A 243793-nucleotide genomic window follows, 5' to 3' on the forward strand; every position below is an offset into this window, starting at 1 on the left:
CAAAGAACAATACAGAAGAAATTAAACAGAAGAAAATGTACAGTGTTGTTTAACTCTTAGTTAACTCTTCCAGTGATAATTATAAGGATATTACTGAAGAAATTCTTAAAATTTTGCATGATGAATTTTCTACTGAAATAAATCAATTTTTATAACAGCACAGGACGATTTTTTTTTTGAACAAACAAATTCAAAGGAACTTATATAAGTAACTATATTTTTACAGACCTTTTTGTAAAATCCTTTCTAAATTTAACATCACCCAAAGACTAGATTTTTTTATTAATAAATTAATAAATTTTTTAATTTATGAATTGATTTGTTTGTTTGTTTGTTTATTTATTTGGGGGGGGGGTCTCCTCCACTTGATATGCGTATATGAGAGCAGCACAGTTTTAAGCAGTAGATAGTGAACGTGTGAGGCAGCACATACGCGTTTTGTACCTCGCAGGCGTCACGAGCTCATATCAGTAACAATAATCTGTCAGGGTAGTCAGGCTCACGCACACACAGCATGCAACAAGCATACGGGGTGTTTAGGGAGGACATCTATACATCCATATATTGTCTGTAAATTTAGATGCAGATGCACTTTTTCTGTTAAACGTTTAGTTAAAGCATTCGTTAAACTGCACATTCGGAAATATACACAGATGACCTGCTTCTATTCTATTCATCTCTATTTAGTTTCTATCTTATTCTTATTTTTATATCTATTTTATTCCATCTAGTTCTTCTTATATACAAATTCATGTGCAAATTAATGCAAATATGCCTCTATAGCCTATACATTTTATCTTTAATTATTCAGGCAATATAGGGTACATATAACTGAATAGATATTCAATAAAACTTATTGTTGTGCCTATTTCCCTTTTTCCACTGTGTCTTGGCTTCTAGAGATCCAAATATACAAATAGCTGGCAAATACATAAATAAATAAAGTTTGCCCTGCATCACACTTTCCTATTCCTCACTGATTTACATCTTTAGAAACAAAGTTACCAAAACCGTGTCATTATGAAATAACTTTAATAAATAAATAAATAAATAAATAAATAAATAAATAAACATGCTGCAAATTAAGAAACACCCTCCAAAGCACAAACTGTGGAGCAAAATCATAAAAACTGAGGGGTCGCAATAACAGCCCAATCTCTCCTGTGCAAATCATGGGCAAAATTACCAGGCGATATATTTGCGCATGCGCACAGAATAACCTCAGTAAGGCTCTACTATAGCCTATAATCACATGCTTATCAACTCACTCACAAGTGTAACGCTGGTCAATGATGCAAGTTTTATTTTGTGTACATATTCCCTACATTCACTATACAGCCTAATAAAAAGTTTTGTTAGTAGGTTATAGGCTAAGATATGTGTTTATAACCGTAATGTTTTGAAATTTGTAGGCTATAACTAGAAACGTTTAAAGAATTTTAAAGAAAGTATATATAATCAGTCCTCACTATCTGACGCCTCTGAAGGAGGAAAGCTGCGTTTAACGCGCAGCTTTTATTTGAATGATCTTTTATAAACTCCTGTAGCGCGGTGTGTGCATGTTTAATTACACTCGCACTAATTTGCCTAAATAGGCCAATTTATTTCATTCAAGTAGTTTGGTGATAAACCCCAATTACGTTTCCTAGTGTACAGGCTAATTAATGAAGACAATGAATATCTACATAGCCTAGCATTTGTTAGACTGATGAATGGTCGAGGTTCTTTACTGAGAAATCAATGCAGTTATATGGACTACAAAGTACATATAGGGACACTAGATCAAGCTTACTTCATTGTGCTTCATTACTGGGATAGTCCAGTTTACAAAGGTTGAAGAATAATTTTCTTGTGTCCTATATTCTCAGAAGAAATTGGTACAGAACAGTACCTTGTAGCTGCAGTAGTACCTTCATGTGTTTTGTACCTTTAATAAGTGCTGTATCTTCCATCTGGAAACGTGGATATAAAATAGATTTAAGGTAAATTAGTTTAAAGGTACACAACATGCATCTTTCTGAGTAAAATAAACTAAAAAAAAGCTGTAGTACTACCCTGTCGAGGGTAAAACCCTTAAAAACACAAGGAAATGTACAGTTCTTATCCCCTTTTAGAGAATACAGGAAAATTCACTTTACCTTAATTCCCTCTTTCTTTAAAGCTTATCTTTACGGCAGGTATATGGGAATCTGCAGTGTAACTGCAAATCACCATAGGCATATTTAGTCAAGAATTAACCTTATTAATCCTTCAAAAATTAACAAGACTACTGTAGATATCCATACTACATTTACACATTTAAAACAGTGGGAAAAAACAAGCACACATTAATTTCCCCAGATTAGCTTTATTATTCACCACAATGAGCTCTCACTCCACAGCATAATGCATGTAAATTGGGTAAATGCTGCTCATATTTTAACGATATTTATCAGACATGGCGAGCGCCACCCTGGCGAAGAACTTCTCCAGAGACAGGTGCGCCTCAACACTGAAATCATCCGGGAAGCGATTGGCGATCACCACTAGGATGTTGTGGGACAGGATCTGAAATGAAGTAAGATGACAAAACAGCTTAGAATTTGGGATATACTAAACAAAACATGCAAAAGAGAATGTTTAAATATTCAAATATGAATATTAATATTAATATGACAGCTTATTCCTAAAAAGTATGTAGACCTAATGTTTTTTTCTGATTATTGTCATTATCATTATTTTTAAATGACATCAAAACAACAATACTACTTTTAAATCACAGAAAAACAAAAGTAACCTATCACAACAACAACAACAACAACAACAATAATAATAATAATAATAATAATAATAATAATAATAATAATAATAATAATAATAAGGAGTTTACCTTGAAGTTAGTGGGATCTATTCTAAGCTGAAATGCGTGAAGCTCACTGAGGCTGCTCAGACCACCAAAAAGGTCATCGATATTATTGACGGCCTCTCCAACACTATTCATGACCTTCTTCCCATGCTTCTTCACTGAATCGGAGCCCAGGCTCAGGTCTGGCCAATGCGCAAAGTAGGTCTTGGTCTGGGGAAATACCAGGAACATTCTGCAATAACAGTGAAAAGGGGGGAGTTCATTTGCAAGACCAAGAAACAACACATCAGTGAGCAGGTGTTGATGAAGATGAAGGTGGAAGATGAAAGTGTAGAAAGTGGCTAACCTGGAGAGGGCCTCACACCCGAGCTGATCAGCAGCGGGGGAGATCTTTGCCCACAGGGTCTTCACCATTTGCTTGTCATTTTCGGAGAGACTCATGTTTGGTCGATGTGTCCTGTCAATCTTAACTCGTTTGTCCACTAGCTCTCTTTTTATATGTTTGTATTAAAGCAGTCCCACCCAAGATAGCACTGACTTACGCAGTTGAAACACTTCCAGGGAGCGTGCGTGCTTTGACCATGTGCCAGAGGTTTGTTTCCCCCCTATTTTTAACAGAATTTACTTCATAAATTTTTCTTAACCGCTTGTGACAAAACATACCAGTCTAATGCTAGCTATAGTTATGCATCAAAATATAGAATGGAAAAAGTGTCATGTCTAAATTAATTTGAAATTAAATGGAGAAAAACCATTCTATTATAAAGTTGTAGCATAAAGGATTGTAATTAGGCTCATATATGGCTGGTTTGATTTTTAAAAGATTTATAAATTCGTTAATTGGTACAAGCAATAAAATTAGTTCTAACCACACCCAGATAAAAAAAATTTGCCTACTTTTATTAGGTTCTGGGAGGCTTGTGAGCTTGTCTCACTGAGATGGCTAAAAGCTACTTTAATAACTGCTTTCATCATAATAAAACTCATGCAAAATTATTCCTCTCTCAGTGCTCTCTCTCTCTCTCTCTCTCTCTCTCTCTCTCTCTCTCACACACACACACACACACACACACACACACACAGAATGTAGTAAACAGCCTATTCCAAGCAGATGGAGAGAGAGAGAGAGAGAGTGAGAGAGAGTGAGAGAGCTCTCTGGAGCTCTGTGTGTTTAGATTTAAACATAATTTAATAAATAATACATAGTGTTTAAAACAGATTTAAATATAATTTAACAAATAATGCATAAATATAGAGTGAACCACATGTTTGATTATTGATGTGCCATGCAATGGCCGGAGTCTGAAAAAATTTGTGGTAAAATAACGTTTCTATTGGTTATAATAAACAACCCCTTGGATTTAGCAATATATTTTAAAGCAGCAGTTATCACAACATCAGTTAAAACCTGACTTAAGATCTCTTACACATCTTAGACTTTTACTTGATCTTAATGCAGCTTTTGATACTGTAGGTCACAATATTGTTCTCGATAGACTAGATAACTTTTTTTAAGTTAAGGGAACGGCTCTTTTCTGGATCAGGTCTGATCTGACTGATGTTAATGGTGATTTGTCAATGCATACAAAGGTGAAGTTTGGTGTTCCACAATGTTCTTTTCTGACCACTGCCACTGATTTCCCCCCGGTATGTGCTACCTCTGGGTGTCATTATTTTTAAACATAGTACTAGTTTCCACTGTTATGCTGTTGACACACAGTTGTATGTTTCAAGCAAAACAAAATGATAGATGCCAACATAATAATGCTGAGAAATGAGTAAGAAACTGAAGTCTATAGTTCATGCTGTTGATATGGAAGATTCAATCATCCACGGTAGCAGGGTGATGGTTTCTTGGACAGAATTCTCAGCTGAAGGTTGTCTTCAGGAGCCTCCCTGGTGATTACCTTGTGTCTTCTGCCATCTGAGAGTCCTCTCTAAGTGAATGTATGCTATTCCCATAGCTCCCCACTGTGTGTGAACTTTTCATTGACTGCTCGTACCAGTCATTTTGTCAGTTACAGGGGATGAATAGTGGTTGGTAGCACTGGAATGGTGTGAGTCTAAATGAGGTATGAATGAGTGAATTCTGGGCATACACAGCCCAGGTAAGAAATTAAACACCAGTGACCCTGCAGGTCTGTGCAATAACTATGGATATACCATGAGACTCAGGTTGATGGTCAGACATGAGGCTCACAATAATGCACAAATGCTCCATGAATGTCCTCAAGACTGAACTGTGTTGTGAACTGAGTTCTTCCACTGGAGGATGTCCTCAGGTATAGGCCAAATCTATGGAAGGCATGTTGAAAGAAGGCTTCGGTGGTCTGGAGCAGTGGGGAGACCTGGAAGAATGATCAGACAACATCCTTTAGAGAGCTGATCTACCACAACCAGTGGTTTCCTTCTGATGTTGGGATGTCTGTTACAAAATGCACTTAGAGTTTGGGGCAGGGCTTATGAGGTACTGGCAGGGGCTTAAAATTTCCTGCATGTAACAGTCTGAGGGTCTTAAATTTTGCACACAGAACATGACATAACTTTCTGACTTTCAGACCAACTTCTGGAGATCACTTTGGTGCCCACTAAAAATATAATGGTAGCTCACTGATACTTTGGGTCTGCTTTACTGCTGTGAAAAGTGATGGCATTGTGAATTCTTATAAACACTAGAAGATTTTAACCCAAAATCTGGTCACCACACACAGAAAATTAAGACTTGGGTGTGAATGTCTCTTTCAATAAGACATTGACACAAAATATACATGTACATCCAAATCAACAAAGAAATAGTTGGAGGAAAACCTTTTTTTTTCATTGGCCATTTCACACTCTGGCTTTATTAAAACTGAATTAAACATCTTTTTTCGGAATTAAAGAGAAGAGTCAATGTGCAAACTTGAGCATATACAGCAGCTTAAATTTTCTGCATGGAGGAGTGTCTGAGATCCTCTACAAGTGTGTACAACTTTGTTGACCATAACAGGAACATGCTTATTGATTTTATCCTCTATAAAATAGGTGTTAAAAGTTACACTAATTCTTGATTCTTTTTTTTTTAATTTAAAACAGTTATAATATTTGCTCAGGTTATGCTTTAACACTGTTCAATCTGCACTACTACCTCAGATCAATATACATTCATATGTATTACTCTTCAATCACTACTGCTGCTACTGGTTTCAGTCTTTCTATACTATTGTGACGTTTGCACATACTCTTCTACCAAAATTGCACTTTCTGAATCAGAATTAATGGACAGTACTTGCACATGTTGTGTTCTCCTGTATTTTATGCTTTAGTTTATTGTTTATTGTTTATTGTTGAGCTATACTCTACCAAACACAATTAATCCCACCACTGTTGTTTGGAAATATAATAATTTTTAATTCTGGAGTTGACTGACATTTACCTTTTTTGAGACATATGGTGCTGTTCTTTACGTTAGTGGCTTGTTTTTTTTTTGTTTTTTTGTTTTTAAGCAGACTCTTCTCTTTATGTGCACTGTGTTACATACTTTTTGGTTACATGAAAAATGTTTTGGGTTTAAAAAAAAAGTTTAAAAATATAAACATTTTTAATAGTCCATAGTGATTCAAATTGATATAAACAGGCCGGCATTTTGCATATTCTACCGCCAGAGGGAGATAAAGTCGAGGGATTTAAACGCCCTTCAAATTCAGACAGGTTTGGCCTGACTTAAAATTGTCGTATATGTATAGCTAAGGCTGGATATAGTGACGCATTTCTCGCACTTAAGTTAAGAGCTGCCATCCCTGTAAAAAAAAACAAACAAACAAACAATAGGATCATTCATAGAATGTTTAATGGTTTTAATGGTTATAATGGGAATTGTATTGGTTTTAATGAAAACTGTACTAATGGTCCCTGTGGGTCTCTACTGGTAATTTGTTGCCTTCAACTGGCCCTCTATGTTATGTTTAGTGGATTCCATTAAGGACTTATAATGGTAATGGTTTTAATGGTTAGCTGATGGTTTATAATGGTATTTGTAGTCTAAACCATTAGAATTTCTGTGATGGTTTGTATTGTTTATATCAGCAGGGATGGCCTTTAGTTATTCTATTAATTTATCAAATAACAAAAATGACCATTTTAACGACATTAAACTGTATTTAATTTAACAACAGTAATCTATTTACATCATTAATTACATAACGAATAATAAAGAAAAACATTGCGGTGTATTGATGAACCTTGGTCTCCTGTTAGAATCTTGGAAAGAGATGATGATGATGATGATGATGATGATGGATACTTTTGAGGAAATTTCCTTATCTGAACTTCTCGGCCAGCACTGCTGAATAAGCTGAGAGATACTTGTCAGTCGCTGCGTGTTCAATAGCAGAGAAGTCACCCCCCAAATGACAAGCTAAAGTCACCAGCATACAGTGATTAAACAGCTGTGGAAAGAAGTTTCATTCGGTTTCAGTGCTGTTTGATATGGCAATTCTGAAATGAACTAAACAGTAGTCAAGCTAAACAAAGAGCCAGCAGAATGCTGTTGGAAAATGTAGTGTGATTTATGACTGATCCACGTGTAGCGCACTGACTTAACACGATCTGAGCTTAACCTTAAAATTGGTTGGATGTATTCTCAGCTGATAGGCATGATATCTGCTGAGGTAGCCCAGACTGCTGGTAAAAAGTGGGGTGCTTATGTGCGTCGTCCCTTCCGCTATGGCCACCACAATCTTCTTCCCGAGAGAGCGCAAATGCCCAGAACCGTGACTGAGGTCCAGGTGACCGAAATATGTCTTGGTTTTGGGAAACGTTGTAAACATTCTTTAAGAGTGGAAACACGAGAGAGAGAGAGAGAGAGAGAGAGAGAGAGAGAGAGAGAGAGAGAGAGAGAGAGTTAATTAATCACACAAGACAACATGCTGCAGTAGGTTACCGAATAGGAAAAACCCTGCTGTGTGTAATCATACCTGTACAGTGCTTCACTTCCAATATCTTCTGCCACTGGTATCAGTTTGTGCCACAGGTCTATAAGTATTTGTTTCTCGAGCGCTGAAAGCATTGTGTTCAGTAAAAACGTGTGGACAATTTGATATAAAGTACTACGTGAGAGAAGAAAATATATATATACTATTATTTAAATAAATTAGCTATTGCGCAAAGAGCAGCTTGTCATTTAACCATCTTGACAGTGCCCCAAACTCTAAAGTATATTCCCTACATTTATCCAGCAGGTATACATGCCACACACTGTTTAGAAAATGTGCTGTTGGGCGGTAAGCTCCAAGTGACGTCACTGTGCGGCATCTACGTCATTACAAGGGGCGTGACCTGAAACCCAGCCAATAAGTGTCCGATAAATGAAAAGAAATCTCTTAATTTAAGATGTTTGATTAAGATTTTTCCAAGAAAATCCGAAACAAACCCGGAGACCTTCTTGATAACGCTAATAATTATGTAAGAATATTAAACTGGAGAAGCTGCTGCTTTATACATGGGTTTCTATTTCAGAAAAGGTTCCAAGTAAAGCAGTATTAGAGAGCGAGAACTATTACCTGTCTAAATAACTCTTAAGGAAACTTTTGTTTCTGTAAGTGCAATTAGGTCAGATGTCAATTCTTTCAATGAAGAAAGTGTTGTGGGTTGTGTAGTGCATATTTCCATATTTGTGTAGAGCCTGTTAGGGCAATATCATTATAAGCTTTTGTTAGTACCATATCCAAGAAGGAATAAGTGAAACAAATGGTATGTAAGCCAAGGTTTTTGACCTATCACAATGTAACAGAACGGGAGGGGATCAACAGGCTCACACGCACTGTAGGCTGATAAAGTCTCTTTGCTTTCTTATCAGAGGTTCAAGCAGAACAGATGGTGGAAATTGCAGTAATCACCCATAGCTCTGCTCTTGCCCCCTCTACTGCCTCACCCAGCACAAATATCTCAACAACTCATGACTCAGCACCAAAGAAGGATCCTAAAAAAGACTGGATTGTAAACTTGTAATAAAACATTAAGGATCTCTTTTAGAGTTTTTGTCACTTGTCAATGTCCCTAGGTGTTTGATTGTTAATACGTGCTCTGTACTTCTAACCGCTTCTAACAAACCTTCTGCATGCAGTACGTCTAAGAAAATTCTCCAGGAGTTTTCACTGCTAATTACACTTGTTTTATTATGAACTTCTAAAATTAAAATGCAATGTTTAATAATTGATTTATTCAATTATTATTTTATTTACCAGATTCATTATTGATCTTTTTTTTTTTTTTATTATTTCCCAAGGTCTGACCAACATAGCCTAGTGAAACAGAAAAACAGAGAGAGAAAAAATTTAATCCGCAAGCAGCATTTTCAGGGGCCAAGCACCCAGACTGGACATACATGCTATAATTGTTCCATAAAGCAATCACTGGAAAGCAGAGCCATAACTATAGGTAAAGGAATTCAAGAATGATTTGTAGTTTCACCAGTCCGTTATGGGACAATGGTTTTGAATATCAGACTTCTTTTTATAGCATTTGTTTAGACATGTCTCAAGATGATGTGAGCCAAATTTGGAGGAGAATTAGTGGGGAAAAAAAAGTTTTTTAACAAAATCGAAGATGGTCGACATGACTTGAATTTGAGATTTTTGTGTGTGTTCACTTTACCATACTCTCGGGAATTATAGGAAAAATGAACTGTGAATTTATCACAAATTCTTCAAATTGATACAAGGAAAAAAAGCAAGAAAAGTATATTATGTCTTTTTATGCCTTAATATAGAAAATGTATGATATGAGATATTTATAACCGATTCCAAGCTGTTGTAAGTACATGTAAAGCATTCATTATGTTTTTTATTTGAAGTCAATCATAGGTTTAAGAAATGTTTAAAAACTGTATTTTTTATGGTATTTGGTTTTTAAAAAACACTGCAATGTTGAACATAACCAAGGTCCACAAGCTAGGAAAACATTCAGGACACAAGGTTTAATTTCTAAGCTTGTTGCATACTTGAAATCTAAAATTTATCCTTTTATTTATTTTAAGGCTTACTTAAGGATGCACTCCATGATGTCCTACAACCTCTTGCAAAAAATTTTTTGGAATCACCACACTTAGAGGATGTTCACTCGGCTTTTTTACTTTGCAATAATAATTTATTATAATAATATTTAGTAAATAAACAAATCACATATATGACACAAAACAAGTTTTTGTTTAATAGCTGAACATTCTGGCTTTGTGAAACATACCTCAAACAAGTTAAGTGAAATTATTTTAATTAATGGCATATTTTTTCCCCCTAGATTAAGTAGAGGGGAAAAAAATGATTGAATCACCTTTAATGTGTATTTCTAAAATAAATACCAGCACAAATCCAAAAATGCTAATTAGTCTGCAGTTAAAATAGAGTGCTTCCTGACATTAAAAGAGTGCTTAAAAACCTTAACCTTGGGCTTTTTGAAATGAAACATGGCCCCAACAAGAGAGATGTCAATTAAAACAGTGGAAAGGATTATAAAACTGCTTCAAGACGGAAATCCAACAAGGAGTGTGGCAGTAGATGTTGGATGTTCCCAGTCAGCTGCGTCTAAAATTTGGTGCAAGTATAAACAAAATGGGACGGTTATAAAAGAAAAACCCACGGGGAGACCAAGAAAGACATCAAATATCAGGGTAGAAAACTCAGAGCAATATGTCTTGAAAATAGAAAATGCACAACAAAACAAGTGGAAAACAAATGGGAGGAAACAGGAGTCAGTGTTTGTGACAGAACTGTAAGAAATCGGCTGAATGAAAGGGGATTTATGGATAGAAAAACAAATGAAAACCAGCACTAACACCTAAACAGAAGAAAGCAAGGTTACAGTGGGCTAAAGAGAAGCAATGATGGAGTGTGGATGATTGGCTGAAAGTGATATTCAGTGATGAATCACAAATCTGCACTGGACAAGGAGATGATGCTGGAACTTTTGTCTGGTGTCGTTCTAATGAAATATATAAAGACTGCCTGAAGAAAACAATCAAATTCCCCCACTCATCTACGACATGGGGTTTCATGTCAGGTAAAGGACCAGGATAGACCTCAACTATCAGTGCATCGAAATTTTGGATACTTTTCTCATTCCATCGATAGAAAATAGTTTTGGTGATGAAGTCATTTTTCAGGATGATAATGTCGCATCTTGCCACAGAGCAAAGAGTGTTCAAGCTTTTCTTCAGGAAAGGCAGATCAACAGTAACATGGCCAGCAAACAGTCCGGATCTCAATACTATTGAACTTTTTTGGTGGAAATGTAAAAAATTGGTCGATGAGCAGGCTTCATCCTGCAAAGCTGATCTGTCACCTGCTGTTCGAGAAAGTTGGAACCAGCTTGATTGAGAATATTGTTTCTCATTAGTGAAGTCTGTGCCTCAAAGAACTCAGGCTGTTATAAAGGCCAGACAAGGAGCTACAAAGTACTAATTGAGTTTTTTTTTTTTTTTTTTTTGATGATTCCAAATTTTTTCCTCAACATTGAGTGATCCCATAATTTTTTTCCTCTAATTGATCTGGAAAAAAATGCCGTTAATTGAAACAACTTCATTTAATTTGTTTGAGATGTTTCACAAAGCCAGAATGTTCAGTTATTAAACAAAAGTTTTGTGTCATATCTATGATTTGTTTGTGTGCTACGAAGTAAAAAAAAACTCCAGGTGAACATCCTCTAAGTGTAGTGATTCCATAATTATTGACAGGGGTGCTGATTTCCGTTAACCTATTTTCCTTGTGTTGTGACGTTGATCAACAGGTGGCAGTGGTGAGCTTTTTTGTTACAACCATATTACAAAGGACAAATCCTATAAGATGCTTTTTAAATCATGAAATAAATAAAATGTAAAAATTAAATAAGTTAAATTAATGGCCAATACTTGCTTGTGTTTCCCTTTTTTGCCTTGCTCACTTATCAGATTTAATACAGACACAAAATGATAATAGTATGGTTATTTATTTATCACTGATGTGATCCGGCGTGTCTAAAGTGTCCGTAGTTTATGAATGGGTGTGTGAGTGTGTATGTGAGTGTGCCCTGTGATGGACTGGCACCCTGTCCAGGGTGTACCCCGCCTTGTGCCCGATGCTCCCTGGGATAGGTTCCAGGTTCCCCTGCGACCCTGAAGAAGGAGTAAACAGTATAAGATGGATGGATGGATGGATGATGTGATCCTATCTCATTCACTACTAGATAATACATTCTACTCATGTTGTCTGACCATCCTTTGACCTGAGCACTGGCATAGTACATCTGAATGTAATTCAGTATTAATCTGAGAGCAAATCGTTAATGAAAGGTAGGTGAGCAAATAAAAAGAGCATCAATGATGGTGTCTAGCTCCAGTCTATAAGATTGTTGCTCACACTTTTTTTTACCCATAAATTCCAGGTTTCTTTGGATTGAATATATTAAATAATTTCCATTTCATTGATATTATAGTCATCTCATCTAGCCTCACTTTATCTTTTTGTTTGTCAAGGCCTGTGTCTTGTTGTCTAATAATCTTTTCCCAGGCAATAAAATATGATTAATTACTGTTGAAGGCTTATTAGGAGAATCTGTTTTTGGAAGAGGGGTTTTATTTTCATAGAATAAATTGACTTCAATCAAAGGTTAGATTTCTCTCATATTTATAATAATAATAACAATAAACTTTATTTTATAAAGCGCCTTTAAAAGCAGCTTCTCAAAGCGCTGTACACAAAATAAGCAGTACACAGAAAAATAAAACGTATAAAAGTTAATAAGAACAACAACGTTAATAATAATTATTATAAAACAGTAATAAAAAAGACATCAGCAGTCAAATGCAAGTTTTAAAAAGTGTGTCTTAAGCAGAGCTTTAAAAATGTCAAAGGTCTGAACTTCCCTGAGTTCAGGAGGAAGAGAGTTCCAAAGTGAAGGAACATAGACAGAAAAAGCCCTGTCTCCCATAGATTTTAGGTGGGATTGTGGAACAGTTAACAAATTGCATTGTGAGGAGCGTAGTCTGCGATTTGGGCTGTATGGGATTAATGAACCAGATAAGTAATGCGGAGCCAAGCCATGTAGTGCCTTGTATGTCAACATCACGATCTTAAAATCGACACGGAACCTGACAGGGAGCCAGTGCAAGGACTCCAAAACAGGAGTAATATGTTCACATTTCCTGGTCCCAGTCAGGATCCTGGTGGCAGAGTTTTGAGCATATTGCAATTTGTTAATTGTGGATTTAGAAACTCAGGCTAAAACGGCGTTACACTAATCCAACCGAGTGACAACAAATGAGTTAATCAGCTTTTCAGCCACAGAGAAGTTTAGCATTGGGCGCAGTCTAGCTATATTTCTGAGGTGAAAAAGGATGCCTTCACAGTGCTCTGAACAAAAAAAATCAAATGTAAGGCCGGTATCGAAAATTACTCCAAGGTTCCCCATTTTACTTTGGGTCTCTGGAACAGAGCCATCAACAAACAGAGACACTGGACCAGCTTTGCGAATTTGATGACGGGAGCCTATAAGCATAACTTCGGTTTTCCCGCTGTTCAGGCACAGAAAGTTATTGTTCTTCCATGTTTTTATCTCAGAAATACATTCAGAAAGAAAACAAACATCAAGGTTTTCACAAGATTTTGAGTGAATGTAGACTTGGGTATCGTCAGCATAAAAGTGATAATGGAGGCCAAGCGATCGCAGCAGATGCCCAAGTGGAGATAGAAAAATATTGAAGAGTAGAGGGCCTAAAACTGAACCCTGAGGATTCACCAGTGAGCACAGAGCTAGTGTCAGACCTGTAGCCACCCATAGAAATAAACTGGGAACGGTCAGCGAAATTGGATTTAAGCCAGTTTAAAACTGTCCCAGACACACCAAAAACACTTTCAAGGCAGGTAAGTAAAAGACCATGATCCACAGTATCGAAAGCAGCTCTAAGATCAAGAAGAATAAAAATGGATGTAGCGCCACAATCAGAGGCCATCAACAAGTCATTGGTAACTTTGACCAACACCGTTTCAGTGCTGTGAAGTTTACGAAAACCTGACTGAAGGGGTTCAAAGAGGTTATTAATTGTAAGATGATTACATAGTTGAGAGGCAACAACACGATGAAGTATTTTTGCCAAAAACGGAAGATTTGTAATGGGACGAAAATTGTTGAAATCATCCACGGAAACATTTTCTTTCTTTGGTACAGGTGTAACAGCAGCAGTCTTTAGTACTGCTGGAATGAGCCCAGTCTCCATGATTCATTTTAATGCTGAGGATAGTAGGGCACCAAACATCGAAGCACGATTTAAATAGGTTCATGGGAATTGGATCCAGCAAGCAAGTGCAAGATTTTCAGTGCAAGAGCAAGCTAAATAACCACAAGACATTCATAACTTCATTTTTTAAACCTCTCTTAGCCAAGGATGCCAATCATTCTGGAGCTGATTGTAGTTTAGAAACAAGACAGCAGCTATGATGGATAAGTACTAGATTAAATTAAGTAAAATTCCTAAAGTTTTTTCTGGCTATATTTTGTGAAACGATTAAATATGATTCATAGTTGCTGAAGGCTTGTGAGCAGTCTGTACTGTGTCTTGAGGAGAGCACCACTGAATTACACTTTTGACTTATGAAAAGCATTGTGTGGCTTCCAGCAGGAAGGATGTGGGTTAGCAAGTAAATGATTATGCAGCAAATTATCGACCACCAAAGAGCTGTACCTGCGCACAATCAATACTTACATGTAGCATGCAGAAGTTCACAAAAATTCACAATCATGCCAAATTATGTCATCAATTTTACAATGTTTTGTCATAATAAAAGTGTGAATATGTCTGTTTTCAAAACTGTGATGGCTGATGACTTATTTACTCCTTACACCCACCCAACAAACACACACACACACACACACACACACACACACACACACACACACACACACACACACACACACACAGAGTGCTATATCATTATATCATTTATATCATTAAAGAAATACTGTGACATATGATTATTTTCCTCTGACACCCATCCACCCACACAAGCTCAGACAAACACACACAAACACTCACATTTACTTGTTAAAGAAAGGTAGTATTAATGCAAAATAATTCTTGCTGTAAATATTTGAGGAGTCGAACATTTCACTAGGATTAGTGACAACATGCAGGAAGAGCAACAATTCTCTCTATTTGGGTAAACAATCAACACATTACTCATCTTCAGAGAATCAAATAATTTCACACCAGGTCTACCTACTGTGGAGGAAGTGTTGCACATGCAAGCTTTGCAACCATCTATGCCCACGTATCACTTACACAACACAGTAGATTGACATTTTCATTATGAATTACAATTTCATGAAGAATATGACACCGTCGCCGCTTGTTATTAAACGTTTTTAATAACCTTTTAAGCCACTTCCATTAAATCAATGCGCATTTTTACTAGGGCCACATATTTTCTCTGCAAAGGTCACATGATAGGTTTTAAGTAATATTACTCTCTGATGGAGTAAATAATAAATAAATACTTGTATTCACAATCCCCTCTAGTGTGATAGTAGCCACTGAGGAAAATAGGGATTTGATCCTACATAATGTATACAAAGCAGCATATACTTAATAGCGTTCAAAACAGTGTTACTATGAATGTAGACTTTAATACACTGAAAAGGCACATTATTAGCATCACATAAATATAAATACACTTGGTTTCACTCTGCCCACTTTTAATGTTTTTCCTACATTCTTTTGAATGTCCATGGAATAAAATAAAATATCAGATGCCACGAGTGTACCATCTGCCATCATTTACATATTTGAATGACCATGTAATATGAGGTAACATGCAATTAAAATTAGCGTGCAATTAACGTGATAACATGCAATTAAAATGATTTTATATGGCCATGGGCATTGTTTCGACTCAGGACAGCTGTCATTTGCTGTTTGATGGCGTTTACACAACAGCACTTCTCCTTTGCAGAGAAAGCTTATGGCTGAGATGCAGGAATTTGGCCAGTAGTTGCTGCAAGCTTTTTATAATCAACCAATTGGTGTGCGAGAAGGCAGGAATTACAGAGAGGGGTTAAAGCAATGCAGACATGTGCACACATGATGCCGTATTAGACCGTAAGCACATCATAATGAAACTAAAGCCGAATCCCGGACATTTTCTCAAATTTCACAATTTGTGTTAATTTCTACCAAATAAACTTATTTGCGCACGCACCAGGAGGTTGCTCATGTGAGCCATGATTGACAAGAGAGAACCAGAACTATAATCCAGCAGCTGTCTATATTGTGTTATGTCAAAGGACTATGTATTATGTGTTAGTATTTTAATGAAACCATTTCTAACTCAAAGCCTAGATGTGTCCTCCAGCTGTCGCTTAGATGTCTTTCTTTCACTGAATATACTGTATAGGTACTCTTAGGAAAGAAAGTGTACGTCAGTGGTTCTCTACAGGTTTGTTAGATAATTAAGGGTTGTTGACTTCCAAAAAAACCCACTCTGTTGTAGAGTTACCTTAGATGGACAACCAGAGAACCCTCAAGGGTTCTAAATGTTCTAAGAGTGTACTGTATTTCAGTATAATTGGACTGGAAGTGAAGTCCATACAGGACATGTACAAGGCAGCTTCCTCTCTGTGGTTGTACTGGTGCTTTATACATGCCAAAAACAGTAAAGTTACTGTGCTTTGGCTGTGCATTGTAATCAGGCCACACAAAGGGAAAGGGGCTTTTAGATTTCCTGCACGTAAGTTAAAAAGTAAAGGACTAAAAGGCAGGAACGAGCATAGTAGCCTTCACATAAAGGACTTAATTTGAGTTTTGGAACAGGAGGGGTTTTTCTTAACCATGGAGCTAAGGGTATGTTGTGCTAAGGCCAGTTTAGCAGGAATCAAAGTCAGTCCATTATCAGATCCTGTATTGTTGCCATTATTAGCATTCACTTGATGCACTGAATTTGGTCTCTACTCTACATAAGGTTATAACATCCTGGCTCTCCGACATACTGATTAAATAAACAATAAATACTACGAGTCAGAAGGTTCTGGAAGAGCTTCCTTATGTATATCATTTATGCAGTGCAGACAAACTGCAGATTTCCTGGCTACTCTGTTTAGATAATAACATCAGCAGCACTCCTCACCTACCGTGAGTCTTTGACCCAGGGGAATACAGCCAGCTTCTGTTCCTTCTTGTTTTCCTCCTTTACTGCTTTTCATTGACGAGTGAGCTAAGCTTATAATTCACAAGAGATTTCATGCTCTTTGTACTTCATACTCCAAGTTTCAGAGGCTCATAAGTTAGTGCTGCAAACTATTTCATTTGCTTTCTGAAGCCATGATCTGATCTAGAGAAACATCCCTTCAAACGGCATGGTCAAGTCATCAGGAAGAGCAGGCCATGTGCTGCTGGCCTCAATAAAGCTGAGGAGAGCAGAGCCAGTTACTGTGCACTTCTGAAGCCCTGCCAGCTTCACTTCCTGTTCCCTGGTCCTCAGTGACGGCTGTAGGGCTTTGAAGAGGGTGCAGGCCAACAGACTGCTGTAGGTAACCTGCAGTTTGCATGTGGTGGGTCTATGGCAGAGAGTGGTTTGCTGGTCTGCAATGCTCTTCAGCTCTTTCTGTAGTTCTGTAAACTGCACCTTTTAAAACGTTTCTTCTGCCTTTGCCCTTTTGAAAAGGCACTCTTTATTTATGGCATCTGGGAAAAGTTCACATGTGTTACAACAACCTTAAGTTAATGTAGTGTTGTTCTAAAGAGGATTCTAAGGCAAAATATGACCATTCAGTGAAATGCTGACCATCATTTTCAGTTAGTATAATTAGTGCAAGGAATAATAGGCCTGTTAGTCATTCTTCTAGAAAGTACTAAATCATTGCAGGCACAACAGCAAAATTATAACTTGGTCTAATGCCTATATGACCACACTCAATTTAACAGGAGTGAATAGTTCCTGGCACAAAGCGTCAATCGACAGTGCCAGCTCCTTCTCCATGGTCTGACTCTGCAGCCTGCCTAAGTGCTGCGATAAAGAAAAATGTCCAGCACAAGGCTGGAGGGAAAACCTGTGCTGAATCTATGGACAGTAAAATAGCTGGGATCTCCCTTACAAACCCATAGCACTGAAGCTGAAATGATAATGAAGATAAAAGGATGAGGGACAGAGAACTAACAGTACTAACTTAGTGCTGTCTACACAGTTGGAATATACTTGCCAGCTTTCTTCATAGGCACAGGCGCCATGACTCACATGGAGTGCTCACACCTCATATCATGCCAATACTTGTGCCAAAAAACTGAAAACCATCAAAACTATTGTTCAGAGATGTTCTGCCCTGATGCTTGCAGGAGTTCCTGCATGTTTGTGGAGTTTCACTCCAACTCCCAGGGCAGCTTAATCAGGTTAACTTCTCATATATATTTATATAGATTCAGATTTACTTGTCAGATTTGTGAAAATCAACTAACCTGGATCTTGTTCCGCTAATGAGGCATGGTTCAACATACACCATAGCTCCATTATTTATTCTGTCTAGAGGTCATGAAGATAGACAGGAAGTTCAAGTAGCTGGGTCACGGGTTATGTCGTCTTTATTTAAGTGTGCCCCATTAAACATCAATGTCTTGTATAATTAGATTTATTGCTGTGGAAAGCATAAAAGGGGCTGTGTGCTGTGTGCTGTGCTGTTGCCAGATAGATTCTATGTCTTTATACAGATAGACCTCTTTTGCTTTTACATGACCATGGGTTGTTTTTTTTAAATCATTATTTAAATAAAGTCTGCCATTGGATTTAATGATTGAATGGTGATCATTCTGATTTTAGTCCTTATAAAAGATCTTTATCCACAGAAATCATCCTCATTTTTGCCATATCAGCTGCTTCAGTGTTTATCTTCACAGGCTAATGAGGACTTAAAGGTCCTAAAGCACTGTAATGTTGTTTAAAAGCGGCATACCATCAGTGTAGATGGAGCACTCAGTGGGAATCCATGGCCCCTCACTCTCTGGAGTTTATGGACCATTGCTGAACTTTGATAAACACTTCCTCTACTTGTGGCTTTTTATCTCTGCACTGCTCTGTGGGGAGCAAAAGTAAAAAGAAAAAAAAAAAAGAAAAAAAAAAAGAAAAAAAAAACCCTATTTCAAAATTCACTAGAGAAAAGAACTCTATGAAATATGTGTAAATCCTGTGACAAAAACAATAATCGATATGAAAAAATAAACTAAAATTATAAAATTAGACTGAAAACTTGACAAAAATTGACATGGTAGTCACATGGTAGTGTGTGCTATGCTGGTATAAGTGTTACAGGTACAGCAGTGTTGCAGAGGGATTTTAACATTGTCTACGCATTATTAAACACCTATCTTTTTAGTCCACTTAGACAGTGTCCAGTATGTAGTTAGAGAATGTAGCTCAATTTTGTCCATGCCCAAATTGTGTTTGCCTTTATCAGTGTCTGCTGTAGCAGCACTGCTGTAGGCTGCATATTTTTAGTTGGTGGACTGTTGCTCAGCCCAGCAGTGATACTTGAAATCGTGTTGAAAAATCTCAGTGATGGTGCTGTCTGATACACTCATCCCAGTGTCCACACATTACCATGTCACCACCATGCCAGTGTCATTGCTGTGCTGAGAATTTTTATCTGGTAGTTCGTGGTCCCTAGTGAAGATGTACCTTATAAAATGGCCAACAAATGTACATATATACTAGATGTACCATAATACACTAGCAGCTATGTCTTTGTTTGCAATCTATGAAGCGCCTTACATCAGCCATCGATGAATGTAAAATCAGCATGTGTGAAGAACTTTTTCTCCAACATTGTGTGACAGTCTGGGCTGTAAGGCTTTGGAACAGTGTGTTTCAATGGACTGTCTACAGTCTTGTGATAACTCCAGGATGGTGTTAGGAGTTATAGTATGGGGGTGACTCACTGTTCTGTTAGATCTGAAAGATCTGAGGGCCTCAGGACGACTCAAAGTAGCAGATGCTAAGCAAGCAAGACTTACTCATTATTCTGTATTTTTTGTAGTTATCTTTTCATCTTTTCATCATTATATAATAATCAAAATTCTCATTTGCTGAACCCTGTGGCATTCAGGAAGTATTTCCAAGAATACTCTTGACTAAACTACACTGCTTCTATGTTGATTAAGGTGTTAATTAAGGAGAAAGCAGACTTTATGAGATTCCATGTGGGGTTCTTTAAGCTCTTTCACTGTTACTTATTAACAGACTTTAAGGGGCACTTTAGGTGCACTCACGCCACTGACATTTAATCGTTTCCTTTCCCTCTTCAGCTTAATCTGTCCCAAGGGAACAGGGCAGGAGTAAAGAAAAACTTCCACAGCAGACACACATGCAGTTAACCACAACACCCAGTTATCATTGTATGACTGTGTTATATTTATACATTTTACCCTGTTTGGTTGTGTCAGACTGACGTATTTTTAAAAAAAAATACAGTCTTCATACTGATCCTACACTTAAAGAACAGATTTTATACAATTAAAGAGATTAAGGAGAGCTTAACATTATCAAAGGTCAATTATTTAATCCTCTGTCATTCTCTCTCTCCCTTCCTGTACTCCACATATTGTTCCAGAGTTCCCCTTGGATCTAAATACATTGTTCTGAGCAGAAAAATAACTTCCTGTCACAAGCGCATTTTGAGTACCAGTGGAGGCTGATGTCATTAATTACTTGTAATGTGTACAAGCAGTGAGAGGGGAAATTTCACAAGCAATATCTGTAAGCAGACCCCTGAAAGAAGCATGGAACTTTGGAGAACCCCCAGGGTGTTAAAGAAGGGCAAGGTTAAAGCTCAGGTCAGAGCATAATGCTTTCCATACCCTGAAACCCACTGTCATCTGGGTTCTCATCTCTGCCTCCCCCATGCATGGTTTGATTCATTGTGGGTATACCTTTCTTCCTCTCTTTCCTCTTTGTAGCAAGTGTACGCATGTTTAACATAACCGACAGAGACATTTCTGATTTGGTCTGCTTTGCTGTCTGAACAGTGGCACCAGTATGCTAAATCAAAGCTGTCCACACCTTGCTGCTGAGAGAGAATGATTGAGTGGCAAAGAGCAACTACAGTCTTTCAGAGGAGAAGGCAACAGTTAATTGGACAACAGTGCTCTCTAGAAGCTTTCCAACAAAGAAATGATAAATGGTAAATAGTCTGCATTTATATAGCACTTTTTTAACCTTAGCAGCTCTACAAAGCACTTTACACTATATCTCATTTACCCATTCACACACACACTCACACACCAATGGCTGCAGAGCTCCCATGCAAGGCGCTACAGTAGCTTGCCATCGGGAGCAACTCGGGAACAACAAAGAAGCAGGCCAACACCACGAGTTGGTTGTTGCTATAAATAAAAAGTTCACAACCGATGTAATCTTACTTCTTGTTTGTGTTATTTTAACATGCCCTATTGTTCTGCTCCAGATCACCCCATTTCTCCGATCCCTCCATTGACTTCATGTAGCTACTCACATCAGATTCAAAACACTGATGCTCGCCTACAAAGCCAAAAGCAGAACAGCCTTCTCCTACCCTCAAGGCACTTCTCAAACTCCACCCCACCCCCATCCCTTAAGACACAAGGAAGACATGCATCAAGATTCGTCTCTGTCCTGGTATCCGGGTGGTGAACCTCTGCTTGCTATCCAAACAGTCTCAATTCACTGTCAATATTCAAACAAAGACTGAAGACCCACCTCTTCTCCAAGAACTTAAACAAGCACTAAACTTGCATCGCACTTTCTTATCTTAGAAAAATATTTGTACTATTTGTACTTCAGGTATGCACTGTTCATGTATTTGTTTTAGAAAACATACCAGAAAGGTTCACATGGCATCTGGCTGAGACAAAATGCTGCACAAGCCAGAGGTTTTTCATGTGGGTGCGAGCGAGTGGACAAATGTGAAGCTTGCATTTACAGCATCCTTAGTAACTGTCTTAATATTTTGGGAAAAATAACCAAGCAAACTCTCAAATATTGCAGGCAGATACAAACAAATATAGTAAGTGCACACACAAGGTTAAAAAAAGCTACACACCACTAGCTGAGCCTGAATTCACAGACCATGTTACAGCTCTTGGTTTTGTCTGGAGTTTCTGGGTGCATAGTGACACAGTTTATATTTCTATGCATCCACCCATTTTTCATGCCGCTTATCCAACACTGGGTCGCAGGGAGCCTGAACCCTATTCCAAGGAACTCGGGATACAAGGCATGGTACACCCTGGACAGGGTGCCAACTCATCTCGAGGCACAATCACACACACATTCACATACCCATTCATACACTATGGAGAATCTGGAAATGCAAATGAGCTTACAACACATTTGTCTGCACTGGGGGAGGAAACTAGAGTACCCGGAGGAAACCCCCAAAGCACGGGGAGAAAATGCGAACTCTGTGCACACAAGTTGGTGGAGAAATTTGAACCCCAAAGGTGCGAGACATGCTAACCACTAAACCACCGTGCCCATACATGAAATAAAACAAAACCAAACAAAACACTAAAAACATCCAGTTCCAGTTTAAATCTGAATACAGATACAATCGATGCCTCTACAATGCATACTTGAAAGAACTTCTGTAAGTAGTTATCTTTGATAAAGCCATCTGCCTAAACTCTAAATGTAAATGAAAATACTTAGCAACATTTTCAAGTACATTTTCTTCCTTTAATTTAGACCCAAGCTTACGTCAATAACTGTCTTCTACAAAGGCCTCTAACCGAAACACAAATTCCAGAGCAAACTGGAAGGGAAGAGCCATGCTGATCGCAGAACTGGAAATTCCCTGACGGAAGTTTGTCCATCCTGCAGGAGGAATGCGGCTGACTCGCAGAGAGGAGGAGGAGATGTGTCCACGTGCAGATGCCATCTATGGTATGTGTCCCACAAATTTACTTCTTTCTGCTGATACTGTTAAAGACTAAAGTGTGCAGCATTTCATTCTGCTAAATGCTATCTCGAGGAAACAGATGTTGCATTTCCAGCTACAATAGATTTAACAGAGAATTCTATCTACAATCTGCTCTTTTGACTTGCTGTTACTGTTTTCTGAATCGTTTCAGTGTGTGTGTGTGTGTGTGTGTGTGTGTGTGTGTGTGTTCAAGCTAAACATATGATCCTTACTTTGTGTAAATTTACACATTGTTGTCCTCTCCTTCCACTTGTCTACAGCACAAATCGTGTTATTTGAACAGAATTTCTGTGTTAGTGTGCCTATGAATACATAACCACCTGAAACTGAATATTCTGAAAAACCAGTGATATAACTCAGACTAAAACCCTGAACAGAATGCATTAAAATGGATGGCATTTCCCCCTCTCATTGTCCTATGAAATCTAATCCAAAGCAAAGGCCTAATAAACCAGCCATTAGGGCCTGCCCATTTGAGATGTTTCATCATCCATCATGTGACTCAAAGGTCATTTGTGTATTTTATTATCTTCCACGAAATCTGAGCCAGAGTGTGACCACAGAACAAATGAATAATGTCACCTAATTCATTCTGAAAAGACAAGTGGCTGGCCAAAATAGAATAGCCCTGGTCGAGATGAGTGGGTAAACCTCTTGAATTCTTGAGTGATTTATCAAGCTGAATCAGGAGTGGTGTGGCGCTCTACTGGACAGATATTTATATCAAAGGCCAAGTCTAAGGTTCAATACGGGGCTGAAATGTGAACTCATAGAGGAAAGCTGATATAGTAAGTACACTGGCTGATTTTGTTTGAAGACTGAACCCACCTGGTCACTTTCTGCTCGCAGATTTTATTTTTAATCTAGAACAAACATATGGCATTGAACTAATGTATAGAGATGTGTTACATTATACAACAGTTAGTTCCAGTTCATTAATCTTATTGGATGAGTGGCATTCCAAGAGAGCATATATTTAGTATAACAGCACTGGGATATTTCACTATGTGTATCACTCCATTGTCCATGCCACATAAAATTCCAGTTCTAGCAACGGTTAACAGTTACTAAAGTAGAGTTAGTGACATCATCAGCGGATATGGCAAATGACACATTTTTCATTTTTATTTAAAATATAAAAGCTCGTCAGATGAAGATGACAAGGAAGAGGTGAAGCCAATTTGACCTTTAACAGGAATATACAAATCACTGCGTGCCCAACAAGCAGCAAGCTTGCCAGCTAGCCAAGAGGCTATCAGTGAGTGAGGCTTCTTTGGGATCTATTTCCGTTAGCGGAGCAAAACAAAAAATTAACAAAACGTTTGTGTCCAAAATGTCAGTTACTCTACAGCATATCCCAAAAGTCTCCATGCATAGGGGGAAATTAACACATTTTAGCAAAATGTCTTAGTTTACATTACATATTATTGTCAGATAGTCTTTAAGGATGCCTTTGACAAAAGAAGAATGCATTGAAATCATTCTCGTGGCTGGATCGGGAAGCTGTCGCAAGGTTGCCATGGACTTTAATGGGAAATATGGCGAGCACATCACACAAGACACTGTTGCCAAACTTATTAACAAATTCAAAAATACTGGAAGTGTTCCACCCGAGAAGTAGATGCCCATGAACATAGTCCCCTATCTATGGAGACTTTTTGGACACCCTGTACATTCTTTCCTTGTTTTTAGAACTGTTGTATAAAAACAATACTGCACAAGCAATAGCATGGATATACTGAATATCAGCACGGTTGTGATTTGCTACGGAATGAATCACAGCCGTGCCGATATTCAGTATAACCACACTCTTGCTTGTGTAGTGCTGCTTAAAAAACCCAATCCCCCCTTCAGTTTATGCTTTAGTTGAAGCATAATTCATTTGAACAATGTTTAGGCTGGGATGATATTCTGCTTATTTGTTGTGACTTAACAAAAAAATTGATACACACTCAGAATGATGTCTGCAAAGAAAATTTCCATTCCTGCTGCGAATACAGACTTTCATTTGTTCCCCAGTGATCAATGATCCCCATAATTCTCTCTCAACTCCTTATACTTACTGTATATATCTTTTTATATCCTTATTCAGTGAGCCAAGCACATTTCTCCTGGGACAGCTTTGAGAATACAGGTACAGTTACAGAGAATACAATACAGTTTGATTGCAAGCTATTTTTTAGCACAGGGATTATAATGAATCAGCATATTTCTGCTTGAGTTTGGAACAGCAACAGGTTAAACTAAGACCAATTTCAAAGAAGATATCTGCTTGTAATAATATTAAATGTGACTTTTTTCTGTTATGACTAGTTAATTGATTGGTGTAGGCAAGCTTTACCTTGTTGATTACCAGGTTCTATAATTAAGCATGCAACAAATGCTGTAAGTTAGGAATAAAGAGTATAGATAATAGACAATTCGGAGTGGATCTCGAGCCTATCCCAGGAACAAAGTAGCAAGGTGGGAATACATTCTGGATGGGATGGCAGTTCGATGCAGGGCACTGTGCACACACTTGTTCTCACCTAGGGACAATTTAGCACAGCCAATTTATGATAATAGATCATATATTTTAATATAGTGTAGCTATTGTGTACTATAGTATAAATTATAAAGTTTTGCTCCCAATAAATAACTTTGAGGGGGCATGGTGGCTTAGTGGTTAGTGGCTTGGTAGTTTGCCATGAATCAATGGGGTTGGGGGCTCGAATCCCACCTACACCCTGTGTGCAGAGTTTGCATGTTCTCCCCATGCATCAGGGGTTTCCTCCAGGTATTCCAGTTTTCTCCCTCAAAGACATACATTGTAGGCTGATTGGCATTTCCAAATTGTCTGTAGTGTGTGAATGAGTGTGTGATTGTGCCCTGCAGTGGTTTGGCACCCCATCCAGGGTGTCCCCTGCCTTGTGCCCTGAGTTCCCTGGGGCTCCCCTGTAACCCTGTGTAGGATAAACCGTAGGATAAACCGTATGGAAAATGGATGGATGGATGAATGGGTTGGTACTCTTCTTCATCATGCTATGTTTTGCCATGTTAATAAACACAGGAACTCCACTTATGAATATTTGTGCTTAATGGTCCTCAAAATTATATAAAACAACACAATCTAACTTTAAATTGCATGTTTTAGCCGACATAGATGTCCATAATCTCATGATTGACAGTTGCCCCCCCTCTTTTCTGAGTCTCTTACTAAGCTATATGTATGTCTTGGGGTTAACTAGCCAGGAAGTGCCCCGGGTGTTTCCTGCTCTAATGAAGAGTCTAATCATTATCTGATGAGCTGGATGAGGTGTGTCTTGAGTAGGCTATGTAAACAGTAGTCTATGTACAAAGGGATGGCAGCTTTGTTCCTGGATGTGTGATGTTTTTCCTTTTCGGATTGACTTCATTTTATTCCAGTTTCAGCAGAGATGTCGAGCAAGATAACAGTGCAAGTTCTTGCTTCACAACTTTTGCTGAGTTCCTCTGGTGCACATGGTCCATTTGCCATAGCCGCTTGTCCACATCTCCGTTGGGCGGTGAATTGTTTACTTGTAGACGAGAAAAACTTGTGGTCGCGTGTTTGCGCTCGCGGACGGCGCGTGTGAGTTGTGACGTGACTACGTTTGGGCTCCGCCCACACCGGTGTTTGTGGAGAGGTTTAGTCAGAGTGAATCACTTTCAGCCCACAGTCCGTGAAACTCACCGCCCAACGGAGATGTAGACACAGGGACGATATAACACTGCTTTCGGTTCTTGAACGCGTCCATCATATAGTTTGTTCCGAAGATAACCGATTTGCGAAGACTGAAAGCCTACAGGCGTTTATTTCCCGGCAGCCATCTACAGCGGGGTGAATGAGCGGACCCGAGAGCTGAAACATCAGAGAAAGTAAGTAGTGCATCACTTTACAAAACACTCACATGGCAAATTTCAGAGGCAATCATCTACAGCTCCAAAGAGCTGCTCGGTGCATCGTCAGAGCTTCTTGCAACTGATAATATATTTGAATATTGATATGTTTTATCATATGCATAATATGATCTGGGACTAGCAGACGTCGCTCCACATCTGCGGGCTGCTGATGAGAGAAGCGTTATCTGTAATCCGCCTGCTGAACATATACATCTACATAATGTATATAGTTGCTTTAACTAGGCTAGGATTATTCTGTAGGGATTTTCCTACACGGTGTTCAGTTTCAGGGCAAGACAGTAATCAAGCAATCAATAACTCCCAGGATACTATCGTAGTGTATGTCAAACTAGTACGCCAATAATATTATAAATATAACTCAAATATGTGGGTGCGCTTTGGGCTTGTGGTATGAAGCTTTAAAGGTGTACTACATACCGAGGGTACAGAAGTGCTCTAGAAGGAACCACCCTTCTGACAAGGAAAGGTACGGTTTAGTACTTTTTTAATGTGTACAGTAGATACACAAAATTATATTCACTTCTGTAAAAATGCTAAAGGAATGGTTCTATAGCAAAACAAATGTTATTGATTAACTATAGAATATTTTATAACGATATATATATATATATATATATATATATATATATATATATATATATATATATATAACTATAGAATATTTTCCTTACTATATGTGTGCTTTACTTAGTAGTTTGCCGCTTTACTAGGTATACCCGCCTTTTTGTTTTCTTTCCTGTTTCTCTCCTCAATTTGTTAATCTGCCAATCCCCATCCACCCACCCGCCTCCTCTCCCTATCATACAACAACTACCAACCATGGAGAGTGAAGACTAACACATGCTTCCTCTGAGACAGGTGAAGCCAGCCAACCATATCTTTTTGAACTGCTGCTTATGCTGCATGGTAGTGTAACGCAATTGGAGGATAGTGCTATCTGCCTTCATACGCATACATGAGATTACAGACACTCATCGGCACTAGTGTGTGCTAGTGTTGCTGTGGTTGACAGGGGACAGAGAGTGTGACATCTCTCTCACCCAGAAAGCACTGCCAAATTTGCTCTCTTGACTCCCAGGCATCATCAGGATTCAAACTCCCAATGATAGGCTGAACACTTTTCTGTTGGGCCAACCAGAAGCCCATTCAGCCGCGCTTATTAGCCAATCAGTCACGTATACATCACTTACTCTAGCCCATTTCTTACTGTGTCTATCAGTTGTCTATCAATGGGGAAGGTACCATTTTAGGATTACTTCTAATTGAGTGTTAATCTGGTGGTGGATTATTATCAGCCCAGAAATGGCACTGACATGGTCATGTGTGTGTGGTCCTAGTATAAATGTTTCAGGTGCAGTAGCTTTGCTGGGGATTACACGTCTACCTTGTAGGTGTTTGGTTATAAATTATAGCCCATTTTTTCAGTCAGAATTTACCCTTTAGCAGTGCCAGAGAGCACTGAGGTACATTTCCATAGAAGCATTACCATAGAAACCATAGAAATCTATAGAAGTCAATGTATCATAACATATAAACCTGAATCAGAGCTGTAGCATTTTGCCTCTGTGACTGATGACACTGGCCAGATAACTTGAAGAGGTTCCAGAGACGAGTTACTCAGAGAGGTAGGGACAGGTGGAATGTTTCTTTTGGGAGTGTGTGGAAAGGGATTAACGTCTATTGAAAAATTTACTTGGGATGAGCATGGAATGCTTTTTAAAAAATGTTACCCACCTGAAAATAACATCTTGTGGGCAGATGTGTAGAGTGCAGATCAGAATGCAGCTTGGCAAAAAGCAAATGCATTCTTATTGATGCGTTCACTCTGCTTTATCATGAAATGCCTGGTCAAGAATATGAAAGTTGAATGTTCTGTTGTCTGAATTGGTCTCCTTGCTCCCTTGATGTTTTAATGCTGAGGACCTGCCTTCCAGTGTTGTTTCACTTGTGCAATTAACAGCTGAATATAACTAATACAAATCCAAATAAGATGATGATTTTCTCTTGGATGTTGGATTTCATGCTGCTATATTTAATACTATGCCATGTTCAGCATTTAAAATACATGCATCACGAGGGTATTGTATTCTCCTATGCTGAAGGAATGACCTTTTTGAGCTGCTTTTCTTTCTATGTTTTGATATACTTTTCCTCTAGAATATCTGACCTTGACACAGTTCTGCTTTTTCTCATTGATTCCATTTGCACTTTTTGGACAAGGGCTTTAGTGCTACTTTTGTAGATTTATCATAAGGTGGAGCCTTATTTTTACCCAGTACACGGCGTAATCTCTTTTAGTTTGACGGAATGACTTGCCCCAGCAACAGTTTTGTGGGAATAAGTGTTTTATTATGACATTTTTTAGGGTCTGGCTGTCTCCTCTGAGTGTTCAATGAAACTCTCCGTTCTCACACCACTGCCTCCATTTGTGGTCGCACACAATATTGGGTTACTACCAGTGCAGCATCTTCCTCTTTCATTCTGGTAATGCTCTGAATAAAAACATAGCATTTTACATAGTCCATTCTCATCTTTTTCTTTTGTAAAAACATGGTGGATCAGTAGTCATGGTCATATATCCATAGTATCTTAAAGTTATCTTAAAGCTATGTGAACTAGTTCAGACCCATATCACACGTTGGATAGCTGTAGTTACAAACGGTACTAAACATCGGAAGGCATTGTAATGTAAGCATTGGGAAAGCTTGAGAAGAGAGAAGACTGTTTTGTGATTGCTCACTCCTTTATGTGGGTGTAGTCTGGGCTTATGTTTTATGCCAGGCCACATAGTCACTCAATAGGTAGCTCTGCAACTGTGTTTCCATGGCATTGCATGTATTTTTTAAAAAGCAGTCTCTTTCATTATCCTCCACGCCAGCACTGTGCGACTGTTTTTGAAAGCTTTACCAAAATAAAGGTTAACTTAAAAAAATATGCTGTAAAAACCTTAATAAAATGTTTCATCTGTTTACAGTAACCAAGTTCTTTCCATGGCATGCTGTATTATGTCATGGTATTAAACATAATTTTTTTTTTTTTTTTAAAGCGAGGGGGTGCAGAGTTATTAACACTAGTGGAAAAATAGGTGACACTTGAGATGAATTTGATTGAATAAAAATGAATATGAGGGTGCTCTGCAGTATGTCTAGTTTCCTTCATTTCATTTAATGATGCATTTTTATTCCTACCTCTTTGTCTCTCTTTTTGCTCTTTTTAAATGTCTTTTTAAATTGCTCTTTTTAAATGTCACCCACATGTACACATACCATCAACTACTGTGCCGCGACTTCTGTCATGCTGTTTTTGCTGGGGCTGTGGTGGGTGAGATTGTTGTGTGCTGTATGTCAGTTTTATCTCTTTCAGCTCCAGGGAGAGAAGAGGGAGAATCAAGTCTTGACATGCTCCTAACAGTGCTGTAAATGAAATGCTTATTATTTGGGAAGCTTCTTTGGAGCAGCCATGTGTGAAAAGACACACATTTATACACACACACACACACACACACACACACACACACACACACACACAAACAGACAAACAGACATCATTTGGAGCATCACATCCACCATAGTGGTTCAGATTTTAGGAGGAGGTATTTATTGTCGCTGTATGGTCATTGGCTGGCAATGAACAGGAACTGAGGTAATCCTTAAACAGGGTTTTTGATTATCTCTGTATCTAGCATGATCTGTCTAGAGCAGAGAGAGTCTGTACCAGATTTATGTCCTGGAGCACCATGTGACAGACAACCACACGAAAGGCGTATTCACATTCATATGTGTGGAAGGGAGAAGGTATTGATGATCACAACTTACTTTGCTTAGAAGTATATGTTGAATGCATATTTAGTAAAACTGCAAGAATTTTGTTCATGTGCGTCTTTAGTTTAAATTGTGGAATTAAATGACTGTAAGAAGGATAAGAATAGACTGGTCGTTAAAACACAGTGAACAAAAAGGCATGTTCAGAGGTAAAGCCCAACCTTTGCTTCAGGTGAATTCACTCACGTTTTTTTTATACGTGTTGTGACTTCCTTTATTGAATCAGTACATTACAGGAAAGGCTGTTATAACAAGCTTCATTATTAATGAATAAATGGCTTTGTTTTTTTTGTTGTTGTTTTTTTTGCATTATCTTACATGTAACTCTCTGTAAGGAAATTTTAACACATTAAAAATTTAACATCATTCACATATGAATGAGGGACAAAGTGGGTCTTCAGGCCATCTTATTTGCACATGAAATATTAGGATCTACCTTCCATAGTCCTTAATTAGCATAATCATGTGGAATATTGTTTTTAATGGCAATTTCCCTCTTTCATCAGAGCCACATCTGGGCTCAATTAAAAATGAAATTTTATACAGTGCTAGCCAGCAGAGGAAGTGAATTTCACAGCTTGAAGATGCTTCATAAAGAGCTCCATTGTGGAAGGCGCTCTTTCCCAGACAATAACGTGAAACACTCCACAGCTCTTGAATAGCTACACAGAGACACAGACTTAGCCCATCTGCAGTCCTAAAGATGGAAGATCTGTCTGTTCTCTTCTGATGTGAACCTGCTTCCTCTGTGAAATGTACCATGACAGACATTCAGTGTAAATCATGTGTGACCAAGAATATTTATTTCCAACCACTATGGATTAAGAGAGGCAGGGATTTTGATATATTGCAAAGTATTAGCTGACAGCAGTGTGTGTGTGTGTGTTTGTGTATGTTTGTGTGTGGGGGGGTGCCCTATGATGGCCTGGTGTGTGGTGTTAGTGGGTGGCCACATCCCTGACCAGGATGGAGTGGCTGCTGAGGATGGAAGAATGAATGAACCAGTGAATCAGTGAATGAAATTGATTGACGCAACATTGACACGGCATTTGTTTGGTCTTACTTGCTGGCTTGTGACATTCAGTCAAAGGCTGAATGCTTGTTAATGGATATTAAAAGGACCTGCGACCAGCAACTCATTTAATTGTTTTGCTTTGTTTTTACAGTATTTATAGATTATAGATTTCTGATGAGAAACATTTCGGTAAGCTTCTATACTATAATGACTTGCATCCATTGGTTATGCAGAAGTAGAGACTGGTTTAAGGCTCACATATTCTTTTAAGATTCTCTAACTGTTGGTAATTTCTGGCTGTTCCACCAATGTTAATAATCCAGATTTTATTTCATTCTGATGTGAGAAATGTTTTTACACACTCTGATACCTTCTATTCATTCAAATGTGGCTTTTAGTTTTGGATAAATTCGGTTTTTGAATTATAGTGCGTTAGTGTTTGCAGTTCCATCTGAGAAGGAAACTATAAACTGTTATATTACTGACTGCAAATCACCTGATAGTTCGCTAACTATAACAAAACTATAACAGCTTTAGTGGATATGTGGTTACCAGCTCATTGTTTTGGATATGGTTGACAGACTTTCTGTCCATCTGCTGAAGATCTCTTTGCTCTTTGAAGTTCATTGGCAGAGAAATATATTCACTTCATTTTGCCTTCTGGCTTTGAAAGTTATATCACTGAAAGAGCCTTAAGAGTTTTCCACACTTATTTTGCAGCACATTTCATTACTCTGGATGTGTGGAGCTAGGGTTCCTCTTTAGGCTGAAGCAAGTACCCAGTAATTCAGACAGCTGACATTTTCAACAGTGAACAGTGCTGGGTGGCTAATATCCCACAATCAAGTACAGATAGCCCACACAGTGTGGCTCTTTAACGCTGAGTGCTCCAGGCAGCCATTGTGCTGGAAAGTATTTAAATGGAGATCACATGTTGTTTAGGCATACGATTCAGACACTCCTCACAGTTTCCTCCAACTGAGAAGTGGCTGCTTGCCAGTGAAACAATGAGACACTTGTCAGCAAGTGAGGAGATGGACCTGGAGGTTAGCCATGACACCTCTCAATGCCTCTGGGTCTAGCAGTATTGATATATTGTTCCCATTTCTTATGTAAATGTATAGTTCTGTTAATTCAGTGCATCTTCTCATCTGTTTTGGAAGACTCGTATTACAGCCGATCAGATAGGAGGTAATATCAGGAGTCGTTGCTGCAACAATGCAATGTCCTCTTGGAAATTACAGTGTTTAGTCAGTGTGCATTTTTCTGAGGTAGTCAAACTCAACTGGTGTGATAAATAAATGCTATCAGCAGACCGTCTGAATCGAGCAGCTCGGCAAGAGCAAACTGACCAATCTGCTCAGTCCCACTATCAGTAGACTGGAAGAAAAAGGGTTGAAATGATGTAGAACGATTCTGCCTGTGTTAAAGTATGTGAAGCAGTTCCTAGCATGTGTGTACAGCACTCTGCCAGGCTGTGTGCCCAGACTAACAAGCAGATGAAAATTTCAGCGCCCACTTTATTGGTTCCTGGATTTTATTTTTTTTACAAGTAGCTCAACATGCAGCCAACTGTGTCATTATCATTATCATATCATATCATTATCAAGTGTCAGTAGCTGGTTATTGTCATAAATCACCTCTCCAGTAGTGTTCATTTATATACGCCGAATGTCAGAAGTCAGTTCCTTCATGCGGAAGGACTTAATAGGTTGTATAAATAATATTTTAACTTGTCACAACACAGTGGTGAGCGGAAAGGTGAAATACATTGTAGCGTCATGTTTGGCATCAAATGGTCAAACCTTCCAAACAACAGGTATACTGTAATATCAGTCATATAGCAGAAATAGTAGATATCTATTTAATCTAAATTATTTAGAATAAGAGATGGCTTATAGTTTGTGTGGAGAATAATTCATCTTTTATTTTGGATCAAAGGACATTCTAGTGAATAAGTGAATACTATCATATTTTAAGCATTAAATGATGCAAATAGGACCGTTAGATGGCAGTTTCATACAGCAGAGTTTTCAACAGGAGCTTAAAGTGCAGTAATTTTTAACTTGATGAGAAAGAGCTTGTTTGCAACACAATTGACCAAGGCAGGAGAGCAGCAGCACCACTGCACTCTGAAATTCCAGTAACCTTCTAATACTGCATGAGTCTTTATATGAAAGCCATTGTGGTCAGGTGTGAAACTGACACCGGGTGGTTCAGTACTTCACAGTCTCAGATTAGCAACCCAGTCTCACAGAAAAAAAACATTCACATGCAATTTATCTGCAGCAACATTATACATTGAATTTCAACGTTCTGGCACAAGCGTATGTTGAATAGAAACGTCAAATTTTCACTTGAACGCTCTGTATGGGATGTTCTGTGCCAACCTCTACCATACGCTATTTAAATGTATGCTATGCAATGTATCCTTGTGCCAGAATGTTGCTATTCAACGTGTAGAAGGTGCTGCAGATGAGTTGCATGTGAACATTGTTTCTGTGAGACTGAGTTGCAATGAAAGTTTGAGGAATGTTCTTCTGCCAAATTTTGAAGCTAGCAATAGTCTATAGCGTTTTATATAACATTTACCTACATTGGGCCTTCAAAGCAGATTCATATGCATTGCCTAAACTTTATAAACCTTTATAAAGTATTAGAGGACATTTTAAAGGCATTATCACAGTCACAGGCTGGGCACAGGCTCATCAAAACTGGACAGATTGGAAAAACTTCACCTGAACTTTTTTTTCAATCTTCAACTGTCTATTATGGTGAGCCTGTGCCTAATTTAGCCTCAGCTTTCTGTATTGGCTGACAGAAGTGGAATACAATGTTGTAGCTCATCCACCTCAGGATTTAGTGTGTTGAATGTTCTGAGATGTTCTTTTGCTCATCATGGTTTTAAAGAGTGGTTATTTGAGTTACTGTACACTTCCTGTCAACTCAAACCACTCTGGCAATTTCTACACTGACCTCTTGCCTCAACAAGACATTTCTGCCCACAGCACTGCCACTCACTAGAGTGGTTTAATAAACCATTCTGTGTAAACTCTAGAGACTGTGCATGGAAATTCCAGAAAACCTTTTTTATGAAATACTAGAACCAGCCTGTCTGGAACCACCAACAACCATGCCACAGTGAAAGTCACTGAGTTCGCCTTTGATCTCCATTCTCATGTTTGATGTGAACATTAACTGAACCGTATCTGCATTATTTTATGCTCTGTGCTGCTACCACATGATTGGCCTATTGGATAATTGCATGAATTATTAGGTGTACAGGTGTTTCTATTAAAGTGGCCAGCAAGTGCAATAACCATATCACAGTCAAGATCACAGAGTTCACATTTTATCTCCATTCTGACGTTTGCTGTGAACATTAGCTGAATTAACCGAACTGTATCTGCCACAGACAGCAGACACTGTTAGTCATGGGTTATTGTTCATGGAAGTAATATTTTTAAGATAACTCAAAGATTGGACTGCCTGCAAGAACAGAAACCTATCTGAACATGAATCTGAAACATTTCAAAATCACATATTCAGAGGCCGTTTCTGGGTTAAATACAATATTCCTTTTGGTGTTGGTCACAGTTCAGACTGATGAGGAGGAGGAGCACAGGCAGAGGTGCACACTGCTCACAGGAAGGAAGTGTTTGCCAACTGAGGTCATCTATCACTGTCCAGAAACCAAGGACATCTGCTCCCACGCTCCCTAAATTCCCATTTAAACACACAGACCCAACATCTCACCACAACATCTGGCCTTAGTAAAAACACTGGCCTCCATTACAACACAGCATAGAGCTCCTCCATCAGGAAGGATTGTCACACATCATGACAGAAGGCATGCCAGTATTATGACAGAGTGATTATTATGGAGTATGCACTAGTGCACATCTAGATGCTTCAAAGGGAACTGAAGTACAAGATGTCATTAACCTTTGACATTATACAGAGTCTTCTGCTACGCCATCACTAGTGTTGGTCTACTTGTGAATATAACTTCTTAGTGCTGTATAAACATTCTGGTCAATATGAGGCACTACTGTATGACTGAGTACTGAGTGCTGGAAAATTAAACTTTTAGTTGTGTAATTGTTTCATATTCATAAATAAAAATATGTTTGATGGGGAGGGTCAAGCAATAAAGTATAGTATGAGCTGAAGTCATGTTGAAATGATGCTAGTCTACATTATTTTGAGTGTTAACTGGTGAGGAAGAAACTCATACCTCTCACTTATTAGAAAATAGTTAAAATATGGGAAATGTCTAGAGATGTCTTCTGCCTTGCTGTGTTATTGCTTTAAGTATTCCTTTGGGTTGGTTTGTTTGTTTGGTTAGTTTTAAGTAACACTATGGCAAAAATTAGGAATGTCTCAATCCTTTTTTCCATTTTGTCCATTTTAATAGATTAAACAATCCATTTTAATGCATCAAATCACCATCTTAATTTGTGTCATATGTTCATGTCTGTGATCAGCGTCAATGGAACGAAGTATGTCAGTGGAGCTGATCAGAAAATATGTAAAATACAGGCTGATCAGATTTCTGGGTAAAAGTCCATATTTGTGTGCACAAATATAAAGATCCTGTACAGTGGCAATTAATCATGCGCGCTACCGAGAGAGTGTACTTTGTGCTGGAAATCTGAGATCCACCAGCAAGTGCAGCGGTGAAACTGATCATGGATTATTATACAGTATATTACTTTACTTTACAAAAAGAAAGTGCACTTTGAAAGTGTGCTTTTGTCAGTTATTTATAGCCACAATCAAGAAAAGGTCATTCCCTAAAGCACCAAGTTTCATTGTGGGGGAAATGTGGTTTGCAGTAGGATGTGGTGAGATTGTTGCCAAGGGATGCTATTTCAAGATTTGTTTTTTAAATTTTTTTCAAGTAGTTTGGTTTCTTATTCCTTTGAAAATATGCCTCAAAAATATGCATTTACATCAAACCAAAGCTGGTAAGAGGACATTTTATGCCGTCCTATCCTTCCATGTGGCTGGTGCCATGGTCCATTATCCAAAAGACTTGAAATAGCTTGTGGTAGTCAGGAAGACTGGCTGGTGAACCAGTTGGTGTTGAATAGCACATAGCATGTTGGCTTTGGCTGAGTTGCTTGGACTTTTGGTTCTTGGACCAAATTATTTAAATGCAAGACAATAGTTCCAGTAACAATAGCACAAATTGTGCATTTCTTTTCCTCCCATTTCCTAGCCAGACTGTTCGTTTGAATTTGAAACTGGGCCTCTGATTTGGACAATGCACTTCTATATGATTGGAAAATATAGAAATAGCACTATTATATTAACTTCTTTATGAAGAATGGTTTTAATCGCCTCTGAACAGCTCCGAGAAGGGCTGGAAGACCCATTTTCTATAACACTCTTGATCTGTGTGTCAATAACTGTGTCTGCTGGGAGGAAAAACCTCCATCTGCCATCCCATTTATCATGCCTTGTATGACACTGACTGTTCTCTGAGTGTGTCTCTCATCACTGTACATACAAGTACAATTTCTGGCCTATTGAGCAGGACAGGAGAGCCTGAGTGGCCATTACATAGTGTGTCTGGCATTTTATGAAATGCTCTTTTGTTCATTATGATGCTTGATGTATATGTCTTGGGTCTGGTGTGCTATTTTGACATGTCAGTGGGTTTTCTCAAAATGACGAAAATCTGACGTAGAGCAAATATGTGAAATGCATCATAATGAGTCATTCACATATTGTTCTTTGACTGCACAGAGGATGTGTCAATCAAGCAAGGTTTTATTGTTTTCAGTTTGCTGAATACATGGTGGCTGAGCTTGTAAATGCACGAGTGATTCAACTGTTTTTGGCTCGCAGAAAAGCGTAAAGCTGATCATAATCGACGATGACGATCGGGGTAAGATGCTGACTCCAAAAAGAGACTAGGAAACAAAAATGGTTCAAGGCAGTGTGAGCCAGTTCATTAAACATTCGGGGCCAAAAATGAATATGGCACGCCTATTATTCTTGTTAACAACAAATGGATGTGACTCTTTTAAGAAGTAGGATATTCGCAGTTATTTCACATACATTAATTAATCTTAGTTTGACACTGCTAGCGTATGTCCATACAGATTACTCTTTACGTTTGTAACCATATTAATAGGAGACTTGAAGATCTGTGACATATCTGTAAGGAGTGCTGATATATCAGTACCCTCTAGTGGAAGTGTTGAGAGATGCCTAGTTGTTAGAAACCCTGAAACCAAAATTATGTTCTATTATCATTACATTTCATTTCACTGCGTGCATGTGCATCTGCAATTTTTCCAAACTATTTACATCACTTATATATTGATGGATGGATTTTAACTGCTCCAAGTTAGAGAGGGATGGGCGATATCTTACCGTTTGCGATATACCGGTGGAAATTCTCCCAACAATAAGAATTAGTCTTCCCGCAATAATAATGATAAAGCCATAGTCGATGACATATTTCTGTGTGTGACGGTGTGCGACCCATTCGCAGCTCATGTGCAGAGCAAAAACAAGTATGGCAGAAGATGGACGTGAAGCTGAGAAGGAGTTTATCACTAAACAAGGAGCTACATCTACAATCTGGAACTGGTTTGCTTGCATAAAATCAGTTTTACTTTTAGGTCAATGTTTGTGTTTCTGAGGCTCTCAAGACTGCATGCAGCTGTAACTTGTAGCCAAAAACAGTGTTGAATGGTACTGTATTTATATCGCCACTGATATCGTTATCGCAATAAATGCCAGAAAATATCGTGATATAGTTTTAAGTCCATAACGCCCATCCCTATTGGTCACCCATATTTGCATGTGCTGTAAGTGCTTTGCACGTACAATGAGCATTTCCCTGTTGCTCTCTACCTCCAGCTGGCAGACGAGGGGAGGGGAGATGAGCATGGCTGAAGCTGATGAGGAGAGCAGCAGTCAGCAGCGGAAGAAGCCACCATGGCATTATCTGGATATCCCCAGCACACAGGGCCCCACGGAGGAGCTAAACAACTTCATACAGGTACTGAGAACAGAAACGGAAGTTTTTTAGACACAAAGCAGTATCTCTGCAATTTATTGATGTAATTAATATTTACAGTACACACACTTACAGAGTAATTACTTCGCTGGAGGATTCATTATTCATAGATTACTTGGACAAAATATTAAATTACATTATGGTACTGATAACTTGCCCTGCAATATAAGACAGCTACTTTTTAGTGAACTGTGTCTTTGCAATAGACTAATAGACCATCATTCAAATGCTGCTTCTCGGTGTCAGTTGTTTTTGAATCTTTTTTGTATTTTATTCAGCAGTATGAAAACCTCAGGACTATTTCTTTCAGCTCTGGTCAAACAGAACAAATCAAAATGTCTTCTGACAGATAATAGGACCTCTGCCTTCTTGGTTCTGTGAATATGTTGTCTGGCTGTGACTTTTACACAAGTTTCAATGCGTAAGGTTAACATGCATATACCCGATCCTGTAGCAGTCACACACAGACTATATATTTTTTTTCCCCCTCAAATCTAAAAAGAATATATGTATTCAGTGCATTGCCTTTTTTGTATGGGATGTCAGGGTTCTGTTCTTTTTTCCAGCCATGGGCACGTAACAGTCTGTACCTGCGCAGTGCCAGCGTGCCCACAGAGAACATTCAGCTCAGATACCCAATTGTGGACCCCTATGCCTCTCGAAGACCCTCGGTACTGCGCAAACCCTCCCTTTCACAGACCATCAAGAGGTATCGGTGCACACACACACACACACACACACACACACACACACACACACACACACACACACACACAGAGAGGTATCCTTAGCCATATATGAGTCATGCAGGTAAACATTAACATGTTTGTATTTCCCACAGGGTTTAACATCTGATCTATAAAATCAATCGGTTAATTCAACAGTCAGGAAAGAGCAGGTTTTGTGCACTTTGTTAGAAGTCCTTTTTTAGCTCTCTCTGTGAAATTGTTTTACTTTAATTTATTTGCAAGGGTAACACACCGAAGTGTTTATTAATGTTGTTTTGCGTCTGTAATATACAATATAACAGCATCCTCTTATCTTGTTCCCAGTCCCATTTCTATGACCAATTACTGCTGCAAATTGCATTATTATGATTTACACTATAATTATGATTACACACACATCCCCATTTGCATTGCATGCGTCACCATCTGCTGTAGCATTTACTTCCTTGCTGAATTCTTTTTTCTTTTCTTCCTTTCTTTGCTGCAGAAGACCTCTTTCTGCTTAATGCTGTCCTATCTTTCTCAAATATTTTCTGACGTCTTCAATATTCCTATTGTAACCATTTAACTTTTAATCTCTAATTCCTTTCTAAAACTGGTCCTCTAACCTCTTGTCCTTTTTCTTTTCCCTCTTTCTCTTGTTTCTGTTCCCCATCTTTCTTTCTCTTGCTGGGTCATGTTTTCAGCCCTTCAGGGAAGAGGGTACGCTTTGAGCAGATGAACACAGTGTTGGTTAATGGCCAATGCTCCTCTCGGCTGGAGGCCACCAGGCGCCAGTCGCTACCCCATATTGTCCTCAGGTACTGTAGCGCTTTGTGCGACCTGCAAGAGGAGGGTGACACACCTTCCAATCACCATTGATTCCAGTCCAGCCTGTCACCCCATTCATGTTCATTGTGTATCTCACTATCACACTGCTCATTCAGAGATGTAGACCAGATCACCATCTGTTCTCTGGGTTGTATTTTTAGCTCTGCTGTTTGGTATGCTTCGTGGAAAATGTATTAATCTTTGTGAGAACCATGTGGCATGCAAATATTAAGCAGCTCAGAATACAGCTGTGTGAAACCAGCCATGTTTTACACATGCTGAGTTATGTGAGCTGTTTCTTACAAGTTGTCTAAATCCATCATTCTCAAAGTGGTGCCTGTGATCTATACACAGGAAGTCTGTTTTTTTAATGTCATTACAGTGGGGGAGATTACTACCAACCACTATTTTAGTTTATATCAAAGTTATTATAGTCATACCCCTAATCTGAAGCTTAATTACATCGTTACCTATAGTCCTAGTATTTGAATAGGTGGATTATGATAACAAAAATCTGTGCTACTATCATAAGGAGGTTAGAGTTCCTTATTACAGCTAAAAATTTAGAGAACTGCTGATCCAGATGACTTGAGTAAAAAAAAAAAAAAAAAACAGATGTCCTCATAACTTGCCTCTGCCTCAATGGGCTTTGACAGGATTGTAGATTAATTATATACTGGTCCCAGAGCATGTGGTCTGCCTACCTTCAAAGACATGAATAAAGAAGGATAACCTGGATGAGTTTGCCATGTCTTACTATCCACTTACTATGGCACACACACACCTCTGAGAAATTAGATAACAAAACCTGTTTAAATGCTGATGACTGATGTGATTCATCATATCAGTGTAAACATGTCTAGAGTGCTGTTCTAACTGGCTTTATGTCATGTGAACTGAAAACTGTCAGTATCTCTGAACCACACTGCCATGTTTTATCATAGCAGACACAGACCTAATGACAGTAAGGCCTCCGGTAGAAAAGGCTCAAATTATTTTGGGTCCAGCGTTACTTTATTGCTTTGCTTGACAAATTATTTGTGGTTGTACAGTACAAACATGTGTGTTTAAATGTACAGTACCTAGTATTTTAGTTTTGGAGGTTTTTTTTTTGGAGTCTTTGCTTGCAGGCAGAGGCATGTCCTTCCTGTCTTTTTTAACAGACAAGCTGATATTTCAGAGGGTGTTTACAAAAGGCTAAACAGAGGGGTAATAGTCAGCTGGCCAAGCAGTGGAATAGAGTCTGAGAGAGCACCCATCTTTAAAGTACACCACACATGATCTGTCACACTGCCAGAGCTGTTCAATTTGTGACCGTCCTTGGAGTGTCCTTGGATCGATGACAGCCTCGGCCAGGCCGTCATGTGCTCTGTATAACTTTAGACATGACATTTCTAGCATCTGCCAATCAAAACAGGTAGGTTGAAGCAGAAACTCCCAGCAAAGCTTTTTTGTCTTTCTTTCTCTTTTTTTTTGTGCATTGTACAGATTTCTTGACTGTTTTTGTAGAATGATGTAAACTCTTTTCTCATTCAGCCTTTCTTTTCATTGAAACCCTCTTGTGTATAGGCTCCACCTACCTGACCTAGAAAGCTTGCCTAACTGGGCTGGGTTATTACTGTAAACACTGACATGAGGCAACTGTTTTATAATGATTTAAACTTAAAATAAACTTGATTCATGTGGCTTTTTCCGTTTGCTGAGTTTGTATGTCTTGATTTTGGCTTTTTTGTTTTGTTTTGTTATTTTGACTTTATTCTCATTTGATCTCATTTGATTCCATTAGCATTTTTTTCTTGTTTATGTGGGTGTTTGTGGGAAAAGCTAACAATGAATAGCATGCCTGCATAATTGAATACTAAGTTCTAGACATAATTCTCTCCAGGCATTTTTGTGTAAAGTTTTCTAAGGAATGGGGTACATGTGGGTTAATACTCCCTAGCTATAAACCATGTGCGGTCATGCATCATGTGTGTCCATGCAACAGTACCAGATTTAATGCATACCTGCTGTATATAGTTTTGAGTTTGAGAATATCAAAATATCCCACCAATGAACTCAGCTCCCATCCACGCACCTACATTCTGCCCTAAAAAGCCTTCTCCAGCTGGACTCTGTAATGACACACAGCCTGTTATTACTGAGTGTCCTTTACTCTAAACACTCCCTACATCCACCCACTCTCCCCAGTTTACACACACAATAAACACACACACACACACACACACACACACACACACACACACACATACAGAGAGAGAGAGCTCCTGAGACCCAGGTTAGTCAGTCCAAATATAATAACTTCATTCATGTACAGTTTTGGGAACATCACTTCTGTTTATAATTATGTTTTATAATTCACTTTTTATAAGCATTATTTGACTTGCAAAAACTCACAAAAGATGTTTCAGATGTTTTAACAGCAAGTTATTGACTAGTGAAATGTTTTGGTTTGTTTCATAACAGATGTGACTTATATGCAAGCAGACGTTCTTGATCATTAGCATGACAGGAAATAAGAGACTGTTCAAGTATTCCACTGTAGTCATTATGCTGTTGGGCTGCATTTCACTATCCAGGGGTACGGCAGACTGGTTTGGGGTCAGTAAGGATATCGACACCACTCTGAAATGGCAGAGGAAGAGCCTGCGCCACTGCAACCAGCGCTATGGCAAGCTAAAACCGCAGGTGCTCCGAGAGATGGACCTACCCAGCCAGGACAACATCTCCATAACAAGCACAGAGACTCCACCACCACTTTATGTCCCAGCAGCACACCATGGCATGCAGAAGGTTAGATGATTATTATTACTAGGTACTGTATTTTTTTTTTGTACATATACTGGCATTGTTAATAGTAGGGGGCATACTTCATGCGCAGCTACGTTACACTACCATGCTTAGAGCACACATACTGTAAATAACAGTGTTCTACTACTGCACATTGAAAGCATAACGTATAATACATTGAGCTATACATTAAATTGCTCCTAGGAATGAGTGTGTGAATGTGTGTGTGTGCATGGTGGCCTACAATAGACTGGTTATGCATCCATGGTGTATATAGTGGTGCTTGAAATTTTCTACATTTCTGCATAAATATGACTTAAAACATCATCAGATTTTCACACATGTCCTAAAAGTAGCTAAAGAGAACCCAATTAAACAAATGAGACAAAAATAGTATACTTAGCCATTTATTTATTGAGGAAAATGATCCAATATTATATGTCTGTCAGTGGCAAAAAATATTGTATGTGAATCTGGTGGATTTCCTGGTCCAGATGCAGCAAAACAGGCCCAAACCATGATACTACCACCATCATGTTTCACAGATGGAATAAGGTTCTTATGCTGGAATGCAGTGTTTTCCTTTCTCCAAACATAACGCTTCTTCTCATTTAAACCAGAAAGTTCTATTTTGATTTCATTTCTCCACAAAACATTTTTCCAATAGCTTTCTGACTTGTCCACATGATCTTTTAGCAAACTACAGATGGGCAGCAATGTTCATTTTGTGTTTTTCTCCTTGCAACCCTGCCATACACACCATTGTTGTTCAGTGTTCTCCTGGTGGTGGACTTGTGAACATTAACATTAGCCAGCGTGAGAGAGGCCTGCCTTTACTTGCTTATCAGTTACCCTGGGTTCCTTGGTGAACTCGCAAACTATTACATGTCTTGCAGTGGTCTTGAATTTCCTCAATTTGTACACAATCTGTTCTCTTTGACGTCTTTTACTTTTAGTGTGAATATCTGATGATATTTTAGGTCATAAATATGCAGATATGTAGAAAATTCTGGGGGAAAAAACTACTTTCAAGCACCACTGCATACCTGACTCATTCCCATTGTTCCCAGGATAGGCTTCAGCTCCACCATGACTGTGACCACGATAAAGTGGTTACTGAAAATGAATGTGTCAATGAATTTTCTGGCATTTATTAGAATGCCATAACAACAGGCTTTGTAGGTCTGGTTTGTTTTAGTCATATTATGGTGGTGATGTGACCTCAGATATCAAAACGTACGCTTGCTTTAATTTAAGGATGTGCAAAATATGCATAACTCTGTCATTACAGTGTCATGAGATTGTCAAACATTTTCAGAAAAATCTCACAAATAGCAAAATGAACCACACTTTACTTAATAAATATACATATTACTATACATATATGTATATATGTGTGTGTGTGTATATATATATATATATATATATATATATATATATATATATATATATATATTTATGTGTGTATATATATGTATATAATGTGTGTGTGTGTGTGTGTGATGACTGTCACTTTTAAAAGCTTCACTTGACATTAACTTCACTTTACTTCACTTGCACTTAGAGCAGGTTTTTTATTTTTTTTAAAAATTATTTTGACGTCAACACAAAGTGAGTTTAGAAGACATTTTTACACTGAATTATTTAAACCATTATGACCATTATGTGACCTTGACAGCATAGGTACACTGAACTACAAAGTCACTTGATGGGTTAATATAAATCAGGTCAGAAAGTGTCCTTATATCAGCATTTAATTTATTAAATTATAATAATAATAATTATAATAATTAATTTATTATCTTTGTAATAGACTTAAAAACAAAAGCAGCTGAATAAGTACTTACACATGTAAATATACATATATATATCAAGGGCTTATGTACACATCATAAATTTCTATGAACAATGCCCCTAATTATTATTACTGCAAGTCCTGGGTTAAGTATATTATCATTTATACAGGAAATATATACAAAGATATGCAGTTTCATGCCACTGATGTCGTCTTCCCCTGCAGATTGTGGACCCACTGGCTCGGGGCCGAGCATTTCGTAACATGGATGATGTGGATGCTTTCAATGGGTCTCAAACTCCTATCACCCCTGGAGCTGTCTCCCTGTGCTCTCTCACCAGCTCCCGTTCTGGCTTCAACCGTTTGCCACACAGGCGCAAAAGAGAGTCTGTGGCCAAAATGGGCTTCAGAGCAGCCGCAGCTCTCCTGAAGGTGAGAGCCAGAGCTTACCCTGTGTCTCAGATATACAGCAAGGGTTAGGTAGCTCTATTGAAGCTCAGCTGAAGATGCCACTTTGTAGAGACATAAAGAAACCGTGGGACTGTTTGTAATTTATGTTTTATACAGTATGTGAGCCAAGAAATGGCAAAATATGTCTAAAGAAAGTGAGAACAATGACTGACTTCCACTTATATGAAGATTGCAAAATAAAATACTCCTCTTAAGTTCAGTCAGCATTCAGTCCAGCAATTGCAGGGAGTTCTCTTTTTAAAAGTAACAAGAATTGCACAAATTTGCACTGTGTTGTTTTGACATTCTGACCATGCCTGACTTTTGCATTATTAAATATTTTTAGCATGTTCCATAGAATTTGATTTGTAATTTATCTTATTCCTGAGTATGGCTAATATTTTAGTTGGATTATGTTCAAAAACTGTACTAAGGGAATCCATGAAATACTTAATAGTTTAAGGCTTCCCTTGCTGCAAAACGTTTGAGAACGTTTGCTCAGCTAATAGCCAGGAAGAATTTTGTAGAAAGGATATAATCACACTGCAACAACAGCTTTGGGTTTTAACAGATTTAGCCATATTTGTCTTTGTTGTCTTTGAAGATGATTATGGTGGTGAAGATGATTAGGAAGTGGTGATAATAATGGTGGTGCTTTCAGGGCCGTTCTGTGAAGGATGGCACAATGCGTCGAGTACACAGACGCAGCTTTGCTGTAAACAGCTTCATGGAAGATGACACAGGGGAATTCCTAGATGAACTGGACACCTCCTTTTTTAGAAGGGTGAGAATGAAAGCAATATTTCCTTCACAAGTCTACACAGCACTATTGATCGATCTCTGTAAAAAGTCAGTACCTACACTGCCCTCCACTGGCCATTCAATGCAAAAGTACTCCAGAACTAAGGCTAACACTTTATCACATTTACAGTTACATTTATTCATTTAGCAGATGCTTTTATCCAAGAGCGACTTACAAATGAGGAAATACAAGCAAAGCGATATATCAAACGGAGACCAATAGAAGTAGTGCAACCATACAAGATCTTTTAATTGAGTGCCAGAGTAGGTGTTTTTTGTTTTGTTTTGTTTTTTTAAGGATAATGTGGGGGTTGGCATTTTAGGGGTTATTTATGTATTCACGGAAGACGTGGGTCTTTGGCTGTTTTTTGAAGATAGTAACAGATTCTGCTGTCGGGATTGAGGTTGGAAGTTCATTCCACCACTGAGGGACAGATAGTGTGAAGGTTCTGGAAAGGGACCTTGAGCCACGCTGAGCAGGCACTACTACATTAATCAATTGCAGATTGCGTGAGGGAACATAAGCCTTCAGGAGAGTGTTGAGGTAGGGGGTGTTGTTCCAGACAAGGTCTTGTACGTGACCATCAAGGCCTTGAATTTGATACGGGCAGCTACAAGAAGCCAGTGGAGGGAGATGAAAAGGGGTGACATGTTCTGCCAACTGTTCAAATTATCATAAATTAGCTGTGACACTATATTCTGTCACTTAATCAGCATTTACTAATAATACATAATATTACATAATAGCTAATCGAGAAATATGTCTATAGCCACAATGTAATAATAATTCAACTCGATTAAAACATATTTCTCCTGATTAGTACTATGTGATTGCGTCAGATCCCGTAATGACTGGCAGTGGCATCTCCCCATAACTGTTACCACATCGTTGCCACTATTTGTCATGAGAATGTCTCCGAATATGGTGCTAACTAAAAGTGACAAAAATAAGATCACACTTATTGTGTCCATTTGACTGCTGGTTAACCACTTCTAATTAATAAAAATCAAAAACGTCTGTGATCAGCATAGCTTTTCAAATGAGGTAGAACTGCATCACATTTAGACTACACAAAAACAACTGTGATGAAACAATTGTAAAAATGCTAGGTGCTAATTTGATGGCATGGTCACTGATGTGGAAAATAGGTTGTGAGAGATAGCAAAGTTACTTCAAAGACATCCTGAAATCAGTGTCTGGTTGGTGTCTTGTTCTTTGTCTGTAGTCCTAAAATGCAGCGAATGTAGTTATCCTGCCTCTCATCAGTCTACTATTTATGACTAGGTCACTGTTGAGTCACAGTCTGGGGAAAAAATCAGCAAAAACACTTCAAGATGTTTGCATGAGTGAGTGCAAACTTTGGCCTAAGCATTCGAGTCACTAACTACATTCCCGGAAATACACCACACTGTGAAATAAAAATGCATTTCACATTGTTATATAGTTTATAGATTACAGTGGGTAACTCAGTGGGTACCATATTTCTAATTCTGAAGGAGTCACCTACTTGCCTGAAAAAGAAATCCTTGCCAAAAAAGGAATTCAGAAATCTCTCCACTAAACACAAAAACATTATTCTTCATTTTAATTCATTGGGCTTTTAAGAATAACATGTGTTCTCTTATACGAACACTGTGAAGTAACCTGGTGGCAGAGCTGTGTGGTAAAGCTATATGTGTGTGTAGGATGGACTGGTACACGAGGAACTATCCACATATGCAGACGATGTGTTTGAGTCGCCCTCTGAGGCCGCCATTCGTGAGAATGATGCAAACAAAGTGCCCTGTGAGACAGATTTAACAGGCAGCGCCCTGGGAAAGCCTGAGCTAGAAAGGAGTCACCTAATGCTGTGAGTCCCCAGCTCCTTCACACAAACACACACACACACACACACACACACACACACACACACATGCGTATACTCATGGCCAGCTGTTTGCATATGTGAAAAGTTTAGTCATAGTAATTGTTTCAAACACTGTCTGTCAGCCATCAAACAAGACACGGAATCTAAACACTTACAAAACGAGACCTTACAATGACATCTAATTATTACTGAAGACTGATTGTTTTCCAAGTATGGCTCACAACTGCATATCCTCCTTATCTCTGTCTCTGTAGGCCACTTGAGAGGGGCTGGAGAAAAGGCAGGGAAGGCTCTCTGGTCCAACCTAAAGTGCGCTTACGCCAGGAAGTTGTGAGTGTGAATGGCCAGAAACGGGGTCAGCGCATCACTGTGCCCGTTACAAAGCTGTTTGCCCGTGAGAAACGTCCTTATGGCCTGGGCATAGTGGGAAGGCTGACCAACCGCACGTACCGCAAACGCATTGACAGCTATGTGAAGAGACAGATAGAAGACATGAACAACCACAGGCTGGTTCTTCCTTTGATATTCACATAAATAAATAAAAAATACTATGTTAGATATTACAGCTCATTTACGTATTTACATATTTCCATGTGTATTCGAATACTAACAAATATAATGACAGATTTTGGTTTTATTTTGGCTCTGTAGGCCTTTCTTCACATATTGGATAACATTTGTCCACTTGCTCATCACCATCCTGTCAGTTTCCATCTATGGCATTGCACCTATTGGATTCTCCCAACATGAAACTGTAGATTCTGTAAGTCATACCTGCTTATTACATATATATATATATATATATGTGTGTGTGTGTGTGTGTGTGTGTGTGTGTGTGTGTGTGTATATATATATATATATATATATATATATATATATATATATCTCGGTTTCCTTCACTCCAATTACATTCACAATTTATGGCATGTTTTCCACCTTCCAGGTACTAAGAAATAAAGGCATTTATGAGAATGTCAAGTATGTGCAGCAAGAGAACTTCTGGGTTGGACCAAACTCGGTAGGTTTCCTTTACTTTCTTCTGTCACTAATGGTCCAGTTGTTGCTCAGTTATGGGGAACAAAATAGTTAACTACAGTGTCGCATCTTGGCTGATAGGTGGCGCTGATACATTTGGGAGCCAAATTCTCACCGTGCATGCGCCAAGACCAGCAGGTGTATGACCTGATCCAGGAGAAGAGGGAGAAGGAGCGCCACTCAGCCTGCTGTGTCCGAAATGACCAATCAGGCTGCGTGCAGACCTCTCAGGAACAGTGTTCGGTCAGTGCCATTATTTAATCCCTCACTGTGGGACACGGCTATTCAAATGCATACGGCTTAGAATTGAAAAATGCTTTTGGGGCGGTCAATATGACACAGATATTACAGCACACTACCTAAAGACATTTTCACGACATGCATATTATTTCACAACAATATTGTATCATAATATCATATAACAAATGCCAGTTATAACCTAAGATCAATTATATTTTTATTTAATGGTAGCAAATATGTATTGTTTAACATAGAAAAGACAAAGAAAGGAAAAATTTTTTACTTACAATCCCCATAATAAGTCATGACCATGTATTGTGACAGTTTATCATTAATGTATCATATTGATATTATATCATACCACATATCTCTCACTCTTTCTGTCTAAGAGTACATTGGCTGTCTGGGTAAAGTGGCCTCAGCACCCAAGTGTTCCATATCTAGATGGCAAATTACTCAAGTACGGCTCAGTTTGTCACCAAGACCCAAGGTAATGCATTACAAGCATTATTAATTGAGTGGTAGCATGATTCAGGCATGTGATTGATGGCTTTGTGTAATGACATCAGGACTTGTCTGGAGCCAGCCTCGGTCGCACCTCATGAGTGGCCTGATGACATCACCAAATGGCCAGTGAGTATGACTCAGTCACAAGACCTGTGAATTTAGTATGCTATTATTTTCTACTGGAAATGATTTGTACATTTTACATTATTTATACCCACGCTAGCTATGCTATTTAATACGCATCGTTCAGAATTGTTGTGATTTACAGATACTGCCTGTCTTCTTTCAGATCTGCACCAGGTACAGCAGTGTTAACCACACAAACCTGCCACACATAGACTGTGTGATCACAGGCCGGCCATGCTGCATTGGAACCAAAGGAAGGTGAGGGGGAGCTACATGGCTATACAGCTTTTAGCATGACTCCCTGACATTATTTTCAGATCATAAAATGTCAACAGTTATAGAAAGTGATTTTTTTTTTCTGCAGGTGTGAAATCACTTCCAGAGAGTACTGTGACTTTATGCAGGGCTATTTTCATGAAGAGGCCACGCTTTGCTCCCAGGTACATTTTCACGTCTTCTACTGCTATCTGTGTGTTAGCAACTCGGACAGCTTAATGCTGTACTTGTTTTGTAAACATATAGCTCTCACTGAACATAACCAGCAGAGGGAGTACAGAGCTGCAGTCCTCCATCTCAGTCTGTGAGACTGAATCATAGTTGGTCCACCACTAGGTGGAGGTTAAACTCATACATACTGTAGTGGCAGTTCTCTTAAATATGCCTCTCATCAGGTGCATTGCATGGATGATGTGTGTGGCCTGCTGCCTTTTCTGAACCCAGAGGTCCCAGATCAGTTCTATCGCCTGTGGCTGTCTCTCTTCCTGCATGCTGGGTAAGCGGGACATCTGCTCCAAAAACAACACCTTAAATGTTTTGCAGTTCAACAACTTAATATTTGTATTTTAACTCATGCTCAGGCAAACTTTTTTTAATTTTTCACTCAGGATTCTGCATTGTCTCGTGTCTGTGTGCTTCCAAATGACCATCCTGAGGGATTTGGAAAAATTAGCAGGGTGGCTTCGAATATCCATCATCTACATCCTCAGTGGCATTACAGGCAACTTGGCCAGTGCCATATTTCTTCCTTACAGAGCTGAGGTGCAGTCATTCCCATAAACTCTCAACATCCGGGTGAATCTGAGTTGTGTAATGTGATTAAGGACGCAATGACCTAACTTCTTTCTCTTATTTTTTATCAGGTCGGCCCAGCCGGCTCTCAGTTTGGCATCCTTGCCTGTCTGTTCGTAGAGCTGTTCCAGAGCTGGCAGATCCTGGCGCGGCCATGGCGGGCCTTCATCAAGCTGCTGTGTGTGGTTCTCTTCCTTTTCGCCGTTGGCCTGCTGCCTTGGATTGACAACTTCGCCCACATTTGCGGCTTCATCTCAGGCTTCTTCCTCTCCTTCGCATTCCTGCCTTACATCAGCTTTGGCCGAATGGACATGTACCGCAAGCGCTGCCAGATATTGGTCTCGCTCACACTCTTTCTGGGAATCTTCTCCAGTTTTGTGGTGCTCTTCTATGTGTATCCAGTCAAGTGTGAATGGTGTGAGCTGCTTACCTGCCTCCCTCTGACGGACAAGTTCTGTGAGAAATATGACCTCAACGCTCACCTCCACTGAGGCCTTAGAGAGACGAGAGGAAAACCAGAGATAAAAGTTGTGAAACGGTTTCCAATCTTCTAGCTCTAACTGACATTATTTGCTCTGTTAGAGTCTGTATCAATGAAGGTATTCATTACATAGGCTCAGAGAAAAGTCCTCCCTGGGGAGGAGAGATGATCTAAATGCCCCCAGTGCCTTGTTGATCGATACAAACTGCTGCCGTTTCTGTGTTCCATTAAGTCTGAGCACTTTTGTTTTTAACCTGTAATATGTACACTGCTATTTAAGTAGTGCATGTTTGGTAGTGTTTTAGCTACCTGTTCACTTGTAATACACAGTACAATAAGAGTAAACCGAATTCTCTGTGTGTCATATTTATTTTCTGTTTAGGAAGAAGAAAAACAGGACAGATGGACATCAAGATCAGAATATGCTCAGAATTCCATTTTCTGAAAACTCTTCATTCATTTCAGTGCGCAATTACCTAATGTAATTATCTATTACACCGTCCATCTACAAGGGTTATTTTGTGTGGTTGGTTGATTGTCAGAGTGTTTGTTATAGTGCTGATCTGAAAGCAGGTCTTTATGCCGGGTGCACACGGGGGAGGTTTGTGATTTGGATTCGCCATGTTGTCTGCCACAGGCTGAAGGATGAGCTCCAGTCTACAGCGAACGCATCAGTGCATTAATAGAGTTCCGTCTTCACGGCTCACCGTCTCTCCCGTACCTCCTCCGATAAAAAGCTCCTCTCTATTGTGTGCTATGTTAATTTCAACACCCACCCTCCCATTCCCTACTGTAGCGCAACACAGCACAACAGAGCCTGTGTTAGTTTAGCCGAAATGGTAATTAAGAGGTAGCAAATGAATATGTGTGCGTTGGGCTGCAGGCTGCTGAAGTCGCTTGAGTGCTCTTCTGCTGATGATTACAGGTCTGCAAACAATGCTTCTGTGATGCTGAAAGCTCAAACCCCTCCACAGGAACAAGTTACCACATTTTCTATCATTTCTTGTCCCGCACCCTTTTACTCTGTCCCCCTCTCCCTTCTTTCCCGCTACTGCTCCATGGTCTCCTTCCCTCTCTCCCAGTTAAGGACAATGGAACAGCTGAGAGAGGCTGCCCATGCAATCACAGCTTTTTAGCAGCTCTATACATCAAACCCACCCCGCACTACAGAGGAAATTAGCCTGTCTATTCCCCCAGCCCCCATGCTCTCAATGCTCTGCCCTATAGAGATGGTAATTTTAGGGTAAGAGGTCCATATCGCAAATCATTGATCAGCATCAAATCAGTGTTTGGAGAGAGCTTCTCAAATCCCCACCACTTCAGGACTACACAACAGCCATTCGCTGATTAGCGGCAGCACTCTGCCGAGGTAGAGATCATTTGAGGCACAGGGCTGTCCTGGCTGTCTGTGTCTTTTGACACTGTCCTCCTCACTGCTTCCCATTCTTCTTCTTTATCCACATTTTTGGACATTTTTCCTTAACACATTGTGTCACTAATGAGATGTATGTCAGTGTGTTACAGTAGTAGCTCTTTTAGAGCCTCTTGATAAAATGCAGTTAATGAATATCAGAGAATGACTAAGAGAACCTAAACAATTTTGTGTTAGTTAACAAATAATTGCTGTAAAGGGTTGGATTATCATGAGCTGGTTATGAGTTTAACAGTTGACCTGCTTGATCGCGCACATGGCATTTTTGTCTTCCAAACAATCATAGATTAACCAGAATTCTCCTGTCTAGGTCACTGAATTGAAACATGCATGCTTTGCTGACCACAGATTCTCGGTGTTACTGCCCTCTTTTGGGGAAGACCAGACATTAAATAGTAGCCTTGTTGAAATATAAAATGCTAGCATTATCATGTGTCTAGTAAATTTTCCAAGATGTGCCCAACAGCTAAAATAGGCTTATTTGCAGCTGTGAGATATGGGATGATACAAGTCGATCTACAATGTCAATGAAGGTCCACCTGGATCTCAGTCTAGGCACCAGGTCTTAGTTGAAGATTACAAACATAGAGGAAGTGCATTTTCTGGATGCTGAGGGCTAAGGGACTGATGGGGGAGGTAACTGAAAGCTGACCCTGAAACTGGACCCAGGCAGCTGCGCAGCAGGTGGTTAGTGGCAGGTTGTCTCCCCTCATTGTCCCTCACAGTAGTGCGTAGGACACAACAAGCTCCCCCAGAGTTATACCAGGCCTGGGGCTTGCAGGTAAACGAATGAGGGTGCACATGGTAGTGGTGGTGTGTGTGTGTGTGTTTGGGAGGGGGGCTGTCAACTGCACATCTGATCTAGCCAGCACAGTCATGCCTCGATGAAGAGAGAGAGAGAGGAGCTTCATTCCCAACAAGTGATCTACTGTATCTGCCACCTGTGCACCGGCTGCCTGTCATACTGAGGGGCAGAGCACATCAGACAGATCATTAGGCATTAGTCAAAGCACACTACATGTGGTGCTGTGATGGTAACATCACTGCTTTATGTAGGCTATTAGTGGTACTAATCTGTCTTACTTCACGCAAGTTAATTAGGGCTCTGTCTTTTTTTTCTTCTCTTTAACAGTATTATGATAAATTACTGAAACTCATCAGCAATGGCTGTGGGTTGGTGTACATAAAATGTCTTGATAATCAAGAATTCCACTAACTAGTTCTAACACTACAATTTTAAGCCATAGTTTTTTTTATATATATATATATATATATAAAGTAGGGCACGCTGTCATTTCTTTCCTGTGGGTGTTTGGAGAGCTAACGGCCACATTCTGGCCCACGGCTCTTTCATCGCACTACTCAACTGTCAGCTCCAGGCCTCAGGCTGCTGGAAACTGTCTTCCCCAGCAGTATTGATCCTCAGCCCTCTGGTTGTCCCTCTGAGCTCCCTGCGCTTGCTCCTTCATGGCTGGTAGTCTGCTAATTACATCCTCGAACATGTTTGCTCATTACACATGAGCTTAACAAGATCCTTCACAGTGCCCACACAATGCTTCATCTCAGAGATAAGAGTGACCCTAATGCAGTGGAAGAGCCTGCCATACTTTGTTTATGTGCAACATAGATTTGGGGGCTGTTAACTGTGCAGCCCATTAATGTCTTAATATAGTGTATTCATTTACTTTGGTTGTTAAATTTGGCTAAACGTCCAGCAGACCATGCTAGCTACATTTTCCTAGCAGGTGTTCCTGAATGATGTGCTTGCTTAAAATCAAAGTATGGTGAGTACTTGTGATGATAATATAAGACCTTGCCAGCCATCTAACAAATGCAAGCAGTAGCCTCCACTGTCTACTGTACCCTAGATCACTGTATTAACTAAGAAGACTGAAATTGTTGTAATGCCACAGTATAGAAAACAGTAATTAGAATGGAATGGGCAATTTCTTTATGGACAAGTGAAAGGAACCAATTCCTTCTTGTCATATGTTTGAATAAGACCCATAACTAAACTGACAACCTTAAAGAAAGCTTCACTGTGCTTGATTGTCTGTCATCACAACAATTAACAATTGCAGCAATTTCAGCTCTGCTTTTATCCTCATGGAAATGCCAAAAACCCTATGGTTCCTTTTTGTCCCATTTGGGTTATTTGTATTTCTCATCTGCCTGTAAATACAATACAAGGTAATGGTTTCCTTTGATTAGCAACATTTTAAACATGATGCACATATTCTCATTGCTATGATTGGTGAACTGTTTTATATAAATGGAAAATATTTAAAAGTGGTAATTCATTTAGTAATTAAATAATACGTTAAAGATTCCAGTTTACACTACCTTGATGCTGCATTATAATTGTGAATAGTTCTAAGGGCAAATTATAGTTAGAATTTCAAAGTAAAGTAATTTCACAAAGTAGTAATATTATGCATACTGAATTAAAAGCACATTTACATAACATAACTCTTTTTATAATATTTAATAAAAATAGAAATAAATAAATAAAAACTTTAATCATTTGAAAGGTTGGGTGCCATGAAAAATATGACAACGCCACCCAACCTGACCCCCACCCCCACGTTAAAATGGAACCTATGTCCTGGTAACAGTCTTGTCCAAGCATTTTAAAATCGTTTATACGCCCAATTCATACTTGATTCTTTAAGGAAATGGTACAATACCAGTTTTTCTGCTTTTCAGCTTTAGACACACAATAGCACTATAATGATAGACATGAAAAATAATCCACTTCTGGTGCAATGCTTTTCAACAACCGGAAAAGCCAGGTACCCATTAAAGATTGGACCCCCCTGACACTGTCCTACGGCATACATAGCATTGTTTTAGAGATGGACCATTGTTCCTGAACACAACGTACGTGTCTAATCAGTAAACAGGGCAAGTATAGACTTGCCCTGGGTTGAGGTATGGCCTCGTCTCAGGTTAGCCTCTGCTTCCTCAAGATTATGAAAGAGTACATTGGTACACAATTTTTTAGAGAAATTAGAATCACTATGCTCCAGGGGGTCGATCTGGATGACAGCCGCAAACCTTTACTTTCATTAACGTTTGTCCTGAGCACAAGAGTAGAAATACAGCACTAATTTTAAAGAACAGCTTGTACTATGTGTAAAGATGTTCTTTTTTAAAGATGGCAAGATATACGATGATGTCCATCTGATTTACATTTAGATTAAGAATACTCATTAAGTAACATTCTGAAGAGCTTCATTAAAGCTAATCAGCAATGATAAAAAGGAGATTAGAAGGAAGTACCTGAGGATTACCGTTAAGATTACCAATTTTATGAACATGCCAGCTACTTGGCTACTCTAAATTCCTCCTAGGTGTAGATGAGTGTGTGAATGTCTGTATGCAAAGTGCTTTACGGTAGATTGGCCTGTCCATTAGAACATGGCTACAGTAGATCTCTTTATTGTGTGAGATCTAATATGTTTAGAGTTGGTGCATTTTTTAATGATTTAAGTATCTGTGTGAACCAGTTCTAAAATATTCTGCCATAGAATGCCATTAGATGCCATAATTATCGTCTGTTTTATCCACACTCATGGCTCAAAGCCTTTTTTGGCTTGTTATATTACCAGTTATTGAATTTTTTTAACAAATTTTTGATCCAATTGTTAATTATGTGATTTGGAATAAAAAAGGTCTATTGAGGTTGCAGGTCTCTTGCAGTCTCAAACTGTGATACAGTCCTTATTCAACACAGATAAATATTTAGATTTTTGCAAAATTTGCCAGATGTTTAGATGCTAGATCTTTTTTTCTGCTTATTTTATGTGTCAGAGATATGGACAGAAACAATCTGTTACTTCCTAAAGTCGCAGGCACACAAAAAGTAAATAATTTTAAAATAAGATATATTCTCTTGGTATGGTTGTCTGTATTTGTTTCAACTGGCTACCATCTCAGAGTTATTTGCTAGCATATGATGCGACTGACTTGAATGTGTGGACGTGTCTGATGATTCCATAGGTTTAAACGTATGAAATTACCGGAAATTACCATCATTTTTTTCTGGATCCACTGTTAGGTAAACACCACAATCAATAAGCTGTTTTTCCATATATACACTTAACTGTTATGGTCCTCTATTGCATTCTATGACAGCAGATGTCATAGACCTCAGTATGATATTGACACTAGTGTTGTCAGTAACCTTTAAATTATGAGGCTCTTTTGATATAGAGATTAGAAGGAGAACGCTTCTTCTTGCTTCAGCTCTCTGTAAGAATGATATTCATGAGAACTGTAGTCTGTAAATCAGATTATTTTCCACAGTCATTGTTGTGTACACTGAGTGTTTTGTGCCTTGGTCGTACGCTGACCATGCAGTGAGATCTGGTCTCCGGTTAGACGCCTAACGCTGGCATGATCTCACAAAGGCAGGTTCAGACATGCCCGTGGCACACCCCTAGGACCTGGGCCGAGAGCGCGTCTCTCTTTTAGCAGCTCTTACCCAATCATGACCAAGCACTTTCAGTGCCCTGCCAGTGAAATTACAGCTTTGCTGATTTTCGTTAGAGTGCCACTCTAAACAGGGCAATCATGTGTTTGTCTGCAAGGGTGCTTTATCAGCATGTAACCAAGTTCAAATACCTGTTCAACTGACCTCCAGAGATTTCCACATTCCTGTCAGAAGACTCTGAAAAACCCATCAATAACTTTATCAACAAATGATCACATACATAATATACATGTTAACAGACAAAATATCTTCCTCACAGGCCAATACTAAAATAAGAAGCATAGTGTACTACATAGTGGTAATGGGGAAATCGGTTTTTGTTCACCGAGGTTTCAAAGTTGTATGAAAGGTGTGAGTTATCATTGCTGCATACATTAGGGCATGTTCTAGAGCCTTCTCAAAGGCAATACATCAAAAAGTAACAAGTGTCCTGTGCTTTTGAAAACCAAACACAAGTCTGAACTGTCACATAAAACTAACGAGCCTGCTATCTGCTGCACCACTGTATGGTAAAGCAGGCATACATTGTCTGCACTTTAAAATGAGGCTTTTCCAACCTGCCTAGACTCTTAACAACAGCTTTACAATGCAGCGGGAGCTGCGCCAGTAAATGAGGCTACCGGTGGACCAAACTCAGTCTTGGGAGGTAACTCAGCAGGCCTTCTTTGTCATGCTAAGAGAAGCTAAAGGAGGTCTGAGGAGCCAGGATACATATAAAAAGATCTAGGGATAGTGGACAAGCAGGGAGGCCCAAAGTACAAGGCCAGAGACAGACAGCACCTCCTGTGTCATCACATTATGGTGTTCATTATCTGGAGCCAGGCAAAGATCGGAGGAATTTGTAATGTCCATTTTTGGACAGTAAGAAAATCACATTTTCATTGAACTGTAAAACACTGTCCCCGGGTGTGAATGTGTGTGTGCCTTGTAATGGACTGGCATCCCATCCAAGGTGTATTCCTAACTCATGTATACTGATCCTAGTATAGACTCTGGATTCACCACAACCCTAGTTCAAGGTAGTTCCTGAAAATAAATGAATGAATGAACTGTAAAATCCTAAATGTCAAAGCACTAAAATTTATATGTCTAATACATTATTCTAATTTTAGCGACCCAAGCATCACAAGCACTGGAACCCTGTGGGTTTTGTTATATGATTTGCTTATACTAGTAAAAATCTAAAAAAAACTTTCATAGCTCCTTTTTTCATTTACCCACTTATCAACTGAAACACTTACAATGACTCTTTTTTTTTTTGTAATGACTGTTATAAAAGTTTGTCGGAAGTTTGGATTATTAATGTGCTTATTTTGCATTGTGATTTTTACTAATCACTATTTATTTAAACAAAGCATATAAAGTACATATAAAGTACACAACCAGTTCAAAGCAAATTTACTGCAAGCATGTTGACAACAACTTAACTGCTGCCTATTACATAGAACACATTAACTATCCTAACCAACATAGCATAGATCTGTCTGGTGTTTTGTCTCTGATCTCCCTTTTGGTCAGTCAGTTGGAATAAAGAGTGTAGTCTGGCCACTTACACCACAGACCTGTCACAATTCCCAATGGGGCACAATTCCACACACAACAGACAGAGTTAAAATTCCCCAGACATCTTCTCCACTGTATACACCATGCCAAATAGACAAAGACAATGATGTGAGTACATGCAGACAAGAGACAAGGCATTCACCGCAGAAACACAGGAGGCTGCTCATCCATCAACTTCAGCAAATTAAATAAGTGATTCCTCTAATTCCTTTCCAAATACAGGTTAAACTTCATGAAGGCTTCACGTTTAGATTTTCTTTGACAACATTTCAATCCTTTTACAAACTATTGTTCATTGTGTCATCCATCACACATCACATTGACCTGTGACTAAACTACTATGTGATATATTTGGCATGTGAACTATACATTGTATCATTTGTTCTTTGCAAAAGCCCAGTCCTATTGAGGCTCTGCATAATTGGCACTACAAGGAGAGAGTGGAGCTCTGGACTGAGTGTAATCTGGCATAGGATCAGCAAGGCTCATTAAGAACAGAACTTTCTCCTCAGCCAGGCCCTGGCTAGTGTGTGAATTCAAACAGCAGTTGCAAAAGGCTTGGGATGATCAGAAAGTGAAATAGGATGGGTTTTTTTGTTGTTGTTTTACATCAGCTGCTGTAACTGGAACAAGTGGGAAAAACCCTCATGACAGAGCAACAAAAGAATGTCTCCGCCACTGGTTGTTCTGTACACATTGCATTTTTGTATCAGATATTCAAATACGTCCAAATGTCACAAATATTTTAAGGCACCCTTTTATCAACTTTTTATCATGTAGGAAACAGCTGCTCTCGAAGCTCTTGGATGGCCTCTTATCAAAATCTTTAAAGAGGTTGCAGGGCTCATCTTAACACACTGAGAGTATAAATTTATGGATATATTTTTTTTTTGTGACAAACTATGCACTGTATTAGAAAGTATTTTATGAATGAACTTTAGATGACCAAGAAGAGCAGCAAAACATGAGCAAAATAGCTTCCCTCTCCATGTCAACACATACAGTATCATTGATTCCTAACCCCTGCCATCACCCCCCATCCCTTATCCTGTTATTAAGCACCTGTCCAAAGGACCACAGCCTCCAGAGGGACACTGTTGCATCTCATGACAAACATAAAATAGGCCACGGTAAGGTCTGTGCCAGAGCCCTGGAGATATAGTGGTTCATACCTTTACCCCACCACTGGCTTCCACAGGGGTAATTAAGAGGCTGTTTAGGTGAATTTAAAAAATTGCAATTAAATACTTGACTTGCCTTACCCTCTATTAGCAGGCATGCATGACAAAGAAGATTACATTTTTTTATACTCACAACATATAAAATTAATGGCCCATTTTGTATCCCAGCTACAGACTTAAAGCAGAGAGACCCTGCATTCTGATTGTGTTTTCCTACCATAACTTGTGAGTAAGATGAGACACTACAGATTAAGGCACGGCCTTACATTATATATCCTTGAGTACACTTGTGATGTGCTCTGTGTTGTCAAACACTATCGATTTAATTATAAACAGTAAAATGTTTAACACATGGCTACACACAAAGACATTTTTTTCATATAGCACTTCCCAACTCTGTGCTGTTGTTCTCAGTAGAGAACTATTACTCGCCTCAGGCCTCATGTGTCCAATTAGCAGGCTTCAGCTCGTCAGAGGTTTGCCCTACTGCTCTGCCATGCAACTGTACTGACTGTACCGTGCATTTGGATATCTCTCTCTCTCTCTCTCTCTCTGTGTGTGTTCTCACAGGAGCATTTCTAAAAGCTAGAACACCGGCATAGCAAATGTACACATTCATCGTGTCTTCAGAGACCACATTGCTTGCTTTACACTCTACAAATATACCAATGCCAGTGAAAGATTTAGATTAAATGTGCTCTCTATGCATGATAATGCCAGGGCTGTGAATTTTGGACAGGAAGCAGGAAGCAGGCTCATCGAGAGAAACACTGAAATGTTCCACACAGTAAAGCCTCCAGAGAGACCTGCTTGTTCTTAGAGTCCATTGCAGCTATGTACTCCTGATTCTGTATTTGTAGGACATTAACCTTGCTCCTCTTGATGATTGAGGCACTGCGCATGTGTGCACGACTGATTCCCAGCCTGCCAGGAACAGGTGTGATCCCTGTGGGCCCAATCAGTTTTAATGAAGTCCTGATGGTGGTGTTTGCTCTCCCCCCTCTCTCAGGTATCAGCAGGTATACCTCCACCTCCAATCTACAGTCTCTCTGATTCAACCTTCACTCTGAATCTAAGGCCGATTTTCTGGTCTAATATGACTATCGACTTACTTTGGGAATGTTTCAATGAGCAAATTTAAATGTCTGTGTTTAATATCTGCATATATTTTTATTACCTAGAATTTACTGTTGAGTCTTATTAGATGTGACATTACCATGCAGATGGAAAATGTTTAATCTCAATGTGCTCTTTTAGAGAATTACACAGTCTCCTAACACAAGCTGACTTTTCTCCCAAACTGAAGCTTCCCAGATCCCCTGCAGACTCTGAGTCATGGGGCTTGACCAGGCTCACGAAAATGGGAGCCCTCTAGAGAGCGCCTCATCTAGTACTTTTGAAAGGGATGACATCTTTCCATTCAATAAGCAAAACAACAGATCCTTCTCCCCGGTGTGAAATGGGAATGAGGAAGTCACAGACCTCCTGGAAGAACATGTGCTACACATTTCCAGCAGTGTCCAAACAAGTATCCCGCTGCATAGACATACAAGACAACCAAAGCCAGGTTATGTATTCCTTCATTACACAACGCCTTCTAGTCATTGCTCGAGCATGTTATACATAGAAATCTTACGAGCAGTTTTGCAGAAATACAATTTAAAAAAACACACACTGCTGCATATAAGGTGTTAAGACAGGTCTCTGTGTGTCTAGACTCATAAAGGCTTTGTCACCACCTTGTCCATGGACGTAGTAGTCAGGTGAGTGATAAATAATGAAGTACAGAAGGGAGCCGCTCGAATGGAGGCCGTGTCTCACGTTTCCCCTGAGCAGAGTCATGTTTATGCAACCGTGTGCTAATTCTGCTGCCAGTTAGGGTGAGCGCTAAAGCTAATGAGCTTTCCCTCAGCCTGTGTAGGCGGTGGACAGACTGGGAGGCAGGTGACAGAGTCTGAGCAGGATCTGATTCAAGAGAGCCAAGCTAACGCACCACTGCCTTTAACGAGGAGAGATGGAGCGCCGGCTTAGAGAGAGGGTGTTGAATTGCCCTTCACAAGCACTAAATGTGAGGTAGCACACAAAGCCAAAGCATGGCTAATCAAATAAGAAGCAAGAGAAAAAGCGAAGGAGTGTAGGGGGAATAAGTTAAAGGGCTGTGGATGTGCACACAGCAGGATAAAGGTGTTCACACACAAATGTGTAGTCTACAAAAATATAGATTTTCTTTCCACTCACCTGAAATGTTGATCAGAAAAGATTTCCAAATGTTGTTCATTTAGATCTTAGAAGCTATAATAAAAGAACAAAAGAAGCATACGGCTGCCTATTAACAAATGATCCTACAGTTAAACTGTGTCAAGTAAACTCAGATAGAATATACTGACACTGTATGACAAACAAATACTTAGCAAATGACTTAAATGTGTACAATAATATTCTGTCCATTAATTGGAGCCAGAAATGTTTCCCTTTTTTATTTTCTGAATTGTTCAGCCATAGAACCATTTTGAACCATCACACATTGTTGGTGAGTTATGGTTTCCACCATAGTAATAAATAAATACCTTCTTCATTATTAGCTACTTTATCTTTGCAGATGGAATTTAAAATTTGGACAAATATTTGTACTTCATTTGACACGTGATAAATTTGTGTGAATCCTTTAGAATAGCATTTTGTCCTTCAATGGTTCATAATACTTAAAGGGCAGAACATAGGAGGTTTCTGTGGAATGAAAGCAATTGTTACAAGTACTTTGAATGGTAAAAGAAACAGAAAGGAATCGAAGAAGTTTTTTCCCGTCATCTGCCTGGCATGGGGCACAGTGTGTGGCCAAGCTCCAGGATGCGCCTCTTGTCCTGCACACACCAACGTACTGGCCTCTGGCTTCTCTCTCTCTCTCTCTCTCTCTCTCTCACACACACATACACACACACACCCCTCCTCTTCAGCCCCAGAGACCTGAGAGACCCCAGAGGAATGCTTTTGAGTAGCCAGCTTGCCAGCCAGCACCCTAGTCTGCAGTTCACTTTATGGCACGCAGAGGAGATGAAAGGCGGGAAGGAGTGACATTTAGAAGAACTCTGAGCTCATTCTAAATTCCAATCACAGCTCGATCTTTTTCTACACAGCAAAATACGCAGTATTCATTTAACCCCAGACAGATACAAACGAACACTGAGCGTTAATTCACCATTATATGAGGACAATCAAATTACTGTAGAAGTGAAGCATATATCACAGTTCTCAAATGCTGAAATTCTCTTACTCTTAAGATAAGTGCCTGAATGAGTCAACATGTAAGCTGTTTTAATGGCACATCCACCTACGTCATCAAAGTACAAAGTACATACATTTTTGTTAAAATACATAAATATATTTTCATAATTTCATACAATTGCAAAATTACAGTTGATTCCTGTAATCAGTGAACAGTGCTAAACAATATTTTTTCATAGAATTAAAAAAAAAAAAACCATACTGCCCACATGCAGCATATTTTAAATGCTCATTTAGCTGAGGAGAGATGGGTGAGCAGAGGTTGTCTGCTGTCTGTGTGTGAGGAAGCATTTCAAAAGGTTCCTAACAGCATGTCTATTCGCTCAGACACTGCTAAAGAGATTTTGTTACAGAGGCGTAAACAGCTGCGCAAATTTATGAGCTTGTATATGTATTCGTATTTGGACAGTTTCAGCACAATGGATATAATTAGCATATTAAAATGTATAATAAAAAAAACAGGCTCTACATTTTAAATGTTGTGCCAACATAGGGTGAGTTTGTGAAAGGCAAAGTTGTGTGTGAGCGCAACCTTTTTACTGCAGTACAGCCAAAATGACAAGGTTTCGGCAAAGTTCTGAAAAAAAAGTGGCTGACAAAAATAATTCATTTTACTGTGCTGGATTGGTTGTTGATAACAGTTTTGGAAAAGATGGGTAATAAATTTACATTTGAAACTTTAAAGAGAATTATTTTCTTGCCCTTTAATTCAATAACAATTAATAAAAGATATTAAGACACTATTTGTTTTTATTTGTATAATTGATCAAATTTTTAAAACTATAAATCATGCTTCTAATGTTGTCTATATAATTCAATTGTTTTACATTATTATTAAACACTGTTTAATAGACTTATAGACTAAAGTGTTGCATGAAGAATTGCACTTGATTAACAATGAATCAAGCAAAACTGTTTAGAGAATCTTTTATGCTTTTATAACATCTGCTATGACTGTTTTTGAAATTGTACGAATCTGAGTGCAATAAAACTATAAGACTGTGAAGGCTGACTTTGATAAACCCCAAATTTTTTTTACTGGTAATATTTAGGATTAGCTGTTTAAAATACAATAAATTTAATTTGAATGTTAACTGATTCAACTATAGTTTCTTCAAAAATCACAGGATTTATGGCATGTTTTTTATTTTGCTTATAAGGCAAGGCCAGGTCTGTTGGATTAACATCAGCCTTATATACTGCGAAAGAGTTGTCAAGGTGATACTTGTACTAAGTGTAGTAGTCTGACCAGTAAATATGAAAAAATGGTGCAGGAGATCTCTGATACACTAAATGTCATTATCCCATCATAGTGCTCTAAAGAAGTGTTTAAAATTACCTTTGCCCTTTAACCTAGTCCTGTGGGTGTCCCCTGAAATCCAGACCAGAATAATAGGGTTTGTATGGTTTAGTCAAGCTCCAAATGAGATAAGGACAGTGTCTCAAAATGAAAACTCTTCTCTGAAGTCTGACACAGATTTTATACAGTCTATTTTTTACTTGAAGACTGATTAAATGTGAAATATATATATATATATATATATATATATATATATATATATATATATATATATATATATATATATATATATATATACAAACACACAAACACACACACGGAGGTCATTCTAAAAAAAATTGAATATTGTGGAAAAGTAAATTTTTTCCATAATTTAATTCAAAACTTTCATATATTCTAGATTCATTACACATAAAGAGAAACATTTCAAACCTTTTTTTGTTTTAATCTTGATGATTACGGCTTACAGCTCATGGAAATAAAAAATCCAGTATCTCAAAATATTAGAATAAAGAATTTATAATACAGAAATGTCAACCTTTTGAAAAGTATGTTAATTTATGCACTCAGTACTTGGTCGGAATTTTATGAATTACTGCATAAATATGGCGTGGAATGGAGGCGGTCAGTCTGTGGCACTGCTGAGGTGTTCTGGAAGCACAGGTTGCTTTGATAGCGGCCTTCAGCTCGTCTGTATTGTTGGGTCTGGTGTGTCTCGTAGATTCTCTGTGGGGTTCAGGTCAAGTGAGTCGGCTGGCCAATCAAACACAGTAATACCATGCTCAGTAAACCAGTTACTAGTAGTTTTGGCACTGTGAGCAGGTACCAAGTCCTGCTCGAAAAGGAAATCAGCATCTCCATAAAACTTGTCATCAGATGGAAGCATGAAGTATCTAAAATCTCCTGGTAGACGCTGCATTGACTCTCGATTTGAGAAAACACAGTGGACCAACACCAGCAGATGACGTGGCACCCAAAATCATCACTGACTGTGGAAACGTCACACTGGACTTCAAGCAGCTTGGATTCTGTGTCTCTCCACTCTTCCTCCAGACTCCGGGACCTTGATTTCCAAATGAAATGCAAAATCTACTTTCATGTGAAAAGAGGATTTGGACCACTGAGCAACGGTCTTTTTAGCAAAAAGGTGTTTTGAGTTAATTAGCTGATTAGAGTTCTTCTCAGGCTGACATTGTTGTATTATAAATTCTTTATTCTATTTTAAAAAATTAATTTAAAAAAGCCTTGAAATATTTCAAGCCTTTTTTGTTGTTGTTGTTTTAATCTTGATTATGGCTTAAAGCTCATGGAAATGAGATACTGGGAAAATCCAGTATCTCATTTCCATGATGTCATACGAGTGACTACATTTCCCATCCTGCACTGCGCCCTACAAATATGGCCGCCATAGACAGCAATTCCTAGAACACTCATTCATTTTAATCACGCACACCTGCATCCAATTCACAGTACAATCACAACCACAGTTTAAAAGGATTTTCTATGCATTCACGCTTTGCGAAGTAAACATTAAGTTACATTTAGTTTCTGCCGTTGTCAAGCCGTGAGCCCTTGTTTGTTGATTCTTGTTTTGACTTTGTTCTTGTTTTCGACCTCATCTTTTTGCCTAGCCTTGTTTGGACTATTTGTCTAACCGCCTGACATAGGAACATCTTATTCTACTGAATGAGGTACTGATAAGGTGATCACCTGAACCAAATCTTATTTAAATAGGAGAATTATGAAAAAAAAAAATATTTTTTTAAATCCACTGCTGTGGTCATCACTATCCTCTTGCAATAGAACCAGCTGGATGGCAAGCACAGTGCTAGTAGAACCTCAAAAATACAACCCCAATTCTACAAAAGTTGGAACAGTATGGAAAAAAAAAAAAGTCATTTGAAAATTCAGTTCACCCTGTACTATATTGAAAACACAGTATTTGATGTTTTACTTGAATTTAATTTATTTTGGAAAATATACACCCATTTCATATCTGATGACTGTAACACACTCCAAAAAAAGTTGGGACGGTTTACTACCGTGCAACAACATCTTTTCTTTTACTAACTTTATTAAGCATTTGGCCGCTGAAGACACCAGTTGATTAAGTTCAGCAAGCGAAATTTTCCCCATTCATCCATTATGCATTTCTTCAGCTACCCAACTGTACAGGGCCTTTGTTGCCTTATTTTGCGCTTCATAATGCGCCACACGTTCTCACTCGGAGACAGGTCAGGACTGCAGGCAGGCCATGCTAGCACCTGCACTCTCTGCTTATGCAACCATGCGCTTGTAATCTGGGCAGAATGTGGTTTTTAGCGTTGTCCTGCTCTGGATGGCAGCATATGTTGCCCCAAAATGTGTACATATATTTCTGCATTAATGGTGTGCAAGTTACCCATGCCATGGGCACTGACATGCCCCCATAAGATGACAGACGCTGGCTTTCGGATCTGATGCTGATAACAGCTTGGGTGGTCTTTTTCCTCTTTGGCCCAGAGATCACGACTGCTGTTTTGTCCAAAAACTATGTGAAATGTTGACTTGTCGGACCACAAAACACGATTCCACTGATTTCGCATCACCTTTTTATTTCAACTTGTCACATCGCTATTAGTTCTAAATTGCCCCCGTCCCAACTTTTTTTGGAAGGTGTTGCATGCATTCATTTCAAAATAGATGTTTACCTTCAAAAAACTATGCAGTTGATAAGGTAAAACATCAAAAACCTTGTCTTTCTATGTTTTTTGTTTAAATACAAGTCAAAGTACATTTACAAATCACTCCTCTTTGTTTATATTAGCATTTGACATTCTGTCCCAACTTTTTTCGGAATTGGGGTTGTAATTGGAATCAAAAAATAACTATTGATCATGCCAAAACAGTTGAAAAGGAAAGTTTTGAGTGAGGAAAAGAAGGGTTAAATTCTGGCTTTACTGGCAGAGTGATACAGTGAGCCTTGGGTTGCTTTCATCCTTAATATTTCAAAGATGGCAGTTCATAAGAAAACTTCAAGCAGCAGACATTGGGGACAACGAAGCTACAGACCGGCAGAGGGCAAAAACGACTCTCCACTGACCGGGGTCACTCAGCAACCATAGGATGACATCAACTGACCTACAAAAAGAATGGAAAACGGTAGCTGGGGTGAACTGTCATGGCCAGCCCAATCTCCAGACCTGAACCCCATTGAAAACCTGTGGAATTTTTGCACCAGGAGTGGCATAACGTCACTCAACATCAATGTGAAAAAAAGCATGCCAAGATGCATGAAAGCTGTGACTGAAAATCAGGGTTATTCCACCAAATATTGATTTCTGAACTCTTCCTAAGTTAAAACATTAGTTTGTTTAAAAATGAATATGAACTTATTTTCTTTGCATTATTCGAGGTCAGACAAAACTGCATCTTTTTTATTTTGACGAGTTGTCATTTTCTGCAAAAAAAAAAAAAAAAATGCTCTAAATGACCATTTTTATTTGGAAATGAATAAAAATGTTCATTTTACCCAAACACACACAAAGAGATATATATATAGTAAAACCTGAGGAACTGATAATTTTGCAGTGGTCTCAATTTTTTTCCAGAGCTGTATATGAAAATTTCTTTGCTTTGTATGAGGTGAACAGAAAAAAATTGCCTGTAAATGCCCAAATGTACAAGAATTGTGCATCATTTTTTCATGTAGGACTGTGAGAAGAAAACATCCTCTTTGAAATTGTTTTAATCTCACCCAGATTACCAAACATAGCCAAAAAGAAATGCTGTTCTACACATCATCTTAGCCAACAAAAAGTGATTTTACCTTCCTAATCATAAAGCTGATGCTGAGTGCAGTGATTTTTGCTAACTGTACAGCAAAGCTGCCTTGTCTCTGTGTGAAATCTGGCTGGCATGCCTACATAACACCTGTAATCAGAGGCTGCCAGCCGCGCCCAGGGGGAAATAAAGCAGCGCTGGGTAGCCCTGCCGTGACAGCAGCCCTTGTTCCTGCTGACAGGTCCGCTTGCTGGGCCTGAGTAGAGACTGTGGCCCATGTAAATACAGCGCTGAGGCTGTGCCACTAGGGAGATAATGTTATCAGTACTGCCAAGGAGCTCTTCCATCCCACCTTCACATAAAAATGTCTCCCCTGGGATCTGCTCATTACCACCTCCGCTTCCTTAGCCTCACCACCCACACCATTATGAAAGCTCTAATTCATTTGTGCTACAGCACCTCCATCAAGACAGAGAGCTGCACATGAGGTTAGTGTGCTTTACCCTCAACCTGCTCACGGCTCTGCAGAGAGCCACAGAGTGAGCCGGCAAACACGAATATGAATACTGAGGAAATGCTTCACTTGTTGACCGTTGCTTTGTTTGGCTTAACCATAGGGAGCTGGAATTAGCATCCCTGCTTCTCCCTGAAGTTCTAGGAATGTGAATTATCCCACGGATCTGGAGGGGTCCCTACAAAGTGACCTCCAGCAGAAGGAGGCAGCGCCAACATGATTGTATAATCCTTTCCTTTTTATCCGTTTTCATTAAAAAGAGATTTTAAAATGTGAAAGTATTACTTTTTGCCCCAAATGCACTGGAATTTCACTAGCATTGTTTTCCAATGTAGGATTTGGAAACTAAAACAAAGGCAGATACAAAAAATAAGTCAATAGAATAGTTGCTTCTATTTATATTCCTCCTGTGGTGTTTTTTTTTTTTTTTCAATAAAAAAAATATCTGATCCAAAACCAGAGACCAATTCAAACACTTTGGTTGTTCTGTGTTGCTCTCGGAGTTTGAAATTGTTCATGTATGTTTTTTGTGAAAAGGTTATCAGTGTCTGAGCTTGCCCAACCGTAATCTTACTTTATGTACCCATAAAGGGTGAAGTTCAGCACAGAAGATGTCTGGGAGGGGGAAACACAAACTGCATTACTGCATTACTGCATTTGAAGAAGGTGGGCCAGTCCAGACATGTCTGAAACATATTTGCACACTCCTTGTCCTTGTCGATAAATAAACTGTTCTGTCAGTAAAACACAAGAACCGCTACAGAGCAGGGAAACTGGTATAGGATGATGACCTGTGTGTGGCATCATGTTCAACTGGAGCGACTGACTCAGGCTCTGTGATCAATATCCAAACAATTAAAATGTAATGAGCTGGTTTTGTGAACAGTGGAAATTCCCAAATTATAATAATGTAGTGTTTTAAAACTCACTTTTCAGTTCGATGAGAGTACATACCCCAGAAAGCTGCCTTAAAACCATAAAAGTGTATAAAGAAGACATTAGTATCACCCACACCTAAAGCTCATACTTTATTTATTTAAATGTCCCCTAAAAGATGCTCAGGTGGAAGAAACATGAGGAGGCCACTGGTAATTGAACCTACAACCTTCTAGTAAAATAGTAAATGGCGGATTTCCCAACCTTACAACAAGGGGTTGGGGATAAATTTTCCCTTGTTTAACTGTTTAGACTCTTTTAAAATGATATCATATAGTTGAAGACATACAGTAATCCAAGGGACTTACCTTTTAACCAGGTGTGGTCAGTTGTGCAGTATATAAATGTTTTTACTGATCACCAAGGTTGAAACCCCACTGGACTGTTTGACACATAATTACACCACAATTTGCAGAGATTGTTGATCCTTTTATTCAAGTACACAATATAATTAGATTCAAGTTGCATGTTAGGTAACTCGATACAAATACAAATCTAAAACAGTCCTTGCCTTAACATGATATTGCTCCTAACAATTAATTAAAAAAATCAGGACAATGGCATTTTAAAACAGCTTATGTAAAAAAGAAAGGAATTGTAAAAAGAAAGAAAGAACAAAACCACATTTTCTCACATTTTATCAAATAAATTACAAGGTTGATATATAGGAATAAAACTGAAACACTGACTCAAAGTGCTTGTGCTGGATTTCTGAAAATATTTCTGCAAAGCACCTTGGCTTGTTGCATCCCCTTCCCATCCAATATCTGATTTTTATTTATTTATTTAAAGATGTAAAAATATCACCTATTCATATTATGACCCTATCTAAATATCAAGTGAACTAAAATTAATATAGATTTAACTTGATTTATCTACGCAAAATTTGCCACTAATTTGATATGTTCCACAGTAGTCATTAGCGTGTTACTGAATCCAACCATGATTTAAAAGTCTTCAAAAAGAATAAGGATAATTATCAACGTTTTAGCATAGATACTCAGGGAAAAATCCAAAGAAATTAAAAAGTATAATTACACAGTATTTCTTGAACAATTCATTATGCTAATGTAGCAAAACAAAAGTCAGCAGGCCAGTAGACCAGCAGTGAGAGTGCATGGGTTCAGAGAAACACCTCTCCCCTCTCCCACATAGGCATCTCAGAAAAAAATCCTTCACACAGCCCGTAGCCCTGATCCAGAGACAGAGGAATGGCCTGGGCCTCCTCTTTAACCTCCCAGGGTTGCTGCTGTTGAGGCAGGTCTGAAAACAGTGCCAGTCCCTCATAATATTGCTGATGGGTCTGTAACTGCTGTTGCTGCGGCTGCTGCTGGCGCTGAAAGTCTTCCATGCTACATCCCATCATGCTGCTCATTTCCAAGTAAGCACAAGCTTGCTCGTCCTCGTTGCTGTACCATTTGGACACAGTGGACGCATGCTGGTTCTGCGAGGGCACTTCCATCTCACAGCCGAGGGAACTCAGAGCAGTGTTGATGTCCAGGTCCTCAAACGTGCTGCCATTTCCACTGAGGACATCATCAAACACTGAGGCCAGGTCAAAATCTCCTCGGAGCACATCTGATGTTTTGATCTCGCTCGCTAACAAGGGGGACTGGGACATTCTCCCCAGCTTGCCCCCTCGTTTGGGACAGGCCTGTTTGCGCTTGTTTCCTGCTACATGTTCTTGGTAGTGATCCATGCCCGTGTGTGGGTTGAACTGAGGGCTGTAAGGGGAGCAAGAGGACAGAATTCTGTTTTGTCTCTGGGTGCTGAAATTTGTGGCAGGCATTCGTCTTCTTTTGAAGACCCCATTCACAAACATGTCTGCATACTGGGGATCGATTTGCCAGAAGCCTCCCTTTCCCGGCTCGTCCTTCTGCCTGGGGACCTTCATAAAGCACTTGTTCAGAGACAGGTTGTGGCGAATTGAATTCTGGAAGAGATTGGGATGATTGTTCGTTTAGGAGACATGTACCATTAATTTATGACTCATTTCTTAAAAACCAGTTAAACACAAACGGATACACACAAACATTCAGGCATCTTGTGCTCTACCAGAACATACTGTATTTCCTTCGTAATTACAATGTACATTACATTTCCGAACAAATATGTTTATTTATAATGGTGCCGTGCTTCCTACATAATGACCCCTGTAAGGTCTCATTGTACAGCAGGTCGAAGTGTCCTGTTTCCCTGGCCCACTGTGCGCAGTGGGTGGTGCTGGTGGAGATGAACACTGGGGGAGGGGAGTGTTGTGTGTACAGGAGAGCAAATGCTCCTAATGAGGCTCTCTTGTAATGCAGCACTGCATGTTTCTTATGATCAGCTGTGCCACACTGCCAGCATCTTGCCCCTAGGGGTCCATCATTAAAGAGACAGGCCCCAGGATACACTATTGCTCTTGGGTTTAGTGGGTTCAGTTTCCAGCTACAGCCCCCAGCTAAGGCTTACTTTACCTGAGCATCTTAATACATATCACACTGAACACGGCACAGTCTAAAAGCATGGATTTGGACCGGTGGTCTGAGTTTGCCGTTGTTCATATAGGTGTTTCATATAGGTTTTTGTTTTATTATTCCATATGTAGGCTGTGTAGAAGTAATTCAAATTTGGTGTACTTTTTGTTTCTTTGTGTACTACACGAGAAAAGAAATAATAGCCTATATTTCAGTTTTATTTTTCCTATATGTAGATTGGTGCCAAAAGATTAAATCACACGAGACTATCCTATGTAATACACATAACCCTGACTAGAGATAAATTAGAATAGAAACCAGTTACACTATCTGTATTTATACTATCTCTGTATAACTGCCTTTATATTATGGAAGTAAAATAAATAATATTACGATTACAACCACACTGGAAAATAAATAAATAAATAAATAAATAAATACAATAAAACAGCAAAAATGATGGACTAATGGATTAAATTCAGCAGAGCTCTCATATAATATTTATTCCATCAAAAGTAACTACAGGTGTTCATCTTTCATGACCTTAAAGATGACCACTTGTTTGTAAAGAGCTTCTCAACTTTTTCTAAGCAGCACTATATATGGTATTTACCTGCCAGCTGGGCTCGGCATGTCTGTAGTAGCAGAAGTTCTCGGTGATCCAGCTGTAGATGGCGGACAGGGTGATTTTGGTCTTCTTGCTGGCTTGCATGGCCATGCAGATGAGCGTGGCGTATGAGTATGGCGGTTTCACATGCGGGTTGCTTTTATAATCGACCTCCTCATGCGGCTGAGCTCCGCTGTGCCCGTACAGCGGCGTGTAGGTGCTCGCTCCGGCCAGCTTGCTGCAGGAGGCGGCGGGGTTTCCGGGAGTGTGTGCGGTGCCCGAGGCGGCCGTGTCACCTGCAGGAGGGCTGGAGGGAGACTCAGTGCCACCCGGTGGGTGCAGAAGCTGCTGCGGTCGCCAGCCGAAACCGGGCGCTCTGTCCGGAGCCGCGCTCATGATGGAGAAGTTCTGCAGCCAGTGCAGGCTCGTGAGACTGTCATCAAAGCTCACAGCGCCGCCCGCGTCCTCCTGATCCTCCGGATGCAGCAGCATCCATTTCTCCTTGAACTTCTTGGCGATCTCTGGACTCGTCAACACGGGCATCGTAATCGGGACACGATCGCCTTTTCTTTAAATGCGTCTCGGATTTCGGATCAAGAGCCCTAAAAACATACACCTTACACCTGACCGTGCAAAAAAAAAAAAATTCTTTTCTTTTCTTTTCTTTTTTTAAATAATGGGCTAATGATTTATTTGATTCGAAATGTATAGGCTAATGATAAGACATTTATATGTGTAACATTACAAAAAAGTGACTAAAAGAGGAGCCAGTAAAGCACTTACCTCTGCGATGGGAGAAATGTGAACCTGTTGCGAAGCCCCTTCCCTGGATGGGTGAGTGCTAGTCCGTTAGATGGAGACGGAGGAAGCGCAACAAGTGCAACACTCTGGAGGAGAGGAGCAGCAAAGCCGAAGTCGTGATGCTTGAAATTCACTCACTCCATTCTTCTTCGAAAGAAATTAGATCCAGCCCAAGACTAGCACGTCCAAAGTGTCATGGTCCACAATGCAGGAAACTGAGACAGACTTTAAAACGGTCGCGTGCGCTCTTAACGGCCCTTTAAAAGCGCTCGCGCTCTGATTGGCTCACCGAACGGCGAGTGTCGCGTATCTCGCTGTGGAGAAAATACACCGAGGGGAGTGTCTTTACCAGAAAACAAGCGCACGCAGACACACACACACACACACACACACAAAACCCGCACAAAAGAGTCCGGGATATTTGTGTCAGAATACATTACTCTGACAATCAATAGGTTTAATCATTTCAGAATTGCAGGTGTAATGAAGCTCATGAAGGAGAAGATGAAGCTCAGTGACGGCACATGAAGCAGCGCTCCTGCTCTTTTAACATGATGCACCACACTCACGCACTTCAGTTCAGTTCTTTAGCTATATGAAGACATTCTCCACATATTAAGATGTCCATGTCCAGATGGAGACACATAACACTGTCACACTTAACCCTATAGTCTGTGTTACTTCAACCATCAGTTTGTTTATGTGATGTTTGTGATCACAATTGTATTTACATGCAGTGGACCTGCCGGTGTTAAGTCTTCGTGTGTGTGTGTGTGTGTGTGTGTGTGTGTGTGTGTGTGTGTGTGTGTGTGTGTAAAGCGTTGTTTTTCGACACAAGTACGCCTCCAGACATTGCGGTCTATAAGATGAAGCCGTTGGTGAAGTCACGCGCCAAGCCTGGCTGAAAGGCGCTAAACTAGGGCGCGCGCGCAGGCCGCCCGCCACATTACCCGCCTGAGGCAGCCTTTTCCTTATCACATTACACCCTACACACTGCCCTAACCCCCACACATTATACCTTCTCTGACTTTTAATATTTTCCCATACGCATAAAACCAATAATGACCACAAAACGTTCAGGATTTATGCTTGTTTAATAGACAAACGCGTTGTTTCGTGCACTTGGGGTACATAACATTATTTAGGTTGGAGCGCCCCCTTGTTGCAGTATGATGTTACTGCGCTTTTCTTATTTATAATTATATCCTTATCGTTCAATTCTATTTTAATTTTCAGCGAGTATTCTAGGAACGATTTTCAAGCACACCGTTTTGTGTCTTTGCTTGATGACATTAGATGACTTTCTTTATAGTAGTGTTTTTACACCGTTTCAACGTTTTCCATTCCCTAAATTAAAAAGAAATTGTGCGTGTGTGTGTGTGTGTGTGTGTGTGTGAACACTGTAATAGTGTATTGTGTATCCAATATGTTAGGACCAGATTGCTTGAATGAAAGGACAGCAGGAAGCATTTGTGTACAGCACTTTATGATAAAATGATTTAACTACATACAAATATACAATATTCATTCTACAGAGTGTAGAAGTAGTGAATTACTAAAAAGCCATGGTTCTGACTAACTAGACTGGCTATAAGTCAGAGATTATGCTTAGCCCGAGATCAAAACACACATTTTCAAGTGTTAAAAACATTTTAGTCTAGGACTAGTCTTAATATATATCCTGACCCTTCATGTAAATAAAAAGACCATTAATGTTAAGTCAGCTACTAAAGCTTAATCAAGTTTCCAATTTTTAACACTTTGACCAAAGGCAGAGATTGACAGACAGATGGATATGGATGTCTTGCAAAAAGGGACTTGACTTTGCACTCACTTAGCAATACATAAAAAAAACCTGAAGAAAAAAAAAGAAATAAATGGATCTACAAGAAACTGATTGGACCATACATGATTGCACTATTACTGTAAAAAAAGAAAAAAAGTAGTGTCTTATAAATAAAAATCATCACTACAATCAGAGACGTGTCAGAGCAGTGAGATATTTGTTCATTAGTTTGGGAACATCAGTGATACTTGCCAGCCCGCTTAGAGACTATGAATCGAGTACCTCTGCTTTAGTGATTTTTTTTTTTGGAAGACACTAAAACACAAAAGATTCACCTTAAAGGAATGTCAATGCTTGGGAGATCTGTAGTTCAGAGCAGAGGGACATTCATCTGAGCCGTTCAAATGAGCAATGGTGTTTCTTAATAGCTTTCAAGAGACATTAGTGATTGTGCTATTCTTAGAAGTAGACTCTTGACTGTAGCAGAAAGGATAAAGCAGAGGCACACAGGAGCGTAGTGCTGCTAGGGACTGAGGAGCTCGTCCTCGATGCACAGGCTGCTGGGGAGGCAAAGCAAAGGTTGGATGGAGCTGCTGGTGCTCTGACTCTTCAGGCTCTCAATGGACCCCGATGACCCTGAAAAGAGAACTATTTTGGTAGCTATTAAAAGCACAACATTGTTGAATATTTAAAAGCAGAACAAAATAAACAAAAGACATAGGCAGTTAATGCAACAAGACTAAAGTAAAAGCAATAAAGTGATCGCTCTGGGTACTACTCCTACATACCGTTATGAACATTCCTCAACAGCAGTAGACCAGGACTCAGATGCTGAGTAAGTTGAGAGTAAGTTCAGGTCAGATTAATAGAGAGAAGGTTAGGAAACAGAACAGCACAGGAGCACACAAGCATCAGACTGTAAAAGCAAGTCAAAGCCAAATTCAGTCAAACAAGTATATTAGAAGCAATCCAGCCAGGAGTTAACATAGGCTTGTCAAATTATTAAACTAATTTATGACTAATCACATTATTTTATTGAATCAAAATTAATAGCATTTCTTTATTTGGGCAATTTTGAATCTATGTAAGTGTTTTTTTCCCCTGCAGTTCTGATCGTTCAAATGTACAAAATTTGGGATGTGAGTTTAGGGCACTGTGAAACGCCCTGGTCTGTAAAGATGTTGTAATATAAAGTTGTTTGTAATGTTCCCTACACTATGTAAGCTTTTTTTTTTCCTCAATATTTTACACATGGTGCCACAGCTATTTTTCTCATTATAATGCACAGTAACACCAGGGTAATTATGGTTATTGGCTGTTATTGTTGTTTTCTCAATCAATCATAAATTGCGGCATTTGAGTAATTATTCTAGAAACTATCCTTAAAAATAGAGGCATTATAGACTTATCGTATTAATAATATGTGTTAACTTAAACAGCCTTACTTAAAAGCTAAAAACGAACCATATGTTAGAAACCAGGAGTAAAGCATGGGGTAGTCCTTGCACACTTGCTGAAAAAATATTGACACGGGAAGAGAATAATGAAGTAAACAATGACACAGGAAGGAAGTGTAAGACCAGTTTGTAGCTCATACATAAGCAGTGCAGTAGAGTATTGGGAGAATGCTTAGAGGCTGATGGTGGCCATGTGTGTGGAGTTCGAAGGTAACGATGAAGGACAGCTCACTCACCAGGCAGTGCCATGTCTGCTGAGGGATCGCTCTCAGTGCGGCTCAGGCTGCTGCGTGCACTGTGGCAGTCCTGCAGGATCTCACTCACAGACACCCCCACAGACCTGCCTTCTGAATCTACACACACACACACACACACACACACACACACACACACACACACACACACACAGAAACAAACATAGGCACACACAAACACACACAAGGTTGTTACACATCACACTTTAAACATGATAAAGGTTATTTTCATTGCCAGTGCAGGATAATTGAATAAAGTAATCTACTTCCCCTCCAATGTAGATTCACCTGTGTTAGGGGATCCTGGATCTGATTCCACCCCATCTACTGTTGCCTAAGTGTGTTGGGGGGAAGGACAAAAGAGCTTTAGAGCACTGAGCAGCTGGAACAATAATGTAAACAGTTACAACAATGCCTTTTGTTTCCAGTGTGTTTCCATATTTCACTGAATGGGCCAGTTATAAAAAGAACCTTCAGTCTCTTCAGTACCTTTCACCCCAGTGGTAAAAACATTTTTAAAATACCTATATATCTTAAATTCATTCTTTGCATTTGTTTTTATTTATATCAATTATGACAAATTAAAAGAAAAACAGTGAATCTGTCAGGTTATAGGCATTTATTTTTGTATGGTTTGGCTCCACTTGTCCCCCTAGAGTGAAGGGTCACTGGAAATCCATACAATATTTTTCTGACTAATCAACTTTATCTTATGATGAAACATTTCTATCCTGATGGGAGTGGTCTCTCTTCCATGACGATAATGCCACCATCCATTTAGCATAGGTTGGATTTAGCATGTCTTGATTGGGGGTGCAGTCAAAATGTCTGGAGGGCATCTTTTAAAATCATGCTTGCCAGTGAAATATAATGTATAAAAAAATGAAATATAATGAAAAAAAATGAAACTAAGATAAATCATGCCAACTCTTTCCACACTCAGTGTAAAATTACAACATATAAAAATTAGGAAAAAACTAATCAGAAACATTTTAGAGAAAAATAGGGATGCATAAGTGTGCAAACCCTTCTATAATCACATTCAATTTCAAGGCACACTATAGTAACATACTTTATGTTGGTTTTTCTTTTAATATGTCACCTGTGTGTATTTAAATATTATGTAAAGCACTTTATATAGAGATGCACTCTGGGTATGATAATTACTTGTGAAATAAAAGTTTATAATTATTATTATTATTATTATTATTATTATTATTATTATTATTATTCGATTTATTTATTTACTGTTGTTGAGTGAATCTTTGCCTACAGAAAGAAGTATGGAAAAAGTCCACACAGACAACAAATTCTAAACAGCCTTCTTTCATGATCTAATCAATACAGTGCTACAACAGTATACATAGGTTAAGAATATGAGGTTATTAATAAAACATGTGAGAGAGCAGTGATGCTGTATGTGGGCGAGGTGTTGCGGGCAGACCTCAGTGGGAGCTGGACTGTAGGGCCGCACGGGGCGAGGCTGAGCATCAGATAGATCAGACAGATGCTCCTCATCCTCCTCCTCCTGTATAGGAGATGTGGGGGAACGTGTAGACCTGCAGAAAACAACACCACATATGTAAGCACTCATAAAAAGGAAGGCTTGGGGCTTCTTTGCATTTTTTTATGCAACTTCCTACCACACAAATGGGAAAAACGTTAGTTATTTTTAGACTGTGTGTCAGCATTGCAAATTATATGTGATCAGATCTGATTGAGTTGTTCAGATTGTACTTGCAATTACTCACAAATACTCATTGTTCATTACAGTAATAACAATACAGGTGGGTGAGTGCTGAGTAGTATGTAATGTATGTGTGTGTGTGTGTGTGTGTGTGTGTGTGTGTGTGTGTGTGTAGTTTACATATGCAGCATAAAGCTTTACCTATGGACAATAGAAACTCAAGGTTCTGAAAATACTCATCCCAGACAATAGCAACAAAAATGCTAGTGTTATTTATTGTCCTGCTCTAGCATGTCTTTATGCTGTTTTTCACACACAGCATTGTTCTTGTTGCACATTGCTGGTGTCAAAAGGTGCTGCATACTGAATGATGGAAAAACACATGAGAAATCTGATTTCACTAGATAAAGTGAGTTCAGAAATCTGACGTCAGACATAATTGTGGCTTGAATCTGATTGGGAAAGGTGTGAGGTCATGTGTCTTTGCCATTCTAACTGCTGAAAACATTCTTGCACAATTCATTATGCAAAACAACGACCATAATAATGGCAATAAAGAAATCACTACAGTAAAAATGTATTGCTATATTTAACAATTGCATTATATGGCATTACCCATCTGGTGACTTGCTGAGTTTGGATTTCAGAGCTGCTGGATCTGCACTGAGCTCCACGGTGCTCTGCTGCTTCATGCTGAGGGTCAGTGGATCACCCATTTCTCCTGAGTACTGGACCTCTTCATACAGGGGGGCTGAAGGCAGAGCAGGAGATGCAGGCTGCACGCCATTCAGGGCCTCCAGCAGGGACACGGGCTCATAGCCTGGAGGGATGTTCTCAGAGTTCTGCAGTCCAATGTAAAATGTGAACAGAGTCAAAACAATGTCAGATCACTGATTATGTTTGAATGCAGATATGATTCTCCAAACGCCAGTTCTTATTATTTTCTAAACACGTGGGAAAAAGAAGTCCATGTGTTGAGGCCATGACTATAGAGGACAATCAATTAGTTTATATACAAAAAAATAAAAAACACTCTCCATAGTTTCATACCGAATTCTCTGTGTTGTCCGAGCTCTGAGATAGCACTGGACTGAAGGGGACAGAGGAGAGCACTCCAGCAGGTTTCTTCCTCACTGCACGGATTTGTAGCAGCGCTCTAAAGGCTAGTGAAGAAGAGGATAAAGGCCATGTAAGGACAAGAGAACATGAATTAACACACTACAAATAAGCAAACACAGCTGTTGCACTTTACAAGGATCCCAAATGTTACCAGATTCATTTTAGCAACAAAAGAGGTAAACATTTGCAAATGTTTAATAAAAGGGCTTTGTTTCTCATTTGCTTGACTGGATTCACCACAGGGGTTTTCTATAGGGGTTTTCCCCCACTATCACTCTGAAAAACTAACACTTTGTAACTATCGAAATCTACAATAGTTTAAACTTTAAATACATAACATTATAAACACACAAACCTGAATATCTGGTTACCGGAATACCTGAAAACTTTCTGGCCCAATAGTAACGAGTGCTAATTTTGGACGAAAGTTATACATGTACACATGATCCTTTTGCCAATGTTTCTGAAGGAATAAATAAGAATTCCTTCAAACCTTTTGAAATGGTACACTGTGCCCAACAACATACTATTACTGTCCAGCAGGTGTCAGTGTGCTTCAAAAGTCAGTTACACAAGATGTACTGCACACATCAACAACAGCCATATACAGCCGCATCCAATTAATGTAACTACAGACAATTTGGAGCAAACAGAGAGAGATCTTTTCAGCACTCGGCCTGGCTCCTGTCTGAAATGCATTATCATGTTAAGAAAACATTACTGGGCCCGTTTCAATAATTAGCCAATACAGCCTGTATTGTGTATGCATTGATTAATGAGATGCTCACGCAGTCGGCAGATAGGGCAGTTGTTGGCTTGGTAACGTAGTGTGTCAGCACACGCATTGCAGAGACAAAGGTGCCTGCAGGGGAGAATGAGTGTGTCGCGAAGGTCTGACAGGCACACCACACACTCACTGCTGTTGTCACTGTTCTCATCCTCTACAGACTGATGGGAAAATAAAAATGACATCATATAACACAAAGATTAAGCACACAGACACCTCTGTAGTAACAGCTTGCAGTAAATTATTGGTGAAGGCACATGGGTTATTGTTTCCTTGGCATTCCTGTATGTCACTGGTTTGGTACAGTGGCTTGAATTACCTTTGTTTCTTGGTTGTTCTTATTCTCGATGCCATAAATCTCCTGGAGCAGGTAGCTGACGCGATCAACCTGCATGATGGCATCAGCAGAAGGAGAGCTTATGTACATTGGACAGGAGGTGGGCAGTAAGTTTGTGTTTGCCCTGAAGCGTTTTGGCCAAAAACAACCGTAAATGCAGCTCAAGACACAGTTTAATAATGTCAAATGCCTCCATTTACACCCTCTACAATTGTGTCCCTCTACCTCTGACTGAGCCTCCTAAATGTAGTTGTGGGTATTAATGGTAAACATGGGTTTCATTAGATTTCTTGGTTTAGCTATTAACATGTGGTGAAAGAATGAGGAGTAAAAGCCATACTGAATTTAAACCGTGAGCAAGTAAATAAGGAATATATTGCCAGAGCAAATATAGTCACTGCCATCTATATGAAGTAACAGTGAAAACCCTTACACCACACTTACAATCTGCTTCTGCTTCAAAGGCTTCACTGAAAAACTGCCATCAACATGCTGTGCAAAAAGAAACAAAAAGAAACCAAATCAAATGTGAAAGACAACGTGAAAATAAAAAGGACTCTTTCATTATCTTATCTTATTAATGCATGTTCAATCACTTTTTTCTCCTACAATATTTTGGCTACTTCTAAATGTCAATAGGGCAGAGAAAATATTTTAACATTTTAAATGTTTATGTAAAAAAATTTTTTTAATGAAATTGCCTCTCACCCTCCCCGAAACTACAACTGTCTGTAAAACTAGTGTCCAGATTTGACCCCATATTCATCTTCTAACAACCCAACTACATCTCAGTGGATGAAACCAAATTCCATCTGTTTACTATTTACTTTTCCATGTATTTAACACATATGAGTGAACAGATCAAAACTAATAGTTCTTCTTCAATAACTGCATTTCATATTCATACATGACCCACAAAACTCTTTGCATACCCGTTCAAATGCTGCTAAAAGTACATGAGCGTGTCCAACGACATCTGTAACAGCAAAGAATACGAATGAAATGGACTAGTACAATTAATCATAACATATTTAGAGAGTTTTCCTATTACTATTGGAAGACCTACCATCTCCATCATCCACAACTGCGTGAATCACCAGAGGGAAAACACCTCTGTCCAGGTCACAGTTCAGCTAACAAAAACAAAAAAACAAGAGTTTACACAGCTTTAAGCCATCAGAAATCTTTTATAGAAAATCTTTCCAGTTCCAAAGAAAATTAGGTCTCAAGGTTTGTGATCAAATTAAAAAGACAGTGAAAAAAATAAACCTGTGTGTAAATATGTCTGAAGAATCCACAGTACTAACTACAGCAGACACTATTACTCCAGTCAGCCCTGCTGTCACAGGGGGATGACTAGGGAAGCTGTGCTGGGCCTGGGCTTGGGCTTGGGCTTGGGCTTGGGCTTCGGCTTGGTCAGGTGCCCAGGAGGGTTTGGTAGTCTAAGTTGTCTGATATCAATCAAACTAATCAAACTACAATGGCACAATAAAATGTCAGGCTATGCATCAATTGCAGCTCAAGGGATATGCTAATATTTCCTCAATTTTGTAAAATGTAAGAGCTTCCACACCCATCCCCTTGTGGCTAATTAGACATTTTCTCATAAGCAGATGGTCTCTAGCTATTAATTACTTTCATTCACGTTTGTCAAGATGTTGCATAAGTCAGGTGAACAAAAAAGAATGGACTATATAAACAATATGGCCAAAAGTATGTGGTCACTATAAGAGTGCCTTCCAGAAACTGTTGCTTTACAAGTGCATGAACTGGAACGCCAACTGCCCACCAGGACTCCTCACCCAACATCAGTGTCTGACCTCACTAATGCTCTTGTAGCTGAATGAGCACAAATCCCACCAGCCACACTCCATAACCTAGCAGAAAGCCTTCCGAGAAGAGTGGAGAATATTATAACAGCAATGAGGCTGCAACTGTATATTAATGATTTTGGAATGCAATGTTCAACAAGAACATATGAGTGTGACAGTGTCCACATACTTCCGAGCATGTTGTGTAATGTTAGTAACACTGAATGTCACATTAGAAAGAGCTATAGTTTGATTAGAGTAGCTACATTTCATGGGTTGTGCATGTGTGTGTGTTTCTTTGGGGCTCTTTATAAATGGTTTCCCCAGGCAATATGTACAGCGTCCTGGCTCCAGTAAAAAAAAATATTGCTTGTCTGATAAAAATACAGCTATTGCAGTGCAAGTGCTTTAATGATAATGCTTTGGGAAACATTTAAAGAAACAATCCATAACTTATGAGGGTAATGTGTGAAAATTAGTCTTAGAAATACACAGCAATTAACAAAGCCGACATCTTCAATATTTATGATTCTCACCTCCTCTGGTTTCCATTTAGTGAAATCAATCTTGAAAGATGGCAGAGAAAACTGCTGGTTTATCCCTCTCTTATAGCAGACTGTCTCAGATGCCATAGCTGTTGTTTTTGGAGTATAACTTAAAAACAAATATTATCATTATTAAAATGCTACAGTTACCAGATTAATGTTACAGCACAGTGCTATTCTACATTTAAATGTACAAGCAGACATTAATCTGCATAGAACATATAATAGATGACATGTAAATCAGATAAGTGTTTTTGTGACTGTTAAGAGTTATGATTAAGCTCAGAAGTATTTCTGTATGTGCTGCAGTTTCCACAGGTGTTGTATTTCTTTGGGCTCAGGTAACAAAGACAGGACTTTGAGACTACTGTATATTGCGCACAATCACATGACCTACATGCTTCCTTTGACCTGTAACCATCCCATGAACACCTGCAGCATCTGGGCATAATTATCTCAAGTGTATTTACAATGTAGACACACACACTGTAGTTTACTGTAAAGACTTACACTGCCACTCCATTAGAAAACTCCTCAAAAGCCTGGCAGTATAGTGTTATTGCCACCCTGGCATCAGTGTCAAAGTAAAACTCCACGCCGTACAAAACCCCCGGATTTCCAGCTTCTTCTGCAGTGCTTTCAGCTTCAGCTTTGTACCTGATAACAATGTACAAAGGTAACATCTAAAGCTTTCTTTCTTTATTTTAGTGTCAAAAACTCTCAATATGCTAAATGGGACTACCTAATGAGTCGTAAAGAGTCTTTCCTGATGTTCACTAGACTCCTCAGGGTCTTCACAGGCTCTTGAGGTGCAGGGGTCACATAGGGAAACTAGGACAATAAGAAAGGAAATAGTGTAATATCCGGATATTTACAGGACTCAAAGGGCACCTAAAATAATTCGCTTTTCTTACCTGAACAGGTCTGTTTCCTAAAAAATTCAAATCCATGTTTTCTCCAAACAGATATCCCTCAGGATGGGGAGTGTCAAATTTCTGGCCTCCCATAAAAAAGTGGCTGGTGAAATAATTTCCTGTAAATTGAAATTGAAATATTGAGCATGAATGTGGGTTTAATGGCATGACACAAAGGGACCGGTGAAGTGCAGGAAATCTGAATCATGGGAAATTCATCATGGTTGAACTCATGAAGAGTTCATCAGTTCATTGTTGTGTTTAAACAGATAAGTCACCAAAACAGTGCTGCAACTGTGCTGCACTCCAGCTACCACTGGTGGAACTGAAGGAGCAGTATGCAATGCATAAGTCAGTGGATTTCACAGTGGGGTCCAGAGACACCCAGTTTCATGATGTACAGCCAGGGATCTGTGATTTCATTATCACTGTGACTTTGATCGAGTTCACTGTTAACACTACTATTGTTACAGTTTAACAGTTAGAATTTTGCTATGATTATAATGACATAATTATAATTAGAAGCCTAATGAACGGCTTATTCTTGACTGCTAGTCACACTGTTACTCACAGGAAGTTCATTTTGTAGTTTAAAGCTTAACTTAAAAATAATTATAATAAATCAATATACATTTTATAACAATGTCATTACTTTTCAGTTATGTGTTCTGTAACAAAAAAAATGGCTCTAATAAAAAAAGAAACATACTCCTTTTGTCTAATAGACTTAACATTTGAATCCTTGATAATGAATCTGCATTGCTGAAAGAGATCTCTGTCTGCAAAAAGTTTGAGAACCCTTGACATACAGAATGTGACAAATCTGAAGCCTAAAATCACTTTGTCCTGTGCAGAAGTAATGACCCCCCCCCCCCATAATCCATGATCAGTACTAAGCTGTTAGTCAGGTCTGAGTGTTTAGCCCCATTTTGCAAGCCATTTGCATGTCACTGGATGTAATGTAGTGTACAGTCTTACCTGATTTGGGAGGATATCTGTAAGCGGAATTGGCTTGAATGTCGATGTCTTCAACTCCAGCAATTCTTCGACTAAGTATTGACCCCATGTTTAGATAGTAATGTCCACCTGAAAAGCTTGGAGCTATAAGGAAGCAGGAAGTAGACTGGCTTTTTTTGGCAGGCTGCTTCTCGCTTAGTTGGCTAATGTTTCTTTCCACCGTTAGAGATACATTCCCATCTTTCCTGGTAAAAATGTTACGTTCATCGCTGATCCCAGAACAATACTATCCTACTCAGGGTAAAATATGTTGAACAGCCACTCACTGCGACAGAGCGCAGACAGACAAAGATAAATAAAATAAAAATAATAATAATATATATGTATATGCCCAATATAAACAACACTCTAACAGTGATCCAGACTCGTCACTGGAAACAACACGAGCAACCCCGCGAGACGTGAGTTCATGGCGCTGAGCATTATGGGATATGTAGTTATTTAATAGCGAGATAACAAGTGCAGCAGCAGCGCATGACGATCAATTCCATTTAAGCAACCTTTAAATGCATAGGCTCTGTTCTCGGGTAGTAACTTATACTACAGTAATTACCGTTAAAATAAAATACATCATGTATTATGCGGATTATTTTCATGTAACAACACGGCCCGAAGTGTTTTATTCATCTTAAATCAACAGCAATTTGTAAACGAATACCATTTTTTTATTTATTAATGAAGGACACGCCATGCTTTTTAACCGTTTATAGTTACAGTTAATGTTATGATACGTCCACGAGACAAGATCCTGTTGACCAGTCCCTATTTTCCCCCCTTATTCTTAAAAAATTAATAAGATTTTTTAAAATAATAATAATAATAATCAGCTTGTAATGTTACCAAGAAACCGGAAAGCCAAAGTCTTCTGTCCTGAAGACTTCCGTTTTGGAAAACTTACTGACGGTTTCAAAGTGTTGATACAGGACCCTCCTCCCATCAATGTTAAATAAATGTAGGTGAGGTGACCTCTCTTACAGAAAACCTCGACATATTCAGGTGTGTGTGGTTTTCTTTGTTAAATAACATGTTTTTAACCCATGAGGGACCCCAGGTATTTTCAGACACTCTGATGATTTGGGCATGCTCTGATATTGTTGTCAATTTGAACAAATGTAAGCACAATTTGCAAAGTCACATGATTTTTTTTTTTTTTTTAGTATTCAGCACAAGTTCACCGACCATAATATCTAAGTAGCATGTGTTTCATGATGTTACATTAAAACTAAATAATGGATAAATGAGCCTGTTGTAAAAAAAAAAAACAAAAAAAAAAAAAATTAAAAAAGAGGTTTCAGAACTGTGTATAAATGTGTTGTTTTTTTGTTTGTTTGTTTCTTTTTTTAAACATGACCTTACCCATGGGGTGCATGGTGGCTTAGTGGCTTAGCACGCTTGCCTCACAAGCGTTCGATTTGGGGTTCAATTCCCACCGGGGCCCTGTGTGTGCGGAGTTTGCATGTTCTCTCCGTGCTGTGGGGGTTTCCTCTAGGTACTCCAGTTTCCTCCCCCAGGCCAAATACATGCATGGTAGGCTGATTGGCATGTCCAAAGTGTCCGTAGTGTATGAATGAGTGTGTGAATGTGTATGTGATTGTGCCCTGTGATGGATTGCCACCCTGTCCAGGGTGTACCCTGCCTTGTGCCCAATGCTCCCTGTGATAAAGCGGCATAGAAGATGGATGGTTGGATGGACCTTACCCATTATGACGAACCGTTTTGGTCACATAAGGTGATTCTGTTAAGTCTTGAGTATGCATCAACCACAAACCCTTTAATGTGCTCCAGTGATATGGACAATTAAATGGACATCTAATAATTATGTCCCTATTGTTTTGGGATAAAGAGTTGGCAGTGGGAGGGAGGGCGAATGGCTTTCTACAGTGAATATGCAAAAGCAGTATTCACAGGTCAACCCAGGTAATCCCCCCCCCCCCCCCCCCCCCCCCCCCAACACACACACACACACACACACTCAGGGAATGCCAAAGTGTAATAAAGACAACAGCTGAAGACAAAAGTTCTTTTGTGTGCATTTATTTGAATCACTACAAAATGCGAAGCTTGTTTCCAAATGAATTGTGCTTGAACCTACATGGTTGGGTTTACTCTGTACTGACAGACCTTTGTCTGTGGAATGCGCATAGCTGTATAATTAACTTATTTTAGATACTTTTGAAAGATTTTTTTTTAATTAATTAGAAGTACTTAAAAGAAAACATGTGGAGGTTTCTGCCAATGTTAATATGATGTTTATAGACCAATGACATGGTCACCTCAGTCTGTTTATTGTTAGATTTAGATAGATTATGTAGAACGTCTCCCATACAAGTCCATGTGAATTAGCGGTTACTATAGAAACTATTACGTATCTGAATGAGCGCATTAATACAAACATATTATATACATGATTCGAATGACAGCCGGAACTACTGTCAGAGCTGTGCTGTTATGTAGATTTAATTAAAACACATCTTGACTTTTTTGGGTTAAAAAAAATATATATATATCAATGTTTTGGTACAAATTACGTTATAAGTTACATGTGTTACTGTAATAAATCGCTTCCCGATAACGCAGTCTCCACGTTTAAATGCATATGTTTGGTCTGAAGTAGTAATATAATGTAAACATTGACCGGACTGCGCAAATGTGGTGGAAGACAGTCACCTCTAAAGCACTTTCCAAAAAGCCTTTGTACGTTTATGTCGCTCCACGCAATTCAATTGGTCTTGGAAGATTTGTTTACCATATTTGGCAAGGTAGTTACAGAACTCGGATGGGAATTGGACAGGAGCAGCCGTCATTCACAAAATTCAGCCTCACAGGATTTTACAAACAAAGAGGGTCCTGATGGGAAATGGAGTCCTCGGGACAACGAAGTAGACCCGAAACTTAATCGTGTACGCCTGCTGAAAAAGTAAAACGCCCCACGTAAATAATTGTCTTGTCGATTCTAAGTGATATGTTAAACTACACGTTTGTGTTCAGTGTATTAATTTAGAGTAACTCCGTTTCGACGACGGGAAACGTAAAAACGGGATTACATTCGCCTACAATTCCCACCGTTTCAGCTGGTCTCTGATTGGCTGCGCGGCGCTGTCAGTCAGAGGGAGGCTCTTACCCCAGCGCTCCTACAGTAAATATTTGTGTTTGCTCAGCCGGCTGTAATGGTGGACGACTGAGAAAGGAAAGGGGAGAAACATCATCGGAAAAATTGAATCCCAGACCAAACACTACCGTCCGCGGCTCGGAAATACACTCCGGCGAACATGGATGAACTAAAACATCAAGTGATGATAAACCAGTTCGTCCTGACAGCTGGATGCGCCGCAGATCAGGCCAAACAGCTTCTGCAAGCGGCACACTGGCAGTTTGAGGTAAAGAGGATAACTACGATAACGACATTGTTTATTATGTGTGTTTATGTGGCGACGGCTTCCGTGTCCTCGCGCTTCACACCGCCGTGTCGCATTATCACCAGGAAACCATACACTGCTTTTACAGCTCACAGTGTGTGTGTGTGAGCACGACCAGCTTTATTAAAGTGTCGCTGTGTAAATACATTTGTTTATTTATTGAACTTTATTGTGTTTCCGCTTGGTTTTACATGAGGGTATGTGTACATGTACATAACACAAACAAACAAACAAACAAACAAATGGCGAATACAGTGTAGTGTCTGGCATCCCTTTATCTTTTACTCCAGATTAAACACAATAATCTCCTCGTGGCTCACTGTTCCTGCAATGGAGACGACCGCTGCTCTGGACCCATTACTCATTACATACATACATGCAAACAAACAGCTTTTTTAGAACCGTACATATTAATAATCTGTCTTTTATTATCATTATTATTCTGTAATGTAGTCTAGTTTGTAAATCAAATGAAATCAAGACCATGGTGATGTATATGGTCTGAAATGGGAAACATTGCCGTGTCTAATGTAGTGAACGGTGATGAAATGGTTATTATCATGGTCTACAAACGTGTTTATTTGTTGTCCTCTGGTTACAGACAGCCCTCAGTGCCTTTTTTCAAGAGACTAATATCCCATACGGTCACCATCATCAAATGGTAAGTAGTGACGGCGAGTTTACACACATTATTACACTTATTTCATGTCAAAATAGTCCGTGTTACTCTAGCAGGGTGTCCATGTGTTGGGTCTGCAGTGGAGAGAAAAAAGCATAGCGAGCTAACAATAACAATGTAGTGTGTGTGTGTGTGTGTGTCGGCCATGTTGCGGAGACACTGAGCTTCCAGAAATAAACACACACTCGGCCACGCTCGGCTTTGCGCTGCCGGAGGAGCCGAACACAGCCGCCTTTATATCTTTACACACACGAACCGGCAACAAACAGTAACGAGGCAGGAGTTACAGCGGGTCGTGCTGTCAGTGAAGTGAACGTTAATAGCCGGCCTGTGTAACGTGGCCGTGTAGTCACCAGTTTCGGTTTACCTTTCAATATCAAGAAGAATAGCACAGTGTGTACTGTTTACGTTTAGTGAAGAGAGTCATATTTCCGGCTGTACATTCGTTTCCCGCATCTCCCTCTCTCTTTCACACACATACACACACACACACACACCCCGCGGCTATTGTTTAGAGTCACTGTATCAGTCATCCGTGCTCTCAGACACCTCTCTCTCATACACACACATAAACACGGACCTGTTTTACATGCTTTTTTTTTGTAAGTGGCCGTTGTATCAAACTGCTTCCGGTATTGCGTCTAACAGGAACTGGCCATTTTCCTCTCTTCAGTTAATTGCAAGTAATTGAATGCTTGTAGAGAAATCAACACAAAAATCTCAATCCTCAAATGTAGCCTAGCTGTTAGTGTTTTCACACATTTACCATAAACAAAACTAATAAAATGTCTGTTGTACAAACAATAGAACAAATAGTTTTTAAGGATATTAAGGAAATCCTGTAATTATGGTTTCACTGTCACCAGAACAGTTTTCAGATATTCTGTTCAGTTTTTAATAGCAGTTTAATAGCAGTTTTTAATAGCAGTATGTTGTACAGTGCAGATCTTTACTAAACTCCACACAGTGTAATGAAAGGGTGTAATGTTTTAATTGGTGGACAGAAGTTTATGTGTTAGGTGTTGGGGTTTTTTTGTACTTTCCCAGCTCAAACCCGAAGAAGCTAAATTTGTTTACCTCTCATGCTGAACGTCTTTGTGGTCATATTTTGAAGGAAGTGTAAGATGTGTGAATTTTTTTTTTTTAAATTACTTTTGTACACCTTTTCATCACTATTAAAGGTGTTAGCCCATTCCCCTCCAGCTTATGACTGCTTGTTAGCTATATTTCCCTAATGCACTTTGCTCCAGAGTTTCCACAGCCCTGACACACTTATTCTGATTGACAGAACTGAGGCTCTCCGAAGTCCCTTTGGTCTTAAGTACATAAGACAGAATATGCAATACAGTAAATATTTGCAGTGTTGTTTGACATACTTTTGTACTGCATTTGTTAAATAAATAATATTAAAAAAAAACAGCAACCAATACCCTTGAATACTTATACTGTTACTTTTGTGTCTTATACAGAATGTAATAAAATCTGACTTTTTACTAAGTTTTTTTTTACCCTGCTACTTGTTTTAAAAGCTCGTAGCGGATCATCTAGTATAGGTTATAAGCTGTGGCATTTTGGAAATAACATATTTGTGGTGTTGTTATTGTGTATAACAGTTCAGCATAAAGTTAATTGTGTGACTACTTCAGATGTCCTTATCATGCTATTGATTACCATACGGTCATCTCTAGGCTTGGTAAATAGTCAGTGACACACACACATTCTTATACAAAATGGCTGCCGATGTTCATCTTAAGAGAAACATAACCCAGCTTAATATCTTAGTCAGTGTGTTTAATGTTATTCTTAGAATAATAAGTGAACTAGTCATTACTGATTTTACATTAGTCATGTACCAAAATGAAAATTTTTGTCCGAAACCAGAACTGAAATTTAGTGTGCACTGGCCCGAAAAGCAAAACTAAAAAAAATCAGGCTGACTGTGCATGAACCCAAACCAAATAAATATAATAAATTGAACCATAATCAAACCATAATTGAATTGAATTTAGAATTACAATGCATGCCGGGGTGACCAGTATGTACTGCAGAGACCAAGATGACATCCTCGCCATGGTCAAAACACAACACACTCCTCCTCTCCCTCTCACACATGCATGCAATGCCTCAAACAGGAAGTAAGCCTGTGGCCGTAAAGCTAAACTCTGAATGATGAGTATTTAAGAAATGGTCTGGAGATTTATACTGTAAAAAAAAAAAAAAAGCTGTCCTTGAAAATATAATGAACACAACTGACTTTGATTGAGTGCTTTGTTATGTTCTTAATAGTCCATTAAAATGAGGTCATGTGTACAGCTAATAATGAATGTGCGCAAATACATGTGAAGTGCGTGGTTTCTGCTCTACTTTCCTATATTATGTTTTACCTGTACTAGTAATGTACCAGTTACATGATATAGTAGTAAATAATAATGGTGTAGTGGAATTGTTAAATGTGTAAAAGCGTTTTTCAAGAAATTTGGCCTTTTGGACCATTGAAAAAAAGTAACTGTTAATGTATACAAAACAATCAGAGTTAACTTGACATGCTGAAGACCTAAATTCTTCTTATCTACTGATTAACATGCAGTTCTATTTTTTTAACCCACAATGACATTGCACCACATGAACCATGTCCGATTGCAGTAAAGCCACCAAAGTCAGTTGTTGAGTTGATAAACAAACCTTGAAACCACACAAACAGGGGTGAATAGGTTCTGTCCTTAGCACGCTGAGTCATAACATTGGGAGTGTCAAAGAGGGTGTGCTGGGTCTGGTAACTTTAAACATGTGGGTTTATTTCTGGGTGTGACTTAGGAAGAGCTGGAGCTTTTAGGAGCAGCAGCCACACACAGGCAGGGTAAGGTAATGTTCAAGTCTCCGTCCAGCTGGAATACACAGAGCCCAAAGAATGGCATGGAGACAAGAATTGAAGTGGCAACTTAACCACAGATATGCTCATTTATTAATGAATGGGAGTGCGTTAGACTTGAAGCTTGGTTTTCTAAAGGCTGGGAATTGGGAAGTGGAACAGCTAGAGTGTGAGACGCATTAGCGCAAGATGCTGTCATTATTACCGCTAGTAGTGGTGTGTGTTATTGACAAATATTAGATCAAGATACGTTTCTGACATTTCTAAATTTTACATATCATGATATGTACAGGGTTCCTCAGCCGCAAGTAAAGAGGTAATGTTGTACAAAAAACCTGAGTTTAGTGATATTTTTAATGTCTGCTGAAATTATTCACAAAAACAAGAAGGCAGAGTAAAATCCTGAAAGGAAAAAAAAGTTTGTTTCACAGTTTTAGTGTTTCAGTACAAAATTGATAATCAGCTGCTTCTAATCAGCTGCTTTCAATCAGTTTGTAATTGGTATAAAATACAGACAATACTGTGATTGAAAAGCATACGGTCACATGATTTATCACAGTATCCGTGTTATATTGAAATATTGTCCTGTCCTAGCTGCCTGGAATAATTTCTCCTTTGATAGTCATATGGTCTGTGTGTATGCGTGTGTGTGTGCGTTTACACACACACACACACACACACACACACACACACACACACACAAACACAATGTGCAGGTGTAACTAATAAAGTGGACTGTATGTGTGTACACACACATTCACCATCTACTTTATTAGTTACACCTGCACGTTCATGCAATTATGCAATGGTTCGACAGCAGTGCAGTGCATAATATCTTTCAGTTACAGGTCAAAAGCTTATGTAAATGTTCACATCAAACATCAGAATGGATAAAAATGGCCTGGTCTGTTTCCAATCGTCTGCTGTGTCCAGAGTCTGTGCTTACTATAGCCTCAGATTCTTGTTCTTGGCCGAGGAGTGGAACCTGACGTGGTCTTCTGCTGTTCTAGCCCGTCCACTTTAAGGTTCACTCTGTTGTGCATTCTGAGATGCTTTTCTGCTCATTACGGCTGCAAAGAATGGTTAGTTACCTGAAGCTTCCCTGGCAGCTTGAACCAGAAAGATTCTTTCTATTCCCCTCTGACCTCCCTCAGCAACAAGGCATTTCCGCTCACAGAACTGCCACTCACTGGATGTTTTTTGTGTGTGTGTGTGTGTGTGTGTGTGTGTGTGTGTGTGTGTGTGTGTGTGCCATTCTGTGTAAGCTCTATAGAGTGAAAATCTCAGGAGATCGGCAGTTTCTGAAATACCTAAACAAGCCCATCTGGCACTATAGTCCATGTCACTGAGATCACATTTTCCCCTATTCTGATGTTTGATGAGAACAGTACTTGAAGCTCTTGACCTGTATCTGCATGATTTTATGCATTACACTGCTGCCATGTAATTGGCTGATTGGGTAATTGTATGGATGTGCAATAAAGTGGATGGTGGAAGTTTTATTCAAACACACAAGTTTTGGATATTTTGACTAGTTAAATAATTGAAAGGTAAATCAAGATCCTCTAATCCTGTGTATTTTAGGACCGGGTCTTTTTTTTTCTTTCTTCTTTTTATTTTTTTATTTTTTATAACAGTGTCACAGAGTTCTGAGAGCCACATCTGAAGTGGTTTGGCCTCAGAGAGAGAGAGAGAGAGAGCGCGAGAGCGAGTGTGTGTTTCTAGTAGCACTGCTTCCTGGAACACTGGAGTTTGGTGGATGGTTTGGCTGGCTGGGAGTGTGAAGAGCAGATGTGTGAACACGTACATACACACACATGCACACCCACACGTCTGCTTCACGTTTGTGTGACCTCAAGCAGAGATTTCTTTTTACAGGCTTCTTATAATGTGTGTAAAATGTCTTTGTGAGACGCAAAATCAATCATTCCATCTATTTCAGTCTGCTGTGTATGTGGCCTTTGTTCGTGTCTATGCTTTTTGCTTTAACCTTGGGGGTTTTCCAACCTTCTTTTCCTGACCATTGCACAATTATGGCTTCTCGTGGCTCACTAATGCCCCAGTTAGCGTTTCTTAATAACATCGTGTTCCTCCTTTAGACATGAGCAGTGAATGATTATTCTTTCAGCCATGTATTTGGAAAACTATTGAAGAACACCGAAACAATATCTGCCTATTGTTTTGTTCTGAAATCCCTCTGTGGTGTGTCAACAGCCAGGTTAATTATCAAGCACTGCACCAAGAGATCATTTGCCTATATGTATGCAAACACACACACACACACACACACACATGTGGAATGGTTACTTCCACATTTTTTAGATCCGGCATTACATGTGAGAAAATGATCATTTTGCAGGCTAGAAGAATGAATTAGCAGATCTGAGACGTCACATCACTGCGCTATTCTGGTCTCTCTGCACTGTGTTCTTGTCGGCTTCTCACTGACTGACATACACGCTGTTCCCTCAAACAGAACTGCAGCTCAGTGGCCTTTTCTTGTGCTTTTTGGACTTAACTCTGTTGTCTGGTGATGGAATGCTGCAGTGCACCATCAATTATTCTGTTACAAACCTCATCATTATAATAACTGCAAGGCTTCTGTGGTATTCATACTCCTCACTCAACCTATCTCTCAGATGTTGTGTGTGTGTGTGTGTGTGTGTGTGTGTGTGTGTGTGTGTGTGTGTGTGTGTGAGAGAGAGAGAGAGAGAGAGAGAGAGAGAGAAAGAGAAATGCAAAGAGAGAAAAAGAGCAGCACCAACAGTGAACATAATCAGTGATTCAACCAGCCATGCTTGCATGATGTCAATAAACCGAGTCCTCCTCTGAGTGGTGAAGGAATCTGAAAGCAGTACTCTGTTCTTTGTAGTTTAATAAGAGTGAACAGTAATAGAGAGGGAGAGGAACATTTTTCAAAAGCTTGTATGAAAGCTATAAATCCTATCACCTCTTGTTTATGGAGTCAAGTACTTCTGTAGCGCTCACTAGTGGAATTGTAAAGGGAAATGGGGATGAACATGCTGCTCGCTCTCAGATGCCTGTGGGATTCTCATATCTGTGCAAGTGTGGACATGAGACCGGTTTCAGCGAAGGGATTGGTGAACGCTCTGATCCCACACAGCTGCCTTTACTTGCCCGTGGTGAAATTGTTGAGAGTTTTCTGATTTTCCTTTGGACACAGTGTAACGCATTGCCTCCAGCTGTAAAATCCCAACCTCGCTGACGCAATACGACCGCATTTGTTTACACGTTCACCGTCCACTCAGACTCTTGTCCGAAAAAGCTTATAATGTAATCCCCAAACCACTCAGGGGTGTAATACTCAAAACCACTCAGTGTTGAGGATGGGGGCAGAGACGAGGGGTGACGTATTCGATAACGCTCTGTGAAAGTTGGATTCATGTTTCCGAATACAGTTAATAAAGCAGAATGGGTTGTCTTAATTCACCTTGTTTCTCGGCAAGGCATCTGTGCTCGCAACCAAAATATTTCCATAGCAACACAGCTGTGGGTTGCTGCATGTTTGTTATGTACACTGCACTTGTGAACAGCAGTTTGTTGTGCTGTTAGAATAATGGAGGTTCCCCAGATGCTTGTGTTTTGCTTTCGAGGCTGCATTTAGCTGTCGACCTTCACCTCTGTGCTGCTGCAGTAACTAAATACAATATGTTACCATTTCAGCACTTCTCAAATCATACCGTGTTGTCCTGTGGGTAGCGTTTAAAGCTTTACTCACAATTTCATGATTCTCCCAATTTCACAAATTCCTGCCTCTCCAGCAAATTGACAGTGGTGATGGAGAGTGCAGATCATTCGAGACTTTTGACCCTTGATAAAGGGGCAGTTGTGGCCATTTCACGGCGATACTCTTTCAGATGGGTCGATAAGTGCCACGGACAAAGGGAATTGAGTTTGCTGACAGAACAGAGCAGGGTATCCTGGCTGTGAGTGAGCTAGGCAAACGTGGCCTCAGCAGTAAGATAATCCGGAGGCGTTTCACATACCTATCCATGGCCTGCGGAAGGGGACACCAGGAAGTGCATTAGGCACCGTTACAAACACCCTTAGCAGAGCGGGCACACGTAGAATGGCGAGCACAAGCGCTGCACCACACAGTACGTCTCATTTGGTTCCTTGTTTATGTCTGAAGGGAACTTGAGGAAAGCAAATAGATTGAGTGCACATTGACCGTGATAAACAGCACAGCAGACGTTCGCAGCGACCGGAAGAGTCCGGTGTTTTGAAGATGATGTTCTGCAGCCTAATGCATTCCCATGAGGGCTGTTGTGTATATCTGTAAGGGAGGGATTTGTGCTTAAAAGAGAGGTCTAGTTCAAAGAGGACAATGAAGAGGTTTTGTGAGGTCATGGCGGGGCAGAAAAATGGGGGGGGGGGTCGTGCACAATGCCAGCACACGGATCAGAAACAGGAAGTTGTATCGTTAACAAACGGCGAGAACTGTATGGGAAAGGGAAGGAATGTTGGAATGCTGTTCAGGGACAGTTTAGCATGGTGTTGCTCTGTACTTTGAATGTCATTTGTTCTTTGCCCCCTAACATGAAGATGAAAATGTTCCTAATCTTTGGGGGTGGGGGGGGGGATATTTTGTCCTGCTTGGGCATTGATTGGCTTCTGGTGTCTAATTCCTTGTGTCTTTGACCCTCCAGATGTGTACACCAGCAAACACGCCAGCGACTCCGCCTAACTTCCCTGACGCACTCACCATGTTCTCCCGCCTCAAGGCATCGGAAAGCTTCAGCAGCAGCAGCAGCCCCAGTATGGCGTCCATGGCCACCTCTCCCCCTCCACCCCCGGTCAGCTGGGGCATGACTCCACCCGTGGCCAGCCAGCAGGGATTATGGACTCAGGGCCCTCCAGGCACACAGGCCCACCCTCCCCCGGGCTGGCCATCCACTGTCAACCAGCAAGCAGCCGCCGAACAGAAGGCCAGTGTGGCCATGGAGGCTGAGAGATGAGGAGCAGGACTGCATGGCCCCTCTCCCGCTCTCTCTGGGGTGTTAGAAAAGGGGAGGAGTGAGACGAAAGGTAGGGGTGGGGGCGGGACAGGGGGCACTCGCTTTGTCTTCTCACCTTAAGAAGAGGTGGGAAGGAAAGAGCGATACAAGCAAGAATCCACCAAGCAACATGGACAATTAAGGGAGGGGTGAAGTAGAGAACAGCCAATGCAAAGATAATAAAAAAAAAATAGAGACGCACATTGTATTACAGAGAAAGCAACTGAATTTTCCTAGGTTTTTTTTCTTCATTAAAAGAAATAGATGAATATGAATGGGACTATGATCATCATGCCCAAGGATTATTTCTGGTATTTTCTGAAAGATGGACATGTATGTACTCTAAGGCAGCAACTTTTGTCACATTTTCTTTCAAGCTTTCATCTGGTGTCCTTTCTGTACTCGAAACATTACACAAATTGACATTGCATGAGGAGTGGAGCTCTGTTATTGCATTTTTTTTTATTGAATAGTATTCATCACAAGCATTCATGTGTTCAGTGTGTGGTGCTCACACACAAGCAACAGCAAGTCGATAGGACAGTTTCCTTTCTACCGTCAATACTGGGACTCTGGACTCTGCTTACCTCACTGGTCACCTGACTTTCCTCAGCCAATCAGGGAATCGCACTAGTTGAATGAAAATGTTTTTTTAAAAGCTGGATTTTACATAGGGTATCAGCCCTGCTTCTCTTCCTAATGCAGTAACGCAGTGATGTTCTCAAAAGGCGTTAGGCTTGTTAGATACATCTGGACTCTTTTTGTCCCCTGCAACGACCAACAGCTCTTTTGAAATCATGGTTGAATATTTTATTGAAAGCTTTTTCAGGTGTTTGGTGTCGATCAGACTGTTTCTTAGATGGGAAGGGGCTCAAACTTTAACTGATTAAAAACTACATACAACCAGACTACTATGACATGTTTGTAAGCCGACTTGCCACTTTGCATGATGTCTTCATATATAAATATATATCATATTTTGTAGTTTCTTGCTTTTTGGGGGGAATTCTACATGATCTCCTTGTTTTACAAAATGATTTTTTGAGAATCTTCTCTCATTCCCTCCTCTGGGTTCATCAGAAACAGGAGGGTGTCAGAGGGGGCATTGGACAAATTTCTCGATACAAGTTCAGGGTAGGACTTCTCCATGTTTCTACGGTCTGTTTATTTCAAAAAGGCAAAACGTGAATGCATTTTTTAACGTTATTTTCATTGTTTCTCTTGGAAGAAAAAAAAAATAATAATAACCCTTCATGAACTTACCATCAATAACTCATTTTAAATTTGTGCTTGGGTTTATTTTCCATTTTCACCGGTTTTCTAATCAAAATTGTCTTTTGGGATCACACGTTCCTAAATGGATTTTCATGTATGTTTTCCCCTTTATGACTGTATTGATACCATTCCCACAATATTTGTGGACTACCTGATAATTAACTTATCATTGTTTTGTGTTCCTAAATAAATATTGTATGTCATATGGGAGTGTTTTTTGGTTCAACCGAAAATTGTTTTTTTTTTTTTTTTTTATCCCTTATTGTTAATCTTTAGACACTTCAGAGTGACTATTGGCTTAAAACATAGTTGCAGGGTGAAGTTATGCAAGTTTACAAATATTCAGTCATGCAAAAATAGTCCGACTCAAACTTTTAGTTCCGTATATTGATCAACTCTAGCTTCTGAATTCATCCATCTTGACAGCTACATGCTAAAATCTGCTGAAACCTTAATGCTTTACATCAATAAGAGGAGCTGTTATAACCCAGTGCTTATAAATAAAGTTTGCACAGCTCTTGGTCTCCTCAAATTAGAGTTAAATATGAGTAAACATAAAATACAGATGTTTCCACAGAAAGCAACACACAGACGCCTCACACTGGGGGATCTGAGATGGGCGGTGCAAGGGTCAGTGAGTTCTCACTCTGGGTGTCCTCAATTCACACAAGAGCAGAGAGAGAGTCTTTGATTTACCAGGCCGCTGCATGCCTCCGTCCACACCTTCTGCGCTGAATGTATTGTGTATTTGTTTTTTTTTAGGGCATGACTTGGAATCCAGGATGGTGCCAAGTTGATAAGTGCAGCTCCACCAAGCTACGTGAACAGGCAGGTCTATGCCAGGTGAACCCTGGCTCGGGCATTCACCCTAAACACGTTTGTGCAACATGTACACAAACACATGTCAGAACCTCCCTGCAGCGTTCTTGCCTGCCCAGTCTCCTCTGATTTATAGTGATGAAGCTTTTAGTATTTGAATGCACTTTCATTAACCTACAATTACACTATATGCCCAAAAGTATGTGGACACCTGGACATCACACCTATGAGATTGTTGGACATCCCATTCCAAAACCATGGGTAATAACCATGTTCCCTCCTTTTGCAGCCATAAAAGCTTTTCATTCTTTTAGGAAGGCCTCCTATAGGATTTTGGCTTGTGTCTGTAGGACCTTGACCTTCAGTCAAAAGACCATATGTGAGGTCAGGCACTGATGTTGGACGAGAAGACCTGGCTCACAATCGACATTCCAATTCATCCCAAAGGTGTTCAGTGGGATTGAGGTCAGGGCTCTGTGCAGGTCACTGGAATTCCTCCACACCAAATTCTTCAAACCAATTCTTTATGGACCTCATGTTGTGCACAGGACACAGTCAGGCTGGAAGAGGAAAGGGCCTTCCCTAAACTGTTGCCACAACGTTGGAAGCATGCACTTGTCTAACATGCCTTTGTATGCTGTAGCATTAACACTAACGTTCACGGGAAACTAGTGGCCCAAACCCTGAAAAAAAGCCTCAGATCATTATCGCTCCTTCAAACTGCAAACGTTACTGTTGGCACTATGCATTCCAGTAGGTAGTGTTTCCACTGCACCAAAGTCCAGTGGTGGTGTGCTTTACACCATTCCAGTCAACACTTGGTGTTGAGTATAGTGATCTTAGGCTTGTGTGCAGCTGCTCAGACACGGAAACCCATAAAAGCTCCATAAAGCTCTCAACGCACAGTTCTTGTGCTGATGTTGCTTCCAGAGGCAGTTTGTAACTCTGTAGTGAGTGATGCAACAGAGGGTAGTTGATGTTTACATTCTACATGTTTCAGCACTCAGCAACCCTGCTCTACTGTCTACTACTGGTCTAAGCTGTTGTTGCTCCTAGATGCTTCTATTTCACAAGAATAACACTTATAGTTGAACGAGGCAGTTGTAGCAGGGCAGAAATTTTATGAACAAACCTCTACTACAGTCACTGAGCTCTTCAGTACGACCCATTCAGTTGCCAGTGTTTGTCTATGGAGAGTGCACGGTGAGGTGTTCGGACTCAGGATCGAACCAGGGAGCAGTGCTACCTGCTCACCACCATGCCGCCCTCAATTCATAATCACATTGTGAAATGAAATTGCATTGAATCATGAGGTCCATAGATATTCCCACCCCCTAGTGTTTTAATCCAGGACAGAATGTTGTTATATAAGCAGCCAGCCACTCAGCCACTCATCCGTTCACTTCCTCTTCGGCTGTGGGATGAATCCACAGCATGGGCACTGCACTCCACATTGCCAGGGGGACAAGGCCAAGTGAGAGTCTCTGTTCACAGTTCCTGTGTCAGCGTGAAGCTTGTGTGTGTGTAAAAGTGAAAAAAAAAAATGCTGTGCTGCATATCATAATGACCGTGACCGAGAAGAGGGGAAGTACTAGGATGAATCAGAAACAGTGAGTGTGTGTGTCGATACCTGATGTCAAACCGTGCCGAGTGAAGTAGCAACTGAATGAAAGGCTGTGAGTCAGCAGGAAGTGAAGGATCCAGGGCGTTCTATGATCACTGTGTTCTGTCATACGAGAGGCAGAGGGAGAGATTGTAGATTATAAATGAGCTGGTTTAAGCCCTGGACTCTAATTCTAGGGCAACACTAGCCTTTATCCTAACACACAATCGTATCTCCCATTGCACTCCAGTCCTACAGGTAAACAAATACACTTTTGGCTCAGTAACTGGAGTCAATGTGGGATCCATTCAGAATCATAACAGGCAGTTTTTTTATTATGTTCATGGTGCCACTGTGCAGCTTCAGCCTGCATTTCAACAATGCTAAATTAAAAAAAAAACATCTATTCAAGAAACAATGTTAATACACACTTATCGAGCACTTTATTAGGAACACTATATTAATACTGGGTAGGGTCTCCGTTTGCACTCAAAACAGCCTCAATTCTTCATGGCATGGCTTCCACAAGATGTTGGAAACATTCCTTTGAATGGAGATTCTGGTCCATGTTGACATGACACGTTCTACCACATCCCAAAGGTGTTCTACTGGATTCAGACTGTGACTGGAAAGAACATTGAACTCATTGTCATGGTCATGAAATCAGTTTGAGACAACTTTTGCTTGGAGACATGGTGCATTATCATTCTGGAAGTAGTCATTAGAAGATGGTAAATTGTGGCAGTGAAGTGATGCACGTGGTCAGAAACTTGATGGCACTCATTGGCATTGACAGGCCAAAAATGTGCCAAGAAAACATTCCCCACACAATTGTGTGTGTATGTGTGTGGGGGGTGGGGGTGGGGTTAAAGCTGATTGATTATTAATTGGAAGGTCGGGGGTTCGAGCCACAGCACTGCCAAGTTGCCACTGTTGGGCCCTTGAGCAAGGCCCTTAACTGTCTCTGCTCCAGGCGTGCTGTATCATGGCTGACCCTGCGCTCTGACCGTAGCTTCCTGACAAGCTGGGGTATGCAGAGAAAAGAATTTCACTGTGTGTTGTAATGTATATGTGATTAATAAAGACTTATTATCATTATCATTATCATTATCATTATTACACCACCTCCACCAGCCTGACTGTTGACACAAGGCAGGTTGGGTCCATGGATTCATGGTGTTGGTGCCAAATTGTGACCCTACAATTTGTATACCTCAGAAAATCAAGATTCATCAGACCAGGCTACATTTTTCCAGTCTTCAACTGTCCAGTTTTGGACAGTGCCCACTGCAGCCTCAGCTTTCTCTCCTTGGCTGACAGAAGTGGAACCCGATGCGGTCTTCTGCTGTTGTAGCTCATCCGCCTCAAGGTTTGATGTGTTGTATGTTCTGAGATGTTTTTCTGCTCACCACAGTACAGAGTGGTTATCTGAGTTACTGTAGCCTTTATGTCAACTTGATCCAGACTGGCCATTCTCTGTTGCCCTCTCTAATCAACAAGGAATTTCCGTCCACAGAACCGCCGCTCACTCAATGTTTTGTCGTTATTGCACCATTCAGAGTAAACTCTAGAGACTGTCGTGTGTGAAAATCCCAGGAGATCAGCAGTTATAGAAATACTCAAACCAGCTCATCTGATACCAACAATCATGCCACGGTCAAAATTGAGCTGAGATCACTGAGATCATGCTTTTTTCCCATTCTGATGGTTGACGTGAACATTACCCGACGCTGCTGGCCCATATCCGCATGATTTTATGTATTGCACTGCTGGTACACGATTGACTGATTAGAAAATTGCTTGAATAAGTAGGTGTACAAGTGTACTTAATAAAGTGTTCAGTGAGTGTACACACTCACCAATGCCAACAGGTCTCCAAAATACACTTACATACTCCAGGTTCAGCGAAATGTAGCAGGGAATTTCAACCCAACATAACTGAACAAAAACCTGAAATAATTTTAGATCTCTCTTTTTCTCTCTCTCTCTCGAAGTTAATATGTAGCCAATTCATCTGCTGGAATGCTTTAGGAGGTGGGAGGAAACTGGAGAACCCAAACCCACTTGAACATGGGGAGAACATGCACAAAAACTCCACACAGAGAGTAGCCTGAGATCGGGATAAATCAGTTACTGAAAATGACTGAACAAATGAATGAATGTTACATAGTGCTACTGGAGACTTCTTGCATAAATTTTAAATAGACATTCTCCTTACAGAAAGCTTCAACATAGCAGCAGTTGTGCATATTTGTTTGTTAAATTGCAACACTACTTATCTTTTTAAATGTTTATTGTTAGCCATAAATTATGGGAGTATAAAACAACTGTGATTTTATTTAATTCAATTCAGTTCAATTTTATTTGTATAACGCTTTTTACAATTGACATTGTCTCAAAGCAGCTTTACAGAAATATATAAACACAGGATACAGATTTTAAGTGTGTGGATTAATCCCAATTGTGCAAGCCGGTGGCGAAGGTGGTGAGGAAAAACTCCCTAAGATGTTAAGAGGAAGAAACCTTGAGAGGAACCAGACTCAGAAGGGAACCCTTCCTCATCTGGGTAACAATCTACAATCTAAACTATACAATCTAAACTACAGTCAGAGCCATGTCGAACACCTTCTGACCAATCATAATCAAGAATTCAACAGCTCTAAGGTTACATACATTTCTATGTCATTAATAACAAATTTTAAAGTTTTAAGTTGTACATTTTAATGTCGATATTGCACATAAGATTCAAACAAAATTCTGTCAGGCTGTTATGCAAATGTGGACATTTCTGGTAAGCCTTAGGTTTAACATATAAATTTTGGTAAAGGTTGTGATTTATACACCTGTCTCTTATGGAATTTAAGGACTTAAACATGTCCATTTTATGAACACAACTAGACTCAGAAATATACCAGTAGGATATGTAACTAATTATGAAACATATGAATAGAGACAGATATAAACTGATATGTACTGGTCGCCAATTAGGTAAGTTTAGCAGGCTCAGCAAGATCACACATGATTATGATTAGTTAATTAAACCGAAAATTCCTTAGCCATTTGGGGAGAAACTTGTTAATGAACTGATAAGATATTGAACAACTGTGTTTACTGTATTGAACCACTGTAGGCCAACAGGGTTAGTCCAGCTCCTCCCTGCTCTAGCACACCTCATTTAATGCATCAGTAAATCACCAAACTGCACTGGACTCTAGCCTTTCAGGACTGGAGTTTACACCTACAGATGAGTTTATAATCAGTGTCTATCTGATCTGTGACAGACATATGAGCATGTGTTTTAAGTGTTAGATTGTCTAGACTGAACCAGAGCAAAAGGATGGAGAGCCTGAGAGAGTGTGTATGATGAGAATGTGAGACAGAGAGCAATATGTCATCCTTTGCTTGTGTCTGTATGCAGATGACAACAGTAGGGCCTGATTGGTCCTTTCTTTCCCTCCCCAAACACAGTCACTGCTCCTCCCTTCAGCGTCTGCAGAGAGCCAGAATCACAATCCTACTACGTCACAGACAAACCAGCACAGCTGCACACAACACAACACACACAATAGACACGTCTTACTATCCTTGTGGTGTCCTTCCATTGGCATAAAACTTTTGAGTTCATATATTTGTTTGTTTTTAATACAAATTGTGTGTCTGTGTGTGTGTGTGTGTGTGTGTGTGTGTCATTCTGACATTTCTTATTTAAACAAAATAAGACATTAAAAAAATTGAAGTGAATAACATTGATTATCTCGTTACAATGGCACCTCTCAAGGGGTTGGATATATTAGGCAGCAAGTGAACGGTCGGTTCATAAAGTTGATGTGTTGGAAGCAGGAAAAATGGGCAAGCGTAAGGATCTGACTTTGACAAGGGCCAAATTGTGATGGCTAGATGACTGGGTCAGAGCAGGTCTTGTGGGGTGTTCTTGTTATGCAGTGGTTAGTACCTACCAAAAGTCCAAGAAAGGACAACCGGTGAATCGACGACAGGGTCATGGCACCCAAGGCTCATTGATGTGCATGGTAAGCGAAGGTTAGCCCGTCTGGTCCAATCACAGAGAAGAACTACTGTTGCACAAATTTGCTGAAAAAGTTAATGCTATGATAGAAAGATGTCAGAACACACAGTGCATTGCAGTGTTCTGCTGGGAAAACTTGTGTCCTGGCATTCATCCGGATGTTAGTTTTACACGTATTACCTACCTAAACATTGTTGCAGACCAAGTACATTCCTTCATGCCAACAGTATTCCGTAATGGCAGTCGCCTCTTTCAGCAGGATAATGCGCCCTGCCACACTGCAAAAATTGTTCAGGAATGGTTTGAGGAACATGACAAAGAGTTCAAGGTGCAAATTCCCCAGATCTCAATCCGATTGAACATCTGTGGATTGTGGACAAACAAGTCTGATCCACGGAGGCCCCACCTCACAACTTACAGGACTTAAAGGATCTGCTGCTAATGTCTTGGTGCCAGATAACACAGCACACCTTCAGAGGTCTTGTGGAGTCCATGTCTCGACAGGTCAGAGCTGTTTTGGCGGCAGAAGTGGGACCTACGCAATATTAGGCATGTGGTTTTAATGTAATGGCTGATCGGTGTATAATGCTTAGAATAAAGGCACCAAATTGTATGTTCCTGTAGCTTCAGTGTACCTTTAAATCTTTACATTAACAAAGAAAAACACATGGTCATTGAGCTTCTCTTAACTACACTATTCGTGTGTCTAGGTGAAAGATACATAATGAAACTCAATTTCAATTTTTTGTTTAAAAAACATTTTTGAGCGTGTCACCCCAGTGACTATGAAAGGTCATTTTTTTCTGAGTGTAGGGGTTTTCTTTTTGGCTCCTTTAGTTCCGGCTAGAGGTGAATAAAGTGTGGAGTATTACCAAATTACTAATCGTAAACACACCACACAGACACAGTTTATGTTCGAGATAAAACTTCAGTTCCTCTTTCTTAATAACTTAATAACCACAATTTAATACCACACACTGAACACAGGGGTGAAAAATACATCAGCAATTATACTTAATCACTATACTAAAGTATTAATACATTAAAAACATGTATACTTATTTAATTACTTTTCCAAAAAACAACAACAACACTTTTTACTCCTTATAGTTTTATTTAGACCTTCAAAGTATTCTGTATAAATCACAAAGGTCTCTCCTCTCAACAAGCCAACTGCTGCGTACTATACTTAAATCCAACAGGCTCCGCTTGGCATCTAATTATTTCCCTTCATAGCGTCCAATCAGGTTCATCACTGTAGATAAAAATATCAAGAATCATGTCAGTTTGTTATCGGCTGTGACCTTGTCATGTTACACTATAGTTTGTGTTATACATCCGTGTGTGTCTAAATATGACCAAACCATGGCTCACCCGAGGATGAGCATCCCTGACCCTCCTATAAAATGAAGTATCACCTTTTCCAACCTTGAAGGCATGAACTCTATCTAATTAGAAAATGCATGTTAAGACAAGTTTAATTAATTTTCTAACATTAACTAGCTATATTTACCAAAGTTAGCCTGTTTTCTTTGCTAATGGCAGGTTCCAGTAGCTAACATAATAGCATAATAGGCTAGTCAAGTCCAATTCTAGTTAATGGTAAATATTGCAGACTTGATGTTTTCAAACAAAAGCGCATGGTACGTAGTAAATTAAACCAAAAAACTTTTCACATGAAAACTTGACATTAACTTGTCTATTTTCATCAGTTACTTTTGAAACTTTAATACCTGAGAACATTTAAAAGTAGCAACTTTTTTTTTTTTTTTTTTTACTTTCACTTGAGTACATTTTGAACGAATACTTCCATTTTTAATTAAGATTTTGACATTAACTATACTTTCTCAGAACTTTTTCAACTCCTGAACAATCAATAGCTGGCCACATCCCAAATCTTCCTCAGGCTGAACCAGAGTATCTGCTGAAGCTGATTGGACAATGCATGGCTCCCAGTGTAGACAAGACCCGCCCACCGTAACGTCATCACCAAGGGTCTCGTTTGGCACATGTGTCTGCTGTTGAGAAAAGAGAAGTTCTGTGTGTGTGTACAAGCTGAGAGACAAAGAAGGGGGAGGTTTTTAGAGACACTAAAAACAGCACAAGGGTCTTTTACACAACTTGCTTACTGTTTAACCTTCATACTTCAAATCATTTTCTTTGTTGTCCTATGTATTTGAACGGTCTGCTTTTCTGTTAGCATGTTTTGTTAAAATAAAGTGTTGGTAATTACACAGTAGTTGTTAGAAACAGAGAGTAAGAGTTGAAGGGGCTAAAGTGAGGCGAGGGAGAGGTAGACACATTTCTGGCTTGTGTGCGTCAGGCTTTTCGTTCCCCTCCCATTACTCATAGTGAACAAGCAGCTGCTCCCACTGCAACAGGAAGTGGATCTCAATGTTTTCATTCAGGCATATACACACTCACTCACTCACTCACTCACTCTCTCTCTCTCTCTCTCTCTCTCTCTCTCTCTCTCTCTCTCTCTCTCTCTCTCTCTCTCTCTCTCTCTCTCTCTCTCTCTCTCTCTCTCTCTCTCTCTCTCTCTCTCTCTCTCTCTCTCTCTCTCTCTCTCTCTCTCTCTCTCTCTCTCTCTCTCTCTCTCTCTCTCTCTCTCTCTCTCTCTCTCTCACACACACACACACACACACTTATACATTCCTGCTGTAGTCTGACCAAAACACAGACTGGGCTGGTCTGAGCCCATCTTTGCCAGCTGGTAATTGCTGCTAGAAATGAAAGAGTTGAATGGTCACTACTAATGCTACAAATCATTTTAAGAAAATAACAACAAACAGGTCAATTTAAATATTCTCAAACATTTATTGAGTAGTTTTCCAGCATTATCAATAATTTACCAGCTGGAAAATATGGTCTACTGGCATCTCCAGCTCTTCCTTTGTTTTGGCAGCTGGTAGACGGTCAGACCAAACTGGATTTTTCAGCAGGACTATATTATTTAAATCACACAAATATCTCTTGCAGTTCCACAAACCACAAACTTACATGATCCCTTTAAAAGACCCTGTGTGTGTGTGAGTGAGTGTGAGAGAGAGAGAGAGAGAGAGAGAGAGAGAGAGAGAGAGAGAGAGAGAGAGAGAGAGAGAGAGAGAGAGAGACTGGTGAGGGTGGACAGTCATTAGTTTGCTGGTTAATATTTCAGTGTTCTGGGAGTGCAGAGTGTTCCAGCACAGCTCTCCACATCCTCACACTCACCTCCCTGAACAACACTGACCTCTAGGGCCCAGGACTAGGAAAGACTCAGAGACTCCATAGTGAAGTCTTGGTATTAATCTAACATGTTGCAATTTGCATGACTTCATGACTTTTGATTGGACTTGAGCTTGCATATACATGACCTAAAACCCAGCATGGATTTGCACTTGATATATTATATTACTGAATTTAGTATGTTCTGATATGTAAACAGGAGAAGGAAATAAATGTTTCTTCAACACCAACTCTTAAAAGGTTTCTCCAGCTATGCTACTATAGCCTAATTGAAATACACCCTGATGAAACGAATAATCTGCTAGAACCTAGCTTGGATAAGAGGGTGCGATGACTTGAGACTCAAGGTAAGTAACTGGACTACGATTGAACCCGTATATCCGATTTTCCACCACCATATCCAAACTTTTTTTGAAAAAATTACATCCAATCAGATCATTTGAATTGTGATTTTAAATACTTTCATTAAAAGAAAGAAAAAAAATCAGAATCATGAGGTCAAGAAGTAAAATACATTTGCTTAATTTCTGAGTATTGCATTCTGTCTAAATAAACTTTAATGGTTTAAATAGTGATCTATAATTACATAAGGGTTCAAAGAATAGTCAAACCACCAAACCAGTCTAAATCAGTCAGTATAAAAGCAGTCTTGGATGCTCTGCATCTGCCCTTTTTAGCTAAGAATCTTTTCCGGCACCGTTCCTTTATAGAAAGTTGAGAATAACAGTCTCCCCTTTCTTCTGGGTAGCTCTTTTCCCATTTCATGTAAACAATTTGACTATGGAAATACATTAAAATTAATACGACACATGTACTCACACTGGTACCATTAGACACCATACCAAACAGGTATACAAATGTGGACACAAACTGTGTGACTGCATTTCCTGAAATTGTGTATTGTGTGTTCCAGCACGTGACTGTATGAGATACCTGTTAACCACAGGATTATTACAGGAATAAAATCACCTCAGGCAAATGGAAATAACTGAGTTCATCCAGTAAATGATCAGGCATCTCATCAGGCCATCAGTCAGAAATGGTGAATAAAAATTTGTTATTAAAATGATGTTCAGTAAAGGGGGTTAGGGTATATACATGAGATTGGGTTAATAGACAGGCTCAATCTGGAGTGACACAAGGACTCGCTGTTACATCTTACCCTCATCTGGTAATGCTACTGTTTATTATATTTCTCAACTGGTTTTAAATGCTTCAGCTAATATGCTTTCACAGATTACCAAGAACCAATCCTGTGGGTAGAATATTTAAAGCAGGCTGTTCAGTGTAATAAATGGAAAGTTATTGATGCACAGAGAAACCAAATTGATCCATATTCATTTGCATGCTTGACCTTGTGAAAGAGCAACACAGGAACCATCTGAATAAGCAAACACTGGGACAGTTTTAACACAGCTCTCAGTTTACATTCTGTACAGATAATAAAGTGTCTTCAGCAGGGCTTGGTGATAAACATTACAGGTATGTGACGGATGATCAGTTCAGGATTTGGTTTGGCAGTGAACTGAGAGGAATGGTACACGAGGAGGACCAGGTGGAGATGGACTCCACAGAAATGTGGTACATCATGACTAGAAAGCAGCAGCTCCAGAGTCGGCATACTCTCCTGCTGGAGCTGCAGGGGTTCCTGAAAAACAACAACTTAAGAGAAGGTAACCAGTCTTTTGTGTGCAGCATTTTGGTCATCTAGAAATGATTTAAATCACTGTGATGGAAATGTACAAGTATAAGGAAATGTATTTGAATCCTGTAACCTACTTACTTAAGGGCGAGACAAATGAGTTTTACACATTGTTTATTGCAAAAAAGGTGTGACAAAAATGTACAATTTTTCTACCTAACCTACATTTCGTTCAAAGGAAGTGCTTAAAAGAGTGTCTGGATTACTCTAGAAAATGTTTTGATTCAATCATGTTGCAATTTTAACTTTTCATTTGACTCACCCTTGAATAATAGGCTTTACTTTTAACTTGTGTTTTATTCAATAATATATTTATCTGCTTACTTAATGCAGCTAAATGATACTGTAGCTGGCAGGAAGGACAGAGTAGCATTGCAACCGCATACCTCCAGAGTCCCCACTTTCATCCTGAGCTCAGGTTACTGTCCGTGTGGAGTTTCATATGCTTTCCCCATGTTTGTGTGGGTTTCCTCTGGGTTTTTTTTTTTCTTTTTTCATCCTCTGCATCCCAGTAGTGGATTGGCTATGCTAAATTGCCTTTAGATATGAATAAGTATGTGAACGTGTGTGAGCATGGAGCTCCGTGATAGACTGGCGACCCACCGAAGATGTATTCCTGCCTCGCTCTCAGTGTTCCTAGGATAGGCTCCGAATCCAATGTGACCCTGACCAGGATAAAGCAGTTAGTGAAAAAGAAAGAATGAATGAATGAATGCTACTGTTTATGTTCCAGACAAAATAAAACAGCAGGTTTGTGATGAACAAATATTAAAACAAACAGGGCTACAGTAACATGGTTATGCTGCACATCTGCAACAACCAGCTCCGAGTTGTGTTTTAGTTCCACATGGTAATAGTATCTACTTTTAGGAAGTTTTATGCGGAAAGAGGACAAAGAACTGTCTGAGCTGGAGCAAATAGAACAAGAGTTACAGGCCCTGTCCGAGAGAGAGACGGAGCTGAGAAACGAAAAGAAACAGCAATCCACCATCACAGAAATTACAGAGGAGTCGTCTGCCACTGGTATGTTTCCAGAGCTCCTCTTTAAGTGAGCAGTTTGTGTGTGTTTAGACCTAAATGATCCTATATTATATATCATTTAACTACTTTATTCTGAACCCTGACAAAGAAAGTGCTCGCCTGTATCAGCCTGTAACTACAGTAGTACACAAGATTTCCAGGAAACAAAGTCCTCAGACTGCTTTCACTGCTAACAAAAGACTTATCTGAAACTTTGTGTGCTATATGCTGATTTTATTACCTTTATTACATCTCACTTCTAAGAGGGGCATTTTTTTTTTTTTTTGTTACACACAATGTAATCAAATTTTTACCCATTTATTGGATGAATTTTCCTTTTAAATGATGGCCCCTTTTACTCGATCATTAACTGGTCTCTTTTGAGGGGTGGAGAATATCTCTGTATGCGTATGTCACGTCAGACGCTGCGCGAAATAAATAAATAAATAAATAATTTTAGTCAGGGAGCACGTGTGTATCCCTGACCCAGAAGCCTCATATGATCTCATAAGTCTAATGAAATTTTACGTCCTTGGAGACGGCGAGCTTTGATCGATTTGCAAGTGACATGCTGAAGATATAAGAAGTCGAGTAGGCATCAGTTAGAGCACTGGGAAGCCCAACATGGGCTCAGCAGAGGGGTGGGGTCAGTTAGAAGAGGAAGGCTTGTCAGTGTTTTCCTGACAAACAGCAGCAGGATCTAAAATGTACAAAACTGTTCCTTTAAGTTATCCCAGTTCATTTTTGTCTGCAAAAAAAAAAAAAAAAAGTTCAACAAAACTTTTAACACCCCCAGAAATACAAGCGCAAACAGTACAATATATAAAAACTCAAGCAGAAGAAAAAAGAAGATCCAATTACTTCGAGTGTGCGTCTTTCCGAACTCATGAACATAATGTAATAATGTTGCATTTCCCCTTTCAGTCCAGAAGCCATCAGATGAAGAGCTGAGCCCCACTACACCTGAACCAGGTACTGCAGTGTCACCTAAAAGGTCAAATACTTGTAAAAGAGTAACACAAAGACTCAATAATGATTTCCTGCCACAGAGGTGGTCAAGGTGGTCGACCTGTCATTTTCTCCAGCTACGGTGCAGTGTCCCACCTGCCAGCAGCACGTTACCACGGAGATTCAATATAAAGTGGGAAAAACATCCTTCCTCCTCTGCTATCTATCCATACTGATGGGGTGAGTCACTAGGTCTCTTTATATCAAAATTCAGAAAAGTAGTATCTACCGAGTCGAATCTCAACAGCACCGTAAAGTTTCATTTCAACACCGTGAAAGTAAGCCTTTTTCTGGTGTACATACTTAACAGTAGTGCATGTTTGTATTTAACCTACCATTCAACACTTGCAGCTGTGTAGGAGGATGCTGCCTGTTGCCCTTCTTTCTGAACTACTTTAAAGACACCTGCCACTTTTGTCCCTCCTGTCACACGGAAATCAACATCGTCCCTCGGATCTAAAGCGTCCACTGCGATTACAGCTGTCCCCAAAAAGTACTGGCCTATAAGGAAGAGATATGGTTTTAGGATGCGGGACGTCGAACAACCGTGGACTGAAAATCTCACTGAAGCTTATTTTACTGTACCGATTTACCCTTCGTTGCATATTTGAACATGACAGAATATTACATTTCCAAACATCAAGAAAATATTAACATTCATATTATAGATCGGTATTATTGATCAATTTGGATATAAATTCAGGCACTCACACATTTACATTGGGAAGATACAAGAATAAAAATATATTTTACTCGCATATTAATTTTGTGGTAACTAGACACTGTTATTAGATTCGTACCTTTAGTAACGTAATGTTACTAAAAAAAAAAAAAAAAAAAGGTTCTTCTCACTTCCTTTAAGAACAGAAAGTTTGCTTATATCTAGTGTAATATCCGTGAATGCATTTTAAGGCCGGTTTAGTGTACTCACCCAAATTCTGTACAGGATATACAGACTACGGGAAAGGCAAATAAGATGGCAAATGAGCTGGTTAATCAGTGGTCAGGACACAACAATATATTGTGTATGTAGCCTTCAGTCAGTGTAAATATGACCACACATCCAGAACATATAGGATTAGACCTAACTCGACCAAATCCCTTGTGAACACTGCAGAATATTAACATGTTGAAACATATCCGAAACACGTTCCGTTTCATATATGTTTGTTCTAAGCTGTAAATAGATCTCTGTTGTAAAAACAAACAAACAAAAAATAAATAAACCCCACAGAAACGCTTTTTGTACTTCATTCCTCTGGTATATTTAAGAGATTCTGAAACATTCTCTACAACAGTATGTTCACAATACAGCAAAGTGAATTGACACATAACAGCGTATGTATACTCGTATCTTTTAAAACTATTCACAAAATAGAGCTTATGGATGCACTAAACATGTATAAAAATATGTATTACATCCATTCCAATATGTACACAATGTGCAAAACGTATGGCATACAAATGATGAGTGCTCCTCCGTTTGGAGGATGTAGAGAAGTGGTAGTCATCAGGTTTATCACCCAGTATTGTCACCACTGATACTTTACACATTAACAATGTCGATAAAAAGTATTACGTTTTGAAAATAAAGTCCAGCAGTAGAAAATGGGACCAGCCGAATGGTCAGGTAAAACAAGTAACAATTGCGCAAAAATAGAAAGCGGTGAAAAATGGGTTGGCTCCACAAGACCACTGGATTTAAAAAAAAAAATAAAAAGAAAAAAAAGAAAAAGAAGAGGAGAAATTGGGAGTTTGCACTTGTCTGCTGAAAAAGTATAGAGGGGAAAAAAGAAAAAAAAAAAAAGAAAAGAAAGAATGAAGTGCTGCTCAGCCAGCTGCCTAGTTCATGTGCTCAGTCACGGAGGCTAAACTTTATTGTCCGCGCTGAGCTTTAGTATCCTCAAACAGACTAAGCATTAACGCAGACAGTAACTTAAGACCAATGCAATGTGCTGAGATTTACCACATTCTGCATGCATTACAGTATCAAATTAAAGATGATGAAGTTATTGCTTTGCTCTTCTTATGTCAAAGTTGAATTGCCTGGAACGCTATAGCCTCTTCAAGTTTTGTGCCGACACGATTTCAAAGCAAACGTTAACCTACTTTACAGTTTGAGTCGACTCATTAAATACAATTCCCCAAACAATTCATAAACCACTTACATTAAATGGCATTATGCATGATTTATTTGGCCTCTTTGGTAATTATTTCATAAATTTATGCTTCAGTATCAGCCCCAAACATTACATCAGGCATCACTGAACTAAAAAAAAACAAAACAAAATAAATAAAAATCAGGCCATCAACAGTAAAATGGCAATGTATCATTGAGACTTATTACACATTACTAAATACATTCCCAGATCTACAGCCAGCAATTACAGCCTAGAAGATGAGACTCATATTTGGCATCATTTTGTTTACTGAAGAGGCCACAACTTGGACGATGTGTGGGGTGAACAGTACGAAGCCATGATGCAGGAGCCTTAAGCATGTGCCACTTTGATCAAATGCGTCGAAGCTGACAGCAAAAGCAAAAATGGCTGATAAAAATCACATCTGTATCTGTGAAGGTGCTCTAATGCAAAATGATTGTTTAATCAGGATGAAACATTCATCAATGCAGGTAAAAGTGCCATAGAAAAAGTAATTCCACAAACCGACATATTTAAAGCAAATTTGGATCAAACGTACTGTTACTAGCTTCAGACACATTGTTGAGCCAGCGGTCGGTTAACACTGAGGAGTCATTGATCCGGACAAGATGTAAAACTTCAAATAAAATAAAAAAAAAAAGGCATTTCTCTTAGAGCTGGTGAAAACATCAAACTATATGCTAACATTCCTATACAAGTGAGACCACTCTAGATAAACACAACTCAATAAACAGAGTCTGGTCTCAGAGATGAACCCGGCGAACTGCTTGAGAAGCAAGTGCGATTTGCAACCGAACTCAAATCAAATAATTGTACGGAAAGTGTTTTAGCTGATTAAAAAAAAAAAACACACACAAAAAAAAAAAAACACACAGATCACAGAATCACTTGTAGTCGCATGCTGCCGAGGTATTTCTTCTTTTCTTTAAAATCACATACATGTTTTCATTTAGGCTGCCATGTTTGTTTGTTTTTTGCTCTTTTTACTGTGCGCAGAGCAGTGTTAAAATGGCGGCACAGTAATACATTAACAAACAGTGAAACACAGACGTATCAGACAGTGCACACGCACACACACACACGAGACAAAGACAATAAATGTGGCACAGACAAAAGGACAGAGACGTCATCAAAAAAAAAAAAAAAAAAAATGCAGACCAAACGGATGGACTTACAGGATCTAAAAATGGTCATTGCTGAGTTTGTGAAGGAATAAGCGTGTGAAACTACTACTGCAGAGGAAATCAACAAACCAGAATGTATCCTTTTCTTTCCTACTAAACTGCCACTAAGCTGCCAAAAATGTTTAACATGCAGTGTTAATGATAGCAAAATATGGCGCATGAATATCTTAAACACTAATGGCGTCACCTGGACCTCTGGCTAACAGTTAAAATGGCCTTAACAGTGTGAAGCTTTACAGAGCCCAAGCACTCATCCAGGCCCAGGTGCATCTGAAAACTCAAAAAGAAGGAAAATCAGAGGCACAAAGAGTTGCACAAAGAGTCTACATTTACCAAACCCTGTGTAAATAAGAAGAACAAGAAGTCTATATAAGTTATAGTGCCCTTTCAGGCTGCATGAACACCACACCCACTGCTCTTAGTGTCAGCTGTCAATTTTGTTCATTTCCTATAGCAGTATCCTGTCCTAGAGTGCGACAGCACTGAAGAGTTCTTCTTTAAATCTACCGCATTGAACACCTGATTCAACTCCTCCACTAATCAGCAGGGCCTTCGTGAGCTGAATTTGGTCTGAAGAGAGAAAATATATATAGATCACTGAAGGGCTGTGACCTCCAGGACTAGTGTCGGATACCCGCGTGCTCGTTAAAAGAGCGCTGCATCTTATTGAGGGTTGTTCCATACCCCAAACGAATATTTACACCATCCTGCGTGGCGTTATACATTATAGTTGTATCTTCACTATATGGTACACACGAGCTCTGTAGTTGTTAGAGGACTGGCCTCGCCAACCAGGCAACATTCCTCATATGTTCTTATTGACGTCAAGTGTCTGACACGCTCAGTTTCTCACACACACACACACCCTCCTGCGCATACACACAAGAATGGCCTGACACAACAGAACAGTTTTGTGAGGAACCATTGTCAGACTGAGCATGGAAGATGCAGAAATCTACCCACTGATTTACCCGGTTGAAATATACAGGGTGCCTAGTAAAAACAGGTGAATTTGAGTTTACGGGATAAGCAATCCATGTTTTTCTTTGAGGACCAATAGAATAATGGTGTCAGTGCACTAATCTGACCAATACAATGGTTACTGTCTAATGTGGAGTCAAAATATCTTTAATAGAATTGTGTCCCAATTCAAATGGGTTAAAATTGGCCACAAAGGTATTTCTAGACTGCGCAGAGAACAACTGAGTCAATGGCACATGACTATGAAGAGAATAGTATACAGGATCATGCTGTTAAAGATGTGTTCCCACTTTAGATGGCACAGAAAAGAGAATGTAGCCTGCACCAGAAGTAGCACATGGATGGCCCCTTGTTCCCGTAGCGCCATATTAGGACATTAGTCTGAATGATGAATGAGACAAACTGCAGTACACTACAGGACAAGAGCAGAGGAAACCTCTCACATCATCTACTGAGCCAATCTGTGCTCTGCTTTGAATAAACTAATCTCTCCTCCCTCTCTTTTGAAAAAGCCCAATCATAGTAGTTTGTGTGTGTGTGTGCGTGTGTGTGTGTGTGTGTGTGTACGCTCACAAGAGAGAATGAGTGTGTACAGTGCTCTCAGTCCCAGTGCAGATGCAGGTCATGTGCGTCAAGGAAATCGGAGCCGATCCCCAGTGGGTCGAGGGGTCCAATGGGCCTTGGCATGGTCAGGTCCAGCCACTCCATGCTGTCCATGCCCGTGTCCTGCAGGCTGAAGGAGGAGGTGGAGGACAACGGCGCAGATGGCTCGTTGAAGCTCAACTCAGATGTGTCCATAGGGGAGTGGGGTTGGTCCAGCAGCTGGCTGTGCAGCTCTTCTAGAAGCCCCAGAGTCCTGTGCTCTGGCTCACCCTCGCACCCCAGCGTGCCCTCCAGCAGTGCCTCCAGCTGGTTGTCTGAGGCCAGCGAGGCCAGGCTGGGCATGGGCTCCACCAGCAGCGCCGGCGGCGGTGCCATCTGCACCTGAGCAGGGGGCCGAGACAGGGCAGTGTTGACAGGTAAAGTGGTGATGCTGGCGGTGACTGGCATCAGCTTAGGCACAGAAGGCTCCTGCTGACTGAAAGGGGTGATCTCTGCAGGGGGAAATGGCATTCAACAAAAAGCACAAGGTCAAGGTTGAAAATCTAAAAATGACATGAACACTACGCTTTCACAACTGAACCCATTGGCATGATATTAATATTTGTTCCCAACCTGCTTTTCAATCTGATGTCTATCTGTAGCAAATGTGTCGTAAGCGCAGACAAGAACTGACAGATTTTACTTGCGAGTTGTTTTCCGTCACAGGTTTTAACCGACAGTGTAAAACATTCATTTCAGCACGACGTATTACGGTTATATCAAACTGTCAGACAGTGGCACTGGATAATACTGCTCCTTATTCCTGAAAAACCGGTTCAACTCCTATGTAACTGTACGATTAGTACATAAGTCCATAATTATATCTAGCTGTATACTGATGTACGTAATTTAGGTATCAACTTCTGACTATGTGCACATAAATCAATTCTCAATCAATTTTGGCATTTAAGGTGCCAGTGTTTGAAACAGCAGCTTTGGTAGAACACACTCTCATATCGGTCTCATCCATGTTTCAGTGTAACATTTACAATTGTAAATGTGTCACAATGTTAAACATTTAGTGCCCGAATATAACAACTACCCTTAGACATCCATTGAAGTAAATTGGTCTTCTGTTCTTTTCACAGTACAGAAAACTCTTGCTTGTGGGAATCACGCATACACAACAGACACAGTTGATGAATTCTGGGTTGACAAATGATGGCCTATTCCTTTAAGCCAAGAGCACATACATACCTCCACTTTCAATGAGAATATCGAACAGATCATCCATTTGCTGACTGGTCGCTGTCGGGAACTGAATCACAATAAAACCACAATTAGGAACTGTTAATGTTGGTGTTAGGAACAGCAGCAGATGGAGTCTGCAGTGTGTTTGTGTAGAGGTGCATATAAATGTGAGATGGGACCTGTGTGATGGCGGCTGCTTGCAGGCTGCGCGTCTGTTTAACAGCATCCTCGTAGGGAGGTGGCTCTCGGCTCTTGGGGGCATGACTGAATGCTGGAGATGGCAGGATGAAGGCAGGCGACACCTGAGAGGGGGACTAACAACACAGCTACTTACACACAACACACACACACAAAAAAAACCCTGCGCATCGGCATAACGCATTTATAATGGCATTTGTGTTACCTTATTTAGGGGGCCGTTGGTGAGGGAGGACGCAACTGGGGAAGTCTGAGCAGACAGTGCATTCTCTGGGGAGCTGCTTGGGAAACAGCGAGGCATCTCTAGACCTGCCTGCTTCTCACTGGCACCAAATTGAAAAGCAGTCCCAGCAGAGCTACACATAGGCAGCGTCTGTGGAAAAATACAGAACAGTCATGAGACAATGATGAAACCAACCATCATACATTACTAACACAAAAAAGCATCAGTTACAGATATGCTCCATGATAAGCACTCCAAAATGCCACCATTAGAAGATGCTCAGTGAAGACGGCTCATCTAAGGGCATGTGTGGTAGTAGATGATGATAGAGCGCATCCTTTTGCTAGGGCTGTCAGTGAAAGCACCATCAGCACTTCTTTCTTTTCCTAAGATCTTGTAACACACAAGGCTGGCAAACAAACCGAGACTAGGACCGCAGGCACGCTCGCACGCCGGGCGCCTGGCACCAGTGATCGTCTTCTGATATTACTCGGGTAACCTTAGCAGAGCTACACCATACACCAAGCAGTGTGTGGAATAAGACCACTCTCTGCCATCTTACTGATGGATGACTTCCCTTTCCTATAGCCTGATCCTAAAGCCTCCATTTAATACCACTTTCCTTGATTGCGCTCTCGGACACTGATCTACTTTTCTTTCCACTTGGTTAATCATTATTCAAAAATTTCAGTCTACTCTACTGAAGAGGGAAATCAGAACGACATTGGCGATCAAATGTTTTGTAGAGCATAACTTCAGCTGTTACACCTAAATACTTCTGAATTGTTTGTTACAGTCATGTAACACAAATGGTGATGGAACCCAAACCAGTCCAACAGCAATGCAAAAATAGCTTAACTTTTTTTTTTTTAATCATTTTTTGCCCAGCTCTTCAGATTTAATTTTGTTGCTTGTGTGGATATAAGGCCCACAGCCAACCCTCTTTTACCATACGACAGCTGAACGTGATGCTTAATTAATGCTTGATGGCTTTGCACTGGCATGAAGAGGTATCGCGGCTGTTGTGGTGCTTCACTGCTGTCAGTCACCGCATGAAAATTTCAGCAAATTTCTTTTAGATGATACAGACCATAAACCTTAATACCATAATCCTTAATCCCAAAAAAATTAACTCTCCTTAAAGCAGCAGGGTGACCTGCTCTCTGCAGACTAATTTCCACCGGTTTCCATTTACCTGGAATACCACCCACCACTATACACAAGCAACATTAATCATGTGTCACGCTAATTAAGTAATCAACATGAATTTACATTGTCTGCTAAATGAACAGTCACCTGCACTATATTGTTGTGATGGACAGGCTGTGGCGAGGAGCTCTCTGCTTTGGCAGGATGCAGCGGAGTGGTCTGGATTAGTCCTTGGCCTTGAGGAGAGACAGCTGCTTGGAGGACTGGCTGTCAAACAGAACACAGATATTATAAACACACTCACAAAGAAAACAGACCATACATATAAACACAGCTTTAACGCAGGTGTTTTTTCCCCCACTTTTAAATAGATCTTGTAAGGTAAGCAAACCCAAAAGCATTGATAGTTAAGAGTACCTGTAGTTTGACATTTGTATTAGTGAGCTGGATTGTAGTGGTGTTGTTGGGTAGAGAGACTGGCAGCAGGATCTGGGTACCCGTATGCTGTGTGGTGAGCAGGGTCTGGGGCTGCCCGATGACCTGAGGCACGCCCTGGTGACTGATGAAGAACTGTGGTAGAGGGGTGGCTGTCACTGGGGCAGCGTGGCTTTTCTCCAGCTTCACTACAGATGGAGTGCTACGTGAGGCCAGTGTGCAATTTGGGATAACTGGGCTCTCTGTCTTTACTGTGAGCAGTGAAGCAGCTTGACTGATGCTGCTGTTACTTTCTGTGGAGTTCTGTGCACTCCTCTTCTCTACCTCTAGCTGCATCTTCAGCTTCTCCACCAGCCTCTGTTCCTGTTCCAGCTTCCTTAGCAGCTCCTCAATCTGACGCTGTTTCTCGTGTAGCCTCCTGTCCTGCTCCTCAGGAATAGCTGCTGGCTGGCCGCTACCACCCCTGCTTTGGCAGTGGGTCTCCAGCTGACCCTCCATAACATCCTCTCTATTGTGCACTTCGGAGGATATAGGGGATACAGGCGGTGTGGAGCTCTGGGTCTCAGGGGGCTGCTGTGCAGGTGACAGGCATGTAGTGGTGCTGGACACCTCCATGGATGTGCCGCAGGTCTGTGCGTTAAGATTGGCATTGGGAATGGATGCAGCGCTCTCCTGGTAAGGCTTAAGCCGCTCAATCAGGTCTGTTTTGGTTCCAGACACAGGCAGCCCACGCAGCTTTAACTCCATTTTTAGTTCAGCCACCTAAAGATAAAAACAACAGATAGGTGAATAAATGACCTGGCAAACAAATATCTAATTCTTGTATCGTTTCCATAAATTTCTTTCACATAGTGCACAGGATTCCAACCTTGGTTCTGCAGTACACCCTGTTCTGCACATTTTAGTGTTTACCCTGCTCTACCAGCACAGTCTTTAACACAGATAATGAACTGATCAGTTGAATTAGTGTGCGGGAAGCAGGAAAACACTAAAATGCTCACTAAAACTAGGGTTGGGAACCTTCAATTAATCATCATTCACAATACCGGAAGATAAACTTTTATCATGAAATAAACACTATTTAGGCAACATAAAGGCCACAGAGGTCATCACCTTCATCTCCTCCAGGTTGGCTGGCAGTGTGCCAGCTTTGCGGTTGGACAGGGTGCTATTTGGGCGCACCAGTGCAGCTGGAGGCAGAGACACCACAATGGAGGCAGGAAGACTTTGGGCACTGTTAATGGCAACAGTAGCACTGCTGTTCTGCCCCTCAATCACAGGCCTGCACAGGAAATAGGGTGGAGGTAGGGAGAGGCAGGAGAAGGAAATCTGTTAACAACATGGCGGAAACAATTTCCTCTGTCCTCCTCTCTCACAATAAACAAACTCGGTTGGGAACAATGCACATCAGGCAGAATAAAATGCAACGGCTCAGGTTAAATAAATCTCGCACATGTTCAGATTGAGATGGAAAAGGAAGCTAAAGGAAAAAAGTCTCATTGACTTCCTGCCATTAATAAAGATCAACGGACTTGTTATTGGAAACTAGGTAATGGGCCTAAGGCCCACTGGCAACAACAATATCAGTGTTCCAAGATATTTTCCAGCCACAGATGCATTTATATGTGCGCACACAAGCCAACTTGTTGACAAATAACGCACTAATAGTAATACACGACAGCTTTAAACACAAAATGTGACCTTTATTAAATTAAGATCTGATAGAGACAGTCAGCAGATGCTGTAAAGTGCACGGGTACATTTATTATAAAGAGTACATCAACATAACAGCAGAACTCCAGGATATAAACAAAGAGAGAGGACGAAATGAGAGTAATGAGAGGCAAACTTACTTGAGGGGAGCTGGGAGAATGGTCTGGTAGTTGTAGTGCTGTTGTTGTTGCTGACTGAGGATCTGCAGCTGCAAGAAGAGCTGCTGCTGTTGCAGTAAACGGGCATAAGAAGAATCCATAGGGGCTTCACTGGGCTCTTGTTTCTGATCTGGAGGAATGTACTGGTGATACTTTAGCTTTTTCACTCGTGGTTTGGCTTCTTTGTTTTTCTTACTACGACTCTTGTCACTAGCAGTCTTAGGCTGACTTTGCTATAGAATGAAGAGTAAAAGAAAAAAAACATTCACTTCAGATGTTCAAAATAATAATAATAATAATAATAATAATAATAATAATAATAAATATCAAGATCTTTTTCCCTCATGGTGAGTTGTAGACCAACTGACCTTGATGAGAGAAAGCACAGACTTGGAGGGAGGTGTAGTGATTGGTTGAGGCTGTGGCGCTGGAGGGCTGACTGTCTGCTCACTGGTGGAATAAGGCTTGAGAAAATCTGTAACCTGTGTGACAGGAGGGCAGTGCTGCAGCGAGGAGACAAAACGGTAAAAAGGGATGCTCTATCAAATTCACGTTCTGATCAACACAAATGATTAAGTCTTGACAATATTTCCTATTTCATTCAAAGCAGGAATGAAGAAATCACCGGTATTAAATTAGTCGGTAGTGGTGAGGAGGCCTCCATGGCCTTGGACTCCCCAGGTGAAGGTACAGATCCGTGTGACTCCTGACTGCCTGGCTGCTCCGGAGAGAACGCATCGCTGCTGTCCTCATCAAACTCCTGTGTTTTGGGGTAATGCATCTGGCCATCTGCAAAGTCAACACCAGCAGAAAGGAGCATGCTAACTTGCACTAGAATATTAGGGACGCACTGATACCGATGATGGTATTGAGTACTGGTCCGATAACTTGCTCATTTACTTGTACTCATTAAAAAAGCTCTCATACAAACACCTAACACCACGTGATACGATGTGACATAAGCCTAATGTGTGTTATTGTTAATGATCAAAGCAAAAATCTGTGGTCTGAAAAACTACAGCATCTTCCTGAAATAAAAGTAATCTGATAAAACATCTTAAACCTAAAACTAAGCATGAGGAGCTCACACCGCAGCACAAGTATGTAAAACTATGTAAGGAAAAATAGTCTATAGGTAACTCTAGGTGAGGGAAAATAGCGGTGCTTGCCCTTATCCTTGACACTTCGACATTATCAGCCATTGACGATGAGAGATTTCGATGAAATGCAAAAGATACAAAAACACATTTTACATACAGATGTACAGTTTTTCTGAAGTGAAACAAAACCTGCTCTTCCCACTGCAACCCTACTCAATCCAAGGTAACTTGCTAACTTTATAAAGGATGATCCTAGTAGCCTACCAGACACGTGTGCTCTTTTTAATGGCCACTATATAAACCGGGATAAACATAAACAGAGCTAAATACAATGTTCAATGATGCCCCTGATTGATTAACACTAAGTAGATTAATCATTTCAGTATCTGTATCAACCAAGTACCAAAAAGCATGTACTGTATGTAAAATTGGTATTGATGCATCCCTACATATAATGATAACGCAGCCTAGATGTATACAAACAACTGTCAGCCCTCCTTGGAACTTCATCTACCAATGATAGCCTCTTTGAGACTGGATGCGACAGGCAGGATGTTTTTCTCCACCAACTCCATGGGGCCAGGACGCTGTGCAATCTTCTCATTGAGATCATCAGCCAGTCGAGCTCTCTTCAGCTTCAGCTGCGTAGCCTGCAGTGATGGCTCTGCCACAGTCTCTGCCGAATCAACAGAAACAGCAATATTTAACTCCCAAGCCAAAAATACTGCCATCAAAAGCCACCAAAACCATGACAGGCCATCACCACAGGCCTCATCATACTCGCTTATCACGCTGAGCGTGCAGTGTGAACGAGGGCCTACCTTGCAAGATGTGCATGCGGACCAGCTCAGCCCTTTCTGGACGACTCCGGATCTTGTGCTTTAGGAAATTCTCCGTCTGTAGAGAAATTAAGTGAAGGGTAAAATTATGGAAATCTCTCCAACTTATTGTTTAAATACTTAAAAAGAACAGAACTGGATTGTTTGCAAACAGAAGCTCAGGCTACTTAAACATCCCATATTGCCCAAATCAGGTAGAGAGATCTAGATCCCTCTTTGCACTTGCAGGTGGTGAGGACTAGAGAATAATGCCCTGCGCTTACCCTGGCTCTCTCCAGACTGCGGATCTGTTCATGGAACGCCGCTGGGCTCTTGAGTGCTGCAAACAGGGGAACACAGAGCTGGTGAGCTTTTCCACACACTTCAAACACACGGTACGGTTAAAGCTGGTGGAACTTCATGCTCTCGCAGTAAAACCACACTCAGGACAAACAGACATATCTTTATCTGTGGAAACCTGAGCTTAAGTGGAATCTTGTCAATCTAAAAGCTGTGCATTAGGTCACACAAGAGTCAGAGGACAGAAGTGTGCGTTTTAGTGCTCTCGCAGACTTCAGACAGGGGCTGGTCATGAGAGTAGTTATGAGTAACAGTAGAGTAAGCCCTTCTAAAATAATAATAAGCTTTTAAAATAATGCATGCCAAGTTCAGTCGTAATATGATAGTGTTTAATGAGGAAAAATGGAGGCACTCATAAGAAAAGGACTGCAGAGAAAAGGAACAACAGCACATTAATTCTCATTTTAATAACTCCCAGTTCGATATCAATCAATCCTTCCTTTCTAAAAAAAAACAAAAAAAACAAAGGAGAGCTTTTAACAATGAATAAATCGTACCCGATCTACCGAAGCACAACAGAACAATTTCGCGTGTGAGGTTTAAGTAAGCAGCATGGTTGAAGGGTACAGGTTGTACTCACGTGGCATGATGCCCTGGTCAACGAGCTGCTCCCGAGTGCGTCGCTGCTGCAGCCGCAACTGAAGGACTGTAAGAAACAACAACAGGGTCACTCTCATCATGTGACTACATAGCACTACACACACACACACACACACACACACCGGAGAGGACGGGATATCAAACATTCAATCTGGACGCTCTTTTTTCACAGATGTGCGCACACACACAAACTTACAAAAGAAATTCTACACACTTCCCTCTTTTTTTATAAACACACCATAAGTGCACCATTTAAAAAGATGTGTTTATTCTTCCTGTAGCCATTTTTCACCACATTCCTTAGACAGCATATACAATGGCAACGATTTATGAAAATAAAAAGTACAATCTATAGTGTAAACTGGAAACAAACCAATGTGACCAAAACATCTGGTGATTATTGAAGGCATTATGTAACACACAATTATTACTATATACACAGTATCTATAGCACATATAAAAGATTAAACAATATATAAGCAGATAGACCAACGTTGTTTTGAAATGATTGAATTAACATTAAACATGTATAGACCTATACGACTTATATACACATATATGTGACCTATAAAGATGTTTAGACCTATACAACTTATATGAACGTATATGTGACCTATATAAACATGTATAGACCTATATGACTTAATCATGATCATGATCTAAAACCAAGCCAACTTACTTTGGCCAAATAATTGCCAAATAAGTGTTTATCTTAGACATACAGAGCACAAAAGCTCTTGCTGTCCCTTGTTGATGTCAAACCCACGGAACAATTCTAATGCACTGCTTCTTAGTAAACGCGGGTTGAGTGACCCTACTCTACCATGCATGGCTGACCCAGTGACTCAGTTGTCTGGATTTAAGCAGCTGACTCGGTTTAGTTCTTTGTTGGGGGAATATCTATAATCACAATAACCTGTGCTCGAAATAACAACAGAACAGGAATAAGCCTGTTTTTTTTCCTAACAATCGTTCTAATATTGTAGATACTAAAGCATCCGGAGCCGGTTCCTTTACTGTGGGCTCAGCTCAGCTGGAGAGCGAAGTATAAACAGACCCGAAAGGCAGCTGAGAAGAAGCCAAAAAAAGTGAAAAATAAAAACAGAAATTGATTTGTTTATATCCATCTGGTAATGAGGCAGAGGAAAGAGCAGCACCTGAGCTGAAGACATTCCCGCAGACAGCATGGCGCTCTACTCCCAGACACGCCATGATTCCTCAGGCGAGCACTGGTCTTTCCAAATCCACTGCTAGCGTCTTCTCTCATACTCCAGAGCGGATCATGCTGACTGACTGACTGTTTGTGCATGCCGTTATGAGGGTGAGAGAGGCGGGATCTGTACCTTGAACACTCCCACCCACTGCATCATCGGCACTCTATATCAACCTCTCCAGTGGTTGCAATGCCCTTCTGAGGAGCTGGGCTTCTCTTTGTATTTGGGAAATTTACAAGCGAAAGAAAACATTTTTCTGGCGTTGACATTTGTTATTTGATCAAACCTGGTTTCAGTCGGACAACAAAAAACATCTGGAGAACTGTTTCTGTCCGAAGAGCCTGCGTTTCATTTCTGATGCATACAGCATACCAACATTGAGCCGTAAAGACGCAAAAGACTGGAAGAAGGGGTACTGAAAGTACAAGCCTGCAGCCGGATGACTGACAAAAGCAGTGCCCTGAGAGAAATGTGTAAACTTCCCCTCCACGACACGGTGACCTCAGCAGAGCAAGTGGTCAACAGTGTCAGTCTGATGCTGACGTGCGAACAGCCAACCACACAGAGCTGTGAACTACTCCGTGGATATAAATGGTGCTGTAAGTTTTCACATGTCAATCAAAAGCGCAAACCCAAACAAGGCACTAAAATAAAGTTAGACTTGGTCAATCTGCCACTCTCATATTGGGGATGGTGAGGCATTCCTGTGTGATTGCCAGTAGTTAAAGGGAGGAATGCATGCCAAATAGTTGTCAGGAAACTATTTATCATACTTTGGATATATAACTTTCCAATAAATAAATGAACAAAACACACAGTACTGACAGCAAATACCAAGGCATGGAAGATTAATAAGTGTTCTGTAGCGTGTCTCAATCCAAATACATGATGAATTAATATCTGACAAATTTTTTTTTCTTAGTTCCACAGCTGAAACAAGTTTTTACCAGGTAGCCTTGTAATCTAACGTTATCCAAACGAACTTCCTGTCAACATTAAACATCTCATGTTTAATCCCATTACTGTCGTTAACAATAATGGGAAGTTTTTAAACATCCCATGTTTAAAGACTTCCCATTACTGTTAATGACATCCGACAGTATTATTCCAAAACCTCCCAAACTATTACCCTCAGATTATCGATATCTGAATTAGGGCTGCAACTAACGATCATTAGCGATTAATTGGGCGATTATTTTTTCGATTAATCGGGGGGGGGGGGGACCTTTCAGTACCATTTTTTCAGTTGCAAATAGAACCTTCAGACTAAAACTTTACATTAACACGACTGTTTGTCCAATTATATATTACACACACACACACACACACACACACACTAATATATATATATATATATTTTAATATTATACAGTGAGGGAAAGAAGTATTTGATCCCCTGCTGATTTTGTACGTTTGCCCACTGACAAACAAATGATCAGTCTATAATTTTAATGGTAGATTTATTTGAACAGTGAGAGACAGAATAACAACAAAAAAATCCAGAAAAACGCATGTCAAAAATGTTATAAATTGATTTGCATTTTAATGAGGGAAATAAGTATTTCCTCTCAAATTCCAGACTGCTGGGACTACGGCTGCTCCTAAGGCCATACAGACTTCAGATAAATCCATAATGAACTTTTTCACAATATCTGTTGTTACCCAGATGAGGATGGGTTCCCTTCTGAGTCTGGTTCCTCTCAAGGTTTCTTCCTCTTAAAGCATCTTAGGGAGTTTTTCCTTGCCACCGTCGCCACTCAGTGGCTTGCTCAGTTGGGATAAATTCACACCTTTAATATCTGTATACCATGTTGATATTTCTGTAAAGCTGCTTTGAGACAATGTCTATTGTAAAAACTCTATACAAATAAAATTGAATTGTAAAGTATTTGACCCCCTCTCAATCAGAAAGATTTCTGGCTCCCAGGTGTCTTTTATACAGGTAACGAGCTGAGATTAGGAGCACACTGTTAAAGGGAGTGCTCCTAATCTCAGCTTGTTACCTGTATAAAAGACACCTGTCCACAGAAGCAATCAATCAGTCAGATTCCAAATTCTCCACCATGGCCAAGACCAAAGAACTCTCCAAGGATGTCAGGGACAAGACTGCAGACCTACACAAGTCTGGAATGGACTACAAGACCATTGCCAAGCAGCTTGGTGAGAAGGGGACAACAGTTGGTGCGATTATTCGCAAATTTAAGAAACACAAAAGAACTGTCGATCTCCCTCTGCCTGAGGCTCCATGCAAGATCTCACCTCGTGGAGTTGCAATGATCATGAGAACAGTGAGGAATCAGCCCAGAACTACACGGGAGGATCTTGTCAATGATCTCAAGGCAGCTGGGACCATAGTCACCAAGAAAACAATTGGTAACACACTACGCCATGAAGGACTGAAATCCTGAAGCGCCCGCAAGGTCCCGCTGCTCAAGAAAACACATATACATGCCCGTCTGAAGTTTGCCAATGAACATCTGAATGATTCAGAGGACAACTGGGTGAAAGTGTTGAGGTCAGATGAGACCAAAATGGAGCTCTTTGGCATCAACTCAACTCGCCGTGTTTGGAGGAGGAGGAATGCTGCCTATGACCCCAAGAACACCATCCTCACCGTCAAACATGGAGGTGGAAACATTATGCTTTGGGGTTTTTTTGTCTGCTAAGGGGACAGGACAACTTCACCGCATCAAAGGGACGATGGACGGGGCCATGTACCGTCAAATCTTGGGTGAGAAGCTCCTTCCCTCAGCCAGGGCATTGAAAATGGGTCGTGGATGGGTATTCCAGCATGACAATGACCCAAAACACACGGCCAAGGCAACAAAGGAGTGGCTCAAGAAGAAGCACATTAAGGTCCTGGAGTGGCCTAGCCAGTCTCCAGACCTTAATCCCATAGAAAATCTGTGGAGGGAGCTGAAGGTTCGAGTTGCCAAACGTCAGCCTCGAAACCTTAATGACGTGGAGAAGATCTGCAAAGAGGAGTGGGACAAAATCCCTCCTGAGATGTGTGAAAACCTGGTGGCCAACTACAAGAAACATCTGACCTCTGTGATTGCCAACAAGGGTTTTGCCACCAAGTACTAAGTCATGTTTTGCAGAGGGGTCAAATACTTATTTCCCTCATTAAAATGCAAATCAATTTATAACATTTTTGACGTGCGTTTTTCTGGATTTTCTTGTTGTTATTCTGTCTCTCACTGTTCAAATAAATCTACCATTAAAATTATAGACTGATCATTTCTTTATCAGTGGGCAAACCTACAAAATCAGCAGGGGATCAAATACTTTTTTCCCCCTCACTGTGTGTGTGTGTGTGTGTGTGTGTGTGTGTGTGTGTGTGTGTGTATATATATATATATATATATATATAAAAATGCAATATTTTTTATGGATTTTTTATGAATGCACAAAAAAGCACTGAATTAAACTATAGTCCTAAATTAGTAATAAAATCTCACTTTTACTATTACTCTATTACTCGCTGCTTTTTGGCATATTGTTTTACTTCTGTTTACTTATGTTTATTTTGGTCATACTGTTTTTAATTAGACATTACAGAACTTTACACTGCGAGTGAGGAGCAGCATGGCCTTGTACAAGGTACAACAGAATTTACACTGTAAGCGCACAAATAAAACATATAAGGTCAATAAACATGAATTAAACTAGACCTTTTACATCAGTTTCCCCAACCCCTTGCACACAGTGGAGCATTTTGGATATAAATGTAAGTTTGTGCTCATGCATCACTGTCGTGCTTCTGTGCTACGCAAACTCTGCGTTGTAAAGTTTGCAGGTTACAGTCTTCTTCGCAGAATTTAATATAAAATGATTCCCTGCCTTAGTGGGTCAAAACAAACCTCCGGTTAGTAAATAAAACGCTAGTGTTCCACTTGAGATGATACTACCCTTCTAAAATTCATACATACTCCGATGCGTGGTTTCAGAACAGAAGTAACGCAGTGAGTAAACCTCTCCCGTGCCGCACGCACACTAACTAATCGATAATGAGATTTGTTGACAACGATTTTCATAATCGATTATTATTGGTTTTATTGATTAAGTTGTTGCAGCTCTAATCTGGACTGATGAAGTGAACGTGTGCGTCGATATTTGTTCCTCAGTGATTAGAACGTATGCGAACGTTCTCAGCTGCACGTGTGCGCAGTGGACTCACCGTTCTTGCGCTCGTTAAGAGGTGGTAGGTTCTGGCTGGGCTGCAGGGACAGTTCCTCCATCTCGTGGGTCACCGCCTCGCTCTGAGGACTGGGTACCAACAGCCCCCCTGCGCCAGCTTCTCCCTGGGCATTCATGTCTCCTCTGGGAGGAGTCGAGGGACTCCCTGGAGAGCCGCACAAATCGGCAAGCTCACAGCCAACCCCTGTTGTCTCTGATAAACACAGAGATCCCTGGGATTTCTGCAGGTATGGAAAACAAAGAGAGGGGAAATAAATGAGCTGAAATTGTTCAAAATTGCCTTACAATGAATACTGACGTAAGAATGTAATATTAATAGGAGTGTATGTATCTGATAACGAATTGGTATTAGTCCTGATTGATCGGATCTGACATTCCCCCAACTGATCCGATGTACAATGATGCATGTAATCCTGTAAAACATCTGACTGACTGATGCAAATTGCTTTAAAACATGTTGTGATGTTTCACATAACTAAGCTTTAAGAGTCTGTTTGTCTACTGTGAGGAAGTCAATATCAGATCACAGAGGTGCATAAATCATAAATGTTCCAGTGTGCTATCAATCCCAAGTTTGGGTTGCCTGGAAACCTAACTGACAAGACTAAAAAATGCTAGCTATGATATGATAAGTTAGTTAATACAGACTCAGAAAACTATATGTTCATTATACGTTTCTATCAAAATTTCAAAAGCAGCACATCTTGTTTGCACCATCAAAAATAAATAAATAAATAAATGTGTAAAAAATAAAAAATAATAAAAAAAAAATTCAGCAAGTTGGTGGACGAACATTCTGGCCTTGGTGTTTTCTCCTCCCTTTGCATTACGCGTACAGTACACACATACACAATGAAAGCTCATGTTTTGCAAACATCAATAAGGAGTAGGTTTTTTTTTTTTATCCTGGTTGTTCAACCCACTTGTCCACCAAACAACTATAAATAAAACACTAAGAGCCGGGACACAAAATAGGCGACTGATTTGTTCACCCTTGGATCAGATTCAAGGATCAGCCAATACAGCAAGCTCTGATATCATAAATCCAACAAATGGGACCGGTGTGAACCTAGACAGCAACAGTAAAACAACACGCCATTATACAGAGACCAATGCAATTTCTAAAATGCAGCAGAAGGAGGGTGAGGGTTTGGTGTTTCCTTCATTCCCTGGAATTGCCTTGCCAATGAAAAGGATGCGGTAAAGTCTGTAATATCACTTCAGTCATACAGAAGAACCATAAACATTGAGTCATGACCATCAAAACTGAACCACACTGAACCACACACTCATTTCTACTGGTGTACATGCCTCAGAAAAATTAATTAACCCTGAGCTAGTCGATGTATCATTGCTTCAAGTTTCTGACATCATGCTGGTTTAAGAGTTGGACATAAAACATTCTGGGTACACGCACAAAACCTTCATTCATCAAAGAACTGTAACACGATATAAAATGTTAGAATTGCCTTTGCTGACACAAAATACCCTAACCGCATTAATGTGTTCAAACGGAGGAGATTATTACAGTAAAAACATTGTGGCCTGATGTTTCTCACTGCAAGTTAACAGTGAGTAATTTTCCCCATTCTTCTTCAGTTCAGTAACGGTTTCCAACACATTACATCATATGAAGTTATAAAATCCTGATGAAATCTTGATGTCACTCGATCAGCAGTAATCACATCAGCAATATCAGTGGTCATGATAGGTTTGTCTACAATTACATACTCAGTAAAGAAAAAAAAGTATCTTTAAAAATATTGTTTAAAAACCCATAAAGAACTCCCTTTCCCCAAAATATATATAAAAACACAGGTTTAATATTGGCAATTTCTGCCACCAATAAAGTAGTCTTTACAACTAACAGTAAAAATAAATTGCATTAATAAAGTGGAATACTGGCCTGTATACAAACTTCATACCAGTTTAGCTCAGAGGCATCAGGGACACGCATCTTTTATTATTTTATCACTAACTGGGGGTGTAACGATGCAATTCTGGTCACAATTTAACTCGATTCACGATACTAACTTTTTACATTTTTGAATCATACGTAATGCAAAATAATGTACATTTTAGTCTGCATAAAACTAAATAAATTAAAAATAGCTATGAATTTGTAAAGACAAAATATACTACAGGTTCAGATCTTAAAGAGAAATAAATAGATTTATAAATTCTCCCAAAAATTTGACTGAATAAACAAAAATCTCTGACCCTGGGAAAGTGACTGACTGAAACATCGACTGAGCTCTGCAGCAGTGTCTGAGGAGGGTCATGTCAATCAACAATGGAGCTCCAAAGTCCGCTAAAATGCCCCGATTTCTGCTGCCTCTTTCTCGGTCACTGCAGATTACAGTGGGCTGGTGCTGTTTGAAAGCGAACAATCTAACAATCTTGTCATCTTCCTTGAAAACGACATTTCTTTCCTCTTGAATGAATACCACTGATACAATACATTTTCAGAATACATCATTCCAGAACAAGTTTCCTTAGCTAAAATGCCCAGTGCTTAGTGAAATCCAGATGTTTAGGACTGGTAAATAAACTGGAATGCCAGCTGGGTTTGCAAGCAAATCAGTCATTAGAGGCACTTTCAAAACCACACATTCACTAAATCATTGTGGTCATTGATCTAATCTAGATAACAAGAGCATAACTGGAGTTGGTTAAAGCTTTCATCAGCAAGAGAGAGCAAAGCGTCCTGACCTGAAACCAAGAAAAGGAAAGAAAGAAAGAAAAAAAAGAAGAGTGAAGTCATACACAGCAGAAATAACTCTCATTCAGTGCCTGTGGTTAATGATCACACTGTCTTGTCCTGTTTCTCACGGAAACTTAGACAGCTCTACGCTTTCAGAGATTTAACAGCAATTACACGCACTACAATTTAAAGGTAAGAAGTGCTTGAAGGTCACTGTTGGTAAGTGTAGACACTTACCTATATGCGGTAGGTAATACGGCTGGGCGATATGACAAAAATATTGTGCCATTATTCTAAAAAGGACATTTCTGGGATATACAACATGCATCATGATGGGGTTGCTAATAATTTCCCAGCAATTAAAAAAAATAAAAAAATCCCACAACAACAATACTTTGATAATTTATTTAACGCTATATCACAATAACGATATCGCAATATCTCAGAAAAGTGTACTGTGACATAATTTATCGCAGCATTGATATTACATATTATAGATCACCCAGCCCTGCTACACTAGTTAGTGACATCTAAATAGAAGAACTATTTATCTCAAAGCCTTGAAATCTGCAATACATCTCATTACCACCATGTTACTGTCTCGTCTCACTTTACAGAAGTAGCTATAAGAGACATCACTTAAAGTGCACCTATTATGGTTTTTCCAATATTACCGTTCATGCAGTGTGTTATAGAGCTGTTTGGGAATGTAAAAAAAATCTGCAAAGTTTCAAAAATCAAAGTGCAGGATAAACCGAGTTATTGACTCCCAAAAGAAGGGAGCGATTCTGAACAGCTGAAACGAGTCGTCAGCGATTCCAGACTTAATTCCTGTACAAACCTACGTAGGTTTGTAACAAAAAACCTACGTTTGTTCTTCATCAGCTGCTTACAAACAGATGGAGCTGAAAGTCGTTATGGTAGTGGGCGTTTCCTTTTCGACACACACTTGACAGCGGTAGACCAATCGCAACAGACTGGGACATCTGGCCAATCAGAGCAGAGTATGCTCTCTGAAAGGAGGAGTTTAGGATGAATCCTTTAAATGTGTACATATAAGGCAGCATAAAAATGTGATGCCTTGATTATTGAAAAGTATTACAAGATGTAAAGTTAGGTCCATATATATTTGGACACTGACAACTTTTGTTATTTTGGCTGTTGACATGCAAGTTACAGTTAAATTATGTACGTGGGCTTAACTTGCAGTCTCTCATTTTCAATTTAAATGTATTTGCATCCACACTGGAGGAAGGATTTAGGAATTACAGCTCTTTCATATGTAGCCCCCTCTTTCTCAAGGGACCAAAAGTAATCGGACATTCGACTCGAACGCTGTTTCATGGACAGGTATGGGCAGGTATGCCAGGTGTGGCATTCACATTTGGAAGCTGTTTCTGTGAACTCACAGCATGCGGCCAAAGGAGCTCTTAATGCAAGTGAAACAGGCCAACCTTAGGCTGCAAAAAAAATTTAAAAATCCACCAGAGAGATAGCAATAACATTAGGAGTGGCCAAATCAACAGTTTGGTACATTCTGAGAAAAAAAAAAGAACACACTGGTGAGCTCTGCAACACAAAAAGGCCTGGACATCTACAGAAGACAAATGTGGTGGATGATTGTACGGTCCTTACCATGGTAAAGAAAAATCCCTTCACAACATCCAACCAAGTGAAGAACACTCTCCAGGATATAGGCATATCATTACCAAAGTCCATCATAAAGAGAAGGCTTCAGGAGAGCAGATACAGAGAGTTCACCACAAGGAGCAAACCATTCATAAGCCTCAAGAATAGAAAGGCCAGATTAGACTTTGCCAAAAAACATCTAAAAGAGCGAGCCCAGTTCTGGAAAGGCATTCTCTGGAGATCAACCTGTACCAGAATGATGGGAAGAAAGAAAAGTATGGAGAAAGCTTGGAACGGCTCATGATCCGACGCATACCACATCTGTGAACCACGGCAGGGGCATTGTGTTGGCATGGGCATGCATGGCTTCCAATGGCACTGGATCACTAGTGCTTATTGATGATGTGACAGAAGACAGAAGCAGCTGGATGAACTCTGAAGTGTATAGGAATATATTGTCTGCTCAGATTCAGCCAAATTCAGTGAAGTTAACTGGATGGCACTTCACTTTACAGATGGACAATGACCCAAAACATACTGCGAAAGCAAGCCAGGAGTTTTTTAAAGCAAAGGAGTGGAATATTCTGCAATGGCCAAGTCAGTCACCTGATTGCAACCCAATCGAGCATGCATTTCACTTGCTGAAGACAAAACTTACGGCAGAAAGACCCACGAACATCCAACAACTGAAGACAGCTGCAGTAAAGACCTGGCAAAGCATCACAAAGGACAAAACCCAGCATTTGGTCATGTTCAAGCAGTCATTGCCAGGATTCTCGACAAAGTATTAAAAATGAACATTTTATTTATGATCACGTTAATCTGTCCAATTACATTTTAGCCCCTGACATAAGGGAACCGTGTCTAAAAATCGTTGCAATTCCTAAACGTTTCATATGATATTTCTGTTCAACCCCTTGAATTAAAGCTGAAAGTCTGCAGTTCAATTGCATATCAGTTGTAGCATTTCATATCCATTGTGGTGGCGTACAAAGCTAAAATTATGAAAATAGTGTCACTGACCAAATATTTGTGGACCTAACTGTATATATTGCACATCGTATAAAACCATTAGAGATATGCTGCACACTGCCATCACCTCTAGACTAGATTACTGTAACGCCATACTGTCTGGATGTTCTAGTAGGAGCATATACAAACTCCAGTTAGTCCAGAATGCAGCTGCTAGAGTCCTAACTAGAACCAGAAGATACGAACACATCACCCCGATCTTATCAACACTGCATTGGCTCCCAGTGAAATCTCGCATTGATTATAAAACACTATTATTAACCTATAAAGCACTAAATGGTCTCGCACCACAATATCTAAGCGACCTTTTGGTTTTCTATGATCTGCCACGACTACTTAGATCAAAAGATGCAGGCTATCTGACGGCACCTCGAATAGCGAAGGCTACAGCAGGGGGAAGAGCTTTCTCTTATAGAGCCCCACAGTTATGGAACAGTCTTCCTATTAGTGTTCGGGACTCAGACACAGTCTCAGTGCTTAAGTCTAGGCTTAAAACGTATTTGTTTACTCAAGCCTACCATGAGTAGACTTTCTGTTACGCTAAGCACAGTCCTAACAATCTCTTCTCTCCCTCTCCCTTCTGTCGAGCCGCACACAATTTTATAGAGATACTAGAGATCCTGATCCTTTCTGCTCTCCGGACCTGCCTGATCCGTTTCGGATGTCCTGCCTCTGGATGGAGCTCTCATCTACTCCAATTCCAGATTGCTCGGACTACGGCTGCTTCTAAGGCCAAACAGCCTTCATATAAATCCATAATGAACTTTTTCACACTATCTGTTGTTACCCAGATGAGGACGGGTTCCCTTCTGAGTCTGGTTCCTCTCAAGGTTTCTTCCTCTTAACATCTTAGGGAGTTTTTCCTTGCCACCTTCGCCACTGGCTTGCACAATTGGGATAAAATCACACATTTAAAATCTGTATCCTGTGTTTAGATATTTCTGTAAAGCTGCTTTGAGACAATGTCTATTGTAAAAAGCGTCATACAAATAAAATTGGACTAAATAGAACTGAATTGTATAAATTGGGAAGTGACAAAGTACACTATAGTGCATGTAGCAGCAAAGCAGCAAAGGGTAAGCTTAGACCTTAACAGCTGTAAAGGACTCGGGAATTACTGGATGTTTAAATGTTTATATTCCTGGATTTATATTCAGAAGCACAAACACAAACAAATTCATCACTGGGACAGATGTTATACTTCATTCATCCGTTCCAATGACTTCTCCAAAGGCTCTCAGTGTACACAAGATCCTTAAATGCTGGCCAAATATCAGAGATATAATTCTGACCTGTAACATCTGGGGAGCACAACTGCCCTTTAACACACCTAAGCATATCAACTGATGCATACATATGAAATTCCTTCACCTGCTGTGCTGACATGTTACTGTTTGCATTACTTGACTTTTCTCTGAAACGTATAGTTACTTCCTGGACGTCAAGTGTATTTGGCAGAAGCACTAAATGACAATTCCAGTGAAATGGTGGCGACAAATTGACTTGCAAAGTGTCTCACGGCCTGTACGGGCTCAGCATCAGTGACACGGTGTGCATGTCTGGTCATGTGACCTATTTCAGGAAGAATGCTGAGTGATATTAAAACGTCAAACATTTAATAGATATATTCAAGTTATCGGTGTTATGATTAGGACATTACACGGACAGAGCTTTTTTGTCAGACTCTACATTTTTAACACATTTCTTAGTTTTAAAAGCATAATACATATTTAGTAAAAGAAACACTGCTTGTAATTAAAACAACAATAATAATAATAATAACACAAAAAGTACTGTTACTAAACATAACTTGGCATTATGGTTGTCTTAAAAAAGGTAGAAATTCCAGATCAGCTTGATTAACTACTACATGAGACAACTAAAAGAGAAATCAAAAATAATCCAAGAATGCAGGAAGAATCCACTCCGACCTAACTCCACCCTTAGCCTTACTTTAGGTACTAAAATAAACTCGCTGAGACTGAAACATGCTGTTCTTCTCATATAATCAAGCATAAATGATGCAATTTGATGCATTTTTATAGGCTACAAATACACTGCAACTAAAGTCGATACTGTTTGGACCGTAACCTCCAAAACTGAGTATTAGCATGCTACCAGTAATCTTGACTGGATCACATTTATAGTTGTGAAAACCAGCATAACTGCTGCTTGGGGAAGAGTCTGCTTCTCAATATGCTGACAGTAGCACTGAGATTGCACAAGTAGAGAAGTAACACTGCAGCGAGCGTCTTGGTTTGGGGAAAACATTTTGCGTCTCTTCTCCACAAAAGCGGACGGTCGTCTGGTGGAGAGCTAGGCTCGACTGTGAATAGCTCAAGCTTCAGATCCTCCTACACCATAAACCTTGCATGGAGATTGCATCTTTTTCCACTCAGGCGCCAGCTCGTCATCACCTGCATTGCTGTGGTCTGTGAGCATATGGAACTTTTCTGTATGTTTTTCCTCCAGTACTGGAGCGAGGAAGTTGAGATGTTAATGCCTGGGATCAACAGCAGTGGTGAGTACAGCTTGTGCTTTCTCTGAGCCAGCTGGAGCCATCTGTCTGCAAAGAGATTCTGCCACTGTGACACTCCGACAGCGTCACCCTCTTTAGGTTTAAAATGCTGACGGAGCTGGCCACAGCGCATGCAAACTCGCTACACAAAGCAGTGCCGACACGTTTAAAAGGTGACGTCGGTGGTTTTTAAGTCAGAATTTGGCAAAGAAATGTTTCAACGTGACTGGCTGCTCCAAGGCATCCTAACCTACAAGTGCACACATACATGCGCGCGTGTCTTCACAGGGAACACTGAAGGAACACTCTGGATTTGCTTAACATCCACCAAAATCATCACTGACTGTCTGTTCTCCATCGTCCGTCAATTGTCATCGGTTAGCTCCAACATTCTGGTCATTTTCTCATCAGAATCTGTGATCACTGGACTGTTTTGTGCTCCGGGAGAATCTGCTGTTTCTCTTTCACTGTAATGGTCGCTACGCCGCGATGATGGAAGCAGCTTAGCGATTTGCTGTGAGCTCCAGACGCCTCATACTAGCGGCCTGGAATCCATCATTAATAACAACCTGAAGAATGTGAGCGAAACACAGCAGAGCGTTTGCTGAAACCCGGCATTACTGCACACACGGCATCACTTTTCTCATGCTCTATGCATCAGCGTTATAAAAATCAGTGTTCCGTTCCCCTAACGAAATTTTCCAACTCCTCCAACCACTGTAGGACTGTTATTAAGGCAGACCAGGTGTGTGGGGTGACTGCCATAAGATCTGTGGCTTGTAACCTGTTTCTTAGTAGCGGTCTTATAATGATTAGCTGTTTTGGGTTTATCATCTCTCTAGTTCTCCAAATCCCCTACGTTTGATGGGCGACACATTTCGTACTGTCATTCTTGCAGTATGCTGTCGCACGTGACTAAATCATGACTTGGAGTCTTGTTACTGACTTTTGATTAAGCCGGTGTTGTTTTGCTGATGGGTGACGTGACTGTGCATCGTGTTTTAATCACAAGTGATTCAGCACTGAGTTGCTGTAAGCGTGTTCACTGTTGCAGAACAAATACATCATACGCTAATGTAATCATTACTAAACAAGACAGTGAGTCCACAAAAAGCCAAAAAGATCCTTTTTCTTTTTTTTAACCCAATCATATTACTGATCTCTTAACTGATCCAATGAACCTAATTAATTGCAAAATGTTCCTCCAGCTGTTTCTTTTTAGTAGCACTTACCTTTCTAGCCTTTTGTTGCCCCCCGTCTTTACTTTACGGCCATCAAATTCAAAATTAACTTATTTTTTCCTTAAACTGGTACATTTACTCGGTTTAAACATTCGATATGTTCTATTGTGGTTAACGGATGGGTTTATGAGATTTGCAAATCATTGCGTTCTTTATTTATTTACAGCGTCCTAACTTTTTTGGAATTTGGGTTGTACAGTGTTAACAATAATTATACAAAATAATGATGTGTGTTCAGCTCAACTATGCAGTTTTCCCCCCAAATCACAGATTATTCATTCATCTTCAGTAAGCACTTTATCCTAGTCCTGGCAGTGGATCTGAGGCCTATCCCAGGAACACAGGAATACACAAGGAGGACATGCACTCAAACTCCAACAGCCAGTAACCCGAGATTAGGATCTAACCCAGGACGGTGGAGCTGAGAGGTGACAAACCGCCCATTCACTTATAACGATCAAATCTCACATTTAAAAACAAATATGTTACACTTTCACCATGCTGGAAAATAACATCTGCTCCTATAAACTGACAATACCATCCAGCAAAAGGCCTCCAATTAATTGCCATTATCTGGGGAGGAAAGTATAAAGAGCATTTGGTGAAAACTCTGGACAGTCTTGATGGTGATGTGAAATGTGTATATACATGAAGCAGTGAGTCACTCGCACTGGAATGTATGTAGTGAAGAATGAGAAAAGGTTGTGAACAGACTCCAAGCAGTTTACATGGTAGCACCTCCATGATAACAGGCTTTCTGGTAATGATGACAGCCTGCAGTGCTCGAGCTAGCTCAGGATCTGATTGCCTGAAGTCTTCTATTTACATATAAATAAATAAATAAATAAATAAATAAATAAATAAATAAACGCTCTGTATATTGTAGCGCTGGAGCACTTTAACCAACGGCTCATGCCAGGGAGACAGCACGGCCTCTTCCTGGCTTGATTTTACAGGCCGCTGGATAAATCTAATTGCTTTGAAACACTGGATGAAAAGATGATGAAATTTCAGAAGCGAATATGAAATGTGTGATTCTGTATTACCCCGCTTCCTATTAATAAAGATCAGAAATACAACAGAATACACTTCCCCTAACGTCTCCACACAGGGTACAGTTTTAGTTCTCACTTCTCATTTCTTTGACACGGTTTAACAAAATGAACTCTACAAGATTAGCTCTAGAGTATAAAAAGTTTGGAAAGCAGAGCAACCACTGGTAGCGTCATTTTGTCAAATCGAGGCTGGAAAAAAGCACGGCCGTGTGTGGGCTCGGTGCCAGGCCGACCACGGCCCTGCGCAGAAGGCAGTCAAATATGAGGCATGACTAATCACCCTGGTAATATCAAAATTGCTCTGAATAATCTGGACAGACCAAGTCCAGATGGCAAACCCTTTTTGTTTTTTGCTGTTCTGCAAGAAACCCAAGCAACAACTACCATGTGTTCATCAAAGAGAAAGTAACAAAGAGGCCCAGCACAAGCTAAATGGTTTAGATAGGACTTGTATGCAAATTGTAGCGAGACTTTAATGCTTACACAACATGCACGTTCACCTTGTTCGCCAGATTTGGGTGAACTGAGTCACCTTTCCAGCACTGCAGGTTAGTAGTGGCTAGAATGCGAAAACAGTCTTTAGGGATTCGTGATGTGTCTGGCTCCACACACGTGCTGTGAGGGAGAGAAACCTGCTCTGCATTTTTAATCGGACAAGATCGACGCGCGAGCTAATCAAAACGTCACAAGCAGCTCCGATGCTGCACATTTTCCCCATTTCTGAATGACAATTTTTGCTCTAAACCGTAAATATATGGCACTTATAAAATTATACATATTCACCTGACATTGTATCTACACTCGTGATCTTACAGGTCAGTGCATTAGCTTTTCCCATCAATACAAAAACAACTGAGCAGTATTTTCAACCTTCAGTACATTAATCTGATTACTGACCACTCAGTGCGTTTCCATGGACAACAATAATCCGATATTAACCTGATTAAGACGATACTCTGATTAAGAAACTACCATGTAAACAGCAATTTTTAATGACCTTAATCTGATTAAGGTCATACTCGAAGTAAACACAAATGGAATTAAGGCATGTGGAGTATTCCTGTTTTAGTCGCATTATCGAGGTGTATTACAGACATGTACACACCTTAATCACACTATTAACCTCGTGTGAGAGTTTTCACCGCATTTTGTGACAGGACACGATCACACACGGCACTGCTCAACCGTTTTACGGCAAACAAGAGAGCACGGCTGCGTCCCAAACCGCGTACTTGCCTACTATAGGCCTGTAGTAGGTGAAATACAAGTATCTCGGCAACTATATAGTAGGCAAGTACACGATTTGGGACGCAGGCCATGGCTTCAAGCAGTCGTCTATTAGCACGTACAGCATGAGAAATAATTAACCGCACTTGAAGCATCCGTAAAAATTAAAAATAAAAACACCCAAAATTGTATACGGTACCATAACGAAGACGGACTGTATGTTGATACGTGAAATTCTGGAGGGACGTCGGACGGCGTGGCGCGGTGACGTAATGACGAGTGCCGTTAATCTAATTATGTTCTATAACGTGTAAAACGGGTACATGAGAGGAGTATTCTAAAAGCGACTCATGTAAACACCTTAATCACATTATTATCTTACTCAGAGTAAACTCAATAATTAGATTACTGCTGTCCATGTAAACGTAGTCAGTGACTACTATTAAGGTGTACCAGTACAGACAAAAACTCCTTTCACGTACCCGTTTTACACCTGAAGATGACTTACAACCAGCTCAACCGTCTCACCCCCCACTCCTACTGTAAGTCATACAGTGGGGTCCAAAATTCGGGGATCACGTTGAAAATCTGGGATTTTTAAAACTGATTTAAAACTAGAAATAAACAAAGTTTTACAAGTCAGAAAATTCTAAAAGACAAAAGGAAATCTTCACTATTCAAAATTTAACATATTGCCCAATTTGTGTGTCACTATTCAAATTTAAGCAAATCTGATATGTTAACTCCTTGGTGCAAAAGGTCAGATTTTCCATGAGTCTTCTTCCTTCCTTCTATTAAGGCATATGTTCAGGCACCATGCCGAGTGCGCACTGACATTACGGCAAAAAAAGGGGACAAACTAAATACTACGAAATTCTGAAATTCATGTAAATATTTCTACTTTTTACTCAAGTTATTCCTGATGATATCATTTGTAATGAAAAGCTTTGTGTTAAATTGAAAAACGATGCCAAAGCGAAGCATTTTCGCTCGTCCTCTCAGACCGTACATGCTCACAGCTTCAGTCGTTTCTTAAAACCTGTTTATTCACACTGGATTACTGATTCAATTCACAACTAATGATCTCCGTATAATGTGAGAGTATCTGTAGCAGCCATACGCATAACTTCATTCTAGTCTAAATGTATACCTCGACAGTGTTAAGTTTTTACTTGTATGTTAGTGGAAAGAGTGACAAAATCAGGGCGACATCCTGAACTGTGTCACTGCGTTCACGCCTTTTTCCAGAAGTGGGCCACGGTCTCTCAGGACTCCCTTCAATAAATAGTCACGAAGCACAAACTCTGTAGAAAGCAGACATCCAGGCTAAAAGACAATATGAAAGGGAAATAATAATTCATTTTTAATCATGCTTGTGAAACAAGCTAAGTATTTTCGACAGTGATAGCTGGGGTTGAGGATATGAGAGAGGGACATGATATTACTGGTTAATATTATTTTAACCCCGCTGTGTGTTTTAAAGGTCAGTTTTAATTTCAGGATTTGTATTTATGTTTTCTTATGTAACTAAAATATCTTAATGACTTCCTAATCACCAAATTATGACAAATTCAGTCATAGAAGATTATAGGAAAAGTTCTCTATGAAATATGTTTATTGACATAGCTAGCGATTCTGCTGCTAGTTAGTAGCTTGGTGCTGTATTTTCGGTTTTCCTGTGAGAAGTTAGCAAGGGAACATTGCCTGCACAGTCACAACCGTGTTTAATATGAAATGGGGGGGTGGGGGGGAATCAACAATCTCAAAAATAAGGCCGCAAGAATGTCTTTTCTCTCTCACTGTTTTTCAGCAACCATTTTTCCATGTCATAGTAATGAGAAATCCAACATACAAATAGTGCGGACGGCAAACTTTTCCACTCAAAGATCCAGAATGCAATGCAGCTATATTAAACAGGTAATCTGATTCACTGTGGAGATTCGGCTCGGCGAGGTAGCGATCAACAAGGTGACGGGCACGATGGCGTTGATGGAGGTGTCGGCATGGACGCTGGCTCTCTGGAGGCTGATCTGTCTGAGCAGAATAAGGCGGGGAGTGAGCTGGATAGATTGAAAGACTAAAGTGCTGCTGCGTCAATCTGTTTAGTAGAGATGAAACAATGACTAATGGCATTGTGGGTAAACAGACGACAGTGAATATAGACCCACATAGTGATTAAAGAATTCAATTCTGAATTTCGTTACGAGATCCCGGCTATCACATGTTCATTATAAAGATTAACATGCAAAATGTTCAGGGAGGATTTAGATTTTTGAGATGGAGCTATTATAGTAAATAACGAGTTAATCGCCATTTCAGAACTTACTAATGCCAACATTACAGCTTAGCAAATTTCTAGTCTTATCCCATGACACCAAGCTGACTCAATAAAATCAATTCCAAACAGTTGTGCCAGATTAACAGACATCTAAAACGTGCTGCGTGAGAGCTGGTACAGCACGCGGGCCTGCGGCAGGGACACACCCACGTGACGCCACATTGCACAAGGGAGGCAGACACAATGTCGTGAAGCTGAACAGATCCGAGCGAGGAGATCCGATGCGATTAATTAGTCGTCCTCCTCTATCCTCCACAGGACACCAAATCCCCCCATGGCACAGGTGTGGAATTTCAGTCGCAACGCTCTAATCAAACTCGCCGACACTGGATCACTCCCTGCTTCTTAATCATGACTTGAGGCCAAGTCTGTAATCAAATATAAACTTACACACCTGGCTATGAGTCATACACAGCATCCTGAACACGTCCAAGCTCTAGTCATTAGCTGGTCATTAACTCATACATGTCCACTAGGTATGAGCGATATAGACTTAAAACCATATCACGACATTTCGTGGAATTTTTTTTACGGTAACGATATAAACGATACGCAAGTAGCGACATTCAACTTCCGGTCTTGAGAGCTGTGCAAACGCAAACACTGGTGCAAAAAAAGTACCACTTAATCCTGACCATCATCAAACACTATACTATACTCTAACAATTAAATAGGCTGAAAAATAGAAGATGAATTTTATTCACAAATTTACATTCCAGTGAAAATGCAAAACACCAATACTCACAAGATTCATAATACAGTTTTGGGTGTTTCATTTTTCATTTTACGAACGCTTCAAGTGCAGTTCATTATTTGTCATGCGATACATGCAAATAGACGACTGCTTGAAGCCGTGGGCTGTGTCCGAAACCACATTCTTACCTAATATATAGAATACGTGTATATCTCCTACTGTATAGAAGGTAAGTACGCTTCATAAATCAGTTGAACTGTACTGAATGGAATAAAAATACATATGTTTAAATAGTGCAAACTTAAGTCTTAAACCATGAATCAAGTACAAGTTTGAAACGTAAACACCGATTCTGACTACATACAATGGGCTGGAACTCATCACTATCACAGGATGACAAATTCTTATCATGAGGAGGAATTGTACCTGTATATATCATGCAGAATGTTTACCGAACAGATCCTTCAACGTTACACGCCCTGCTGTTGTTTTTGTCCTGTTTTTTTTTCCACTCTGGGTGTGTCTGTTTACTTACAGTCCCCTATTGTTATGTAGATGATTAGAGATCGGAAGTGTTCAGGATCCCGTGCATGACTCATGCCCAGGTGTGTACGCTCGTATTTACACTAACCATCCACTCATCTTCTTCTGCATCTTTCTGCTTCTTAAACTACACCTATTAATATTTTGAAACGGGCCTACTTTTGTTTTAGAGGTCTCATATAAAATGATTTACATGCATTCAAGATCAAAAAACAGTTTAATATGCTCATAATTTAAACTGCAGCATCGCTGCATCAACCCCGTGTCACAAACGACTCGTTCAATGATCCGTTCTAAAGGATTCATTTCAGAGAGCATACTCTGCTCATTGCTCAGATGCGCCAGTCTGTTGTGATTGGTCTACCGCTGCCAGCAAGCAGCCAATGAAGACCAGAGGCGGGGTTTTTGTTACAAACCTACGTGTGTCTGGAATTACTAACGACTCGTTTCAGCTGTTCAGAATCGGTTCCTTCTTTTGTGAGTCAAACACTCCGTTTGTCGTGCGCTTTGATTTTCGAAACACACTTTTTACATTCACAAACAGCTCTATAACACACTACATGAACGGTAATATTGGAAAAACCATAATAGGTGCACTTTAAGTGTGGTCCTGGGACCCCAGGGGTCCATGCTGTTTTTTTTTTTTTTTTTTTTTTTTTTTTTTTTTGTTACATTACAGCAGTTAAAGTCACAACCCACGATTACAAAAGATATTCAATCTAAGCAGGACTATAAATAAAGGTTCGCTTGGGTGACATGTGTTGTCAGTGGAGGGAGGGAAAAGTTCAGGAGAAACAAAGCTCTAATAAAAATCCAATAAATAAGAAGAATATTGCTGCACATATTAATAATGAGTCTAATATTTGAAATGTTGGGTTATGTTCATTAAAACAAATATCTGTTCTGACGGGGATTTATCTTAATTAAAGGGTTTCCTAAAGGGCTTCAGAACCACTGATCTACATTACAGTAAGCTTGATGATTACTCAGACACATCCAGAGGGGAAAACAGGACAAACACAGATACAATACAGCCACAGAAACCTATGTATGTATGCATGCATGTATGTATATACACGAGATAACATATATGAGTGAGCCAGAGCAGAGTTTCTAAATTCCTCTTATTAAAACACAGCCCGGTGCTGAAGTGTTCACTGAGCTGTAGTGAGTAACCTGTAAATATAAACAGTATCACAGCATATGGACAGTGCATTTCCATTTCTGTAAAGTAAACCTCTTTGTGTTTGGACACCCGTCCAGTCAAGTCACGGTTAGCTGGAAAAGTAAGGAAGGCCAACACGCCTTGTGTTTATCAATACTCATCCCGGTAGCTGTGCTATGAGCTAAACGCTAACTCCTCATCGGAATAAGCAGCGAGCTACTGTAAACTAGCGCTAAGGATGAAATTGAGACACAGCCAACAACAGGCACGACTGCAGCCTTACCCTGTTCTTTAGAGCTGTAGCCGAAGTGCCTGCCTGGATATGAGGTTTAATGGTCCATCGTTGTCCACAGCATGAGCATTTCGTGTGCTGTGGAATGAGCAGCCAGTGTTTTTCTCTACTGCTGAAGTTTTGGTGGAAATAAGATGGCCGCTGCTAGACTGCTCGTCTGAACTCAGTGACGCAATCAGAAGTCTGACAACTCTCTTGTGGCTCTGTCCGAATCCGCGTACTAGCGCACTACGGAGTGTGCAGGAATTATGCGCCACCTACTGTATCTATGCCGTTCAATGCGAACGTATAATTTTCACTCTTTAGTGCTGTAGCATGCGATTTTGGATGCAACTTCAACTGCGACTAACTGTTTATTTTCACCTTTGCGCCGGCAGGGGGCGCCAAACGTCGCTGTAGGTTTTATAAACAAGCAAGCAGGAGCTTGGACTTCTCACATAAGACAAGCACAGTACATATGATGTAAAGGAGTAGCTTAAGACAATAAGATGCTTTTCTTTGTAGACATGTCGTGTTTATGTTAAATGCGAATAGTAAAATAAGTAAACATGCCATGGTGTAAACTATCCAACTCCATCATCTGCCTTGAAGTTTGTTATGTAAAAAAAAAAAAATCACTGCCTCAGTTAAGTTTATTTATCACTTGCACAGGATGGTGAAATGCTTATAGTGAGTTTCACGTGAAGTGCTAACATGTATCAGACAGACAGACAGACAGACATAAAAAAAAACTCACACAGCATGCCTGTAGCCAATTTAATCATATACCTTCCAGATACAGACAGTTGAAAATTCATACACTCTACATTGTTTTACATTAAAAAAATAAATCTCACTTAAATATACTGTACATGAGACATTTTATATAATATGAATGCATTACATTTTAGATCTACAATTCTGCCAGACTTGTTCACACTACAAACTAATACTTTGTTTGTTTGGTCTTTTGAACTGAAGCCACATTCATGGTATTGTGTAGGAATTCATGGAGCTGCCTGGCATTACTAGTACTGCCCAGAATCTCACCCAGCTTTTCCAGGCTCAGAGTGAGCAGCTCAGCCAGGCTGGCAGCATGTTTAATGAGTCCCCTTACGTTTTTAACATTCACTCCGGGCATACGGAGCAGGAAGTCATAAGGCCCGGGGTTGTACAGGTCTACCGATTCTTCCACCACATCTGATTCTGCTGTAACGGCCTGGGCAGTGATGGCATCAGGCTCAGGCCGAGCATGCTTGAGTTCCTGAAAGAGCTGCGCGGTGGCATGGGGTGATGGGCACCAGAGCAGCCTCAGCCGGGGGAAATGGAGAGTCAGGAGGGTCAGTTTGGAAGTGATGTCGTTGGCGGAGATCTCCTGACGTAGCTCGCTACGGGCCACGAGTGAGAACGGCTTGGCCGGGTCGAATTCGATGAGCAGCACGGGCCGGCGGTAGAAGCGGCTCATGGACACGCACTGAGCGTACAAACGGCCGCTCTGCAGCGAGCCGATCAGGTCACTCACGCTCTTGCGCTCCACGCAGATTTCAGGAGTCAGGATGTAGTCTCCCACCTCCAGGGTGACCGGCTCGATGTCGAGCCCACGCCGGTGCAGGAGGGAAGGAAGCTCGCTGCGGAACTCCCGCATGTCTACGATGACTCGGCACGGCTCTTTGACAATTTCCTGTCCACCTGAGAAAAACAAGTATGAAAAATGCATGTTACAATAACCGGACAACTGAATGCAAGTGTTTCTAAACATCAGGGTTATTGGTTTAGAGTACATTAAATGAAGGATTGGATCAAACCGCAGCAATTATGCAAGCGTTGAAATTTGAATTCCAGCCGGATGTCACAGCTAATAACTTCAGCCGAAGCCCAGGATTAAAAGTGATATCAGGAATTTGGGTGGAATGAAAACTTGCAGCCACACTGGCCCTTTATGGATAATATTACAACTCCCAGTTTGAAGACGACGACTCTGAGCCTTCAATAGTTTTAAAACACTAGTATTTTAGTATAGTGTTTTAGTACTGATTGGCTCTGATTCTTGCCTGATATGTATTTAACAGCATTAAAAAAAAATCTTGTATTATTTCAAGGAAAACATTGTATTTGGAAATAGTGCTTTAAGATGTCATGAAGGAAAGATGATACTGACAGGTTTTGGAAGGCTTGTTGTGGACTTGGGAAGAGCTAAGCAGTCCAGTACTGAATCATCTTTTATAAAAACAATTTAAACTAGGGTTGGAACTGAACATGAAAAATTCAGAGTATGATAAGACTAGACCTCAACACTGCAGTTTAAATCAAATTCTGTATTAAATCTCTTTGTTAGGCAGCCTGCTAGGATATTATCCATCCATCCTCTACCGATTACTCCTTCATCAAGGTCACGGGGAACCTGGAGCCAATCCCAGGGAGCATCGGGCACAAGGCGGGGTACACCCTGGACAGGGTGCCAGTCCATCGCAGGGCACAATCACATACACACTCACACACCCATTCATACACTATGGACATGCCAATCAGCCTACCATGCATGTCTTTGGACTGGGGGAGGAAACTGGAGTACCCGGAGGAAACCCCCGCAGCACGGGGAGAACATGCAAACTCCGCACACACGGCCCCGGCGGGAATCGAACCCCCGACCCTGGAGGTGTGAGGTGAACGTGCTAACCACTAAGCCAAATGTATTAAGATCATTTACCTTTTATTAATTTATGAACATGATGCAAAGTTTCAGTGTTTACTGCAGTGGCAATAAAAGTACTGACATTGGCCTGGTATTGTATGTTCTTCAAATGATAAGCAAATCTAAAATGTAGCATATTTAATGGTATATGACATTTATCGTCCCCATTTTCATACCTACTTCAAGTTTCATACCCATGATATTACTATCTCACATTAGAAAGGCAAACGACAGCATATGCGGTCAGATTCAATTGAACTTGAATATGATGAATTGCCTGCTTTGCGAGTGTCTGCAGCAGCGTGAGCAGGTTCCTGACTACGATCCAGGTCCAGGTTTGTGTCTCCTCGGCCTTCTCTCTCTTCTGGAACAACCATGCTGGCCTTTTCTCTGTATTCAACACACAATACAGAAAATAACTTTCAAAACATTACATTGTCATTATATCAAACTAAACAGCAACGATTTAGTCAGATTAATCTGAAAACTGAAATTGAAAATGGGAAGGAATGAACCTGATCAGATGTTCAAATGCTTGTTTCTCTTTACGTAGAGCAGTGAGATACCTCTGTTCCTCTGTGGAACCACCATAAATAAGGAAATACACCCTATAACAGGCAACAACAACAACAAATCAGACATCTTAACAAATTAGACCAAGAATGATCACAGAGAATATGGAAACCATATGGTACCTGAGAGGTTTGCCTGGCCTGCTGGCTTTGTAAACCTCCAGCTGGCGCACAAAGCTGAGTTCCGCATCATACAGCACCACAAACATGGGCTCGACCTCTTTTAACACTCGCGCTAGACTGTACGGATCCGAGCATCCTTTCAGCGGATGAATGACCGTCATGGGTTCTTGGAGAACACCATAGTAGGAATCTGAAGTAAGATTTAGAAGAACATCTTCATCCTTTACCTCCTGCATTTCATCCTGTTCCCTCTCATCTCCACTGCTGCCCAGCTGGTCCACCTCAGCTTCTTTCTGCTGCCCCACCATTTGTGTGAGCGTCAGTGAAGCTCGCTGTTTCTTTGCGCCGAGTTTGGTATTTCTGGCCAAATTCTTGTCCTTCTTATCCTTGGGTCCTTTTCTTACGTCTCTTCTGGGCCGACTGTTACCTTGTTTTGTTTTCTCAGGCACCGCTACACACTCATCTTTACCGACAGTCCGTGAATAAAGGCGCATGAGTAAAGAATCACCACCTTTCTGGATGTACTCCTTCAGCTGAGCACACGTCCTGTCGTCACTGGCGCAGATCAACACCCGGCCTGGGTCACACAGATACGGACACGTTCAAGTCTCAGAGTCACTGCAATTGTGAGTGTGAAATGCTGCAAGTGTCATAACATCACCTGGTTCGTGCTCGGAGCTGCTCAATTCCTTTTCAATCTCCTGCAGCACCTCAGTCAGAGCTTCCCACTTCGGATTCTTTTCAAGCACAAGCTCTCTTTTTAAAGGCACTATCCGCACACACACACACACAATATGTATATGACATTTTGTACATGTGATTTAATTATTTTAACTAAATAGTACACTATATGTATGGCGTTCTCATTAAACCCCTTGGATGTCACTTTGGCTAAATTCTGGCAAACAACCAAAAATGCTAGGGGAAAAAAAAAACAACAAAAAAAAAACCACGTAAAATATTTTTTGCCTATAACATACTTTGACACTTCAATTGTAGGAAACATTAAATATATTTCAGCACAACAATGTGGGACTGTTTTTATTTATTTATTTTTTAACCTTGCCTTGGTCTATATTGTGCATGTTACAACAATGTAGCAGTGGTAAACACGGTCACTCTGCCTGAAGATATTTAACGGCTCGATATAAGGCTGGGTGACACAGCAATATCGTATCGATATCGTAACAAATGATTTTGCGATCCACTTTTCTGAGATATCATTTGTATGTTGATGTCTTAATCTTCTTGGTCTTTATTAAAGAAACGTATCTTCAAATGTAGTTTAACGTATTTTTGTTTATTTTAATACCGTTGGTTAGCTAAATTATATATCGCGTTATGCATCGTGCAGCCTAGAAATGTCTTCAAGTATTGCAATATGATATTTTTGTCATACAGCCCAGCCCTAGCTTGATAACTAAGTGGGAATTTTCCACACCATAAACATCATGCTTTGATCAAGCTGTTGGATAATTACACACCGTAGTGATCTAGACACGAGCCTAAATCAACTCACTTTGGAATGAGATACTCGCTGTCAAAAATTGGTATGAAATACGCCAGAAAAGCCTGTAGTTGTCAGAAATACACAGCAGAAAAGGTCAAAATTTCACCACGTGATGGTTTTCCCCAGGCTGCCGCACATATGTGCAGAAATGTATGTACCAGAGACACTTGGTTTTTCTTCCACGTCACCAACTTTAAGCTTCTTTTTTGACTCAGGAACGCGATACACACGGCTACGAGCGTTCACAAACATGGAAGTGCTGGAGTCCAAGAACAGCCATCCTGGTGAGATGGAGAAGACAACACTTTGCACTCCTTTTCTTCCGTTATTGACTGAATGGTCTTCTGCATCACAGCTGCACAGTTAATCTTACCTGAATTGCTGCCAAAGTTTTTCTGGCTGGAACGCAGGGACTCGAGCAGATTGAGGAAAGTGACGCAGTCGTACTGCGTGAGGTAGAGCAACAGAGTTCGTAAGATCTTCAGGTCCTGCACTAGAGATTTGGTCTTAGCGCCCAGCTGATGCCACAAGGGATCGAGGTAATGGCGAATGGTCTACAAAAGCAGATATCACACCATACACAGAGTGTTTCATTAATGTGTGGACAACAGACCATCTCAAGGCATCCCACATGCACACACAACTTAAAGGCGCCAATCCACTCAAAAGAAGATTTTATATATTTCTTTAATTATATCTTTTTAATCAATTGACACATATGTTTATCTTTATTTAATCTCACTGGATTGTTTCATACGTCAATGATTACTGTGTTTTAAAAGAGATGCTTATTTCAACGTATATATGCGATATACTAATCTGACTGGATCTTCTCATCATCATCATCATCATCATTTCCTAGTTTAATAGATTATCCCAGTTTCTTATCATTCTTTTTTTTCTTAACCTGTTAGTAAATAAAAAGGCATAACAATTAGACTAGTCTCAGCTGAGTTGTCCCTTAGTTTATACAATAGCAAAAAATCTTTAGAAAGATTATATTATACTGAAACATTAAGAAATCGCTACACTACTCTTAGGGCGGAGAAAAAAAAGAATGCATAATACATTATACAGTAGCTTACAATTAGATAATTAAATAATGGATTAAATGTTGTGTGTCAGTTGGACCAAACCGACATCAATTAATTCTTACCAAGTTAGTAAGAACATAGTCATTAGCGTTAATGTATATAAAGAGTTCTCTCACTTTTTCAAAGGCACTGCCCAGTGTATTCTCCAGCGAGAGGTCCTCTGCCTCCAGAGTTGGGTTGTAACGCTTAAGCTCCTTCAAACAGGCATTCATGATGTCCAGGATGGAGCTCTGGATGGCCCTCATCACTGGAGTCAAATGCACATGCAGCTCTACCACATCAGGCTTGTGCCTGTCCAGCACACTGTTCACGGAGGCTTGGAACCTGCAATTATCCAAGAAAAACAAATATATATCAGACGGTATGGAGCTTAAGACATAACCCAACCATGTCTAAAGTAGTTGTTATTTATGTGCTTATACCTAGGCCAGAGAAAGAGCTTCTTCACAAAGAGATTCCTCATAACTCGCTCGACTTGACAGAAGCCAGTAGAAAAAGAAGTTGCCTTGTCTGTGAAAGCTTTGATGAAGCCGGTCTTGTTCTTTTGTCGGTACAGTCTCAAGATAAAAGCCTCTTGACATGACTCAATGATCTTATGAGCACGGTAGACGAGGATTCCTGCAGGCAACAGTTCAAACAGTTTCAGCTTTCAATTCAATTCATGTGTGTTACAGATTTAATTTTTTTACTTTTTCTTATTATTATTTGTTAACAGACACTACAATAACAAATAGATAACATTACATACATAACATTAAAACGAAACATCAATGATAATAATAATATTGTTATTATTATTAACAACAGCAACAGCACTACAGTTGTGCACGAATTCATGAATGTTTATTCTGCAATACCTTCCATGTTTATTGTTTATTAGCTACACCGATTTCGGGCTTAACTTATAAATACATTTGACTGAATAATTCATGACAGACGTTTACCGGAATAGTTTTGGTATACCAGAAGTGATTTGCATAAATGTTTTGTGACTGCTACCAACCTGTAAACTGGTTTTCCATTATTTTAGAACAGGAAAATGAGTCAACTTTATTTCCTGTTGTAATCAAACATATACACCAGAAACAGTAGAAAAATCCAGTCAGCATGGCCAATTCAGCTTAGATTTGACCCCTTTAGAAACTTTCTTTCAAAAAGGAGGCTAGTGACAAATCTAGTGATGTTTTGAACAAACATTCATGACAGTTCTGCACTCAGTGTGATCTGCAGGATCACAACTCCTGGTTATGTGAGATGAGAGAGCAGGTTCAGTCAACTCAGCAGCAGTGTTTAAAGCCCAAGTGAGTTGCGTTTGTGAGAGCCTATGTTCACAATGACCGACCACTGATCACCATTGTTCCCCAGCGACCAATCACTGATCACCATCGTTCCCCAACGACCAATCACTGAGCACCATCGTTCCGGAACGACCGACCACTGATCACCATCATTCCCCAGCGACCAATCACTGATCACCATCGTTCCTAACGACCAATCGCTCATCAACATTGTTCCTAACGACCAATCACTGATTACCATGTTTCCCAACAACCAATCACCACTCTTTTTCCCACTCATGCACTTCTTTGTTCTTCATTTTTAAACTCTGGTCTTGGCTTTTTTTATTTTATTTATTTATTTATAGGTAATTCCTTCCAAAACCATTTCCTTCATGTCTATTTCCCAACTACTTGCTGCCACTGCTGTTTTGTCTGTGTTCTTGTTAGAAATCATAGTATTTTATAAATATCTAAATAGTTTGTTTGACACTATTTTGTAAATACAAAAACAGTTTGTGGTGCCATGACCAAACACGACCCCTTTTTGTAATCTATGCTTTTCATCCTTATAAAAAACAAAACTCTATTCTACTCTGTTCCAAGTGTCTTCAACAAATCTTCCTTCTTCATGCAGCGCTTTTTGATTCGCAAATGATCTTGACGAGTCTGTGAATATGTAAATTATTACTATGATGTCATTTGGCCACTTTTGGAGCATAAAAGCTGGAGTATTCCTTTAAACGGCAAAAATATTCCCACCCCTTTAGCTCATCAGACGAGTGGTGAATCTTCACCCAGAAACCCAAAAACCGAAATCTAATCACTTGCACTTACTTCTAGGAGGCGTGTGGTGCGATCATCCCTACATAATAAAGCATTTATAAACATGGTGGTGGTAGCAGTTCAGTGGTTAACACATTAGATTTCTGACCAGAAGCCCGTGAGTTCAAATCCCACCGCCACCACTGCTGGGCCGCTGAGCAAGGCCCTCAACCCTCAACTGCTCAGCTGTATAAATGAAATAAATGTGAGTTGGTCTTCCAGATGCCATAAATGTGAAGTAAACATTACCTGAGATGAGGTGAGCAGGAATTCTGTCGGTGAGAAAATCCACCACCAGGATGCGGCTGGTCACAAACAGCACTCCCCCTTGTGTGTAAACATGGTAGCGTTCACTGCTCGGTACATCACTGTTTATGGTCCGGGGAAGATGGCTCACTCCTTCAGCTCTCAGCTGCTCTGTAAAGAACTCCTGGAACATTTCACACCACATTTTATTTTTGAACTACTGTTGGTAAATAATAATAATAATAATAATAATAATAAAAAATAAATAAATAAATAAATAAAAACTAGACTAAACTCTTCCCCCAGATCTGCTGAACTGTTACCTGTTCAGGAGTCGTTGTGTTCAGCAGCAGCACCAGACTGCCTTCCTCTGAATAAACCTTCATAAAGTGTAACAAAATGCGGTCAATACCAAGTCCTTCTGCCGCGATCAGTAAACCATCCGTGCTGAAAAGGCTCAGAAACATTTCCGTCTCGTACTCAAGCAGCGGTCCCGCCATTCTCCCTTTCAAACCTTTACTTCTCCAGCAAAGTCTGAAAACACGGCGTTAGTAACTTACGCAAAGCTGCTCGATCCGAAATGACTCCCTGATCTCTAGACAAGTGCACTACACAGGGCGTGAAATAATGGTTTGTACACGCTAGATAGTGAACTTTATACATCAGTACATCAGTCCGCCATTCGGGATTCAGCCACTGTGTTTATATAGATAACAAGTGAAATAGCGTCTAAAACACTTAGCTAACATGCTAAAAACACACACATACACAACCTTGTGTATTTACTTTATCAAAGTTACCAATAATAAGGTGTAAATTATAAACCCAACATTGTATTCCAGTGACAGATATGTAGCTGTTAAAATGTGTACATCCGGAGTCACTTGACAGCTCAAACTGAGAAAAGACTGAATCCACGCTGTCTCTGCGCCCTCTAGTGCACTGGAAGCTACATGACCACTATATCATATTAATCGTTAATTCATTATTATTGCTGGGCAATGAAAAAAATTAAATAAATAAATAAATTTTTATAAAAAAGAATATCCCTGAATAACAGGACATGTTTGCCAACATTAAGGAAAATCAGAGATCTGAATAACATTGGGAAAACTGTAACATGCCAGTGAATGGCTTTGATTAGTAAACAGTCCGATCTGTACATTTTCACACAGTGATCATCAGGACATTTTCTGGAAATTTGCTTTCCTCCCGGATTCAGTCCAGCCCTAATCCAGAAATCTGATTCGGCTAATCAAGTAGAGCAGGTGTGGTGGATTAGGTTTGGAACTGAATCCTTTAAGATGGCAGATCTCCAAAAACAGGGTTGATGATAAATAACTGCTGTAGTTTCCTTAATTACAGGTTACAGATAGGTAATGAGATCAAACAGATCGTTTGAAGGGTACTACATGTCTACTACTTAACCAAAACTAAAGGAAGTGAAAGCCAGATGCCAAACTAGATAGATTGCATAATACATTATGTTTAACTCTGTGTGTTTTTGGAACCTGTCCATGAGACCCATTCTAATATACACTCTTCTTTTGAGGAAATAGGAAGAAGACATGCATGTGTAACTCTGAATAGTAAAATACTTGCGAATAGATGTGGTAAATGTTGATTTTGTCAGCCTGTTTTGACAGCAAATGAACATCGCAAGGTTTTGCCAACAAAACGAAATCCGTAGGAGAGCAAATGTGAATCAGCATCACACAATTCACCATGTGTTTTTGAACCCTCCATGTTTGTGTGCTCTCTGTCCATTTATGGTCTCCTGTCCTGCCTACACAGCAGGGATCTGCAGTTTATGGAGATTTCCTGTTGAAAATACAGCGCAAGAACAGAATTAACATTATGCTGTACCAAATCATGGACATTTAAGACATTAGAACATTGAAGTAACTGTGTGAATGTGTAAGTCAGTAGCTACAGTGCATGGATGATAGGTATGAGCTTAGTTATATAAGTTTGAGAGACACAAGCAAAGCACAGAAATTAGGGGGGAAAACAGTGAACATCCCTGTGGTGACTTTGTATCTAAAATATTTGTGAATGGTTGGTGAAACAACATCTATCCTTCCATCCATTTTCTGTACCACTTATCCTACACAGGGTCACGGGAAACCTGGAGCCTATCCCAGGGGTCTTGGGGCATGAGGCGATGGATATCTTAGATGGGGTGCCAACCCATCACAATCATTCACACACACACACACACACACACACACACACACACTACGGACAATTTGAAAATGCCAATCAGCATACCACGCATGTATGACCGGAGTACCTGGAGGAAACCACCCAAGCATGGGTAGAACATACACACACACAGGGCAGAGGCGGGAATCAAACCCCCAAACACGGAGCTGCAAGACCAACATGCTAACCCCAGTGAAACAACATATTCATTCTAAACATTTATACCGCACTCTTCACCTTCACCTTCATAACAAAATCACTCTTCCATAATGTGGACAATTACAAATTACTTGTTGGATGTAAGTTCACTCTGTCCTGATCGCTTACCCTCTTTTTACTATTGTCCTTTTTACTATCGCACTTTCTAATGGGAAAATGATTTCCAATAACGACCCAACTAACTCAGTGGTTTTCAAAGTGGGGGCCGCCAGGGGGCGCCCAGGGGTCCTCAACAATTTACTGTGAAAAATAAATTCTCACTCTCAGACAACCACACACACACACACACACACAATCAATGCCTAATGTAATGGAATGTAAAGATGTAAGATGTAATTATTAATAAAAAAAAAAGGGGGGGAGGGGGTAAATTCAGAAGTCTGTATTTTTAATGTGTTTTAAAGGCATCTTCCTAAAGGGGGACCTCGGTCAAATGTTAATGCCATTTGGGGGGCCTTGCACTGGAAAAGTTTGGGAACCCCTGAACTAACTAACTAACTAACTAACTAAAATGGTTTCCACTAATTAATTCAATTTTCTAATCTTATCATCAAGATCAAATGGTTTTGCTCATTGTAGACACGGTTAGAGCTGCAGGAAAAATTTTGTTTGTAATTCATTGGATTGCTGAATCTTGACGAATGCTATACATCAGTGTGATGTAAATGGTCTGCACTTACATAGTGCTTTTTAACCTTAGCGTTTCTACAAAGCACTTTACACTGTTTCTCATTCACACACACACACACACACACACACACACACACACACACACACACACACACACACACACACACACACACACACACACACACCAATGGCAACAGAGCTACCATGTAGGAGCAACTTGCGGTTCAGCTTCTTGCCCGAGGACACTTCGGCACTTGGAGACACGTGGGCCGAGAATCGACCCCATCGATTAGTGAACAACCCACTCTACCACCTACTACGACCTCTACTACAGCCACCCACACAAATCTCACATAAGTCTTATGTACACTTAATCAGCATCTTATTATTAATATTATTAGAGTCTTATTATTAATTACTGTAGGCATCTTATCACCACATCAAACTCTTATCAAACCACCAGGAACCAACAAAGAAACTGTAATGGATTTTATGGCACTTCCTGAGGTATTAACTGGTCAGCTGGATCAGTGAGTCAGCGTCTATTTCAGTCTTAGTGTGCAGGAGGTGAATGATAGTAACTTGAATCTGTATCCATATGCACTTGTACTGCACCAGTGATACTCCACCTCTTGGGTATATACCACACTTGGTGGTCATCTGAGCAATATAATGTAGTACATAAAGTATTTACTGGCATTTTCCATCATTAGGTGGTTGATTGTGCTGTGAATAGATGCACTACCACAAAACACCTTTAGAGCGCAGTAGAGCATTTCTCTTAGTGTAAAGCCAACCGGAGTCTTCTTGATCTAAATGGAGTACACAAACACATTCAGGTCACCCACTCAGCTCTAGTGGATCTGCAGACTACAGTATAATGACTAAATCCTTCATAAGACTGAAATATATTTGCAATTATGTCATGTTTCTAACCGCACCAACACCTACTGTATATTATAGTATGCAGTGTAAATGCAGGTTCCGTGTACAGGTCCAAATAAACACTTCAATAAGAAGAACAAGAGAAATGAAAATGCATTATTAGATAAAAGCAGAATGTAAATGAGATAAAGACAACTGGACTTAGAAATCTTTAGAGTAAAGAAGGGTTACAGAAGAGATAGAAATCCAGGTAGAAATATACTGTATTCTAGTAGGGAAACGAGTCCACACGTACTGTATGGAATGTATAAGAAAGAAGAACTACGTTCCTTCATATCTGCACTTCAGACAGAGAGAGAGAGAGAGAGAGAGAGAGAGAGAGAGAGAGAGAGAGAGAGAGAGAGGTGTTAAAGAGGCAGGATGGGAGATGGTGTGTGCTAAAATGTATTCCTCACTTGGTTGTTGACTTCTTTTATACATTTATTCACCTTATTTCTTCATCGCCTGCTGAAATATGAATGAAATTTAATAGCACCTACCATAGCTTTCTTTGGCGACTACTCTCTTTTTCTCTCTTTCTCTTTCTCTCTCTCTCTCTCTCTCTCTCACACACACACACACACACACACACACACACACACACACACACACACACACACACACACACTCTCTCTCTCTCTCTCTCTCTCTCTCTCTCTCTCTCTCTATCTCTCTTTCTATCTCTGCCTCTCCCCCCTCTCACACTCACTCATTCTCTCTCTCTCACACACACACACTCACTCACTCATTCTCTTTCTCTCCCTCTCTCCCTCTCTCATTTACTCACTCACTTTCTCTCTTTTCCTCCGTCTCACTCACTCATTCTCTCTCTCTCTCTCCCTCTCTCACTCACTCTCACACTCTCTTATTCTCTCTCTCTCATTTACACACTCACTATCTCTCTTTTCCTCCCTCTCTCACTCACTCATTCTCTCTCTCACTCACTCACTCACTCACTCACTGACTTATTCGCAACCACTTATCTCCACACTCCCTCCCTCCCTTACACTCAGTCACACTCACTCAGTCACACCCTCCCTCCCTCCCTCACTCACTCACTCTTTCTCTCTCTCCGCCTCTCCCCCCTCTCTCACTCACTCACTCACACTCACTCACCCACTCACTCATTCATTCATACTCACCCTTTCACGCACTCACTCGCTCTCTTTCTTTCTCACCCACTCACTCACTCAATCACTCACTCTCTCTCTCTTTCTATCTCACCCACTCACTCACTCTCTCTTTCATTCTCACTTACTCACTCACTCACTCACTCACATTCACTCTCCCACTCACTCATTCACTCACTCACCCAGTCATTCACTCTCTCACCCACTCACTCACTCTCTCTGTCATTCTCACTCACTCACTCTCTCTTTCATTCTCACTCACTCACTCACTCACTCACTCACTCACTCACTCACTCACTCACTCAAAGTATTCCAAAGTCCTGAGTAATATTGGGCCTTGTCCATCAAGTGTATTTACTTACATTATAATGAAGTGATATTCAACCCTAAAACAAGATCCGACTCAGTAAGTCTCCAGACAAAACTACAGATGGTGGTGATTTCCTTGACTGGACTCCATCTCTGTAAAACAGTTATCATGACTCCACTTCTGGGTTTAATTGCATTGGATATATCAGTAATGCCCTGTTACCGAGTTTGATGTTGTTGGGAAATATTGCATGAGAAGTAGCAGAAACTAAGTAGACCTCATTTGATATTTTTTCTTTGCATATCGATTGTGAGCACCCGTGTACCATAAGATAGATGTGTTATGGTGAAAGGGAAAAAGTGTTGAAGGGAACCGACGCTTGGCCAAAGGCATTCTTTTCAGCCGAGCTGTGAAGTCCCTCTGGGCTGTCAGATCCATTTTAGCAAACCGCAGGTGACAGGGTGCTTGTGATGAAAGAAAGGAAAAAATCAGCAAGGAAGAAGACAGAAAGGCAGGTGAGAAGGAGAGCTGAAACAAAACACAGCCCTGGTCCTGAGCACACGGCTGTGGAGAAGTCCCTAGTGTGCGATTGTCAGAAAGTACATGAATGAGTAATGCAGTAAGGAGTGCCTGCTCAGAGCTCAGGTGCAGTTTGGAGACTGTTGTCAAAAGGTGCAGGATGGGAGCTGGTATCAAACACTCACAAAGAAAAAAAACCCAGACCAATATTGAGACACTGTAACAAAGAGACATGGATATTTATATGAAATAAAAGGTCATCTTATGCAGATGTGTCTGGAAGGCTTGCTTCAGCAGCTACATGTTCCATGTGCTGCAGCATCAGCAGTGTTGGTAGAACAATCAGAGTGTCAGGACTCGAGACACTTAAAATTCAGAATCACAGCATGTCCAACAGAAACAAAGGCCCTGGGCCAAAACCCAGAGCGAGTGCCTGGAGTGACCAAGATGAAAACAAGTGAAGCAAGCCATTTAATCTCCTTCGGCTTCACAGTTGCTGCTGTATGACTCGTCCACTGTCTCAATATGGAAATAAGTGTCTTCAGTAAGAAATAATATTAGAAACGTGCAAACTAAAACAGTCCCAACGTATAAGAACAGCACAGGAACTCGATGATTATGTATACATGCTTAGAAAAAAAGTATTCTTCAAAGATCCTCTGGAGAATTACCTAAATGGGTTCTACCTGAAACCCTCCATGATAAGAGTTGATAAGAGTTGTTTAAAGGTTACCCCAAAGTGACAAACCAAAGAGTGTTTTAGTGTCTAGTGTCTAGTGAACAATTACATCTCAACTGTGCAAGATATAAGTGATTGTTGGAACCACAGAATGCTGCACACAAGATACACCCTTGACAAAAAGTCTTCTGTTTGTCTCACTGAGGTAACTCTTAAAGGTTTTAGATAGAACACTACATACTAGAAGGAAGTAATTTAAGCAAAATGTGTACGAAGCGTACATAAAAGGCTTGGTTCCCTAAATTCTGGGAAGCTAATACAGACTCACCATGATTTCCTTACAGCAGCAAATACATTTCTTTTTAATCTTTCAGAGGGTTCTTCTAGTAGAAATGGTTCTAATTATTAACCAGCCAAACAACACTTGAGGAATCTGATTCTGTAGAAGTCTGAACAATTCTTCCAACATGTCTGACAGTACATCTTTTGCTTTGTAACCCCAGGAAAGTCTTAGGAAAAAGGTTTTCCCTAAAGGGTTCTTCTAAAGGGTTCAGTTTGTCTATATGTGTAAACAGTTTAAAGGTTTTATTTAGATATCTTCAACAGAGAGTTTCCAAGTAGAACCCCTTTAGGAAGATAAGAACGATTAACTCTGACTAGGAAAAACCAAAGAAAACACCTCCAGTTCATACCGTTAACGACCGTTTAATACGCTGAAAAAAAACGTCCTGTGAAAAAGCCTTAATTCCTACTCGGGGAGGTCTCGTCAGCCCTAAGTTTAGCATATGATGTCATGGAAACATGGCCTCCCTTTAAATAGGTTTATAGTAGAATGTATTTTAGATTAATCAACATAGACATGGGGGGTGGGGTATTAGTAGTTATGGTGGATTAGTAGTTAGCATGTTTGCCTCGCACCTTCAGGGGTGGGGGTTCAAATCCTGCCTCTGCCCTGCATGCGTGGAGCTTGCATTGTTCTCCCTGTGCTCCGGGGTTTTCTCCGGGTTCTCTGGTTTCCTCCCCCAGTCCAAAGACGTGCGTTGTAGGCTGATTGGCATATCTAAATTGTCCGAAGTGTGTAAATATGTGTGCGATTGTGCCCTGTGATGGGTTGGCACCCCGTTCAGAGTGTCTCTCGCCTTGTGCTCTGAGCACCCTGGGATAGGCTCCAGGCTTCCCCATGACCCAGTGTAGGATAAGCAGTACGACAATGCTTTTTTCCACTTCACAACTTGAACATGCTAAGCTTGAAAATGACTTAATTATGAATTTAGACTTCACAATTCTGAGTTAGGATGAATGCAGCATTACATAAGGACCTCTCCACTTTCAATGGTCTAATCTACATTCAATCGGCTCGTCTTTCTGCCAACACTAAAGGAGCTACTAACCAGATTAATAACCCTATCAGGTCTGTTTTAAAACCCCAAGCAGCTGGTCTACATGGGTATTATGGTCACAGATTAAAAACTTTGTTGACTATAAATTTAACGAATGCTCAGTTTCTTTTATTGCATTTTTGTCCTCTTTTTGTTCCTCACAAGTTTTTTTTTTCTTCCCCTTTTTGCCTTGAACATTCTGTAAAGAACAGGCTCAGGAAGTAAAATGCATGTGCAGGTTCTTTACTGAACAAATCTGCAAGACAATAATGCAGATCAGGTAAACAAAGCAAACGAGAAAATCAAGAGAGATACGTCACAAAACAGTCCTAATACAGTCAGTCCAGAGAAGGCAGGAACTCGAGGTTAGTAAGTACGCCAGCAACACCAATCATCAATCAGAGTTGGAGGAGGAGTGACCAGAGGAGTGACTCATAACTCTGGGTACATGGTGACAATACAAACAGAACACTTCAGAGAAAAAAAAAAATAGAAACAAAACCTAATTGAATCCAATGTACTCTGCAGAAACTGCGGTAATGTCAAATTTATCATTACTGCTTGTTTGTGTTCCCATTTTTAAAGAATTAGATTTTTGCTTTAGCCAAATAAAGCAAAGAACTCAAAAGGAACAGGCATGAAATTAACATTAACAAGCACAAGCATAAAGTCTAGTTCAGATAATAAAAAAAGCTTCCAGTGAGCTCGGTGTGACTCTGATGAGGAAAACTCCTTTAGGGAACAGTAATAAAATTTCAATGAGAAGCAGAAGCTGTCAATACATGCGCATTCAATATGCAGCAGCTTATTAACTAGTAAAATTATTATTATTTTTTTGAAGAAAAAAAAAAAAGGTTTTGGGATACAGCATGAACTAATTGTCAGTTACATAACAATAAATTCATAACTTACAGGACAAGCCCGAGGGTTTTTCTTATATAACCATAGATGGAGTTTTAGCTGTCAGCTCTAGCACACTGCAAAGTTGCTGCTAGTTCAAGTTCAAGTTCTAAAATGAAGTTACTCATTTAAATCCAAACATTGCCATTATTGATTCAAACGTGATCTAGAAAAGTGATGAAAAACAGTCGTGATCTTGTTATTTATCTTGTTATGGGTTCAAATATAGCAGTGATGTGCTCATGCCTATGAATCATATACCAATCAGTTTGCTTAAAATTCAGGGTTGGTTTGTACCAGTTGACAGCAGCTACGACAGATGCATTTCCTCTTTACAATACCGTAGATATCCCGATATTCTACACTGTACTTACTGGAGACACTAGAGACCTCTTCACCTGTATTCTTCATTCCTCTTCTCTCCACATTTTGTATTCTGAACATGACTCCACTGAGCACCACTGTAAAGACATGTGTGCAATCGTTCAAAAAAGTATCTGAGTACACTGTAGCTTGACAGACTGAAGCGATCATTGATGGGATCGTATTCACCAGAATGGTACAGGAGTTGAAAGTAGCAATCAGGCCTTTTGCACCTATTAAGACTAACCTGTGTCATGCTTTTAAGCATAAACAACAGAGACAAAGGCAGTTTTGGCTGCGAAGCAGGCGGTTGTTATGAGTGATTTGGAAGTCGGACTCTGATTTTCAGAGTGTGGGAGTTCATTCTGCTGTGCGAGGAATTGCAACCTGCTAAATGTCAAACGCCCTTCTGTTCCAATGCAGACTTCATCATGCCAAGCGCTCCATTCAGGAACCAAGCCAATGAAAGAAGATCATACAAAGTCACCTTTACAAAGTGAACTGTTGTTACAGCAACCCAGGTCATCAATGTTGAACTGTGATAAATGACATGCTGTACAGTTCCTCTGAGATCTGACCACCAGAGTCTTCGATCTATAGCTTTAATGAAGTGGAGTTCTTAAAATATATGCTCACTGTCCCTCACATATTAAAATACACTTTCTAGACTATAATCTTGAACAATGGCACATTTATAAATTGGCCATATGGAGGATGATCAGTCATGAGAATCTAAAAACATTACACACTGTGCACACTATTGATGGGGTGTATTAAAATTGGAAAGGACTGAAAACGACTGGGCCTACTGTACTAACAAAATAATCAACGACAGAGTGGTGTGATAAGCTCATTATTTTACTATAACAGCACATCCAAAAGTGCTTTATTCCTCTAACACTACAGCAGTTTATCAATGCTAACAATTTTAACAAATGCTAACAAAGTCAGCATTCAGAAACTTTACCTGTGACCCTTACAAAGTGCCAACAGTGGACACTGCTTCCAAAAATACTAAATAAACATCTCCTCACAGAAAATGTTTTACAACAATTAAACACATTTTTAATCTGTTTATGTTTATGTACTATGTTTACATGCACATGAAATTCCATTAAAGGTCAATATACGGGTTGCAGCCATATTCCAAATACGATGTTTATATACGTGTACAGGCATCTGATTATTCCGGTATACATGGTTGCTGTAAGTATGCCGGAGTTGCCATTCCTAAACACCTGGCCTACAGGCTAAGCATCTGTTAGCACCCACAATTCCTTGTGGACTGAGCATGCGCATATATCTCCTTTCAGTGGATTTTCTGTTTACATGCAACAAATTTGCATTTAAAACAGGTATATTCCAGAATATTCTCTTAATCTGAATCAGGCCATCGTATTGCGGCGTTTACATGACTCAATACTAATTAGAATATCACTAAATTCCAATTAATATCGGAATATTCATTTGCATGTAAACATATGCTGCGTCTCAATTCTCCTATTATCCGCCCTAAATAGTATCCGAGATTAGAATTAGTGTGTCCCTGCTATTTCCGGTAGATTTTCAAAGTGTGCAGATAATATTTCCCACAACTCCTTGCACAAAGGAGGAGGAGTTTTGTGACTGTTTGCTTTGCCGAATTCAAGGACACACAAATGAAATGTGGAAAAATGAATCACGGGGATGGTAAATTAAATGATATAATACAAATTATATAAGGAGTAATGAATGAAGAAAAGCTGAAAGGCACTGAGGAGTTTGTTTACGGTGACCGTGTGCGTAACTAGGCAACAACGTTCTCTTCTGACATGTTGGTATGTCCCAGTACTGTACCTGCATACTCTTTTGCTACACACTCAAAAGTATGTGCATTTTCTTCACAAAAAGAGTACATACTTTCAGTGCATAGTATAAGTAGGTGAATTGAGACACAGCAGTAGTCTGTAATACAAGTCCCAGTGTATGTTGTTTCTAAAGAATTATACTATAGAAAAGTGCATTCATATAAACCTGTGATTAGTCTCGCGGTCTGAACTACTGACAGAGCTGCTGTTACAGGAAATTAATCAACACCATCCGACCAATCAGAATCAGGAATTCAACAGCGCTGTGGTATAAAACACTTTATAACACATTCTGACTGGAGACCACAAAACATTTATTGCAAATGTCCAGTGACATAAAAATGTAACAATACAGTGAGTTCAAAAATGATTACACATCTGTAAAGCCATCTAGTATAAATATTGAACATATACTGTTTTCTATTTGAACTCCATACCAAAAAGAATCTAATAAATTGTAATATTTTCCCCATGTGGACTGTTTTCTTGGCTCAGTTTCACAAAAGATTATGAAAAATGCATTGCTTAATACATATCTTTTTTTTTTTTTTACAGACATTATTCAAGTCAACACAGCTAAAAGGTGAAAGAACAGTTGGAGCAGTCCAAATATGTTTATTTTAATCCTTGAGACATTTAGCTCTTATTTACATTCCTGCACTTAAGCACACAACTGCCAACAGGAGGATCCCCAAAGGTGCTTCCATAAATATTGGTTCGATCGCTAATGATTGGAATTATTATATACTGTGTATTTTAAACAAACTGCTACAAAAAAGATGGCTTAGGGCAAGGTAGTGCAGTGATCCCTCATGATGTTCCCTTTCACAACTGGTAGGTTTGGTTTGTACATTACAAAGGCAGATGTAGCGAAATGAGTACAATCCCTGGCTCAACACAGACTTTAGCTTCTGTTTTTTTTTTTTCCTGCATCAAATCATCACAGTGCATTCTGAACCTGAGAGATAAAACCACAAGTGTGAGATGAAAATCAGCAACGGTTTCTGATGACTGAACAAGTCTCTGTAAGTTACAGTCTTAACTGTCATGTCTTTCAATGGTTGCCATGGAGATTGCCTCTTCTCACCTCTTGGAGTTGGGAGAGTGTAATGGGCTTGGACACAGAGGATGAAATCACCAAACGAGCAGCTTGAACACTACTTCCACTGGCTTATTAGTGTGATTAGGGGATGTGGGTATAAAGAAATAGGGGATTCTCGAGTATGTTCGACTGATTCAAATGTCAAGATGTTTGATTAAAGCATGGAAGATGAAAAGAGAGATAGTTATATTGCTTATACATGAAATTACATCCCCAAACCTCATATTTCTGACAGGAAAGACCAAAACATTACAGCAACTAAGGAATTTGAAAATCAGAATGGAAATTGCACTCTAATGACACCTTAAAAAAATATAGTGATTTTCACTGCCTTCTCCTGTGCGTGCAGAAGATTATTATTCAGATGCCTTCTGGATGTTGACACAAAATGACTGTTTTTGTTCAAAGGCGTTGCCAGTTGAAAGCAACTGTGTTTTTGTTTTTTTCTTTCTACTGATCTAGAACCAACAAATCTATTCCAAAAAGGTCAAAAAGTCTGCCTGCAACTTTCATTTAAGATAAGAGTTTCTTCAGATCTTCATCTATGCCCTTCTCTCTCAGCTGGTCCAGACTGTGGTAGCGATGGATGATCTTATCAGCAGTCACCACCACCACCCGGACCCCGTGTGTGTCGTCGCCCAGCTGGCAGCCAATAGCTGAGCTCACCACCATGTCCAGTCCTGCATGGCACCCACCTGCATTGCGATGGTAGTGACCTGAGAATACGGCTTTGACACCTGAAACAGAGTTGGGCAGGAGAAGATCTGTTAATATTCTGCTTCGATTCACTCAGGGGTGAGGATAGGTCAAGTTCAATTATACTAATTGATTAGCACATTAAACAGCACTGTCAATTAATACTTAAGGAGAATTATTTTTGACGGTATAACCGAGTCACATTATTCCCTGTCAGACTGGCCGCCACTCGGCTGCTGGCCGATGAAGCAGCGAGAAGTGACGGACATTTCAAAGAACGTCGGCCATGTTGGAGCTCTCTCGAGAAATCTATTTTCTGTGTTGCGCTGCATAATCATGGGGAAGGTTTTCATCTCACCTCTTCCCTTCACCAGCCAACGCAGTTCTGCTGTTGCAGAATGCAAAGTAGTGGACTGATCACCACAGTTGGCAGAGAGGCCACACAGAATTAGAGGCACAAATCACTCCCTCCATTTTGAAGGAACGCAGACTGACAGAGTGACTTATAGTGAAAACGTTCAAGATTTTGCTCATAAATAGAAACGTACATACTAACAGATGTATTAACATATGCAAACTGTATACACCTGCACATCTAATAGCAACAATAAGATTTCAGGAAGACTCAGTGATATATAACGGTTACATGCTATTATGCTATTAAAAGCTACTCCTGAAAAAAATGGGGCGATTCCCACTTTCCTCAGACAAGCTTGTGCTTCTGCATCAGAACCAGTAAGTATGTTTGATTATTTTCTGAAGTATCGGCTATTGACTGTGCAAATGCGGAGTTTTGTGTTGTGGCCCAGGGCTCAGTTGTAGACCTCGGCTAACATGCTAGCTAAAGTTTGCTAAATTGCCTCAAGTGTTTGTTTGTATGTTGGTGGTCTGACAGAGATGTTGATTGTAGCTGCTGTTGTGATTGTATCTTGAAATAGTTTATATCAATCGAATCACAGGAATCTTAGCTTTCCAGATATATATTGTGAGTACCCCTGTACAAATAGAAGCTGTGTATATGGCATAGATTTTCACAAACAACGAGCCAGTCCGCCATCAGAATTTACAACATATCTTGAAAGGTAAGAGAGTTATAAAACATTCTGCTCAAGTCATGTTCACAAAGTTGGTTCCGCTTGATCATCTGCATTTTCTGAATTGGACTTGGCTCCACCTGATATGGTAAAAATGTTGCTTGGGAGCTTAGAATTGCTTTAGAAACCTCGGAGGCTGAAGCTAACCCAAGGGGCGTTACATTTCAGACAAACGCTTGAGGTTTTTGGCCAACCACAGCGCAACGGGTTAGCTGGCCAATCACAGCACTCTGGGCTTTTCGGAAGGAGGGGCTTTGGAGAAATCGGAGCGTTTCAGGCAGCCTGGGAATAGAGGTAATGCAATAATGTGCAGTATGTGACAAATAATGTGTTTTTTGAACATTAAAGCATGTTAATCTATTCTATTACAACCAATAAACATAATAATGAATGTTTAAAAACGTTTTTAAAAAATCATGATAAGAACCCTTTAAGTGTAACAGGGCAAGAATTCCCGGCCATAACTACCTGGCAATCAATGTAGATCATTCAGACATTCAATAAAAATTAGCTCAAATTACAGAACACGTCAGCACATTCTAATGCACTTTAGAAATTTTAGACAAGCTTCTAAACCAAGCTAACTCTGCCTCTAGAGGAAAACTAAATTGAGGAATGCAGATAATTATTCAGTGTTATACAACTGCAAACACCCTCATCCTTAAAGCAATTACACAACAGTGTTGCAATACAACAGAAATAACTCAAAATGATAAAGTTCTTTATTAAATCAAAAGGAAAGCATTCTAATATAATTATCCATATTTTTTCAAAGGGAAGCTGTTTAATTATGCGAATTTCAAACTTGTCTCTAATGATGGGTTATGAGTCAGGCCTGGAAATAAGCGTAAACAGAGAAACATGGCATAAGCAGAGAGAAAACAGCATAATTATCTTGAGGTGTAAGATGTAAAACTGGACCAGGCGTGGGAGTGTGTCGAGGTGATCAAAACACTACTTAAACAAGCTTTTCACTCAATGGTCCAGCAGTGTGGTGAAACAGTAGAATAAGTACATATGTTGTGTATTCATGTGCCAAAGAGTGTGATCTCCAGAAAAGAAGCTACTGTAAAAACCCTCCCATCTTAATTCAGCTTGTAACCTAATGATGCATAAAAAAAACTGCTTTATTACTGAGCAAACTATCAGAAACTAGCTCAGACGTCTGGTTTGTATGAACACTGTGATGTGAATATTGGGATGTCTTTACAACAGTCACACTTGTGAAAATTGAATATAACGTGTTAGGTGTTTGTGGGTGTGCAAGGACCATAATATTATCATGCTTAAAAAAAATTCCACCACTCTTGTATCCACTGATGTCTCTTTAGACGGTATGCAAGACCCCTTTTTTGCTTATAGCCCATCTATGATTGTATAGTCCATCCATCCTCTACCGCTTACTCCTTTTCAGGGTCACGGGGAACCTGGAGCCTATCCCAGGGAGCATCGGGCACTAGGCGGGGTACACCCTGGAGAGGGTGCCAGTCCATCACAGGGCACAATCATAAACACACTCACACACCCATTCATACACTATGAACAATTTAGACACGCCAATCAGCCTACCATGCATGTCTTTGGAGGAAACCCCCGCAGCACGGGGAGAAAATGCAAACTCCGCACACACGGCCCCGGCGGTAATCGAACCCCGGACCCTGGAGGAGTGAGGCGAACGTGCTAACCACTAAGCCACCATGCGCCCTGATTGTATAGTTTATACTCTAAAACAGGAACAGGAACTGAAACAGGAAGTGTGTGTTCTTCCCAGTTCACTTCTGGAAAACTGCTTTAACAAGCTGAGATCATTTCACTATGAAGCAAATTGTGGAGATCGATTTTTCTTCATGGCTGGCTTCAAATTACAAGGCACAGAAATAAGAATCAGAGCAGGCTGCCTAGCAGCAGCACTACTGTGCACATTTGTAACCACCGTTTCTGTATACAGACTACAAGCTGCCCACAGAACAGAAAATAAATAAATAAATCAAAGATCGTCAGTTAGGGAAAACCACCAGGAAAAAAAAATGGAAACACAGCCTGAAATTCAGTCCTGGCAAACGTAGTACAGTTTCACAAAGCTGACCTTGTTTAAATGCTCCCACATATATTCCCATAAGAAATACTTACACTTCCCGTGTGCTGCTTATAATTTCACAGTTTTCATACTTTCAGCTTTTTTCAACGCAGTGGTTACAACACAACTACCACCACGGGACCGCTGTGAATTTTAGCTGAGCAAGCCAAAGTTTGCGAATAAAGCCCTGAGAAAATAGTAAGTAACACATTCTGAAAATAAACTGTCACACAAAATGAAATTAAGTTCTAATGAACAGGGAAGTACAATGGCGGTCTGGTTTCTGTTCCCCTGAGACGCACTCACTGTGCCACCGATGACTCTAATCATAGGCAGACGGATTTTGCGGCTGCCTGCCAGATATGGATGATATGTAAATTCGGCTGCTGTCTTCTATCCATACAAGTCGGAGAGAATTTATTTCTTAGTTAGAGGGGGTATATGTGGGTGCATGTGTTATCATTAGGCCACTGGGAATTAATCGCCTAACTATGCCCATATATAATTTGCATGACAGAGGGAAAGACAGAATGATCTGTGAGGAGAGCGTTACTTATGCTGCTCATATATCATAATCATTTATCCCCACGAGTCCCTTTATGAAGTGCTCAATGAGGGACGGCCTGTGTATTGTGTGTGATGTAAGTAATTAAGATTCCATCCAAATGTACACTGATGCGGAGCAGGAACTCGGGGTGGTTTCAAATTGCTCTCACAAAGGATCTGCAGTTTTACATAAAAATAGAGATGCCGGCATTTGGACATTTTTCCTCTTGCTGTGGGACCAATATCACAGATGGCTGTGAAGCTTTGACTGAACAGGCTTTGACAAAGCATTAAAAAAAAGAAAAATGCATGTAATGACTAATCTCGCTAACCAAAATCAAAATGGCTATTAAGTAAGAAACACGATATGGCGTGCCATTACAAGAAAATAATCCACTACGTGAAGCGGAGCAGACCCCGAAGTGGATTATTTATTCCTCTAGCAGTTTTATTCATTTTATTCCACAGCAAACGGCCCACGATTGGAACTGTATGTAATTTTTTAACTAGCTACACGTGCTTTTTAACCATATCTAGCCACATTTAATGCTGCGAAACCTCTCTGAGACAACTTGGTTGCTATTATAATTGATACTATAGCAGCCGTTCCTGCGTTTTTCCCCTCTCACCTGAAGTTAATAAGACAAAAACACAGCATGTCATTTTGCTGAGAAACTCCAGAAAGTCAGACTTCTCTGTCGTGAAAACGTTCCCATGGCAGAAAACGTACAGTGAATATGTTAAATGTGTTAAATAAATATCTAATCTGTTTATTATTAGGTGTAGATTTTGTGGAACATCTGTTCCCAGTTGTAACAATAAAATAAAAATGATAACGCATTACAATAAGTCCATTATTACCGTACAAACCCATCATTTTAATTACGGCTGGAACTATTTTCAGAGTTGTGCCTTTATAGAAAATTAATCAGCACGTTCAGATCTGAGAATTCAACAACACTAACTAAAAACATAATCTACTGCAGTTGTATAGGTAGCGACAATGCAGAACTGTATCTATAACTGTAAAGACATGCTCCACGTTCTTCTGAGACACTTTCTGAGAAGTGGAGATTGTATATTCTATACATCTATATTATCTAGATCTATATACCATCTATATTGACCCCGTATCCATAATGGAAGTCCCTAAAGAGCAACACATAGCTTGGGGTCGTGCTCATCAATGGAAAGTCATCCGATAATATCGCAAATCTTTGCATTCTACCTGTTATTATCTTCATTCTAACCATAAGCTCAGCCCGTTCTTTATCATCTGCCCAAAACAGAATGCTTTCTAATTTATCTCCAATTTTCCAGTCACGACAAATGCTCCCTTGGTTTACTCACACCCATACTAATTAACATTGGCTTGCCGGAAGCCAAGAGAAATCACAAAGGAAACAACTGGTTTATTAGCTCAGTACAAGTCAGCACCAGCAGCTGAACGGTTACATCAAAACAAACAGACAGATACACATGAGTTGTTCTGGATCGAAACATATTCTTTCTTGTTGTTTTGGATGGAGAGCCACATTTCTGGTGGTGGTGGTTGGGGGGGCGGGGGGTATTCAAAGATAAAAGAGGGACTTCAGCTCAGTTTCATTCGCTGATGATACGCATGTTGAAAGCACATGAATGCAACCTTCACATTAGATAAACTTTCTCCTCTTCAATACAAACTATGGTTTTACGCTTGTTCCCTTCACATGATACATATAAAGAAGAGGAGTATGAGAGATGACGTTTTCCTTTGAGGGATTCACAAAGAACAATGTTTAGATTCAGCAGTGCTGCTGCAGAATGATCGCAGAGGGGACATTAAGCCAGACTGTGGTTCATGAGCACCTATGAGTACTGAGCCGGAAATCTTGCAGTGAGTCACGGTGACAATAATAGATGGAGCAGTCTGCCACTGAGTTCAGAAGGTACACTGCTTCCAATTAGGATAGCACGAGGGCCCTGAAACATTCGCAAATATATTCATGAGATCTATCAGAATTGAAAATAAATTAGGGGTGTTCTCCGCTGGCCGAGTGAAATTCAGATCTAGATTAAAAAGAATTGAGTGATTTTCCCAGTGAGGAAGACGTATTTGGATGGAACATCCTTCTCCTCTGCTAGCTATTTTTACATCATGCCTTTAGCCCCTGAGGTAAGAGTGTGTGCATCATACATGTAGCCACAGTATCATAATAAACTGTCTGAGATGGTAGCATTCTGATCATTCTGTGATAATATCATGACGCACAATCATTGGCATGTTATGATCCTAAACACTGGAAGATCATAAATGATCATTAATGGTAAAAACTACTGCAGTCCCATAGCTTACAAAGATCTGCTTTCCTCAGGGTGCATGTCTCAAAATAATCAATCTACCCACAATCTTACTGCCTCATACCAAACATGGATTAAATCGTTAAAAGCAGCATTTTATCACATCTCTAAAGCCTGAGACAGCATAGGGAATTGATTACAGAAGGCAGTGGCCTTCTCTAAGCCATGAACAAACGCTTTCTTTTATCCCCTATTTTGTGGCTCTTTTGAAAATCGGCTATGAAACAGAAAACCATAAATGCTTTAGAAAGAGGGGACATCTTGCTCATGAAGGTGGATTGTGTGCACCATGTAGCTTACTGCACCGTCTGCTCTGGAAATTTCCCCTAAAGAAAACGTTCCAAATCTCCACTGTGTATTGTTTTTTATACTTCCATCAAGGAGTGCTGAGGCAAATCAACTGTCTAACTATGTCTACATAGAAGATTAACTCTGAAAATACACTATATGGCCAAAAGTTTGTGGACACCTGATCATCACACCCATACGTGAGTCTTTCCAAAACTGTTGGAAGCACACAACTGTACAGAATGTCTTAGCTGTAGCATTACAATTTCCCTTCACAGGAACCAAGAGGCTCAAACTTGTTCTAGAATGACAGTGCCCTTGTGCACAAAGCAAGCTCCATGAAGACATGGCTTGCCAAGGTTGGAGTAGAAGAACTCGAGTGGACTGCTCAGAGCCCTGACCTCAACCACACTGAACACCTCTGGGATGAACTGCAATGCCGACTACTCCCCAGGCTTCCTCACACATCAGTACCTGACTTCACTAATGCTCTTGTAGCTGAATTAACACAAATCCCCACAGTCACACTCTAAAATCTAGTGGAAAGCCTTCCCAGAAGCAAACTGGAGACTAAATCTGCAATGGGATGTTCAAAAAGCGCATCTCACACAACTCACGAACAGTACTGAGGTCCATGGAATAAATAAATAAATAATCAGCATCAAATGTATTCTTGTGCATGCATTACTAACTGCATAACATATATTATGTGGCCATAAAATATGACTTTCATGTGTATAATGTTGAAGTGGGAAAAATAAATATCAATAAAGAAGGTAAATGACTCATATATTGTCCAGGTTCATAAATCATGCAGAAGATAAATACAGAATAGCTCTATTGAATATGCACCATATAACTCCATTCTACTGCACAGAAAATAGCTTTAACCTTAACAATTGACCTGTCTGACCACATGTGTGTTTTGCAAAGCTGTGTAACCGTCTGCCATATTTATTTTCAAAGCTGATTATAATACATATCATGATTAATTACTAAATCCTGAACAATTCCTAACTAGATCATGCATTTTCACCAGCTTACAACCCCCACCCCACCCCGCATCTATACCAATCTAAAGTTTTTACATTTCTGTACACTCACCTAATTCTGCATATTTTAAATATTGAATAAAACTGCGCTGGACTATGTGCATCAGCAGGTTGTTCTCAGTTTCAGTTTGTTCTGCATTCGCAAGTCCTCCGGATGTGCACTCATCTGGGAAAGTCAACCTTGGTTTTTGAGTAAAGGTGTATAAACAAACCTGAATGAAAAAGGCCGGGAAACTGAATTATAAAATCATGCCTGGCTGAGTTTGGACGAGAAAGATGGTCATTTCGTTGAATAAATGATGATGTATGGGGCAGTAAATCATGTTCCCTTTCCTTCTGAACATTTCTGAGCAATACAATGTATTTTTTTCTCTCTCACACAAAATCTCTCTCTCACTCTCTCTCTTTTATTTGCTTAAGAAAACATGTTAATGTTGAATACATATATTATATCCAATATAATGGATTTTGTTTTTACCTGTAATTTAAATAAAAAGCTCAACAAAAAGTGTAACCTACTGCATACAATATAAAAAATTCAAATATTATAGAGAAATTGTTCAGATCAATATTGCGTAGGACAATTTTCCACTGTCTGAACACTCTTATGTTACAATTATGCTTTTATATAACAGTTCTACCCTCCAGGGTTAGGGGTTCGAATCCCGCCTCTGCCACGTGTACGTGGAGTTTGCATGTTCTCCTCATGCAATGGAGGGTTCATCCGGATACTCTGGTTTCCACCCCGAGTCCAAAGACAAGCGTTGTAGGCTGACTGGCATTACCAAACTGTCCGTAGTATGTGAATGTGTATGTGATTTTGCCCTGCCATGGGTTGGGACCCTTTACAGGATGTCTCATGCCCTGTGCCCAGACTTCCCTGGGATAGGCTCCAGGCTCCCCTGCGACCGTGTAGGATAGGCGGTACAGAAAATGGATGGACGGATATTTTGCTCCATCAACTAAAGTAGTTCCCAAAGAAGGCACAGCTGGATAGAGCATTGTTTGTTGCCATGCAACAGACTGACTGACAGCCCATACTAAGTGTAGTAACAGTTACAGTGTAATGAATTATTGCTAGTATCGGAATTTTACGTAGTGAACACAGACAAGTGGAGTAATACAAACAGTGAAATGTACCAGTGCTGTTAGATTAAATATCAGCGCTCTTGGAACGACACTTGTCCAATCAAATTAGTGTACCGGAACTAACTCCTGTATAAATAAAGAATAGATATTGGAATGTATATTGACACAAATACATTTATATAGTAAAGAAGAGTGTGTATACAAGGGGAGACAACCTTGTGTGGCAGCTAGGTCATATTTATATGCACTAATGGACACAAAAGTTGGTCTCCTCTTATATAATGTATGAAAAAACTCAAAACCCACCGACAAAAAAAAATCATGATATCTTCAGGAATTTAGCATTACATTGTTATCATACAATTTCTTTGGCAAACTTCAGAAATTTGCTAGTTTGTTTATAACTCCAGGTAATGTGAATCTAGTTATTATCCTACAAATTTCCTCAGCTCTTACGATCAGATTTTACTATAATAATAAATTTACTCATTTCACACTATGTTACCTTTAATCAGATCAGCCTTACCAGTTGGAAACTTGTTTTTTTTTTCCAGTTGTTTAATGGCAACTTGTAGTCAGCTTATATACTGGGGTTCAGCACTGTCACTTTTTTAGAGACAATACCATGTGCAACATTACAACTGAACTGGCAGACAGTAAACATTGTAAGGATGCATGTGCCCATTCAGTTTGAATGTTGCCAGTTGATGCTGCTCAGAACCATACCTGCTTGACAGAATCTGTGAATCAGATTCTCTCTCTTGGCTCGTTGCAGATTGAAGTAGTCATCCTCTTCGTCTGGAGTCCTCAGGTAGAGAGGAATGTGCTGGAAGATAATGACGTGCCGTGCTGAGCTCTTGGCTGCTTTCTGTAGCTGTTTCTCCATCCAGGCCTCATGAGCTTCCTCCAGCTGAGGGCAGCCTGATGCATCAAAGAACAGCTGGGAGTTCAACACCAGGTACAGCACTCCACCCACCCAGAAACTGAAGTAGTCGTCACCCCAGGCGCGGCAGTACTGCTCCACAGTGTCCGGAGTGGGAGCGTTGCCCAGGTCATGGTTACCGCTGACAAACACAAGCGGAATGTCCGGATCGGTGGCGCGCAGAACATCCTTCAGGTCCTTCTCCTGATCCTCTCTGAATTGACAACCTGAGGAACACACAGATTTTTTACATTTTTTATAAACAACACTTTACCAGCTGAGGATAACGAGTGTGTTCCTGTAACTTCATTAGCTAGAGGGTAAAATGTAGAAGAAATTTTATGGAGACAAATTGTCGACAAGGCTGCATAAACATTAATAACATTACAGTAATATTATAAAAATACTAAAAATAAGCATGTTGTGTTGAGAATAATTATCACTGTGGGTATCTCACTGACATTCTGTCATCTCCAGCAATCACTTAGGAGCATCTAATTTCAGCAAAGCTGCCCACCTTGTCTTTGTAGCTAATAGTGTTCCGCTCAAGCAAATTGACAACTGCCCAAGTATATTTAATCTTAACTTTAAAAAAAAAAAAAAAAAAAAAAAAAACAGATTATTTTTAATCTGTTGATGGACCATGTTTACAATTTGGCAGTGACATGAACAAAGCTCGCGGTCAAGGGAAGGGGGGGAAAGAGGCACTGTTGTGCATATATAACAGAAGTAACACAGTGTGTGTGGCAAGCCTCAACTGCTCACACTTTTCATCACACCAGGCATGCATCATTTGCAATCAGTATGAGGGAATGGAGCAATTATTACCAAGCATTCCTGCACTGGTATAGTAAATATAACATGTAAATATCTGTCCTGACTGCCAATTGATTATACGTTTCTACAGTTCATTCTGATACTACACGTTTATCACAGTTTATTAAGTTCATTAATTCAACAAGATTTACAGTCATATTCTAAATGCTCTGACACAGTTATAACTTCCACAAGATTTGGATCTTAATCAGAGTCAGAGCATGTGCTGCTGCAGCAGGGTTCGCTACGGCTCCCAGTGGAGTGGAGCCATGCAACACATTTCAAGCAGATGAATGCAACTAATAGATAAAGGTAATTCAAATCAATATTTCATGTAGCCATGGGTTGGCACTTTGAAGTTACTGATAAATTTAGCAGTTTTCTTGCTATTAGTGGTGTTTACTCATGCACGAGAGGCAGAATTTCTTACGGCCACACACATTTATCCTTAGAATTTCACCTAGTCATGGTTGGGAGAGTTACATGATTCAGTTTGAACCCATATGCTAGAAGGTCTGCCTCTGCATTTGCAGTCATTAACGTTGCTTAATGCTAGATTAACCTTATTAAAAACACAATCAGGGACAACAATATTTGAGACAAATATTAGCTTAACGTAAACTGTCCAGGAGTTGGTTTAATAAAGCTGGAACACTCTAATTTAACTCAAAAAGAACAACAAAAAAGCTAAATATATGTCCTGATAACGTAAATCCACAAATAGCAAACTCAATTATTATTATTATGTAAATATTAATTTGATGTTCCCTCAGCAGGGAAACACTGAGCTACCTATACTTATCATGAAAGAAATTAAAAATAGAAAAATAGAATATATATATATATATATATATATATATATATATATATATATATATATATATATATACACACACACACACACATAGACACACACAAAGAACTTATAAATTATCTGTTGTGAGGCATATCAAAATTAACCACCCATACTGCACTTAATTTATATTTACTGCAGGTCAGCAATCAAAGGTGACAGAAAGCAACAATGTCTTATGGATACAATTTAAAAAATCTTTTCATTCATAAGCCAAGACAGTCCAAATACAACATTTTGAAACAGTTTGAAAGTGCCAATGCGACATCCAGCTAATTTCCCCTGGGGTAGATTTAAAGCTCAGTGAGGAAAAGTGGAAATTACAAAAGATAACACTTAACTAGCAACCTATTACACAGGAGAGGTTGAGTTTTAAAACATGCATTCACCAGCCACTTTAATAGAAACACCTTATCCATATAATTGTCCAATCAGCCTTTCATGTAGCAGCAGCGCAGTGCATACCATCATGCAGATACAGGTCAAGAGCTTCAGTTAATGTTCACATCTAACATCAGAATGGGGAAAAATGTGATGTCAGTGATTCAGTGCCAGACAGACTGGTGTGGTGTTTCAAAAACCTCTGGGATTTCCACACACACCCATCTTTAAAAAGTTTACACAGAGAAGTGAAAAGTGAAAAAAAAACAACAAGAAAGTGAGTGGCAGTTCTGTGGGCAGAAACACCTTGTTGATGAGAGAGGTCCGAGGAGAATGGCCAAACTAGTTTGAGCGTACAGGAAGGTGCCGGTAACTGAAATAACCACTCTTTATAACCATGGTGAACAGAAAACTGTCTCAGAACATCTTAGAAAAGCATCTCAGAAATAAACCTTGATGCAGATGAGCTACAACGGCAAAAGACCACATCAGATTCCACTCCTGTCAGACAAGAAATGGAATCTGGGCATGCGGTGGGCACAGGCTCACCGAAACTGCACAGCTGAAGACTGGAAAAACAGAAGTCAGCCATTTGGCACAAACAACCATGTGAAGGACAAAATAACTGAGATCACATTTTTCCACACTCTGATGTTTAATGTAACATTAACTGAAGCTCCTCCAACACAATTGGCTGATTGGAAATTACAAGAATGATCATGTGTACACATGTTCCTATAAAAGTGGCCAGTGAGTGCATATCAGTAGATTAATTGTGGACCATTTTGACCTTTTCAGCATTAGATGGTCAATATACCATGCAGTCTATGGAAACAAATAGTTTCATTGAGTTGTCTGTTTAAATAAATAAATAAATAAATAAATAAATAAATAAATAAATTGTTGCTAAATTGCGCAAATGAAACTGAAGTTGTGCTTAAGGTTTGAAGGCTATTTTATGAAATTATGTCATGAACTCCTGTTTTGTAAAGGCAGTGGATTTGGAGCCATTTTCCTTTCCCTTATCAGAGGTACAGAGTGTCCAACTTGAACAGCTCCCTGTGTCTCCAATCAGTCACAAACCCCAAAGAACCCCATTACCAGCTCTCCCAACAGAGATCTCTATCATCTAAACACACAGAGAACTCATCTCCCTCTGGTCATTCCACCTGATCGCTGTTTGGAGAACTTCATTTCTATCCACTCCAACAGTACCATAAGCTCGCCTTCTGGAGTCTGGAGTCTGCTCGGATATCACATCCATCAACTCTAGAACACTACTGACACGCTACTCTCTGTGGTATCGTGATAAGATGAGAAGACAATGTTTGAGAACAGCTGCTGGGAAAAAAAAGGAATGCAATTTGGTCACCAGTCAGCGGCTTGAAGTTGCCAGGGCATGTGTTCAGTGAAGGTGAATGATGAATGGGTCCCTGAACAAACCTTCACCTTAGAGCCGTCCCATAATCCAAAATTTCTTTTTAAATATCTGTTATAGTAAAATCACACCAACATGTTTCAATTAGGGGTGTGATGTACAGTATGATGTGATCTCATTATAACACTATAATTATTAGAGATTCATTTATACAGTATTGATAATAATGAAAAAAAAAAAAAACTATTTGTTTCCCCAAGGATCATGCTACAATTAGGTTACAACAGGTTAGCTTATCATTTAAAATATACCATTCTAAATCAATAAAAATTTAGTTAAAAAACTAAAGTTTTAGTGAAATAAAACAAGCTAAATGCAAACATCTTAATGTCTTTTTAGCAGTCTGCCTAACCAGGTGACTTAATACTGTCCTATACCCAAAACAGTGTTATTGAGTTATAAAGTATTGTACATTTGTAATGAAGTTCCAGTCCTAGTTTCGACACACTTTCGTTTTTTTTATTAAAAGACGATTCAGTATAAACAACAGATAAGCCGTTCCAAAACCCACAACAAGCCTTCCAAATAAAAGGAAATGTCTTTCTCAAAGTTCATACTTTACCAAAGGTTAGACAAAACTGTTTTCTCTGACCGCAAAACAGAGGAGAGGAAATGTCAGATGGGTTCAGCTGATATCGAAAAGAGCAGGAAAGAAGTTGCATGATGGATGGGTCATCTCATGCATCTGCCTCAGTCGGGTTGCTTGGCCTGTCACTAACAGACTGTTTAAAGGTCTCCACCTACCCCCCCTTACCCCCCCCCCCCCCCTTACCCCCACCCCAACCACCAGACCCAGCTGTGCCTTTACAGCCCACTTATTAGATCTTTACCTACAAAGTAGAGCTACCCCAGAACATATACCTGCAGGGCTCAAATTACATCAAGGAAAATAAAACTATGAAGCCTGCAAAGATTCTCAAAGGTAGATATCCCTCCTGAGAAACTTCAGAGCGCAGAAGTATAAAGAATTTGCAAAAATGGCACTCCCCAAGAGTCCTGTCCGTTTCTACGAAAATGAAAGAAAAGGCCTATTTTAAAATATACTGCAAGTCTTTCACTGATTTGTATTCAATTCATATCTCTCTAAAAAACAACATAAAATAAAACATGACTCACACTGGGATAACAGCTCCTCACCGTAGAAAACAGAATTTCAAATACAAGTTCAATGCATTAGAAACAGGCCGATGCACTGAGAATGAGGGGATAGTGGGTGTCATGAAATAATACTTCATATGCTCTTGGCAGCTATTGGCTGTATATTTAGATTAAATAAGCCAGAGCAGTCTCGATTCATACAGCTGTGGAAATGTGATATCATACAAAAAATAATGTAAAAGAGAAATATATTTTTTTAACTAATTATTGTTTCCCATTGCAAGGTTTCACTCTGAATATTAGTGTTTCCCTCCTTCCATTACACTCCTCTCATCAGCTTCACTAAACCCTTAATCATCATTACTCAGCCTTTTATAAGGTTAAAGCAGGTGACCTAGTGCAGCAAAAGCTTTTAAATATTCAGTACAGTAAAATGAAAAACAATGATGCAATGTACTGCGCTTGTACAGACTATAGTATGTAGTCACTCTGCATTGTCACTGTGTGAAAGTCGAATAGTTGTTTTAAATATAGTTTAAATGTTTTGCCACATATAAAACAACACATTAAAAATGCAGCACCAAATTAATGTCAAACAAAATTCACAGCCAGTGATAAAATGAGTTTATACCACATTGCTGCTGAATTCTCAAATCTGATTAGACAGAAGGCATGGATTAATTTCCTAACAGCAGGATTCTGACAGAAATGCAGACTGCAAATTACAGGTTTACATTAATGTGCTTGTATTTAAATACATTATCATTTGCTCTCACTGAGCACTTTATTAGGAACACTATACTAATATGGGGTAGAGCCTCCCTTTGCTCTAAAAACAGCCTCGTTTCTTCATGGCATGGATTCCACAAGATGTTGAAAACATTCTTTTGAGATTCTGGTGCATGCTGACATGATTGCATCATCTAATTCTTGCAGATTTTTTCGGTGCACTTTCATGCTGAAAATCCCCGTTCTACCACATCCCAAAGTTGTTCTATTGGATTCAGGTCCGGTGACTGGGAAGGACACTGAAGAACACTGAACTCATTGTCCCGTTCATGAAACCAGTTTGAGACGGATTTTGGTTTGTGACATGGTGCATTTGACCTTACTGTGACCTTTGCCCTTTTGGTTCAATTGCAAAATCCAATCACTTAGTCTGTTGGTTACAAAGATAATTCCATTTAACGGAATGGTAAATGGCACACTTATATAGTGCTTTTATCCAAAGCACTTTACACTGTGTCTCATTCACCCATTCACACACACAATCACGTAACATTTCTGTATTACAAACACTAAGAAAACTACTAAAGAAAAACAAATTCATATGTTTGACCTTGCTATGATCTTGACCCAGTCTGATAATTTCATCGAAATCCTACGAACATTCAACTACTCCTTCTTAAGATATCATGCTAACAAAAATCTCGGACGGAGGGACGGACAGATGGAGAACCTGAAAACATAAAGCCTCCTCCATCTACTGGCAAAGGGGAATAGAAAAATTTGTGAAATTGCTTTGAGAACATTTTTTTTTTCAACTTAAACGCTACAGCTACAATTAAGTCTACCTTCAACAAAACTGTATTATATTTCACCCATGCACAACCGAGCTAAAGTCATTTTAAAGTCATAATTAAATACTTGTCAGTTCATACTGAGTTCCAGAACTGTGATCTTACCTGGCATGGCATGGATCAAATCCCCACAGAGAACAACAAAGCGGGGCCGGGGCTGCAGTTTGTTGATGGCCTCGACAGCTTGCTTGGTGAGCTGCACCTCCTCTGCCCACTCATCTCCTCCTCCATCACAGTCTCCCATCCTCCATGCCTTCATCAGACCCAGCTGCGGGTCAGCCGCCTGGATGAAGCAAAACGGCCCACTCCACTCTTTCTCCTCATCTGTGGAAGACAGAAGACCATGTCGGCTACTGCACTGCCAGTCAATGAAGGACATTAATAATTAACTTCTGTCTACTGATGATGAGGTTTGCATGATGAATTGTTTTACATAATCCAGCATTACATAAGACACAAAGCAAGTATTTTCAAATATTCATAAAAAGCTTTATCTTCATTGACAGGAGGGTTTGTTCTCTCTCTGACCTGTCATTATAGAACAGGGAGAGAATGTGAAAAGCAAAGCTGCAATGCAATGGACTTTTTTTAAATATATAGCCTACAAACTATGCATCAGTTCTTGTGCTAGAAGAAACAAATGAGAGTAGAATTGCAACCTTCCACCTCATGAGGCTTGTGGTGTACAAATCCATACTCAACCTCCCAGCAACTCAAGTACTACACTTCTATACATGCTCTTCATGCATCGTTCTCTTCCTCCCACATGAATTGATGGTAGTATCCCATTCTGTCCTGGGCAGAGAAGAAGAGGATCCCCCTAACTGCAGATGAAAGAACAAGTTCTTGAATTTGTTTTACTGCCATCATTTAGCTAGAAAACAGCAACTCTTTGAAGCACATAAAAGGACACAAATGTTCTGACTACAGAACAAGTCATTAAAATATTACAGCTCTTTTCCTAACAGCACGGACTGGTGCTATTTGAAATGAATTATGCTATTTAAATGACTTTTGCTTCATAGGGAATATCTATCAGATTTATAGCCTGCAGTTTTACAAGGGATGAACAAATATACTAAACTGCACAAGCCGAGCAGATCTCCTAAATTAGTCCAATCACACCTACAAAAGCTGAGCATCTAGCGCCAGTTCTTTGAAGGCCTTAACATTTCAGAGCTTGTCAGTTCTACACACTGGTACACACACACTACACAAAGACACCTTTAGTTTGCGCAGTTCAATCTACACATGTTAAAAAGTCATACAAATATTCGCCTAATTTCAAACATGCCATTTTAAAGCTTAATCTACCCTTCATAAAGACTGTAGTGACTAATGAGAATTTTAAGCAAATAAATTCACTAGAGCAGCTCAATATGCCATCATCACCCCTAAACACAAGCCTCTTTCAATCTACTATTATTGTGGAAGACAGAAGACCATGTCGGCTGCTGTGCTGCCAGTCAACAAAGTCTACATTAATAATTGTTCATTTGGCTATAAATGTCTCTTCAGGTTACTGAATGACAGAGCACTCAAACACATTACAAATCACTATGAAAACATTCCTACACCTGGGATAAGAGTACATAGTAAGAAAAGAAATCAAAATAACAGTCCCTCCAAGGTTTCGAGATTATTCAATTACAGAAATGAACGCAAAATCAAGCAAACTCCACAATATTCAGAGGAGCTTGCCATTTTTCCAAACTACCGCAGATTTAGGCCAATATGCGTCATGTCATACAAAAAACTCCACCCAAAAATAGGGGAAGCACAGACATCTGTTATTCAGTGTGTTCTGTGTTATCTGTTGGTCTGGACTCCTGTTTAACTATCAGTCTCTCCATGCAAGTTAAAGCTTCAAAAGACTTTTCCAAAATCGGTTTGCTATCATTAGTAATATCTGCCATGTCATGCTAGAAGCAACTAATCTCTTAACTAGCTAGCTAAATTTCACTGAAGGTAGTGACAGCTAGTCAGACCTATAAATAAATAAAATTTTCAGAAACAAATGCAAATAATCAAACAGAATGTTTACTTACAATTTATTTCCAATATTTACTAATTACAAACATTACAATAACAAGTTATACTAGTTAAACTATAATTAATTAAACTAGTTAAAACTCTTATGGATTAGACTACTGACCACTAAAGCAGCTCTGAGCACTCTGCAGTAGGTATATAGCGCCAATATGCTTAAGTCAGTCATGTGTATTAGCGTTTCAATGATTGGTTACGAGGTTCCACACCTGTGACAGGTCTCCCAATCATCATATGGAGAAGCTGAGAGTCTGCGAAGAGCGTACTGTCAAATAAAAACATATTTTTTTCTATGCAAGTCGTGAAGTTCTCACTGACTCCCAGTGAAGCCATGCATCACCCAAAACAACGTTCTAAAATCCTCTTGGCTAATGAGGCGGCATCTAACACAATTTATTCGAATGTGCCATAGGATTCCAGTGAAGCTGTTCGTCAATGACGAAGCATCTAGGAGAATCCTGTGCAGGCTGCCCTGTCCACCGAAAACAGTTTGTGTTAAAGGAACGAACAGCATGATACTGCAGGGAGATATTGGTTATTTTGATTTGCTAAAATACTGTATTCCACAAAGAGTGATAACTGCATGGACATATTGGTAAACATTACACTGCTGCATTTTAATGTCATTTTAGGGGAGGCGAAGCTTCCCATGTAGTCTCGAAGCAATCACCTGTTGATGTGAAATACCTTTTTGGCTATATGGATTACTTGTTTTTAAAACAAAAAATTTATATCAGGCTGAGCACGATACATCCATCCATCCATCCATCCATCCATCCATCTTCCGTACCACTTATCCAACACAGGGTCACGGGGAGCCTGGAGCCTATCACAGGGGACTTGGGGCACACACAGGACGGGATGCCAATCCATCACAGGGCACAATTGCATACACACTCACCAACTTATTCACACACTATGGGCAATTTAGAGATGCCAATAAGCCTACAAGGCATATCTTTGGACTGGGGGAGGAAACCGGAGTACCTGGAGGAACCCCCAAAGCACAGGGAGAGCATTCAAACTCCACACATGCAGGGCTGATGCGGGATTTGAACCCCCACCCCTGAAGGTGCGAGGCAAACATGCTAACTACTATGCCACCATGTCCTCTGAATATGAAACAATTTATCATAAATTAGATGCAATAATTTATCCATTACAGTGGCTTAATGGTCAGCACGTTTTCCTCACACCTCGGGGGTTGGGGGTTCAAATCCCCCAATGAATGGGTGTATGAGGTGTGTGCAATTGTGCCGTGCGATGTACTGACACAATCCGTCCTGGGTGTCCTCCGCTTTGTGCCCCGAGTTCCCTGGGATAGCCTCCCCGTGGGTAGGATAAGCGAGATGGAAAAAAGATGGATGGCATTTATCCATTATTTCAGCACGAACAGATTTAAAGATTTTGACTGTAACTTCCTTACAAACCCAGCAGTAAAATCCCAACACAAACTGATTTCTGCACTAGTTATTTCGATCACCATTTTATAGTGTCCTCAGTTTTTATCAAATGCGTAGCTTTGTCTGCACTGTACTCTAAACCGCTGCAGCAGAATCATATTTCCTGTGTAATCATATGATACACTCTGAACTGCTTAGTTTTATTAGCATAACATATTAGTTATACAGGCTACTTATATTACTAATCATACTACAATGGCTTAAATTGCACTGACATGGCCTATTAATCAATTATTCATTACTCAGCATCCTGCTATCTGTTATGTGCATGTAATCACTGTGAACAACTGATATGTGTATGTTTATATGCTACTTCTTTAAAACCACCATTTTATAGTGTGTTGAATTCAAACAAATTTACTGAGAGGCTACTTGAGTTAACTTTGTTGCCAATGACTACCGTCATTCTGCAGTTCGGTTTATGGGTTAATAGCCATTTGACCCTTTCTTGAATACAATACTTTTATATATTTATGGCATTTACATTATAATAACTCCAGCAGTTTGCTGATGGTGTACTGAAATCTTTACTAGTATGAAAGGCGCGCCGCTGTGCCTCAGCGTAATCAGTATCATTACCGCTAAGTGCTTACTAGCCGCGCACTCAGTTTCGTTCAATGTTTTATCTAAACCAAGGTAACCGCAGTTGACATCTCTGAGACTCCTGTCATAGTAGAGTTTAACCCTACTGCTGTTTATCCTACAATGGAAAACAGAGTATGTGGATAACATTATGACAAAAACAGCAGAACAAAACAGTGCAAAGTAGCAAACTGGAAGCTAGCATACAGCCCTAGCCTTCTCCCTAATCGACCAAAAAAAAAAAAACCTCAAATCGTTAATTTATACAATATAGAAATTGTAACATTAACGTGGTTAGTTTCTGTACCTTCCGTTAAACCTTCATACGTCCGGTGTTTCGCTCTTAGAAAAATGTTCTCGTCTCCTGCCATAGTTTAACGTTGTGTGCTAATGTCAGTATGCTAAGTCTCTTGAAGCTATCGAGCTACAACAGCAACTGCTTTAGCCTCGTACTGTAATGAAGTCCTTAATCGATTATTTCTGTGATGTATTAACAACCCCTGCATATCTATGAGCTCGAGAACTTAAAATCCGAAGGTTCAAGTCTCGTTTAGAGTGTTAGTTAACTGTGTGTATTCGCCCCTAGTCTAAATAAAATAAATAAATACTACTTAAGTTACTTGTACTTATACAAATTTGTCAGGTTCAGATGCACTTTGAAGGTATACAAATACTGACAGTAGCCTGGTTCATTCATTCATTCATTCATTTTCAGTAACTGTTGTACAGTCCTGGTGATCAGGTTTACTCCCTGGATGGGATGCCAGTCCATTGTAGGGCATTACATTGCAAACACACACACACACCCTTTCACACATAGAGCACCAATCAACAAGTGGGAGAACCCGGAGGAACCCACATGTGCAAAAACTCCATATAGACAGTAACCCAAGCTCAGGATTGATCCAGGGACCCTGGAGCTGTGAGGCAGCAACGCTCCTCACTGCACCATCATGTTGTCCTGTGGTCAGAAACACTGAGCACTCATGAAGGGATAGAAGATGGTTAACACGCACTGTGCACTGAAAAATATGACCATTAGTCTCTATAGCTTACAAGGTGGAACAACAAGATAAAAATAAATAAAGTGACCAAATCAACAATGCCACTGTGCCAGGACTGTTCACATTAATATGCCACTAGTATGCCATTATATTGTCACTACTGTCCTGAGAATGGTCCCCTATCCATGTGATCTCTATATAGTGTTTAGGTTGGTTTTGTTTGTTTTGTACGCTTGATTAATTGTTTAGTAAGGAATAAAACATAATGGGGCATTCCGTTATAAGATGTGATATGGCCCGATACAAAACAGATTATTTTTCTATACATCCCCAACAGCACATCCCAAGGTGTTGCAGTCCTCTTATACCACAGTGATTTGACAATGATGACAATTTTACAGTTCTTTAATGAATGACACTTCTTCCCTTTTCTGTTTATAATTGCATTAATTGCTGTGGTATGTTAGTTTCTGTCATTACATTACAGCATGTATCAACAAATGTTACTTCACCAGCCTCTTGAAGTTAGTAAGACAAAGGCATCTTGTTATGTTACCAAGCCAGAAAGCACAAAGTCCTCCATTTTGAAGACCATCCTAAATATCCTCCATCCTTCAAATTTACAGCTACAATATACTGACACCTGAGACTCCTACCATAAATGTCAAATAGACGTGTCAAAGAAAGCTGCACCATATTAATCATATGTTTTTTTGCTGTTAAATAACAACACTTTTTGAACCCATTTAATCATTAGGCTTAGATTATGTAGAGCATTTGCCATACAACCCCTGTGAATGAAAAATGATAATGTATTGTAATGAGTACATTAATATAACCTATCATTTGAATTGCCGTCAGTACGAACAATCAGATTTGAGAATTCAACAGCGTTGGGGTATAACTAATTTTAACTTTAAGTGTCTTATTTATAGTGTGTAATGTAGCACTGTAGGTGCTCGCTCAGCAGTGGTCTTTTAGTGGTCTGTGTACATTGATAGATGCGGTAGAGAAGGAGTGATAAATTTTGAATGGCAACACATGGGCAACAGTAAGTAATCATATGCCTACAAAAAACTATATGGTAAGTGTAGCAAATAAACTGGCCACTGAAAGCACACAATTTTGACATACTGTGTAATATTAGTTTTTCATGTAACCATGGCCCTGAAATGAACAATGACTAGATCCTTAGTTTCTGAAATAGATCATGAGAGAGGGCCTATTAACACTCCTGAGTATATGTAGATGGCATAGCTACACTTGAATGCACTCCATTCACTATTAGAAACACAATTTCCATCATCATGCTAGTAGTGACATTTAGTTCTCAGACTCAGCCAGCACATGAAAAATAATTTGTTTGCCTTACATTTAAGTGTAGCATCACAACAGAAATTGGAATAAATGTACAAGATAAACAAAGTTAGGTTTTACTCAACTTTGCTTTTACAGTGAAAACACCAAACAAGACAGCAGTATTGGTTAGAAAAAATACCAATATACCTATACTGGGGTGGGGGTGGGGGGTTCTTGGTACAGTCTTTACATGTTAATTTTAATACCAATTAAATGATAAGATATTAAATTTACACAAGGTTTAAAAACTCTTGTCCACTGATTCAGTTCATAGGACTCATCATTGAATGGGTTCTCAGTAAAAAGAAAAGCTTTCTTTTTGTCTGAGTTTTACATTTTTGACATTTTTCAATGCTCATATTTACACATGGGTACAGTCACACAAAGACATAAACTGAAAAAGATGATTAAGTTAATCTAATCTTGCCGAGCTTTGCCAGGAAACCACCAAAACCCAAACAGTAAAAACAACACAATGATGGCAATACAGAAAATAAGGTCAATGGAAAGAATAAAATGTTTCACATAAATGAAGGAGCTGTAGGCCAATAATAATTTTTTTTTCTTATGAATGGTACAGTCTGGAGCTGTCTTGCATGAGTGAATCCACAGCAGACCCAGAAAATCGTGCTTAAAAGAGAGCCTCTAATTATCTATAAAAACAATGTTGATATCTAAAGAGACAATGCAGTACACATTAATAGATTCTAAAAAGAGATGTTACAGTTTTTGTACCTCATATAATGCTTTTATATTTGTAATTGTGGTACTAATAATAATTATGTATACTATTTTAAAGTATCCAATTTAATGGTGATGCATTCTCATGTTAATGGCTCAACAAGACCCCCAATGTCCAGATGTCAAATTAAGGGGGGAAATGGTGGCTCTGTTTTGCTGTGGAGAGCATTTTGAAGATATGATTTGTGGTCACTGCAAAAATGATTCTAACTGATCACCTTTAGCCTATGCTAAAATCTTTCTATCCAGGATAACCATACACAGGGCATGAAGGCTCACTGAATGGTTTAATGAGGATGAAAATTATGTAAATTATATGCTCTGACCTTCACTGTCACCAGATCTCAACACACTGGAACACCTATGGGAGCTTTTGAACTTTCTACCGCTCTCTACCACTATCATCAAAACACCAATCTTTAGGCAGAATGGTATACATCTCTCTAGTACAGATCCAGAGAAGTGTAGATTCTATGTCAAGGCACATTGAAGCTCTTCTGGTAGCTTGTGATGACCCAGAACCTTACTTAAACATTTTATGTTGATTATTCCTTGAATTTGTCACTCATCTACATAAATGAAACTTGCACAGGGGTTGTAGATAACCCAGGCGAGATTATGTATTGTGTGACACAACTACACTAGAAATACAATTTCAAACTGAGGTATAATGAAATATAATATTTCTTTTAAGAAAACTTTGGCTAAGAAAACTATAGAGAGTGCAGACAAATGAAACATTGAAATTTAAGATCTCTTATCCATCTGTCCTTCATCATGTTGTTATCTTAGGACTGCTCATACAGTTGAAAGTGATAAGTGCAACGGCTTGAAGTACCTGGTAAATGCAGAACTCCACAGTTAATTTTGTCCCATATGTAACATTGTATATTAGGACAACATGTACAAAATGTCACTCTAAATCAGTCAGATTTTATCTGAGTGCCTGGTTTCAAGTTGTTATATGAAGTAAATTATTTTGTTGGTGTACCATGTGAAAAATGAATCAAAATAACAATGTTTGTAATTTAGCCTTAGCGGAGAATCTAGCCTCGTATAATCTGATTTTATTACTTTTTCATACTCTCAATTTCATTATTTTGGTTAATATTTTATTATTATTTTATTACTCATTTTATAATAATACTAATATGAGAATTATGAGTAGAGAATTATAATAGTTCTGGGAAATTATGCAGATTAGGTTGAAAGGTTTTAAGTGAAGAAGCTTTTTTTCTGATCTAGTGGAGATATCTGGGACACACCATGAGCAGCTCCAAAAGATAATTAGAAAAGGAATTTTTGAAGCACTTTAAAAAAATAAAAAAATAAAATAAAATAAAAAAACCTTTGAATAGCGTTAAGGCTTAAACATGTACATTGCAGTTTAACTGAACAGTGTCAAAAACGTTCGCTGTAAGTACAGAAACACAACGTTTTCCTTTAACAGGAACATGCTATGGTTAAAGGGGAAACCAGACTGAATGAGATAAAGTATATTTGGATTAAGTATAGTGGTACTTGTGAGATTGCAATGTTGGCAATTCCAATAATAAATCACATAAACAGCAATCTGTGCAATCTAGATAAGCAAGCTAGTTAACAAGTTAGTTACCTATGTAGATTAAGTACACTGGCAATCAAAGATTCTGGGAAGTAAAGCTTTGTGTACATAGGAATTAATGGGGAGTAAACACTGTTATATACTGAGTAATCTTGTTAGAGCTTCAATTTGATTTAAAGCTCATTTAAGGGCTTAGCTATTTAAGATATATTTAATTAAATAATTTGAAATGATTATCCATGGCTGTGACTCTCAACGGCAGGATGAACATGAGGTGGATATTCATTCATTCATTCATTCATTTATTCATCCATCCCCAGTAATATCTTTATCGTGGACAGGGTTGCAGGGTTCTGGAGCATATTCTGGGTGTGCCAGTCCGGATGGGGAGCCATCATGCACACACATTTGCACATTTATTCACACCTACCAGCTGATTTTGTGAGGGGGAAGAAACCAGAGAACCAAGAAGAAACCCACACAAACATGGAGAGAACATGCCAAACTCTACACAAACAGTAACCCATGCTCGGGATCAAACCAGGGATTCCAGCACTGTGACATGCCAACTCTACCTGCCACACCACCATGCCGCACTAAGGGGGATATGCTTTGTCAAATTTGAAACCACTGGAAATAATTTGTTGATTGAAATAATGGACAGGAATCTCTTTATGTGATAAGGTCTGAGGATTAAAAATAGTCTATTGGGGACAATAGTAAAAATAGTCTGTTGTAAGGAAAAGTTGAAGATGGCTGTCAAATGGAGATGGATTGTTAATACTTTCAGAGTGACAGATGAAAGATAAACCTGTGATTTGAGTTGGTAATGAGAGTGTGAATTTATTACATAAAAATCTGAATTTAGTCTACTTTGACAAACAGTTACTTTTGCTGGCTCTGGACCCACGCTGTGGGCTCATAGGAATACAAGCTAAATTAGTTGAAAATATTGATTATTGATTATTTTGTGTCTTTCAGTTCAATTATGCATTTTCTCACAGGGGCACGTTTATCCACAACCGATATAATAAAAAACAACACAGAATCATTCAACTGTAGGGTCTATGACATAATTACTATTTATGATATACTGTATAACTAATTTGTTCAGTATAGTAGAAAAATGTAAGAAAGCTTTATTAATGTTCAGATGTGTATATTAGTGATTTATTTTTGTGTTAAAAACTGATCTGTACTTCTAAAAACTTCGCACACTGTTTCCTAAAACTAAACCTTTATTAATGGAACATATCTTCCCCCATTCTTCATGTACCATAATATTAAAATTGATATATCATTTAAAAACAGACACAGTCCTTCAGTAACATATGGTGTCATACTGTAGCTATGGAGGATCAGCTCACAAGCTCTCCTGTCCATGTTGCCAAATTTGGCATTTTCTGTTCAGTTGAACAGTTTGAAAGGTCTATACTATAAAGTGCCATATGTTTTTTCGCCCTCTTTCAGCTGCTCCCATTTCGGGGTCACCACAGAGGATCACCATTCTGCATATCAATCTGGCACAAGTTTTATGCTAGCTGCCCTTCCTGACAGAACCTTCCACATGTTCCAGACTTGGTAACGGCTGGGGTCGGTTCCCTGACCAGGAATCGAACCCAGGCCTTGTCAGTGAGTGCGCCGCATGCTAGCCACTAGTTCACAAGGGAACTTATAAAGTGCCATATGTAATATGTCAGATAATTCTGTACCAAAAACTTTCATTTCAAAACCAAATAGTACCTTGCTGCACTCCACAGAAGAAGCTACACTGAACTGACAATAAAACTTTTCATTTTGTATACAAACTCTTACTGTGGATTAAAAAACAATTTTTTTACAGTTTGTAAAGGGAATTTTCTTAGGTCCATAAATGCACTTTGTGTGCCACCCAGCACATAATGTACAAATCTACAAGTAATTGGTGAATTTCTCTGAATACAAAAATATTCATGTTACAGATGGCACCTTATAATAATTACAAATTAGACAAAAAATTACTCAGATTTTAAACCTTGACTGAGTTTAAAGCAATCAGTTCAGTCTGCAAATTGTGCCAGGATACATTATAGTAAATTACATCTCCCTTAAAGAACGGATTAATGATGGAAAGCAATGGTTTGTCTCTCTCATGAAGAGAAAGCTTGATTATAATATAAGTCTTAGCAGAGCTACACTTGCAATCAAAATTATTCAACCCCCATTGCTAGTACCCCACAGTTACCACACCATATGTCATACATAACAAAAGACGCATAGGCCTACAATTTGTTGTAAGTCTAAATTGGCTCTTATTTGTCCTCATACAGTTGCAATCAAAATTATTCAACCCCCATTGCAAATCAGGTTTATTGTCAAAATTTACAGACTGTCAGATGTTTGCAATGAACAAATCAAACAAAAGCAATTGAAATAGTTAAACACAACAAATGCTTCAAGTGGTTTCCCCAAATTCAACTGAAAATGCAACTTATAGAGGGTACGCACGTGACGTCATGGTAGCCGGAACTCGCCGCGGTCAAGCCCACTGACTAGCAAAAAGACTGAGCGGCAGCATTAGTGTACAGCATGAATTCTGTGAAAACACAGAAAAAAACGCATCTAAAATGGGGAAAAGCTGTTGTGCGATTGATTGTGTTAACAGATTCAACAAGAATTCGGAGCTATCTTTGTACAGAGTACCAAAAAAACATTCACTCCTTTTGAAGGTCGAGTTCTTTTGGTATGAGGTATTCATAATGTACAATGATGAATTATTTGCTACATATTTCTTTTTAAATGCTGCCTATTTCCACTAATGAATAATGGGGGCTTAGTCATTCTCTGCCTGTGTTGTACATTCACAAATATATGACATTAGTAAATGGAAGCAGTGTCAGCTACAAACAAACTAGGACTAGCTAGCTTACAGTTTACCAGATAAAATGATATAATAAAATAAAAATATTTGTATATACCTGTCCACATACAACCAGAATGTTTATTCGTGTTCTTGTCACTTTAACTTCCCCAACAAATCCCTCCATGAAGTAGGAACAAGTGTGAAGGCTGTTCTATGCCTTCAGGCTTTGCTTAGTGTATTTCCCCGGCATTGAAATCAGGTATATATAAATGTCGGGAAAGCCGATTTTTGGCCACATGCCAATGTCAGTGGCCCACAGGTTCTTGGGCACATTGTAAGGGTTACTGTCGAGTGCAACTGCCTTTAATTTAAGCTGATAATTGTTAGTTATACTAGTGTTTTCGCAGCTTCCCCTATTAAAACCAGGCATTTTGCTGGATGTTTTACCACTCAGTCCAGCCAATTGGGCGTGTTCCGGTGGGAAAGTGACGCCAATGTATACCCTCTATAATGATTTCTTCAGTTTCAAAATTATTCAACCCCATGAATAGAATCCCTCAAGCAGCACAAATATGCAAAACAGGTGTTGTCTCAAGCATACCTAATGAAACTAATCAAGGACTTCATTAGTTGAACCAGGTGTGCTTGAGCCGGAACACATGAAATACCTGAACTGGCTAGGGGTAAAAAATGTATGAAATACCTGGGCAGGGCAGAAAAAGGATGCTATCAATGGCTGCAAGCAGATTTCTGAGAAAATCCATTGAGTGTCTGCAAGAGACCTGCAGCAAGACTTCGTGGCAACAGGCACTGAGGTTTCAGTGAGCACAGTAAGGCACATCCTAAATGCAGAAGGTTTCCATGCCAGAAGTTCAAGACGTACACCACTACTGCCCCAAAAGCACAAGAAAAGTCGCTCAAAATCATATAAATAAGCCACAGAAGTTTGGGGATTCTGTTCTGTGGAGCGAAGAAACAAAACTGGAACTTTTTGGCAGCATGGTTCAGCGGTATGTCTGGAGAAAGAAGAATGAAGAAAGAACACTCTGTCCACATTCAAGCATGGTGGTGGCTCGGTGATGCTCTGGGGCTGCTTCGCATCCTCTGGCACTGGGAACCTGCAGCGTGTGGAAGGCGAGATGGATTCATTGAAGTATCAGGAAATTCTAGGAGAAAAAGTCATGCTGTCTGTGAATAAGCTGAAGCTTGGGCATCATTGGACCTTCCAACAGGACAACGACCCCAAACATACCTCAAATTCCACTTGGTTGCAGAAGAAGTCCTGGAAGATTCTACAGGGCCATCACAGTCACCTGATTTGAACCCCATAGAAAATCTCTGGTGGGATTTGAAGAAGACGGTTGCAACACCCAAACACAAGAATATTACTGAACTGGAAGCCATTGCTCATGAGGAATGGGCTAAGATTCCTCAGGAACACTGCCAGAAGCTATGCATCTCGTTTGCAGCAGGTCATAACAAAAAAATTGTGCTCTACTAAGTACTAAAGATGTTTGCTATGAAGGGGTTGAATAATTTTGAAACAGGAGAAATCATGATAAGTTGCATTTTCAGTTGAATTTGGGGAAACCACTTGAAGCATTCGTTGTGTTGAACTATTTCACTTGCTTTTGATTGATTTGTTCATTGCAAACATCTGAACGTTTGTAAATTTTGACAATAAAACCTTATTTGCAATGGGGGTTGAATCATTTTGATTGCAGCTGTATGAGGACAAATAAGAGCCAATTTAGACTTACAACAAATTGTAGGCCTATGCGTCTTTTGTTATGTATGGCATATGGTGTGGTAACTGTGAGGTACTAAACTAACTAGAGATCAGACACTGAGTATTGTGGTGGTATGAAAAGCTGAATTGGTATACATAGTTTATACCATGAACACATGAGATGTTGACTGACACAACAGCCTATGTATCTTGGATCTAAACACAAGACACATCTTGTCCTAAAGCACACAGCCATTACGCTTCTGTTATTTCCCACAACTTGACAACAAAGGCTTGGAGAGGGAGTCGACTCAGTTGCTAAGAGAATCAGTTCACTATCAGAGAACCACATCAAAATAAAGCAGATAAAACAGTGCGATCAGTGCTGGCTTAAATACAACATATTATAAGATGTGTTTTGGATGTAGTAATGAAGCGTTTGCAAAGTACGCTGTGTGTTTATATCAATCCCTTACGCCTTCTTATTCTTCTCCCTCCACCTCTCTCTCTCTGTCTCCCTCTCTGTTTAGTTGGTTCTCTCTCTCTCTCCTTTTAGTTGGGTTTCTCTCTCTCTGGTTCTCTCTCTCTGGTTCTCTCTCTCTCTCTCTCTCTCTCTCTCTTTCTCTCTCTCTCCCTGTTTAGTTGGGTCTCTCTCTCTCTCTCTCTCTCTCTCTCTCTCTCTCTCTCTCTCAGTGTGACGCGCAGAGTCCACTGTTGCCCGCGGTTTTGCTCGGAGGCTTTGCACGCGCGCACAGCATCACTTACACACAGCACTGCGCGTGCTGCGCTGAAACGACTCAAAGTACAGAAAGAAGAGCTTTCAGTGCGCTTCGACTGCACACACAACAGTCCCTGTGGACTTTACTAGTGCCGGTCCAAGAAAACTGGAAGAAAAGAAATCTAAGAAAAATGCTGAAAAGCACTCCGCATGGGTACAAATTCGTACTTAAATTTCTGTTCTCTTCCAATTGCTAGCCACTGGCACTGACAGATCGGGAGCAGGATGAGATGGACGGTCTTGCTGTGGGAGTACCTGTTGGTGGAGGTCACGGCGCTGGTGTGCAGGGCGGATGGTGAAGCAGAGCGGCGACTGGAGGGATTCGTCGTGTTGTCGGGTTCAAACGGCTCGGAAGAGAGCGGTGTGTCCGAGAAGCCGCACACGCAGGACGAGTGTCGCGGCTACTACGACGTGATGGGTCAGTGGGACCCGCCGTTCGTGTGCCGCACGGGCACCTACCTGTACTGCTGCGGCACCTGTGGCTTCCGCTTCTGCTGCGCGTACAAGAGCTCGCGCCTGGATCAGAGCTTGTGCACAAATTACAACACACCCGTTTGGCTCAAAGGTCAAACGCCGCACAAGAAGACGGACCCGAGGCACGACCCGACCAAGGACAAGACCAACTTAATCGTATACGTCGTTTGTGGAGTAGTGGCCATCATGGCGCTCGTCGGGATTTTTACCAAACTTGGATTGGAAAAGGCGCAGAGACCTCACAGGGAAAACATGACTCGGTAGGTTGAAAGCACTTAACTGGGAGTTTTTTGTTTTTTTAAACTATTGCGTTCTCTCTTTTCTCTCTAAAAAAGGCGTGATTTTCAAATTAGCGCATAGCTTAATGAACTACAAGACAGCGGAGTTTGACAAACTGCCTTCTTCGCATTCACTGCGCCTAACTGATGATATAACACTTCATGTTCAGACCCCACATTGTTTACAGTCGCATTTAGGATTTAAGCATCTGCTTCTACACCTACACGCGGGATAAAAATGCTAGACCAGAACATAACCGCAGGAAGAGCAGGTTTAAATAAATAAGACTTGGCAGAGCGATGAGGAGCTTTTTTTCATGTGCGCTATGGGACACATGCGCAGCAACTATGTAAGACCACTGCATTTCTCATTACGCGCTCTGCAGTTTGTTATGAGAAGGTCAATCTTTTCCAAAACACACCAAGAAGGTTATAAAACTTTTATTTATTTATTTTTATCCTAGAATCCAATTCAAAACCTTCGTATGCTATTGCCTTTTTGCTCGCCGTTATGTCTTTACGCACTGAGTGGAGCGACAACAGTTTTTAGTCCTTCTGAACTGGAAAAATGGCATTGAGCTGCTACGTGTATTTCAGGATGCATTTGGTTGCTTGTTTGTGGTTAATATAGTTTGAGTAATTTTATCATTCTTTGGTAAAGTTATAGTTTGGAATAGTTTCTAGTAGCCAAACTTGGAGAATCTTTAATCATAAAGTCTGACCTCCATGAATATTGCATCACTCGTAAGGGTTGCTTAAAGTCAGCACCTTGGACAACAGACACAATGTAGCATTGGGGTGTCTCCTAAATCAGTGATTATCCTTCTGAAGATCTAAGATGATTTCACATATTACAACACCCTTTTGGTGACCTGTTTCCTGAGAAATACGTTTCTGTGTGCTAACATGATCTATTTCTAAAATTCTAGTACATCAAGTACAGGAAAACATTATTTTGTTGTTGTTGTTTTTTCATTAAGTATGTAAACAAAACTGTATTAATGTGCCTGATGTTACCTAAATTATCCATCCTTGCTTCAGCTCATCACTGTTTTTCTTAAATGCCCTTCAGGAGATTGAGATGTCCTTCCATTACATGAGTTCCACATGGAAAAAGTTTAAATGTGCTAATGTAAGCACAGTCAACTTTCGAGGCACAGCTCATACTGTTCACTAATTAAGTAAAATGTTTGTTCCCTGACAGAGCTGTAGCAAGTGTGATGCAAGGTGCCTGTCAAGCTGAACATGAAGAAGCCATCGGAAGACATGCCCAGAACTATGACAACATGCAGGCGAGGGCAAACAATATGCGTAAGTCACATTTGGAGTTGCTTTTGCCTTACCATAATGTTTCGTCAGCTGTGCAAGAGCATGAGGCAGCAACACATTGCTACGCTTCAAACATGTTTATATGTCTTGGTTGAGATGGGAGTACACAATATATAAGATATAATAAAAAAGCGAGGTCCTTCAACATGTCCTCACATAAGGCCACAAATGCATACAGTTCAAATTGTGTTTGAATATACAGATATATACATTTTCTCTTTTCTAATTTTTAATCTGTAAAACTATGTTTAGAGGAAGAGAATTATTGAGTGTAATAGCATATTTGATGGTTTGGTGGTTTGGACTGCAGCTGTGGTTTTGTGGATTGTGATTGTACAACACTGGAATCAAGAAGCTCAAAGGGAATGTCTCATTGTGGAGTGCTTAAACACATCTCTAATTTAATCTCCCTCCATGCTGATTACATCATCCCTTGTGTGGTTATTAAAGGTTTGTTTAGAGCAAACCATTATTGGTTTCCATTGAGAATGTAAGACTGTAATTTGTTTTCATTTTGTTTCATAACTTAGATGATGATACTACAAGCAGCAGTGTCTATTGTAGATACTTAATTCCGACATTTGTAATGCAATAGCTCTAAACTCTTTTTATGATCTTTATTTTACAAAATTTGATTTGCTTTTTCCCCCCATTTATATGGTATTTACTAAACATTATCAAACCAAGTACAGTATGTAGGCTGTGTAGGAGAAGCCCAAGGGATGCATGCAGAGTAAATTGTGAAGATCATGAGGTGTTTCTAAAGGATTATTGTATTTTAGGGGTTTGAACCTAAAGTTTGTGAATGCGGTGACTAGTTTTTAAACACTGGAATTCCAGAAGGTTTTTATTCACAATCATATGTTCGGGTAGTACAACAGAGCTTTAGGACATTTTGTATGTGGTACAACATTAAGGCTATTACGAGTCTCATTAAGGCTCTCATTAAGATTTCTTTACTAAGTGTACGGCTTAATTAATTGTCTGTTTCACATCAACTACAAATATGCCCTCAGGTGTTTGTGTAATACAAATATATTTTAGTCCTGGGTTAGGCACGGATAAGCACAGTATTCAGAAATCACTCACAAGCTAAGATTAATAATGTAAAATGAGTCATGCTGAGTTGCATTATTCTCTCTGACCTGTTCCTCATAGCCTCTGTAGATGATTATAATGAGTGAAACTGATAACCAAGGGACACGCTGTTAGAAAGGAAAACAGTGATCTAGTTATTTGCTATGAATGTTAAAGTGTAAGTTACACACATCCATTCATGCTTTTTCCTTCTACTGTTCCATTAGTAAAAGTCCATTCTGGGCTTTTCTTGTCCTACATTTCTAAGAATAGGAGATCTTAGGTGTTGCCACAAGAGGAGATCTTAGGTGATACACCAGAGATGCTGAACAAATAAAATCTTTCATGACATTTTAGACCAAAAAATAAGGAAGATGATAATCAAAAATGCGTCACAGAAGTACAAAAAACAGAAATCAGTTTGACATCAATGCAGTGCATTGAAAGTCTGCTCTGAATTGCAACCCTGATTGCACAGATCACAGATCCTATTTTCACTTTCAGAAAGAGTGCTTGAAAAACCCTGAACAGATTTAAAATGTGTGCCTCTAGCAGTCCTTCTCAGGCTTAATCATTTCAGATTTATTAACAATAGTACTCACTCCACATGCTGATCAGTCTCATCACTGTTACAGCCAGAAAGATCTGAAATTCGTTTGACTTTTTCCAGAATATCAGAATGTCTACAGAAAAATAAGAATTATTTTTATGGATGAAGCCATAAAATCCTCATACAATAAAAGAAAACAACAATTAGAGAAAACTTCTTATGCTGTCCTAGGGAGTTGTTCTTTCTTACCAATCTTTTTTGTTTATGTACATATGTGCGCACACCCTCCCCCCCCAACACACACACAGTTGCTGGGGTTTATTTCAGTATCTTGGCTAAAATGTATTTCCTTAATGCGGTTTCTAAATGGGCCTATTATTTCTCATTTATTAGCGCCTTGTGCTGGCAAACGTCTGGAATCGATCAGTGCCTGTAATCAACCGAGATTCTGGAGCAAGATATATGTTCCTAAAACTGAATCCACAGCAAAATCCCCAGTGCTAAAATAAAACTTACTTTGTGCATTTGCATTCAGCTGGACTTACATAAGCTTTGTATCTGTAGATTGAACAATATAAGTGTTACTTCAGTACTGGGAATTTTATTTTTGTGTGTGTATACTTCATTTAAAATTTAGTTTCAGTGTTTGTTTTCTGAAAATGGCTTTTGGGCTTTGTAAGGATTACCTCTTATTATTTGGGTGTTTTTGTGGTGCTGTTACAATAAGTGTATGTTTGTCACTTGCCTCGCACCTCTGGGGTTGGGGGTTCAAATCCCACTTCTGCCCTGCGTGCGCAGAGATTGCATGTTCTCCACATGCCTTGGAGGCTTCCCCCGGGGTACCCCCCCCAGTCCAAAGACATGCATTGTAGGCTGATTGGGATATTCAAATAGTCCACAGTATGTGAATGTGTGTGTGATTTTCCCCTGCGATGAGCTACTTTCAACCAATGAAAAATATTTTATATAAGATTCGGTATGTCCATAGTAATGAATGCCCTAATATTTTAAATAATTAGAAGCCTCAGCCAAAGTAAATGTCCCCAGTGTGTCTTTATAAAAGCTGAATAGATTTTTCCCTCACAATTAAAATGGAGAATGATCAATTATTTAATTCAGTAGCTTAAAAAGATATACATATTCACAATGTACACATATTCACAAAGGACATGACTAAAAAAAAATCAAAGCAAAAAAATTGCTTCTTTATACATATGCCTTATGTGATGAATGAAAAATGAAAAAGATGAAGAAACAGGTTAGAAAAGGGCGCATGATGATTACTATGGCAAGCACACTACAGAACAAAACAGAATAGATTAGCAGAGTACAAAGAATGCGAAATGATCAGCCTCAGTGACTGTAGAAAATATATTTCAAAAATGAAACCCACTTGATATACAGACAGGTGATAAATTCAAGGAATAAACAATATAAATTGTCTTAGTAATATTTGAGCCAGTAGAATAGCTCCAATAGGAGTTTGCGTTTTTAAATCTCTGGAACTGTATGGAGCGATAAACATCAAGCTTTCAAAAAATTTTCCTTTAATATTTTTTTAATATAGTGGACAGACAAAATCTCTCACAAGTAACTCTGAAGGCAAATAATTTACATGGTTTTCATACTCAATATCAAACTATTCCATGAAGCCTTCTGCCCTGTGGATGGGAACACTGACATTCTGGAAGAGAGCACTCCCATCAGGATAGAAAAGCCTGTGATCACTCATAATAATTTTGTTTTGATTTGCAGTGACCCTCTCCTCTTAAGTGGAAATATTCTGTTATAAAGTATTTAGTATGTTAAATACCATGCTAAAAATTAAAGAACTTTGTTTTGGGTTTTATGACGGTTATCTCGTGGAATTTTCATATAGTTCACAGCTGATAAATAGGCATATTTAAAAAAAAAAAAAAAAAAAAAAAAAAAATCCATTTTCATTCTGAAATCCATGTTAAATAAAATACTTATACCAGGCTTTTGTGTAATTCCTAGCCATATTAAATATGTGGATATTTTATAAACTATTCTAATTTCAGGCTATAATCTTTATTCTGTGGATCGAGTTGAGTTTCTTGCTAATAAGTAAGATATTGCTCATAGCCCTAGGTCTAGAGATGAGCAGAAATCACAAAGAGGGATTAAAGCTCCATTAAGCGCTCTGAAATTCCTTATGGTGAGAAATCCTACTTAATCTTTAGCCTTTGTGAAGGACTTCTTATTTTCTCACTATTCCATTGTGAAGAATCCATGTGTTCTGCTCTTATTTCTCAATGATAACACGTTATATATAATCCACTGCAAGGCATGAGCTCTCTTTTTCCCTTTCACACTCTTCTTTTTTTATGAGGCTATTGGCTTTGGGTGAAAACATGGTGGGTTTGGCTATGGCAGTATATCAGCCTTCTCTCCTGGGGCTCTGTCCCACCCTGATTACTGGGCCATGGTTCATGCTCCTTGAGGCAAGCAGCATATTTCTGTTGGTTCACTGAGCACAATCACTAACACTGCCATGCTAACATGACAGGAGCCCTCTGCTGGGAGTGAATTTGGTCCAGGTTGGTCCACGCTCCTGGGGAACTCCATTGAGCAATACTGGCTTAGGATTTGCACCCGGAGGACAGGCTGGCAGTGTACTTACTCATGGGCCGCCAACACACTGGGGGGAAGGACATGTGTTCAGTTGATGTGCGTCACTGAAACAGGGGAACATACAGGTCTCGTACTTGGTGCCAGTGCTAATTTTATTTCAGATGTAAACTCTGCTGTTGTAACAAGTGAAGGAATATGCAAAAAGGCTATGACATGCTTTGCATAAAAAAATGTACATGTATATGTTCTGTCTTTGGGTTGTGTAAATAAAAGGTTTATTTCACTATGTCGTAAATAACAGGAACAAAATTACTCTGGGAAAAATATAATATTACTGTGGATAATTATACTTTGCCTTTATTCACTATTTTTTTCTGTCTCATGCATATATGTAAATGTACAATTTGACTATCTGCAGATCTCAGACGCTGTCTCTGGAACTCACGCAGACATAGATAATGAATTTCATTTCTTTCAGGAGCATTAAATAGGATTTTAGATATGGCATCATTCCAGCTTCCTCTATAACTCTGTGGTTATTAAATGCAAAATTGTCAGACACAATTAACAGTATTATTCATTGTAACACTTCACAAGTTCAGGGAGGGAATGAGGAAGCTGGAGGCAGGCTCAGAACAACTCAAAGGCCCTTTTTTATTTGTGTTCAGGTAATCGATAGGGGCAGCTGTATACAACCACACCTGGAGGAGTCTCAATGTGGTGCTCTATTAGGTCTGTGTGACCAGGTAGAGGTGGAAACACATCGGAAAATTCCTGCTGTAACCTGGCAACCTGTGCTCTCGGGACAGTGAAAGGTGGTCTACACAGGAGACCGGGGTGAATTGGGCCACACTTTTTAGACTTACCTTTGGTCTCAGCTCCTCCCTCTTGAGAACCTTCATCTCCAGAGCCACAGGAACCGCCTCTCTCCAAGGTTTTGGGTGGTATACTTGAAGTACATCGCCTCTATCTGTTTGCCTGGCCTTATTGTCGACTTCCTCGACTCGCCGTGTGACCTCAAAGGGTCCTTGCCACTTTGCGGGTAATTTAGAGCTTGACGTGGGTAGCAAAAGGAGCATTTTTCTCCCTGTGTGAATTCCTGTAGCCAAGCAGCCCTGTTATACAGCTGGGATTGTTGTTCTTGAGCTTCTATTAAATTCTCCCGTGTCATTTGCCCCAGTGTGTGGACTTTTGCTCTCAGGTCAAAAATGTACTGAATTTTGTTTTTGTTATTAATGGGTCTCCTCCAAATCTTCCCTAACGACGTCTAAAACGTCGCGAGGCAACGACGTACAATGATTCAAATGGAGAAAACCCTGTGGAGGTTTGTGGGACCGCTCGTACTGCAAATAACAGGGGCTCGAGCCAATTATTCTAATTCCGGGCATCATTGTGAACAAACTTACAAATCATGTTTTTAATCGTTTGATTAAATCATGCCACCAGCCCATTCGTTTGTGTATGATAAAAACTGGTGTGAATTGATTTAATCCCCAACCATTCATAAAGCTTGCAAAGTGTCCATGACATAGATGATGTGCCCTGATCAGTGAGGATCTCTTTCAGGATCCCAACTCAGGAGATAATATGGAAGAGTGCCTCCACAACGTGCAGAAATGCTGCGGAGACGCACTACTTCCAGGTATCGTGTTGTGTAGTCCACTATCACTAACACAAAGCAACGCCCTCGTGCAGTCCGTTCTAATGGCCCAATGAATTCCATACCAATACTTTCGAAGGGAACCTTGATTAATGGTAAGGTGTGCAATGGCGCTTTTGGGGAGGCCAGCAGATTCACCAGCTGACATTTGCGACATGCCACATACCACCTGCGAACATTGCCATGAATACCCGGCCAATAAAAACTAGCCATTAGATGGTTTAGTGTTTTATCTCACCCTAATGCCCAGCCATGCGATTATAATGAACCGCCTGGAATAACATTTCCCAACAGCGTTTTCGGACCAACAGTTGGGTCATTTCCTCTCTGGTCTGAGTGTTCCGTGTCACTTGATATAGCCTATATTTAATAATCGAAACATACGGGTGGGAGATCACAACATTAGGCTGAATTTGCTGACCATCGATTACTCTCACTAGGTCAAAGGCATGCCTGAAGGTTTCATCACACACTGGTCCAAGGGGAAATCCCAGAGGGGAATACATGCCAAGAGGGGAGGAGTGGTGCCCTCCCCCGTCTGTGTCCCCCAGATGTGGAGCTGACGTCAACGGGCCCTTCACTGCCTCCCCAGCCAATGATGCATACATTCCACACCACCTCTCATTACTGCAGGACCCATCCACCAACATATCCTTTGCTAAGGTCTTAAACCCCGACCAATTGGTTCCAGTAGATGGGTGAGGTGAGAACTAACCACCACCTCCACTACATGTTTTTGCCCCTGAATTGAATCAAGGTTGAGGAGGAGTAGGAGAAGTACGAATGGGAGAGAGAGTGAGAGAGAGAGAGAGAGAGAGAGGACAGGTGATCATCTGCTAGCTGGATTGCGTCGTCTAATGTCGGACAACGAACTGCTCCAGTACCACGAGGTCAACTACAGTACTTCTTTGGCATCATACCCCTCAGCCAGCAGCCATCTTTGGCAATTGCATCAGAGCTTTTAGGCTAAGGAACCACTGTAACCCTTCAAAGTTGAGGGAGGGAATGAGGACCAACTCAAAGGCACTTTATTCTCTTACTTGTGGTCAACAAATCAAAACTTCTACCGTCCCTAACTTATATTTGATCTGCAGTTCAGTCCTCATCCCTTTAAGACCAGCTTCTTTCCAATTTCCTTTATAGACCTCAATTATGTATTGTATTGATCAGAACCTGCTGGGCTCATTCCTCTTCACTTTCCTCACATAACAAATGTGCATTGTCACTGTACACACACAGACACACACACACAGACAGAAAAAATATGCACTTCATTACATGGAGTATTCTACAATGAAGTGACAGATTAATTGATTTTTTTCAGCAGAACATTTAAACTGTTAAACTGTTTATCATTTCACATGACAGAGACTGGAATCATTTCTGTTATGTCTGTTCAGCTCAAATTTTACATGGACAAAATCTCACCGTCATGGAAGATAGGGAATTTTGTAGCACACTGAAGATTTTTGAAAAATGCCACCTCAAAACGGTCCTCCTCAAATTACTTGTGTTCAGGATTAGTAATGAGTATTAATGATCATGAATATACCTACACTATATAATGTGTATAAAACATGCCATCTCTGACTGAAAATACACTATATGGCCAAAGTTTTGTGGACACCTGACCATCACACCCATATGTAAGCTTTCATCCAACTGTTACCACAAAATTTAGAAGCACACAATTGTCTACAATGTCTTTGTATGTTGTAACATTATGATTTCCCTTCACTGGAGCTAAGAGGCCCAAAACATGTAACAGCATGACAATGCCACTGTGCACAAAGTGAGCTCCATGAAGACATGGTTTGACATGGTTGGAGTATAAGAACTCAAGTGACCTGCACAGAGCCCTGACCTCAAATCCCACTGAACAGCTTTGGGTTAAATTGGAACGCCGACTACTTCCCAGGCCTCCTCACATTGCTTGACCTCACTAATGCTCTTATAAGTGAATGAGCACAAATCCCCACAGCTCCACTCAAAAATCTAGTGGAAAGCCTTCCCAAGAGAGTTATTGGAGGTTATTATGACAGCAAAATGGGAATAAATCTGGAAGGGAATGTTCAAAAAAGCACATATGGGTGTGACAGTCCGGTGTCCTCACACATTTAGTTATATAGTGTGTAACATGATACAATATGTAAAAATGAGAAATAAGTATCAGATGTTCCTATGAGCAAGACAAAAGCAGAGGTTGGCGTAAACACAGACCTACATTAAATGCCCATTCATCAGGTACACTTTTATAGTTGCATTTTGCAAATGTACGTTAATGACTTTAGTACATTTGTTGCTAGAGTATATCAGGCACAGATTAACTTTTTTAAAAACCTCAGTATCACTGCTGGTTTGAGAACAGTCAGTCCACCAAACATACCCATCCAACTGTGTCCTATTGTTAGACACTGATCACTCATGAGAGTCAAGAAGATGATTTCCATGTATACTTACAAGATGGACCAACAAGGTAGGCTTATTTAATAAAGTGAACAAAAAGTATGCATAGAACATGGCAATGCCACTGTACCTGATGCACTTCTCTTAAAACTGATGGGATAGAGGTTGTCTGACAAATTGTACAATTGTGGAGTCAGTAATTGTGGACCTACAAGTGCCTGTATTGGTTAGGTATATGTGTCAAGTGAAGTGGGTTTTTATTGTCATTTCTTTATATAGCTTGTATACATTGGAACTAAATATCGTTTCTCCAGGACCATGATGCAACACAGAACAGTGCACATATGTGTGTGTGTGTGTGTGTGTGTGTGTGTGTGTGTGTGTGTGTGTGTGTGTGTGTGTGTGTGTGTGTGTGTGTGTGTGTGTGTGTGTGTGTGTGTGTGAGACAGAGAGAGGGAGAGAGAGAGGATTGATATCTGAGATATTTCAGCAAGACCTCTATTCCAGGTTCTTCAAATGGAAGGCAAATTTCTTTAAAGTAATCGTACAGTGTTATCTGATTTAGGTTAAACTCCTAGGGGAAAACACACAAATATATAAAATGATAATCAAATATTCATGGCTAAGACTGTTTTGCTTCACATCAACCAGTCATGGTACTGTTCATGCACATGATGTGCGATATCACCATATAGGAACGATATCTGCAGGCAAAGTTGCTATGTTCTTAGTTGGTGAAAGAGTTTTAATCTTTGCCCAAGGGCTTTTTCTGGCTCCCTATGGGATTCCCTATTACACAATTAATTTTTTCCTCAGAAGAAGTTCGTGCCTTCACATCATTTTTTCCCCCGTGATTTTTATTTATTTATTTATTTTAATTAGCAGACCTTCTGCCATGTTTCTTGAACATAGTTGCTAAGGCTTTGGCCTTATGAGCATTTGAGAAGATAAGAGTAGATGCATAGATACATAAACCATCATGATCGCCAGTTTGCTTTGTGTCCGGAAAAATACAGGCTCATACACAACTAAAATCACAGTGCACATCGTATCACAAAAATTGCGGATCTCGAGTGCTGCAACAGAAAAGCACCCTATCACTGGGAGACCATAAGTTCAAATCCCATCGATGCCACAGCCATCTGTGGCCGGGAGTCCAAGAGGGCATAATTGGTTATGCTCTCTGTTTGAGAGGGATCACATTACACCCTCACCTGTGAGCTCATGTATTCAGAAGAGGACAGTTAGAGATTTCCTTTGAGTGTGTTCAGCTGCCCTGTGATGAGATGTGGTGGTTGGCTTCACAAGTCTCAGAAGAAGCACATGCTAGCTTTCACCTGCTATGGTCTGTAGCTGGTGCGTGACAGGGGAGCGCTAGCTAGTGGGTGGGAATTGAAAAAGGAATCAGGGGATATGAGATTTACAATGGAATCACTGCATTCCATTATCAAAAGCCAAAGCTGACAATATACATCATACAAAGCTGCTATCTCTGATATTAAAAATTCTAAATATGATTCTCATTGTTCGCAGATGATAGGATTCTGATCTTCTACCTCTACTGAATATATTTCCCATGATAATATACACTGGGAATGATACATTTTGTGAAAATAGCAATGTTACAATAGTGATATTTTAAAAATGTATTGCAATTATTTTTTTTTGTAATTGTATTGTTAGAAATTAGCTATTTTAATTTGTTTTACTAGAGTTAATATTAGAGATAAAGGCATCATTTCTAGTATATTAGCATTATCACAGTCCTGTCTCATTTCATTTAAGCTATAAATTGCATATATTGCCAGACTTTCTCAGTTCACTGTGCCTATTACAGTAATCCTACAATATGTATGACAAAATGTCACATAGAATTTGGCCACACAAGCTTGTTTGACTGCTGGTTAATACCCTGATATAAGCACAAAAATAAGCATCACAGGGTGGGCAAGATAAGCCTCTGAGGAGATAATACTTGGCATCTTGCAATCAGAGTGCTGAAATTATGTCTGTGCTGCCCGCATTTTGCTAATGTCAAAAACAAGTGGCAGAGATGAGAAGAAAAGTCCTCTCTGATGTGGAACGGAAATCACTCATGGGCCCAGCTGCCCTTCTCACACTATCATCCCTGGAGATGTGCAGCTCCAAAATATTCTCATGTATCTTTAATGAATTTCTGGAAAGGTGTCTCATGGTTGCACTGTTGTCTTGGTCTTTTTACGGTTTGAATTCTAGTAACCTGGGCATATTCAATCCCAGTAGATGATCAAATGTCGAGCATTCCAGAGACTAAGGAAGGTACAGCAGATACAACAGATACAAAGATAAACTACATAGAGGTAAAATAAATGGCACACCCTAGCCAGCCAATGGTACTACTGTAAGTGAAGTGCCATAAAATAAGCAAATGTGGACAGTGAGCTCACTGCCACCAAAGAGGCCAGCCAAAACAAAACAAACTGTAGCACATACTCTCCAGGCAGGGCTGGGCAGGATTATAGTAGCTGGAGGCAATGTCCTTATGCACCCCAGCTGACATCATGTGAATGGACAAGATAAGTATACGCATGAAGGATAAGTGGAAACTGTGCTATGTTTTTTATCATCACTCTCTCTTGGATGTCTTCACTGATGTCTCTGCAGACAATAGACCAATTGAATCTGCATCGCCTCAGTCCGAGAACACCACATCACTCAGGAGTTGTCTGTGTGAAAAATCTACTGTGAACACACTACAAACAGACATAGGAGTCCCACTGCAGGATGTGGAGATTCCGAACTAAGCTAGTTATAGAAGATAATGTGGTATGTATCACCACATGCAAAGGGTGGGAAAAGCACAACAGGACCCCAATTCTTCATTATTACCTCCCAGGACAGCCTAGTCTGGAGAGGCATTGTCATCGTTGCCATTTACTGTAGCCAGCTCAAATCCACTCTCAAATAGGATTAAGACTGACCACTGCTGTAACTAGGGATGCACCGAATGTTTGGCAACCGAAATTATTCAGCCGAAAATAGCAATACGAGCGGTATATATCCCCAATATAATCAGCCGTATAGAACCGAAGAGAACCATTTTTTGCACTCTTGTCAATGCACTTTTTAATGCACTTTTTTGTGGTAGGCTTCAGAGTGTTCCATTCTTTCAGCAGTCAGTTATAGGCCTAACATCGGCTATAAGGGGGGCTCAAAGATGACCACATCAAAATATTTTTATTTTACTCATTTATTTATTTAAAGTTATATTGTCCCTGGTTGGTAGCCTATGCCTGCTGGAATGAAAAAAAAAATGTTCAGTGTTAAATAAATATTTTGAAATTGTAGTTTCTGTAATTGATTTTTTTCCTTGAAAAGAAAGACAAAATAGAAAAAGCACATTTTGACTTCGGCTTAGTATTTTCATTTCGGTGCATCGCTAGCTGCAACCCAATTGAACAATTGGGGCTATATGCAGGATACCAATACAGTTCAGCAGATACCTACTTTGCATGATGTGCCACTAACCACACTGGGATTTTCTGTCAGCTGCCCAAGTAATCAAGGGGCTGACAATGGATCAGTAACGTATTTATTTTAAAAAAAAGCAGTTGAAAGGCTCTACAGGAAGTGGAAGCCACTAAGCACTACAAAAATCGACCTGCTGGTAATGTTGGGCCAGAGATAGGAACCCACTTTTCCTAGACCCTGAAAGGAAGAAACACCAATGGAGAAAAGCAGCAGGTTCCAGCAGTGGATCCCAACTCCCCCACTGCAAGATAAGTAACTTGTTGGCAGGAGGAAGGCCCTACTTGGTGGGTTTCAGCTTCAAGCAAGTGTGCACCCTCAAAATGGAGAAAACACTGATCTAAGTGGTGACATGTTTGTGCAGTAGAATAAATAATATATTCCACAGTGCTATTGTTGCTATTCCACCATAATTAACTGTGTCCAGGATGACCTAAATTTTCCTGCCTGACAATTTTCCCAATCCCAGCCTAAGATCCATCTGGTACAACTGGTTGAGGATAATCAGAGAGAAGATTCTGACCCAGAACATTATGGCAGACCACATCCATCACTACCCAAAGGTGGTAGTTCAATAGAAGGTCATAACCTGGATCTCCTGACAGCTACATGTCAGAATCCTCAAAGAAATCAGGAATAGGGCACTCCATTTATGGTCTGGTTAATGAAAGATCCTTGTAGGCTCCTCATTCTAAGAACAATTCACTTCTTGATGCACAAGAGTAGGATACAGTACGTGAGGGTGTTTGCAATTGGGATACAATATGCTGCTTGCCATCCAGCTTCTGGCATGGTTAGATGTCACCTATTTTAGCGAGGCACCTCCATCTGACAGTGCATGGAGCTTAAAATAAGTATTCTGCTTCCATCAGGAGAAGACAGGGATAACAGTTAAGTAACTGTAATCATAAACATTACACTAATCCTGCCCTTAGTTGTTCACATATTCCCCAAGGAAACCAGCAAGGCGATGAGAATCCAGTCCAGTAGAGCAAAGTTGCTTTACAATACCAACATGCCATATTCCTTCATCAGAGCACCGAGACTGAGCAGATTAAAGCACAATATAACTCACCATTCCTTGCACTTTCCTACTTGCAACAGGTCTGAACCTATGAATTAGCCCACCTTGTCTAAACTTCTGTGTATACACTACATCTTATAGCATGTGCTGGACTACTGAAGGTTGCTTTAGCACTTGAATGAATAGTGCTTATCATATGTTTGTCTCTGTGTTTGTTTTGAACAAACAGAGACATATGAGTTGTTGTATATGTTTCTTGCTTTGGCTTTAGATTGCTTCTGATTTTCACCACTGCCATATCCTACCTACTAGCTAGCTATAGCTCGCCTGTATCACACAATAGCTATCAACCAGGCAAGATGAGGGCTAACAGGTACTTCCTCCAAAACACATGAAGCCAGTCCACTGTCTTTATTGAACTACTGCTCATGCTATATCAAAGGGCAGAAAAGTGCTACCTGCCACACATGGTACATGATGCCCACAAATGCCCAAGACAGGTTAGTGCTGCTCTGATTGACAGGGTAGAGAGTAATGCCATCTTAACCACGTTGAGAGCAGAGCCAATTATACTCTCTTGGACTCCCGGCCACGGATGGCTACGGTATTGTCAGGATTCAATTTCATGACCTCCAGACTATGAGGCAAATGCTTTTCTGTTGTGCCACTTGGGAGCCCTTGCCTCTGCTTACAAATCCTCGGTGAAGCCAAGGAGAGACATACACTCATAAACCAGATTCATCACCAGCCTAACAAGCTTTGATGGACAGCTCATCTCCAAGAGATGACATTTTGCAAATCAGCATTTGAAATGGAATAGGGCACATACATCTCCTGTTTTACATAGTTGATGGCTGTCCGTTTGAATCAGGCGCCTCCCTGGCTTTTAGACACACATTCAGTGGTGTTTGTTTATTAATGCATAAAGGCTATTACAAATTTTATAGCAACCACATCTCTAGATTACATCAAATGTATGTACATCATTTTATTATGTATTATGTAACAGTTTGGAGGAAAAACTTGTTTTGTGTTTTTTTGATCAATTTAGATTTTGTGGTTGTGTTCTAATTTGTTCTTATTATTTTTCCTTTTACTTTATTTTGTCTAGTTTTTATACAGCATACTCGTTTCAAGTTTTTTTTTTTGTTTTTTTTTTTACAGGATCCTTGTGTAAATGGAATCTCAACATCACTGGCTTAATTTTCTATACAAATAAATGAAGAATTTGGTGTTGTGGTTGTTGCTATTCGAGTGGCATTAGCATTACATGAAAAGCTGGGGTAATTCCAACGATTAGGGCAAGAGATTCATTTTTTTTAGGCCAGGAGAAAGTGAGGGGCTGTTGTCCCAGATATCACACAAGAAAATGTGCATGCATAGTTTACGGCGGTCTAACTGAAAGCCTCTTTTCAGGCTGATAAAGAATTAAAAAGGTAGTGGTAGAAGAACAACAAGGTTCTGAATTAGGAGAACACTCTTTCAGGGTTCACAGCACTTACGATTTGCACATACACTAAGTAGGATTAAGTAAAGTGTTTTGGACAGGACTTTTATTCAGGGCTGGAGCACAATTATTTATGGACAGCACAGAGGTGCAGCGGGTAACATTTCTGCCTCACAGCTCCAGGGTTCCTTGTTCAATCCTGAGCTTGTCTGTCCCGCCTCGAACCACAGTGTCCCTGGGATAGGCTTCCCTCACCATGACCCTGATCAGGATAAAGAGGTTACTGAATGAATGATGTTATTTATATTCACACCTCTGTGATAAGGAGATAAGGAGGAGCTTGGAACTGCTGTATTTAAAACTGAATGATATACTCTATCACCTTGTTTGATTCCTTGTGGTAGTTCATTGTTACTGCTGCTGACTTCCATATCTTCGAGTCCTAATATAGCTGTATAGTCCAGTACATGATCCGCCCCTGTTGATCCAGATTTACCTTTGATTGGGTCATGTCCCCACTTTTACTCTTGGTTTCATGTCCTGTAGTATATCTCATGTCCCCTTTAACTTAATACTCATGTTCACATCTGTAATATATCTCCCTTACATGTATTTATGACTGTATATCAGTGTATGCAAGGTATGAGTCTTCTGGCTGTGAAGTCACATGCACATCTGCAGCTTTGTTCTAGCGTCGTTTTAAGCTGTGCTAAAAATGATGTATTGTCAGCTTTTGCTCATATCTGAGGTTTATTGGAGCGTGTTCATTTGGGGATCTGATTGATTGTGCTGTCAGAGAGAAATCGCTTTGAAAATGAACATTATTAGAAACCACCTGTTGCAAAGTTGTTGCTGTCTTTTGATGTTATAATTCTGACCATCACAGTGTGCTCATCATCCCATACTTTTATTTATTTATTTAAAATCACTTTTCCGCTATGGTTACACATCTATGTACACTAGGGATTTTGTTTGGTTTATGAATAAAATAAATATGAATAAATACATTCTCAGATTACTGAGATCTCACCTGCCTGTTAATCAACTGGATGGTGTGTTTGTCATGCAAAGATATTCTTCATTTGCTGTGAGAAAAGACAATATGATCTGCTACTCCCTAGTATCCATCATAGCCCAACAAATAATAAAGTAAATGAAACTCTTTCAAATTAAATACTTAGTTTTTTTTTTAAATAAATGGAAAAACTTGCAGTCTGCCTGTCACAGATAGCGTTTAAAACCCACTTCACTGCCTTTGGTCTGACAGTCACAACTGTACACCGATTGGCTTGGATTTTTGCACAGGAAGCTTGTTATTTGTTTCTTTGTTTGATTGTTTGTTGTTTTGTAAAGCAAATATATACTATTATGCAGTAATGAAAAGAAATGAATTAATGACCACATGGAGTTGATGATGAGGACATTAGTGTTTGTAGCGCCAGTCTAACAAATCTCACACCTTCTACAAGACCCAATACACTGTATCTGATATTCATCATACTGTAGAAACCATGCTGTTATTTTATTCAATTCAAGGTTAAAATGGTTGCATGTTTATTATAAATGCCTCAGTCGTAACCCTTCCTCAAAAATCCCAGTCAAAATTTCACCTCAGCTGTAAATCAGCGGTTGGGATAAAGTAACAGCTCCAAACACTGTCTACTATAATAATGCCTATTCTTGTCTATTTTTTTTTGTCTTTTTGCCAGATAGGCAAACGTATGAAATTGTTCCCTACTTAACACATTTCAGGTGTTGTTATTTTGCCTTGTTGTCAATTCTCAGTCATTTTCTCTGGATGGTTCACTATATTATTAACCATGGTGCTATAGAAATTCAGTGTAGTATCACTGCATTTTACTTCCATGCAAACGTACCACAGTGCCTAATGATGGTATGACTAGCCTACATAATATTGCTGATGTTCCAACTGTTTATGCAAGGGCATGGCAAGATTATTTCTGGTGCACTTTCAAGTAATTGTTGTATGAATTTGACCTGGTGTCTCCTTTTCTGCAGATCTATATAGTGCTGTATACATAAGTAAGTGAGTGTACAATTTCTACAAAGCTCTTTGCTTTTCTTTTAAAAGTGCCGGTTATGAATGGCCGAATCCAGTCTGATAGAAGCTGAATACGTAGTTCACTTCCATTCACTTCCATGTGATGTGGGTGGTGGATACCATGTGTCATATTATGCATCATAAACAGAACAAAAACCAGATGTGTTCACATGACAAGAGACAAGCATGTGGATAAGATGATGTAGAGGCAATTTGCAGCTGAAAACTTGGGAGGAAACTTTCCCTGTAGAGATGAGTCAGATCCAAACACAAAGCAAAACACGCTGAGATATAGCAATTGAACAAAACCAAGCATGGGATCACTCCCACTTAGCTGCTACTTTTGTCAATTTTTCAAGTGAGTAGGCTGAGAAATCTGTGGTGAACAAAATGAACAGCATGTAACAGCAGCGACTTTGTCCAAAGCAAAAGTTCTTTATAAAAATGTGTTGTTATTGATGTTATCTTGTCACTTCAGATCTTCTAAATTCTATCAGGTTTCTGGTTTGGTATGCAATTATTCTCGAATTGTCCACCTCATGCTTTTCACCACATAGCTGAGTGATAGTTTAGGCTCCACTAAAAAGATGCAAGTTCTCTGACTTTTCCCTAAAAAAAGAAAAGAAAAAAAAAACGAAGAAAAAAAAAAGAAAAAAAAGTGAACTCTTGACTTTTATGGCTTGAATAAGAGAATGTAAATGACCAATTTTTCAAGCTGCCACCGTAAATTTGTCCCGATAAATTCAAATAAATACAATTTATTTAAATGAGAGCACCATCCAAAGTTTTGAAATATACAATATCGAAATATTATTCAGATGTGTCTATCCTGTTTTTGCACACACTTTCATTTTTAACAGCCCAAAGATCTCCTCATTTATGGAAAGCCATAAAGTATAGGTGTTGCAGTGCGCGTCCCTTGAGGGCAGAGAATAAATAACACAAACTAAGCACTTTTGCCCATACAGACATCAGTCAATATTTAATTGGGAAGCTTGAACTGTCAGGAGGAAATGCAGCACTAATATGAAGGTAATAAATTTGTCTTTCTGGCAACTGATTCTTTTATCCTAAAATATCCAATTTTGGATTAAATTACATGTGTGATTAATGATACAGTGTTGAGACATGTTGAAGAATCTGCTAAGGAAAGAGGCATAAACACCTTCCAGTTACAGAGGCAAAATCCATTCAACATTGCTGCCTTTGTTTACTCTGTGAAATACTGTGTGGTATATCGTATTTGAGTGTACTGTCTGGAGGTGGATTCAGCACGTTGACTGGTGTTGTGTGACTCATTGCATGGCGCTTGGCGCTGACGTTTTGTCAGCAACCCTGCAGCAAGGCTAAGTGATTAATTAGTCACAACAGGAGCTACTCGCTGACAGATACGCCAGACAGGTTACACTGCATTGATCGTCATTCACTGTTGACAATCTATCTCCACCTACCAGAGCGAGGTGAGTGTTGAAATCACTAGAGCTGCTGCACGTGTGCATCATTTCTTCATTTGTCTCTGTCGGTGACTGCCACATTAATGGAAGAGGGACTGGTGACATTGACCGTGTACATACACTGCAAGCATCAATCCACTGGCTCTTTTGTTTGCTAATTTGTCCTTTAGAGGCACATAATACTGAAATAATTGCCTTTGTTGATCTGTGTAAAAAAAAAAAAAGTTTCTGTGTTTTCAGATACTGGGTCTAAAAATCCCCATGACATTTTTGTTGTTCTGTAATAAGATCCCCAAGGTGATGTTGTTAGGCCTGAGAAGAAAGAAATTTAGACCAGACCCAAACCTCCTCATAGTCACAAATAATTCTGATATATATTCAATACTTGAAGTCAAGGAATGATGCAAGTCTCTAACCAACTTGCATTTTCTCTTTTTATTTCAGAGGGAGCCCAAATGCACAGCATGAACCAGGCCCACCCCTACCCTGTCCTCAGCCAGTTGGCCCATGTGTATGAGCAGCAGCAACCTGGCAAAGAACTCAATAAATACGCCTCACTAAAGGCTGTTGGTAAGGCCAAGATATAGTTAACACTCTTTGGAAAAGAGACCATAACCATACAGCATGTTTCTGAATTGATATCAGATTCTGTATAAAATATGTGGTTCTTTACCATAAGATACACTCATTGAGCATTTTATTTGGAACACCTGTACACCTACCCATTCGTGCATTTATCTAATCAGCCAATCGTGTGGCAGCAGTGCACTGGATAAAATCATGCAGATACAGATGCTCACATCATCCATCAGAAAAATATGATCTCAGTGATTTTGACTGTTGCATGATTGTTGGAGCCAGATGGGCAAGTTTGAGTATTTATATAACTGTTTCTCTCCTGGGATTTCCATGCACAACAGTCTCTAGAGTTTATTCATAAAGAAATAAAGAATAAAGAAAATGCAGTAAAGTGCAATAAAGAAAAAACATCAAGTGAGCGGCAGTTCTGTGGATGGAAATGCCTTGTTGATGAGAGAGAGCAATGGAGAACGGCCAGACCGGTTCGGCAGAAAAGCATCTCAGAATGCACATGTTGAACCTTGAGGCAGATGGGCTACAACAGCAGAGGTTCCACTTCTCTCAGCCAAGAACAGAAAGCTGAGGCTGCAGTGCACAGGCTCACCAAAACTGGACAGGTGAAGACTAGAAAAACGTAGCCTGGTCTGATGAATATCGATGCACACAGTTGATAGAGTCAGAATTTGGCACCAACAGCATGAATTCATGGACCCAACCTGCCTTTTGTCAACAGTCCAGGCTGGTGGAGGTGGTGTAATGGTGTGGGGAATGTTTTCTTGGCACACTTTGGGCCTGTTAATACCAACCAATTATCACGTACATCCCTTCATGGCCCATCTTTAATGGCTACTTCCAGAATGATAATGCACCATGTCTCAAAGCAAAACTCATCTAAAACTGGTTTCATGAACATGACAATGAGTACAGTGTTCTTCAGTGGCCTTCCCAGTCACCGGATCTGAATCCAGTAGAACACCTTTGGGATGTGATAGAACGAGAGATTCACAGCATAAAAGTGCACCTGAAAAATCTGCAGGAACTGTGTGATGCAATCATGTCAACATGGACCAGAATCTCAAAGGAATATTTCCACCATCTTGTGGAGTCCATGACATGAAGAATTTTTTATGAAGAAGTTTTAAGAGCAAAGGGAGGCCCTACCCAGTATTACTATAGTGTTGTGTTCCTAATAAAGTGTGCTTTGCATGTATATTTATGCTTTATAATGAATGTGTTAGAATACATTAACATTTCCTTGCTGTATTGTAATACCAGTAGTTTACATGAGAAATAGTTGAGTTTATATCTCATCTCGGTTTCTATAGACATAATTTCAAACTTTCAGTTTGTAAGAACAGCCAACTAAATCATAACTGCATTCAAGCAATGCATGGCTCTTTCCCAACATTATGATGCATGAGTGTCCCATCGTCTGCCACTTACCTATGCATCTCTCATTTAGCCAGAGCCATGGAAATGAGTATCATTTGAGCATGAAAGGTATTCAGTCGTGTCAGTGCAGGTGTGCTTTCCTCTCCTGTTGCAGCTTGCAAGCACAATCTGACAACCTAATTTCTTCTCATCACTGAGAAACCATTTAAAAGAGAAAAATGGACACCCTGGAGTCACTGTTATTTTTATTTTATTTATTTAATTGCTTTTCCCTGACAATTCCCAAAGTAGCAAAAGGGAGCTGATAAGCCACAGTTCTTCCAATCGATACTTATCTTTGCTCTGCCCTGAATGCATCTCTAAGGTCACCAGGTATTGAATTTTCCTTGGATTTAGAGAAAAAAACTAATATAGGACCACACTAGGAAAGGCATCTTATGAGGATAGCTTATATCATTTTATGGCAGCAAATCTCAGGCCACATGCTGTACCACACATAAATGAACCAATTTCCCTTCCATTAAGCCTGTATGGCAGCTTGGTATCTGATCTATTTTGATCCTAAAAAGAACTCAGCATATTATTAATATTTCCCCATATTATTTAGTAACTACAGTTAATCTAATAAGAAATGCATGTAGAGTGAAAAATACAAGTCACACAAACAGGTCCTGGGAATTTAGGGTTCCACCGTCAGATTTGAAAATGGTGGAGTGTTTTGGTTGTAATTAGAAATGAAGCTTTATGCTGTTGATTTTGTGAGCCAAATAAATAAGTAAAGGTGCATTGCTCCTTAAAATATTTCACAATTAGTAGTCACGATATGTTTTAAGAAATTTAGTTACTGGAATCAATTCTGCAATGCCACAGAATATAGTGGGGGTTTTTTTTTCCTGTAACACTATCCAAGATAATTTCTGTAAGTTCATAGTTCAGTTGTGTACTTTGGTGCCAAATGACTCTGTCAGATGCTAAACAAGCATTTGATTACCATTTCTCCTTCTTAAGGAACTGACCTATAACTATATTGAATGTGAGATGGTATCTGATTTCATTGCATTCTCTGTCGACCAGTGTCTTCAAAAATCTAGAGTACAGCTTTTAGACAGCATATACAATCTGCCATGAAAAAAAGATTACCTGTATCATTGACATTTTAGAGTTTTTTTGATCATGTATTTTACAATTTTAAATACGAAGCTACTTAAACCAGTGTTGGAAATCACTCAATGTAAGAATGCAGCGGTTTAATAGATATTTGAACTTCATCAGGGGCATTTGTCTCATAACTAACGACTCTGCCTCTGAGAGTGATACATAGGGCCAGGCACCAGTGGGGGAAAAAGTCGACTACAACCAATGTCTCTTTCAATTTCCACAAGACAAATGAGCCAGAAAGGTTTATCTTCAAGGACATTAAAGTAACCAACCATCAAACACAGTCTGAGAAAGTCACAGCAGGATTTACAAGTGTGCTGGGCTTTCAAGTAACAGTTCTATGGTGAACATGAATCATGTGGTGAAAGGACACATTTCTCAACAAGCTGGACATTGCGGAATAGATCAACTAGTAAAACTAAGCTCACTGCGCCAATAATACAGTTGGCTTGCTCAATATCATTTCAGACCCATTTGAGCTTAATTTAAATCTCTTACAGGCAATCAAAGACGTGTTGAATAGACCGAGCTGATATTTGTTTGCAACCCCCCTGCAAACAACTTAATCGAGGACTTTTATAAACAAGTTTAACATACCATTAGTGTTCCAAATGGACGAGGCACAGAGTGAGCACACAGTCAGACACAGGCGTCTCGTTGCAATGAACTGCATGACAGATTAAAGGTCAGAAGGAGACATTTGATAAACAAATGCCAGTGAGAACATTAGAGCCCTCGGGGGTGGCCGTATTAGCCCTGACCATGCAGCTGTATTGTATAGGAAGCAGACTTACAGATCAATAAGCATTTTTACTATAAGAATTGAATGGTCAGTGGATTTCAGAAGCACCATGTGACAAAGTAAATAATGTTGTGACATGACTGATGTGAAATCGAATCAATTTTATTGGACATGCAATGTCTATCGGGGCTTGTAAATATAACCTGCAATAAAGCCTGGCCATAAGTACAATATTCGAATATAAAATCAATATTAACCCCCTACCCTCCCAGCCAGTCATTCAGATACTCACATATTGAAAAAAGCATATTATTCAGTAATGGCTAGGTGTTATTCTGTAACTACATTGAAACTAATAGGACAATAACAAAAAGGTATACAGTAATGAAAGGGAATATGTGTCTGGACCTGCTGATGGGACCTGGGACTTTAAGGAGTACTGTGTACCACAATCCATCTGAGCCGCTAGCACAGCTCCATTGGACCCATCATTTCTCAAGATACAATGAAGGCATGCATTGGACTCTTCTCTGTCCCTGCACTCAGGTGGTTATATGAACTTGCTGTCCGAACAGTGGAGTCGTTGACAGGCTTCAAACAATAACTAAACAGCTACCTCGTCACCAAGCACTTGAATTAAAACTTTTATTAAAAGTATCTCTTGCCTTGTGTGTTTTCTTAGGGATTTAGCTTGATGGTATTCCTAGTCCCTGACCTAGTGATCTAGCATGAGGATGTGTTTTTGATAGAGACTACAAAGCACTTCTGTAAGTCATACTGGATAAGGTCTGCTAAATGCTGTAAATGTAAATTTAATCAATCAAATGATTCCTTAAAAAAAATGACCAAATAAGACAAATTACTTTCTAACTGCAACTCTGTGTATCCTCATGCATTATTCTTGTCTGTTTTGCCGTCAGCATCAAACGTCAATGGGGGCTTCTACAACAAGCAGCACTGCCACTTGACAGAGTTGGGAGCGAAAGGCAGCCTGCCCCTCCACACAATGAGGATGGAGCATGTGGAGCCCACTGCCACATACGTCACCGAGATCCCCATCCCTAAGCAGAATGAACAGAAACCTAAGCCCACCAAGCCCCATGTGCCACATCATCATATGGCCTACAGCTCCAACACCATAGCCAACCCAGGAATGCTGAAGGCCTGGGATGGCACAGAGACTGTGGGTCGGCGCAAGACCTATGGCCCTAGGAAGCCCTGCATGGTGGGCCAGATGAACGAGCTCCACACTGCCCGCAGTCACCACTACCTACCCACACAGCCATACTTCATAACCAACAGTAAGACAGAAGTGACTGTGTGAAAGAACGACTTGTCTCCGGAGGGCTCATCCATCTTTGAGAGCAGGAGAAATGGATCATTATCCTGACCTGACTGTAACCTTCACTCTGCCCCTTGTGGAATGGAGGCAAAACTGCAGATGTGAGCCGGTCACACCATGATCAGCCACACAACCAGGCGGTCGGCAAGCAATGACAGCTGAACCAGGAACATTCCATTGTTATTGTGAAATGTTCACTATAATTTATACCCATGCCAATGATGATGTGTTTGTGTTCAATCAGTGAGATAATAAGCAGTTTTAATTCAAATCAATGAGAAAAGAGTCAAAGTAAACAAGCAATAAAAGCAAACTAATAAACTGACACAAGAATAATAATTGGGAATAAATCTTTACTCCAGTAATTAAGAGGAAATAAGTGTAGTGCTGAACCTAAAGGTTCAAGGGCTAGTGTGGCATGTTGAACACAGGGCCAGTATTACGTACAGTACCAGAGCTGATGTAGATGAAGTCTCTTTACACAATTATCTCTCTGATCATTCATACACTGCTGAGACTCAGAGCGTACGTATTGTATCTAAAATATTTAGTGGCAGATGCCTTATTTGAAGACACCCTTGAAAGACGTGAACTGTTATACCACAGACTGGTATTTTAGGGCTGTAGCTTTCATTTTCATACTAACAGTTCTCACTGTGTGTAGATGAACAAACTCCCAATTCATTCACTTACTTTGTAACAAGCCCCCAGAAATGTCATTCTTAAGAAATGGTATAATCTGTTATACAGCCAGTTTGTGCTGTATTTGTTGCGCAGTGCCATTAGGTAGCATGTGAACTGGAGACTGTAGAGTAAAAAGCACTGTTAACTAACATCATCGCTCTGCCACAAATTGTGCCTGATGGCTCTTTAGCTTTGGAAACAAGTATTTGATCTCCCTTCAGTATAGTTAAAATGATTTTTTTTTTTTAAATGTGTTGTATTGTATCCTCTTGAAATCATTAAAGCTTGTTGTACAATATTTCTTCATGACAATAGATGTATGTGCAGCTATGTTGCAACCACTGGGTTTTAGCACTTTTATTTCAGTAGTGAGTAATTTGGGGGGAAGCTTTTTTTCCCCCCCACACAGACCTTCTGGTGAAATTGATTTTTAAAGTATATATATTTATACTCTTACCAGTATATGTATGCAAATGATACAGTACATTGTGCCAAGAATTAGCTTGTTAAAGGTGTGTTTAATTTGATCTCTTTGTCTTTTTCACTCACTTGTACATTCCAAATGAGAAAATAAGGTTTATTCTGCTGCATCACAGTATAAGGGGTGTGGTTGTTTTGGAAATATTGATATCTTTCAAAATCAAGAAATGATATTGGAATAAAATAAACATCTCTTCATTCTCTCCATAATATTTCTTAATTGTTGTCTTCAGTGTTAACAGGAAGTTGGATAGGAATAGGTTTGAATTTAGCTCTTTATCTATATTAATCCTGCAAACTAGCAAAAGTGAGTACAAAGCACTTAAGGCCTGGTGTTATATTTCTTCAAAAGTGACGAATCAATTGAAACAATCCCATTCCATGTAGCATTTTTTTTTTTTTTTTTTTTTTTTTTTTAAGAATACAAAGCCTGGCGCATTCCTGGACACATTTTTCCCAGTTACTGTTTCAACTATTCAGCCTCTATATTGTAGGTTAGACTTGGATGAAGAATCAATTAATATTCACACATTTTCATCTTGTGAGTTCTAGGACATCATATCCTCTTTGCTCCAGAGTGCAATCTGGAAAACAATTTAAAAGAATGAAATAACCAAAAACACAAGTGCATCATTTTATGACATATTGCTCTCTAGACAGTTCATGACTCCCATTCTCCTTTTGTTTTTCATCATACAAAAGTCCAAAATTATATGATATGATAGAGCAAGAAGGGAGCCCAAAGTGTCAGCGTGCATTGTGTGGATTTCTCTGATGATGAGCCGAAAAGAAAAGAAGCGCTAATTGATTCGATTCAGGTTCTTGGAGCAAGCGTACAGTCTCTAATCCAATTCTCATCTGGCACTCCTTCACCTCTAAACAGGTGCCTCAAATTATCCAGCGGTTGAATGCACTCGTTTGTGTTGAGGCTTTGTTACACTGCCAAAAATTTCGATTGTGGCAGTGGGTGCAAGTGACCTAATTAGCAGAATCAAGCTTTCTTGGTCTGCAGTCTGCTTGGCACCCAGACAAATTCAGCTGTCAGACTCTGTGGTCCATTCTGTCATGGCAATGAAGACGCAGCTGACGCTCTGCATTGAACTAGCAATCTCCCCCCTGCACTGCATTTACCATAGTTCTTACAGTGTTTACCGAGTATAGGTCCATGTCATATTTTTTTTCTGCTGATGAAGAGCAATCTGAATCGTAAATGAATTGTTTTAGTGAGTGAGAATGATATACTGCGTATATCAGTATATAGCTAGAAACCTTTACATCAAATATAGCTACTATTACCTGGCTAGGTAAAATAACATTTTTATAAGAACTAATGCCTGATTCTCTTTTATGGAGTTACATCAGATTCGCCAAAGAACGAAAGCTTTTTCTGCTACCTAATTTTTTAAAACCTGAATAAAAAAAAACCTGAAATAAATATGGTTGATTAATTGTAGCATCACATGACATAATTCACACTGAGGAGTAATTTCAAGCAGCCTACCTGCATGTTTTTTAAGAGCCACCTTAAAAAATAAACCTGGAGAACCCAGAGGAAACGTGGTGTGAAACTCCACACATACACTAACCTGAGCTCAGGACTGAACTGCAGACCCGGAGCTGTAAAGCACCATTGGCCATCATGCAACTCTTAAATACAGTTTAATCTGTGGGATAAAATATTACTAAATCTATTAAGCAGACTGACACAGTGATGACAGTCTCATCAACAGCAAACCTCTTAAACTTTCTAAAGAAATTATGAGACACAATTCATACAAAACATTTTCATACAAAACACAAGCCTTCGCCGCAGCTGTCATGTTAAAATATAGACAAGTTATACATTTATAAATGTTAAAAAGTACAATCAATATTACACATCATAAAGACGAGTTGAAGACGGACAAGCTGAAAATGAATTCTAGGTACAAGACATATTTATACATGAAATAGGATCAAATGGATTTAGTCATTAATGTGTTTAAACTAATCAAGGATTCCTTCTCGTGTTCTGCCTCGTGATATTAATATATGATCATTTCTGAAATGGGATTATGTTATTTGATTCTGTGGGAGAATTAAACATCGCTGTGGATTTAGTAACACGTTAAAGCTAAACACATTACGCATGTGCTCTTAATGGAGCTTTAAAGAGATTTGTAGATTCCTTCTATGATATGATAATATTGCAACTGTTCTTCATTTCAGATGTATTTCTGATTAACTGCTATGATCTTTTTTTCCCCAGACCTCATTTAAGTCTTTTGTATGATAGCGAGACAGTAAATATTTCAGTGCAATATTAAGTACAGCAAAAACAACACATTTTTCTATTCAATAAAATGTCACCATCATGTTGATCTATATCCTCTCCTTAAACCACTTCAGCTGCCTGTGGAGATTCTGTTTATTCAAAAGCAGCGCTCGCTGTAGTCCTAATGCTCTACTCCATTTTCTTAGGTGGCAATAAAAGACTGTAAGCACGGCATTCTGTCTCCTGATCTTTTGTTTACTTTTTGTCTTCTCAACTGGATTATTTTTTTAAAACCCTCTCCTCTTCATCAAATGTATATTCTACGATGAATTGCTGTAGGTATTTGAAATGCTAAAGAGTTTCCACCAAATCCGTGCAGTCTATACCTATACAGTTCTCCGTTTTTCTCAACTTTCTCTTTAATTTTGACCGTATTGACAACCCATGTGAACAGGCATACAGGTACCAGTGTTCTCAAAGATTAATTACACATAGTCTCTGTAGAGCTGCTCTCCTGAGTGCGTGCTGAAACTAGAACAAAAGTGAGCCGAGTTTTCTGTCTTTAATTACCGCAGCACCTTCTTGCTTGGGCTGTTCGAAAGAACCCAATTAAATGCACAAAACCACCACCGACACCAGTAATATGTTACGCCAGACAATGATCTCATATAGAAATTTCAAATGTTGCTGCACCTTTCACATTATCTGCAAATCCTACTTTAGATTCTAGTGAAAGTGTCCTTTCCTTGTATTGTAGTAGAGCTGAGAACTGAGATGTGTACTTTCAGCACAGAGACTGGATTGCTGATGAGATTAGCAGTATGTGAGCACAGATCAAACAGATTTTCACTGGGATGACTGGGAAGAATACTCAAGTATTTGGTTCTCAATGTTCTTCTTGAAACACTGAAAAAAAGTTAAATATTTTCGTGATCGGTCTTCCAACCGTGTATCCAGTCTTCTGCTGTCGGAGAAAGTCAGAGTGTACAGAGAGTCTCCTTCTTTCACAGTATTTCAGTGTGGACCCGATTTGTGGCTCACCATCTGCTCTGTTCAAACCCAGATAAAAAGCTCCTCAGCAGGCCTTCTTTAAAGGCCATCGAATGTCTTATTGATTACTCTGCAGAAGTGAGTAAGAGGCTGAGGCTCTGTCTAGCTGTATCAGTCCTCTGTGACCAATAACGAGGTTTAAGTCGAGATGACACCATGAGGGAGGAGTGCTTTGTCTCCAAAACACACTTGAAGCTTGTTCATGAACTCAAAAAAGAAAAAAAAAAATGCGCCACTGCTTCTAGAAATGACGATCTGGGTAGTGTTAGAAAAGTGAGTCTGTTATTAAGGTGATGAATAAACCATGGCAGGTCATAAGAACAGGTAGCGGGAGGTACTGTCTTGAAAGAAATATTCAGATTGGTTCTTTCACTTTATGGTGCAATGATATCCTGAGTGATTAAGATCTGAGAGGCACATTGGAAATTCTAATATCAGTTCTTCTTTGTTTCTGACAGGGTCTGTCTCAGTGCCTTTGTATCAGGCAAGTGCACAAGCCTTTAGATCAAAAAAATAAAAATAGACTACTGTATTATATATATATATTAATGAGAGATTAGCTCATAAAAAGATGACCCCTTTCTTATGAGAGATGACCAATGAAAGTGTAGGTTGTTATTAAAATATAATTATAAATAATTATATATTGTATACAAATTATTGAGCAAGCATGCACTGACATTGTCCAGCCTTTCAGTAGAAAGAATATGATACAGTTTAATACTAATGCAGTCATGAGTATTTTGCAGTAATGGTCTATGTGTAAAGAATTGGTCAGTTGGGCAAAATTAGTTGAACAGAGCAAACTATGCCTGGATGAAAGCCAACTGTTGCCACGGTGACAGAACTCGTGCAGTCTGCTTTGAAATCTCTTTGTATGTTTCCACGGCAACAACTGTAGCTGGGTGGAGGAGCGGGTGGTGGTGCGCTCTGGGCATCGAGGGAATCGCATGCCTGCATTGTTTATGCCCACAAAATAAATTCATTGGCAAACTTATCCAAGATAGATCCAAAACAAAAGCATTAGTCAGCAGCTGAGAGATGGCACAGATGAACAGACCCAAGCAGAGTGTCGTCGCGGATTTTCCCCCCAATAAAGTGCTGGATTAGGGCTACAAGCAACAAGCAGCCTCCATTAACCATAGCAACAACCAGTGATGAAGCAGAGCTCAAATCTATCCCAGTCTTGCTTAATGACAAGACAGGAATATAAATGATAATGCAGAAGCCATGTGCTCATGCAGCTCATTATGAGAGTACAGCAAGTACACAGACCACACACACACACCCACACACACACACACTTCACCTGGGAGCAGGCAAGCCCTACTTGACGATGAGAGCTAATAAAGCTTTATACTGCTGAGATACACTGCTTAGGAAGAAAAACAATCTGAACCATTTAGGCAACACACACACACACACACACACACACACACACACTCACACACACACACACACACACACACAGATCTGTTATGCTCACATCTAAAATGCACTAAAACTATCAGAATTTCATACACGTACCTCAAAATCATTTAAATCAACCAGAACACTGGCAATGGCTGTCTCTCAACAAGAACACTCTGTCATTCATACTACAATGACCTGAAAAGCACTAACATCAGGTGATATTACAAGATGTACCATTCTGTCTTTGATTTTGATAGTACTACAGCACTTTTCTGCAGTATATGTTACTGGGGTGAATCAGAAATGCAGCAATAGACTTCAGTATGCTTTCTTTTCTTTTCTTTTTATAGGGAGTAAGTCCAAAATTCACTAAATTAAACTATAGTAATTCCAAGAATGTAACCAATAATATCTATATAGAGACACATATACATGTAAGATATCTACCAGTCACTAAGGATATCCTTTAGATCACTGAAAAAGGTGATGCAGTCAGTTGATTTGATTTAAATGAGTGCATCATTCTCACATGAACACAATTTTATCTTTCGGTTTACTTACTTTTGCAATTGCTGATGTAATATTTTATTCATGTGGAATTTATGTGCCCATTTGACTCAAGTAAATTCAGTTCATTACTTTTCAGTGTAATTCTGGTCAACCCTGTCCTCTTGTAAACATCCACAGATATATCTAGTCATACAGTATGCCATGCCATTGATGAGCATGGCAGCACTCTGCACGCTCTCATTAATAGACCATAATTCATAACATGATCAATGATAGTAGTCCTAATCTCATTTGAGGCTACAGTTCATCCTCTTGACTGTCTTCCACATTGCCTACTTATTCCTCTTCCTCTCCCTCTCTTAACCACTCTTCTTTCTCTGCTACTTCTCTATTGTGGATTAGGTCCATGTTTACATGATTCCAAAGAGCTTCCACTTCTGTATAGATTGCAAAAAAGTGGAAAATAAAACACCTGGGTAGGTCTTCAGCTAAACCTGGAATCAGTTGTGATTGGTTGGTTATTAATTTATGTATGTATGTATATATGTATGTACAATGGAGGATGCACACAAAGAATGGTTAAAGAAGAATAATGGTCTGCACTTATATAGCATTTTTATCCAAAGCACTTTACACTGTGTCTCATTCACCCATTCACACACACACACACCAATGGTAGCAGAGCTAACATGCAAGGCGCTAACTTGCCAGCGGGAGCAACTTGGGGTTCAGTGTCTTGCTCAAGGACACTTCAGCGTGTGGAGTCACGTGGGCCGGGAATCGAACCGCCAACCCTACGAATAGTGGACAACCCGCTCTACCAACTGAGCCACAGCCGCCCTAAAGTTAATGTTTTGGACTGGCCAAGTCAAAGTCTGGACCTTCAATAGAAATATTGTGGAAGGACCTGAAGAAAGTATTTCATGTTAGGAAACTTAACAACATCCCAGAGTTGAAGCTGTTCTGTACTGAGGAACGGGCTAAAATTCCTCCAAGCCGACGTGCAGGACTGATCAACTGTTACCGGAAACATTTAGTTGCATTTACTGCTGCACAAGAGGGTCATATTAGATACTGAAAGCAAAGTTTCACATACAGTACTTTTGCCACTCACAGATACATAATATTGGATCATTTTCCTTAATAAATAAATGACCGAGTATAATATTTTGGTCTCATTTGTTTAACTGGGTTCTCTTTATCTACTTTTATGACTTGTGTGAAAATCTGATGATGTTTTAGGTCAAATTTACGCAGAAATATAGAAAATTCTAAAGGGTTCACAAATTTTGTATTTATTTATTATGTATGTATTTATTTATTTATTCACTCATGTATTGGTTTGCTTGTTTATTTTGTCGATTTATTTATTTGTTATTTGTATATTTTAAGGGATTTTGAATTCTTCTAGAAAACATACCACAAGAATAGGAATGTAGGCAATTAAGTTATGTTTGGTTTTCAATTTACATTCAATAGATTTGGAAGTAGAGTATGTCAACTTGAAAAACTTGCTGTAGATGTAGATGATTGTTAGTTTCAGTGAGAAAATAAAGAATGAATTTTGAAAGATAAAGTTATTCAATGCATATCGTGTCAAAGCAATGAAAAGGGATCCATGGTTCAGTCGACATAGACCCGCTCTACTCTGCGCTAACTATATTCTGTGTTGATAAATGCTTGTAACTAATTAAATTAAAATGAGTAATGTAAGTACATGAATAAAGATCGGACATACTTAAAAGAAATGTGGCCTTTCACACAACCACACATAATGAAATATTAAACGTATCAAACCAAAAAAAACATCGCAACAAACAACGAGAGCAAAAAAAACAATTATTTGGCTAGACCTAGTCTTTCATCGCCTTATCCCTACTGAGATCAGCAGCTACACATAAAAAAGAAAAAGCAATTATCTTACTTCGTTTCTGCTCCCTACACAGAAGCCACCCTACATCTGCTCTATTTAAACGGTCTCATATGCAGTATTGACAGAGCCTTTCTGTCAGTGTTTTTGTTTGTTTTATTTTTAAATACTGTTTTCATGCACTTTCTAAAGACCAGGATGACTCGGGTGAACGTCTTCTTTTTCAAACTTCGGAGGGATTGCTGTATGTTTTCCACATCACTCACAAGCACAACAAGCAATCATCAATCAGCCGTATACTCAGCTCCCAACTTCCAGATGTAAATTTTGCATGTACACCTTGCTGTCTAAGTACCTGTAATTACCACAACCACTAACACCTGATTAGCTGCAGGGAAAATGAAGTATTTAGCATATACACAGATAGGAGATCGTCGTTTGCTCAAATGCTAAAATGCTTTCACTTCATCCCGAACGCTCATTTCCTCGGTTAGTTGAAAAATGAAGCCTCAGCAGTGTTTCTAAAAGCAGGTGTTAATGAGGACTTGATGAGCAGAGATGCATATGGCTTTGTAAAAACACGTATGCCATGTGAGGGAGTTGCTTCTTGTCCTGTGAGCACTCCTCTGCATGCTAATTTTCACACCTCAGGCCCGAGCCAACCTGGCCATGCTGCTTGTGCCCCTGAGTTGGGCCTGTGGCCAGCAGTAACAGATGGCTGACTGGGTGACAAAGCTCCCAGCACCGTGTTCAATGAGATGTGAATGTGATTCCAGCTATTTCACAGAGCTCTATAAAATGGAGGCGCTATTTGGGATACTAGTTGATGAGCAGTGCGTCTTCATTTTCATGTTTATGCATGTTCTTCAGTAAAACAGAAGGGGAAGGAGGGAATACGTGTCTGACCTGCAGACATGCTGGGAAATGCACTTTTGTATCGATTCAGTAAACTGCACTTTCTACTTCTAGATATTGCATGTGTTTAATGTGAACCAAATCTCACAGGTTTGCTTAATTTCACTCTACAGCGTTTGAACAAAGTGTCAGATGGTACACACTGTATGTGACACCGAGTTTAATCAGGAAAATGGTAGCTTTCAACAACCACACTTCAGAGTAGGTATTACTTATGTCATAATTAAATGTTTCAAAATGAATTTAAACACCATACATTTCCTCACTAGTAGTTTTACATTGCTTTATCTTCGCATTGTGCAGTTTATTATTTAAGATATTGCTATTTTCTGGACTGAACACATAAAGGCCATGTGCTTGTGTTTTCTACTCAGTTGAAGGCACTAAGATTGCTTAAGTACTTCTATATTCACATCCCTCTGAATAAAAATATAAAATAAAATAAAAACACCTGCTGAATGAATCTCTCTGATGATGCTGAGGTTGAAGATTTCACACAGGTACAATTACAATCACACCATCACAGGTGTGTTCACAGTCACATATTTAGTCTCATCTGATGGACAGAAAAGCAGCAGCAAGATTCCCACAACACACGCTTAATTATATGCCTGCTGAGTAGCATCTGGGTATCTGTATTAAATCACTCTCATCACTCTCCTCGCCCATGCTCATTAACTCAAGAGTTCTATCTTGGTGAGATGTTACACGTTTTAGATCAAATAATATTCTAATGGATAGTCAGAGATTCCCCTGTTGTCATAAAGCAAACAACTAAATGATCAAAAAAAAACAGCAACACGGTTAATATCCTGTATAAATCTGTAAATCACAGGGGACACAATGTAAGCTTGACATGTTTATACTGTTCTTAAAAGAAAATTTACATTGCAAATCATTCATTTACCGACTAACCTTTAAAGTCCATATGAAATCAAAAGTGAAGTCCTGGGGTTTTTAATATGAATATGTCAGCCTTAATGTTAAAAGTTAGTGTGCGCCAAACCAATGGCAAAATTTGCATTGAGAAGGTACATGTATTCAAAATGTACAGCCTCTCTACCGCCAACACGGATCAACAGTTTTGATGACATAGTTCTACACTTCCCATCAGATTTTCTGTCCAATCAAATGCTCTCTAGAATCTGAAGTGTCCCGCACCCAACAGTTTTAGGTTTCCTGGCTGTGAGGTAAGCTAAACACTATTGGCTGTCAGACAGTGAAGCTAAATAAAACTCTCTTCTCAAATTTGACAATCTGTCTTTCACTGTTTTGTTACAAAGTAATAATTAATAAAATGACAAAGTTTTAAACTTTAAAGAAATATTTTCTATAAAACAGTAAACATTTTGCTTTCTAGTACAATACTACTTCATAGAATGACAACTTTATTATGTAAAGTACTGTAAAATAATTGCACTTGTCCATTTTATATAATTTGATAGTTGATCTATGTCAATGTACCACCGAGTAAATTACTGTAAAAACCATATTTGGCCAGTTTTTCCCATTATTTAAGGTTAATTACATAATATTTTATGTTTTATCTATGTTTGTTTTCCAGTAAATTAATATAATTTAACAGTTTTCTACTTTAACCCCTACAACCAATCTTATGAGCATTTTATAGGATATAGTAAAGGAAGCATTGTAGTGCATGTTGGACCAATTCTGTGTGAAAGAATTTGTAGGCAGATAACTCATTCTCCCCAAGAAAAAATTCCATGTTAAGCAATTAATCTTGTAAAAGACATAATAATACAGCCTTTTCTAGTCACAATAAATCAACACTGCAACAAAAACAGATAAAGGCATAATGACAATTCGTAAATACTAATGATGCATTTGTGACGATGCTAACTGTATCCAGCAAAAGCCCATATTTCACTAATGAGTCATTTGGAGTTGGTTTGAGGTTTTTTTGCACTACAAATTCCATAAATGTACCGTATTTGAAATACAGTATAATGTTATATCTGAGTGTATTAATTACAGTAAGATATTGATGTAAATACTGACCTGCAGTTGCAGATACTGCTGGGCAGCTTGGTTTCATTACCTGTTAAGTGCTTTTGCAAATAAAAACAAAAATCACGGTTTGTGACCCAAAAATTGCTAGCTTGTAAAATATGCATGATCTATTATAACATAATTTGGTCTTTGCAGCTAAGGCTTTCAAAATCTTTAGAGAAATGAAAATGATGTGTTTATTATACACAGTTTCTCCCAGAGATGAGGCCTTGAGTCCTGTACATGTAGCTATTTGTTCCTATCAACCTCAGCTATCTGTGTCATTTCAGCTGACTTCATCTGGCAGTAATAGTCCCAGAGTGGGTTATGGGTGAACTGGAGCAGGCCTTATGACCAGGACACTGCAGGAGTCCTACGAGGCTTTATCACATGTGTGTCAGCTGAGATGGTTGACAACACAAATGGAGTGCAGATGGAGCCAATCCATATTGGCCCTCAAGGGCTCGGTGAGATGTACATACGCACTGGGAAATGCTCCAGGTCCCTAGGGCACTGCACTTTTAGCTGTGTTTTAGCTGTCTGTGCTATTATACAGTGCATCCGGAAAGTATTCACAGAGCTTCACTTTTTCCACATTTTGTTATGTTACAGCCTTATTCCAAAATGGATTAAATTCATTATTTTCCTCAAAATTCTACAAACTATACCCCATAATGACAACGTGGAAATCTTTGCAAATTTATTAAAAATAAAAAACAAAAAAAGCACATGTACATAAGTATTCACAGCCTTTGCTGTGACACTCAAAATTGAGCTCAGGTGCATCCTGTTTCCACTGATCATCCTTGAGATGTTTCTACAACTTGATTGGAGTCCACCTGTGGTAAATTCAGTTGATTGGACATGATTTGGAAAGGCACACACCTATATAAGCTCCCACATTTAACAATGCATGTCAGAGCACAAACCAAACCTTGTAGTCCAAGGAACTGTCTGTAGACCTCCGAGACAGGATTGTATCGAGGCACAGATATGGGGAAGGGTACTGAAACATTTCTGCAGCATTGAAGGTCCCAATGAGCACAGTGGCCTCTATCATCTATAAATGGAAGAAGTTTGGAACCACCAGGACTCTTCCTAGAGCTGGCCACCCGGCCAAACTGAGCAATCAGGGGGAGAAGGGCCTTAGTCAGGGAGGTGACCAAAAACCCAATGGTCACTCTGACAGAGCTCCAGCGTGTCCCTGTGGAGAGAGGAGAACCTTCCATAAGAACAACCATCTCTGCAGCACTCCACCAATCAGGCCTGAATGGTAGAATGGCCAGACAGAAGCCACTCCTCAGTAAAAGGCATTTGACAGCCCCAGTTTGACAAAAGGTACCTGAAGGACTCTCAGACCATGACCAAGACAAAGATTGAACTCTTTGGCCTGAATGGCAAGCGTCATGTCTGGAGGAAACCAGGCACCAGTCATCACCTGGCCAATACCATCCCTACAGTGAAGCATGGTGGTGGCAGCATCATGCTGTGGGGATGTTTTTCAGCGGCAGGAACTGGGAGACTAGTCAGGATCGAGGGAAAGATGAATGCAGCAATGTACAGAGACATCCTTGATGAAAACCTGCTCCAGAGCGCTCTGGACCTCAGACTAGGGCGAAGGTTCATCTTCCAACAGGACAACGACCCTAAGCACACAGTCAAGATAACAAAGGAGTGGCTACAGGACAACTCTGTGAATGTCTTTGAGTGGCCCAGCCAGAGCCCAGACTTGAACCCGATTGAACATCTCTGGAGAGATCTGAAAATGGCTGTGCACCGACGCTTCCCATACAACCTGATGTAGCTTGAGAGGTCCTGCAAAGAAGAATGGGAGAAACTGCCCAAAAATAGGTGTGCCAAGCTTGTAGCATCATACTCAAAAAGACTTGAGGCTGTAATTGGTGTCAAAAGAGCTTCAACAAAGTATTGAGCAAAGGCTGTGAATACTTATGTACATGTGCTTTTTTGTTTTTTATTTTTAATAAGTTTGCAAAGATTTCAAACAAACTTCTTTCACGTTGTCATTACATGGGAGTCCAGTTAGTCAAGCACTGATTACTTGATCTGTAATAGATCACATGCTTATAAGTGCAATAACTGCACTGAACTAGGACAGCCCCTCTTTCCAATCTTCCTTCAAAAGCCACAGTACGAATCTAGGTTACATTAGATTAGATACAAGTATTTTGCTGTGTGTTAATATATATACACCACTCTATCAGTGATGTCTTTTGATAGTGAGTCAGATTTATGTAGGGTTCTACAAGTATCTATCCTGAGAACATAGACAAAATTCATTAGCCCTTTGAGCCACTCCAGGGCTCAACACATCATAGACAACATACGACTTTTCTTGTTACATGTTCCATTTATGAACCCTCGTTTGTACACTCAATTCTCCACGTGTGAAGAAGTGTGTGCGCGCTGGTGTGTGGAAATGTATGAGAATGAGAACCGGCAAAAAGGGTGAAGAGAACGTTTCGATTCAATTTCATATGAAATGAACCAATCAAACGGGCTAAATGTCTATCCAGCCCTGTGACAGTGTAGCAAACACAGAGCTGCCCATGGTGCTTCCACAGCACACAGCCCTGTGTGATATCAAACGACTGGAGACGCGTAACTAGAGCCTGCTGTGATAAAGTAAACTCAATCAGGACAACACTATACTATGTGTGTGTGTAAGACAGACATGTAAAGGCTTATCGGGTTCAGACAGAGCAGAAATAAATAAATAAACAAATAAATGTAAATATTATGTCTGTAAGTCCACAAGTATATGAATGTCTTTCACAAAATTGAACATTGGTGAGAATGTAATTAAATACGGTTCTAAAACGAACCGTGCAAATCTTGGTGTAACTGTGATGTGGCTTGTATCACAGTCACCTATCAGTGTGATATAGTTGGGTTCTATTTGTTGCTGTACTCTTCGAAGCAAGCCAAGCTCTTTTCATATTTGTTGTCCACGAGGGCAATGAATAAATCATAGAACGAGTTAATGGCCTTTGTGTGTTGTAATAAACCTTGTTCTAATGAGCTTCATTAAGTTTTCTCGTTTGTAGTTGCTAGAAATGCCAGGAGTGATTCTTTTTCATTTGTACTACAAAACTCTCTCTCTCTCTCCTCTCGCACTTTCTGCTTGATAATGTCTCTGTAGCACTGGCACACAATAACAATTAAAAGCAAAATAAAAGCGAATAAAGCCAGCTGAAAAACAAATAAAAACCCAATTTAAATATCACTTAAAAGAGGGAGTTGAGAGAACTCTTGAGTCTTGAGAGACTTGACACATTTGCTATAATGCTCACGTTTCATCCAATATGGAAGAGGAGCGGCGCAAGCTGTTCAACCATAAACAAATGGATGAGTTCATTTGTGATGCCTCACGGGCCATTGTTTTTAAAGGATTTTCTCTTCATGCCAGCACGCAGTATGTGCAAAAGGAGCTGAACAGAAATGATTGGATTATGTGTGTATGCACTTTGCCGAGGCTGATTTTGCAGCAAGCTTATGCGAGTGAATGAGTTTGGCCAGAGGCAGAGAGAAAGCTTTCTCTCAGCTAGACGCAGCCGGCTGCTGAGGACACACCTATTGTGCAGACAGAAAGATGGGAAGCAGGGCCATGTATTGTTCAGGAAGAGAATGTCTCTGTGGATTGCACAGAACAGATAGTTACTGGTCTGAGCTCCACATGAGGCCTTATTCTCTCCCCCCATGCTAGCACATTATTTCTGCTGGAGCACAATGGAGCACTGTAGAAAACATCTCAGAGTGAGTGAGACAGCAGCACATTACACTGTAGCAAAAGTAAGGAATAATAACGGGCATGTGAAAGAAGCAGGCTCTGTGATTCAATAATAAATTCTTGAACCCAAACAAGTGGTCCTAATGTCCATGGTGATGTTCTTCTGCTTTTCAGTTATTCAGCAGAAACCACTGAACGGAATGCAATAAAGCTACATTTCCACAGACACTGAAAAGTGTAAGCAATGAGAGCAGTCCATTTTCTCAGAAAAACCCCCCCAAAAAACGTAGGAATAAAACCCATTTCAGGAATAAAATTGGAAATATCATATTAAACCTGAATAGTCAAATACTTTACGGCACTTCTGGAATAACATGCTTTATTTCCTTACACTTATATGAATTTCACAGTTTCCGAATTCACCTTCTCGCATATTTTTGGTCAAAATATTTCCATCCTGCTAAATTTGAAAGATTAAACAAACATTTCCACAACAACGCGGCAATGAAAGTATACGGTACGGTGGAGCACTGTGATGCTATCAGGTGTGTGAAAATGCAACAAGCTGAAAAAAAGCAGAATTTAAATACGACAATATTAATGTCAAACATTTCAATACATAGCCCTGCTTATCATAAACAGAGAAGCAATGTGAGATGAACAGCACAGATTGGTAGCAACTCCTAACAGTAGCACTATGCTAATTCATGTGTGATATAGCTTGGCTCCTACTTAGTAGTAAGATGTACACTTTAGGCTTACATGTACGGTATTTGGTCTTTCAATAAAACATAGTTCGACCAAACAAAGCCATTTCGCATCATGAACTATGCTGACCCCTGAGTGACTCACCAGGTTGATTTTGTTTGATTCGATTGTAAAAGAGCAACCAAATGTGCTGTTTGAACTAGGATAGTGCTGCATCTGTCATAGTGGCATGAAATATAATATAGATTAACCTTGTTGTTGTGACTGTGGCTTCCTAATGAAAGTTCAAAAGTTATGTTGTCTTTATGATGTCTATAATTTCATAAGGAATGTCATTGTGCATCATGTAAGAGACTCAAAGTAATCCTTCTGTCCATGAGATTTAATGCGATGACCCTGGACTGACACCAGAATACTTTAATATCCTGGTCCTTGATAGACGTGTAACAAATTAGAAGCTGGTGGTTCGTAATTAAGTTTGGGAAATGTTGATAATAAGCTGTCTGAGTGGTTGAAAACAGTCCTACACTAAGGAAAGAGACAAGGAGAGAGAGAGAAAAAGAACTTTGTAGCAATAATATCCCAGAGTGGGAATACATTTCTTTTGAAAGGTTTCCCTGCCTCAGATTCCTTGCTTCTGTTGCTTACAATCTTCACTCAGATCCATGTCTAAGAGGTTGGTGGAGTACAGCAAATACTGTGTTGGGGGAATCTTTGGAAGTTGTAGGAGTCTCAGTAGTTGAAAATAAAATGTAACCCCTGAGAGCAGACAACAAAGTACATTTTGCACAGAAAGTGTTTTCTGGCCTCCATTTTTTTCAAAGCCTCTTTTGTACTCGAACATGTGCACGTTTTATTACTATGTGCATGTTATTAGAATATTATAGGCTCTTTTGAAATCATTCTACAGTATGTCCCAGAAGATTCCATACATAGGGGGAAATGAACACTTTTTTTTTTTTTTTTTTTTGCAAAATGTCTTCCAAAATTGTTCACACTTATTATATTCAGCAAAATAAACCCTACCCTTTCCAGAAGACTGTATTTTAAAGATAATTTTATAAAATCTAAATACGCTTTGGAAAGGGTTTAAACAATGTTTTTCATGCTCGTTCAATGAGCCGTAAATAATTATTGCACATGCACCTGTGGAACAGTCCTTAAAACACTTAAAACAGTTTACAGGCGGTAGGAAATAAAGGTCACAGTTACAATAAGTTCGGACACTAAAGAGACCTTTCTAATGACTCTGAAAAACACCAGAAGAAAGATGCCTAAGGTTCCTGCTCACCTGCGTGAACATGCCATAGACCTGCTGCAGGGAGGCGTGTGGACTGCAGATGTGTCCAGAACAATAAACTGCAATGTCTGTAATGTAAGACGCCTAAGACGGTGCTACAGGGAGACAGGAAGGACAGCTGGTCGTCCTTGCAGTGGAAAATTACATGTAGCCATGTGTGTCCTCCAGACGTGATGTGAAACTTCTTCAGGTTATGTCTCAGTTGTTGAATCTTTTTATGTTAATAAATTTGCTGGAAATAAAAGCAGTTGAATGTGAGAGGACGTTTCTTTTTTTGCTGAGTATATATACACAAATATATATAATATTATATATATACACTTATATATATCTTTCTCATGGCTGGATCTGGAAGCTGTCACAAGGTTGCGACAGATTTTAACAGGAAACATGGAAACTACATGACAGGTTGCTAAACTTATTAACAAATTCAAAAATATTGGAAGTGTATACGTAGAAGTGGACATCCACGAACATCCACTGAGGAAGACAAATACTACTTGTATAATCCGTGCTCCGACACATTTCTGTTTTGAAATAGTGCAGTTCTCATATTTCCAGCAGCACTGTTTACATTTGTCAGTGTTTTTCTCTATTATTCATATATTTATATGAGTTATGTATAAAATAGGTATTTTCTTACCTTCCTACTGTACTTGTGTATGCATGATGAAGCATACAGTTTGAAGATTTCTCCAGCTTGCTAGAAGGGGTTTTGCAAGTATTCTTACATGTGCATCATTGAGGTTCACCTTCGAGAGCTCTACCACACACCGACTATAAAATATTTCCACTGCAAATGTAGAAAATGATCCAGAAATGCAGGATTAGGAAGAATGTGGAAGTGTTTGTGAAGTGAGCCCATTAAGTGTACAAACAATATCAGACCTTTCGTCCAACCCACATCACTTTGGACTGTAAACACTATGAGTGTCACAGCATGCTAATTAATCAACAAAAGTAAGGGTCATAAGTACAGCAGTATCGGCAGAACATTGGCGTCGAGGCGGTTAAAAGACACATGTAAGTGCAACACTTTAAAACAAGACAATGGGGTCTTAATGCTACAGAACAAATAAAGTCTGAAAAAAACGAAGTAACTTTACAATAGCAGTACAGGAGCTCTCATGACAGGAATCTAATTATCTAATTGGTATCATTTGCTTGTGTAATTTGCACAATTGTCATATGATGCTTGTGAAATATAAACATTTCACTATTGATAAAATTCTCAGGTCAGTACTCGTAAAGAATCAAACTGTTTAAAGGAATTGCTGCATTATCTATAAAATTGCTATAATTAATACCATTGCTCTATGCATCCCTTGCAGAACGAACACTGGAAGACAGTTCCATTAGCATGCTGTAAACCACATACTGTTACAACTTTTTTTTCATACCCGAAGACGTCAATTATGTGAATCTCTATTCACCCTAAATTCTATCATGTCAAATTTTTACTCAAATGGGTGACAAAACTGGACTTTATTCATACCGCCAGGCATAGCACAATGAAATATACATCCCTACAGCCAATTCCAGCTAAGATCAGCAGAATTACACATGGAAAACTGGACCGGAAGTTTAACCGAAATTGATTCGTTCATGACTGATCAAGCAGAAATTCAGTCAAGTCCATAAGTATTTGAACACTGGCAAATTTATTTTAGCTGTCTACCACAGTATATTGGAGGTGAAATGAATTAATATATGAGTTCAAATCGCAGAGTTTCACCTTCAATTTGGGGGTATTTACCTCCAAATCAACTGAATGGTATAGCAATCACAGCACTTTTTGCCTCTCCTCATTTTTAAAGAACCAAAAGTAATTCGACAACTGGCTGATCCACATCCCATGGCCAGCTGTGTGTTATTCCCTCATTATTTCACTTACAAGTAAGCAGATACAGTATGTCTGTTGCTGATAACTCTCAATATGAAGTCCAAAGAGCTGTGACTACGGGAGAAGCAAGAAAAAACAAAATAAACCCAACGCAGAAGTAGCAAAAATATTAGGTATGGCCAAATCGACAATTTGGTTCATTCTTTAAAAGAAACAATGCACTGGTGAGCTCAGGAACACAAAAAGGCTTGGTAGACCATGGAAAACAACTGTGGTGAATGACAGAAGAATTCTTTCCCTGGTGAAGAAAATCCCTTTCAGTTATCCAGATCAAGAACAGCCTCCAGAAGGTAGGCGTTTATAAGATGTAAACCATTGGTAAGCCTCAAAAACTGGAAGACTAGATTAGACTTTTCCAAAAACATTTTCTTTAAAAGATGCGCAGTTCTGCAACGAGATTCTGAGATAGATGAGTCAAAGATCAACTTGGACCAGAATGAGGGGAAAAGAAGAGTATACCACGTCATCTTACATTGTAGACATGTATGGCTGCCAATAGAACTGGTTTCCTTGTATTTATTGATGATGTGACTGTTGATGAAAGCAGCAGGATGAATTCTGAAGTGTAAAGGGCTATATAATTTTCTCAGATTTAGCAAAATGCTTTCAAAATCACTGGATGATGCTTCACACTGCAGCTAGACAGTGACCCGAAGCATACTTTGAAAGGCAAAGAAGTGGAATGTTTTGCAGTGGCCAAGTATATCACCTGACCTGAAACTAATCGTGCATGCATTTCACTTTCTGAAAGGAACACTGAAAACAAAATTGTCCAAGAACAACAGGAACTGAAAGACAGCTGCAGTACAGGCCCGGTAGAGCATCAGCATGGAAGAATCTCAGCATTTGTGGTGTCGATGGGGTCCAGAATACAGGCAGTCATTGACTGCAAAGGATATGCCACCAAGTATACAGTGGTGCTTGAAAGTTTGTGAACCCTTTAGAATTTTCTATATTTCGGAATAAATCATCAGATTTTCACACAAGTCCTAAAAGGATATAACCCAATTGAACAAATGAGATAAAAATATTATACTTGGTCATTTATTTATTGAGGAAAATGACCCAATATTATACATCTGTGAGTGGCAAAAGTATTTGAACCTTTGCTTTCAGTATCTGGTGTGACCCCCTGGTACAGCAATAACTGCAACTAATTGTTGATCAGTCCTGCACATCGGCTTGGAGGAATTTTAGCCCGTTCTTCAGTACAGAACAGCAATAAACTCTGGGATGTTGGTGGGTTTCCTCACATGAACTGCTTGTTTCAGGTCCTTCCACAACATTTCAGTTGGATTAAGGTCATGACTTTGACTTGGCCATTCCAAAACATTAACTTTATTCTTCTTTAACCATTCTTTGGTAGAACAACTTGTGTGTTTAGGGTCATTGGCTTGCTGCATCACCTAAATTCTCTTGAGATTCTTTTCACAGACAGATGTCCTGACATTTTCCTTTAGAATTCGCTGGTATAATTCAGAAGTCATTGTTCCATCAATGACGGAAAGCCGTCCTGTACTAGATACAGCAAAACAGGTCCAAACCATGATACTAGCACCACCACGTTTCACAGACGAGATAAGGTTCTTATACTGGAATGCAGTGTTTTCTTTTCTCCAAGCATAACACTTGTCATTTAAACCATACAGTATTTATGCAGAAATTTTGAAAATTCACAAACTTTCAAGCAGCACTGTAGAAAATGAGTATTGAATGTATTATCAGCTTAGTTTGTCCAATTAAATTTGGTCCCTTAAAAAAGGAGGGGGTTGACCACATATATAATATAATTAGATGTAAATAGACATCAAAAATAACAATAACTATCAATGTCCAAATATTTTTAGACCTCACTGTATGTTTAAGGAGAAGCCATGAGACTCACTTGCTGCTGAAAAACTGTCATTCTGCCATCAGATCAGCCTCAGGACAGTAAGAGCCAACCAATGATCTTATGCATTAACAATTTATGTTCACTTCCTAGCCACTAGAGACATGTAGCAAGGCACTTAGGCCATCACTAATTACAAAATAGAATGGCGTGTCTGTGACAGCGATGCCTCACTCCCAGATGTGCTGCAGTACTTTGATGTGATGTAAGAAATACAGAATAACAAGCCTGAAGGGAAGACCATCACTCTGCTGAATAATATTATATTCTGCCTGTCCTCAGCTGACTGACCACAGAGACCTCAGTCAGTCTAGATCAGTA

The 243793-nt window shown here is 39.6% G+C and overlaps 12 protein-coding genes across 28 annotated transcripts in view; 5 read left to right on the plus strand and 7 right to left on the minus strand.

Moving 5' to 3' along the window:
• Positions 1–318, plus strand: part of aqp8a.2 (aquaporin 8a, tandem duplicate 2) — a 2496-nt gene extending 2178 nt beyond the window's left edge. Inside the window, exon 5 of the mRNA XM_017484384.3 lies at positions 1–318. This exon is cut by the window's left edge and continues 200 nt beyond it. The gene's annotated coding sequence lies outside the window, so the exon portion shown is untranslated.
• A 2023-nt stretch (positions 319–2341) lies between these two features.
• hbae5 (hemoglobin, alpha embryonic 5) lies at positions 2342–4011 on the minus strand. 2 transcript variants are annotated; one of them, XM_017482774.3, is made up of 3 exons: positions 3192–4004; positions 2870–3077; positions 2342–2547 (listed from the first exon to the last, which is right to left on the minus strand). In XM_017482774.3, exons 1-3 carry the CDS (start codon positions 3284–3286, stop codon positions 2419–2421), a joined length of 432 nt encoding a protein of 143 aa, XP_017338263.1. In that variant the 5' UTR covers positions 3287–4004; the 3' UTR covers positions 2342–2418. The 2 variants fall into 2 exon arrangements, with proteins under 2 accessions (XP_017338263.1, XP_017338262.1); XM_017482773.3 differs by having other exon boundaries at positions 2870–4011.
• A 1192-nt stretch (positions 4012–5203) lies between these two features.
• On the minus strand, positions 5204–8105 carry zgc:163057 (Hb-alpha_like domain-containing protein). Its single transcript, XM_017482705.3, has 3 exons — positions 7801–8105; positions 7444–7654; positions 5204–7272 (listed from the first exon to the last, which is right to left on the minus strand). Exons 1-3 carry the CDS (start codon positions 7890–7892, stop codon positions 7144–7146), a joined length of 432 nt encoding a protein of 143 aa, XP_017338194.1. The 5' UTR covers positions 7893–8105; the 3' UTR covers positions 5204–7143.
• Positions 8106–26089: 17984 nt separating this feature from the next.
• On the plus strand, positions 26090–51631 carry rhbdf1b (rhomboid 5 homolog 1b (Drosophila)). Of its 2 annotated transcripts, XM_017484433.3 has the most exons (18): positions 26090–26662; positions 38423–38564; positions 39149–39291; positions 42700–42913; positions 44931–45137; positions 45817–45939; positions 47643–47806; positions 48079–48330; positions 48476–48587; positions 48768–48842; positions 48941–49102; positions 49489–49589; positions 49669–49732; positions 49896–49990; positions 50097–50172; positions 50404–50504; positions 50617–50770; positions 50872–51631. In XM_017484433.3, exons 2-18 carry the CDS (start codon positions 38445–38447, stop codon positions 51289–51291), a joined length of 2583 nt encoding a protein of 860 aa, XP_017339922.1. In that variant the 5' UTR covers positions 26090–26662; positions 38423–38444; the 3' UTR covers positions 51292–51631. The 2 variants fall into 2 exon arrangements, with proteins under 2 accessions (XP_017339922.1, XP_047015386.1); XM_047159430.2 differs by lacking the exons at positions 26090–26662; positions 38423–38564; positions 39149–39291 and adding an exon at positions 40204–42398.
• Positions 51632–70164: 18533 nt separating this feature from the next.
• On the minus strand, positions 70165–74369 carry foxj1b (forkhead box J1b). 2 transcript variants are annotated; one of them, XM_017482765.3, is made up of 3 exons: positions 73596–74369; positions 72819–73414; positions 70165–71679 (listed from the first exon to the last, which is right to left on the minus strand). In XM_017482765.3, the coding sequence occupies exons 2-3, from the start codon at positions 73353–73355 to the stop codon at positions 70870–70872; spliced, it is 1347 nt and encodes a 448-aa protein (XP_017338254.1). In that variant the 5' UTR covers positions 73356–73414; positions 73596–74369; the 3' UTR covers positions 70165–70869. The 2 variants fall into 2 exon arrangements, with proteins under 2 accessions (XP_017338254.1, XP_017338253.1); XM_017482764.3 differs by having other exon boundaries at positions 72819–73435.
• A 713-nt stretch (positions 74370–75082) lies between these two features.
• Positions 75083–85729, minus strand: mgrn1a (mahogunin, ring finger 1a). 5 transcript variants are annotated; one of them, XM_017484238.3, is made up of 17 exons: positions 85289–85729; positions 84311–84429; positions 84139–84227; positions 83907–84053; positions 83388–83505; positions 82107–82173; positions 81973–82016; positions 81485–81532; positions 81023–81091; positions 80705–80864; positions 79848–79960; positions 79413–79639; positions 78555–78669; positions 77399–77444; positions 77093–77209; positions 76188–76230; positions 75083–76035 (listed from the first exon to the last, which is right to left on the minus strand). In XM_017484238.3, exons 1-16 carry the CDS (start codon positions 85374–85376, stop codon positions 76190–76192), a joined length of 1608 nt encoding a protein of 535 aa, XP_017339727.1. In that variant the 5' UTR covers positions 85377–85729; the 3' UTR covers positions 75083–76035; positions 76188–76189. The 5 variants fall into 5 exon arrangements, 4 of the variants coding, with proteins under 4 accessions (XP_017339727.1, XP_047015385.1, XP_017339726.1 ...); XM_047159429.2 differs by having other exon boundaries at positions 75083–76047; XR_006983518.2 differs by having other exon boundaries at positions 75930–76035; positions 76188–76315.
• Positions 85730–88484: 2755 nt separating this feature from the next.
• ubald1a (UBA-like domain containing 1a) lies at positions 88485–97500 on the plus strand (the record flags this gene model as incomplete). Its single annotated transcript, NM_001200995.1, is given in 8 exon segments — positions 88485–88704; positions 89345–89404; positions 96962–97067; positions 97070–97079; positions 97082–97105; positions 97108–97140; positions 97143–97157; positions 97160–97500. Coding segments are annotated over 8 exon segments (513 nt in total). The 3' UTR covers positions 97317–97500.
• Positions 97501–109104: 11604 nt separating this feature from the next.
• LOC108273889 (uncharacterized) lies at positions 109105–114186 on the plus strand. Of its 4 annotated transcripts, none has more exons than XM_017483537.3 (6): positions 109105–109429; positions 109780–109931; positions 110831–110983; positions 111905–111952; positions 112030–112168; positions 112340–114186. In XM_017483537.3, the coding sequence occupies exons 2-6, from the start codon at positions 109793–109795 to the stop codon at positions 112446–112448; spliced, it is 588 nt and encodes a 195-aa protein (XP_017339026.1). In that variant the 5' UTR covers positions 109105–109429; positions 109780–109792; the 3' UTR covers positions 112449–114186. The 4 variants fall into 4 exon arrangements, with proteins under 4 accessions (XP_017339026.1, XP_017339024.1, XP_047015383.1 ...); XM_017483535.3 differs by having other exon boundaries at positions 109106–109429; positions 109719–109931; XM_047159427.2 differs by having other exon boundaries at positions 109106–109429; positions 109741–109931.
• mrtfba (myocardin related transcription factor Ba) lies at positions 112397–146923 on the minus strand. 3 transcript variants are annotated; one of them, XM_047159425.2, is made up of 17 exons: positions 146746–146923; positions 130297–130537; positions 124883–124948; positions 124227–124282; positions 123946–124021; positions 123639–123800; positions 122650–122813; positions 122393–122527; positions 122007–122257; positions 121267–121435; positions 120136–120915; positions 119866–119985; positions 118552–118719; positions 118328–118462; positions 118155–118215; positions 116889–117409; positions 112397–112489 (listed from the first exon to the last, which is right to left on the minus strand). In XM_047159425.2, exons 2-16 carry the CDS (start codon positions 130430–130432, stop codon positions 116916–116918), a joined length of 2973 nt encoding a protein of 990 aa, XP_047015381.1. In that variant the 5' UTR covers positions 130433–130537; positions 146746–146923; the 3' UTR covers positions 112397–112489; positions 116889–116915. The 3 variants fall into 3 exon arrangements, with proteins under 3 accessions (XP_047015381.1, XP_017339021.1, XP_017339022.1); XM_017483532.3 differs by lacking the exon at positions 112397–112489 and having other exon boundaries at positions 114158–117409; XM_017483533.3 differs by lacking the exons at positions 112397–112489; positions 130297–130537; positions 146746–146923 and adding an exon at positions 126060–127315 and having other exon boundaries at positions 114158–117409.
• A 573-nt stretch (positions 146924–147496) lies between these two features.
• On the minus strand, positions 147497–155980 carry ercc4 (excision repair cross-complementation group 4). Its single transcript, XM_017483531.3, has 11 exons — positions 155396–155980; positions 155076–155256; positions 153147–153342; positions 152841–153048; positions 152004–152184; positions 151789–151911; positions 150782–150889; positions 150121–150697; positions 149941–150033; positions 149703–149815; positions 147497–148422 (listed from the first exon to the last, which is right to left on the minus strand). Exons 1-11 carry the CDS (start codon positions 155570–155572, stop codon positions 147680–147682), a joined length of 2700 nt encoding a protein of 899 aa, XP_017339020.1. The 5' UTR covers positions 155573–155980; the 3' UTR covers positions 147497–147679.
• Positions 155981–166470: 10490 nt separating this feature from the next.
• On the minus strand, positions 166471–221340 carry cpped1 (calcineurin-like phosphoesterase domain containing 1). Of its 5 annotated transcripts, none has more exons than XM_047159422.1 (5): positions 187951–188098; positions 184252–184344; positions 183655–183873; positions 177188–177610; positions 166471–168016 (listed from the first exon to the last, which is right to left on the minus strand). In XM_047159422.1, the coding sequence occupies exons 1-5, from the start codon at positions 188012–188014 to the stop codon at positions 167793–167795; spliced, it is 1023 nt and encodes a 340-aa protein (XP_047015378.1). In that variant the 5' UTR covers positions 188015–188098; the 3' UTR covers positions 166471–167792. The 5 variants fall into 5 exon arrangements, with proteins under 5 accessions (XP_047015378.1, XP_047015380.1, XP_047015379.1 ...); XM_047159424.2 differs by having other exon boundaries at positions 184252–184373; positions 187951–188067; XM_047159423.1 differs by lacking the exons at positions 184252–184344; positions 187951–188098 and adding an exon at positions 221250–221340.
• On the plus strand, positions 197521–224103 carry shisa9a (shisa family member 9a). The gene is made up of 4 exons (XM_017484279.3): positions 197521–198394; positions 199617–199723; positions 217968–218093; positions 222315–224103. Exons 1-4 carry the CDS (start codon positions 197886–197888, stop codon positions 222716–222718), a joined length of 1146 nt encoding a protein of 381 aa, XP_017339768.1. The 5' UTR covers positions 197521–197885; the 3' UTR covers positions 222719–224103.
• Positions 224104–243793: the final 19690 nt, after the last annotated feature.

This window comes from Ictalurus punctatus, chromosome 13, assembly GCF_001660625.3.
Source record: "Ictalurus punctatus breed USDA103 chromosome 13, Coco_2.0, whole genome shotgun sequence".
Classification (NCBI taxonomy): domain Eukaryota; kingdom Metazoa; phylum Chordata; class Actinopteri; order Siluriformes; family Ictaluridae; genus Ictalurus; species Ictalurus punctatus.

Bases quoted from the DNA above. Each gene is read 5' to 3' on its own strand.
- hbae5 (XM_017482773.3), bottom strand. From the start codon at position 3,286: ATGAGTCTCTCCGAAAATGACAAGCAAATGGTGAAGACCCTGTGGGCA. The intron at 2,548-2,869 runs GTAAACTCCTTA...ACTTCATTTCAG, and splicing joins TAGATCCCACTAACTTCAAG to ATCCTGTCCCACAACATCCT.
- zgc:163057 (XM_017482705.3), bottom strand. From the start codon at position 7,892: ATGCTTTCAGCGCTCGAGAAACAAATACTTATAGACCTGTGGCACAAA. The intron at 7,655-7,800 runs GTATGATTACAC...CCACTCTTAAAG, and splicing joins GGAAGTGAAGCACTGTACAG to AATGTTTACAACGTTTCCCA. The intron at 7,273-7,443 runs GTTAAGCTCAGA...TTCTTTCCACAG, and splicing joins TACATCCAACCAATTTTAAG to CTGTTTAATCACTGTATGCT.
- rhbdf1b (XM_017484433.3), top strand. From the start codon at position 38,445: ATGAGCATGGCTGAAGCTGATGAGGAGAGCAGCAGTCAGCAGCGGAAG. The intron at 39,292-42,699 runs GTATCGGTGCAC...TTCACTATCCAG, and splicing joins CTTTCACAGACCATCAAGAG to GGGTACGGCAGACTGGTTTG. The intron at 50,771-50,871 runs GTGCAGTCATTC...ATTTTTTATCAG, and splicing joins TTCTTCCTTACAGAGCTGAG to GTCGGCCCAGCCGGCTCTCA.
- foxj1b (XM_017482765.3), bottom strand. From the start codon at position 73,355: ATGCCCGTGTTGACGAGTCCAGAGATCGCCAAGAAGTTCAAGGAGAAA. The intron at 71,680-72,818 runs GTAAATACCATA...AATCTCTTCCAG, and splicing joins ATGCCGAGCCCAGCTGGCAG to AATTCAATTCGCCACAACCT.
- mgrn1a (XM_047159428.2), bottom strand. From the start codon at position 85,376: ATGGGGTCAATACTTAGTCGAAGAATTGCTGGAGTTGAAGACATCGAC. The intron at 84,430-85,288 runs GTAAGACTGTAC...TTCAATTTACAG, and splicing joins CAGATATCCTCCCAAATCAG to GAAATTATTTCACCAGCCAC. The intron at 77,210-77,398 runs GTGAATCTACAT...GTGTGTGTGTAG, and splicing joins TCCAGGATCCCCTAACACAG to ATTCAGAAGGCAGGTCTGTG.
- LOC108273889 (XM_017483537.3), top strand. From the start codon at position 109,793: ATGGTACACGAGGAGGACCAGGTGGAGATGGACTCCACAGAAATGTGG. The intron at 110,984-111,904 runs GTATGTTTCCAG...TTCCCCTTTCAG, and splicing joins AGAGGAGTCGTCTGCCACTG to TCCAGAAGCCATCAGATGAA. The intron at 112,169-112,339 runs GTGAGTCACTAG...CAACACTTGCAG, and splicing joins TATCTATCCATACTGATGGG to CTGTGTAGGAGGATGCTGCC.
- mrtfba (XM_047159425.2), bottom strand. From the start codon at position 130,432: ATGAATGCCCAGGGAGAAGCTGGCGCAGGGGGGCTGTTGGTACCCAGT. The intron at 118,463-118,551 runs GTAACACAAATG...CTGTGTTGTTAG, and splicing joins CCAACGGCCCCCTAAATAAG to TCCCCCTCTCAGGTGTCGCC. The intron at 117,410-118,154 runs GTATGTATGTGC...TTCCCCCTGCAG, and splicing joins TATTCTCATTGAAAGTGGAG to AGATCACCCCTTTCAGTCAG.
- ercc4 (XM_017483531.3), bottom strand. From the start codon at position 155,572: ATGGCGGGACCGCTGCTTGAGTACGAGACGGAAATGTTTCTGAGCCTT. The intron at 152,185-152,840 runs GTGAGAGAACTC...CTGCTTTTGTAG, and splicing joins TGGGCAGTGCCTTTGAAAAA to ACCATTCGCCATTACCTCGA. The intron at 151,912-152,003 runs GTAAGATTAACT...CCATCTCACCAG, and splicing joins AAACTTTGGCAGCAATTCAG to GATGGCTGTTCTTGGACTCC.
- cpped1 (XM_047159422.1), bottom strand. From the start codon at position 188,014: ATGGCAGGAGACGAGAACATTTTTCTAAGAGCGAAACACCGGACGTAT. The intron at 184,345-187,950 runs GTACAGAAACTA...TTCTCTGCCCAG, and splicing joins GTATGAAGGTTTAACGGAAG to GACAGAATGGGATACTACCA. The intron at 168,017-177,187 runs GTATGGTTCTGA...ACTCTGTTTCAG, and splicing joins TCACAGATTCTGTCAAGCAG to GTGTCAAAGCCGTATTCTCA.
- shisa9a (XM_017484279.3), top strand. From the start codon at position 197,886: ATGAGATGGACGGTCTTGCTGTGGGAGTACCTGTTGGTGGAGGTCACG. The intron at 198,395-199,616 runs GTAGGTTGAAAG...GTTCCCTGACAG, and splicing joins CACAGGGAAAACATGACTCG to AGCTGTAGCAAGTGTGATGC. The intron at 199,724-217,967 runs GTAAGTCACATT...TTTTTATTTCAG, and splicing joins GGCGAGGGCAAACAATATGC to AGGGAGCCCAAATGCACAGC.